The sequence below is a fragment of the Pongo abelii genome, chromosome 1, assembly GCF_028885655.2.
Source record: "Pongo abelii isolate AG06213 chromosome 1, NHGRI_mPonAbe1-v2.0_pri, whole genome shotgun sequence".
Lineage (NCBI taxonomy): Eukaryota > Metazoa > Chordata > Mammalia > Primates > Hominidae > Pongo > Pongo abelii.
In genome coordinates, this window is record NC_071985.2 from 7,176,344 (window position 1) to 7,428,447 (window position 252,104).

A 252,104-nucleotide genomic window follows, 5' to 3' on the forward strand; every position below is an offset into this window, starting at 1 on the left:
CCAATTCAAATTCATAGCCATAGGATTTTTTTTTTTTTTTTCCAAAAAATTACATGTTCTGTATTCTCTATCTCCTTTTTCTCACATTAAAATCCCTGGTTCTAGGCTGGGTGCAGTGGCTTATGCCTGCCATCCCAGCACTCTGGGAGGACGACATGGGTGGATCACCTGAGGTTAAGAGACCAGCCTGGCCAACATGTTGAAACCCCATCTCTGCTAAAAATACAAAAATGAAGCTGGGCATGGTGGCACACACCTGTAATACCAGCTCCTCGGGAGGCTGAGACAGAATTGCTTGAACCTGGGAGGCGGAGGTTGCAGCGAGCTGAGATTGTGACACAGCGAGACTCCATCTTGAAAAAAAAAAAAGGACCCTGATTCTCAAGAAAACAGGATTTCAAATATCCTATAAATAGTAATTATTCTATTCCAGTCTACACACAGTCCCAAAATATCAGACTACCACTAGCTAAACCAAATGTTTTTGCATATGCTTTTACATACTATACTTTAACTCTTAGTTTTAATTATATAAGCAACACACGCTTAATACTCACCACCAGTCTGTCACTATTTCTCTAGTCATTTTGGTTATCTGGAGCTCATTTTCTGATGTTCCTGATAAAGAGCTTAAGGGAACAACATTTCCCATTTCCCACATTTTTCTATGTTGGATAATTTTGTACCAGCCTTTTATACTTATAACTTTATTAGATATGAAAACCTCAGCTCACGTTTTTCTTTGGGTCTCTTGAAAATGGTCACTCCATTTTCTTCAGGCATAAAGTATTAATTGTGAAGAAAGTCTGATCATCATCTTACATTTCACCTGGTTTTGACTGGCCAAAAAGTTTTCTTCCTTTAAAGTATTAGATTATTTTTGTCCTGGTGTTAGCTGCTGCTTAGGTACCAGAGTTCACTTTTAAAATATTGTTTTATATATTTAAATAAAACATTTTCTAAGATTATAGGGTTTTGTTGTTGTTTCAAATTCCTATTATCTGTATGTTGGGCCTTCTTTGTCATTTTCTAATTAAACAAAAATTGGGTTTTTAAAATTCCTTTTTATTTTTACCTCTTTTTAAAGGGATTATCCATAGTGTTTATATTGCATCTCTGGTATGTTTTTATTTCCAATGTTTTCCTGAGTTTATCTTATTTCTGATTCTTGTAATCCTGAATTTGTCATATTTTATATCATTTTTCTAATATCTTTTAGCACATTTTAAATGAACTAGTTTTGCTCTGCTCTGTAGACCTTTCTGATAGATCTTCATTGCCCAGAAATCTTATCTCTGCTCTTTCTTTTCATTAAAATAACTTTGTATGAGATTCATCTAAAAACTTTCCTTAGTTTCTTAAGTAAATTCCATTTCCTAAACTTTGAGAAGGAAGCATGATTCATGGAAACTTCTCTAAGTTTCTTTCTAAGTGTTCAAAACCAGTATTCTGCTGAGAGATTTTGGTTGACTATCTCCTATTCTACTTGTCTTTGGACCTTCTCTTCATCTTCCTCTTCTTCAATTTGGCTTCACCCCAGCAGTTTCTCTTCTGTGGGGAACTCTGTCCTGGAAGAGAACCTTGGTGAACTCAGCGAATCAGTTCTAATACTTTCTAGGGGCTAGCTTGCTTCAGTCCTTCAGACCTTAATACAAGCCTCTTGGACTCACCCATCTTTGAAATGGGCAAAGCCTCTCCCACTTGAGTGCTGTTTTCAACCTGGCCTGCTGTTTCAGTGATGACCCTGAGGTTCTGTTCTCAGGCCATTAGATGCCACTTCCTCACTCTGCTTCACCTGAATTGATGCCAGTGCCAGCTTGTGGTCTTGTGGCTATCTTCAGCCACTTACGTTGCTCATGGATTTTTATTTTGCTATCCAGTTGCTATCATATGGTGATCTGGAGATTGAAAACTATGGCACTGCTGCCATCTGCCCCTTCTCCCACACTATTTTTAAAGATTTCCAAAACCAATCCTATTTCCAGCCTTATTCTGCACCTCTGGCTTTAGAGGAATCTGCATGTCTCCATTTGTCAAGCTTATCAGATTTTTACCTCTTCTAGTCTTCTGCCACTGACAATTATCATTTTTTTGTGAAATCACTTACCACTCATCCATCAGTTTCCTTGCCTGATGTCTCTTCTTCCATTCTGTTAACGCTTGTGAATTTGTCTTATTCCTTTTCTGTCGTTTAAGTAGTATTTTTAGTGAGTGAGGGGATAAATATTTGTAGACAACGTTTGACTCACATTCCTAATTTGTTTTATAACAGGAAACATGCATGGAGAATTCAAATCTGCTTTTGTTCTTTGGATTAGGTCTTTTCCAGATTGGGCCTTTTTGGGTTTTAGTTTTTATTCCATTTTATTCTAACTAGCTTTTATTCCATTCTGATCTCATTTTCCTAGAGTCCTCTACCAAGTCTCACTCAAAAACATAAATACTCTGGCTCTCTTCCCTTTATCCTCTATATCATAAATACTTTTATAATTCCTTTAATTCCTGTCACTTCAGATCCTCACCTGTGCAGCTGGTTCTCTTTCCAGGTATCTGCCCATTTCTTTGCAGAGCGTACGTGTCACAGACCTTGCATCTTTAGTATCTTATGTAGTGTTTAGGGGACTAGTTTTAAATATATGTTAAGGAAGCTTCAGCCCACACTTCAAAAAATACATATTAAAACTGAGGCTATTTTGACGTTTAAAAATATTAATGATATAAGAAGTACTTCCTTTCATATGAGGCTGAACATTTTCCTTCAGTGTCAACCTATAATCCAACAAAACCCTTCAGGGATAAGAGAGCACTGTCTCATTTGTGTAATGATCTTTAACCCTTCCAATTACCCCTCCCATCTCAACAACTTTATTTTCAATTCAACTCTGAAGGACAGACGGGAAAGGCAAGTGGAAAACTTTAAAGCCTGGAGAAACACAGTGATTTCCTCTAGGATTGTAGTTTCTCCATTTACTATCTTTCTACTTGACAACATTACAGAAATATTTACAGTAGACTTTTATAAACTCCAGGGGATTTTCCCAATTAACACTAAAACCTCCAAAAACCTGTCAGAGATACAATTATTCTTCTATTTAGCTTCTTATAAAAATATAAAAAGCTGAGCAAAAAAAACACAACCCAATTATAAAGTTAATATACAAAATGTATTCTATTTTTAAAATGGCACAGAATGAGAAAAAAATTCTTCATGTTGATAAGTGCCTCATTCCCAAACAGGAACTTCAAATTGATCAGATCCTCTTGCAGGCAGAAGCTTCGCAGCAGTCTGCATTTACTGGAATATTGCTCTTTGAACACGGCCACATTCAGGTTTGTTAAATATATCCTCTTCCGCTTCTGGAGTTAGTTGGATGTTATCTCTGACTGGGGACAGGGGTTTCTTACAAGGAGGAAGCTTTTCGGAATCTCTGCAAAATACAATAAAATAAATTTGGTATTTTTAAGGTACTGATTATTAGAGAAGAAATATTCTACCTGGAAAAAATAGAGGGATATGAAGAGGATAAGACCCTTACTGTATGATCTCTTTCAATTCATTATGTAACACAATCAGGTTCTCCTGTGAGCACTCCCAATACATTCTGAGTCTCACTTCTTAGTGCCTCTTCTTGCTTTCAAAATCACCATTCAGTGTAGGTGCTGGGCCACCACTAGATATACTAGCTAAGGCAGAATGATTCCAATACTTTAATTCTTTTCTCCTTAGTGCCCTTCTCAAGTCTGGTTAAGAACTAATATAAGTGAAGCAGGAACAAATGGTTAAGCCCTGGTTAAATCCTATCTTTTTTTTTTTTTCCTTTTTTGAGACAGTCTTGCTCTGTCGCCCAGGCTGGAGTATAGTGGCACGATCTTGGCTCACTGCAACCTCCACCTCCTGGGTTCAAGCGATTATCTTGCCTCAGCCTGAGTAGCTGGAACTACAGGTGTGCACCACCACACCTGGCTAATTTTTGTATTTTTACTACAGATGGGGTTTCACCATGCTGGCCAGGCTGGTCTCAAACTCCTGACCTCAAGTGATCTGCCTGCCTCAGCCTCCCGAAGTGCTGGGATTACAGGCGTGAGCCACTGTGCCCGGCCTAAGCCCTGTCTTTTATTCCCCTCTCAGTTGTTTTTTCTTTTTTCTTTTCTGGAAGGAAGCTATCTATAAAAATTAATCCTGTTATGAAGATATTACAGGTAATTCTATCCCTTGTCAACAAAAATTAAATACCAGTACATCTTTTTTTCTCAAAGGTATTTAAGAATACTGTTGCACCCTTAATTTCTCTCTAGCAACAGTTTTCAAAGCATGTTCCACAACCCCTGGAGAGTCCCAAGATCCTTTCAATGGTTTCCAAGACCAAAACTATTCTTACAATATTCAGACTTTGTTCATCCTTTCCACTGTGCTGACACTTGTATGGATGTTGCTAAAGCAGAACGGAGTGAAACTGCTGACAACTCAGTGTGAATCAAGACAGCGGCATCGCAGCGTACCAGTCATACCAGGACTATTTGTATTCTTCACCTCTGAGCACTTGCAGTTAAAAAAAAGTCTCAAAAATGTTCTTGATGGAAGCAGTACAATTCATCAATTTTATTAAATCTCAACCCTTTGGTATACTTTAAAAATTTTTTTTTAATTTTTTTTGAGACAAGTTCTCGTTCTGTTGCACTCTGGCTGGAGTGCAGTGACGCAATCTCAGTTCACTGCAACCTCCACCTCCTGGGCTCAAGCAATTCTGCCACTTCAGCCTCCTGAGAAGCTGGGACTACAGGCACATGCCACCACGCTCAGCTAATTCTTTGGTATACTTTTTAATATTCTGTGACAAAATGGAAAGCACAAACAAAACACTTCCTTTGTGTATGGAAGTATGATAGTTTATCTCAAGTAAAAGCATGTGTGACACTAAGGTCATTCAGGACTTCTCTAAAATTTGGAACAAAAAGGGGCCAGGCATGGTGGCTCATGTCTGTAATCCCAGCACTTTGGGAGGCTGAAGCAGGTGGATCACTTGAGGTCAGGAGTTCAAAACCAGCTTGGCCAACACAGCAAAACCCGATCTCTACAAAAAATATAAAAATTAGTAGGGCATGGTGGCAGGGGCCTGTAATCCCAGCTACTTAGGAGGCTGAGACAGGCGAATCACTTGAACCCAGGAGGCGGAGGCTGCAGTGAGCTGAGATTGTGCCACTGCACTCCAGCCTGGGTGACAAAGAGAGACTCTGTCTCAAAATAAATAAATAAATAAATAAACAAACAAATAAAATGAACAAAGAGAGCCTGTTACTTTAAAGAAAAACAGCTAAGAGTATTTGTTGCTAATGATAAAATTTAAGCTTTCAAATGAAAATTAAAATTTTGGAAAACGTATCTGCCACACAACAGTTTTCCAATATTAAAGGCTTTGTTGATTGTGACTTTTTTCTCATATTGTATAATAAAATATATCAATATTTGGAAGTACATCTCAATTAACCAATATTTTCCAAAAGACCAACTCATGATGTTACATGTAAAAGATGCATTAAAAGTGCACCAGTGTAGGCCAGGCAAAGTGGCTCACACCTGAAATAAAAAATTAAATAATTAACTGGGGGTGGTGGCACACACCTATAGTCCCAGCTACTCAAGAGGCTGAGGCAGGAGGACTGCTCGAGCTCAGGAGGTCGAGGGTACAGTGAGCCATGACTGTGCCATTCCGGCCTAGGCAACAGAAAAAAGGTACACCAGTGGACTGTAATATAACAGAGTACAAAAAGTCAGTTGATACGGTTTCATATTCTACACTATAACTGACCTAAAGAAACTACAAGTTGTTGGATTTAGACATAACAGCAAAGAAGAAAATTTACCACTATCTAAAAAGGCTATCAAAATATACATTTTCTAACTACAAATATGTCTATTTCCTTCATATACTCAACCAAAACACCAAATCATAACAGATCAAATGTAGAAGCAGATACAAGAATCTGGCTGAGTTCTATTAAGCCAGACAGTGAAGATTTGCAAACTAGATAGTAAAGATTTGCAAAACGAAATGTAAAGCCATGCCACTTTTCTCACCTTTTGGGGGGATTTGGGAAATATAGCTATTTATTTTTTAAATGTACTATCTACATTCATGTAATAGGCTTATCGTTATTTTAAAATAGATATTTTTAAATGTCTATTTCAATTTCTATGATGGTTAAGTGTTGACAAATATAACCTACATAAACCAAAGTGTTTTGGGGCCTTTAATAATTTTTAAGAGTATAAAGCATTCCTGAAAAGAAAAAGTTTGAAAACTGCTGTCATATGGTTTAATCCTAGACTTTACACAATGTAAAATAAGAAACGATTGTCCAGCACTCACTTATTTACAAAGTGTTTCCCACTCTTACCGCCTCATCTATGACAATATTTCTACTAGGTAACGTTTAATCCTATCATTCCATATAATTAAAAAAAACCTTTTATTAAACAGCACATTTCTTTTATTGAGAACGAGAAAATAGCTATAAGGTAATGCTACTCTGTGGCTAATTTTGTGGTCTAACAGAAGGAAGTATTACGGTTAACAAAAATTTAACTATATACAAGATGAATTCTTTTAAAACAGTGCTGGCCACATACACTGCAAATCTGGAAAATTCGTCATATAAACTCAATGAGTCTCCCCATTTTAGATGTGATAAATTAGAGAAGTATGATATTGCATTGTACTTCTACCCCTTCTTTAAAATTTTATTCTTGGCTGGGCATGGTGGCTCACGCCTGTAATCCCAGCACTTTGGGAGGCCGTGGCGGGCGGATCACCTGAGGTTGGGAGTTCGAGACTAGCCTGACCAACATGGAGAAACCTCGTGTCTATTAAAGATACAAAATTAGCCAGGCGTGGTGGCGCATGCCTGTAATCCCAGCTACTAGGGAGGCTGAGGCAGAAGAATTGCTTGAACCCAGGTGGCAGAGGTTGCGGTGAGTGGAGATCGCACCATTGCATTCCAGCCTGGGTAACAAGAGCAAAACTCTCTCGAAAAAAACAAAACAAACAAACAAAAAAAAAACACATAAAATTTTATTCTCTTTACAATCATGAGAGATAAGAAAAGGAGGGCAAGAGACTTAAGGCCTAGGAAAGCAATTTGCTTAACATCAGAGAGACTCCAAAACCAGACTGAAAACTGGTTTTTAGTTTGCCATCTTTTTATGAAAAGAAGGTATAGAAATTGAAATTAAGTATAAAGAGTTAGCTAAAGAGAAGAGAGAAAAATAATTATTTTATAGTGAGAGAAACAAAAACTCATACGAAACTAGGAAGAGTTGGGAGAAAGGGACGGAAATTACACAAAATAACAGTTTATCTTGTTTCAGAATAAGAAACAAGGCAACTCACTTTTTAAATCCAAAGTTTTTCCAGAGCTCATTGAGTTTGATCTGTAACCCCGGCTTGTTCTCGGCATTATGATGCTTTCTCTTCTGGATGCTTGCCGGCTTCTTGCTCAGCCCACTGGCTCTGGCAGGTCCTAGAGATTTGATCTTGGTTGTAGAAAGAGAGTCTGCAGAACTGGACTTATATAGCCCAGGAACCTGAAGATTAAACACCCATTTTAAGACCATTCTGTTAAAGCAACTAACTTTAATTTCAAGCTATTCTTTATTCTTTCTTTCTTTCTTTCTTTCTTTCTTTCTTTCTTTCTTTATTTATTTATTTATTTACTTTTTGAGATGGACTCTCGCTCTGTTGCCTAGTCTGGAGTGCAGTGGTGCGATCTCGGCTCACTGCAACCTCCACCTCCCGGGTTGACGCCATTCTCCTGCCTCAGCCTCCTGAGTAGCTGGGACTACAGGCACCCGCCTCCACGCCTGGCTAATTTTTTATATTTTTAGTAGAGACGGCGTTTCACCGTTTTAGCCAGGATGGTCTCGATCTCCTGACCTCGTGATCCGCTCGCCTCAGCCTCCCAAAGTGCTGGGATTACAGGCATGAGCCACTGTGCACGGCCAAACTATTCTTTATACATAAGAACAAAATAACCCATAAGCAATAGTAAAAATGTGCTATTTTTAAACGTCTATTACAGAAGTCATCATAAATTATTTTAACAGGTAATATGTAAACCTGGCATAAAATTTAAAAGTTCTCTCTTTTGTAAAGGAACAGAGAGCAAAATGAATCTCTCTTACTGCCTCCCTTTCCAGAGGCAATTGCTGCTCCCAGCTTCCTGTGCATCCACTGACTTATGCGCGTGCACACACACACACACACACACACACACACACACACACACAGGCAGCATAGTACACATTGTTGTGCACTTCATTTTTCTCACTTAATGTATCTTGATTCCTCTTAATGATGTAACTTAGAGACTTTTTTCAGTTCACAGGAAATAGAATTTTATTTTGAATAGGTTGCCTGTTCTTGCATTGTATATATATGCCATAACTTACTTAAACAAACCTCTATTGACATTTAGGCTGTTTCTACTAAGGGTTGATTTTTACCCTGTGGACAGAATGGAGACAATGAAGTTTTGTTATTGTTTCTTAGGATAGTAAGAATGAGGTATATTAAAAAAGGTTTACAATATGAATCTGGCAGTGTGTGTAGGAAGAATGAAAAAGTTAAAACAAAATAAAGGTTCACACAGTAAAGATGAAATCCTTAAATATGTGTTGTGATGGGGAAAAAGTGAGGGAGAAAAAAAGAAGACAAAGAAATAAACGTTAGAATCTGGAGAGGTATCGATGTTTGGTTGTTTTTCTCTCACTGCTGTAGAAGGATCAAACTGACAGTTATCAAGAAAAAGGACAACCTTAGGATTTTGAAACTAAGTGGCAGATAATATAATTTTATTTAATAGATAAAACAAAAAACGTTCTAAGAAGAAATAGAGGTAAAAGACAAGAGTTTGATTTTAGGTATTAAAGATGGGTATCAGGGAGAGCTCACTTGGAGGGTCACCAAAACACAAGTGGTAGTTAAATCCCTGACAATGCAAATCTCTGAGAATAATAATAATAATATGATGGTTTACTATCTAGACATAACTCCTTTAGGAAAAATACTTTCTACATCTCCAGTTCTACCCATCAGTGTAAATAATTCTGCATGTATCTTTCCAGACTTCTTAATATGATGCCACAAACATGCAAATGTGTACATGAATATTTTAAAGTATTTAAACAAAAACACCACTATACATATTGTTAATAACATATTTTTCCTTTTCACTAATAATGAATGTCTTTTCAAGTTAGTAGATATGATTGCAAAAGACTTCTTGCTCAAAAATTTAAAAAATAATCTCATATTTACATATTTTATATTTGTATCTTTAATGTATTGGAATTTGCTGTGGACTGAATGTTGTGTCCCCTCCACATTCATGTTGAAGTCCTAACCCCTTAACTCCTAAAGCGATGGTGGGATTTTTGAGAGGTGATTAGATCACGAGAGTGGAGCCCTCGCGAATGAGATTAGTGCCCTTATAAGAAGAGGAACAAAAGAGATATTCTCTCCCTCTACCATGTAAGGACACAGCGAGAAGGCATCTGCCTGCAAACCCGGAAGTGGGCTCTCACTCAGACCTTGGACTTCCCAGCCTCTAGAACTGTGAGAAATAAATATGTATCATTTAAGCAAATCCAGTTTCTGGTATTCTGTTATAGCAACCCATATTGACTACGGTAGGATTTACATTTATATTGTGTGAGACTACATCTTCTTTCAAATGGATAGGCAGGGCCATTTATTAAAAATTTAAAAAGTTTTTATGCTACTAGAAACATAATATATGCTCATGGTAGAAAAACACAAGAAAAAGAACAGAAAAAATTCACCTATATTTCTACCAGTAAGAGCTAAAACCAATGATTATTTAATAACTCACTCCCTTATTGTTATTTAGATTATTTCCAATTTTTCACTATTATAACCAATGCAGTATTAAGTATTCTTGTATTTAAATTCTCAATGTTTCCTTAGGCTAAAGTTCTAGAATGCACTTACTGGTTTAAATTATTTGAACTCTTTCAAATTTTTTTCTAGAAATGGCAGACCAATACTTACTTTTTAAAACATGTGATTATCTCACTATACTCTCATAAAAAATGAGTATAATTAAAAACATTTTTTTGAAATATGAAGAGGCAAGAAACTATTTTATTATTTTAATTTGCACTATTTGATTACTAATGAGGTTAAACATATGGTTAAACAAATGAGGTTAAACATATATTAATCAACCATTGGTACTTTTCCTTTTGTGACCTGTTTATGACCTTTATCCATCTTTTAAGTTAGGAAATAGTGTTTTTATACTGATGAACAAGAACACTTAATACATAAAATATGCTTTAATTTGTGCTTAATATATAAAATATGCTTTACTATATAGTAACACAAATATTTATATATTTTGATTTAACAAACCTGGCTTATCATGGGTACACAGTTTCTAGAAGGCCTTTTGGCAGTATGTATCAATGTAAATCATACATGCCTTGGGACCAGTAATACCACTCCATGCAATTCATCCTTACAAACTAATCAAGAATATGTCCTCAAATATTTATCCACAAGATCTTGGTTGCAGTATTATTTGCTAGAGCAAAAAAATTTAGGGTAAATGACAAAAATAAGGGGATTGGCCAAACCTATACAATTGCATATTATAAAGTCATTACATTAATGACTAAAAGTACATGGAAAATGATCTTTCATATACACTGCAAGAGAAAATAAGTTTCACAACTTAAACACCTATAGTCAAGCACGAAGTTTTAAAGCAGACATTTTTATATAAATGAGACTACAGGTATTTTGATTTTTAATTCTGCTTGTATTTCTCATTTTCTAGTTGTAAGCATACACTGCTTCTGAAATTAAAAAAAAAATCAAATAAATGTTTTACCTTGTTCCTTAGAGGTGTGTCTTTTTTTGAGAAATGAGATAAACGTAGCTTGGAGGTCTGGTCACTTTGACTGTCAAGTAACTTAATATTGCAATCAGATTCCTAGAGTCCCCAGATCAAAAAATAAAATAAAATTAGATTTTTACTGTAGAATTTTTATGACAACAAACCAATATTCAACAAAATGGAAAATAAATAAGAACATGGGATAGAATTAATAAAAGAAAATGAATAATATGGAAAGGATGATGTTTGCCAATTTCATTGAAGAAGCTAACAAGATGTTTCAGCTGGAGAGGTAAATTATATAAAATATCTATTTAAAATTAAAGTCTTTTCTGAACTGTTAGAAGAGGATGTCAAAATGCTGAGTCAGATAAAACAAGAGTCTCCTGTAAAAACGTTGCGTTACACACGTGTGGTTAACAGTTTTCATCTTACTAGCTAAAATAAGTTGAACTGGTGCAGCTCCATCCCTTCTTTTAATCATGTAACATGTTCAACTTTAAAGAGAAAAAAAGGCATCCACTTTCAAGTGGAGTAGTATTGTATCAAATGCACTTCACCTTTAGCAATGACTTTCAGACCTACCCTCTGCCCCCAATTCTATCAGATAAGACTTTTCTATAGATGGAGAGTTCTCTTATAATCTGCATTCCCATGAAAGTCAAATAAAAGAGGACAATGAGACCAGGTGCGGTAGCTCATGCCTGTAATCCCAGCACTTTGGGAGGCCAAAGTGGGTGGGTAGATCACTTGAGGTCAGGAGTTCGAGACCAGTCTGGCCAACATGGTGAAATCCCGTCTCTACTAAAAACACAAAAATTAGCCAGGCATGGTGGCACATGCCTGTTGTCCCAGCTACTTGGGAGGCTGAGGTGGGAGAATCGCTTGAACCTGGGAGGTGGAGGTTGCAGTGAGCCAAGATTGTACCACTGCAATCCAGCCTAGGCAACAGAGCAGACTCAAACAACAAAAAACAAAACAAAAAAAGAGCAATACAAAACCCAATAGTGAAAAGCACTCCATTAACTTGTATTATACCTTACAGAAACTCTAACATTCTTTGCTCATAGCTAACAGTATTGGTGACTCTGGGCTAAATCATTTCCTGAAGATCACAAGGAAGGTCCTAAGAAGACTTCAACCTCAAATATGGTCAATGAACTCAACACAGAATCTATGGTTGCTGCTTTTCACAGTGAACTACCAACAGGAGGCTCGAATATTGAAGCATTTTCTTCTGAACTATAGGATAAAAACTGATATTCAAAATGATGCCCCAATGGCATCACAGCTTTCTGAAACATTTTCTCAATCAAAGAAAGATTATATCATTTTTATGTCAACTGTCAGCATCAAATTCTTTGAGAATTAACTATTCTAGTAGGAGTTTACTACATCTGGCAGCAAGAAAGAGGACTTAATGAATTATTTCTAGTTTTGTTTAGTTTGTTTATTTTCAGGGGAGCGTGGCTAGGGGAGGAGGATTCACATTTCTGTAACCATTAGTATATAAAAAAAGGTTAGCCCAGAAGACAAAATGTGGAGTTCTACCAGCCTACAGTGTGAACTGATAAGGCTTCTCAGGAAAACATGGCTAAACGCTTCCAAACTAAATGAAATAGTAAGATGCATGCTGGAAACATAAAAAAGATAACCCCAAAGGAGCTCAGCAGACTTAATATCCTCACAAGTTGACAGTGATGTTTTTATGAAAGATGTTCAAGATAGCCACTGCCGTAGTACCCAAGTGGCAGTAAGAGAAGATGCAGTATGAAGTAGAAATGAAAAAGACGAGATAAAGATGGAGGTTCATAGTAAGAGAAACAGACAGTCTTCTAGACCAGTATGCACACTTCTATTACTGTTTTGTCTTGTCATAAGGAGAAGTTTAGAAGGAATAAGAAGAGTAAATGAAAATATATTTCTGAAGTACTAAAACTTAAGATGGATACCATTGCATTAACAGGGCTATTTCCTTATAAGGTCTCTTTTTTTTTTTTGAGACAGTCTTGCTCTCTCCCCCAGGCTGGAGTGCATTGGCTCAATCTCGGCTCACTGCAACCTCCGCCTCCCAGGTTCAAACGATTATCCTGCCTCAGCCTCCCGAATAGCTGAGATCACAGGTGCCCACCACCATGCCTGCCTAAGATTTTTGTATTTTTAGGAGAGACAGGGTTTCATCATGCTGGCCAGGCTGGTCTCAAACTCCTGACCTCAAGTGATCCGCTTGCCTCGGCCTCCCAAAGTGCTGGGATTACAGGCATGAGCCATCGCACCTGGCCCCTTACAAGGTCTTAAATGTTATCTGAATTCAAGAGCATATTAAGGACTTAAACAGTCAATTGATGATAATTTTTCATTTCACAGATTATCACTCTGCCTAGGTTTTAACTGTGGCACACCTTGAGATACTCACCAATGGAACATACAGTGATTCAGGAAATATACACAGTTAATTTAAATGTATTGGAGTTTAAAATGTGAAAGATACAGAGAAGTCCTTCAAATGAATAAAATGTGAACTTTCTGCACACTAGAATTTAGAATAAAAAAATTAATAGAGCTCGTCATTTACATGTAGGAAAAATTTCCTCAATTATTTGAGTAACAACCTATTTTTTCTTACATATAAGTTTGAAAACAAAGCCTTCAGGATTTGACTTACCTCTGAATCAGAGTCCTTACTAGAGCACAGAGAAAGCTTTGATGCATTTGAACTCTGCAGTGAGAATTCTCCACTTTCCTGGGACTGTGAAGAACATGCCCCTTCTCGTAAGGAATGAGACTCATCATCACTGGACTCCTCGCTCTTTAACTGCGACACATCAGACATATTATTCTCAGGCAAAGAGGTGGGGGAATCGCTCTTTCTTCGGAATTGCTGCAATGCTGTGCTTGGAGACGGGCTCGGAGTTCTTGAAAAATCTCCAAGACCTCCAGACCAACTAAAACAACTTCTTAGTGTTCCCAAAGTGGGTGGTGAAATGGTCCTTGTAAATTTGCTGCTCTTAAAAGAGTAGGACTCTTCATCTGTAAACACTGTTGCCTTGTCTGGAATATGATCACCTGGAATATGATTATTCGGAATGTCATCACTTGAATTATGTGCTACATCTGTGTCAACCAGCCTCTTGCCTTCTTGGTCTCCATACTCTGATTCATGCAAATTGTTCTCTTTATCTGTGACAGCAGTTTCATCCAGAGGCTGGCTGCTCACTTTGTTTGATACACAGTCAATAGAATCTGAACTGCAAAAAAACCTAACAGAAAAAAAGCAATAGAAACAATAAGTAAGTATAAGCATTTTAGTTTTCTCAAGGGATGTCAAGATTCAAAATGGAATAATCAGTTTCTTTTTGAAAAAAGTCTCATAAATACATAATTTCATAAAGACATAAAAAATCTTAAATTTTAGTCAAAATTCAAATTTTGATTATGCCAACATTCACACATTTAGAATTCTATTTGTACAATGAATTTTTAGACAGGACTTTCTTTCTTTCTTTTTTTTTTTTTTTTTTGAGACGGAGTCTCTCTCTGTCACCAGGCTGGAGTACAGTGGCGGGATCTTGGCTCACTGCAACCTCCGCCTCCCAGGTTCAAGCGATTCTCCTGCCTCAGCCTCCTGAGTAGGTGGGATTACAGGCATGCGCCACCAAGCTGGCTAATTTAGTATTTTTAGCAGAGACGGGGTTTCTCCATGTTGGTCAGGCTGGTCTCAAACTCGTGATCTCAGGTGATCCGCCCGCCTTGGCCTCCCAAAGTGCTGGGATTACAGGCGTGAGCCACAGCACCCGGCCTAGAGAGGACCTTCTAAAAGCAGTCTTCTATATACACATGTATTTGGAACTTCTGTACTTTATTTATACCTAATCATCATATAGGTGTTCTTTCCCTAAACTTTTAAACTCTCAAATAGAAGATAAACTCTTTGAGGGCAGGTACTTCCCATGTCTTTGTATCTTCCACAGCACCTAGGATGGGGCTAAAAGACGGTCAAACATATGAAAAGATATGGAAATATGCAACCAAAAGGACAATTTACTCATATTTTATTTTACTCAATTCTCTCATATTTTGTAGGAAGCAAAATTAAAGAAATTAGCTATTTACCCTTCATCTTAGCTTTGTTCCTAGCATTATACCATCTAGGAACTTGTAGTAGTACACTAATCTACCAGCTTGTTATATACCCTATAAACTTCTATACTCTTTTAAATATACAGGTTAAGACTTTCTTTCAAATCAATCATAAATTCCATATTACTAAAGAGGTATTACTTATTTAGTATAGCAGCTTTTAAAAAAAAATTCCAATAAAAATGAAAGATCAGTATTATTATTGAGGAGGCAAGGAGAGTTTTTAGGTTTAAAAAAAATCCTAGTGTACATGATCAGATAAATATAAAACTTAAACAGAATTTACCTCCTTAATAGGCATTAGTTCAAATCCAAGATAATGAACAGAATATTTACTAAATGCTAGAGAGTAAAAATCCTTTCTATCCTTTCACCAAATCCCTAGATTAGTTGTATGGGGAGGGGGCAGGAAGCAGTACATGGAAGAAAAGCTCTTACTAGGCTTTTCAGTAAGCAGAAAACATGAGCTCCTAGATAGGATGGCAAATTCATTTTTAAATCAACAGCAATTCCTATGATGCCCAACTATTCTCCTACATATCATTTCACAGGTAAGAGAAGAGATAGTGACAATGCCCAGGGTTATAAAATTACTCGGCTAGCAACAAACAGTAAAACTCAGAACCCTTCCCAGTTCATGGCTACTTCCTCCCAACTGGCCCATACTGTTACTTAATTGACTTGTATTTCCAGATCTCGAAAGATAAAACTGGCACGTTTCTGTGATAACTACCTACATAATAAAAATAATTAAGACTTAAAACAGGCTTCCAAAATGCAGGCAAATTGGTGACAACGTTTTACATGTTTAGTATCTCCTTTTAGTTGCATTCTATTAAAAAGAGAGGAGTGGTAATGAATGCTTGCACATATATTAATGACTAGGCATTATGGCAGGTGCTTGATACACAGAGTTTCTATTTACCTTCACAACAGCCTTATGTACATAATCATCCATTTTTTATAAAGAAATAGGCTCAGGGAGGTGAACAGTGTGTGAAAGATGACTCAACTAAAAAGATGACAGAGTGAGAATTCAAATCCAGGCCTATTGGATTGTATGCTGCTTCCAATCCATTATATCAACTGTGACTAGGAATCTTCCTATCACCAGTGCTAACTACAACTCTTGAGAATGCTTAACCTCTCAGAGCCTCAATCTCTTAACCTCAAATAGAGAAGATAGCATCAATCCTATGTATCTCATAATATTGTTGTGAGAAATAGAAAAACATGTAAAATTACCTTGAAAATTAACTTTGAAAACTAATTTAATAATATCCAGTTAATTTAAAAAGAAATTTATTTTGAGATGGAGTCTTGCTCTGTCACCCAGGCTGGAGTGCAGGGGTGCGATCTCAACTCTCTGCAACCTCCTCCTCCTGGGTTCAAGCTATTCTCCTGCCTCAGCCCCCTGAGAAGCTGGGATTACAGGCACCTGCCACTACGCCCAGCTAATTTTTGTATAGTTAGTAGAGATGGGGTTTCACTATGTTGGCCAGGCTTGTCTCAAACTCCTGACCTCAGGTGATCCACCCTCCTAGGCCTCCCAAAGTGCTGAGATTATAGGCGTGAGCCTAACCCTGTCTAGTCATTATCAGATGTTGCTGTATAATGTAAGCCATAAAATGACACATCAAAGACTGACTTACTCCTGATAATTATTTCTCACAGAAAGCTGATAGAGAAAAAAAATTATTTCTCTAGGTATCTCTTAATGCACCCTCTGAACAAGTTACTAGTGAAACATCTAAACTACATAAAGCAGCGATGTACAGTCTCAAACTTGAAGATTTCCTTAAGCTTCTACAATGACTAAATAGGCAAACCCCATAGAGACACACAAACATTCTCATTTGTTGTCTCCAAAGAAGAGCTCAACATGAAGCAGCAGCACAGGGACACTCTACTCTCACCCCAGCAGAAAAACAAAACCAAGCTAGAAAAACTGTTCCAAGTAAGAGAAGTCAATGTTCCAGAATTTTTAATCAGTGTATTTTTTTTTTTTTTTTGAGATGAAGTCTCGCTTTGTCGCCCAGGCTGGAGTGCAGTGGCCTGATCTTGGCTCACTGCAACCTCCGCCTCCCAGGTTCAAGCGATTCTCCTGCCTCAGCCTCCCAAATAGCTGGGACTACTAGTGCCTGCCACCACATCCAGCTAATTTTTTGTACTTTTAGTAGAGACAGGGTTTCACCATGTTAGCCAGGATGGTCTCAATCTCCTGACCTCATGATCCGCCCGCCTCGGCCTCCCAAAGTGCTGGGATTAAAGGCGTGAACCACCGCGGCCGGCCCCATCAGTGTATATTATCTAGAACACGGTGTTCCAGTTTTGTGGCCAATTTTTCATCATTCCACTGTTAACAAGCACCTTTAACAAGGGTGACTAGAAAAAGACGAATCAAAACTATCATTTAATCATATTGTATTGCAACTGTTTCCTTGAGAAGACTCCATGGGAGAAGGGTTTGAAACATCACCTGAGGTGAGACTAAGAAACTACCAGTGATTCATTCCTTCATGCTCATCTCCCATCATCATGGTTAGACAAAGCTGACACTGCCTGATTTATTAAACTTGAAAAACAGGGCCGGGTGTGGTGACTCATGCCTGTAATCCCAGCACTTTGGGAGGCCAAGATGTGTGGACCACTTGAGGTCAGGAGTTCGAGACCAGCCTGGCCAAAATGGTGAAACCCCGTTTCTTCTAAAAACATAAACATTAGCTGGGTGTGGTGGCGGGTACCTGTAGTCCCAGCTACTCGGGAGGCTGAGGCAGGAGAATCAATCGCTTGAACCCAGGAGGCGGAGGTGGCAGTGAGCCAAGATGGCACCACTGTACTCCAGCCTGGGCAACAAGCGTGGAATTCCATCTCAAGTAAAAATAAAAATAAAAAAATTAAAAACTTGAGAAACAAACAAAGACTATTCATTCGAAGTCTTCTAGTGGAACACAGGAGCTGGTAACTTTTCTCTCTTAGTGTTACTCTATCATGCCTAGATCACTTCTGACACTTACATTTCCTTTTTCGTGTTGTGGCACCACCATCTAAAGTCAACATAATAGGAGTTACTTACTGTATGTTTATCATCTATCTATAAGGCACTGCTTTAGGTGCATTACTGATAGTAACTCATTTAATCCTCTCATTGGCCCTAAGGCTGTTATAATTGTTAGCCCCAATTTTTAAAAGGAGAAAACTGAAGTACCCAGAAGTTAACTTGTCAAGTCACACATCTCATAATGAACACAACAGGATTCAAATCCAGGGAGCCTGACTCCAGTTTCTAAATTCCTAATCCACAAATTAAACTGACTCTTCACAATCTCATGATTGCTCCCAGGGACTATGGCAACAGCCCAACTGGTCCTTGTGCCCCATCTGTGGCCCTCTTGAACCCACTCTTCACGGGGCGCTCAGAATGGTTGATCTAAAACAGAGATCAAATCATACACCACCTCCCCTGATTAAAACCCTCTCAAAGTTTCTTTTCTTTTTTTCCTGGAGACGGAGTCTTGCTCTGTCTCACCCTGGCTGGACTGCAGTGGCATGATGGCTCACTGCAACCTCCTCCTGGGTTCAAGCAATTCTCGTGTCTCAGCCTCCCAAGTAGCTGGGACTACAGGTGCATGCCACCACGTCCAGCTAGTTTTTGTACTTTTAGTAAGGACGGGGTTTCCCCATTTCATCCAGGCTAGTCTCAAACTCTTGACCTCAGGTGATCCACCCACTTGGCCTCCCAAAGTGCTGGGATTATAGGCGTGAGCCACCATGCCCGGCGACCCTCTCAATGTTTCTATCGCCTCTAAAGAAGACTAAAAGTTCCCACGTTGGCATACAAGCCTTCAGTGAATGGTCTCCTGCCTATTTCTGCCCCCCTCACCACCCACCCTTCCCCAGCTTGAATTCTGGCAGAGGTCATCACAGCACTGATGGACAGCAAGGAGTTGTCCTGTGCTCCATGCTGCTCCCCATCTTTACACCTTTCCTCAAGCTGTCTGACTCTATTGGGAAGGTACTTGGCACTGGTCTTTGCCTGCTTCACCTGTCATTTAAACCTAGGCAGGGACACCCAACACTCATCCCTTCCCTCTTACCCTTTCCAACCATTGCCCCAGCATTAGATGCCCATTGAACGCCCTCAAAACACCGTATTCATGCCTTTATCTCTGTACTCACCATACTGTATGGAAAGATTTTTGTTTGTGTATTTATTTTGCCAACTGGACTACAAGCTTCTGAAAAACAAAAACTGTCTTTCTCATTTTTGAACTACAGCACTTAGCATGGCATCAGATTCTCAATTAATAATACAGCTCCACAGTCATCTACATTAGAATATATTTCTGAAAATATTTTGCAAAATTGTATGAAGCCCTCAAAGAAAAGAAAAAAGCAGAAAAAAAAAGAGGGGGAAGGGAACTCCCCAAAAAAACAGAATTTCTGTAAAGCAAAATTAATAATAGGGGCTACAATCCTCTTTTATTCTGATTCTGTACGGAGAGATTACAAAAGTACTAGAAGTTTAAAGGGGTTTATGTCAGAACTAAGACAATACATGATAAAACAATAATCAGATTAAGGCAGGTTCTACACCTGTTCCCTCTAGACTCAATGTTTATTCAAGGCTCATCATCACTGGCCATTACAGAAATGCAAATCAAAACCACAACTGGGGGGAGGGAGGAGGGATAGCATTAGGAGATATACCTAAAGTTAAATGATGAGTTAATGGGTGCAGCACACCAACACGGCACATGTATACATACGTAACAAACCTGCACGTTGTACACATGTACCCTAGAACTTAAAGTATAAAAAAAAAAAAAAACCCACAATGAGATACCATCTCACGTCAGTTAGAATGGCAATCATTAAAAAGTCAGGAAACAACAGACACTGGAGAGGATGTGGAGAAATAGGAATGTTTTTACACTGATGGTGGGAGGGTAAATTAATTCAACCATTGTGGAAGACAGTGTGGCGACTCCTCAAGGATCTAGAACCAGAAATACCATTTGACCCAGCAATCCCATTACTGGGTATATACCCAAAGGATTATAAATCATTCTACTATAAAGACACATGCACACGTATGTTTATTGCAGCACTATTCACAATAGCAAAGACTTGGAACCAACCCAAATGCCCATCAATGACAGACTGGATAAAGAAAATGTGGCACATATACACCATGTAATACTATGCAGTCATAAAAAACTATGAGTTCATGTCCTTTGCAGGGACATGGATAAGGCTGGAAACCATCATTCTCAGCAAACTAACACACGAACAGAAAACCAAACACCACATGTTCTCACTCATAAGTGGGAGTTGAACAATGAGAGCATGTGAACACAAGGAGGGGAACATCACACACCCTGGCCTGTGGCAGGGTAGGGGGCTAGGGAAGGGATAACATTAGGAGAAATACCTAATGGAGGTGATGGGTTGATGGGTGCAGCAAACCACCATGGAACATGTATATCTATGTAACAAAACTGCACATTCTGTACATGTACCCCAGAACTTAAAGTATAATAAATAAATTAATTTTTTAAAAAGACAAAATAAATACCAACAGAGTATATAATACAACAGACAATCAACATTCTGGAGACATAAACTATACCTGCTTCTGGTCCCCGGAACCACAACTGCACCACTTTCTTCATTTTTCCTTTGTAAAAGTGTTGCAAATTTATTTCTTGTCTTAGGTGGAGTGCTTACGCTCTTTTTGTTAGTAGGTCCATTTACCAGGTCAGGCACAAACACTTCAGAAGAGCTCAATGATTTATTGCCTTCAGAGCTATTTTTCTTGGTCTTCTTCGTAAATGAAAGAGAATACTGACTCAACAGGTCATCTTCTGACAGCTCTTCTAAATAAAAACAAAATTATCTGTAAATCTTTGTTTCACGTGTACTTGGAGATTTGGCCTTAACTTCAGTCTATATCCCATTGTCCTAAAAATAAGGACTTATTTTTTTAAAAAAAAAACTATGCCTCAGAAAAGAAAACATAAGGATAAGGATGACTCAAAAAAATTCCCTTAGTTGTTTTATAATTTCACACATTAGTTTAAGATTTAATATCAGTTGTTTATACAATTTCATGTTAAAATTACCCAAATCAAAATTTCAGAGCATAATCAATCCTGTGTGGCGATGTATTCATTATACTAAGGGTCTAATTTTGAATATAAAAAAATCTCCAGGAAAATTTATATGTAAATATATGGTTAATGATCAATCGTTAAAATGTTCCAATAAAACCAGCAGCTATTGATACATACAGTTTATGTGTTCTGGGTTTTGATGTGTATTGTGAATGTCATATAGTCATAAGTAGTTTGTGCTGTAGCTCTGATCCTTATTACTTCACTATGAGGCCCAAGAAGATTGCTGTGTGTCAAATGTATTCTGTGGTATTAAAATAAATCATAAGACTAAATAATAACAAAAGTTTAAAGTCTGAGATAGGTAAGTACATAGAGACAGCACTAAGGCTCTTTGAATTACTTTGACTAATTCTGAGTCTGAACAGCTTCTTCTCCACAGAGGTGTAAGTGCACACTACCGTAATCTTTGTGAAGTTGATAAGACAGGTTGGGGCTACCAAAATACCAGAAATGAGATGTCTCAAATTTTTAAAAGGCACAGATTTTTAAAAAGCTGTATCAGCAAATTAGATGTTGATTCCTGGCAAAAGTGAAATCTGTTTATTATGCAGGGAATTGTGAGTCCTTGCAGAAGAAGAAAAACAAGTGTTCCAGGGTCCCCAACAAGGCTTTCAGAAGCCACACCAGATTAACCTCATTTTTTTTTCCTCAATAAGGTTATTAGCATAGCTATTTGGGGACTCCATAAATTAAGCATATCTTGAATTTGGCAAGACACTTGAGTGTCTCTCATATCATCCTAGCAGACAAAGTAAAGCGATATCTACTGTATATTAATTACGAGGATTGCAGCAAGTTGTGCAGGCCTAAAAGACTACTACTGGCAACTGTTAGTCAAAAGGAAGTCTGTCTCATATACTCCAGATTTCTGTACTTGCTCTGATTCAGTTAAACATTATATAAGCAAATATACTGTAACCAAAACTTTAAGACTCATCAATTTCCAGATGACATAGACAATATCCATTTATTAGAAAACACAAAAATTTGAGCAAAAAAAATTAACAGGCAGAACAATGAACTAAAATGAATTAAGATTATTGTAAGAGGAATGAGTTAACCCACATTTAAGTTTAAAATGTAACTATACCTGGCTTAACAGCAACTGGCAAATATCAATTATCAACTCAGCAAATTCCAGCAAAATGCCAGATTGCAAGAATGTGAATGCAATCTTAGTTTGCAATAATAAAAGCACAGGACTGAAATAGTGCCACAATTCTAAATATTTATTCTGTGGTAAGCAGACCACATTTCAATAATCATACTCACTGTAACAACTACACAATTCTTAAAAACCTATATTACACCCAGAGCACAACCTGAATGGCCAAGGAACATAATAGCCTGGAAGAGAAATTTAGGAGTGTCACAATGGCTATCTTTAAATCATCTGAAGGGCTGGTACATGAAATAGGAATTAAACTTACTCTTGTTCTTTTGTTTTGTTTTTGTGTTTGTGTGTGTAGAAAGGGGACAAAACCTATTGATAAGTTGTAGTTATAGAAAAGTAGATTTAGTCTGACATAAAGAACTTGCAAACTTGCTGATAGTGAGCTATCTACATAAAATGGACAGCGTATCTTGATCGTAGCAGAAGAAAATGAAAGAACATGTACAGGTCGGGCGCAGTGGCTCACACCTGTATCCCCAGCACTTTGGGAGGCCGAGGCGGGTGGATCACGAGGTCAGGAGTTCAAGACCAGCCTGGCCAACGTGGTGAAACCCCGTCTCTACTAAAAATACAAAAATTAGCCAGGTGTGGTGGTGGACGCCTGTATCCCAGCTACTCAGGAGGCTGAGGCAGAGAATTCCTCAAACCCAGGAGATGGAGGCTGCAGTGAGCCAAGAACACACCACTGCCCTCCAGCCTGGGCGACACAGTGACACTGCGTCTCAAAAAAGGAAGAAAGGAAGGAGGGAGGGAGGGAGAGAAGGAAGGAGGGAAGGAAGGAAGGAAGGAAGCAAGGAAGATGTATGTACACTGTACTTCTTATATAACAAGTATATATTATTTTACATAACATACACAAAAACCTTTTATTTCATATGAAGAAACAAAGGTTCAGAGATAATTATCATGAAAATCATTTAGGTTCATAAGGAATCAGGATATTTCGGCCGAATATGTATAATCTATACTTAAATTTGAAAAATAAAAGCATGAACTAAAATTTGTAAGTCTTTGTTCTATTTTTATTGTTGCTATTTCATTCACTGATGTAGACGTCTGAGGGAAGGAAGTTAAGAGAGAAGGAAGCAATTATAATCATTCTTTCCATTTTAAACATCCTCTATGGTGAAAAAATTCCCACGTTTCCCCAAAACCTAGTATATTCCTCTCAGCCCTTCTGCTCAATATTGTACTAGAGATTCTAGTTTCCTTTCCCCATTTAATTGTCTTGGCACATCTGTTCAGAGTCAGCTGACCTCATATATGTGGATCTTTTTCTGAACTCTATTATTCTGCACCATTGCTCTCCTTACCTATCTTTACATCAGACACACTGTTACATCACACACTATGGCTCATAGGAAATCTTGAAGTCAGGCAGTATAATCTTGAAATCAGGCAGTTCAAAAGAAAACAAGCTTAGATTCTTATACTAAGAAAAAGAAATAAAAGGTATTTAAACTGGAAAAGGAGAAGGAAGATTGTCTTTATTCACAGGTGACACAGTCATTTATATAGAAAATCCTACATAATCCACAAAAGAGATACTAGAACTAATACGTGATGTGAGCAAGGTTGCAAATATATGATTAATGTACAAAAATCAATGGTATTTCCATATACCATCAATGAACAACTAGAAAACAAAACTGAAAATACTATTTACAGCAGCATCAAAAATCTGAAATATAAAGATAAATTTGACAACAGATACGTTAAGATCTATACAATGAAAACTACAAAGCATTAAAGACTTAAATGAATGAATCAGAAAATTCAGTATTGTTAAAATGTCAACTTCCTCTGAATTGATGTATGGATTTAACTAAATCTCAATAGACTTTTTATTTTTATTTTTTAGTTGAAACAGGGTCTTGTTCTGTCACTCAGGCTGGGGCGCAGTGATGTGACCATGGCTCACTGCAGCCTCCAACTCCGAGGCTCAAGTGATCCTCCCACCTCAGCCTCCTGAATAGATGGGACTACAGACACATGTCACCACATTCAGCAAATTTTTTAAAAATTTCTTTTGTTTTTATTTTTTGTTTTACGACAATGTATTCTGAACTAATAAGAGCCTTTGAGCAGGGAAGCTGCAGCTTTGGAGAATAACCAGCTGACAGCTTGCTTATTTTTTTTTTTTTTTTTTTTTGAGATGGAGTCTTGCTCTGTCACCCAGGCTGGAGCGCACTGTGTGATCTCAGCTCACTGCAACCTCTGCCTTCCAGGTTCAAGTGATTCCCCCGTCTCAGCCTCACAAGTAGCTGGGATTACAAATGTGTGCCACCATGCCCAGCTAATTTTTTGTATTTTTAGTAGAGATGGGGTTTTGCCATGTTGGCCAGGCTGGTCTAGAGCACCTGACCTCAAGTGATCTGCCTGCCTCGGCCTCCCAAAGTGCTGGGATTATAGGTGTGAGCCACCGCACCCGGCCTTAAAAATTTTTTTTGTGGAGACAGGGTCTCAGTATGTTGCCAAGCCTGGTCTTGAACTCTCAGGCTCAAGCAATCCACCTGCCTTGGCCTCCCAAAACGCTGCAGTTATAGGTGCAAACCACCATGCCTGACCTCTTTTTTTTTTAGAAATTAAAAAGCTAAATTCTAAAATGTACATGGAAACGTGAAAAACACAGAATAGCCAAAACAACTTTTCAAAAGAAAACTAACTTGAGACTTACACTGCCCCGCTTCAAGATTTTCTATAAAGCCACAGTAATCAAGAGTGTGTCTGATGTAAAGATAGGTAAGGAGAGCAATGGTATAGAATAACAGAGTTCAGAAAAAGATCCACATATAAGTGGTCAACTGATTTTAAACAGCTGTGCGAAGGCAATTAAATGGGGAAAGGAAAACTTTTTAACAAAGGGTGCTGGAACAATTGGACAGCCATATATACAAGGTTAAAAAAAAGCCATAATCCTTACATCACATCGTATTAAAAAAACTAACTCAAAATGGCTCACAGGCTAAAACTGTAAAATGTAAGAGCTAAAACTAATGATAATGTTTGGCTGTGTCCCCACCCAAATCTCATCTTGAATTGTATCTCCCATAATTCCTATGTGTTGTGGGAGGGACCTGGTGGGAGATAACTGAATCATGGTGGCCGTTTCCCCCATACTGTTCTCGTGGTAGTGAATAAGTGTCATGAGATCTGATGGTTTTATAAGGGGAAAACCCTTTCACTTGGCGCTCACTCTTCTGTTGTCTGCTACCATGTGAGAAGTGCCTTTCACCTTCCACCATAATTATGAGGCCTCCCCAGCCACACAGAACTGTGCGTCCATTAAATCTCTTTCTTTTGTAAATTGCCCAGTCTCGGGTATGTCTTTATCAGCAGGGTGAAAATGGACTAATACAACCATAAAACTTCTAGAAGAAAACAGGAGAAAATCTTCGCGACTTTGCGTTGGGCAATGATTTCTTAAATATGACCAATATTCACCAGCATTTTGCAAAACTGAAATACGTACCACTTCTTGGTCTTTTCGCAATGGATGATTTCCTTGGGAGATTTAACCCTTTAGTACTAATCACTCGTTCCACTCCCACAGTACTTGGATTTTCCTTCAATCGTGGGGCATCAGAAACAATACCCGACTCTGGTCTGGGAGAGTAATTCCTATGCCAAATGCTGCTAACATTAGCTGACTTTTGATATGTTTTGTCATCCCAACTACGACTTCTTGAATGAGCAGGCTAGAAAAGGAAAAGGAAAAAGGTTATTTGCAGAAAGAAAATAATCAATTTATTTCCTTCTGTATCAACATAAATTATAAATAAACATCTTAAGTTACCCTTAAAAACAACAGCTGTTGATGAAACAGCTGTCCTTGAATAACATTTCCTACTTTGCTGGTCCTATACTTTTCCATTAAATGTATCTTATATTCCTAGGCCTGTTTTTCTTCTGATGAGAGTCAAGCAACTTTGTTAGCTCATTTCTAAAAAAAAAAAAAAAAAAAAAAAAAAAAAAAAAATCAAGAGTTGCTAGCAGCTGTAGAAAAAAAGATCAAAAGTAAATAAATAAATAAAAATCTTCCTAATACAAATGGTGCAAGAAATAAGACCACAACTGAAGAAACGTGGTCAGGAAAAAGGTATCTTTAAAATGGAAAGCAGCCAGGCACAGTGGCTCACGCCTATAATCCCAGCATTTTGGGAGGCCGAGGCAGGCAGATCACTTGAGGTCAGGAGCTCGAGACCAGCCTTGCCAACATGGTGAAACCCTGCCACTACTAAAAGTACAAAAATTAGCCAGGTGTAGTGGCACGCGCCTGTAATCCCAGCTACTTGGGAGGTTGAGGAAGGAGAATCACTTGAACCCAGGAGGCAGAGGTTGCAGTGAGCTGAGAGGGAGACTCCATCCCAAAAACAAAAAAAAAAAAAAGGAAAGCAAGCAATCGCTTTTAATGCTAATATAAGTTATTCACAATTACTACATATTTTGGAAGACAATGATCTGCTAAGGGGATGTCAATGATATTCTAATAGAGAAGGACAGCCAAAGGGAAAAAATTAGCAAAGATACAAAAAAAATCATTACAATCCCACCTGACAAAAATCCCACATGAACTCAGAATCTAATCAAAGCCTTTCACTTAAAGAAAGGACAAAAATAAAAATAAATAAAACAGGTGACATTATTCAGAATACCCTTTGAGAATTAATAAGGAAGGTAATTTAATTGAGAGAATGAATATAAAAAAATAGCTTTATCAGTATGGCTCATGGCATTAGATCCCACTGATGGTTTTACTAAATAAAAAAGAGAAATAGACAAGTAAAAAACCAGACTAAATAAATTTTAGATAAATAAAAATAATTCATTTGGTGTACAATTATGGTTCCTACAGAAATTTCTCTACGAGAAGGACAAAATTCTCACAGGGATTTGAGCTGATGAAGGATGGCCATCTTAGCATTCCATAACATTGCAATTGGTAACAGGACATACTCAACACTGTCAACTATTTTTGAGTTTCTGAGACAAAGGAAAAGCTTAAGAATCATTCTTAATGAAATTATAGGCCAGGCGTGGTGGCTCACACCTGTAATCCCAGCACTTTGGGAGGCTGAGGCAGGTGGATCACCTGAGGTCAGGAGTTTGAGACCAGCCTGACCAATATGGTGAAACCCCATCTCTGCTAAAATACAAAAATCAGCCGGGCGTGGTGGCACACGCATTTAATTCCAGCTAGTTGGGAGCCTGAAGCAGGAGAATCACTTGAAACTCGGAGGCGGAGGTTGCAGTGAGGTAAAATCATGCCACTGCATGCCAGCCTGGGCAACAGAGCAAGATTCCAAGTCAAAAAAAAAAAAAAAATTATAATGCTGTGGCCAGGTGTGGGGGCTCCGCGTGTGTAACCTCAGCAGTTTTGGAGGCCAAAGCAGAATGAGTGCTTCAGGCCAGGAGTTCCAGACTAGCCTGGGCAACATAGTGAGACCCCACAGACACACACACAAAATTAGCCAGGCATAGTGGCATGTGCCTGTAGTTCCAGCTCCTCAGGAGGCTTGATGCCAGTTACTGAAGATCGCTTGAGCCCAGGAGCTCTGATGTTGCCACTGCACTCCAGCCTGGAGGACAGAGAAAGAGACCCTGTCTCAAATAAAAAAAAAAAAAAAAGAAAGAAATGATAAATACTATCAATAGTTCAGCTGTGTAAAGATAGCACTTTTTAGTCTCCTTCTTTCCATAATCATTCCTCAAAACAATAAGAAACACAAACTTAACCTGCAAAAAAATTAGGAGATAATCTGTGACTTCTAAACCACGGTGCAGATAGAACATAGATGGAAGAAATTAAAAGACTTTGTCTGCAGAAGAGAATACCAAAGAGAAGCCAATTCCACCTACAGAAGCCTGGAGAAAGGCTCAAGAATTAAAGTCTTGGAATCACAGAAGCCCCTGGTGAGGGGAAGACTAACTAAAGAGAGAATTATTTGACCCTGTGTCCCCATCTCCAACCTGACCATACAGTTAACAAACATCTACCTGCCTTCAGAACCAGAACAATTGAACTTTTGAAATCCACAAAGAGTAACGGACGTAGCAGGCATTTCTGAAGGTAGAGAGATTCATTTGTCTGAAAACAGAGATGAAACAAAAGGCTAAATATTGAATGGCAAGGAACCATGCTATCCTTTCCTGGCCTGCCCCAACTCACTTTCCCTATCCTGCTCTCAAAATTCAGACAGCCAAAGTTTAGATACCCTAAGCAGACATCTCTTTTTGGAAAAATGTAATCATGCAGAGAACATTCCAACATTGGAGAATTCACAAATCAAATCCAATGTGTTACCAACTACATCACCCAAGAATGAAGTCCAACATCATAAGCCCCACTCATTCACACAATGTTCCCCATGAGCTTTTCGGGGCCCCTTCAAATATGACTGGCCAGAAGTTACCACCATGAGGGAGAAAATATCAACACAGGAAAAAAGTACACAGCAGTTACAAAGAGTGGAAGGAAACGTTCAAAAAATTATCATATTCTGAGAAAGATAAGAGATGACATCTAAATCTTCAAAAAAAAAGTACAATTAAAGAGTCCCTAGATATAAAAATATGATAGTAGAAGTAAAAAACTCAACAAAATTTCCTGCACTGATAGAAAAGCTCTGTGCTGTCCAATGTTAGCCACTAACCACTAAGCACTTGAAAGGTGGCTACTATAACTGAGGAAGTAAAATAGCAATTGTATTTAATTTTAACAAATTTAAATAGTCACACATGGCTAGTGGCTACCATATTACATGGGGCAAGGTTAGAAAATAGGGGAATAGCAACCTGAATGTAAGGTTTACATCACCGAAGCTGATAAAGTTCATTTTTAGGGTCGTTATGGATTTGTGCTCTCTTGGTAGGCTTGGCTTATTTCAGCTTACAGTAATGGTTACTTTTCAGTGCTGAATGGATCACCAGTTTGTTAGTGGTCATCTCTTCCAGGCTCACTTCTTTTTTTCTCAAGATCTGGTTCCTTTACATGGTAAACACTAAGACATTCTTAGCCCATCCATAATGAATAATCTAAAAGTTCCCTTAATATATCACTTTTTTCTACCTACGCTACTTTTTTTTTTAGCCTGGAATCACCCATCTTGAAAAACTCTACTAATCCTTGCAAACTGAGGATACACATCAGTTTCTCTTTGAGCAGACAGTAGAGAACTTGGCTTGGAATCACAGCTCCCCTATTTATGAAAATGGTCAGCTGGAAAAGTTACTTAAGTGTCCTCTAATTGTCTCCTCATCTGTAAAAGGAGAATGGTGCTGACTTCAGAGGCTTTCTGAAGAGTAAATGACTTACCATGTCTAAGGGCTGACCTCAGAGGCTTTCTGAAGAGTAAATGACTTACCATGTCTAAGGGCTGACCTCAGAGGCTTTCTGAAGAGTAAATGACTTACCATGTCTAAGGGCTGACCTCAGAGGCTTTCTGAAGAGTAAATGACTTACCATGTCTAAGGGCTGACCTCAGAGGCTTTCTGAAGAGTAAATGACTTACCATGTCTAAGGGCTGACCTCAGAGGCTTTCTGAAGAGTAAATGACTTACCATGTCTAAGGGCTGACCTCAGAGGCTTTCTGAAGAGTAAATGACTTACCATGTCTAAGGGCTGACCTCAGAGGCTTTCTGAAGAGTAAATGACTTACCATGTCTAAGGGCTGACCTCAGAGGCTTTCTGAAGAGTAAATGACTTACCATGTCTAAGGGCTGACCTCAGAGGCTTTCTGAAGAGTAAATGACTTACCATGTCTAAGGGCTGACCTCAGAGGCTTTCTGAAGAGTAAATGACTTACCATGTCTAAGGGCTGACCTCAGAGGCTTTCTGAAGAGTAAATGACTTACCATGTCTAAGGGCTGACCTCAGAGGCTTTCTGAAGAGTAAATGACTTACCATGTCTAAGGGCTGACCTCAGAGGCTTTCTGAAGAGTAAATGACTTACCATGTCTAAGGGCTGACCTCAGAGGCTTTCTGAAGAGTAAATGACTTACCATGTCTAAGGTGCTTAAAAGAGCACCTGGAACATAGCAAATGCTCAGAAAATGTTTGCCATTATTATTACGAAGCATTCTCTTAGGTGGAGTGAGGGACATGCTTTTTATTTCCACAGAGCCTGAAATACCTCTTTAGTGTAGCACTTACCGCATTTCTTTCTATATAATCACATCTCCTTCCTATTTAGGCAATGGGCATTTGACAGGCAAGGATCTTACTTTTCCTGTATTTCTTATTTTTCTTCGTATTCCAGAACCCTAGCTAACCTAATTACATTGTTTCAGTGCTTGATAAATGTTTAGTAAAGGAATAAATTAGTGAGCAAGAATTAAACTGGAAGCCTGGGAAAAGAAGAAAATGTTAACCAGAAGGACACCTCAAAGAGGCAAGAGGATGTAGCAACGAAATGGAAGCCAAAGTTTATTTCCAAGTTTTCCAGTGTGAGAACAGAAGAGACCTGTAGCTAATACTCATTCACTCAACATATAAACATAGTAAATATCATACAGCAGTGAGGATCACCAAGTTCTGCCTTTATGAAGACCACATTCTATTGGAAAGAATCAGAAAAGAATAGAAGCATAATGTTATACAGTAATAAGTGCTAAGTAGGAAATAAAAGAGAAATGTGATTAAAAGTTGATTAAAAACATGAAGAGTTTAGTTTTGCCTATAAATAGACTTGGAGGCTACAGGAAATCAGAGACGCAAGAGACAGTGAGAATTCTGTGGTTGGTGCACAGGCGAGAGACTGGAGTAAAGATGGAGACGTGACTTCTTTGCATAAATGGGATTGAAACCCTAAGGACTTACCTAAGGAAGAAATGTAAACAGAAAAGAGAACAGAGGATAAACAGAAATACAAAGAGAAAGAGAATGATGGGAGACAGTATCTTAAGGAATACATACAATACTGAAGAAGGAGAAGAAAACAGCAAATTGTGGCCAGGAGCGGTGGCTCACGCCTGTAATCCCAGAACTTTGGGAGGCCAAGGTGGGTGGATCACCCGAGGTCGGGAGTTCCAGACCAGCCTGGCCAACATGCAGAAATCCTGTCTCTACTAAAAATACAAAATTAGCCGGGCGTGGTGGTGCATGCCTGTAATCCCAGCTACCTGGGAGGCTGAGGCAGGAAAATCGCTAGAACCTGGGAGGCGGAGGTTGTGGTGAGCTGAGATCACACCATTGCACTCCAGCCTGGGCAACAAGAATGAAACTCTGTCTCAAAAAAGAAAAAAGAAAAGAAAACAGCAAATTGTTTAAAGAAACAGCAGGGGCATGCATTAAATATTTGTTACATCGTGCATGAGTGAAAAAACAGCTTTAACTCCCGTAGCATTCCTAGGCTTGGGTCTTCAATGATGCCAAATGCCACAGAAGCCGAATGGAGTGAGATGAGAAAAAAAGGCATCAAATGCTTGGTATATTCAAATGAAATGCTCAGGGATAAGCGTTTGATAATAAATAACAGTCACTTCTTAATTTTAAAAAATTAACCAATATACCTATGCTCTAATACATGTAATTTCTCTAGGATCAAGTTGTTTTTAATGTACATTCTGTACAGAGCCTGGATATAGAAACGCTTAAAAGAAGCTTAGTGTATGAAGATTTGCCTTTAATCACAGCTCGAGACATAACTAAAATGTGTTTTCATAGAGTGGTCATCAAAACGTTACCATAGCAGTGTCTGGATTGTAGTCATCGATCTGTTCAAAAGTATTTATATCTTTATTTCCAAGTGCTATTTGAAGAGCTATGGAATCATCAACATACCTAAGTTAGTAAGATTAAGGAAAAATGTATTTATTAACAAACAACCAAATGATATTATACTAAGATGGAAAAATGTTTTCTATTGTCACAGAAAATCCATAGGTTTATGACTTAAATGGAGTCTCCTTACTTTACACATCAGCATTACTGAAAGCACAGACACAGTTTGCTAGTCTCTATCTGTCTCTGCAGGAGTTGCTGTCTTCTGACAAGGGCCCAGGCCATCACTGACTCCCTCCCTTTAAGGGAAACAGAGGGGAAAGTCCTAGCCACTACCTAAGTGACTCAAGGCTCTGCATCAGCCTGCATGCACGTGGCCAGTGGCTATGGGAAGGGCATCCTCTCCTGGTGCACTCAGATGCCCAGAATGCTCCTCCTGATAAGTCGAGCTTGCTTGCCACGAGGAGGTCCTCTCAAGAGCCACCTTTGGAATGTGTACCGTAAGTGACGGACCCTGTGCATGCTTCTGTCAATCTAAGTAATCAGGATGCATAGCGGATGAGCCTTGGGTTTATGAACAAAAAGTTGTTCTAAATTTTCACTAGCATGGTAATTTAAATGAACAATATACAGATTTCACTATAAAAAAAGAAAAGCAAAAAATAATGTGCAAGCTTTTTACTAAATGCCTCACAAAAATATTGAAGAAAAATGCACAAATTCTACCATTGTGTTTCAGAAAGGATACTGCCCAGCGTAGCTTAGTGTTTCAGGATCAACATCATCTTCATAGGCGTTCAGAGGAATAAGTTTCCTTTTGATGGGATCAAAAACTAGCTGATAGAGGAAGGTATTGTTGGCCCGAATAAATCCTTTGATGTAATCCTCTGGTACCGTGATATTCATCTTGAGATAATGTCCAATTTTCTTGATAACCTAAGAATGCATGCAAAAATATTTTATCTGCAACTAAAGAACAGGGAACATATCATCCTCAAGGCTGATTGATTTACATTACAGGGTCATGAAGAGGGATTGAAACATTATCTGCTTTCATCTACATTAAAAAATTCTACCAGCTAATACAACCATGTTATATCACTTAAAATTCTAAGTCTCATAACTAGTATTTTCTTTGGTTTTTCTATTACTAATCTGAAGGATAAAAAAACACAGTTATATAATACATCGAGTTTGTGTTTCTAGATGTAACTTTGAGATACATTATTCATTTATCATCAAAACCTTTTTTATCAAGAAAGGAAAAAACAAAGAACATCCAAAATCTGAGAATTAAAAAAAATCCAAATATTTCTAGATCGTATTTTTAAAGCAAGTTGACATTCTGATTATGGTGAGAGTCATGGATGCTTAAAGCTGGAAAGGATCCTAAACATTGCATAGTAAATTCATAGATGAAAAAGGGAAGGCCCAGAAAACCAAAGGGATCCTGGAGTCACAGGCTAGTTAAGGCACGTGGTCCTAGTCCCATCTGGGACACCATCTTCCAACCTAGAGATCTTTCCGTTACATGACATCCCTCTTCGTCCTGAGGACTCAGGCCTTATACTCCTGGAAATAGAAAAATGGAATTTCTGCTCTGCAAACTGTAAGGGTTTAGAGAATATCCAAGGGGGAAAATGAGCTTCTTTGATGTTTATTTTTTACGAGAAACTACAAAGTAGCAATGTCCAGAGTCTCAGAATTTTCCAGATGATATATGACACATGGTATCAAATGAGGCTTAATGAGGCAGCAGATACAGGTTGGGTACACATTATCCAAAATGCTTGGCACCAGAAGTATTTCAGATTTTGAATTTTTCAGATTTTGGAATATTTGCATATACACATTATGAGATAACTTGGGGATGGGGCCCAAGTCTAAACACAAAATCCATTTACGCTTCCACACACTGACAGCAAGAGGGTGAAGAAGAAAAAAAACTCAATTTATGTTTCATATAAGCCTTATACACATAGACTGAAAGTAATTTTATACAGTATTTTTAATTATTTTGTGTACTCTTCACATGAGATCAGGTGTGGAATTTTTCACTTGCCTGCTGGGACTCAAAAAGTTTTGGATTTTTGAACATTTCAGATTTTTGGATTAGGGATGTTCAACTTGTATACAAACACAGCTGTCTTCTATTAGGCCACATTAAAGAGATTTGCATAAATGTATGATTCCTCTCTCTCATAATTTTTGTTTTAAAAAATATGATTATTTTTCATGAAAGCATGCTATTTATGCTAACATGTAATGAGTTTATTATAAAGTTTAAGTGAATTGATAAACATTTAATTTTTGTTTTAATTTTTAATTCAGTAAATATCAATAGCTATCGCCCACATAAACAAAAAATATTACCATAAAGGAGCTTGAGGAGTGTAAAGGGATCCTGAGAACAAAAAGTTTGAGAACCACTACTATAGAGTTATAGCACAGAAGTCAAAAGACTCCGAGTTTAATTTTACCCTAGAATATTTTCTCCTTCAGCCTCTTTATACTAGTCTTTATTTTAAAAATCACTACTTTTTTGCCAATTGCAGAAAACATGATTTTCCCAATATATGTTAGTTGCTAAGGCAAAGTTCTAGTGCCTCAGTCATTTGCTCCTTTTAATAATGTAATATAGGTTATTCACATAACAGAATATTTAAATCCATATTATGATTTATTATTTTATTAAGGAAATGCTTCAGAAATTGAATATGACACTTAGCAAATCACTCTTACCTTTACTATATCTGGATTATTGGCTAGTCTTAGGACTTTGCATGCCTTTGCTAATCCAATCCCACGCAGTGATGACAGGTAGTCACAGCCTGAAAGAATACACATGTAACGAAACTTCTCTTCCGTGAATACATCCCCAAGCTGCCTGCACATTCCTAGCCGAGCCTGATCAATTTCAAGTCCATTTCCAAACTGGTCCATCTTTAAAATCACCTTCAAAAGGAAGGGAAATTGTTAATACCTAGAAAGGTCACTGTTATTTGTCATTATCTAATCCACTGCAATAATTTTAAGAAATCTTTCTTGTTCTTCACCATAACACTGAAAGACAGGAGACATAGATAGACAGGCTGATGATTACTACTAAGTTTACAAATAAAGTATGCTGAAGCATAGGATACGACTAGACAAGGCTATACAGCCAGGACTCAATTGTCACAATTCTGGTATAAAACAAGCTCTTTTTGCATCTCTCTATTTCCTACTTGTGTTACAGGGTTGTCGTGATAATCAAACAGTAATGCATACGAGAAAGATTTTCTCTGTCACTTGTACATTTTAAGTAATCTTTTTCCTTATTATTGAAACAATACATGTTTATTGTAGAAAATTTGGAAAATATAGAAATTCAGGAAGAAAACAAGTCATCCCTATTCCCTCATTTATCACTGTAACCTAGTATTAACCTTTTGATAGAGACCCTTCTAGTCATAAATATAGGCATTAACAAAAATGAGAACTTCCTGTAGTTTTGTATCTTAATTCTCCCCTAAATAAAGTTTTCCATGAAATAGTTTTATATATAATTTTAAATAACTGCATAGCAACCCTTTAGTACATAAGTTAGTATACCTAAACTAATCAAGAAATATAAAGCATATGTTGTCATTATTAAAAAATAAAACTGGTACGCCCACATTCTACTAAAGAATTTGCATAAAACAATAACAAAACCCTCCAACCTTAAGGGCTTACTTTGAAAAAGTACCCAGATTACACAAACATCAAGCAGCAAGCAGCAAAACCCTTCATTTTAAATAATTATTAACATTATAAAAATAGATGTCAGTTGCAAATATCTATTAAATACAATAATTTATTTCATAATATTTTATAACTATTATAAATTTTGTAAATATTATAAATTATCATAATTTCCTGGACAGGAAAAATTCCACCTCCTTGATTTACACTACTCCTATCTACATAGAAGAGTAATATATAGTAGTCAGAGTTGAGTACCTTTTTACAGCCAAAAGCTAGGAGATCCGAGTCCTCTGTAATTATGGCTTGTACAATTCCCGCTTTGTTAAGATAGGCCAACTGCGCATCAGCTTCATAGGGAGCCACGAGGCAATCTACCCCTTGAGACCGGGCAGCCTGGAAGAGAGAATCACAGTGAATCTCTAGCACGGCATCTGGAAAGTACTAAACAACTTCCTGTTTCAAACCCACTTTATTACTAGCCTCAGCAGGCACATGCTAATATTACTTTGAGAAATCATTTCCTTTGAAGTAGAGTTTTTCTACTATAAGTTTCAGTATATGTTGAACTAATTATATAGCCATTAAGACATTTTTGAAAAATCAACTTATAAAATTTGGAGAAAAGAAATACTGCTACACAGCCAGAGGAAAAAAGAATCCTACAAGCTACGAAAGTAATTATTTTATTTTTTGGAGACAGGGTCTGGCTCTGTCACCCAGGCTGGAGTGCAGTGGTGCCAGCTGGCAGGGTGCACTGCAGTTTCGACCTCCTGGGCTCTGGGCTCAGGTGATCTTCCCACCTCAGCCTCCCGAGTAGGTGGGACTACAGGTGCACGCCACCATGCCCAACTAATTTTTTTGTATTTTTTGTAGAGACAAGGTTTTGCCATGTTGTCTAGGCTGGTCTCAAACTCCTGGACTCAAGTGATCCACTCACTTCAGCTTCCCAAAGTGTTGGCATTGTAAGCGTTCAGCGATTGTGCCTGGCCCAATTATTTTAAATTATAGAAAGCTTCCATCTTAAGAAGGGCTATGTTCCGAAAATATACATTTGTTTGGAGTTTTGAATATATGTTCCCCATAAAAATAACAGGTTGTCCTCTCAGGCTACGAAAGTCAGTGTACTGACACGGTATTGATAAAATTATAGACCATATCCAGCAATGTCTTGGGGGGAAAATATATACATATGTATATGTGTGTATACATACACACACACACACGTGTATATATACACACATATATAACTCTCCTCTAATAATATATCTTACATATATATTATAGACTATAGCACTATATTTAAACCAATGCATTATGAGAAAATACTTTTAAAATAAACTTGCCAAGAAAAACAGCCCCTATCATAGCCTCTGTGTCAAAATCTAGGCAGCTGGAACTGGAACTTCCATGTTCTAAACTATGGGAAAATGGTTTCCAAGGTCTGAAAGAGAGCCTTTGGGAAGTGAAAAAAAAAAGAGGAAAGAGGTATCAAGATCCTGCTGCTATCAATTTTGGTGACAATTTGCTATTTTTCTCATTTTTTTTCCTTTTTTTGTCCAGCAATAGTCCTACTCTCATCCTTTTACACCACTATTTGTGTCCAATCAGGGTTTCTCCTCTACTTCTGCATACAATGCCGCCTCTCTTCTCCTGACTACACAGAGCACACATTTCTTTATACTTCACACTCTCCTGCATCCCGTCGTTTCCTTCTAGCTTGACCCATACAGAAAGAGCCAGAGACTCAAATGACAAAGCCAAAATCAGAACTGTAGCGCCTATTTTAGCTCAGGAACTGGATGACAGAACTGTAAGCTAGAAAAAGCTGACTCCACCTTTATCATCATCATATCTTTAACAGGCCAGACATGGTGGCTCACACCTGTAATCCGAGCACTTTGGGAGGCCGAGGCAGGCGGATCACCTGAGGTTGGGAGTTCGAGCCCAGCTTGACCAACATGGAGAAACCCAGTCTCTACTAAAAATACCAAATTAGCTGGACGTGGTGGCGCATGCCTGTAATCCCAGCTACTTAGGAGGCTGAGGCAGGAGAATCGCTTGAACCCGGGAGGCGGAGGTTGCAGTGAGCCAAGATCACCACCACTGTGCTCCAGCCTGGGCAACAAGAGTGAAACTCCGCCTCAGAACAAACAAACGAACAAAAAAGCCACAACACCTTTACCAAGCAGGTTCCAAAAAGGGGAAAGTGAGGGCTGGGACTGTGGGCACCTTGACACTAAGATTTACAGGAATAAGGAAAGAAGCTGCTGCAAGGAGGAGGTGAAAGGGAACAGAAGTCTGTAGGGTGCCTGGGGCAACGAAGCTACATCACAGATCTCCGTCATTCAAGAGTGCCAGTTACAGTAAGTGTTGAAGACTATAGGAGAGTTGGGTGAGACCGATGCCTCCAGGAATTTGTTCCTTCCATCTCTTTATTTTTTTAATTTTTAATAGAGACAGGGTCTCATTATGTTGCCCAGGATGGTCTCAAACTCCTGAGCTCAAATGATCCTCCTGCCTCAGTGTCCCAAAGTGCTGGGATTCCAGGTGTGAGCCACCGTGCCTGGCCCTGTTCCTTCCACTGCTATGGGACAACATGACTAAAGAGAGAGCCTTACTTATGCCTTAGGATTTCTCCTTGGAAATTGTTGAAGTCTTCTCTATCTAGTGATGCTGTTCCCTTCTTCTTCTGACATCTGCCCTTTACTTGAGGTTAGGCCTAGAACAATTTTCCACCCTTGATTTTCTTCCTCTCTCATTAATAAACAAGTTGTAACTAGCTCTGGTGAACTTGCCCATCTGCCCCTTTGTCTTCATTTTCTACTGGCTTACTTTAATTACTCTGTGGGCCATGGCATGTGTGATATTGATAGACCGGGTGAAACACTCTCGGGCTTCTGAGACTTTCCCCTCACGAAGAAGCTGCTTTCCCTTAAGAAGATTGGCTTGTCGTCTTCTGCAACGGAAGAACATTTTTTAAATATAAAACATTTAAGAGGCTGACTCAAGAAACTGTAACAGAACTATAATTCAAGAAGCTTTCCTGGAGTTGAAAAAAGTTTTTGACTCATTAGAAAGTACACACCAGGCCCTTGAGAACATTAACCCAGATGATTTGGGCTTCTAAGGCAAAAAGAACAAGTGATTTAGAATGATTATATGCACACACACACACACAAGATCACCATTAGGCTTTTCCACAGCAATTCTTTATGTCAAAGAAAATGTAGTAACTAAGATACTTTTAAACAAAAGTGATAATGTAGCAGATACATAACATTTAAGGAAATCTGTTCACACACTAGGCTATAAAATAAGCCTCAACAAATTAAAATTTTATTTATTAATTTTTTTTAGGCCAGGCACAGTGGCTCATGCCTGTAATTCCAGCACTTTAGGAGGCTGAGGCGGGCAGATCACTTGAGGCCAGGAGTTTGAGACCAGCCTGGCCAACAGGGCAAAACCCCATCTCTACTAAAAACACAAAAATTAGCCAGGCGTCGTGGCACGCGCCTGTAGTCCCAGCTACTTGGGAGGCTGAGGCACAAGAATTGCTTGAATCTGGGAGGTGGAGGTTCCAGTGAGCCAAGATTATACCACTGCACTCTAGACTGGGCGACAGAGTGAGACTGTCAAAAAATAAAAATAAAATTTTTAGTGACTGGGTCTCACTCTGTTGCCCAGGCTGGAGTACAGTGGCTCTTCACAGAGATATCATAGGGCACTAAAGTGTTGAACTCCTGGGCTCAAGTGATCCTCTTGCCTCAACCTCCCGAGTACCTAGGACAACAGGCGCAAGCCACTGAGCCTGGCTTAAAATTTTTAAAATTGGTACCATATAGACTACAATGTCTGACCTTAGTGCAATGAAGTTAGAGATTAAGTAGATAATTAACTTACTCTCTTCTAGATCTCTCTACTTCCTTTTTAGAAGGTAAAGTACATCCATCAAATACGAGAATAGGCTTGATCCCATGAGATAGTAACATATTTACAAATTTCATACAAAATCCTACATACCTATGGAAAAAAAGAAAAATATTCAGTGCTTCACCTTTCTTAAGGTAATACTTCTGCTCTATTTTAAGCCAGATGAGAAAACTATAAAGAGAGAAGGTTTTTTTATTTTGTTATTTTAAGCAAATGTTTTCATAGGAATTGGAACTCTAACTTACTAGACTCGGATTCAAATCCTGCCTTGGATACTTATGAGCCATGTGATGTCTGGTGAACTACTTGACCCTCCAAGCCTTGGTTTCCTTATCTGTGAATTAAAGAGCTTTGATATCCCTTCTAATTCTGACATCTTTGATTTCAAATCTGGTCTTTTGCCCCCATTTTTTTATGTTAAAAAATTTCAAATCATTGAAAAGTTGAAAGAATAGTACAGTAAACACTAGATTCTTCCAACGACACCATATCACAGCTAAGTAATTTAATAGTGACATAATATTATCTAATACTCAGTTTATATTATAATTGGTACAATTGTCTCAACAATGTTTCTTATATTCAGTGGTGTCCTGGTAAATGTTTAACAACCAGTTCTAGGGGAAGAGGTGCCTGATTTCCCTGAGATAAATATTCCTCAATGGCAGATGAGCTACCTACGTGAACTCAATGAATGCTGAGCTGAGAAGACATGGTGTAGAAAGAGCTCATACGAATTGGCTCCAGGACACCACTGCTACTATTTTTTCCAAATCCAGGATCCAATCAAGGGTCAGGTATTACATTAGGTATTGTAACAAAAACAACTGCATTTACAACTTCTATCATTTTATAAAGAAAAGGATATTTTAGCTCAAAAACAGGAATGGGAAAACAGAATCTTTAAAGACAATCTTTTTGCATAACACAAACTTAGCAGCTAAGACAAAGAAAAAAAGATGACCTTTTAAATCATATCTAGTCATCTTGATGAAAGACTCACTACATTGTTATCCTTATTTTTTCTATTTGTTATAGATCAGTGACAGTGAACTTGCATTGGTATGCAGCAATGATTGGGACCTGCTGATCATAAAGCAAAATTTAGGAGAAGGCAAATAAGAAATTATAATGAATTTTACAACACATTTGTTTTTTTGCTAACCAGGATTATCAGTATATTTTCTGTACCCAAGAACGTGGGAGGCAGAAATCATCACAGATTTTCAAAGCATTTGTTAAAAACTTTATCTTAGGTTAACAATTGGGCCAGGCACAGTGGCTCACACCTGTAATCTCAGCACTTTGGGAGGCCAAGGCAGGCAGATGACTTGAGGTCAGGAGTTCAAGACCCGCCTGGCCAACATGGTGAAACCCTGTCTCTACTAAATATACAAAAATTAGCCGGCGTGGTGGGGCACACCTGTAATCCCAGCTACTTGAGAGGCTGAGACAGGAGAATTACTTGAACCTGGGAGGTGGAGGTTGCAGTGAGCCGAGATCGTGCCACTGCACTCCAGCCTGGGCGACCGAGATTCCGTCTCAAAAAAAAAAAACCAAAAAACAAAAGAATAAAGGACATATTAATAGTCTTAGTCCATCAGTGTCTTGATATTCTGGCTTATTATAAAGAAAGAAAACTAGGCCTATTATCACAGAAGGAAGTCATCCCTGATTTGGGAATATTCTAAAATACACAACTTTCACTTCCTGATAAGTTCTGGCATTGAGTGAAAACAATCCGTTTCTGGGGGGGAAAAAGGCTCTGTAGGTCTCATACTTAATCGTCAAAGAATTAACATAAGGTCCAGACTTACCTATCAGTAGGTTCACCTTTGGCTAGTTTTTCAGCACAAGCAATAGCTCCTTTGTGAAGCCAGCAATATGTATCCACAGCTACTACCTGCCCTTTATACTTCCTCACATGGATGGGTTCTGAAGCTTCTTTGATAAATTGTAGCAATCCCTGTATCCCCATGCTGCCAAATTAACTACCTGATATGAAAAAAGACAGGGAGAACAGAAATACTTAAAGAAAAATACATTTATTAAAACATTTTAGACAAATGAAGAGAAAGCTTGGAGTCCAATGCAGAAATTGGTTTGTTGTTTTTTTTTTTTTTTTTTTTTGAGACGGAGTCTCGGTCTTTCGCCCAGGCGGGACTGCAGTGGCCTATATCGGCTCACTGCAAGCTCCGCCTCCCGGGTTCACACCATTCTCCTGCCTCAGCCTTCCCAGTAGCTGGGACTACAGACGCCCATCACTGAGCCCGGCTAATTTTTTGTATTTTTAGTAGAGACGGGGTTTCACCATGTTAGCCAAGATGGTCTCAATCTCCTGACCTCGTGATCCGCCCGCCTCGGCCTCCCAAAGTGCTGGGATTACAGGCGCGAGCCACCGCGCCCGGGCAGAAATTGTTTAGATATTCAAGAATCACTGCTCTTTAATATTTTAGCTGGGCTCTTCCCTGTCAAACAATTTCCATAGGGTAGAATTTAAATTAATCACTAATACTACCTCTAATGCCACTTGACAGTTGCTTAATGTTTGTTTATTCTTTCCAAAGTGCTTTTGCACTTTCACTCCTAACACACGCTTCAAGGAGCCAGGCACAAACAAAACCATGCACGCGATGGCATCGCATGGCCTCTACAAAGGGCATTAATTATAAGGGTCAACGTGCAAATTCAAATAGGAGTAGAAACTCAAAACAGTTTGTAGGAAGGTAAGTATTTCAATTAAAAAACAAAGGAAAAATTCAAAAAGAATCACAGAAATGATCCTGTACTTTTTTAGGACTGAAATTCACTGCTATTAGAATGCATTATTTTAAGAACGAACATTCTGGTAATAAACAGTGGTGGCGCCTAGGGGCAACTCCATCAGTCTCTCTGAAAGCTACCCCAAAGAACTGTGAAACTGCACCTGCTATGCAAATACAGCTTCAAGACAAATGCTTTAACTTTCCACCCCCTTCCATTCCGGTTGCAGCCCCCTAAGCCCTTTCTATGCAGAGATTCTGGGACTGTCACAACCCTTTCTGATGAAACGACCTCCCCCCACTCTACAATAAAAAGTCAGTAATGGGCACTGAGCAGCTGCTTAGCATTTCATAATACAAATCTCTCCTACCAGACGTTAAGTTTGGAAGGAAGGGAAGAAAGAAAGTACAGAATCAGGAGGCAGCTTTACCCTGTTGACACCTTATCAGAGCTCTAAAGGCTCTAGTCCAGCAGTTCTCAAATTTCAGAGGTTCTTAGCCTCTCAACTCCACTCAGTGACTGGGATTCACTAGTTCTGCTGTGAATGAATTTTAAACAAAGCAGTCAATCTGGATGCAGGTGGTCCTCAAGCCACAGTTTCAGAAAAAGTCTCTTACCTCTCAGATGGTACCTAAAAAGAGTTTTCTCTCACTCCAAGGAAAACGGATATAATAGTTCATGAAATTTACATAAGTTTCTTCTAGGCCAGGCAAATATCCTCGAATAAGTATTTCTTCTTTAGCGTAGTAAGAATGGCTGAGTGCAATAGTAAGAATGACTGTGTACATATCTCAAAGAGATCGCATGTGGCACTCGAGGTAACAATAACAGCACCATCTTCACTTTATCCCTCTGTCTCGCGGAGATGTGCAGGCGTGGCCCCCAAGCCCATTCCAGACGACTCGTTTCCTTAGGTCTGCAAAATATTATGGGAAAATGTACTTGTCAACATTTAAAGGTGGAGAGATTGCATGTAAAACCTGGACTGCCAGCTTCTGCGGAAAAATGACGTAAGTCTGGCAACCCTGGCGCCTGCTCTAGCCCGGAATCGTCTGCTCTCTTATCTCCCTCCGTTCACTGAATTGCAGACCTCTCGTTACCAGACGTCCCCTCGGAACAAAACAGATACTCCACTCAGGCTAAGGGCTCTGCTGTTGGGTTGGGAAAATCACGCCAAACCCTCTCCTCCCCTTCCTGGAAGACCCGAATCCCGAGAGGAGGGTTGGAGGTGGACGCGCAGGTCGACCCCCAGGGAACCCACCATTAGCCTCCGCACAGCCCGCTCCTCTCACCTTCCGAGAAGGGACTCTCCTCCTCCCCTTGAGCGGAGCCGATTGCGGTTGGAGAAACCCGCTCCGACGCCCCTAACTCACTGTGGCCAGAGCACCCACGGCCAGCAACGCAGAACACGGGCAACTTGGCTACACAGCGCGCGAAAGGCAGATCTTTCAATTTGCGCGGGTTCCTTGAGGCCCCGCCCAGAGGATGTGACGTCAACGCGTATCCCGCAACCCGGTTCCGCCTCCTGCGGCTTCCAACTCATAAGGTTGCGTCCTGAGCGCTCCGTCTCGCTGGGTAGACAGCGGCTCACTACCCTACGACTCCAGCCGATGCTGCCGGCCCGAACTCCGTGCGACTTCTTGAGGGCGCGAGTGGCACTGGCGCTGATGGCCGATGGTGAGCAACGCCTCGGAAGTTGGGAATGTTTACACCCGCCGGGGCTGCTGGGCGTTGTAGTTCTCTCCTGGCTGCAGCCCCAGCTCTGGAGGCTGATGTTGAAAGAGCGCCGTCGCGCGTTGATGTTGAGGCTTTTCAAACCTGAAAAAGTTGCTCAGTCCCCCTCGGCGTCATCAGTCCCATCCTAATTCCTTCATTCTCTTTAAAACGCTCGGTTGCCTCTACAAATCGAAATTGAATTCAGTTCACGCTGGGTTCTTTTCCCCATTGCAGTAGTAGTAGTGATTAAAATCTGTCCCTACCATTTTACCTAGAACCCAGCTTCGTTTATTTTTGACGTAAGTCGGGGAAAAATTAGCTATATAACAAGACCTTGAAAATGGGCCTTAGAGACAAAGACTTTAAAGGCATTTTGGACTTTCATGGTCAATTGTGGCTAGGTTTCCAATCCTCATAACACCCCAGACCTCATCGCTGTCCTCTTAGGAATATTGTGATTTAAAAAATTGGAAGAAACCTTAGGCCAGACCACAAAGTAATGTTCTGGGCTCAGAGATCAATAGGAATGATAATTCAGACTCAATTCAAGGAATTGAAGGGGAAGAAGTGAGCACATTGTTAAAAATGCTCCCCATTTGATTACCTTCTTTACATCTTTTTCTCTTTTAAAGTCTTTATGATCACTCTAACATCTATCATGCCAATTTTTAAGGCATCTATTATGCCTTAAATTTGTTTCTAAAATTGTTGAAAAGGTGCCACATTTGGGGAATGTGTTTGGAAAAGCAGTGTTGCTTTCTCCCTGGTTCTGGTCTTTAGAGCTGGGACTAGGAGAGATGAGAGAAGTTATCTTCCCTCCCTCTTCCAAAGGCTATGGTAGACCTCACCCTAAACTAGCTTGGAGTGGACTCTTGGAGAAAGTGGGGGACAATTTCAAACTGCAGTAGATTAAAGAGGAACTTCGATGTGGGCAGCATGTGTTTGTAGAGAAGCCTTCTTATACTCATTGGACTATCCAGCAGTAGTAACTGCTTCAGTACCTTGAATACAACCATGAATATGTCACACATGGGGGTCTTAGGAAGGAACCCCAAAATCAAAAAGGTGTCCATTCCAGTGTCACTGAATCTGTCATAAAACTAACATGAGAGTTTGCTGCACTGTGAATGGCTCATGTATTTACTATGAATTTGACTCCCAAGGTTTCAAACTGGATTCTTGGCTGCAGTGTTCAAAGACTAAAATTGAAAAAGAAAACACTAGTTACAATACATTTCACTAACAGAATATTTTTACTCTTTGGGAGGACAAAACCATTTGCATCAATGTGTGCAGTAATTTACTACTGCCTTAAGTGTGCCTGTCAGTTCCAGGTGGCATGGGGGACATAAAGAGATGACCTGTGTCTTCAAGGAACTTAAGATCTAGTTCTGTAGACAAAACACATGTTTATCAGACAGTTAAGTCACAAATCATGATGGCATGTTATTAAATGCTGAAATAAATGGTATATCCCATATGTTTCCAGCTTAAGACTCAGTTCCAATGTTACCAGTTTCCAAATGTCTTCCCTAAGTTGGATATTTGTTTGATATGCACAAGCATTCTGTGAAGACTCTTTGGCCCTGACACTTCTCATATTCTCACTGTGTTTGAATTGTCTTTGCCCTTCAATAGACTGAAAACCTTTTGAGGTAGGGTTGCCAGATTTAGCGAATAATAACGTAGGACACCCAGAAATTTGAATTTCAGATGAACAACAGATAAATTTTTAATATATCTAATGCAATATTTGAGACATATACTAAAAGAAACCCCTGTTCATCTGAAATTTAAATTTATCTGGGCATTCTGTAATTTTATCTGGCAGCCTTACTTTGAGGGCAGGGATTATGTCTGTGAATTTTCACATCCCAGTAGCACTAGTGTTGATTTTAAACATTTCAAATGTGTGGACTAATACATGAATGTCCTAGGTATGGCACTATTATTATGGGTTTTCTGGGCTGCTCTTATCTTTATTTTTTTATTTTTTATTTTTATTTTTATTTTTTTTTTAAGACAGAGTTTCGCTCCTGTTGCCCAGGCTGGAGTGCAATGGTGCGATCTCGGCTCACTGCAACCTCTGCCTCCCAGGTTCAAGTGATTCTCCTGCCTCAGCCTCCCAAGTAGCTGGGATTACAGGCATGCACCACCACGCCCAGCTAATTTTGTATTTTAAGTAGAGATGGGGTTTCTCCATGTTGGTCAGGGTGGTCTCGAACTCCCGACCTCAGGTGATCGGCCCTCCTTGGCCTCCCAGAGTGCTGGGATTACAGGCGTGAGCCACCGTGCCCGGCCAGCTCTTATCTTTAAATACTGTATCTTGTTGAAATATCAGATTGCCTGATTTTTAATTTGGAAGATATTGTCTCCATTGTTATAGGGCAGTGTTTTCTAAAGTATGGGACTTAGCCAATGACTTGGGGTCTAGTGACAGTTGCGGGTGCCCTCTGGATGGCCTCCTGCCTTTGCCTGGTTTCAGGCAGGAGGAGAACCACAGCTGAGCAGCACCTTCCCCACCACACACACACACACGCACACACACACACACACACAGATGCATACACCAGTAATTTCTAAGAAGAGACGTAGGAGTAGGGATTCTTTTTAGTCAGCAGCATTAGGAGGATTTTTCTAAAGCTCAACTTCCCTCCAAATCAGAGACATGGGAACAGGGGACAACCTCAAGTGCTGGGCAAGTCAGCATCCTCTTGTCACCTCATATGGGACTAGGTTTTTATTTTGCTCCTCTGTTGAAATGAATGTGGATAGGTGTTCAAAACAGTATGTATGCAGTGTAAAGGTGAAGATGAAGGAATTGTGCACAGTGCTGGTGACTATTACATATACACAGAACAGAATATCCTTTTTCTCCTGACTGATCGTCAACGGCTCTGGTTTTCTGTTTAAGTAACTTATTTTTAGGTGCTCATTTTTTTAGCTCAGTTTGATTGATTTTGATTTGCATTCAATTATTTTTACATTTTTAAATTATTTTAATCAAATGACTTTGTGTTCATTGTATTTTTACGGTTATTTCTATTATGGCAAGTGACACAGTGTTAACATGAAACTTGCTTTTTAAGTAAATTTAAGTTGAAAACCGATTAAGTAAACAATAGAACAGGTGTTTTGCAGCAATGGTAAATATAAGTAAGTGAACTTTCCGTAACAGTCATTTCTCCCATCTTTAAAATAACCCTTCAGCATTCCCCTCATTTCTCTGCTCCCGTTATCGTAAAACTTTTTGAAAAAAAAAAAACCTGTACTTCCTATCTCAAATTCCTCCATTTACTATTATAAATAGTAATATTATGTTACTATTACATCATATTATATATGTAAAACATACATACAGAAAGCATAAATCCTAAGCAAATGATCACAAAATGAACATATATTACCTCCACTCGGTCCCTCCCAGAAGACACTTTGTAGCTCGTTTCCAATCAGATATCTCTGTCCTAACTACTAATCTGCCTTTTTACTGCAAGTGTTGCCTCGTTTGTGAAATGTATATAAAAGAAATGATGCATCTTTTATCCTTTCGCATTTGGCCTCTTTTACTCAACATCATGTTTGTGAGATTCATCTGTATTATCGAGAGCACCTATAATTTGTTTTTTTTCATTTCAATGTAGAATTCCATTATGTAAGTACATTATAATTTATTCATTCTACTATTGATAGATATCTGAGTAGTTTCAGGATTCTATTACTACTGCTTCTGTGAACATTCTTGTAACTTCATGTGCATGTGACTTCATCAACTCCCACTCTTCTTGCTCTTGCCCACTCTACTTTAGCCATCTAGCCTCTGTGCCATTCCTTGAATATGCCAGGTACACTCCCACCTCTAGGGCTTTGCATATGCTGTGCCTTCTTCCCAGAATGCTCTTCCAACAGATAGCCCCGTAGCTTGGTCCTTTACTTCGCTCAGTAATACAGATAGGTTTCTTCTCAGTGAGCTATTCTCCAATTATGCTATTTAAAATTGCATTTCCTATCCCTACTTTGGGATACCTAATTTTCCTTTCCCTGATTTATTTTTCTCCATGGTACATACCATGATTGGACAAATTACATATTCTAGTTATCTATTTGTTTATCGAACATCTCTCAACTCACTATAATGAAAGCTCTATAAGAGCAGGGATTTTTGCCTATCTTCTATGACATTGTCTGGCACATAGTAAACTCCAGTAAACTTCTGGTTGAATCAACAAATGAATATTGAAATTAGCTAACAGCCTGGATCTAAAATAGACACTGATGTTTTTAGAACTTAGACGTTTGGGCAATATAGCTGTTCTCAAAGCTGTTTTACAGTGAAATTAAACAACTCCAGAGTTATCAGGATGAGTATTATTTGAATAATCTAGGACAGATAATGCAGAAAGAATAAATGCTGTCCTCATTCCCTACTGCAGAGGCAAAACGATTTTAAATAGCCTCTGTTTTTGTCCTTCACCAAAAAAAAAAAAAACAAAAAACTATGAAATGCATTTATGCAGAATGACACTTCTAAAAAATATTATCTCTGGCTCCAAAATATACATTTTAGGGAAACTGGCATAGGTCTTTGGCAAAGCTCTCTTGGAGGTGATTGATATATTAGCATCGACAGTACCTATCTATCTAAATAATAAGTGTTACTATTAGAGTCTTGATTTATAATACTTAGGGAACTATTAGTATTTTTCAGGTTAGTTGTATATATTTACATCCTTAATTTATTTACCACTCATAACAATGCTATGAGGATGGCACATTTGTTATCCCCATTTTACAAGTGAGACAACTGAAGTACAAAGGGATCTGAACCCTGTGTAGTTTGGCTGTAGAATCTGTACTTTTAACTTACCTTTGGATGGCTAGCATACGTATTTATCTGTGGAGAGATAGATATTATGTTAACATTTTCAAAGTTACCAATTGACTAAATCCTCTTTGGATGATTTGGGAAAAAGAAAGAAAAGGAACAACTTTTTTTATAATCTACTGTGTTTTGCATGTGCTACCTCATGTAATCCTCGTAATAGCTCTGGAAGATAACTATTGCTACCCTCATTTACAGAAGAAAAAAACGGAAGCAGAGAGAAGCAGGTAATAGTGTCATAGACCTAAAGCTGTTATGTGATGTGATTCAAATGTGATTCAAGCCAGTATCTGTCTGACTCCAAATGGCTATATTCTTCACTATGACACATAGTGGGAAGAATGTACCCAGCGAATAGCAAAGATCCAAAGAGGAGGAGAAATACATAGTTCCAGCTGGTAGCAGGCTGTCATGGAGTTGTGGAATCAAAAAGACAATAGGCACAATCCTGAGAATGTTTGGATCCAAAGATACATTTTTCTGACCTTGGCCTTCAAAGCTACTCCCAGGTGAGCTCAAGGTGAATGAGTGGGAGAGGGCCTCTGCAATCACAGCCAGGCTAACTCTTCATTCTTGTATGAGATCTTTAATAAGTCATACATCCTGGGCCCAGTGGTTCAGACTGAGGAAGCTTCTCTTCTTGCCGTTGGAGCATCACTTGCTTCTCTCACGATTTTCAGTGTTACCATGACTTTCTCTTGGCCCAAGTGAATTTGCTTATCTCCATGCTTCAACTTTTTGCTTTTGTTTTTTTTTTTAAAAATTAAAAATACAAAAAGTTCAGAGAATGCTACCCACTTTCTTGGTGAACTTGGGACTTAGTCATAGGCGTGAAATGGATATTGCTCTTTTGACTTTAATGACGAAGTGTGACTTGCAATGGGATATCAGAATAATAGTTCCAAAGTGGTAAGCTGCTGAAGGACACCCACTCACTAGGTAGCAAAAAGGGACATTTCTATTGAAAACTCAGTGAAATATAACCTGGAACAATGAAACAGACATCAATACATCAACACAGTGAGAATTACAGCCAGCAGCAGAATGCTTAGTGAGGAGAAATACAAGATGGAGAGGCTCAGCTAAACAAAGGCGTCACATTGATTATAAAGCTAAGAGTGGTCCTTGGATGGTAAGTGCCAGATTCTGCATGAAGCAGCTGGTCTCAGAATAAGAGAGTAATGAATTTCTGTCCACTTATTGGTCTTTCAGCCTCCAAGGGACTTACTCAGCCAGCAGTTCTATTTTCAGAAGCAGAGGATAAACACATGCTTTAATTCCATCATTTAAAATCTAATAAGTATTTTTAACAAACATCTGTGGCCAGTTTTTCCGTTGTTCTTTTGTATATCTATATATACATCTATCAGTATATCTCCATAGATAGCTTCCATTATCCCTTATATACCAGCTCAGTTAAGAGCTTAATGTCTAGCCTACCTTGCTTGAATTCAAATCTGGGCTGTGTAATGTATTAGCTGTTAATTTACTGACTTTAGAAAAAGTTCCCCATCTCTTTATTTGATTGGGGTGACCTTAGAGCATAATGTAACCTCTGAAACGACTTAAACCAAGACCGCACTAGTCTAAGTGAGCCATTGCACATTGACCCAATAATTTGATCAACAGAATAAAATGAAAATAAATAAATTATTTTCCATTTTCCTTATTTGAAAACTGGGAGGAACAATAGACCTAACTGAACTGCTTCATAAAATCGCAAAGATTACATGAGATAATCTATTTAAATTGTATAGAGTCTAGTGTCTGGGTTGTGACACTCAATAGTGAAGTGAGAAAAAGCCCCCAAAACGTAGTCATGGACAGCGATGTATAGTTTGTCAAGAGCTTTCACATGCATTTCCATTTGGTCTTCAGAGGATGAGGCCTGGATCATTCAGTGGCTCATCTAATATCACAGAACAAGTGGTAGAGTCAGAATCTTTTATCTAAAGGAGATATTTTCATCCTTAGATTAATGTCCTCTTCACAATCTCATGCTACTTTTCTTTAAAATGAAATTGCTGTTCTTTTTTTAATTGATTTGGCCAACTTCATTTCTAATGGAAGAATCAAAATTAGAGCTCGGGTCTCGTCCTACGGTATCTCATCCTGAACCTCTGGTCTTACTCAAGAATGACTCAGAAGGAACGGAACTGATTAAATTAAAATTTTGCTCATGCATGTTATCATTCATTTCTGAAAACTTGCTGGGATTTTAAAGAACTTTTAGTTACCTAAGGGAAGGAAATTAAATTTTACTGAGCAGAAGTCTTGGTGGTAAATGACAGAAACCCACCTTAACTTGGTTTTTGTATAAAGGGAATGCATTCCTTCTGTTATAGGTTGTATAACAACCCCAGTACCTCAGAACGTGACCTTATTTGGAGATAGGGTCTTTGCAGAGGTAATCAAGTTTAAATAAGGTCATTACTGGAGGGTTGGGGGTGGAGAGCTAATCTAATTTGACTGATGTTTTTATGAGAAGGAAAAATTTGGGCAAAGATACACATGGAGGGAAGCTGTGAGATAACGTAGGGAGAAGACAACTATTTACAAGCCAGGGAGAGAAGCGTTGAACAGATCCTTTCCTCACAGCCCTCAGGAGAAACAAACCCTGCACCTTGATCTTGGACTTCTAGCCTCCAGAACTATGAAGCAATACATTCTGATTGTTTAAGCCAATCAGTTTATGGTTGTTACAGCAGCCCTAACAAACAAATACACTCTCTTGTTCCAGAAAAGTACAGGAATAAGTCAAGAATTTAGGCGCAGATGGACTTGAGGGATCAAACGATATCATTAGGACTGGCGTCTCTTCATCTGTTTTTCTTCTGTGCTGGTTTTACCATATCTCGTCAATTTTAAAATGCATGTTTTCCTTTTCTTTTTCACATGTCTGAAATCAAAATGCAATGTACAATTTCTTATTACATTTCTTTATTGTTAGAAGTGTAGAAAATAATGGTATATCTTGTAATTAATGGCATCTTAGGAAACCTTAGAGTGTTCACAGGCAGGCTATTTATGTGGGCAAATTTGCAGCTCAAAGCTTAATATCTAAGTTACCCAATGACTCCAGAGAACCGTTTCCTAATTGTTTCAGCAGAAGGCCCTGAGCAAATGTTCACCGGCTGTAATTGACCTGGCTTTGCACATACTCAACCCTGGAAAACAGGGCTGGGGAAGGGGCAGGTAGACTTCAGCACACTGAAACCACATGGCATAAGAATAGTAAAAAGGGGATTTCCCAAAAGAAAACAAAGTGCTTTTAGCAGGAGAGGAAGGGCTGAATGCCCAGAAGACCTCTGTCGCCACAAGTACCTGTCTGTGCCAAGGGCTGCCACAGGACTCTTGCTTGGTTCTCATTATAACTCTGTGAAGCAGGAGGTATTTTCAGATCCACTTCACTCATCAGGAAAGTGAGGCTCGGAGAGCCACAGGCCTATAGGCAGAGCTGAATATTGCCAAATGGTTACAGAGTGCTTGCAATGTGCAAGACAGCCCCTAAGATCTACAAATACAAGGATGAACGTTGTCCTTGTGCCTGAGGAGCTCAGCTTAGAGGGGAGATAGACCCAAAGCACCAAACAGCTTACTATGAAATAAAAGAGTACCCAACAGAAATGGGAACATAGTACTATGAAAAACAAATCTGCTTCGGCAGGAAGGGAGACCCAGTATGGAAGCAGGCATTGGGAAAGGTTTTTTTCACACCCTAAAGACACCCTTCTTACACTTGTGGCAAATTCCAACATCAGAGCACTGGGAAGCAGTGATCTTGTTAAATCTTGCAAAGGGCCCGGTACATGGAAAGTGTTTATTAGACAGTTATAGAGTGAGTGATTACAAGGATGAAGTAGGTCTTACTCGACGAAGCTAAATGTCACTGGACGTGATCTTGCTTTACAGGTCCTGGGCTTCCAGCTTTGTGGGCAGTCATGACATCCAAGGGTGCCATTTTGCTCCAGAGTTTTTGCTCCACATTTGCAAACAGAGGGACTCATAGCTCTAAAGTTCCCACTGTCTTTTCCTCTGAACTTTGAGCAACATTCCTCTGCTTTTTTGAGCTGTTTCATTATAAATCTTCTCCCTATATTAGTAAAAATTTGTTTTCTAAACATTTGTTTCATTTAGCTTTCAAAAAATCTTACCAGGTTGTAATAGAGCTCACTTTTACTCTGCTTTGTTTTCATAAACTAAAAAATATATAATTTTATAAAATATGTAGGTTTTCATAAATCTTTGTGTCTCAGTCTATAATAAAGTGATATGTATTTTTAATTTGTATTCTATTATTTTTTTTCTTTTTTAAAATGAAACTAGAAGCAAATCTCATTTATTCTACTATTTTTTATGATCAAGTTTTATCACAAGACTAGGACGGGTAGCTGACTTGTCACACTGGTGCCCTCTAGTCTTCCTTGCTGTTCCCTCCCCTACTTTCTGGAATCTCCCTTTTCCATCTAAGAGATGCTCAGTGTTCTTTTATTTTATTTTTTTAAGTCAAAAATTAAAAGAGATGGGGTACTGGCTATGTTGACCAGGCTAGTATCGAACTCCTGGCCTCAAGTGATCCTCCCATCTCAGCCTCCCAAGATGCTGGGATTACAGACCTGAGCCACCACGCCTGGCCTCCACTACTGTTTTATGAGTACCTTTATGATGTGCAGTATCCTTGTTGGTAGGACCTTTGTCCACTACCTCTGCTGATAAACCCAATTACTCTTCCAAAATGAAAATTTGAGCTCATTAACTATCAAGAGTTGTTTAGGAGTTGTATTTCTTTTCTATACACACCACCTACAGCTGGTCTCTCTAGGCTGAGATATTTCTGCTCACTGGAGACCAGATCATCAGCTACAGAGGCTTGGGTCAAGAAATATCTTAGTCACAGTGAACCCACTACATTCCACTGTGTATCTGTCTCCCTTAGGCATAAAGTTAGGTTTTCCACATCAAAATTCCTGTAAGGCAGTGTGAAATTCGGTAAATCCTTTTTGGCAAAAGCATTTCTGGGCTTGCGTAACTCAGATATAAGTCCCTTAATCTCATTGCCATTTTATCTTTATAAGCCAATCTTCAGTAACTCTGCAACTATTATAGTGACTTTTTCAAACCTTCAGGTAACCTTCAGGTATCTGTAACGCATACTGGTGAAATGCTGCTATACAGCTTTCTAGAAATGATCAGAACTACTTTGAAATCTTGTTTTGGGTAGAAATTGTAGTTATATATAAAGCACCTTTATTCTTGAAAAGGGCACTGGCTCTATTCATCAAAAAATCCTCAGTTTAGGTGACCTTTTGAGAGTGAACGTGAGCAGAACGCAGACCATCTATGGCTTAGGTTTTGCTGGCACGTTGCAGCCCCATTGAAAGATCTGGCTGTAGCAGTGGGAGTCCTCATGGACCACGGGTCCTGCCCACCTTTCTTTTCTCTTGTGTATTTTGTAAAGGTCTGGCTCCTACTGATGCTAGGAATTACTTTGTCATCCTTAGATAGTATTTTTGCTTAGACTAAATGTCATGTCCTTCTTTCTTGACTTACCCACTTACTGCAAGTTAAGATGCCTCCATGCCTCCTAAATCAACGTGTATCTTCTAATTATAATAGAAACACATTTTTTTGATAGTGACCACAGGAAAATACAGAAATGTATCGAGAAGAAAACAAAAATCTCCAGTAATCCTACTGTTATATCCAGAAATAACCACTATTAACATCTTCTGTATTTCCTGGCACTGTTTTTAATGCCTGTGTGTGTATGCATATTTAAAAAAACTTGGCTTTATAATAGATATAAATAAAATGTTGCATATTTTCTCATATGTTAGTGTTTCCTGAGTGTTTTCCTGTGCAGTACATGTTCTTTGAACATGTCCTATTATATATTCCTTCATTATGAACGACTCATAATGATTTAACTCTACACCTATTATTGGGTGTTTGGCTTGTATTTATCTTTTATTGTTAATGGTAGGCATACTTATATCTTTATTTTCTTATCCAATAATCTACTTAGGATTAATTCCTTGAAGAGGAATTGCAGAGTTAAAAGCTTTGATTGTTTTTATCTTTAATGTTCTTGATATACACTAACAGATCACCCTCCAGGAAGGTCTTGTCAATTTAAATACCGGCTCTTAGGCCTGCTTCTTTGAAAATTCTCCCAAAAATGAACGATATTTTTACTAATTTTTTTTTTTTTTTTACTATATGATGGGTGAAAATGTTATTCACTCTTCTTTTCCATTTTGTTTCTTTGGATAATAAGAAATTGAACATTGACTTTCATGTGTTTTTTTTCTTATTTATATCAATTTTTTATGTTAATTCTTTATATTCTGTTCTTTTTTTTCTATTAGATTCTTAAGGCTTTTCTTTCTTTTCATTTTTGTTAGACCTCAGCTACAGAGGATTTAGTTGAATAATATCCTCTTTTCATGGAAACTATCAGCATCATTCCCTTTTATCCTGATTCCTGATTCCCATTTTCCTCTCCCGCTGCCCCACAGACACACAAATGCAAGCTTCCAAGCTTCCTAGTGTGTTCAATGAATACTCTTTCAGTTATATGAGTTCTTGTTAAATGTGTATTATTGTAAACATGCATTTTCAATTTATATAAATCAAATGGTACTGTGTATTACATTTAATTCTACTTCTTATTTTCATTTAGTGCCCAATAGCCACATGTGGTTAGTGGCTACCATATTGGACTGTGTAGATTTAGAATATATTCATTATTGCAGAAAGTTCCATTGGAGAAAACTATTCTAGATATTAGATGCAGATCAGTTTTAGACCTTGAGATGTCTTCTCCTATTCTGTCATGTGTCTGCTAAATTTGCTCGTTATTCCTCTATTGTACAGAAATCTCCAAGTTTGATGTAAATACATTTATTGTTTCCCTTATGATTTGTGCTTTGCGAATTTTGTTTAAGAAGTCTTTTCCCACCCTAGATCACCAGTATGTTCTGTTATGTTACCTTCCATTAATTTTTATAGTTTCTTCCCTTTTACATTTAGGTTTTTGGTCTGTTGAAGTTCACCTTTGTTATTTGGTGTTAGGTAGAAATCTAGTTTTATTTTTTTCCATACGTGAATAAGTTTCACTAACATTGTCTGTTTTAAAATCTATGTCTTTTCTTCATTGATTAGTGGTGCTATTTTTATTATATACAAGTTTCTATGAGTGTATGGATCTGTTTCTAAACTCTCTCTTCTGTTTCATTGGTCTAGTTATTTGGTCTTCACAATTCATACTTTTTATTATTGACATTGTTCTATGTCTTAGTATCTGACAGGACACGTCCTGTTTTTATACTTTTCTTTTTAAAGGGTTGACCTATTTATGGACATTTATTCTTCCAGGTAAATTTTAGAATAAATTTATTTAGTTTATCTAAAAGAAAACTGGAAGTTTGAATGAGATTGAATTGGATTTAGGTGAATTAAGTCTAATTCAAAAAACTTTGACATCTTGGAAAATTAAATCAGCCTGTTTTAAACCATATATTTATATAATCATCTGTGTCCTTTACTGGCATTTAGAAGCTTCCCCCACCCCAGAGATATTGTATATTCTGGTTCAGTTAGTCCCCATATATTTTATTGTTTTATTTCTGTAGATTGTATCTCCTTTTAAATTTTTCTAGTTGATTATAGCTGCTACAGAGAAATGCTATGGCTTTTGTAAGTTGATCTTATAAGTGGAAACCGTACGAAAGCTTATCCATTCTTATAGTTTGTTGATTTGTAAAAACTCTTAATTTATTAAAAATGTTTTGCTATCTGTAGGTCATATTTATTAGAAGTGTTTTCCAGTTTGTTATTTGACTTAGAATTTTATTTATGATGTATTTTTACACTTCTAAGTTTTAAATTTATCAGGTCGCAAATTCTGTTAATGCTATTTTGTCATTTTTATCAATTAATTTATGCTGTTTGTCAAAAGGAAGTGTATTTTCCTTTTTTTTCTTCAGTGCTAGCAATCTGTTTTATTGTTTCCCCAAAATATAGAGTTCTTCACGGAATGCCAAAGTAGACAGAAAGTGTGTGGCACTTTTGATCCACTAGAGGCCAACACTTGCTTGAAAGAAACTGGCATGCTTTCCTAAATCTCCTATTTTTTTCCTCTCGGAATGGGAAGAAACTGGCTGAAAAAAAAGCCTTACAGAAAATAACTAATTTCTATTTAAATTAGATGTCTAGAAATGCTATAGAAAGAAGAATCTGGACAAAAAGAAAAGGCTATTTTCAAAGACAATAAGTTATATAAAGAGGATTCAAAGCTGTTTTTAAAAATGAAAGCAGAAAATCCAAATAAAACAGTTTAAAATGTTTTAAAAATTTAACTTAGAAGAAAGAGAAAACCAAAAGAGAAATAAAAAAGGTCCAGCTTCTACTCAAAATACACATTTAGTGTCATTAAATAAGTAGGTGACAAGAGGCCGGGCGCAGTGGCTCACGCCTGTAATCCCAACATTTTGGGAGGCCAAAGCAGATGGATCACGAGGTTAAGAGATCGAGACCATCCTGGCCAACATGGTGAAACCCTGTCTCTACTAAAAATACAAACAATTAGCCGGGCGTGGTGGCAGGTGCCTGTAGTCCCAGCTACTCGGGAGGCTGAGGCAGGAGAATCACTTGAACCTGGGAGGTGGAGGTTGCAGTGAGCCAAGATTGTACCACTGCACTCCAGCCTGGGCAACAGAGCAAGACTCCATAAACAAACAAACAAACAAACAAAAAGTAGGTGACAAGAAACAGCAAACAATAATGGCTTTTTCTCCCTTTTCCTCTTTGCTCTGAAAAACCAGGAGATGGGGCTAACCTGCCTCCCATTCTGTAGGGTTCCTGCACAGATAACTGGGTGAAAAACAATTCCCAAACTGAAAAAAATCCATTGTTTTAATTCCAATGAGGTGATCTGTAGGAAATAACCATGCTGGCTTACAAGCAGACATTGAAAGGTGGTTCTTCTCTGAGGCTTATTCTTAAAATCATGTTTATCACTCAAAAGCAGACATATCTACAGACGGAGGGATGAAGAGAAGGAGGGAAAGAAGGAAGGAGGGAAGGAGGAAGGGTGGGCCAATACCAAGACTGCAATTCTCTTATCTATGAAAACATAAAGAACTGCGAAAAACAGTTCTTTACATATAGACAGAGGTGCTTATAATTTAGACCTGGAAAAAAATTATCAAGATTAAATGATAGCCCACACGCAAAACACTATAAAAAGCAAGGTACTATTATTATTATTACAAAGGTGCATCTGCCAGTGGGGATCTTGGCTTCTGGGTGCCCTTTCATAAGTAGGGCAGCTACGTCATATCAAATATGAAAGCCTATGCTATAAAAAGAAGTTATTTTTACATCAATCGAAATAAATGCATAAAAGATTTACGTTTGCATTGAAGACAAGGTAAAATTTTGAAAAATCAATGGAAACGCATCTTAGACATGCCAAGTTATATTATAAAGAACTTCCAAATGAATATGTTTTCTGCTGGCTTTTGATTTAATACCTATAAAAATTGAGTACATATAGCAGGAAGGGCACATTTACAAGAATGGACTGAAAAATACCATATGTTATTTCACAAAGTTTATTTAACTTTTAATGAATTAAATTTATTTTCATTTATAAGAAGTATGGGCACAAGATAGAAAATGCACACACAACTAAGGAGTTTCATTGGAAAGCACTCTGCTCTCCTAAACCCATTCCCATTCCCTGATCTACCAGTGTCACCATCCATAGTTAATTGTCATTGCCACTTTCTTACCATCGGTATGTCTGATTTTTTTTTTTTTTTTTACAGAAACGCTAGCATGCCATACAAATTGTTCCACATCTTGCCTTAAGATGCCACAACCATCACCAATAACCACTTAACATAATATGGTTTGCTCTTTATCTCAGGTCAGTTAGGTCAGAAGGAGGTATGCTTTATTCTAAGTTACACAGTATTCCACCAGATGAATGTATCATCGTTGATTTGTCTAGTCTCCTACTGAAAGACATTTAGATTATTTTCAGTCCTTGGCTATAAAAAACAATAATCCAGTGATTTTCTGTGTACTTCTATTTTCTTTGTGGAAATATGATTTAGGAATGGAAACCTAGAAGAGAAATTGATGAGTCAAAGGTATGAGTGTTTTTTTGTTTGTTTGCTCGTTTTTGTTTGTTTTTTGTAGTCAGCTATTTAAGTAGTTTCTTAAGGCATTTAGAACGTCAATTTGTGAGGATAAATTCCATTTGTCAGGGCAAACACAGGTCGCAGGTAGCCTGATGCTGAGGAATAGCTTTGATTTTTCGTAAAATGTGTGAGTCCACAGCTTTCTGATCAATCTTGCACTGCTCTGTAAACTTGTATTTCTCTTTTTCTCTGTCGAAGATCTCACCTTCCTGGTCTGGGCTTCCGCAGCTTCTTCTTGAAGTAAGCATCAGTAAGATGTTCTGGGATTTTTACATTGCTGATATCAATTTTGGTTGAAGTGGCAGTGACAAATTTTTGGTGTTTTCTTCATAGACGAACTCGATTGAGGGCCAGAGGTCCAGTCACAAGTAACAAGCCACTAGCCAGCTGCTTCAGGAAAACCACCCTCTTGCCCCTGTGGCCTCCAGTGAGGATGATCAGAATGGTCCCGGGGAGAATGCTGGCTCGCTGTTTTCTCACGTGCTGACTGAAGGGTTTGTTGCCGTGGCTCAACAGCTTTCCAGGCCCATCTTCAGTAGGATAATATCTAGGCATTTTGCGAAGTTTAACCACCCAGGTACCACCGTTCTTGTCACCACCAACTGGTTTTGTAACAGTTGCAAAAACCTTCTCCTTCTTTTTCTTTTCAACCTTGGATTTAGCGGCTGAGTACTTCCTCTTATACACGGCCTTTCCGGAATACACGGCAGGTCGGGAATACCTGCCAATTCCTCTGACAAGGACAGGATTGCGCTGCAATGGGGCTTCCCCTTCTTGGGCTTTTTAGCCTTGAGGTGACCCTTTTTCACCACCAGGATCAGCCTTCTTGGCTTCGGGTTTCTTCTCTTTGGTTTCTGGCTTCTCAGTTGTTTCACCTGCCATCTTGCAAGATGGGAAAGAGAGTTTTTTTTTTTTTTTTTTTTTCTTTTTGTGAGATGGAGTTGTGCTCTTGTTGCCCAGGCTGGAGTGCAATGGCACGATCTCAGCTCACTGCAACCTCTGCCTCCAAGCAATTCTCCTGCCTCAGCCTCCTGAGTAGCTGGGATTACAGGTGCCCGCCACTATACCCAGCTAATTTTTGTATTTTCAGTAGAGACGGGGTTTCACCATCTTCGCCAGGCTGGTCTTGAACTCTTGACCTCAGGTGATCTGCCCGCCTCTGCCTCCCGAAGTGCTGGGATTACAGGCATGAGCCACCGTACACAGCCTGGTATGAGCGTTTTAATGTGTATAGATGCTGCCAAAATGGCCCTTCTCTGGGATAGTACCAGTCTGTATTCCCAAGGGGAATGCCTTTCCCACCACATTCTCCCCAAGATTGCTTTTAATCAAATATTTTATTCTTTTCCAATGTGATAGGAGAAAAAAAAAAAGAATCTTGTGGTTTTAATTTGCATTTCTCCTATTGTGGGTAAAAGTTTGACATCTTTCTATTTTAAAACTATTTGTATTTTCTGTGAATGGATTATCATGCTTTTGCCCATTTTCCTGTTTACCTATTTTGATTGCAAAACTTACAAAAAGTATTTGTAGATCCTTATGTAACATAGAAATTAGCCCATTGTCTGTTTTATGTGGTACAAAAATTATTTTCCTGGGTTTATTAGCAGAAATTTAAAAGTTTTAAGTAGCCATTTTTTATTTTACTTTTAAATCTTTGATGCAGCTAAAATTCATTGTGATGTAAGAAATGATGAATTTCTTGATATCTATGTGGTTGACATCTAGAATTATTTTCTTTCTCCAGATGGTTCCTCAATAATATCCAATTTAGGTCTTGACAGTTCTTCTTTCCCATTGACTTGAAGGGGCCATTTCTCATAATCTGCCTTCCTATATGCATGTACGTCTGTCTAGACTCTTTTGTTAATTAGTATTTTTTTTGTTTTTTTTTGGCGATGGAGTCTCACTCTGTTGCCCAGGCTGGAGTGCAGTTGCACGATCTTGGATCATTGCAACCTCAGCCTGCGGGGCTCAAGTGAGCCTCCTGCCTCAGCACTTCCCACTAGCTGGAGTTACAGACACGCGACACCACACCCAGCTAATTTTTTTTTTGTATTTTTAGTTGGCCAGGCTGGTCTTGAACTCCTGGCCTCAGGTGATCTGCCTGCATAGGCCTCCCAAAATGCTGGGATTACAGGTGTGAGCCACTGTGTCCGGCCTGTTGATTGGTCTTTCTATCTATTGATACACTAGACATTTTGGCTACTATTGCTTTATAATATGTTTAACTTTCTGAGAGGACTAGTATCCTCTTTTTTAGAATATTTTTTTCTGAAAATCATAAATATTATTACTATTCTCCTATGAACTTTAAAACAGCTTACATTTAAAGGTTTGTTGTTATTTTTAGTGATCACTTAAAATGTATATATTAGTTTAGGGAGGATGTTTGTCATTATATAATAATACTAAGACTCCTGCATCAAAACCCCGTTAAGTTCTTTTTAAGTCTTGTTTATCTCTGTTTACATTTTTATTTTATTTTATTTTGAGACGGAGTCTTGCTCTGATGTCTGAAGTGCAGTGACATGATCTCAGCTCACTGTAACCTCTGCCTCCCAGGTTCAAGTGATTCTCTTGCCTTAGCCTCTGAGTAGCTGGGACTACAGTCCTGTGCCACCATGCCCAGCTAATTTTTTTATTTTTAGGAGAGATGGGGTTTCACCATGTTGACCAGGCTGGTCTTGAACACCTGACCTCAGGTGATCCCCTCGACTCAGCCTCCCAAAGTGCTGGGATTATAGCCATGAGCCACCGTACCCAGCCTCTCACTTTACCTTTTTAAATTAAAAAAAAAAGTTATGCAGATTTTAAAATTTTACACAGGATTAACATTATTTAATACAGATCTTACCTGTCTATTGTTAAATATATTCCTAAGAATATTTTAATCACTGTTACATACATCTTTTGTTACATTATATCTATCATTTGATTGTTGTTTGTATATTGGAAAGCTACTACTTTATTTTACACTAACTTTTTACCTAGGCAGTTTACTGATTTTTTTTCTTGTTTATAATGCTTTTGTGTTACTTCTCTTGAGATTTCCAGGTATTACAGTCACATCATGTGATAATAATAGCATTTAAAACTTTTTCTGTCTTCATTTTTAAGAAGTAAGAATATACTAAGAGTAAAGTTGCAAAACTTATCTTTGTTGTACATAGAACCATTATTTACAAAATAAACATTTGGAATACAGAGTAAAGTTTGGGTATATATTAAAATAGTCAGGGTTGGGGGTGAAGAAAAGAGGGGAAAGAGAGAGAGAGAGAGAGGGAGAGAGATTATCAGAAAAAAAGTATAGTGAGCTCTTGGCGGTTATTAAGAAAATTACCTGGGTGATGAAATAATCTGTACAACAAACCTCCATGACACAAGTTTACCTATGTAACAAACTTGCACTTGTACCCCTGAACTTAAAAGTTAAAAAAAAAAAACCCAAGAGATTAATATCTAGAATACATTAAAAAGGAAAATTAGAAAACCTAGTTAAGAGTTAAATACATATAATGAACATGAACATTATGGATATTAACATCTGTTAAATCTTTCATATGATGGCACCTACATTGAACTTCCAGGCTAAAATCTTAAAGTTGTGACTGACATGATCAATCAAGTTATGTGGGCACGTCCTTTAAGCCCACAGCTGCAGCAGCTCAGGAAAACAGAGGACCTCTTCCCCCTCTTGCTGCCAGCAAATGCTGCTGCTAATGGACAGTGATCATGCTTGCCTGCTTCTGATTTCTCCTCGGCCGGAGATGAAGGAACTCTCACTGTCTCTTAATAAAAGGAAGGGGAAAAAAGGTATGAGAGCACCACTGGATTTAATAGAATATGACTCAGTAATGAACTGACTGTCAGCAAAAGATGACAAACCTTTTGCTGTTGTCAAGGTGGAGAACGCTGAGCATGTCATCACTGTTGGGAAGAGTCACCTTCTAATGGGCCAGGCAGTTTGCCTCACTCTGTTGGAGGCCCCTCCTAACTCAGCAAGGCTTGCTTTACACTGGTATTGCATTGGCAGGCTGCCTGCTCCCCCCATCCAAAAGTATTTTACATTCTATTCATGTTTTGCTTCCAAATTTATTTTTACATTTCTAAAAAATTGGATGCTAAATATGTCTATTTATGTGCTAAATTCATTTTATGTGCATTTAAGGTTTTCTGTTAGTCCAATAAATTCTCCAGCCCTATTTTTATTCATTTTCAAGCAGAAATAGAGATAACCAACCAGACAGAAGACAGACAGATACCAGTGATAGAGTTTTAGTTACATAAATTATCCTTGTTTGCAGATGACATGATCTTATATATAGAAAGCTCCAAAGATTCCCCTAAAAAAAATGAGTTAAAACTAATATACAAATTCAACCAAGTTGCAGGATATAAAATCAACATACAAAATCAGTGACATTTCTATACACTAATGTCTAAGAAAGAAATCAAGAAAATTACCCCATTTACAATAGACTTATGCTTTTCACTTTAACAACCCATCTTGACTTTTGATGTCAGTACATGTGAATGGAACTCACTCTTTTTTTTTTTCTTTATTTCTTTTTTATTTCAGGATCAACCAGGTATGGAACTCACTCTTCTAATGACTTACAATTACAATGTCTGCATTATGTACCATAATTTAATTAACCACTCCCTTACTGATGAAAATTAGGGTTGTTCTGGCAAAAATTTATTGCACTATATTTAACTCCCTTTACTTTATTTATTAATTTTTTTTTTTTTTTGAGATGAGTTCTGCTCTTGTCATCCAGGCTGGAGTGCAGGGTGTGGTCTCGGCTCATTGCAACTTCCATCTCCCGGGTTCAAGCGATTCTCCTGCCTCAGCCTCCCGAGTAGCTGGGATTACAGGCACCCACCACCATTCCTGGCTAATTTTGTATTTTTAGTAGAGTTGGGGTTTCATCATGTAGGCCAGGCTGGTCTCGAACTCCTGACCTCAGGGGATCAACCTGCCTCGGCCTCCTGAAGTGCTGGGATTGCAGGTGTGAGCCACCGTGCCCAGCCTTAACTGCCTTTAACTTATGAAAGTATCCAGAATTGAGAATGAGGATAGTAATGCCAGAATTTGAATTTCCCCCAGCCAGAGCAAGAACATGTCACAGTAGAGCAGGATTCACCCTGTGGCAGTTGGATTGGGAGCTCTGGTAAGGGCCATGCATGTTTGGCTTTGACAGCTTTGGTGACTGGTCTGACACAAGAGGCCTGGAGAGAAGCCACGATACTTGGTTTGGAACTTCAGGCTGTCAGGTTTAGTAGCTGCAACATTGGAACAAAATGACAAAACTGGTCATATTTATTTTCATAACCCTGAAATACTGGCACTAATGCTGATATTACTAGCAGTATTTTATGAAAAGATACCATCAGCATGGTGCCATCATTTTCTACACTTTGTTCTGAGAAAATAATGAAACTGAGAGACAGCCAGATCAAGGACTGTTGTTCTTCTGCCCTGCCAGCCTAAATCTCTCTAAAAAGGATAAATTGGTGAATAAGTTAAAATAAATTATCTTAGGAGAGAACAGTCTATTTTTAAGAAAATGAATTTGGTGCTCTCAGGAAATAAGAGAAGAAGAACCAGTGATCTGGAAATTTCTTCGTCTTTTCTTCCCCTCTTCTCCCTAAACTTCTATCCTTCTACTTTTTCCTTAAGGCCCATTCCTCACCCACTACCCCCACAACAGTCAAATTCCATTTGAGATTCCTGGAAATTGATTAGACTAAAACTGACTCTGGGGAAAATAAAAATACTGTAAATAAAAAAAGAGGCCAGGTGCGGTGGCTCACGCTTGTAATCCCAGCACTTTGGGAGGCCAAGATGGGCAGATCACCTGAGGTCAGGAGTTCAAAACCACCCTGGCCACCGTGTTGAAACCCCGTCTCTACTGAATATACTAAAGTTGGCCAGGTGTGGTGGTGGGTGCCTGTAACCCCAGCTACTCAGGAGGCTGAGGCAGGAGAATCACTTGAACCCGGAGGCAGAGTTTGCAGTGAGCCGAGATTGCATCACTGCACTCCAACCTGGGTGACAGAGCAAGACTCCATCTCAAAAAAAAAAGAATGCTCAGTGATAATGGTTTGCCTGTCCCTTCTGAATCTTATGTTGAAATGTGATCCCCAGTGTTGGAGGTGGGACTTAAGTGTTTGGGTCATGGAGACAGATCCTTCATGAGTGGCTTGGTGGCATCCCCATGGTAATAAGTGGGTTCTTGCTGTGGTAGTTCACCTGAGACCTGATTGTTTAAAAGAGCCTGGAACCTCCCTCTCTCTCTTGCTCTCAGCATTTAATATGCCTGCTCTCCCTTCACCTTCCACCATGATTGAAAGCTTCTGGAGGCCCACTAGAAGCAGATGCTGGCACCCTTCTTCCTATATAGTCTACAAAACTGTGAGCCAAAATAAACCTGTCTTCTTTATAAATCACCGAGTCTCAGGTATTCCTTTATAACAAAGAAAATGGACTAACACTCTCAGTCTTACTAGTCATTTAGGAAACTGGCATTAATGCCAGATAACATTTTGAACAAGTTTTAAAAGGGAAGTGGTGTAGTCAGAATGCTTTCTATTTAAAAGCAGCCTAATTTGATATGAAATTTAAATGTGGTATATAACTCTCTGAATATATATCATAATGCACATAATTCAGTTTAGATTTTTAAATACCAAAATAATGGCACTACTTCAAGAAAAATACCAAAAGAATACTTGGTTTTTAAAAATAGCATCATATTCTGGAATACCAGAATACCACAAGACTACATTTCAATCATTTGTTAAGTCAAGGTTGCAAAGACTAACAGGCAGATTACCAGTGTGAAACACCAAGCTGGCAGCTGGAGGGAACCCAGGAGATGGGACTGAGTTGCCCAGGATAGAGAAAAGGGCCTGGGTTTGGAGTCAGAAGACCTGGGTTGAAGTTCTGAGTTTCACTTTCTTTCACTCACTATGGCCATTGGATTTCGGCCAGGTTCTTCCCATCTCATTTGGCCTTATTTTCTTCAATACAATGAGCATAGTAGTATTGCTTTGCTTATCCCCCAAGGCTGTTGTAAGATAATATAAATAAAATATTGATAATAAAAGCTATAAAGAGGAGATCCTAGGGTCTAAGGATAGAATTATCCTTTATTTAAACATGTTAATGTTGGGAAAGAAACATCATTTGATTTTGCTCTCAAACACTGCATAAAGGATGCTCTGCTACCACATCACTCTTTCTTGAATGTTCCCTTACTTCTATTTAGATATAAATTGAGAGAAAATTTTGAGCTACAGAATGAGAAGTGTCCTTCTTCACTAACCATGCTAACTGGTATGTTTCATGAAAATCATTTTCAATTTCTAGCCGTTGTCATCTCCATTTAGAAGGAAGTGTTCTGAATTTTTTTAAAAAATACCTTTTTTTTTTTTTTTTGAGACAGTCTTGCTCTTGTCACCCAGGCTGGAGTGCAATGGCATGATCTTGGCTCACTGCAACCTCCGCCTCCCATGTTCAAGCAATTCTCCTGCCTCAGCCTCCCATGTAGCTGGGATTACAGGCGCCTGCCACCATGCCTGGCTAAAAAATGCTTTTTATGCCAGTGTTTGAAGTTAAAGGTCTAGTTTTGTTTAATATATACACTGTGGGTCCTCCTTCCATTATTTTGAAGCAAACCTCATACATTATCTCAGTGCAACCTTTGATGTGATGTTTGATTTGAATTGTCTTGGATTCCTGGGTATCTGTTGGCTTTATACCCTGTGGCTGATCCTAGGTTCTTACCCCTCTCCCACATCCCCACCTCCTGTCCCTTCCCTTCATCTTGAGGTTTCACTGGGCATAGAAGCCTTGTGTGGTTTGTTTGCTTGGAAAGGGAGGTGGGCTATTTTCTAGCTGTCACCCTGCCTCATTCTTGTTTTGTCCTGCCTTGTTTTGCCCTCTCCCTCCATCTTTGAGCTGTGGCTCCAGGAGTGCCTCTACCCCTTGCTGGTATTTATCTTCCCTGAGCTGGATTCTCACCCTCTCGAAGGGACAGTGGCTTGGACTTGACCTTCTAAGCTTTCCTGACTTTTGCTTCTTCAGGCCGGTCACAACCTAGTTCCAGCCCCTCAAATCCCAGCTCCTGGTGCCACTGGTTTACCGTCACCTCAGTAAAGAGGAGAAAAGGACATGTGAATATGTGATTGCTTTCTCCCGCACTAGGCCATCGCTTCTCTTTCACTGGCTCCTTGATGTGTCCTCTGATGGCGTGCTTCTGGGCAGAATCGCTCAGTCCAAAACTTCATGTCGAAGTCATAGTGTGAGCCAGGAAAAAGGCAGGAAGTATCCTTTTCTATCTGTGTTAAATGCTGCCATCCTTTTCTTTAGCCTTTGCTCTCAGTTTTCTACAGTACTTTTAGGTCAGCAGCTCTTCCTCTTGACTTGCTTTTCAGAATCCATGCAGCCTCCTTTACCCAGCAACTGTAAGGAGTAACTGAGGGAGCACGACTCCTTGGGGCTAGGGTGAGACAATTTGAGTGACACTGGGTGTGCAGCATTAAAAAATGTCTCTCACAGATGCCCTGGCCTCTCCATTCCTGGAATGCCCTAGACCCTCTTTCACCTGGGTGAGTGGCTTCCTGATACACTATACAATGTTGAGGGGAGGAAGGACTGTTATTTCCCAACTGTCCTGGAAGGGCTGTTTTGCCTTTAGAACCAGCCATTAGCCCCAAGACATCCAATCCTTGTCTTGTTTTTGAGGCTAGGCCAATAAGCAAACAAAATGGCCACCAGGCCTATCCCCACTTACCACATCACATTACAGGCCCTGCCTTGCTAAGGGTCTTCAGCCGTACTGTGGACTTTGATGATCCAGAAGTGGCTACAGTGAAGATTGAGTGAACTGAATGCAAATTTAGGGGACCTAAGATGTAGCTCCATTTTTGCCTTTCCCATTCAGCTAATAATGGTTCTTTTCATTTCAACTCTGATAGAGAGGTAGTGATTCTTTCCTAGGAAGATGTCAGTGTACATGTAAGAGTAAACTTTATTTTTATTTTTATTTATTATTTATTTTGAGACAAGGTCTCTGTTACTCAGGTTGGAATGTAGTGGCATGATCGCGGCTCACTGCAGCCTCCGTCTCCCAGGCTCAAGTGATCCTCTCATCTCAGCCTCCCAAGTAGCTGACACTATAGGCACACCACCACGCCTGCCTAATTGATTTATTTTTATTTTTTGTAGAGATAGATTCTCACTTTGTTGCCCAGACTGCTCTTGAACTCCTCAGCTCAAGCGATCCTCTTGCCTTGGCCTCCCAAAGTTCTGGGATTACAGGCATGAACTACCACACCTGGCCCAGAATAAATTTTCTATGTGTGACTATTTTCCTTCCTCCTCTCAATTCCGTGTTTAGATTCTCTTGGAATAAACTTTTCATCTTATTCTATTATGGATTACAGTTAGGTGTGCCTTTGAACTGAATCAGTATTCATGGGAGAAATGGTTTTCTCCCCAGGCAGAGTGCTATGTGGGTTTGTTTCTGTTTTTGAAAACACATCTGAAGCTGTTCCTACCTTATGACCTAGAGTCTGAGAATTCTAATTGGTGATGCAAAAAGAATATTATCAGTTGCCCAACCTGTTTTTAATTTTCTCTTTGCTATTGCAAGAGTGGAAGAAATGTGAGAAGAATGAATATGGGCAAAAAATTGACAGTTGCTGGGATGTGAGGTTTGTTTTTTTCTCTCTTTGTGGTTAGGCTAGTTGTGTTCACTTGGCAAAGGGCAGCATAGAGTGGAGAAGAAGGATGGGGAAAATGTTAGAATATGTTTTGTATATAACATTTGCAAGGTAAGAACAAAGTCGTGTGAATGCCTATGTGCAAAGAAAGTGAAAAATACACATGCAGATATGTATATGTATATTTATATTTATTTAGACACATAAATATACATTAAAAAAATATTTATACATATATTGCTAAGCATTTCTACATGCACTATTTAATTTGATCTTCACTGAAAACCCTAAGATGCAGGTATTAGTATAATTTTCATATTGTAGGTGAGTCAACTTGTGCACAGAGAACTTAAATAACTTTCCAAAAACCAAGTATGGTCAGAGCCAGAATTATTTTTTGGTTTTTTTTTTTTTTGAGACAGAGTCTCAAAAAGGCTGGAGTGCAGTGGCATGATCTTGGCTCACTGCAACCTCTGCCTCCCAGGTTCAAGCAATTCTCCTGCCTCAGCCTCCTGAGTAGTTGGGACTACAGGTGCGCACCATCACACCTGTCTAATTTTTGTATTTTTTAGTAGAGACGGGGTTTCACCATATTGGCCAGGCTGGTCTCAAACTCCTGACCGCGTGACCCGCCTGCCTCAGCCTCCCAAAGTGCTGGGATTACAGGCATGACCCACTGCACCCGGCCCGGAGCCAGAATTTTAATCTGGAGAGGCTAATTCTAGACCTTGTGTTCTTTACCACAAAGATAAGTCTGATTTAGCTCTGTGGATGGTGAGGATTGAGAGGTCAGGGAATTTCCTTGAGGATTTAGCACCACTTGAGGTAAGTGTGGGTGGCTAGTATGATCTTCAGATGAGAGTAGATCCACTTGGTCAGTCCCCTCTAGAAAAACCTATGGAAGAACCAGAGACAGTCCTGGAAACCCAGATCTAAAACAAATTCTGGTTCTGACTTGAATTGGTCTGGCCATTTGAACAGAAGAGAGATCCTATCAATTGGACTGTTTTGTGGACACTGTAAAATTGTCACATGGCACTGGTAAGTATGAAGCATATAATTTTTCTATTGGTCTGATTTCTGATCCAGTTTTACAAATAACCACTGGCAGTATTCTTTACCATTCTGCTCTTGTCTTCACAAGAACATAAAGTAGTAAAATTAATAAACCCCTTTATTTTAACTCTTGCTTCAGCATATAATTTTCCCCATACACGGCCAGCTATCTATAAGATGCGCCTAATATCAAGATCCTTTGTTTCACATTGTAAAAATCTTTCGTTTTTGCCTTCTTCCAAATGTGTATCTCTTTTTATCTTAATTATGTGAATAATTAAGTCAGTATGGCAGAACAATAATATTTCCAGGCAGTGAACAGAAATACGGAAGTGGAATTTACTAGCCAAACACTGCATCTGAGTCATTATGCCACAAATAAATTATGTGCATGCATGAGCAATACATAAACTTATTCGTTCAATTTGTTCTGACATCATAAGACATTTTATGAAATGTTAGAGACTTTTAGCTCATTTCTATTCATTGAAAAATTTTACTTAGCCACCTGTGCCTCTGTGCTTTCTTCCAGTCTATGGCCTTTTTTTGTAGAAAAAAAAAATTCTAAAAGTAGATATGCCATTCCTTTTAAAATCAAATGCCTTCTTCAAAGAAGTTGCCATAATAGAAATAGTAAGTAATACAGATGGTATAGCTGTAAATTAAAGTTTATTCTGACTTAGATACCACATGCAATCATCTATTATTTAATAATAGAAAAATGGGGACTGGGACTGGTTATATAAACATGAATCCTTTTAGTTGATCCCTTTCATCTCTACCTATCTGTATTTCTAAATCTTGCAGACCCTGTATGCATTGTTTTTGTCTTCCTGTTTTTAATGTCATGTGAATTTCCTGTAAAAATTGCAGAATTGTTTTCATTCAGCTTAAGACAAATATTTCTTTCTTTCTGAATCCTATACAGATGATGCCTGTAACTGGCAAGAAGAGCCATATATTTGTTACAGGTGGAACGTTTCCCATGCCCATGTGGTACTTGTACTGACTTCCATCATCACACCTCTAACACGTTGTTGCCCATATCTGATTCTATCTTTGTTTCCTTTCTCACGCAATAAGTACCTGAAGGGCAGAGTTCATCTTTTTTGTTTTTTCCTGTGTATTTCTAGTTTTTCATGTAATATTTCTCAAGGAAATTAATGTCCTATCCCATTCCTTACCTAGTTATTTATACATTGAGAAAAAAACTGATGTCTCTAAGAAAAATATAAATGTAAGCAACTCATAAATAGGTAAGTTAACATTTTGGGTCATCCACAGTATAATACTACTGATAGTTAAAGGAGGTATAAAGAAAACACTAGACATGGTCCCTTTCTTTAAGGTACTTCTAGACTAATGAAAAGAGGGCTCAAAAGCACATGTGTACACAATGTACGAGTATCTGTTTACCAAAATAAGTACAGTCATCCTGTACACAAACACAAGCCATACAAATGCAGTCTATTTCACGATTAAGTAGGCAATATTTGTATCATGTGTTATTCCTGAGATATTTTGAATCCCAGCTAGATTTTCTACTGCTATCTAGCAAACTTCTAGCCATTTTTCCCCAACTATCCAGCAGTTATATGTCTAGTAGATGAAACATATCTTCAATGTTAACCTATAACATAATTCAGAAGGTGTATCCACTATAAAATATAATATATATTTTCAGTGCCAAATAAAAATAATGTATGGGATATCAGATTCTCTCTACCCTACTTACTAAGATAGCTTGGCTAATTGCAATCTGACCTGAATTCAAAGCTTTTCCTTCCTTACCATTGCTCCCGAGAGCTTTTAAATTATTCTGCTCTGTTCTTTCTGTGTTTTCTTTTTCAGCTCTTTCCTCAACACACACACACACACACACACACACACACTTCACTTACTTTCCCACTCCATTCTCTCACCTAACTTTACTGTGCCTTATCCTTTCTTTTCAGCCCTTTGGAGTATCAGATAGTCTGACAAACTAATCCTTCTGTATGTGTTCACAGGACAGGGATGAAGGCTCTATGTAAAGGCATATATCAATTTCAACACTTAGTCATCCAGAAACAACGTTTTCATTGGATGATCCAGGAGGGTGCTATTCAGGGATAATTTTTCAGGTAGCAGTCTGGTGGAGGAACCCCTCAAATGCCACTATGGAAGATTATTTTCTTAACCTATAGGTAGGGTTGAATATCTGGATTCAGGAATGGTGTGATTGATTTGATACTGGAAGACTAACAGGCTGGGATAATACTGAACAGCTTTATAAATAGGAACATCCATTTATTTGATTGATGAGAACTGTGCTCACATGCATTGTGACTGAGGCCCTCTTGTCTTGACTGTATCCTGACAGGGAGTCTGAATAGTCATTTCAACAGGTGATTTTTTTGCTGACAAAGAGCACATTCTCAATTATCCATGAGATATCCATCATCAGCTTTTCTTTTATGGTCAGGGAGGTTGAGTGAGGTCCAAATTCAGACCTCAAGGTCTGCCATGTCATAGAGCCTTAGGCTTGGAACTCACCTTACAGATCGTGCATTAAAACCGTAGTCCACGTGGGACCACCTCTACAACCGTTCTCCTTGAACACTAATAAATCGGCCAACCAGAGACCAGAATATAACAGCAAGGAATATTTCCTCTCAGTTTCAGTAGAGCCTAATATGCTGCTTTGATCAAGATAAGTATTAACACATCATCTTTCACAAGATGATTTGTCTGTGTACTAATATGTCATGGAGAAGTTATGGTTGCATTATTTGTTCATCAAATTTACAGTTACCTATTATATATGTTTCTATTGTTTCATGTAGTTTTCTGAATATAACACTTATGGTTTTCATTATTACATTTCAAATCTAAAATTATTGGTTTAGAATACATTTATTGGTTTGGTACCTATGTAAATTTCAGTCACCATATACGTATTTATTTCAAGGTAAGTAAATACATGCTTCTATTAAATATTTTAAGATTTTCGCTTAGGTTGAAAGAAAAGGGAGAGAAACGTCTCTAACTGGCTGGTACCATAGCAGGCACTGTATGTACCTTAATTTATTTAATCTTCCCATAAACTTGGGAGAAATATTCTGTTCTGAGGATATCCACCAGGAAACTGACTCTTGCAAAGGCTGAGTAATGTGCTCAGTCACACGGCTAGCAAAGGAGCCACTCAGGATTTGAAGCCAGGTTGTTCCAACTTTGTTCTCTCTACTATCTGATGCTTCCTCTTTCAGTACTTTATGGTATTCGGCATCTCCACTGTGCACAGACTTTCTGGGAACCTCTGTTTAACAATTCTTTTGATGAGAAAAAGGAAGGCTGCCACCTCCGCCTCTGTTCCAAAACAAAAGGAAGAAAAAAAGAACCCACTCTCTGCATCTTATCTGCCCATCACTCTTGCATTGCCATGTCTTTCTTTGTGTTTATGGTAGAACAGCTTGGAGGAGTTGATATCTCTGCTTCCTCACCTCCTGTTGCTCCTCCTGGGTCCCTGCAGCTTACTTCTGCTCCCATGACTCGCTTTTTAGGTCACTCCACTCCTCTTAGTTCTCAGAACTTAAAGGACAGCTTTCTGCTCTTACATATTTGACTTTGGAAAATTAACAGTGTTAACCATTCATTCCTTCTTGAACTCCGCTCTTTCCTCACCCCTGTGAGTTATTGTCTCTCCGGTTCTCTTTTTGCCCAACACCTGTCTTACCCACACTCATCCCCAGGCTTTTTCACTACCTCTTTTTGTTTCATCTTTTCCTTGCATGTCAGAAATTTCTTAGAGTTTTCTGCCCTTTCACTTTCCCCGCTTCTCTTTTTCTCATTTTGTTCTATATATTTTCTCTATGAAGTCCTGCCCTCACCACAGTCTCAACTCGCTAAATATATCTGCAGTTCCAGACTTCATTTGAAAGTACATCTCAGTGCATGTCTCAAGACACCACATTCCCAACCCACTAGCCCCCTTCCCATTGCCTTGCTCAGCACCCTCCCCAAGCCCCCAAACAGTTGATTGCTGTGTATGAGGCAATAATATAATACTTTCAGATACCTCTTTTATTACTTCATGTATTATGATGATTTATTTACACATCTTCACCTTCTGTGGTTGATTAGCTACGAAAAAGCTCATGTTCAATGTTTATAATAGTTTCTTCCACTTTAGCATAGTTTCTGGCCTAAAGTAGTTCAGTGAATGTTTATTGAGTACGTGACTAATACTGCAGATAGGTCTTTACAGAATCAGGTGAATCATTGTGGAACAAATCTGGAAGCACAATAATAAAACTCTCCTTTCCAGCTCAGTTTTCTGTGATCCATGAAGATAACCTGAATTTCTGAGATGAAAATATGGGTCACCTTTGTTGAATATTTAAGTATGTCACTGAGGAACATTGCTCAGTTGTTGACAGAAGTTGATCTCAAGATCTCATCCCAATGACAAAAGTTAAATAAACTTAGCTTTGACCACAATGACTCCATACCAAAGCCCACCAGAACACAATAGAACATTCTAACTCAGGTCCATTAGTTCAGTCCCAGTGCTCAAGCATACTGACCATAGAACCGTAAGGTTACGACAAATGTGATTCATTCCCCAAGTTCCCTTGTCGGGTTTTTTATTTTTTATTATTATTTTTTGATTTATCATGATTTTGGTAATATGAAATGGAGTAAAGGCATTGCAGAAGCCGTCATTCCAGCTTTGCCATCCATGACACCTGCCTTTTCTCTTCTCAACCCTGAATTCATGCTTATAATTATCCCCAGTAGATTTGACTCAGTCTATGTGGCATCACTCTGGTAAGTCAGAAAGCTCTTAGGCCTTAGGAGTAGCCTTAAAGATTTATATTTCTTTACAACCCCATTTCTCAAACAAAAGTCTGACTATTATAGAGACGTTTTTCTTAGTCTTTTTTTTTTTTTTTTGAGATGGAGTTTCACTCTTGTTGCCCAGGCTGGAGTACAATGGCATGATCTCGGCTCACTGCAACCTCCTCTTCCTGAGTTCAAGCAATTCTCCTGTCTCAGCCCCTTGAGTAGCTGGGATTATAGGTGCCTGCCATGACGCCCAGCTAATTTTTGTATTTTTGGTAGAGACAGGGTTTCACCATGTTGGTCAAGCTGATCTCAAACTCCTGACCTCAGGTGATCCACCCACCTCAGCCTCCCACAGTGCTGGGATTACAGGCGTGAGCCACAGCGCCCAGCCTTCCTTAGTCTTTTACGGAATACAACTGAATTGGATAAGATATAACTGAGTGGGTATTTCTCGCTATAGTCAATCCGTCAATAAGCACTGATTAAGCTCTTAGAGTGAGCAAGGCATTACATTAACACAGTGGGTAATCAAATGAAGACAAAATGTAGTTGTTGTATTTTAGAACGTCTGCATGTTGACTCATTTAGAATGTGATCACATGTTATGTAATAACCTAAGTTGGTCCTAACCACCTAAAGCTGTCTGCACATCATAATCCCCTTGATATCTTTAAAATAATAAAGATGCATTAGCACCACAGACACAGCTGAATCAGCATTTTTAGAGGATTGGGCCTGAAAATATGTATTGTGTTTTTTAAAAACCCAGTTCTCAGCTGGTTCTAAGGCAGCCAATGGAATCACTGGTTCAGATTTTATCTAGGTAAAATCCTGTTGAGATAGTTGGATATGGCAAAACCAAAACAACCATGTTAATTTATGTCTACATTTTTAGTGACCCAATTTTTAGAAATTTAGGCAAATTTGTAGTTTATAATTTTGGAAAGTAAAACCTCAGAGAAAAGAAAAATGTAAGTGCATTTATTTTATCCTAAATGCAATGTCTGTTTTTTTCTTATGTGATTTATATACAATTTGCTTATTATACTGGAGTCATTCATGATTCAGTTTTGCTAATGAGTGCTAATAGGAAGAGCATCTGGCATATTGGAATAGAATTAGTTATAGCAATCATGAAATTAAAATCAAACAACAAATATTATCAAGTGCCTACAGTGTACCAGGCATAGCGTACAAATCACAAAAAATATTTTTAAGTGGAAATGAGCTATTTAAAAAGTGACACCATGGAAAAGCAATGATTTATAAGTAGTAGCATAATATCGGAGTGATTATCATAATCCCTCTGATTCAATCAAGGGCAAATGGAATTAAGTCTGTAGTATTCAAGCTAATACCATTGATTTTGGTGTTATTAATTTTATTTCTTTACTGTTCATCAAAATGAACTTCAAAGATCTTCTAGAGATGCATACATTTAGCAGGGTGTTCATTAGTTTTCAGTACTCAGTGCGATGGTTAATTTTAATATGTCAACTGGACTGGGCTAAGGGATACCCAGATAACTAGGAAAACATTATTTCCAGGTGTATCTGTGGGGGAGTTTTCTTAAGAAATTAGCATTTGAATCAGTAGACTAAGTAAAGATCACCTACACCAATATGAATTGACATTTTTCAATCCTTTGAGGGCTGATATAGAACAAAAATGCAGAAGAAGGGCAATTCCCTCTCTGCTTGAACTGGTACGTCAGCACTCCTAGCTCATGGACCTTTGGACTCTAATTGGGACTTATACCATTGCTCTTAGTGATCTCAGGCCTTCAAAGCTGGATGGGAACTACACCAGTAACTTTCCTGGGTTTCCAGCTTACAGATGCAGATTCTCAGCTTCCATAATTGCATGAACCAATCTGTTGTAATAAATCTCTTTCTATAGGACCTTTGGGGTTCTGTTTCTCAGGAGAACCCTGGTTAATACACTTAGGAAAGTAAATTTACTGAGTTCCAAGGCAGCTAAGATAATATAGAGGTGGAATAGTAAAGAATTGAGGGTCAGAATGCTGATCCATGGCAATTAACCCAGGAGCAAAATTTAAATTTCTCCTTTGGCCAGAGATGAGGTATGGGGAGGGGTAGAGGAATAAGAGGAATAAATGAGTTGATTTTGGTATAAGTCATGCTGTGTGGGGGAAATAGAGGGAGTGTCTTTAAAGGAGGGTGAAAGAAAATGATATTTGGAATTCATGATGGCATTCTATACTGATGTTCTAGAATCTAGAAAGATATGGTACTCTTTGAAGTAGATGGGGTAGGGGAAGGAATTGGAAAGGGGTGAGACTTTGATATTTTAAGTGTCTGAAAGCAGATTAACTTTCTCCCTCTTCAGTATCAATCAACAGACAATTTTGATATTTTAATTGAGAAAAATTTAGAAGTTTCATAACTCTTCCTATATTTTTAAAGAGTAAATAAATTGCATGGTTAGGTTTTCAACATAGCAGCCCAAACTCCAGAAAATTCTTACATAATAACAAATATATCTAAAGGAAACTTACTCTTATAAACATAATAAAATATTTATTTTGGGGTATTTTCAAATGGTTGCATATTTGTTATAGCCCTCCTAAGTGACTTAGTAATAACACATTCTCCTTTATTGATTATATATCTTTCAAAATAATTCAATGGGATTGTATTAACAAAGAAGAATTCATCATGTTATGACAAATGTTATTCATTCCCCAAGTTCTTTTTTTTTTTTTTGGCTTATCATGATATTCGTAATGAAAAGGTTTTGAAATCTTATCCGTTTACTCTGTGTGTTCATTTATATTGAAAGATTTGAGTTTATTTTTGAAAACTCTTGAGGTTTTGTGAGTCTCATTTTGTAAAGAGACTTCTTATTACTTCTTCAGTGGCAAGTAAACACTTGCCACTGAAATCTGTTTTGTTGTTGTTGTTGTTGTTTGAGACAGAGTTTCACTCTGTCACCCAGGCTGGAGTGCAATGGTGCGATCTCGGCTCGCTGCAACCTCCGCCTCCCGGGTTCAAGCGATTCTTACGTCCCAGCCTCCCAAGTAGCTGAGATTACAGGGTTATGTATGCCATCACACCTGGATATTTTTGTATTTTGAGTAGAGATGGGGTTTCACCATGTTGGTCAGACTGGTCTGGAACCCCTGACCTCAAGTCATCCGCTCGCCTTGGCCTCCCGAAGTGCTAGGATTACAGGCGTGAGCCACTGCACCCAGCCCTGCCACTGAAATTTGGATTTTCAAGTAGACTTTGTTTTATTTTGGTTGTGCTTTATAAAAAATGGGTCAGCTTTGAGAGAAGCTGACGCGATCATTCATGAAAGGAAGCTTATTCAGACACGATCATTCATGAAAAGAAGCTGGAAACTTAGAATAAAATTTGGAAAAAAATTGTGGGTTTTGGTGTAGTGGCTGGCATCTGTAATCCCAGCACTTTTGGATGCAGAGGCAGCAGGATTGCTTGAGGCCAAGAGTTCAAGACCAGACAGGGGGCAACATAGTGAGACCTTGTCTCTATAAAAAAAAGAAGAAATCCAGATAATGTTTAGGGCAGTTAAACTACTCTGTATGATACTATAATGGTGGATACGTGTTCTCATACATTGGTGCAAACCCATAGAATGTACAACACCAAGAGTGAACCCTAATGTATGCTATGGACTCTGGGTGATAATGATGCATCAATATAGGTTCATCAATCATAACAAATGTACACTCTGGTGGGGGATGTTTATGATAATGGGGGTAGGAGTAAATGGAAAAATATCTGTACTTCCTCTGTTCTATTTTGCTGTGAACCTAAAACTGCTCTGAAAAATAAAGCCTATTAAAATGTGTATATATATAAATATATATGTAATCATCCATCCATATAAACCTTATCCCCAAAAAACTATGTTAATTTACAAAAATGCATGTAATACAAAAGAATATAATAAATTACTTGTACAATCTGGGCCAGAGGAATATCTGTGCAAGAATGTAAAACATAATCATGTTCTAAAGGCATTGCTGAGGGGAAGATAAAAATTTGGCTCTGCATTTTCTAAGTTTTCAGAGAAAAGAGGAAACAACATCCAGTTATAATAATTATGGTGTCCACAAGATCAAAACAGATTAGTTCTCTAGACAAAGCACAACATTTCTTAACCCTGAGACCCAAGGGAGGATTCTTGAGTTTTTGTGAAGACTCTGAGTTGGCCAGGTGTGGTGGCTCGTGTCTGTAATCCCAGCACTTTGGGAGGCCGAGGCAGCAGGGTCGCTTGAGGACAGGCATTCGAGACCACCCTCAGCAACAAAGTGAGATCCTACTTCTACAAAATAAAAAAATTACCCAGGAATAGTAGCCTGTCCCCTTAGTCCCAGGCTTGGGAGCAGAGGCAGAAGGATTGTTTGAGCCCAGCAGGCTGCAGTAAGCTATGATGGTGCCACCGCACCCCAAGCTGAGCAACAAAGTGAGACCTTGTTTCAAAAAAATAATAATAATTTTTAAAAAGACTCTGAGTGATCTAGGGATGATGTAATCACCATTGTATCCCTGTATTAAGTACAACAGCAGGTTCTGTTTGGCTGTTTATTACAATGTCCTTCAATTTAGATTCAACAAAGCTGAAGTAAAATTTAGTAAATGTAGTTCAATGAGTTACCAAAATAAGATAATCCGAGTATTCAGCTTTCAAACAGAATAATATGATTCAAGAGACAAACCACACTGAATTGCCTTTCCCATATGTTGAATTGTTCTATTAAGGAATGAAATAAGAAAAATTAAATTATAATAGAAAGCTACATAGAAGAATAACATAAGAAATAGCCTCCTGTATGCTGTACAAAATTATAGCTTTGTTTTCGTCCTTCTGTCACTGTAATAATACCTCCCTGAAAGAAAGCAAAAGCCATTGAGAAGATAATGAATAAGGATGTTCTCCATAATATGGAGCTCACCACAGGCATTGAACTCCAAAGACCCAATATTGTACTTTTTTTCTATGTGTTATTTAACACTTGATAATCAAGTTGGCTGCTGATAACATAGCTTTTGAAGAGGTGACTGGTAGGCATATTCAGTTTCTGGTTAGCCTAGGAAAGAGGGAACAGGCAGGGGAACTGAAGAGGCTGGGAGTTCTATAGCCCTCATTACAGGTGGTGGATGTGTTGCTGAATTAAAAGACTGTCTACCGGGCGTGGTGGCTTATGCCTCTAATCCCAGTGCTTTGGGTGGCTGAGTTGGGTGGATCACCTGAGGTCAGGAGTTCAAGACCAGCCTGGCCAACATGGTGAAACCCGGTCTCCACTAAAAATACAAAAAATTAGCTGAGCATGGTGGTAGGTGCCTGTAATCCCAGCTACTCGGGAGGCTGAGGCAGGAGAATCGCTTGAACCTGGGAGGCGGAGGTTGCAGTGAGCCAAGATCATGCCATTTGCACTCCAGCCTGGGCCAAAAGGGTGAAACTCCGTCTCAAAAACAATGACAACAAAGAAAATATGGTCATTAGTAACTCAGATTGTCTCTCTGTTCATCTCTCTGTTCTTCCCTCTCCACTGCCTTTACTCACCACAAAAATACAGTGTAAATGGCTAACTAGTGACACACAAATAATTTCATTTCCCATTTCTTCAACTGTAATGCAATGGTTATAGGACAAAAGTCATGCAACAGGACAGCTCTAAATGAGCAGCCACACCATGCCACGTACAAGAAAAAAACACATGAGATCAGTACATCACTTTGTGGTTTTTAAGACACTGAGGTAAACAGGGCAGGTGACACTCCTATTTCCAGATAAGAAAACTGAGGATCAGGAAGTTTAAGTAACTTCTTGCCGTCACACAGCTTGTGAGTCAGAACAGGCTGGACAATGAACAGTGATGTCCTAATTCCAGGCCTGGTGATGTTCCCACTACATCACGTATATCAAGCTGCCATTCTGCTGATAATTACAGGTGCCTACTCTATGCAGGCACTGTTCTAGACCTTGGGGACATAGCGCATGATCTAACCAGAGTTCCTACTCTCAGAGAGCTTGTCTTCTAGGAGGAGTAACAGATAAGAAGAAAAATAAGCAAATGATGTTATGGACTGGTGCTAAGTACTATAAAGGACAAGTAAGAAGGACGGAGAGCTTATGGGTGCATGTGAAGAGGCAGGTGTGGAAGGTGCCGTTTCAAATAGAGATGGTCACATAAGGATTCTCTTATAAGGTGACATTTGAACAGAGATCTGAAGGAAGTGGAGAAGTGCCCTGGGGGAAAATGTTCTTGTTTTATACCAGATATGCCAGCCAAATTATATAACTGTCTTTTCTGATACCTGGCTTATATTGAAAGTACATGCTTTGTCCTATATATTTTAGACTTTTTTTTTGTCTGATGTAAAAATTATCATTGGTGATTATTATCACATTGGTAATTATTATGAACTGTTTCCAGCTTGGTGGGAGTAAAATCTGGTAGACTAAATCTAATTATGTCATCCTAAAATATAATAAGATGTGGCAGAAAATATTGAGGCCACACACAGACAGGTGGGTGGGCTTGACCTCAAAATTGGGCTGAATTAAATAGCAGATGGGGTTTCAGGATATTGTAGAATAAAGATAGCCAGGGTTTTATGGCCAATATTGAATCCTCTGCTAGATTTAATTCAGTAACTCAATTTCATCAGATTTCTAAAAGTATATAATTTCCCTGCTTTCAAAAGGTTTATAATGTAGTTTTGCTGAAAACAAACAAAAGAACAAAGCAAAACACTCGAACATATAAATAAATTAAATAACACATGGTGTATAGCCGAGGTTCATTGTCCAGCCTGTTCCAGCTCACAAGCTGTGTGACAGCAGATAAGTTACTTAATCTTCACTGGGAACTAGTAGATTCTTGGCCGCTCTGTTCAAGCACTCAGGGTCTAGTTAATATTTATTCCTTATTTTGCCCCAGTATTAAAAAATAATATCCCTTATTCTGTAATCTTGAACTTCTTTGTTACACAGAGCTACCCAGTGATGACATGCACCTCCTTTGGTCTCAAAACATTTTACCCTCTCCTTCACCCTCCTAGTTCAGTACTTCTTAACCCTGGCAGTAAGTGAGGAGTCCTTACCTGGAGAGATTAAAACAGTAACAACAAAAATGATGCCTATACCTCTTCCCTGAGATTGAAATGTAACTCTAATCACCGGCCCCCATTAGTTTTTTCCTGCTGCTATAAAAAATAACACAATCTTAATGGCTTAATAAAACACGAACTTATTATCCTAGAATTCTCGAGGCCAGAAGTCTGAAATGAGTGTCCCGGGGCTAAACTCAAGGTGTGGGCAGGACCATGTTCCTACTGGAGGCTCCAGGGAGAATCTGTTTTCTTGTTTCTCCAGCTTTAGAGGGAGCCCACATTCCTGTGTGGTTTCTCCTAGCTTCGAAGCACCTCACTCCAACCCTTCCTTCTGTCACCAAATCTCTATTTATTGACTTTAACTCTCTCCTCCTTCTCACACTTTTGGGATTACCTTGGGCTCACCTGACTAATCCAGGATAATCTCCCCACCTCAAAATCCTTAATTTAATCAATCTGCAAAGCCCCCTTTTCCATGTAAGGTAACACATGCACAGATTCTGGGGATTCGATGTGGGCATATTTGGGAGAAATTATTCTGTACATCCCCTCACCCCCCTCCCCCCAACACACAGGAAGTGTGATTTTATGAAATTTTCCCTTGTGATTCCAGTGTTCAGCTCTTTGAGAATCATTGCCTTAGTTGATATGCAGAATCTATGCAATTTTTATGTTTTTCTTATCTGTTGATGCAAGAGGACATAATACAACAACATTAAGAATAATGATAATGGCAAGCACTTGACTACTGCTTCCTGTGGGTAGGACAATGAGCATTTTTAATATATTAACTCATTTAATCTTTACAACAACTCTGTGTATTAAGTACCACTCAAATGCCAGAAGGAATGAAATGTCACATGACATTTTTTGCCTGGCCCCAAACCAGTCCCGTTTAGGACATCACCAAGTAACTCTAGCAGCCTTCATCCTTCTCTCACAGCTCACTATTTAGAAATAAAACACAAAATTAATAAGAGCAACTAATCTATTTTTTTAAAGGTACAACATGCAGTAATTCTAAACATCAGGTCATGAGAACAGTTTTGTTCTGTTTAATGCTGTAACGTCGTTTTGAGGGTTTTTTTAACTTTCATTGGTAAATATAGCACAGCTACAGATAATTGAAGAAAACATAGATGTGAAGCTTAATTTATCGTCACCGAGGGAACACCACTGTAGCCATCAGCAAGTCAAGTAATAGAATGTTCCCAGCGGCCAGGAGGCCTCTTCCATGCCCCTTATTTATCAGTCAGTTTCCATCAGAGGAAACAGTGAGGGCTGCTACAGAATGTGGGATTTCTTATGAGGGTTTCACCTTACACAATCGTCGTGGCTTGGTGAACAGTTTATATATAGCTGTTGCTTCTGGGTCTTATGCTGGCTCTGAAATGAGCAGGGCAGGCAGTCTGGCCCAGGAGTTGGAAAAGCTAAAGAAGGTCTGGGGTAGTTGTAAGAGCAGAGATTGGCTCATTCCCAAGTGATTCAGGAAATCAGGGACAACATCCACTAAATCCAACAGTACTTTGCACCTGCCTTTTGTGCACAAAAACATATGGCTGCTGTTTCACTTCTGCCTTCCGTATTATACCCAGGTTCAGGTAGCCTATGCTAACTTAGAATTGCATGGAAAAAAATTCTGGATAAAGTGGTTACTTACAGCTAAGCTAAGTTGACACAGTACAAATCTACCATACCGTGTCCCAATAACTACACTTTCCTTCTGCTGAAAAGATAACCACTATCCCAATTCTTCTTCTTCTTATTATTTTTTTTGAGACAGAGTTTCACTCTTGTCGCCCAGGCTGGAGTGCAATGGCACAATCTTGGCTCTCTGCAACCTCCGCCTCCCAGGTCCAAGCGATTCTCCTGCCTCAGCCTCCTGAGTAGCTGGGATTACAGGCACCTGACACCACGTCTGGCTAATTTTTGTGTTTTTAGTAGAGATGGGGTTTCACCACATTAGCCAGGCTGGTCTCGAACTCCTGACCTCAGGTGATCCACCCACCTCAGCCTCCCAAAGTGCTGGGATTACAGGCGTGAGCCACCGCTTCCAGCCTTATCCCAATTCTTATGGAAACCACTTCCTTGTGGTTTCTTCCATCTTTTTCTTTCTCTTTCTTTCTTTCTCTTTCTTTCTTTCTTTCTTTCTTTCTTTCTTTCTTTCTTTTCTTTCTTTCTTTCTTTCTTTTTCTTTCTCTTTCTTTCTTTCTTTTTTTCTTTCTTTTCTTTCTTTCTTTCTTATACAATGCATAATTATTTATTCCTAAACACTTTAGTTTAGTTTTCTATTTTTAAAAAAATTTAAGTGGACTCCTTTAGCTTGGGATAATTTGTGTCTGGCTTCTTTTCAACACTGTATTTTTGAGATTCACCCATGTTTTATGCATAATTAATTTATTCATTTTTATTGTATTCTGTTATATGAATATACCAAGAGTTATTTAGCCATTCCATCAGTAGTGGACATTGAGATTGTTTCCAGTTCTGAGCTGTTGTGAATAATGTGGCTAGAAACATTCTCTTACATGTCTCTTGGTATGCATGTGCACATATTTCTGTTAGATATACACCTAGGAGTGGAACTGCTGAGTCGCAGAATGTTTGTTTGTCAATGTTAGTAGATAATATCAAAGTGTTTCCCAAAATGACTCAACCAATTTACATGTCAACCAGAAGTCCACAAGAATTGCTGTTGTTGCACATCCTTGCTGACATTTGGTATTGTTGGTCCTTTTAATTTAAGTAATTCTGAGGGTTTTGTAGTGGTATAGTGTGTGTGTGTGTGTGTGTAGTTATTTTTTTAACAGACTTTATTTTTTAGAACAATTTTAGTGCATAGCCTTTCCCGATATCAGCATCTCCTACCAGAGTGATATATTTGTTACAAGTGATGAACCTACACTGACACGTCTTTATTATCCAAAGTCCATAGTGTCTATGTTTAGGTTCACACTTGGTGTTGTACATTCTGAATTTGGACATGTATGAAACATATGTATTCACCATTGTAGTGTGATGTGGAGTAGTTTCACTGCCCTAAAAATCTGTGCTTCACCTATTCATCACTCCCTCACTCCCTAACTTCTGGCTACCATTGATCTTTTGACTGTTTCCATACTTTTGCCTTTTCCAGAATGTCATATAGTTGGAATCATACAGTATGCAGCCTTTTCAGAGTGGCTTCTTTCACTCACTTACGTGCATTTACATTTCCTCCCCTCTTTTTATGGCGTAATAGTTCATTTCTTTTTAGTGCAGAGTAATATTTCATTGTCTGGTTGTACTGGTTTATCTATTCACCTACTGAAGGACATTTTCATTGCTTCCAAATTATGGCAGTTATGGATAAAGCTGCTATAAACATCAGCATGCAGGTTTTTGTGTGGACATAAGTTTTCAGCTCTTTTGGGTAAATAACAAGAAGTGTAATTGCTGTATCATATGGTAAGAGTATGTTTAGTTTTATTAAAAAAACTCCCAAGCTGTCTTCCAAAGTGCTTGTGCCATTTTGCACTCCCAGCAGCAATGAATGAGAATTCTTGTTGCTTCACATCCCCACCAGCATTGGTGGTATCATCGTTCTGGATTTTCGTTCTTCTAATACCTGTATAGTGGTATCTCATTGTTTGAATTAGTATTTCATTGATGACATATGATGTTGAGCATCTTTTCATATGCTTGTTTGCCAACTGTATATCTTCCTTGATGAGATGTCTGTTAAAGTCTTTGGCTCATTTTAAAATTGAGTTGTTTGTTTTCTTACTGTTGGGTTTTTTGTTTGTTTGTTTGTTTTGAGACGGAGTCTCACTCTGTCATCCAGGCTGGAGTGCAGTGGTGCGATCTCAGCTCACTGCCACTGTAACCTCCACCTCCTAGGTTCAAGCGATTCTCCTGCCTCAGCCTCCCAAGTAGCTGGGACTACAGGGATGCTCCACCATGCCTGGCTAATTTTTGTATTTTTAGTAGAGACGGGGTTTCACCATGTTGGCCATGCTGGATTCGAACGCCTGACCTCAGGTGATCTGCCCAACTTGGCCTCCCAAAGTGCTGAGATTACAGGTGTGAGCCACCACGCCTGGCCTACTGTCGAATTTTATTATTTATATTTGTTTTGAGGCAGAGTCTTGCTCGGTCGCCCAGGCTGGAGTGTAGCGGTGCAATCTTAGCTCACTGTCACTGCAACCTCTGTCTTCCAGGTTCAAGCATTTCTCCTGCCTCAGCCTCCCGAGTAGCTGGGACTACAGGCATGTGTCACCATGACTGGTAATTTTTGCATTTTTAGTAGAGATGGGGTCACCATGTTGGCCAGGCTGGTCTTGAACTTCTGGCCTTAAGTGATCCACCCATCTTGGCCTCCCAAAGTGCTGGGATTACAGGCCTCAGCCACCATGCCTGGCACTGTGGAGTTTTAATAGTTCTTATATATTAGATAACAGTTCTTTATCAGATGTGTCTTTTGCAAATATTTTCTCCCAGTCTTTGTCTTGTTTTTTCATTCTCTTGACAGTGTCTCTTATAGAGCAGATAATTTTAATCTTAATGAAGTGCAGTTTACAAAGCCAGGCATGGTGGCTTATGCCTATAATCCTAGCATTTTGGGAGGCTGAGGTGAACGGATTGCCTGAGCTCAGGAGTTTGAGACCAGCCTGGGCAACATGGCAAAACCCTGTCTCTACTAAAATGCAAACAAGTAGCAGGGTGTGGTGGCATGTGCCTGTAGTCCCAGCTACTTAGGAGGCTGCGGCACGAGAATTGCTTGAACCTAGGAAGTGGTGGTTGCAGTGAGCAGAGATTGTGCAATTGCACTCCAGCCAGGTGACACAGCAAGACTCTGTCTCCAAAAAAAAAAAAAAAAAAAAAAAAGAGAACCTATTTATGAGGTGCAGTTTATCAATTCCTTATTCCATAGATTGTGTCTTTGGTGTTGTATCTAAAACATCATTACCAAATTGAAGGAAATTTAAAATTTCTCCTATGTTACCTTCTAGGAGTTTTACAGTTTTACATCTTACATTTAGGCTTATAATCCATTTTGAGCTAATTTTTGGGAAGGATGTAAGGTTGCATCTGAATTCATTTTTTGCACGTGGATGTCCAGTTGTTCCAGCACCATGTGTGGAAGTGTATCTTTTTCTCCATTGTGTTATCTTTGCTCCTTTGTCAAAGATCAGTTGACTGTATTTATGTGGGTCTGGTGCTGGGCTCTCTATTCTGTCCCATTGATCTGTTTCTTAAATCTGTTGCCAGTACCACACTGTCTTGATCACGATAGCTTTGTACTAAGTCTTGATATCAGTCCCCCAACTTCATTCTTCTTCTTCAACATTGTGTTTGCTATTCTGTGTCTTTTGCTTCTCCATATTAGCTTTGGAATCATTTCCTCAATATCCCCAAAGTAATTTTCTGGGGTTTTGGTTGGGATTGCATTGAATTTTTAGATCAAGTTGGGAAAAACTGACATCTTGATGATATTGAATCTTCTTACCCATTAACATGGAATATTTCTCCTTTATTTAGTTACTTGATTTCTTTCATCAGGGTTTTTGGGGTTTTCCTCATATAGTTCTTCTACATATTTTGTTAGGTTTTTGCCTAAGTATTGTGTTTTTAATTTCAATTCCACGTGTTCATTGCTGGTAAATAGGGAAGCAATTGACTTTTGCGTATTAATCTTATATCCTACAACCTTGGGTATAATTGATTATTAGTCCCAGGAGGTTATTTTTGTTTGTTTTTGGTTGATTCTTTCATCTAATATGGTTCTGATTAGCATTACCTTGATTAGCATTAAGAAAGTTGAGCACTTTTTAATATATGTATTGGCTATTTGCATAACCTCTTCTCGAAAGTGTTAGTTCATGGGTTTTTTTTTGTTTGTTTTTTGCCTATCCTACTGGATTGCCTTGATTTTTCTTATTGATTTGTTGAAGTTCTTTATATATTTTAGATATAAGTCCTTTCTTAATTATATATAATGAAAATCTCTGCCATTCTACAGCTTGTCTTTTTTCTTTCTTAATAGTCTCTCTTTGGTAAACAGGAATTTTAAACTCTAATATAATTCAATTTACCTATCTTTTCTTTTGTACTCAGTGCTTCAAGAGATCTTGTAGCTTCTGTTTTTGCCTTCTTGAAACCATCAGATCATTATGTGAAGAATCGTGGTCTTGCCTCTTTGTGTTTTTGTTTAGTTTTGTTTTGTGTTTGAGACAGGGTTTCACTCCCTCACTCAGGCTGGTGTGCAGTGGTGTGATCTCAGCTCACTGCAGCCTTGACACCCCAGGCCCTAGTGATCCTCCCACCTCAGCATCTCCAGTAGCTGGAACTACAGGCCTGTGCCACCACACCCAGCTAATTTGTGTATTTACTGTAGAGACAGAGTTTTGCTATGTTGCCTAGGCTGGTCTCAAACTTCTGAGCTCAAGCAACCCTTCCACCTCAGCCTCCCCAAGTTCTGGAATTACAGGTGCGAGCACTGTAATCTGACCCCTTGGCTCTTTGGAGATGAGAGATCACACAGAAAGAGAAGTCCAGCCAGTAGTCAGCATCAAACACAAGGAGGCCATCTTAGACCATTTAGACACTCACTGCAGTTGTGTGAGTGGCACCAGGTGAGACCAGAAGAAATGCCCAGGTGGGGCCAGCCCAAATTGCTAACCCACAGAGTTATGAGCAAATAAATGATTGCTGTTTCAAGCCACTCAATTTTTTTTTATTGTTTGTTATGCAGCAATAGATGACTAGTATAGAAAGAACTTACATCTTTACAATATTGAATCCTCAAAGCCATGAACGTAAATATACCTTTGCATTTATATAGAGTTCCTCACAGTTTTCTCTAAAATGTTATATTGATTTCTTCATTAGACTTTTTTCCCTCCTCTCTTTTAATATGGAAAAAAATGAAAACACTCAGAGAATTTGAAAGAATTCTTTAATGAATACCTGTATTCCTACCACCTAGATTCCGTAATTAATGTGGTTTTAGATATGCTCTAACACATACCCATCTATCAGTCCATCCCTCTATCCATTAGTTCATCTTATCTTTTTGATTCATTTCAAAGTAAGTGGAAGACACTAGTAATCCTATTAGCATGCATACCAATGAGAATATTAGTTTACAATTCTTAATTTTTTGAAAAAATTCACATACAATGAAATGCAGAAATATCATCCAGTAAATTTTGAAATGCACACCTAGCTGTATAACACAAACTTTATTAAGATAAAGAACATTACCATTCACCCCAGAAAGTTCTTTCGTACCCCTTCTAAATCTCTAAATCTGTCCGTAACATTTGCCGTCTCTCCCAGAGGCCACCATTGTTTTAATTTTTTGAACTGAATATTAGTCTACCCTGTTGTAGAGTTTTATAAACATGGAATCATACAACATGTATTTTTTCTGTAAAGTTTTTTTGAGTTAATATATTCTTGAGATTGGTCTATGTTAATGCATGCATTAGCATTTTATTCCTTTTAATTGCTGAGGATTCCATTGTCCTACCCTACCATAGTTTGTTTAGTCATTCTTCTGTTGTGGAAACTAGGATTTTTCCAATTTTGAGTTATTATTAATAAAACTTCTATAAAGATTCTTGTTTATTTTCTTAAAGTGTATTTTAATATTAATATGGCTATATTGATTTTCTTTAGGTTAGTTTTTGCATCATACATCTTTTTTCATTCTTTTATCTTTAAGAGTTTGGTGTCCTTGTATGTTAGATGTGTTTCTTGTAAACAACATATAGTTGGATTTTGTTTTTTTAATCCATTCTGACAACCTTTTAAATTTGCATACTTAGCCTATCAAAGGTTTCATAATTATTGATATATTGAAGGTTAAATCTACCATGTTACTATGCTCTTTCTATTTCTATGACCCATTTTTCTTCCTTTCTTTGCCTTCTTTGGTACTTATCTGGAGTCAGGTCTGGACTACATTTAAATAATTTCTGACTTTAAGAAACTTAGGACATTTTCTTCCAGATAATATTTCTCTAAATGAAGAAGACAAACATCTAGAGATCTGACTGGTACATTTTTCTTTTTAATAATAATTCTCTTTGTACAACACATAGCATGACTTGAAAGTGCCTTTTACTGCACATGTTCTGACAATCATTCTGGCTGTGGAGTAAGGTGACCAATGGGAGGAAGTGGAAAGCTAAACATTGATAACCATATTATTTTAGACCTACTAATGCTGTTGATTTCATTTGTTTTCTTATGTGTCAGTTTGCTGATAGTAAATAAGAAACATCGCCTAAACTTCTGGCTGCTTGTTGCTTGCTTGGTATTCAGAGTTGAGGTCACCAGAACTCCCTAAGCAATCTTTCCCATCAATAGGATGGCCTGACACCAGAGATGACTGATAGTGTCTGGTGGTTTCTCCCTCTCATCCTGAAATAAAGAGCAGGTATCATCCAAACGTTGCCATTTTATGTGCAGCAGCCATTTCTGATTTTTTCTCCTTACTTGGGTATAGCTGGGAAGAAGGAAGAAGCCAGATTTATTTGTGGGACTAAATTTTTTTTCAAACTTCTTCGTGGTGCCTGTGAAATAAAGAGCATGTCAGTCAGTAACTGGCATTCTACTGACAAACACAATTTTCCGGAGTCAAGTTGTATTGCTAATTTACATAGAGATTTTAATCCTCCTAGAAAAAAATGAATAGTTATTTACTTAACAATCCTATGTGACTTTCGGATAAAAGTATGTTAAAAGTAGGAGTTGGGGCTCCTGAAGGATGTGGTGGACAAGCAGAAGCTGAAGAGCTACTTAACTGGGCAGTTATCCATTCTGGGACTCAGCTGCACAGTGTGGAAAGGGTTGGGTCAAAACAAAACAAAACAAAACAAAACAAGACTTGGTTAATTAATAATTAATATTGTATATGTGCTGCTGAAATGAGCACGATTAATAATTAATATTGTAGATTAATAACATCAGAGTCCATTGGCTCACAGGAAAATAAAATCAAGTGATTATCAGTCACACAAATGAGGAATAAAAGTTTGGTTTTTGTTGTGTTCTGCTTTGTTTTGAGACAGGGTCTTGCTCTGTCACCCAGGCTGGAGTGCAGTGGCACCATCACAGCCCACTGCAGCCTCAACCTCCTGGGCTCAAGCGATCCTCCAATCTTAGCCTCCCGAGTAACTGGGACCACAGGCGTGTGTCACCACGTCCAGCTAATAAAAGTTTGTTTTGCATTGATCATTTTTGGAAGAAATAGGTATAAAAATTTAAACTAATTTGGTTTAAAAATTCATATCAGTAATGTTCAACCAATATTCACAATACACGTCAATTTGATTTTATGGTCTATTATGGGGAAAAAGAAAGAAAGAAGAAAAAGGGAAGAGGAGATGTAGAGAGTTATAAGGAAAGGGAGAAGACTGAGCTCCTAAGATCAAGATTCAACCACTTATGGATCCTTTAAGCTTGGACATTAACAGGTCACGACTACTCCTCTTTCTCCCACGGACAAGGTAGGAGGCTTAGCTCCCTGGATCAACCTGCTAAACCCCAGCAGAGGGAACTTCCCAAGCTGCACAGATCTTTCTTTTATTTTCTCTTTTTCTTTTTCCACTTGTTTTAAAAGCTAATTCACTATTTCATTCAGCAAATGTTTCTGCAGTGTCTCTTATGTTCTGGATATTGGCACTGCAGCAGAGAGTAAGTTAGGCAAAGTTTCTGCCTTCATGGATCTTACATTCTAGTGGGATAAAGGCAATAAAAATGACTTTTTAGGGGGAAAAATTAAGCTATATGAAAAATACTTTTGGAAAAAATGATTTTTTGTATGATACAATGTCATGTAGTGATCAGAGCTATGAAAAAAATTAAATCAGTGAGGAGACTCAAAAAGATGGGAAGGGTGGGGCTCTCTAGTGTTCATTAATTGTTAATTCTCATAAGGTTATTCTGACCAGGAGAGACCTAGCAGCTCACCCATCTCTGAATTATACTGCATTGCGTTTAAGTGTACAGGCTCTGAAGTTAAGTGACTGGATTTATCCCAGCTCTATGACTTGCTTTTTTTGGAATCTCAGAGGAATTACTTATTCTCTGTGTTTCAGTTTTCTTAATTGTAACAGGAGGATGATCATATGTCCTCCTGAAACATATCTCAAAGTGTTGTTGCAAAGATGAAATGAAAGAGTGCATAGCAAATGTACAGTATCATACCGGGCAACATTGATTTGAAAATAAAGGCTTGCTGTTATCATTAGAAATATTACTGAGTTACAGTTTATATATTCTTTTCACCTAAAATAAAATTGTGAGAATTTTTCTGTCATTAAGTCTTTTTTTTTTTTTTTTTTTTTTTTTGAGACAGAGTTTCATTCTGTCACCCAGGCTGAGATGCTTTGTCATGATCTTGGCTCACTGCAACGTCCACTTTCCAGGCTCAAGAAATCCTCCCACCTCAGCCTCCCAAGTAGCTGGGACTACAGGTGTGCATCACCACACCCGGCTAATTTTTGTATTATTATTATTTTTTTTTTTTGTAGAGACAAGGTCTCACTGTGTTTCCCAGACTGGTTTCCAACTCCTGGGTTCAATCAATCCAACTGCCTCAGCCTCCCAAAGTGCTGGGATTACAGGCATGAGCCACTGTGCCTGGCCTGTCATTAAATACTTCGGAAAAACTATGGAGTATGTTATTACATATACCATCTTTCACTTAGCCATTTTTGCATGATTGGATGTGTTTCCACAATTTTGAAAATGGGTTACACTTTCCAAAGTTCACTTTCTTCCCTTCTCTTCCTACATTTAAACTGAAAAGGAAATATAAACTCATGTTCTGATTTATCTTTTGTAAATCATGGTTAATATTTTATAATGTGTTGTACCATGGTTAATATTTTATAATGTGTTGTTTAATTCTAAAGAGACGTATAAATGATTTAAAGAAGTTCATATTCAGAATTAGCATTTCTATATTTAAAAATAATAAGTCAAAAGAGACTAAGATATCTATTATTGAACCTTTTACTCAAAGGACTTTCTTCCAACTCTACTGTAAGTTCCTTAATCTATAAATGGATTCCTGGTGCCCAGAACAGTGCAGGGGACATGATGAATATTTTAAGGTATTCCATCAATATTTGTTTCATAAAAGTGAAATTTCTCCCCCTAAATTTCTGAGGTCGTTTTATGCCCACCATTTTGGAAGTGTTTTTATGAAACTAGGTATTTGGTGTCTAACTATTGATTTTATTTCATCCACTATTTTTCCATTTAGGATCTTTGGAGTTCTAAAATTGTAGACAGTTAACATAGTGGTGCTTTGATCTATCCCAGTTTCCAGATTTTGTCATCTTACTAAGTGCACAATTTTCTAAAAGGGTCTTAATTGTATATTGGAAACCAATTTTGACCCCTGGTGACACTTAACTATTTCTTTTAGTAAACCAGAAGAGAGTTTTATGTCAGGATTTTTCAATTTAAGCAAATTAAGGCACCTATTTTCTATAAACAAATGAAGACATCTATTCCTTTTGTCTTTCTGGTGTGATCGACGATCTATCAGAGTGATTAAGAGAAAATAAAGGATTTGTCAGAACATCAGGTTATTTAGACATCTTAAAAATGTCTTTGTGTTTGGATAAATAATTTATCATTCTTTATGATCTCTAATAAAATTAATTATAGTAGAGTCAAATTCTGGTTATTGGAGTGTAGATTAGTCTTTATGTAGATTAACTGTGAATAATGTTTCATTCCATATTGTCTTCCCCTGGTACCTAAGACATATTTGGCCATCTTCTTTCTGTCACTTAGTATTTACTTAAAGAATGTAAAGTATATTTAACATCAGATGAGATAAAATTTAAATAAGAGTCCAAATAGACATAAAATACATGAATTATAAAACCTAATGCACAGAGTCGTGCAGAAAAAAATAGAAATACTTTATTACCTTTAGTTTTGGATTTTTTTTTCATTTCCAGGTCTCTAGACAACGTTTTGGATTATTTATACAACTGTGTTTTATCAGTTACATAAAACAATTAAAAGTAAATGATATTTTTAACAGAAAACTCTTCTAATACCAAAAATTCTTATTCAAATAATTGTCAGAGTTGATGATTAACAGAAATTATTCATAGTCTCATTAGTGCACAAGCTAACATTATTATGGCAAAGTTTTCAATATTAATTAAACAAAGCAGCTTTGAATATTGTTGTTGTTGTCAGTATTTGTTATCTATTACTGAGTTAGGCACAATCAATAAACGCCAACTCCTTTTTAATTTTAATCTGACTTCATGGAAAGGAGACTTATAAAAAATTACCATGTGCTATATCTTCCTCCTAAATGTTTGATCTATTAAGTTAGGCCCCTGAAAGCTTCTAGAATTAGTAGGAGAGCGATAGGTTATATAGGGATAGCTGTGTAGGCTATCATGGTTTAATTGAATGAGCATGGAATTTGGAGTCAGAGTAGGCACCAGCTTATCACTTCATTTGTATGTGATCTTTGGTAAGGCACTTGACCTTACTTTAGGCTCCATTTTTTTCCCAGCTCTAAGAGAGTCTAATATTTTCTTTGTTCTTATTGTGAAAATCAAATGAATCATTTATAAAATCATTGCAAACTCTAAAGCATTGCATGTTAGTTATTTTTATTAATACTGTAGAAAAATTCTTGCAGCTAAGACAGAAACTGATTGATGTCATGGCTTTACTCTGTAGGTACAACCAAATTAAGACACAAGGATGGTTATACAGCCCTCCTCTATGTCGTGTCAAATCTCCTAGTTTCTAAAACAGCTCAGTGAATTTCAGTCATAAAACTCTAGATAAGCTTCATTAGCTCGGGCTTATTGATCTTATTTGATTTTTCTCTTTCTCTGTCCAGCAAATTCATGATTTTCATCTCACTGAGCTAAAACACACACATCTGGAATATTCATAAAAAATATGAACTGAGGCCGGGCACAGTGGCTTATGCCTGTAATCCTAACACTTTGGGAGGCCGAGGTGGGTGGATCACCTGAGGTCAGGAGTTCGAGACCAGCCTGACCAACATGGAAAAACCCCGTCTCTACTAAAAAAAATACAAAATTAGCTGGACACAGTGGCGCATGCCCGTAATCCCAGCTACTTAGGAGGCTGAAGCAGAAGAATCGTTTGAACCTGGAAGGCGGAGGTTGCAGTGAGCTGAGATCGTGCCAAGAGGGAAACTCCGCCTCAAGAAAAAAAAAAAAAAGTATGAACTGAAATGATTTTAGGTTCAGAATGTTTCTGAAAGCAGAGACATATTTAAAAAAAAAAACAGAAATAGGATACACTGAAATTGGAGTTAACTGTGGAATTAGTACTAACTTACTTTTTCACGTTGGGCATGACCTCCCTTCTTCTTTCCTGTAATGCCATCTGAAGAGTCCTTTTGGGCTTCTAGGCCAATCAGTGGAAGAAATCTTAGACTAGTGGGGCTTGATATCTGGAAGCCACAAATTAGTCAGTGAGACACGCTCAAAGTGATTACTTCTGTAATATGAATTCAGGAGTTGGGATGAGGAGTGAGAAGGCCCAGCTGCTTCAAAATACACACCCCCCTTCTTCCCAGTTGCTCAGTATTAAATCTTTATTTTACTTTATTTTTTATTTTTAAAATAGAGACAGGGTCCCATTATGTTGCCCAGGCTGGTCTCGAATTTCTGGGCTCAAGCAATCTCCTTGCCTCTGCCTCCCAAAATTCCAAGGTTAGAGATGTGAGACACTGCATTCCGTCTACCTTTTAGAAATTCACTATTAAATCTTGATAGTTCACCCTTTAGCATCATCTGTTAGCTTAAGTATTTGATACCTATTACAACATGTTCTTAGGAAAGATAACATCTAAGATATAAGTTAATTTGAAATATTTGGTCTCTGGCTTATTATTTCTTGGGTTAATTAATTAGTTGTCTAACAAAGGTTACCTGGGGTAGAGACTTGAAGGATGAGTAGGGATTTGGAGGGAAACAAGAAATGAATGAATTCTGGGCAGGGGGGCAGCACGGGCACAGTTTCAGAGGTATTGGAGAGACCAGTGATGCTTAAGGCACGGAAAGTAATTTCATGTGGTTGGAATATAGGCAGAGTATGAGGAGAAGGTGTTGAAAAAAGAGGGTGGATCCTGGAGGTTTTATAAGCCAAGCAAGGGCATTTGGATTTTACCCTGTAGTTGACGAGCCACCAGAGTAATGTTCAAAATAACCACCATGTGGTATGGCAGAGACAAGGGACCCGGTCATTGACACACACAGCCCAAGACTTTTCTGGGACTGCAAATAATACATTTTTGGAAGCAACGGTCCAACTGACTGTATGATTTTTTTCAACCTTGCTTGGTAGCCCAGGGTCAGGAATGAGATGGCAGATTCCCTACTGTTCTGTGACCCTTCTACTCCTAGAAACTCCAACTCACCCTGTATATAGGCAGAGAGCCAAAAACAATCCCTGCCTCTCTGTTTTCAGTCACGAAACCTTCCAAAGGATATCTTCGAATCTGCAAAACAAACGGATGAATGTTTAATGAAAGGGGCACATCCTATCACTGGTAAAATACCTGGGTTCAAATCCTGACTCTGTCACTTATTAGATGTGTAATCTTAGACAAGGGCCTTCCCTGTTACCTAGTTATGAGAGTCAAATGAAATCATGTGTATAGCAAGGTGCTATTCAATTGTAAGATTTAGTACCACTGTGTCATCATTCATGGTCACAATACATCAAAAAAGAAATTAACAGAAGAGGTGAATAGATAAATATCACATAATTGAAAATGAAAAGAATGGGCAAAACAAGACTGCTGGTGAAAATCAGAGTCCTAAGGGAAAGGCATTTTAATTTAACTTTAGCATTCAACTTTTGTTGTTTTACCAACCAACTGAGGTAAAAAGAGAATAAAGCGGCCGGGCACGGTGGCTTATGCCTGTAATCCCAGCACTTTCAGAGGCTGAGGCGGGCAGATCACGAGGCCAAAAGATCGAGACCATCCTGGCCAACATGGTGAAACCCCGTCTCTACTAAAAATACAAAAATTAGCTGGGCGTGGTGGCAGGTGCCTGTAGTCCCAGCTACTTGGGAGGCTGAGGCAGAAGAATCACTTGAACGCAGGAGGCGGAGGTTGCAATGAGCTGAGATCACAGCACTGCACTCCAGCCTGGGTGACAGAGCAAGACTCTGTCTCAAAAAAAATAAATAAATAAATAAAAAATAAAAAAGAGTATAGCTTAAAATATGTGGGGCATTCAATTATTTCATTTCAAGGGCTCTAAAACTCATTCTAAAGATTTCTCCAAATTTACTTAATGTTTCAGTTAAGTTACTTAAAAAATGATTTCTTATCTCTAAATTGAAAGAGAACTTTAAAAGTGAATTCCAATCTTTATTTCTAGGTTGTACTATTTTAGTCCTATTCAACAAAATTGAGTATCTGTTACAGGCTATGCATGTATCTTTGCTCATAAAGAGCTTATGATTTAGTGATAGGGATGGGAAGTAGAGGTAAGTATACAAATAATTCTTTTTTTTTTTTTTTTTTTTTTTTTAAGACAGAGTTTTGCTCTTGTTGCCCAGGCTGGAGTGCAATGGCGTGATCTCAGCTCACTGCAACCTCTGCCTCCTGAGTTCAAGGGATTCTTCTGCCTCAGCCTCCCAAGTAGCTGGGATTTCAGGCGCCTGCCACCATGCCCAGCTAATTTTTGTATTTTTAGTAGAGACAAGTTTCACCATGTTGGCCAGGCTGGTCTCAAACTCCTGACCTCAGGTGATCCACCCACCTCAGCCTCCCAAAGTGTTGAGATTACAGGCGTGAGCCACCACACCCAGCTGAATAATTCTATTTTAATGTAGAACACGATAATAGAACATGTTATGAGACACAAAGCAGGGAGACATGGAGCCTTTGGCGAAAGTGGAACTAATGTTTATTGAGAAACTAAAATGTACCTGGTACGTATTTTCTCTCATTTTGTGAGAAAAAAGGGTTTTCTCACAAAAACCCTTTGAAGGATTTTCAGATGAGGAAAGAAAGAACGAACTTATCTAAAATTAAACCGAAGTCTGTTAGACTCCACGCCCTGTGGCTTCCCTCCTTAGCACCCTGTCTTCAGGGAAAAGAAGGTACCTGAGCTCCATTTGGACAGAAAGGTAAAGTTTTTGAAAATTGTTTCATTTGAAAAGAATTGAAGATTAAATATTTATTAAATATGAGGTAGATACTGTTAAAGAATAATGATATACTGAACATTCAGGACATACTGGACATTTGTGGATCTGCTGTCTGTTTTACAAATTGGAACAACACCCCCAACTTTGAAGGTAGATACTGTTAAAGGATAATGACATACTGAACATTCAGTGAATGCTTGTGGATCTGCTGCCCTGTTTTACAAATTGGAACAACACCCCCAACTTTGAGCTCCGTATGTGAAGCTCTCCTTCACCTCACTCCTGCTCATCTACCCTCAGACATAAATGGCAATCCAGAATTTTGCGTTTTTAATTCTCTTGCTTTTGTTTATATAATTTTACCTTATACATGTGTCCTGCCCAAACAACATTTTGTTTCGTTTTGCCTGTTTTTGACTGTTACATAAATGAAATTGTTATGGATATACTTATGCAAAATTGTTCTCATTCAATAGTTGCTTCAAACCATCATTCCTGTAGATGAGTGTTACTCTCGTTCATTTATTTTCACAGGTCTATAGTATTCCAGTTTGTGAATATGTCATAATTGATTTGCTCATTATCCTGTTGATGAGCACTTAGGCTGCTTTCGGGGATTTGCTATTGCAAACTGCACTTCTCTGAGCATTCTTGTACCTGTCTCCTAAGGAGATGTTCAAGTTTCCCTAAGGTATACATTTAATAGGATAGGCCTATTTTCATCTTTACTAGATAATGCCACATTACTTTCCACAGTGGTTCTACCAATTTACACCACTACCATCAGCAGATTAGTGTTCTGATTGTGCCACAAAACACCAACCCTTGATATTTTCAGACTTTTTGGTATTTGTCAATCTGGCTTCTGTGGAGGAAGGGCTCCTATAGAGTCCTCCTCTGCCATCTTGCTCAGCCACTTTATTTTAAACTATTTTGTGGAATTGTCTCTTTTTTCCTCACTGATTTTAGGAGTTCTTTCCATATCCTGTATACTAACCTTTTTTAAATTTTATTTTATTTTTATTTATTTATTTTTTTTTTGAGACAGAGTCTCACTCTGTCGCCCAGGTTGGAGTGCAGTGGCACGATCTCAGCTCACTGCACTCCTGGGTTCAAGCGATTCTCCTGCCTCAGCCTCCTGAGTAGCTGGGACTACAGGTGCACACCACCACGTCCCACTGATTTTTTGTATTTTTAGTAGAGACGGGGTTTCACCATGTTAGTCAGGATGGTCTCGATCTCCTGACCTCGTGATCCGCCCACCTCGGCCTCCCACAATGCTGGGATTACAGGCGTGAGCCACCGCACCCAGCCCCTGTATACTAACCTTCCTATGTATTACAAAGATAGGGTGGACTTGGACAGATGGAAGAGATTATAGATATGGCAAGGACATCCCAGGGGAACTAAATTGTAGGGCAGAAGACAGAGAGGAATGCTCAGGAAACAGTAATTAGTGTGATTTGTAGAGGGTGGGATAACTGTAGGTTGGTAATGGGAGATACATTTAGAAAGGTTCTTTTGGTTTATTTTGTGGAAAACCTTGAGGAAATCATTTTTATTAATGCTAGACCTTAGCCTAAAGAATCATTTTATATCTGTTCTCTAGAAGTGTTAAAATTAGAAATAGAATGAACAGCAGTACACTTTTCTCTCTTAATTCTGCACTGAGGAAAAACTTGTCTGTCTGTGAAAGGTAGAAGAACGGCTACCAAAGATGTCCACATCCTTTTCTCCTACTTCTTAACTTGTGAATATATTGCTTTACTTGGCAAAAGAGACTTTGCAGATATGATTCATGTTAAGAACCTTGAGACAAGCATATTATGCTGTATTATCTAGATAAGCCAAGTCTAATCACTTTAATCTTTTGTTGTTTTTTCTTTTCCCCCCCCCCCCCCAGACAGGGTCTCACTCTTTCGCCCAAGCTAGAGTGAAGTGGTGGGATCATAGCTCACTGTAACCTCAAATTCCTGGGCTCAAGGGATCCTCCCACCTAACTAGCTAGGACCACAGGTGGACTGTCACCATGCCCAGCTACTTTTAAAACAATTTTTTAATAGAGACATAGTCGCACTATGTTGCCTAAACTGGTCTTGAACTCCTGGACTCTAGGGATCTTTCCACCTTGACCTCCCAACATGATGGGTTTACAGGCCACTGTGCCCGGCCCACATAAATATTGAAAAGCAGATAATTTTTCCTGCTGGGTCAGAGGGCTATGTGACCACATGGTCAGAGAGGGGACACATTTCTGGCTTTTATTTTTTTTTTTTTGAGAGGGAGTCTTGCTATGTTGCCAAGGCTGGAGTGCAGCGGTGCAATCTCAGCTCACTGCAAGATCTTAGCTCACTGCAACCCCTGCCTCTTGGGTTCAAGCGATTCTCATGCCTCAGCCTCCTGAGTAGCTGGGACTACAGGCGCTTGTCACCATGCCTGGCTGATTTTTTTACTTTTAATAGAGATGGAGTTTCGCCATGTTGATCAGGCTGGTCTCAAACTCCTGACTTCAGGTGATCCACACACCTCGGCCTCCCAAAGTTCTGAGATTACAGAGGTGAGCCACCGTATCTGGCCCATTGCTGGCTTTGAAGATGAAGGAAGGGAGCCACAAGCTAAGGAATACGGGCTTCTCTCTTACAGCCTCCAGAAAGAAACTCAGCTCAGGTGACACCTCAGTATAGCCCCCATGTAGAACTTTTGGCCTCCAAAATTGTGAGATAATTAATTTGTATTGTTTAAGCCACCAAGTTTATGGTAATTTGTAATACCATCAATAAAAAATTAATATGTTATATTACTGGACATACTTGAATTCAGAAAAACAAAAGCAAACGTTTTGTTGTTGTTGCCATTTCTTTCTTTCTTTTTTTTTTTTTTTAAGCTACCTTAGGAGAAGAAAGAGACTTGAAAAACTTGAAATCCTGTTCCACTTCAAAGGCCTTGGGAGGTGTGCGTTTGAAAAGTAAAGACATTGAGCTCATTTTTCTCCATCTGCATATAAAGATACAAGAATAAGTACATACCCATACCTTTTATTCTCTGCCAACTAAACAAAGATCCATTATGTCCTTCTCTGGTGCCCACATTTCTTGGTTCCTATGGCATCAGTCCCGATGACAGTATCTCTGCACTCAACTCTTATACCACTTGGTTTCCCAAATATTCCTCTATAGAAACCACAGCAACTCGTACTCAACCAGAACATTCCATTTATTTATTTTTATATTTTTTGAGACAGGGTCTCGCTGCGTCACCCAGTATGGAGTGTAGTAGTGCAATCTCGGCTCACTGCAACCTCCGCCTCCCAGGTTCAAGTGATTCTTGTGCTTCAGCCTCCCAAGTAGCTGGGATTACAGGTGCACGTCACCACGCCCGGCTAATTTTTATATTTTTAGTAAAGATGGGGTTTCACCATGTTGGCCAGGCTGGTCTCGAACTCCTGACCTCAAGTGATCTGCCTGCCTCAGCCTCCTAAAGTGCTGGGATTACAGGCCTGAGCCACCATGACCGGCCATTTCATGTATTTAAATTCACTAATAGCTCTTGGGGAGTGGGAGGGGAAACTCTATATTAGGAACTAGGAAACCTCTTTTACAAGACCAGTGCTTGACTTCTGTATGATTCAAGGAGGCTTCCCCTATAGTCAAAACTTAATTATGTATATATTTAGAAAGTCATAACTATTTTTTTTAACTTTTATTTAAGTTCAGTGGTACATGTGCAGGTTTGTTATTTCGGTAAACTTGTGTCATGGGGGTTTGTTACACAGATATTTCATCACCCAGGTATTAAGTCTAGTACCCATTAGTTATTTTTCCTGATCCTCTCCCTCCTCCCACCCTCCACCCTCAAGTAGGCCCCAGTGTGTGTTGTTCCCCTCTGTGTGTCCACTTGTTCTCATCATTTAGCTCCCACTTATAAGTGAGAACATGCAGTATTAGGTTTTCTGTTCTTGCATTAGTTTGCTAAGGATAATAGCCTCCAGCTCCATTCATGTTCCTGCAAAGGATATGATCTCATTCTTTTTTATGGGTGCATAGTATTTCGTGGTGTATATGTACCACACTTTCTTTATCCAGTCTACCACTGATGCACACCTAGGTTGATTCCATGTCTTTGCTGTTGTGAATAGTGCTGCAATGAACATACACATGCATGTATCTTTATAGTAGAATGATTTATATTCCTTTGGGTACATACCAAGTAATGAGATTGCTGGGTTGAATGATATTTCTGTTTAACGTTTTCAAAAGACAAGAAATACTATGTCCTGAGATGAAGTCATTCTACAGAAGAAGGCCCATTTTGCTACAGATAAGCCATAATTATTGAGCAATAACAACATAACATGAGCACATCTCCTACGCTAAAGCTGTCCTGTATGTACCATGCCCTTTCATGCTTCTGTGTCTACCATTCACATCTGGTCCCTCTGCTTGTGATATTCTCAATTAGTCATTCTTTATTAGTTCCACAAATATCTTTTGAGGGCTTGCTGTGTGGTGAGCACTGAGCTATGAACTGTTTTATACAAAGATGTATAAAACAAGGTCCTAGTCTTCAAGGAACTCACAGTATAGAGAAGAAGACGCATATGGACAAATTAGAATCCTGTCTTAAGTACTAGGATATATGAACATTCAAGGCTAAGCAATTGCCCAAAGTAAAACTGAGCAACTTTGCTTGGTAAACTTTACTGCATCTTGGAGCTTGGCTTACTACACCACCTCTTCCATCTCAGCCAGCCTCTTCTCCAGTGCTCCTTACTGGCCAAAGTAGTCCTTGAACACTCTGATGGGGTCACGTGGAACCCTTCTTGATTGTTTTCAAATTGTTCCTGCTTTGATCCAAATCCTGTGTGGCTTCTGATTTTTAGCTTCAATTCCTATTTAGAACCCTTCTAACATCTTTTGAATTAGGTAATGACATTGGGTCTTTCCAGCCTTGAGTGCACTTGGGATTTCCCTAAAGGACTTTAGCTTTGATATCCCTCTCTGATTCTTTCCATTTGGACTCATCTTCCTTGGCTCCCTTAGTGCTGGTCTGTGAGATGTAACCAGTCCAGGCAGGTCTGGTCCCCTGAAGGCTGGACATTATGACATTCACCATCTAGGGTTGAGCTGCACTAATATTGAAAACTCAGAGTACTGATCTTTTCCATTATAACAAATGACATCTAAATCCAGGATTGAAGATTGTAAAAGTGGAAAATAGCTTCTCTCTCACATTCTGTACTCTATCCTTCCTCCCCTATGCCTTTAAGCATGCTCAAATTTTCCCCACTAACAAGTTATTGCACCTTTGGTCTTCTTTGGTTAAATCCTATTTGCCCTTCTGTTACTGTCTTAAGAATCAGATGTTCCCAGAAGTACTACCAATTATAGCTCTGTTTACATACATCTCCCTTCCACTGGATTACAAAATTATTGAAAAGTTCTGGGCCTCTTGCCTTGAATTCTCCATCTCAAGGACAGTGCCACAGCATCTCAACAGTTTGATTCTTGTATGCTTATCTAAAGAAGAGCTAATGATCTTACTTTTCCCGGTCAAATATCAGAGGATATTCATATTTTTGCTTCTCTGTGAACTTGCTTTCTTCTTTTATTTCTACGGGATATTCAGTAACATCACAAGGCAAAATGAAATCACTTGTCTGTGATAATTCAAAGAGCCTTCGCTGTCCAAAATATCCACAATAATGTCCATTGAGGGCATGCCAGAGCCTGAGGGAAGGAAAAGGAAGGGAGGAAAAAGTAACTGGAAAATTCGGTCAAAGTTATTCTGTTCATTAGATGGTTTATGTAAATTTGCGCTGGTCCATCAAGGATTTTTTTACTTGAGTTCAAGACTCTTTCTATTAAATATTGTGGAGCTAATCATAATGTAAACTTTTTTTTTTTTTTTTTTTTTTTGAGATGGAGTTTTGCTCTTGTCGCCCAGGCTAGAGTGCAATGGCATGATCTCGGCTCACTGCAACCTCTGCCTCCTGGGTTCAAGTGATTCTCCTGCCTCAGCTTCCCGAGTAGCTGAGATTACAGAAGCCCACCACCATACTTGGCTAATTCTTGTATTTTTAGTAGAGATGGGGTTTCACCACTTTGGCCAGGCTGGTCTTGAACTCCTGACCTTATGTGATCTGCCCACTCTGGCCTCCCAAACTGCTAGGATTATAGGCATGAGCCACCATGTCCGGCCAACATTTTTTTTTTTTTTTTTTTTGTATTTTTAGTAGAGATGGGGTTTCACTGTGTTAGCTAGGATGGTCTCGATCTTCTGACCTCGTGATCCACCTGCCTCGGCCTCTCAAAGTGCTGGGATTACAGGTGTGAGCCACTGTGCCCGGCCTCCAGCCAACATTTTTATCAGTTAGACTGTAGTCTGCAAACTTTTTGGGAAATATTAGTTTGAATCTGTACTTACGACACCCGTTTATCGAAGCCAGAAAACAAATGGGCAGGGTTATTTCAGGATAATAAAACCGCATTTGGTTGCTAAGGGTAATGGCCTCTAGCTCCATCCATGTCCCTGCAAGAGACATGATCTCGTTCTTTTTTATGGATGCTTAGTATTCCATGTTGTGTGTATACCACATTTGCTTTCTTTCTATTTTCTTTTGGGAAAATAACACTGCCCGTTCAAGCTAATCAGAACACTTGGTGACTAACAGTGTATTCATTGAATTAGGCCTTAGAATGGGCTGTATCTCAGCTGGCTACTTTTCAAATCAGCATCAACCAAACTTAAGGGAGGAGAGATCTCATGCTGCTTTTACTATTATCAAATTCTCCTCAACCTCCATCCACAGCTGCTACTATTGTGCAAATACCCTGCTAATTTTTACAACTGAGTTCTGAAATAGGATGGCAAGAGATGTGACTCGTTACCCATATGCTTTGTTTCACTATCACTTCACTCCAAGAGGTCCCTCTAAACAGCCCATGTGGTTTAAAGTAATACAGAGTATTATTAGCAGGAGTGTGTGCCCTAGGCCATATGGGAACATAAAATAGTATTTGGAAGATCTTCCTTTTATTTCTTGATTTCAACCTCAGAGTGGCAAACGATGGCAATCATCATCATGAGCCCTGCAGCAATGACCTAAAAGGAGGAGGGCAAGCAAGCTAAAGAAACTAAGAGTAGATTCTGCAGAGTCTGAATAGCCTCCCACCTCAGAGAGGTAGATGTTGAGAAGGAGGCAGAAACAGAGGTATCTATTTGGGACTTCTCCCACTTGACAGTGTCCTGGGGAATTAACATGAGCATCTTCTATCCCTTCCATGTATTAATTCTCCAGCATTATAAAAATGTCGTGGCCTGGCCAGAACCTTTACCAAAGAGAAATAGACCAGCCCTTTAATAGTAAAAGTTAGAAGGGTGAGGGGCTAACTTCGGAACAATTCTAAATTTATTCTGCTTTAGGCAGGACTGAAGAGATTGTAGTCTCCTTGTTTCCTGCTATGTGTGGAGCTCTCCCAAATAACTGATCCTGCTTCCCAGCTTGGTTTCCTGGGCCTCAGATATAGAACCTTAGCTACCTTGAGCCCCACTTTGCCTTCCTGAACTTCTGTCTACAAACTGATCACCCATCCTGTATCCCAGAGTTCAGCCTTAATTATGTTTGTTTCATATTTAAAAATCTCATCTTTTTGACAAACAAGATTTAGAATGTTGAAACTGCCTAACTCTTTAGAGAGTGGCAGTGAGTATTAGCAAAGGGACATGGCTTGGTTATGAAGACAGTTGTGTTCTGAGGTAGCTATTAATAGATCTAGGCACTTTGAACTGAGTATCTAGGGAGAATTTCACTGTAAGAAATCATAAAATTAATTTCTCCATGCCAAGGATAACTGGAGTGAGCAGTGCTATGGCGTGAATGTTTTTGTCCCCCTGCCAAATTCATATGTTGAAACTTAATCCCCAAAGTGGTGATATTGATGTGAAATGGGACATGCTTAGGTCACAAGGGCTCAGCCTTCATAAATGGAATTAGTGTCTTTTAAAAAGAGGCCCGAGGGAGCTTGTTTGCCTCTTTCACCATGTAAGGACACAGCTAGAGGGCATCATTTATGAAGCAGAGAGCAAGACCTCAGTAGACACTGAATCTGCCAGCACCTTGATCTTGCACATCCCAGACTTCAGAACAGTGAGCAATAAATTTCTGTTGTTTATAAATTACCCAGTCTAAGGTATTTTGTTACAGCTGCCTGAACAGACCAAGACAAGCAAGGAATACCTTACAACAACAGTGGCATGTACATATGTGGTTGTGCCATGTGTGTGCATCTGTGTGTGTGTTACAAACTCAAATGAACACTTCTGCTCATAGGTAGCTGAAAATAAGCTGGAGCAGAGACCAAGGGACTGAGTTGTTAAAAACATCTATAATAATGACATTTAATGTTCTTACTCTTTCCTGCAAATAAAACAGCAGATGTCCTTTCTTTTTTTTCTTTTTTTTTTGAGACAGAGTCTCGCTCTGTCACCCAGGCTGGAGTGCAGTGGCGTGATGTTGGCTCACTACAATCTCCGCCTCCCAGGTTCAAGTGATTCTCTTGCCTCAGCTTCCTAAGTAGCTGGGATTACAGGCGCATGCCACCACGCCCGGCTAATTTTCGTATTTTTAGTAGAGACAGGGTTTCGCCAGTTGGTCAGGCTGGTCTCCAACTCCTGACCTCGTGATCCACCCGCCTCGGCCTCCCAAAGTGCTGGGATTACAGGCGTGAGCCACCACGCCCAGCCCAGATGTCCTTTCTTACAGAGGAAGTAACTCTGACCTTTTGCCTCCAAATAGGACCTTACTCCCAAAGATTCATCTTGAATTCAACATTCTAAAGCTCTTTATCCTTCCACATTCTAAACATTTTCCTCTTTTAGAGCCCTGTATCTTAATGAGTGGTTCCAACATTCACCTAGTTGCATAAACCAGGTGTCATTCTTGACATTTATCACTTACCTCCCCTTTGAGTTACAGTTCGTGTCTTCTTGATTTTACCTTCTGGATAGCTATCATCAAATCTAAACCACTTATTTCCAGACTGTTACCACTCCTCTAATCCAAGCCACTACATTCACCCTGGACTTCAAACCGATCTCTTTGCTCCCACTTTTGCTGCCCTGCAATCTATTCCCCACCCATTACCTTCCAAAAATATAAATCAGGTCATATTACTCCCCCACGTAAAATTCTGTGCAGTGGCTATTTCTTTCAGGGGAAAGATCCAAGTTCTTATCAGTGCCTCCTGGACACTCTGTGGCTTTGGTCTTTCTAACTCTCTAGCCTCAAGCCCACACAGTTAGCTAGGCTCTCTTGAATTTCAGTCCAGCAGCTTTTATGCAACACAAAATATTCCTTCCTTTTGGTTTTGATTACACTGAAACTCCCTAATATACTTCAAAGCCTCTCTACCTCTCTTAATCTTACCTAACTTCGTTCTTTTAAGGGGATAATTCATTACCATGATTTTAAGACATTTCAATATGCAGAAATTTGTTTCTAGAAATGCCATGACATTTCCTTTCTTTCTCTTTATATGTGTATGTGTCTTTAGCATTTTGTGTATAGGTACTTAGCATTATCTAGGTCACTGAAAACAATAGGCTTTGCAAAATCCATCGCAGTGTCAATGAAATAATTAGCTTACCCACTTTTCTCAGCATCAGTTGCTCTTTTCTATTACTTTTCTATGACTCCTGATTCTGAGCCCCCCCTCTATGACTTGAGTCTAACTCTCTGACATACCTATCTTGCTTAATTCTTTGAAATAATTCTACAAAAAAAACTTCACTTTTATCAAAAGCATTTGTGATACCTTTTAACATAGATGAACATGACATCTCATTTCCTTGGTCATGAAAGAGAACTCCAAATCAGTGGCCATCTTTTCAAAGTCCTTTTGTGTCATCTATTTACTTATTTATTTAAATCAGTTTACCAAGATTGCATTTGAAGTATATACTTCAACTTTAGCTTAAAATCCTTTACCTCTCATGCTCACAGTACTGAATTCACAGTATGATGCCATCTTGGCCTACCTTACTGAGCCATCGATGGAGGCAGTAAGTACCACTTGTTTTTCTTCTACATAGATTACTTGAATAATTTCCAAAGAATGAGCACGCCAGGAAAGCAGCTGCTTGAATTTCTAGATAGCAAAAACAAGGCATATTCCTTGGAATAAGTATATGCTAGTCAAAATGTAATCTTCAAGAAAATCATTTCTCATTGAGCCAGGCTTATGAGTGGAAGATGTAGACATCTGTGCTAGATGATTAAGTCCTTGCCCCCAATTAGCTCTTCTCTTGCTTATTGGGATACCAGAAGTCCTGTTTTTAAAGACTTATTAATTCATACATCTCCCTGGGAGAGGAAGTATCTTATGTCTCTGACAATTTATCATGTAACTGAGAATTAGCAATTCATTTAATTGATGATTAGCAGATGACTAGGGAAAGAGATGCTTTAGGAGAAGGTTGGAGGGGGACTGAAAGTAAATATAATCAAGAATAGAAGGAAACAGAGCTGGAAGGTAAAAGCTAAAGGGGAGATTGGCAAAAAGACTTTTCCTGTGTTCAGATTTTATCTAGAGATAGAACTGGCTGTTTTGTTCTTTTGGGGGGAGTGTGGGATGGGAGATATATGCTATAAGTAGTTAATGAAAAGAATAAAACTCAGCTCATTCTCTTTCAAAAACATCATGAATCATCTGTCACAGGAGTAGAAAAGAAAAAAATCATGAGGCTTGATTGTTTACGTTTCTTCAGGATGTGGCTAGCCTCAAGTTTAGGACCTCTCATGGGCCTCGGGAGACATTCCTGAATTGTGTGAACTAGAGTTGTTAAGTGGAGAGCTTGCTCTGCAGTCACACCCCCTGTGAGTATATTCCCTCTTTATTATTGATAAACCCGGACTAACACCTTACTTTGTCCTGGGTCATTTACCTAGAAGTGTAATGTGATGACAGTCCTGGCAGCTTAGAGTTCTCCTACGAGTCTTCTATTTATTTAGGCTTTAACAAAGGGTAGGCACAATTCCTCCTAAATTTGTCGGCCTTCTGACTCAATTCCCTCTGGTTGTTTTTAGAGAGCCAAAGTAAAATCTGGACTCCTATTTCTTTTTTTTTCTTTTGAGACGGAGTCTTGCTCTGTTGCCAGGCTGCAGTGCAGTGGCGTGATCTCGGCTCACTGCAACCTCTGCCTCCTGGGTTCAAGTGATTCTCCTGCCTCAGCCTCCTGAGTAGCTGTGACTACCGGCACGTGCCACCACGCCCAGCTAATTTTTTTTGTATTTTTAGTAGAGACGGGGTTTCACCATGTTGGCCAGGATGGTCTTAATTTCTTGACCTCGTGATCTGCCTGCCTCAGCCTCCCAAAGTGCTGGGATTACAGGCGTGAGCCACTGTGTCTGGCCTACTTCTTATTGTCTCAAAGCTATTCAAGAATATCTGGTCATTCAAGGTTTCTTTCTCTGCCCTAGGATGGCATTCTCTAACACTGACTGTATTTATAGTAAGATATACATTTTGCTTCATGACCCAGTGAACATATACATATACTTGCACATATGTCTGAAACAAGTTTCACAAAAGGATACTTCACCTATGTGAAATGTACATCAATATGATCTATTCTGTTCTACTGTATTGTATTCCATTCTCTTCTATTTTTATAAAAATACTGGTTATGACTAATTTAATTGATTTCATGACCCCTTAACGGATTGAAACCTGCAATTAGAAACTAAGATTGTCCTTTATGTATGTGTGTATATGTAGTTGTATGTGTGGTCTCTCTTTCTGTGGAGAGGTTTCGACTTATCTTTCAGAATGTCTGTATACCATGGAACTTCTTTTTTTATCAGTAATATCGGGAGAGAACAAGATTAACCTTTTTTTCTAGACTGACCTATTAGGTATTCATTGCAGTTGTAATCTATAGCCGGACCTGGTTTAAGCATTGGTATATGTTGATATATGTAATAATGAGGCATTTTATAGCCAGGTTCTGTGGTTCTGTTGTATATTTATAAATAGGCAGCCATGTACAAATGGCATGATTCCATTGCCTGAGTACAGAAAAGGTTGAAATGAAGTTGAATATGAAAGAATTTAAAATAAGTTACTAAAGATTCTCTAATTTTAAATTTGTGAAAATGCTTTCAAATTATTTCTACTATTTTTATAACTCAATATTATTCTATAACTTTGTTTTGAAGATTTTCTCTGAAGTTTGAAAGACCTCGGTTGCTGGTTTATAGCAATTCCGTTTGCAAAACTGTAGGCTTTGATGACATTTTATCTGTTAAAATTAATAATACAATATAATAATCATCAGCAGTAGCATAAAACAATTACATAACTTTTCATCTATATATGGTTCAAGCATACGGTTTGTTTTTGTTCAGCTTGCAGTATGTCTTCATTATAAGCAATTTATAGTTACTGGTAAATGAAACTTCGTGTTTCCCAAGTTGTTTGAACCTTATTGTTTTTCGTTCGATAGCATAAATATTATATACGGAAAGAGTATTGGATTAGCAATCAGAACCCTGGCCCTGGCCCTGACTTCATCACTAACTGTCTATGTGCTCCTTGGCAAGCTATTCTCTGATTTACCCTCTGCAGGTGGAGATAGTCAAACTAAAGTTGAATACTGAAACCTTAAAAGAGTTAGAATAGATTCTCTGAAACAAAAAGAAAACTCCATTAATCAAATGAAACAATATTTGAAACAATAATTATTCTGAGACACTTTGCAAGGAATCAAATCCTAATCAACATAAACCCCTTGTTAATACTTGTGATCCAAAAAAAAAGTATTTAAGCTAATATTTAGCTTTTGATTTGATGTGTTAAAGAAAAATAGAGCTATGCTAAAATAGCTGTTCCTTGGTATAATATTTTAAAAAATGGAATAAAATGTGCTTTAATGTTAGGAAGAATTTAGACTAGAAATAAGAAAAAATTTCTTGAATGGTTCTGCACTAGGTTTGCAAGGAAGGTTATGGAATATCTGATAAAGAATAAGATATAGAAACTGACTGTGGAGGACTATATATCTATGAACTTTTTCTAACTCTGGGTTGCTATATGAATTCTCACAAATAAGTCAAAACATGAAGAAGATGCAAAGTGACCAGTGGCTGGCATACTCACTCCCTCTCCCTCACTCACTTCTTCATCCCTTTTCACCAGCAGACCATTCCTATTTGTCATGTAGCTCCAATTTCAATAGTATATGTGCCTTGACAACAGAGAGTCTTGTATTTCTATCCTTTATGGTGTCTAGCACAGAGAAATGCTCAATAAATATGTGCTGACTCATACATTAAAGTGGAAAACTGAAGTTCTTACCTTTTCATCATGAGGTGGATCCAGGAAAGAGCTAATATTGCAAAGGATAACATGTCCTTCTGTATAAAATTTAAACATTGGAATCTTTAATTAGATATCATGTTATCTAAATCAATACTATCCAAAAGTTATTTTGATTTAGGTATTTATAATGCTGAATAAAACAGAACCTGAGAAAACAGAAATGAAAGCAGAAATTTCATATTCATTTTTATTTATTTGAGATGGAGTCTTGCTCTGTAGCCCAGAATGGAGTGCAAAGGCATGATCTTGGCTCACTGCAACCTCTGCCTCCTGGATTCAAGCAATTCTCCTGCCTCAGCCTCCCGAGTAGCTGGGATTACAGGTGCCTGCCACCACGCCTGGCTAATTTTTTTTTTTTTTTTTTTTTGTATTTTTGGTAGAGATGGGGTTTCACCATGTTGGGCAGGCTGGTCTTGAACTCCTGACCTCAGACGATCCACCCACCTTGGCCTCCTAAAGTGCTGGGATTACAGGCGTGGGCCTCCACATCTGGCCTATATTCATTTTTATGTGTAGAAATTATTTTGTTTCTGTCTTCATAAGTCCTGAGATTGCTTCACCCACTTAGAGTTCTTTTAGAGATCAGTGTAATGGAAATGAATATACCACCAAACAGAGTCCAAACTCTTACAGAGATATTCAGTCTACAATTTAAATGATAGTTGCAAAAACTACATATCAAAGAGCAACAATGACTACACCTCAACGTTTAAACTATTTAAACTGCAGGAAAACAAAGATATAAAAAAGAGTCTTGAAAGAAGCCAGATAGAGAAAAAAAAATGAAAACAAACATAAGAATGACATCAAACTTCTTATCAGAAGCAATGCAAGCAAGAAGAGTGGAGTGAAATATTTGACATGTTGAGAGAAAAAAACCGACCAACTTAGAATTCTGTACTTTGCAAAATTAACCTTCAAAAGTAAAAGAGAAAGGAAGACTTTCTCAGACAAACAAAAATTGAGAGAATTTGTCACTAATAGGCCTGCCTTTCAAGAAATGTTAAAAGAAGTTCAGAAAAAATAAAAATGATATAGGTTAAAAAAACTCAGATCTACATAAAGAAAGTAAGAACATAAGACAAGGAATAAGTAAAGATAAAATAAAAACTTTTATTTTTGTTAATTGATCTACCAGATAATGGTTTGTTAAAAATAACGATAGCAACAATATATTTGATCATTATAACTCATAAATACTTGAAATGAATGATAGTAATTATACAGGAGATAAAAGAGAGACATTAGGAATACTTTGGTATTATAAGATACAAAGTGGCATAATATTATTTGAAAATAGGCACAGGCTAATTGTGAATATATATTATAAACTCTAGGGCAACCACTAAAAAACGTTTAAAAGGAAGAATAATAATAAATATGCTAAGAAAGGAGAGAAAATAGAATCACACAAAATGCTCAATTAAAACCACAAAAGGCAGAAAAAGACTGGAAGACAAAAACAGGAACAAAGAGCCAGGGCAACAAATTAAGAATAGTAACAAATATGGTAGATACTAACTCAACTATGTCAATAATCAATTACTTTAGATGCCAACAATCTAAATACACCAATTAGAGCAAAGAGAGTGTCAGAGTGAATTTAAAAACATGACCCAACTGTATGTTGTGTATAAAAAACCTACTTTAAATATAGATACATACAGATTAAAAGCGAAGGAATAGAAAAAGGTATACCATGCTAGCACTAATCAAAAGAAAGCAAGTGTAGCTGCATTAATTTCAGACAGAGCAGACTTCAGAGTGATAAAACTTATCAGGGATAAACAGAGGGCATTACCTAATGATAAAAGGGTCAGTTCTCCAAGAAGATTTGACCATCCTTAATGTGTATGTCCCTAATAACAGATATCAAAATACTTATAGGACAGCAAGTTGAAATAGATGAATCCATTATTATAGTTGGAGACTTCAACACCCCTCTATCAAAAATGGGCAGACTAAGCAGGCAGGAAATCATTAAGGATATAGTTAAAATCAACAGCACCATCAATAAACTGAATATAATTGACATCTATAGATTACTTCATACACACTCATTCATAACACGCATTCTTCTGAAGATCACGTAGACATTCCCCAAGATAGACCATGTTCTGGACCACAGAACACACCTGAACAACTTTAAGAGACATCATACAATGTATGTTTTCAGACCACAATGGAATTAAAGTAGAAACCAGTAACAGAAAGACAACTGGAAAATCCCAAAGTACTTGGAGATTAGGTAGAATATTTCTGACTTTGGGTCAAAGAATAAATCTCAAGGGACATTTAAAAGTATTTTGTATTAAATAAAGGTGAGGCCAGGCATGGTGGCTCATTCCTGTAATCCCAGCACATTGGGAGGCTGAGGTGGGTGGATCACCTGAGGTCAGGAGTTCGAAACCAGCCTGGCCAACATGGTGAAACCCCGTCTCTACTAAAAATACAAAAATTAGCCGGCCGTGGTGTCAGGTGCCTGTAATCCCAGCTACTTGGAAGGCTGAGGTGGGAAAATTGCTTGAACTTGGGAGGTGAAGATTGCGGTGAGCCGAGATTGTGCCACTGCACTCCAACCTGGGCAATAGAGCGAGACTCTGTCTTAATTAAAAAAAAAAAAAAAGTGAAATTACAACTTATCAAAATTTGTGGTATGCAGTGAGAGCATTTCTCACATGGAAACTTAGAGCATTCAATGCATATATTAGAAAGGAAGAAAGATCTAAAATCAACAATCTATGCTTCTACTTTAGGAAAATAGAAAAAGAAGTAAGACCTGTCTCTACAGGAAAAAAAAAGCATACACCTGTAGTCTCAGCTACTCAGGAGGCTGAGGTGGAAGGATCACTTGCACCCAGGCGTTGGAGATGACAGTGAGCTATGAGCACACCACTGCACTCCAGCCTGGGCCACAGAGTCAGACCTTGTCTCTCTCTTTTTTTTTTTTTTTTTTTTTTTAAAGGCAACAACTAATGATGTAATGATGCCTGAGGGTGTCTGATTTAATCTAATGAATAGATAGCAGCCCTCAAAGAAGTTCTTTTAACATCTACTGAGGCAGAGAAAAAGGAAGCCTAATAGAATCTAGAAGCAGTCCACTTTAGTTATAATGTAGATGAGGATAGATTGGATCCCAAACCCACTCTATTTTCTGGATCACAAACAGAAACCACAAATTTCAGGATGAGAATGGGCTATATGATAGTAAAGTATTCTAGGCATAGGCAAAGAGAGGACTAACCCTAATAGAGGTCCGTGCTGGGAATTCTATAGTTTCAAATTTTAGTTCTCTGTATTTGTCAGAAAAGACTTGCCACATACTAGGCAAAGTTAATGCAAGAATAAGCAGGCTATTTTTAGAAACAACAAAATTTGACCGATCTTAGCTTTCTCTACAAGTTTTCTGTAAAAAGAATTAGTGTCTTTATAAATTATACAGATTGATAGATAAGCGAAAATCAGAAGTATAAGAATATCCGAATGTAAAAGGATTGGTGGTAAGCAAAAAAAAAACAAAAACCAAAAAACTCCAGGAAAAACAGGGATAACCTTAAATAAATGTAAATTTATTTATAATGCTATATACAAATATAGACAATTATTATCAATAAGGTCCAGACGACTCAATTGACAATACGAAATGGTTTGTTGTAACTTTTTAATAAAATAAATTTTGAGGCTGGGCATGGTGGCTCACGCCTGTAATCCCAGCACTTTGGGAAGCCGAGGGGGGCAGATCAGTTGAGGTCAGGAGTTCAAGACCAGCCTGGCCAACATGGCATGTACTAAAAATACAAAAATTAGCTGGGCGTGGTGGTGCATGCCTGTAGTCCCAGCTACTCAGGAGGCTGAGGCAGGAGAATTGCTTGAACCTAGGAGGCGGAGGTTGCAGTGAGCCAGGATTGCACTACTGCACTCCAGCCTGGGCAACAGGGATAGACTCTGTCTCAAATTAAAAAAGAAAAAAAATTAAAACAAATTTTGAAATGAGAAAAATGTTTATAAAAGAGAATACGAAAACTTCAGTATGAAAATTAAGTAAATTTGAAATGTAAGCATTTAAGCAGATTTAATCTAGATGCAAATCTTACAGTTGCATTAGCAAAACAACAATAAGCAAAGGGTAGATATGGAGAAAAGAGAAAGTGAAAGGGGGCTAAGCTTTTTGTTTTAACTGAAAATATGCTGTTTTATTCTAATTCTAACTAATTAATTGTTTTGAAAAACTTGAAGATAAACACGAGTAAAATAAAAAACCTGTTTTTACACATGCATGTGCATACACATACACGCATAATCTTTCAAAGTGTAGGAGAGAGGAAAGCAAAGACAATGTAGGATTCATTCAGACGACAGAAGAGAAGCATAAAGGAAGAACGTAAGAAAATTTTGTTAGAAAGACTGACCATATTAATTATAATAAATATAAAAAATAAAGTCCCCTACTGAGAAAAATATCATTCATTTTTTCTCTAATTTATGGCATGACTTCCTTTAATAATTAAGATTAATGCAACATACACTTTCAATGTGAAAAATTAAAACTTTATATTTTTTCCAAAAAAGTAAGATACACAGATGGATAGACACATACGCATTTTAAAGACAGAAGAAGGGCAATGCTTTGCTCTAAGTGAAGAGCTAGGAATGAAACAGGTTCTCCTGACACTCATTTATTCTATTTATTCAGCAGGCTATTTATAACACTTTCTCAGGCTTGAGCATACCTCTTAGTCTCTCTTTTGTCTCACCATATACCATGTGTTTTTCCTAAAGCCATTTTTATACGAGGTAAGTTATTAAGACACCTGTGACTGAATATCTAAGAGTAATGACTCACCCACATTTCCAGCCAGTAGTATCCTCGTACATGAATCAGTATACAGCGATGTCAGAGAAATGGCAGAATGTTTTGTGAAAGGTAGCATATCTTTCAGTAGTCTTCCCTAAATAAAGTATAATGCAAATAAAACTTTTTCTATGCTAGTAAATCTTATAAAATCTTAATATTGAAATTGATTTTTCTATGTAAATAACACATCTCAAGAATTATCTCTACTACTGAACCACGATTCCCCTGTTTGTAATGAAAATAATTTTAAACTATCCATAGGGACTTATTTCCTTGAAATTAAATATACTAAAGGTATGGACAACTGTTAATTAGAAGCATCTAGACTCTGAGTGTTATATACTGTTCTACACCTGGGATTGTTTTTGCATATCCCATGACCCTTTTCATGCAATTCCTCAGACTTTCTTTCCAATTACATATTTTCTTTTTATTTCTTTTTTTTTTTATTTAACTCAAACAGGCATTGACATATTTTCTTTTTAAACAAACATTTTTTTCAGAAGGGAGACACACTTTTAAGTGTATGTCAGTTGTTTTAAACAGAAAGATTTGCCTTTTCGGAAATATTTATTTTTTAATATTGGTGCAAGACAAAGAATTGTTAAGAGATTTAAATTCAAACGGGTTGTTTCTCAGCGCTCAGTATAAGCCAGCACTGGGAAAGACTTTTACACGTATTGTCTTGCTTAGAGAATAAACGTCATCAACATCAAAGCTTGTGAAGAGTTTGAATCTGCTACTCCTTTCCTTAGACTGCTTGGACATAATCTCTTCTCCTCCTATTTCTTTTACTCTTTCATTTCTGTATTAGAAAAAAAAAGGGCATTGTTCTAATACCAAGATTATCTCAAGGAAAGTTATTATTAGAATACTTTGTATTTTCAAACCAGGGTTGTTTTCACGAATAAGCTAGGATCTACTGGTACACTTAGAGTTTTATCTGGCGGAAAGCCATGTGGTTCTGTGTTGTTGGATCCCATTATCTGCCACACAAAACTGTTGTGTGTTCTGAGTTTCTCTGTAGGAAGGAGCCTTATCACAAGCGAGGTCACCTCCTCTGCTTTTCTAAGGATTTCATTGTCTTCACCCTCAGGCTACTCAAGATCCTTCCTTTCATCATCTTCTGTCCTCTTAATTCCACCCGAAATCATTTTAAATCTTCTGGTAAATGAAGATTGTGTTTTTCTTTGTGAAATGTTGAAGAACACTCAATACGATGCAATACCTTCTTTCAACTGTTTGGTAAACTAACAATTTATTGTATACTCAACATTTCAGTGTTCTTACATTCTTTTACTTTAATACACCATTAATATCTTTTAATATTATTTAAATATCCAATAAGATATTTAGTGGCGTGTATTTGTAGCTCAATTTAAAAGAAAGATTTGAATATTTTGAATGTATGAACCCATCAAAACTAATGCCCTCGGCTGGGCACAGTGGCTCACGCCTGTAATCCCAGCACTTTGGGAGGTCGAGGCTGGCGGATCACGAGGTCAGGAGTTTGAGACCAGCCTGGCCAACATGGTGAAACCCTGTCTCTACTAAAAATACAAAAATTAGCTGGGTGTGCTGGCACACGCCTATAGCCCCAGCTACTCAGGAGGCTGAGACAGAAGAATCGCTTGAACCCAGGGGGTGGAGGTTGCGGTGAGCTGAGATCACGCCACTGCACTCCAGCCTGGGTGACAGAGAGAGACTCCATCTTAAAAAAACAAACAAATAAACAACTAATGCCCTCCTCTCCCCAAATAAAAGAATTATAAGCAGGCTCAATAGATTTTTCTAGTAAATCTTCATGCCGGATTCACCTTTCTTGCTTCTATTAGGGACATAAGGGATGAGACTGAAGCAGTGTGCCAAAGGTGAAGACCTTCCCAGAAATTCCAGCTGTGAGGCTTGCATGACCGGTTGAATATTCTTCTCTCAATATGGGTATCTATCTGTATGCAGGTATCTATCCCGGTATGGGTATCTGTCTGTCATGTGTTTGATAGAAAAGTAGAAGAGCTTCCAAAAAGAGAGACAGATTTGAAATAGCTAAGTTAGCAGTTTTGATGATTTGATCTTCTGAGTTACAAAACCCTTCTCTCATAAAGTTTGGATAGCATTATCAATAAACAGGCTGCAAGATCAGCAATTTGGCTAGAAAGTTGAAAAAATATTATAATTGGATGCCATATGGAAGAACAGTAAGATTCATTTAATGATTTTTTTTATCTTTCCCATTCTTTCCTATTCCCAGACTTGCTGGGTTCCATTACCTCCAGAGTCCACAAGCGGAGGTGTCCGTCCTCATGAGCAGTGACAAGGATAGGTGGCTGGGCTTCTGGTAAATTGGCAATTCCAGGGTGTTTTTTGTCCATTGGCTGTTGCTGTCCCACCGTGACATCTGTTTGTTCACCTATTTGAGAAATTAATGAACTATCATGAGGCCAGGCGCGGTGGCTCACACCTCTAATCCCAGCACTTTGGGAGGCCAAGGCAGGTGGATCACTTGAGGTCAGGAGTTCCAGATCAGCCTGGCCAACATGGTGAAACCCCATCTCTACTAAAAATACAAAAATTAGCCGGCTGTGGTGGTGGGCACCTGTAATCCCAGCTACTTGGGAGGCTGAGGCAGGAGAATTGTTTGGACCCAGGAAGCAGAGGTTGCAGTGAGCTGAGATGGCACTACTGCACTCCAGCCTGGGGGATAGAGTGAAACTGTCTCAAAAAAAAAAAAAAAAAAAAAAAAAGGAGATATCATGGAATTTGCAATACTTGGAATTCCAAATTTTTATGGAATGTAAAACACAAGGCAGACAATAGCAAAAGCAGCACATTATTTTTTCCTTTTCTTTTTTTTTTTTTTTTTTAACCCAGAGAACTTCAGTCAGGGCAAAGTACAAAAAAAGCATTAAAAAATTGAATCCTGGATCACTGAAAAAATATAAAACGTTTATTTTCATCATATTGCAAAAGCTTCTATACTATACATAACAGCTCACACAAGGTATTTATTCATAAATCTTACACATACAGAATGGTGTATAAATGCAGTATAAGTGTTAGAAAAATGGCTAGAGACTAAGAAGTTCAGTAATATTCTGGATTCTTAAAACCTAGAATTAGTATTTAAGAAGGCATCATCATAATGAAAATTCTGCCATTTAGACTACTGAATCCTATAGCACCTCAACGTTTGGTTCCAAAAAGAATATATATATATATATATGTATGTATATATGTATATATGTGTGGGTATGTGTGTGTATATTATATATACATATATAATGAATATATATGAATGTATATGAATATATATATAATGAATTTATATATTAAGGAATATATATATTCATTAAGAATACTCTGTCACCTAAATGCCCTGTTGCAAAGGAGTTGCTTTATTATAAAGAAGAGAGGTGATTTCATACTGACCTTTAACCTCACTGTCATGTATGCTTTGCTTGCTTCCCTGAATTATGGGAGGAAAAGAGAAAATATTTCTATGACATTGTAAGAAAATGAGATATACTGGGTGAATAAATTCTCCAGATAGTTGAATTTTCATTTCTAAGCATTACTTTTAAAATTATACTTTAATTTTTTTTTGAAAAAAATGTATTGCAGAGATTTTCATGTCCAGAAATAGAGAATTTATAACACAACATTCTTCTAGTGATTGAGGTACCAGCATAATAACGAGAGTAATTAAAAATGCCTAATGCATGCTCGGTTCTTGGTTGACATGATCTCTAATTGTATTCACAACCATGCAACTTCATCTTTATTGTTCCCTTTTACTGAAACAGAAACAGAAACTCAGATTAAGTGACAGCTCTAAAGCTAATCAGATAATAAAAGAAGGACTTGGGTTCAAGTACAATCTGTCTGGCTTTTGCTTCCATGTAAGTTTATTCTTTCCAGTATGCTGGTGATTTAAAACCAATTTTTGCAGTGACAACTTTCCTTCAAACACAGTTCTAACTAGAAATGTAAAGCATAAAAATATATAAAATTGGAACTGAGAACACAGTTTGAAAACCACTGCATTACAGTACATATTGTAATTATATTACCTGCTGTCTCTTCTCCCTGTGACATATGTACTTTTTAGCAAAAGAGTACTTACATTTTAGCAAAAGAGATAGTCTAAAATTACTTAATTACTTTTTAAGTATCAAAATAACATGCATAATTTATTTTATTTGTGATTGTATATTGATTATTCACAAATGTAAAAACTTTGAAAAAATATATAAAAATTGAAAAATATATAAAATTGAAAAAACAATTTAGACATTGCATTTTTTGCAAAACAATGCGTTTTTACATATAAGCATGCACACACAGAATTCTTCCACTGTTACCTTCTATCAAAGGAGGGGCTCAAATATGCTCAATAGCACTATTTTTGAACCAACATTGAGTATGACAGGAAGACAGACTCTCTCTGTGTCTTGCTTACCTTACTGCTCTGTGGACCTTTGCTGGATTCACACTGGGATGAAGAACATATGGAATCCTGACTTGATCTCCTATAAGGGGAGTGGGGAAGCCCACGGATAAAACTTTAAGATATGCTACCATACTCAAAGGGTGTGCTTCTCTGCTTTAATTTCAGCTGATTGCGTCTTTCATCATCTGTGGATACTGAGGCCACTCAGGAAACAAATCATGCCTTATATTTTTTGTAATAAATGTTGACCAGTATGATATTGGTGGAGACCACTGGGGAGCCTCAGCAAATAAGGTTTGTTGCTTCCTTTGTCAGAAAATAAAAGTCTTGCCTATCCCACTGCAAAGGCTAGATTTAGTCCCAGAGGCTCTTACACTGAAATGGCAGGGGATGGGGTGGTGGTGGGGGGACCTTACAAGCCTGTCTAACTTCCTGCTTGACAATGTCTAGTTCTAACCAGATCCTAGTCTGTGGCACTCCACTGAAACCTGCTGAAAAGTGGCTTAAGGTCTGGTGCAGATGTCTACAGAATAAGTCCTCAAAATATTCTCAGAACAGTTTTGATGAAATTTCATGCCAAGGGGTAGGGAAGGGGTTACATTCTGGCTCACCTCTGGGTGACCCCAAACCAGCACAGAAGCTTCTGATTTCTCTCCAAAGCTATGTGTAGCATTATCTATTGCCTGCAAACCAGAGCTCTTATGCAAATATAAATAGGAAAAACACTTTTTCTTAAATCCCTTGCTCTCTCAGAAATGGATGACAATTGCTCAGTTATAGTGGATGGTGGATGACCTCCTGCCATATGACCTTCCATACTTGCCTTGCAAGTCCTTCCTTCTGCTTCACACCTGTGTTAGATTTTGGCGAAAAGTAAAGCCAAGTGAGCATTTTTCATCTCTGCTATGTGATAAAGGGTGCTGTGAGGCTGACATGGTGAGGGGACCACACAGCACTTTAAATCCCTGAGGAGAGCCTCACCTCCAAAATGACAGTTATGGGAAGAAAGCTGAAGCCACGTGTCAACCCAACTGATGTCTTTTTTCAGATGTCCCTTCTTTAATGCTGGCATGAAGTAAACTCTTTCTATTACTTTCAATGGCAAAAACCACAATTAATTTTGCATCAACCTAATGTATCAGCCACCTAAGTCCCAGACAGTATTACTGGTTCAGTAAGTAACGAGTTACCTTGCACATTCAGGGGTACGAAAGAGGAACAGTATGTCATTAATTTTAAAGTGCTTGGGATGCAAGTCAGGGTTTACAGTGAAGCAATCTTCAGGTCGGTACCTAGAAGTAAGTATGCATTTATATGAGAAAAATTCACAAATTATGGAGCTTACAGTACTAAGATTGTATATCCCCTGCAGAGCTAAGCAGTTCCTCAAATGCTAATATTATTGAACATGAAAAGAAAATGCAAGGAAGTAGAGTTTGAACATACCTTTTTTAACAAGGTTCTGTTAAATCATGATCCTCAGCGGGTTAAAAGTCTTTTAATTCAACTAACCGGTCTAATCTTCCTACCTTTAGATCAGAGAATGGACTTCTATAAAATCCTGTGGATAAAACTCTATTTTATTTTACTTTTAGAGATGGGGGCCAACTATGTTGCCCAGACTGGTCTTGAACTCCTGGGCTCAAGCGATCCTCCTGCCTCGGCCTCCCAAAGTGCTGGGATTACCGATGGGAGCCACCACGCCGGGCTGGTTTCATACAGTTTAAATAATAGAGTTCTAATATTTTTTAAATAAGTGGAGTAATAAATTTGAATAAAATATTATTACCCTTAAAGAGCTTATAATGGAGTGGAGAAGAACAGGTAGTCCAGTGAGGACACTGCTCTTGCTGCTTCAGTCTCCTGTTGACCCAGATTCCAAGGTCAACATTGAACTTTGTAGGCATCATCCTAGGAACAGGGGAATAGTCCCTAAATGCCTGCACTGAAACATCATGCTTGGCTCTTAAAGCTGCATTCAACATTCATTATAGCAAATAGACCTTACAGCAAAATTTCCTCTTTTTCTTCAGTGGAAATTACTTCTGCAAGAGATAAAGGGGCCTCCTGGAAAGTGAACCCAAGCTCAAAAGAGAAGTCTACGAGCTTGATGACTTGTTGAACTCAAATTTTTTTAGAGATTTCTGTTGTGCAGTGAGCTGAATCATGAAGTGGATTATTAATTAGCAAGAATAATATTAAGTCTGGACTCAAAAAGCCTGAGGCTTAGAGCAGGAAGAGAAGAGTTATTTCCTCTGACTGGTGAAGGGGTCTTAGGTGATGTTTGAGGTAGACAAAGAGATAGACTCTACTGCAAATGTGGAAACCATTTTCAGTTTCAGAACTTTTAAACCTGGGCCTAAATGACCTTCCACAGACCTGTACTAAATCATATGTTTTGCAAAATGCTGCACTGATTATAAATCAATTGTCTTATATAATCATCTGCCCATAGGAAAGGGACACTGTGTATGAACCACACTATACGTGGTTGTTTTCCTCTGATTGGATGTTGGATATGCATGCATCCCTTGGCAAAATAACAAGGCACTTTAACAAGGAGGATCTTCACCTTTAAAGTGGGATTATTATCACAAGTGTTGCCCCCCTCTTTAGGCTGTGGCATCAAGATAATGGTCTTCTTAGTCTATCTGCTTTCCCTTCTTAGGAAAGAGTCATACACAAGCTGACACAGCGTGAAAGCATTAGCAAGAAGGAGAGGAAGTTTGCAGTGCAGACAGGTGTGGGTATCAAGTGGCAGGTAGACAGTGTATGAGAAAAGGCTGGGGGCATGGGCTGAAGTGAAGGAACGGAAAGATGACAGGAATTCCAGGGGCAGGATCCAGGAGTATGTGGACTGAGGTGCAGAAAGGGGGGTCTGCAGAAACAGCTATTTCAATTAAAGGTTCAAAGAGAAGAAATCCATAGTCCAAACAATAAATGATTATTTCCTCTCAAAAACTGGCTAAAAGGAATGACTCAGACTTGGACGGGAAGGAGCAGGCAGACCAGCAGTATGTTAAGTACTGTAAAGAGAGAGGCAGACATTTCTTTTGTATTTTCCTCTTCTTTTCTCTTGTCCTTTCCAATTCTCCCTTCTCTCCTCTTTTATATCTCTTCCCGTCCCCCAAATGCTTAGATAAACTTTATTTTATTTTCATTCATTATTAAGGTTCTTGGCCATCTTGTATCTGTAAGTAAAATTTTCCAAACCCCCTTGCCATAGGGTGGCCACACATGGCCCTTGCACACGTTCCAGTTACACAGCTGGGGACAACTTATTATTTACAATCCATCCAAACAAATCATTCAGTGTTACTTTAGTTCCTTCTCAACAAATGGGAAAAAAAAAAAAAAAAACATTGAGAAGTGGATGGTATGGGGAGGGTAAGATCTTGGCCATAGTCCAGAATAAATCTAATTGGTTGAGAGGAATAATTGCATCTACCACATTGGCCCTTGTTAGCCCCAATCTGTAATAAATCAGACATGTTGAGGTGGTGAATGAGAAGGACATGCTACCCAGGAGTCTTCTCACCATGTGACTTTGGTGGCTGAGTAGATAGATGGTGGTGGCACTGGGGATACAGGAAGGGGAGAAGTTTGGGAGCGGGGAGTAGGTTGGGAAGATGTTTCAGGCATGTAGGGCTTTGAGGGTCTTGGTAACAATCAGATGAAAATTGCCAGTAGGCAATTGGTTATGTGTGTTTGAAGCTCTAGAGAGATTAGTTTGAAGTTGTTATGTATTTTAATTATTTGTTGAGGTCATAAATTTGGGCAAGATCACACATGAAAAGCATATACTAGGTGAGAATAGTAAAGATCAAAGCTCTTGGGAATATAGATGCTTACAGTTCACCTTACTTACATCATCCTGGGATTTAGACACTTAGAACACAGTCCGTTCATGAATATAACTTCCAGGAAGGCCTGCCTTGGAAGTTATCACCATTTTTATGTATTGCTTTTTTGTCCCCTGAGGTTTTTTTTGTTTTTTTGTTTTTTGTTTTTTTATACTGAGTTTCACTCACTCTGTCGTCCAGGCTGTAGTGCAGTGGTGTGATCTCAGCTCACTGCTACCTCCACCTCCCAGGTTCAAGCAATTCTCATGCCTCACCCTCTCCATTAGCTAGGATTACAGGCAGGCGCCACTGCGCCCTGCTAATTTTTGTATTTTTAGTAGAGACAGGGTTTCACCATGTTGGTAAGGCTGATCTCGAACTCCTGGCCTTAAGTGATCCTCCTCCCAAAGTTCTGGGTTTACAGACCTGAGCCACCGCGCCCAGCCCTTCCCTGAGTGTTGCATGCTACTGAGCCCTTCTGCAGTAAAGCTTTTACATTGTTTAAGGATAATACACAACTTACACTTTTTTGACAGTAGACGTCACAAAATTCCATAAGATGATCACGCCATTTAAGGTTCCAGCTGCTATCAAATTATATCCTTCTACTTGTAGTAAATCAATGCAGTTCACTCGTAATAAATCCATGGCGGGATTCTGAAGAACGAAGGAAACAGAACACCATAAATATAGTATTCATGATTCACGGTACAAACGCCATGTGTACACTTTGTAATTGTCATCAACTTAAAACAAAATGCCTTATTATATATATTTTTAATATCAGAGCATGAAATTTAGTAAAATCTTATTTTTCTTGTACTAAAATTTTTAACTGGCAGAATTCATTAAAGCAACAAATATATACTCTTCCTCTTTACTGGCTGCTTTTTCTCAGCCTTATTTATTCTTTCTTCCCAACTATTAGATTAACTTCCCGTCTTCCTCTTCCCTTCAAACTTTTTGAAAGGATATTCTACGTTCGTTGTTTCCACTTACTGACTTTTCTTTCACTCAGCAAATTTCATTGGCTTCTGCTTCATAACACCCTGTGATAGCTTTTCCTATTTATCACTAAGATATTTTTCAATTGTCTTGCCTCAAATATTTGTTAGATATCTACTATGTTAGATATTTGGAATACAAAGTCAAGTAGGACATCTGTGATCTGGAGAAACATAATACTTTAAAGTACTCAGATAAAGTGTTGATTACGGTGCAATGTGAAAGTGCTGTATCGGAGGGAGGCATGCATAAAACTTGACAGGATCATAGAAGAGTGACATTTAAATAAGAGGAGAGGTCTATTACCACTGTCAATTACCACTCTCAGTTGCTCTCCCCTTCCTGAAACTCCTTACTCTCCTGACGTCCTTGACTCCAGGCTTTGCTGGTTTTGCTGTGTCTCTACGACTTTTCTTTTTCTGTTTCCTACTTGGTACCCTCTTGCTCTGCCAGCCTTTTAAATATTAATATTTTTGGGGTTTATCTCAAATTCATTTTCTTTTTTTTTTTTCAACTCTTTCTGAGGAATCACAGATTATGTTTCAAATATCTCAATGCTAATGACCTAATTATCTAGTCCAGTCCTCTCCTACAAGCTTCAGGCTTATATGTTTAATTACTTAGACATTTTACAGGTATCTCAATGTTAATATATGTAACTTATCACCTCCTTTAAGCATGTTTCTTTGCTCTATTCTTTTTTTTTTTTTTTTCAGAGACAGATCTCCCTCTGTTGCCCAGACTGGAGTACAGTGGAATGATCATAGCTTACTGCAGCCTCGACTTCCTGGGCTCAAGCGACCCTCCCACCTTGGGCTCTGGAGTAGCTGGAACTACAGGTGGGTGCCACCATGCCTGGCTAATGTTTTGATTTTTTTTGTAGAGACAAGGTCTCACTATGTTGCTAGGCTGGTGTCAAATTCCTGAGCTCAAGTAATCCACCTGCCTCACCCACCCAAAGTGCTGGGATTATAGGCATGAGCCATAGTGCCCAGTCTTCTATTCTTTATTTCATTGGTTAGCACTATTTTTCAGTTCATCATTCAAGTTAGAAATCCTGGAATAGTCCTTCTTTCCTTCCTTTCTCTCAGTGCCCTCCTCTCCCAACTGCATGGTGTCTATTGCAAGTTATGCTACTTTTACTGCCTAGATATTTCTGAGACCAAAACATTTTCTTCTGCAGCACCTCCTTATATCTTTTATTATCATGACCTTATATCTTTTATTATCATGACCTTATATCTTTTATTATTTTTTCATTGTAAATTTCTTTAGAGACAGAGTCTTGATCTGTCACTCAAGCTGGTCTGCAGTGGTGCAATCATAGCTCACTACAACCTCGAACTCCTGGGCTCAAGCATTCCTCCCACCACAGCCTCCCAAATAGCTTGACTAAAGGTACACACCACTGCACCCAACTAATTTTTTTAAATTTTTTAAAATTTTTTTGTAGAGATGGGGCCTATGTTGCCCAGGCTGGTCTCAAACTCCTGGCCTCAAGTGATCCTCCCACCTTGGCCTCCCAAATTGCTGAGATTACAGGTGTGAGCCACTGAGCCTGGTCATCCTTATATCTTTTAACTAAAACAAGAAGTAGCCTGTTGCCTGAATCTTCTGCCTTTAGTCCTGTCCCTGTCAAATCTGTCATCCAGGCAGCATCAAAGATGAGCTGCCCACAACACAAACCTGATCGTGTCATTTCTCATTTAAAGCCCTTCGATGGCCTTCCATTTGTTATAGGATACTGTAGCTCCTTATTCTTGTAAGCATGGACTGGTCCCTACCTATTTGTTTGTCTTCATTTTTAACTACTCCCAGTATTACTCCAGCCACACTGAGATACTTGTAGTTATCCTTCACAAACCATGCAATATTTTACCTCCATTATTTCGTTCACATTACCTTCTTCCACTTGAGATTCACTGTCTTTTCACTACCCTCTAGAAACTGCCTATCTGAGCCAAGCTAACTCCTGATAGTTCTTTAGCTATAATTCAGCAATTATCCTCTTCAAAAACCTCCCCCTCTCCCCAGCCCTCCGGGATCTCTGCTGTACTTCTACAGCGCAGGTACTATACCTCATTAATCTTGACATTCCCAGTGCTAAGAACAACGCATGATACGTGGCAGGTATTCAATAAAAAGTGCTTCCTAAATAAAACAGTTTTAGGGAGAGGAATTCCATGCACAATCAAATTTTTTTCCTAATTGACTTTTGCAAACTTTTCTTTGAGACTGAGTCTCGCTCTGTTGCCCAGGCTGGAGTGCAATGGCATGATCTCAGCTCACTGCATCCTCCGCCTTCCAGGTTCAAGTGATTCTCATGCCTCAGCCTCCCCAGTAGCTAGGATTACAGGCGTACGCCACCATACCTGGCTAACTTTTGTATTTTTATTAAGGATGGGGTTTCACCATGCTGGCCAGGCTGGTCTGGAACTTCTGACCTCAAGTTATCTGCCCGCCTTGGCCTCCCAAAGTGCCAGGATTACAGGTGTGAGCCACTGTGCCTGGCCGACTTTTGCAAACTTTCAATCTATAATTTTAAAGTCTGTTGCAAAAAGGAAGTGCTATAATGATAATTATGATAACTACAAAAAATAAAGATTCAAAATTGGAGATAATTTACTTTACATTAAAAGCCTAAAAGGCACTTTATTGTGCTTCAATAGTTTATAATTTATCACAATAGTTTTTCTTTTTTTTTTAAGCAATCATTTTTTGGTACCTACGCAATTATTTGCTAACTGCCTGGTTCTGACTCACTATGCAGTCATCTTCTTTCTGTTTTTATTAGCGATAAATAAGATTTCATATATCAAATACATGTAATTGAACCTAGTGTTTCCAATGATATGTAGAGTTGAAAAGGGAAGTAGGCTAGAATTACTCTATGAGGACATGCATTTTGTTCTGTCTTTTGTGCACATTACATGATAACGTTATTATGACATAGTCACTGTGTATATTGATTTCAAAGGGCTTTTAGCTAAGAATAAAACCTACTTATCATTTACACTAGCAATTAATGACATTCAAATTGCAGTTCCAAACTGACATTTGTTTCAATATGAGGAAAACTAATACAGTATCTCTCCATTCTATGACAGAATAATTCTTTCCAAATTCCATAAACCAGCTATATTATTCTTCTATATTTTTTTTTTTGCAAGGAAGCTTTATGATTAATAATAATAAAAAAGGAAATAAATTATATTATGGTTGTTTTGCTAATGTCAGGGAGAAAAAAAACTGAAGACTTTTCTCAATTGATCCTGCTGTAACTTGCAGTTTTCTTCCATTCTTTAGTGTCTGACCACTTATCTCTCTAAAAGCTGAAAAGTGCAAATGGTTTGATTAGAGTACTCTAATATTAGAGTAAATCAAAAAAGTTAATGAAGATCCTCATTAAAAAAACAATTGGTTTGAATTTTTTTAGGAACAAAAGGTACAGTTTTCTTATTCTCTATTCTTCAGCCTCAAACATATGCCCCAAACACTTCATCCCTCAGACATGCACACATGCGCCTGCCTTGTTGAGGAGGTGTAAGCATATCACAAAAATAGCTTTCTGAAGAGATGTTAAATTAAGTTGTTGAATTCAACATATACAGCTACTTTACTCAGAAAAAAAAAGATTCCTTTCAAAATATTACTGCTCATTGAAAATGCACCCAGGAGCTCTGATGGAGATGTACAACGTGAATGTTGTTTTCATGCCGGTGAATACAGTATTCCTTCTGTGGCCCATGGATCAAGGGGAAATTTTGACTTTCAAGACTTATTATTTAAGAAATACATTTTGTAAGGCTATAGCTGCCATAGATAGTGATTCCTATGATAAATCTGGTTGCTCAAAGTAAATTGAAAACTTTCCAGAAAGAATTCACCATTCTAGTTTTCATTAAGACATTTGTGATTCATGGGAGGAGGTCAAAATAGCAACATGAACAGGAATTTGGAAGAAGAGGATTCTAACCCTCAAAGATATTTGGAAGGGTTCAAGACTTCAGTGGAGGAAGTAACTGAAGATGTAGAAATAGCAAGAGAACTAGAATTAGAAGCGAAGCCTAACTTGCTGCAATCTCACGATAAAACTTGAATGGATGAGTTGCTTCTCATGGATGAGCAAAGAAAGTTGTCTCTTAAGATGGAATCTGCTGTGAATATTGCTGAAATGACAACAAAGGACTTAGGATATTACCTAAACTTAGATGACTGGGCAGAGGCACGGTTTAAGAGAATTAACACCAATTTTTGAAAGAAATTTTAGTGTGGGTAAAATGCTATATCAAACAGCATCACATGCTACCGAGAAATCTTTCAGAAAGGACTAATATCCATAATATATCTTCCTAATTATCTATATATACATATATATATATATCTAATGTATCTAATATACAACAAACTTTCAAAACATTAGAAGGAAAAGAACAACAACCTAGATAGAAAAATTGACAAAAGATATGAACAAATAGTCCATATGTGTATTAAAAAGATGCTGCACTCACTCATTATAAGATAAATGCAAATTAAAGTATACCAAATTATATTTTAACAAGAAGGGTAAGTTTGGGGCTATATTAAAGGTCATAGAATGGTTGTTCATTTTTTTCTGGCCAATTATTATTTCACTATTTTTACATCATGTAATTTTAACTAGATTTTTCAATGTCAGTTAATAAAATTCCAGCTTTCTCTTTTCATAGGTTTTTATCTTTTTAAAAGTCTTCTCATTTTGCTCTCACTTGTTCAAGTATAAAGGCACTTGTTTTGATTTCTCATCTACATTTGAAAAAGTTCAAAAGTTTGACTATAATATACACTGTTGGCAAGGCTGTGGGGAAACAGGCAGTCTCACATATTAGTGGCAGTGCAGAGCTGTGTAACTTCTGTGAAGGGGAGTTTGGTAATGTCTAGGATGATTATATTAGCATTTACTTTTTGACACAGCAACCAGTCCCTCTTCTTGGAATCTATCCCAAAGACACACTGTCAAAAATGGAAACCAACTCTCTCTCTATATATATATATGTATATATGTATATCATAAAGTATATATATATTTCATAACATATGTATATACTTTAATTTGCATTTATCTTATAATGAGTGAGTGGAGCATCTTGCTAATACACGCTTGGACTATTTCTTCATATCTTTTGTCAATTTTCTATCTAAGTTGTTCTTTTCCTTCTAATGTTTTAAAAGTTTGCTGTATATTAGATATTAGGAAGATATATTATGGATATTAGTCCTTTTGTGATATAAGTTCCACATATTTTTTCCAGCTTCTTATTAGTGTTTTCATTTTGTGTATGGCCTTCTTTGCCATGACAATGCTAAGTTCTGGGAAGCTGGGTGTAGATGAGGCTTCTGGTTTATCAGGAACTACTTCTTGGAAATAATCATAAGTCTTTTTCATATAAATATATATATATATATATATATATATATATATATATATGGCTATTTGTTGCAGCACGACTTTTAATTGGAAAAGATTAAAAGCAACCCAAATGGCCACCTACAGGGGACTAGTTGAATAGACAGTGGTACATCTATTCACATGAAATACTATAGCATTTTCAAAAAGACAAATGAAATACATCTACACCTATGTTCATGGCAGCATTCTATTAATAGCAAAAAAGTGAAAGCAACCCAAGTATCCATTGATGGATGAATGGGTAAACAACATGTGTTCTATGCATACAACGGAATAATGTTCAGCCTTTAAAAGGAAGGACGCTGTGACATACGCTACACATAGAGGAACCTTCAGGACATCATGCTGAGTGAAACGAACCAGTCACAAAAGAGAAATACCATATGTTTCTGCTTATATGAGATCCTCAGTGTAAGTTCATAGAGATGGAAATTGGAATGCTGGTTATCAGGAGCTGGAGGGAAGGGGAAATAGGGATATATTGTTTAATAAACAGAGTTTCAGTTTTGCAAGATGAAAGTGTCTGGAGATGCATGGTGATGAAGGTTGCACAACAATGTGAATATACTTAATGTCGTTAACTGTACACCTAAAAATAGTCTAAATGGTAAATATTACTTTATGTGTATTTTACCACAATTAAAAAAAAAAGAAAGATGAAGATCTCTATATACTGCTTATAATGGTCTCCAGAATAGATTATTAAATAAAGCAAGGAATACAAAGATGTAAATAGTATTCTATCATTTGCTTAAGAAGGTGGAGAGGGAACCAAGTATTTGATTATATTTTTTAAAAACAGCATGGAAGCATAAGCCAAAAACTTAAAAACAAAAAATTAACTATAGGTTAAGGAGAGAACAAGGTGGAAAGAACAGGAATACAATAGACCTTGTTTTGTAGCTCAGAATAGAACTTGTTTTGTAATTTGATCTTAGAAATATATAAATGTTTTACATAACAATAAAAACTGAATTTTTAAAACACAATACATTTTAAAAAGGAAGCAAAATTAACTGTGTATAGAGTTGGTGGTACAAGGAATTATTTTAAGCAATTTTAAAGCACAGTAATTTGACAGTACATTCCACATGCTATACACCCTAAGGACAAAAAGAACTGCAAAAAAAGCAAGATTTTGAGCTGTGTTAGGTATCATGTTGCTAGTAATTTTATTGTTTTCTGAAACTAGAATATAATGTAATGTACAATGATAGCATATAAAATGACATAAAGAACCTGTATATTATGTAGAAGAATACATTATATAAATAATAGCATAAAGCAAAAAAGTAATGATGCTTCTATCATTAGAAATCAAAATTTTCTGACAGAAAGAGATAAAATAAAATAAAATTAGTAAAAGCCATATAACCTTACATTTGAATTGGGAATATCAGTGCAAAATAGTAGTGTTTTTTTCTCTTAATGTTTTTTCCTAGCTGTCTATTGAAAAAGTCTAAAAATAAGAACCAACCTAGTGGTAATGGGCATCTCTAGAACCCAGGTTGTGGTTTTTTAAAATACAATTTCCCACTAAAAAGAAGTAGAATACATTGGAGAAATAGTGGATTTTAGATCTGGAAAGAAATGTACAAGATGAGCCTGGATCATCTTGTCATACCTGGAAGCTATCCAGAACGTCTGAGGTCACATCAGAGGAGCTCAGGAGCCTGAAGAGGCTCCAGCCAGTTTCAGATGGGACAGTTTGGGCATCAATAATAATAACAAATTAAATTGACTGAAACACATCAAGAGCATTTAAATTTGTGAGTCAATAATGATATTAAGTAAACAAAATTCATGGACCACATTTGGAAGATGCTGGGAAACCTATTCTTCACTTTAAAACTGATAAATATAAGGAGCAAATCATCAATTAGTTTGCTTTTCTATATAAACTGTACCTCAGTGTAACCAAATATTTGATAAATGAGAGGTTTTCTTTAAACACTTTCCAGTAATAAATGAAGCAGAAAGGCAGCATGGCGACTTCAAATGAAAATAATAGACCTAGGTAGTGATCATCAATGGCTGCTGAGATACAAAAAAAAAAGACAACCGGTCATTATGAGAATCTTGATGGAATACAGGACAGCACCTATAAAGGAGTCTTGCTAAAGAAAAAAAAAATCAATGTTGTAGTCAATTAAGCCAGCAGATTTAACTACCAGATTGCAGGAAGTACAGCAGAACTTCTTAAATAACACCATGAGGGTGCAATCAGCAAAATCCAGAAAGTGGAAAACTATGGCGTCAACTGTCCAGTTTCTTCAGGACATAAATTGCAAGGAGAGAAAAAAAAGATATTTAACAGATTTTTCCAACCAAATGCAACAAATAAACCTTGTTTGGATCTTGGTTGTTGAAACCAACCATAGGAAAGAAATTATAAGGATATCTGGAAAATTTGAACACTGAATGAATATGTGATGAGGTTAACAACTTCTTACAAATTATTTTTAATATATTTTAGAAAATAATGGTATTATTTTTGAAATAGTCATTATTGTTTAGAGATATATACTGAAATATAAAGGGAAGAAATGACACAATGTTTGACATTTGCTTCAAAATCCATTGGTGGGCCAGGCACGGTGTCTTATGCCTGTAATTCCAGTGTTTTGGGGGGCTGAGGCAGGAGGGTCACTTGAGCCCAGGTGTTGGGGTCTGCAGTGAACTATGATCACACCACTGCACTTTAGCATGGGCAACAGAGCAGGACCCTGTCTCAAAAAAAAAAAAAAAAAACAAATCCATTGGTGGTGGTCATGGTGAAGAGGTGGAAATAAAGAGTAAGTTTGGCCATATACAGAAAGTTCTCAAAGCTGAGTGATAACACATAGAAGCTCTTTGTATTATTTTCTGTACTTTTATATATGTTTGTAAATTTCCATAACAAAAAGCAAAAGTTAAAAAGAAACCAAGAGAGGAAACTTACATCAGTAGGTTGAGAAAAGTTCCTCTCAACTATCAACTCGACATCTGGGAAAGGAATAGCCATGTTCCTATCTCTAGTAGACATTCTCAGATGCACAGCATGTTTCCCATCTTGTAGGAAAGGCACAACATCAGGCAGCTCCCAGATCACCATGAGGTAAACATCATCTTCCTTACCCTTTAATAGAAATCCAGTGAGTACATGAAAAGTTCAATTATTTTATTTTGAACTGTTTTAAAGAGATAGAGAAAATAGAACCTACACTGATGTATCCACCATCTAGCTTTACCAAATCTTCAGCCCCATCTATTCCTTGCTTATTAATATAATTCCTCTTTCTTCCCTCCCTAGAGTAACCAGTAATGTGAATATGATGTTAGTCATGAAAGTTCTAATATTTCTACATATACATACATATACGTTCTACATATACATGATAGTGCTTTCAGACTTTAAGCCATTTTATGAATGCTGTCCAACTGTATGGATTCTTCTTCAACTTTCTAATTTCACTCAATAGGATATTTTTGAGATTTATACAAGTTATTTCATGGAACTCCAGTTCATTTATTTTTAACTGCTTTATCGTATAATATAAACATACTACAATTTATTTATCCATTCCCCTACTGACGGATGTTCAGGATGCCAATTTGGTACTGCTTTCCTTTACAGACAGGTGGCACAGTTTCTAGAGCATATATCTGGGGTAAAATGACCTAACTGTAAGATATGCACATCTTCAACTTTACTAGCTATCACCAAACCACTTCTCTAGGTAGTGTTTAGCTATGTTCATTCTCACCAGGAGTAGATGAGAGTTCCCCTTTCTTCATATTCTTGCTAACACTTGGTATTATTTGATTTTCTTAGTTGTTTTGCCTGATGAATATGAAATGGGACCCTTTAAAACTAATTTTTAATACCCTTTCAAATAGGAAGACAGGAAGTCAAATTGTCTCTGTTTGCAGATGACACAGTCGTACATTTAGAAAACCCCATCATTTCAGCCCAAAATCTCCTTAAGCAACTTCAGCAAAGTCTCAGGATACAAAATAAATGTGCGAAAATCACAAGCATTCCTATACACCAACAATAGACAAACAGAGAACCAAATCATGAGGGAAGTCACATTCACAATTACTACGAAGAGAATAAAATACATAGGAATACATCTTACAAGGGATGTGAAGGACCTCTTCAAGGAGAACTATAAACCACTGCTCAGGAAATAAGAGAGGACACAAACAAATGGAAAAACATCCCATGCTCATGGATAGGAAGATCAATATCGTGAAAATGGCCATACTACCCAAAGTAATTTATAGATTCAATGCTATCCCCATCAAACTACCATTGACTTTCTTCACAGAATTAGAAACAACTACTTTAAATTTCATATGGAACCAAACAAGAGCCCCTATAGCCATGAAAATCCTAAGCAAAAAGAACAAAGCTGGAGGCATCACACTCCCTGACTTTGAACTATACTACATGGCTACAGTAACTAAAACAGCATGGTACTGGTACTAAAACAGAAATATAGACCAATGGATCAGAACAGAGGCCTCAGAAATAATGCCACACATCTACAACCATCTGATCTTTGACAAACCTGACAAAAACAAGCAATGGGGAAAGGATTCCCTATTTAATAAATGGCATTGGGAAAACTGGCTAGCCATATATGCAGAAAACTGAAACTGGACCCCTTCCTTAACCTTATACAAAAATTAATTCAAGATGGATTAAAGACTTAAATGTAAGACCTAAAACCGTAAAAACCCTAGAAGAAAACCTAGGCAATACCATTCAGGACATAGGCATGGGCAAAGACTTCATGACTAAAACACCAAAAGCAATGGCAACAAAAGCCAAAATTGACAAGTAAGATCTAATTAAACTAAAGAGCTTCTGCACAGCAAAAGAAACTATCATCAGAGTGAACAGGCAACCTACAGAATGGGAGAAAATTTTTGCAATCTATCTATCTGACAAAGGGGTAATATGCAGAATCTACAAGGAACTTAAACAAATTTATAAGAAAACAACAAACAACCCCATTAAAAAGTGGGTGAAGAATATGAACAGACACTTCTCAAAAGAAGACATTTATGTGGCCAACAAAGATATGAAAAAAAAGCTCATCATCACTGGTCATTAGAGAAATGCAAATCAAAACCACGATGAGACACCATCTCATGCCAGTTAGATGGCAATCATTAAAAAGTCAGGAAACAACAGATGCTGGAGAGGATATGGAGAAATAGGAATGCTTTTACACTGTTGGTGGGAGTGTAAACTAGTTCAACCATTGTGGAAGACAGTGTGCAATTCCTCAAGGATCTAGAACCAGAAATATCATTAGACCCAGCAATCCTATTACTGGGTATATACCCAAAGGATTATAAATCATTCTACCATAAAGACACATGCACACACATGTTTATTGCAGCCCTGTTCACCATAGCAAAGACCTGGAACCAACCCACATGCCCATCAATGATAGACTGCATAAAGAAAATGTAGCACATATACACCATGGAATACTATGCAGCCATAAAAAGGGAAGAGTTCGTGTCCTTTGCAGGGACATGGATGAAGCTGGAAACTATCATTTTCAGCAGACTAACACAGGAACAGATAAGCAAACACCACATGTTCTCACTCATAAGTGGGAGTTGAACAATGAGAACACATGGACACAGGGAGGGGAACATCACACACTGGGGCCTGTCAGGGGGTCGGGGGCTAGGGGAGGGATGGTGTTAGGAGAAATACGTAATGTAGATGACGGGTTGATGGGGGCAGCAAACCACCATGGCACATGTATACCTGCGTAACCTGCACGGGCCAGGCGCGGTGGCTCCCGCCTGTAATCCCAGCACTTTGGGAGGCTGAGGCCAGCGGATCACGAGGTCAAGAGATCGAGACTATCCTGGCCAACATGGTGAAACCCTGTCTCTACTGAAAATACAAAAATTAGCTGGGCGTGGTAGCATGTGCTTGTAGTCCCAGCTACTCGGGAGGCTGAGGCAGGAGAATCACTTGAACTCAAGGCAGAGGTTGCAATGAGCCATGATCATGCCACTGCACTCCAGCCTGGTGACAGAGTGAAACTCCATCTCAAAAGAAAGAAAAAAAGGAAAAAAAAACCCTGCACATGTATCCCAAACCTCAGAGTATATAAAAAAAGATACTAAAAATGAAAACTATTTACCACTATTAAAAAAATTAAAAAAACAATAAAACTAATTTTTAAACATATTAGTTACATTAATAATATTTCCCTGATTGTTGTGAGTTGAACATTTTTTCATGTGTCTGCGAGCCATCTGGATTTCCTTACCTGTCCTTTGTTTTTTTTTTTTGTTTTTTTTTTTGTTTTTTTTTTTGTTTTTTTAATTTATGAAGTATTTATTGATCATTCTTGGGTGTTTCTCGGAGAGGGGGATATGGGAGGGTCATAGGATAATAGTGGAGAGAAGGTCAGGAGATTACCTGTCCTTTGTTCATTTTTCTAATTTGTGGGGTTTTTTTTCCTGCATTTTGGGAGGTTCTTTATATATCCTGGTTCCTAACCCTTCTTCATTTAGCTGGGGTGCAATGGTCTTTTTACGGTCTGTGACTTGTCTTTTCACTTTGTTTTTTTAGACAAGCTTTTATTTTTAATTTGAATGTAATAATGATACCTTTGCCATATCCCATCTGTGGATGTGGTATATCTGTCCATTTATTCAGATTCTTTTCACATCCTTTAAGATGTATTTCCACAAAACTTTTGCATGGTTCTTGCTATGTTTATTTTAGGTAACTTATATTTTTGTTTGCTATTGTGATGTGATCATTTATTCCACCTGTACTATCTTAATGTTTTCTTTCGTGAGTGTGTGTGACAGTGCCTTGCTCTGTTGCCCAGTCTGGAGTGTAGTGGTGCTATTTTGGCTCACTGCAATCTCTGCCTCCCAGGCTCAGGTGATCCTCCCACCTCAGTCTCCGAAGTAGGTGGGACTACAGGCACGCACCACTATACCTGGCTAATTTTTGTATTTTTTGTAGAGATGCAGTTTTGCCATATTGGCCAGGATGGTCTTGAAGTCCTGGCCTCAGGCAATCTGCCTGCCTTGGCCTTCCAAACTGCTAAGATAACAGGCGTGAGCCACCGTGCTGGGCCATGTTTATATTTTCTAACTGGTTATTATTTATGAGAGGCCATTAATTTTTAATTCTTGAATTGTTATATGGGAATAAAAGTCAAAATTTTAAGGTCAATTATTTTGCTTGCAGAACAGGACTCTTTCTATGTTGAAAAGCAGCTATGGAAAAGTGGAGAGAATATTGGTCTAGGAGTGAAGACAGCCGGTTTCTAGTCTTAGTTCTTGTGGGACCTCGGGCAAGGTACATACCTTCTTTGGCCCTATTTTTCTTATTTGCAAAATGAAGGCTTTAGCTAGTTGATGGATAAAAGTCCTTCCATTTTTTAAAGCTTTGATTTTACATGTTGCCCTAAGGCCTCTGTTATTTCATATCCATGTTAATTTAAAAGTATGGGCCAATAGTACTCCTACGTACTGGTGGATTCTTTGTTTAGAGTTTGTGCCATTGTGGGACAGAAGGAATGAATCTCAGCAATATCTCAAGAGTGACCAGATATTGACACTGAGTAATAGCTTAGTTAGATTTATGTGCCCATCTGGTGGTATGAGTTATTGACAGTGGTTTGGTTTTTTTGTGTCTTTTTGAGACAGAGTCTTGCTCTGTCGCCCAGGCTGGAGTGCAGTGGTGCAATCATGGCTCATTGCAGCCTTGACTTCCCAGGATCAAGCAATCCTCCCACCTCAGCTCCCCAAGTAGCTGAGACTACAGGTGTGTGACACCATGCCAGGCTAATTTTTATATTTTTTGGTAGAGATGGTGTCTCACTATGTTGCCCAGACTTGTCTCAAACTCCTAGCCTCAAGCTATCCTCCTGCCTTGGCCTCCCAAAGTGCTGAGATCACAGGTATGAGCCACTACACCCAGCCCGACAGTGGTTTTTAATAAGCTTAACCAGTTTCAATGGAACCTACTATGACAGTGGCTCTCAGACTTTCTGAATTCACAGAGCAGCAGAATTTACAAAACATCTTTTGAAGATTGACCTAGAGTTACTAACATTCAATTTTACCAAGTGAGGACATGAGGGAGAAGGAGATGGGAAACTCTACTGCCATTATTTTATGAAAAGAAAGGCTATAGTAATATAAAACAGTAGGAAAGATATAATCTTAAAATTTAAATGAAGTAAGAGTAGCTTTGTGAAAAGTTACCCTTGTTTTCTACATTTCATCTCTAATTGGTGAAATCTTTTATGTTATATTGGAATTGGCTGGTAGGTCTTTAGGAATTGATTATCTAGGAAAACAGCAGTTCATATAATGCTAAGAACATTATTATGTTAATTGCTTCATAAAGAAAGATCATTTACTTTAAAGGACACACAAATACAGCCATATGAGTAGATCCATAAAGCACTGTGGTTAAAAGGAAGGGAAGTAAGTGGGTCTTTAGAATTTGAATGATTTTGGGGTCAATTAATCATCTTCCTGGAACCCCCGTAGTGCTTTGTTTATTATGTTAGAACAGTAATCTCTCACCAACCTATGGTTTTGTCAACAATGGCTTGGGGGCAAATTTATCTCAAATTTGCCAAAGGTTTCATATAGGCAGAATGCAATTCTATCCCCTTAAAACTGAGATTATGAGAAGAATTGTTGTTTTCTTCTCTTGTTGTCTATGAAGTTGTATTAATAGACCAGTCAATTTACAGTCTGCCCTCTTGTTACATGGCTAGGAAATCATGCCCAGAATATTCAGCACAGTGATGATTTGTGCCCAGAGCGGGCAGTTGCACAAGCATTTTTCTGAGACTTGAGGAAATAAAACCAAGAACAGAAGTGTAAGAGAGAGATTATATTTAAGCCGTTAAGGACTGTCTGAACACATTTAAAAGTACATGATACTTTGGAGACCCTTCTCAGCTCATAATGCATCAGCGATGTTTCCTGAATAACCGAATGTGATCACTGAAGCAGGTTTTGGCTTTTTGGTTTTGTGGGGGAGGGGGTGGGGGTGTTTTTTTGTTTTTAAGGCAGCTGGGAATCTAGGAAGATAGAGAGATAGAGGTTTGGTTTATCTTTCCTCCGTTCCACTCTCAGCTCCAACTTCCACCTGCTCACCTTCCAGTTTCTGGGCAAACAGAGAAATGGGGTTTGGAGTTTAGGGAAATAAATTTATTATAAAGCTTGTTCCCTTTTTAGTTGAAAAAAAAAAAAAAGGCCTGGCTACCAGATTAGTCTGACAACCATCCCACCTTACAAGCTTCTGAGACACTTTGTGAAAGCATTCACAACACTTGCAGTAGGTGGATCACTGCCCCCTTATTAAATTATGCATTTCATGGTGAAAGGGAATATCCTTCTGGAACATGGCAAATATTTGGTAACTGGTCACTGAAAAAAATGAATGAATGAAAGTATTCTAGAAAATAAGTATGTAAATCAAATTATTTTATTTCAAATAGGCAGATATAATAATAAAGTAAATAATAGTAATACACTAATAATAATAAGTAAATAAGTATACTTTCAACATTATATTATAAAGCTGCCCGCTCCAACATTAATAAAAGTTCTCCAAATACCCCTCATAAATGTACTATTGTCTACTTTAGAAGAGGTTCTTTCTTTATTTTTTTTTTTAATTATTTCAATCCTTAATGAGCACCTACTCTGGGCATGGCCAAGAATACAAATATAAATAAGAGAGGTTTTCAGTTCCTACCAAGATCAATCTGCAGGTTCTAAATGCAGAACCAGAATAATCAAAGTGAAAAATGCTACAGTAGAACTAAAAACAATTTTGGAGAGTGAATAGTTCCATGCTACTTTTTGCAGCCCTTAAAAAAGGAGCATTTGTGACAACAGACATTGCCTGGTAGGAAGGGCATCCTGATGAACAATGGCACTTTGTAAAGCAAAAATCAACATTTCATTTCATTTTAGAGTGTATACTAAGAAATTCCTTTCTACAGTGCCGTTTTGGATTGCTCAGACAAGAGAAGAGTATATTACATCAGGGAAGTTTTTCCACTCCTTTTTCCCCATTCTTAGGTCATCAGTTATCTTAAGCTGGTGCTTCATGATTGCTGTGCTATACAAGAGTTTTCTTTTCTGATCTTAGCTTTCAAAAGGGGAATAATAAAGGCAATGAGTCCTTGAGTTCAAGGTGATGGGGTGAGATCCGCTCAGTAGCCAGGATAAATGATCTAGTCTTCATCATAAATCTGAAGAGGGCATTAGCATTCCGAGGTGGTAACAGAGTCATAGGAAAAATAAATTAGCCTACCTCAATCCTCCCCAAACAGCCCTGAGCAGATTGCATCATTGACCTTAAAATAAACAAAGCGATTTTGGTGACAAACTGGAAAAGTGACTTGCGCATCTCTGAATGCATTATGGGTTATAAGGGACAGAGCCTGCTGGAAAGCAGTTCTGCCAGTGAATTATTCCCATATGAGCATATAAAGCATGTCAGAGGTGGCAGCTGAGTATAAATTTAACCTTCTTGACACCTGCCTTAGGAGACCCTGACTAACCCTTCAGCGGAAGCTTGACGGGCAGCATGCGGTGGCCGGGCAGCGATTGTTTTTTGCCCTTTGCTTGAACCTGGGCAAAGTTAATGAGGGGCATCACAGGAAGGCTGAGGATAAATACTATCTTCAGCTGGCTACCAAGAGCGGAGTTACATGGTGGGGATTATCTACTGACTCATTGGATTTTCTCAAAAAGGGCACCTGCAGTACGAATATGAAATGGGATTGTAAACCTGGATCATTTTGACAGTCCCGTTGCACTCCAAGGCCAGGACCAGGTGCTGGTGTTTTTCTTGGGCCTTGAGGAAAATGAGGCGTCGTAGGCAGTGCTCATCCTCCTTCCAGTCTTTCCCCTCCGGCAACACTTTCATCTCCTGCCCACTGCCAAAGTCCCAGATTCTGACTGTTCCTGAGCATACAGAGAAAAAGACTACATGGGTAAAAATGACTTAGAGAAAGCTTGGCTTTTCGCTCAGAGAAAATTCATCTGATCAAAAGCTTTCTGCCAACAATTTATCCTGTATTTCTTCCCTACTCAGATGGGTGAGTCTTCCCAGGCTTGCTGTGCATGAAATTTATTCCTGTATGCCTTGATTTGTCACAGGCTGAAAAAAAAAAATAAACAGGACCAGGCAACGCCTTGAAATCTATCCTCAGGCTTTCCTACTAAGCTTTTGCTCTAAAGTGAGTCTCTTCTGTTTTTATTCTCCCAACGCTTCTCAGTGTGCTAAACACCCCGTCCCGAACATGGGAATATTCGCTACCATGCCACGACTATTATTCACAGTGAAAGATCATTCCAGTAATCTGTCACAATTCCTAATGTGCTGACATGTTTTAGGACTTTAGCTCTTATTAGATAATAAAAAGTTGGAGGGAATCCCAGCCGGTAAGAAACTGCCAAGCTTGGAGTGGTTTTGTTGGTTACATGGGAGGAAAGTGAAAGAAAAGTGTCGAGTGTTTTTCTTTTCTTTCTTTCTTTCTTTCTTTTTTCTTTTTTTGAAACAGAGTCTTGCTCTGTTGCCCAGGCTGGAGTGCAGTGGCGATCTCGGCTCACTGCAAGCTCTGCCTCCTGGGTTCACACCATTCTCCTGCCTCAGCCTCCCGAGTAGCTGGGACTGCAGGCGCCCACCACCACACCCTGCTAATTTTTCTGTATTTTTAGTAGAGACGAGGTTTCACCATGTTAGCCAGGATGGTCTCGATCTCCTGACCTCGTGATCTGCCCTCCTCGGCCTCCCAAAGTTCTGGGATTACAGGCAGGAGCCACCCTGCTTGGCCGGGTGTTTTTCTTACACTTAAAATTATACTTTCTGTTTGAAACCTAATCCTCAACGTGATGGTATTTGGAGATCATTAGGTCATGGGGGTAGAACCCTCATGAATGGGATTAGTGCCTTTATAAAAAAGGCCTCAAATTCAGATCTGCTGTGGCTCAGACGAAAAAAGAAAAGTAAGTAACAAAATGGGCCCCAAGGATCTGCCTTGCCCCTTTGTCATGTGAGAACACAGTGAGAAGGCACCATCTATAAACCAGGAGGCGGGCCCTTGCCAGACACCAGATCTGCCAGCGCCTTGATCTCGAACTTCCCAGCCTCCAGAACTGAGAGAAATCAATTTCTGTTGTTGAAAAACCCCCAGTCCTCCTGCCCTGAGTGGTAAGGCATGTCAAATGGTCTGAGCCCAGGAGGTTTTCCTACCTCCCCTCAAGAGGTAGAGAAGAATTTGCTCAGCTTTTTCTCCCTTACAATAGGTGTTCATCTACAATATCAGCAGGAGGGTTTGCTGCCCTTCCCTCAGTGGCTTAGGCTTTTGCTTTGTCGGTAAGACGGATGCTGGTGGGACTTTCTGTGGCTCCACAGTGTTGGCTGTTCCTCTCCCCAACATCTGCACCATGAGGGAGGCCAGCACTATGTGACATGTGACGAGCTCTGTGAGGAGCATGGGAATGGACGCACACTCCCTTTGTGTTTCTGGCTTTTAGAAGCGCTGTACTCTCATGCTATCCTACACTCAGATCTCAGCAATTCTTACAAATTTGACTACATTCTCACCCACCTGAATGCCAGCCCAATTTCCTTCTTATCACTGCCCTAGGTAAGCCAGTAATTGTGTCCTGCCTTCCCCGGAAGTGCCTGTCTTTCCCAGGAAGTGCCTGTGTCTTTCCTTCTATTTCAGGCTATTTGCCTGCAGCATCGATTCTCGCATAGGTTCAAGAAAAAGTTCTGATTTCGTAGATCAGCTTGCTTTTTTTCTAGATGTCAGTATGGGCCCAACACTCTTTCCATCTTATTACTTACCAAGGAGACACTGTCTGCTCCAATTCTGATAGTGCTTAAAGCATTTTAATTAATCTGATATATGACATTTGAGACCTCAACTAATGTACAAATTTAAAGATTTGTATCAGTGTTTCAGTGTTTGGCAAAATTTGTTGACTTTCTACATTGTTTTGAACTTTGAAAAATAAAAAGAAACAGAAAGTTGCAAAAATAATAGAGTCCTGTGTACCTTTTCCCAACTTCCCCCATTGCTTACAGCCCATGTGACTACAGTATAATCCTAAAACAAGCAAATTGACATTAGAAAATCCCATTAACTAGACTACAGACCTTGTCCAGATTTTACCAGTTTTTTATGTGCACTCGTGTGTGTGTATGCGTCTAGTTCTTCACAATTTTACTGTGTGTATAAATTTGCACAACCAATATACAGAAATGTTCCATCAATCCACAGGAACTTCCTTGTGCTAACCTTCATAGTCACCACCACCCCCACCATCACTGTTTGGTGATCACTAAGCTGTTTTACTTATCTAAAAGTTTGTCATTTTGAGGACATCTTACTTTGTTATTTTAAGAATGTTATTGGCTGGGTGCGGTGGCTCATGCCTGTAATCCCAGCACTTTGGGAGGCCAAAGCGGGCAGATAATTTGAGGTCAGGAGTTCCAAGACCAGCCTGGGTGACACAGCAAAACCCTGTCTCTACTAAAAATACAAAAATTAGCTGGGCATGATGGCAGGCACCTGTAGTCCCAGCTACTCAGAAGGCTGAGGCAGGAGAATCACTTGAACCCAGGAGGCGGAGGTTGCAGTGAGCCGAGACCCTGCGCCCCTGCACTCCAGCCTGGGTAACAAAGCAAGACTCCATCTCAAAAAAAAAAAAAAAGAACTGAAATGGAATATGTAACCTTTTAAGATTGGCTTTTGTCTTTTGTTAGTGCCTTTCAGATTCATTCAAACTGATGCAAATATAACTAGTTTGTTTCTTTGTATTACTTGTAATAACTACAGTATTCCACTGTATTGTTCTACTGCAGTTTGTCTAACCAGTCATCTGTTGAAAAAAAATTTTTTTTCAGTTTTTGGTTATTATAAATAAATCTGCTATAAACTTTTTTTTTTTAAACACCACCCACTCTATGGTATTCCGTTGTAGCAGCTTAGATGGATGGAGACACTTTCTTTATTGTTAACTTCATTCATTTGCTTTGGGGGACCTGGAAGAAGGGGCCAGAGGGATGATAAACAGTATAGTTGTGGAATGCCTATTTCTAGGTCATTGCTCAGAGTAGAGAATTCTCTTCTCACATGGGCTTTTATAGTGGTCACCTCAGGTTCAGACTCCAGTGAACCACAGGTCTTTTCCTCTCCTCCTTTAACCCTACCCCATTTCTTATCCCTCAGCTCAAATCCTGCTCGACACCCAGAGTGTTTTCACTGCACTGTTTTCCTTCCCCTACACCAGGTTCTCCCCATCAGCAACACTCACACCCCCAGTATGTGTTGGAACATCATTAAACATTGATTAAATACTCCCTATATACCCAGCACTGTGGTAGGAGCTGGGGATATTTAATGAATAATCATAGTGCCTACCCTCAAGGACTCTGTGGCATTATAGGAAAACAGTCACACAAACAATTAAAAGACATTATTGTGTTCTCATACATTCCTGGGTTATGCAGAGGACAATCTCCTTGTCCAGATTTCCTGCCACCTTGGGACTTGGGCAGTCAGATTTAGTGGAGCAGAGAGCAGGGAGACGTACTCCTCAGCTTTTCCCAGGTGATGGGTGGGTGATAATGAGAGGAGACCAGTGGCTTGTGGTTTGAACTTCTCTGGGAGTCAGAATCTCACTTCCCAGGGTGTCCTGGATCTCTGTCAATTTAACAGAGAGGGCCCGGCACAGTGGCTCACTCCTGTAATCCCAGCAACTCGGGAGGCCAAGGAGGCAGGATCACTTGAAGCCAGGAGTTTAAGACCAGCCTGGGCAACACAGTGAGACTCTCACTCCAAATGAATATACACAATAAAATAAATTTAACTTATGTACCTTTGAGGAGGACAAACTCAATATCTGAAAGAATTCTAGGTTCTAGAACTAACAATGTAAAATATGGCTTGCTTGCATATAAACAATACTATTGTCAGTCATATATTGAATTGCTTAATGCTTCTGCGTGATAATAATTGTGTACATTGCTCAGAATTTCAGCAACCACATTTCATGTCTATGGAGGGTGTGCTTATGGAACAGTTAAGACTGCTTTCTCAAGAACCGATCCATGTGAAGGGCAGTTGCATTTATTCATACCCCATCACCTCAGCATTCATGATTTTATTTCACGTGCTGTTGTCATCTGCTCACACTTAAAAAAGTCAGACTTTCACACATCAGGATGCTCACTCGAGTCATCAATTGGCTTATGCCTATAGGCCTAGGATAAATATGTTCAGAGTAGCTCATGCAATCGGTCATATGGTCTAGATAAAGCAGTTCTTTCATTTAGTATGTCGTGAGTGGGGTGAAAGGCAGGGCAGTCTGTAGCTCTTCAGTTCCTGGAAGTCCTACCAGTGCTCCATAGCGTAAGGCACATCAAACGTCCTAGCCCAAATTGGGCCTGGCATCCTCTCAAGTTTGGCATGGCACATGCCCTCACGAAGGCTGGACATATGAACAACGCCAATATAGAATTCCAATATAGGAGTAATGTGACAAAGTTGGCTGGATGTTTTGTCTGGTCCAGAAATCTACTGTCGGTAAAACTATTGTTAGCAAGCACTGAATCCGATGTCTGTCTCTTGGCTGATGGTACCAAAAGTGGAACGATAGGATGAGTCAGTGCAACACAGATTAGATGAGATGTCATATGCAAAAGACTTCTGCAAACTGTTAAAGCAACTATGTAAATGCAATGTGAGGAATTATTTTTAACATCATATCAAGACATTGATGCCTGTTAGATAAGGGACTCTACCACTGTTTACCCAGGCACAGGAATTTCACTGGCAGCCAGACATATTCCAGCCTGCTTCATGCTCTCCTTCTACCCTAAAGAACGAAAGAGTTTTTGGCAGAAATTCTCAGGACACTAAAGCAGGGACGCCACATTCTGGATGTTAGTCTGACCATTATATGCTCCTGTGGCAAAAAGAAATCCACTTTCATCGACAGCTGCAGAAGTCACTTCAGTATTGAAACCATGAGGTTCTAAAATCTGGTATACTTGGAGCCCAGTCTCGAGTTCCCATACCTATGGGAAAGAACAAAAATATCAAGTAATCCCTTTGAAGAAGCCTTTCAATTCTCATCAGAATTATATCATATTCAAAACAGCCTCAAAAATGGAACTGTGTACATCTAACACATTTCCTAGCACTCTGCCCTGAATGTTGGTTTGATCAAAGAAAGTTCTAAAAGATAAAGTGTGTTTAATAGTTACTGTGCTCTCCCGGACTGTGTCTGCTGCAAATGTAGGGGCTGAGACAAGCAGGGACTCTATTCCAGGCAGCCCCTGGCCGTGGAAGAAGTGGTCAGTTGGTACTGTAAGCTTGAAGCGAGGTTAGCAATGGAACAATTGCAAGCTCAGCAGACAAAAGAAATATGAACTGGATTTATTCCCTGGTGACACTCATCCTAGTTATCCAGGGATCATGGGACAGGATCTGTGGTTAATAGCATGAGACCTGAGAGAAGAACCCTGAGGAAAGAGCTCACTGACCTTTCCTAGGAATGTTCTGACTAGAGACGTGGGCCCAGCGAGAGAGAGCATGGGAGAGAGACACACATACGTAGAGAGAAAGAGAGAGACAGAAAGAGACTGACCTCAGAGGAGGCCATCTGTGTAATTAGGATGGGTGTAATCAGAAATTCTAGAGACATGTCAAGACTCAAGAGTCATCATTATCTCTCTCTGGAAACACAGTAGAGGCTTTAGACCTGCAGATTTTCTGTCTGAGTCTCTCCTTCTTCATGGAGTTGCCATGTTCAGATGTAAATTGCACTGCCAGTTAGTGACAGCACGGAACTGGCAACACAGAATGATTGCACTCTAGGTATTGTGGCGGAGAGGACAGCATATACAAAGTGCCAGGGGTGAGAAAGTTCATCTTTCCTCCAGGGAATGGAAAGCAAGCCACTGCAGCTGGGTAAGAGGGGGAGTGTGGAGGGGATGGAGCTGATGAGATAGTCTGGGGGCCAGATAATGAAGGGCCACTTGCCAGGAAGTGGTAGAGCTGGGATTAGAGTGAAGTCAGTCTGGCCCTAGAGTCCATACTTTTAACCTCTGCGTGTCCCTGCTTATAGACGGGGTTCTTAAGGGAGAAAGAAATGTGGGTCATTGCATGAATGGGTCTCAGGGGTCACCCATCTCCCGGCCTGCAGTGTGATCCCTCTCCAGCCAACCCGGCGTGAAAATTCACCTTCATGTAGTCCTTCCACTCTTTCGTCCCACACAGGGATGACATTTTCCCCATAAGAGGTGACTGCATGAAATACTGATTGCACAAAAGCAGGACAGGTTTCAGTTTTCGTTTTCCTCTACCTCTCTCTTTAGGCATTACCAGAAATACACTAATACAATGAACTCAGGAGATTCTCACTTGAGAAAATCTCTAGCAAACAATCACAGAAGTCAGAGACTGAGAGGTAATTTGAAGGGTCCCCAGAGGAATGCTGTCTGCTAGTCCACACGTCTCCTTTTGGAGAGCATGCATGAAATGAAAGGACCAACACCTGAAGCAAACACCTCCAGCCATCACTGCCGGATGACTTCAGTGGTTGTAATGATAGACACGGTTAGCATGGCCAGGAGCCCTGGCCTCTAGGAAATGCTGTGATGGCCGTGTTACAGGAAAGGGGTCCTGATCCAGACTCCCAAGAGAGGGTTCTTGGATCTCACACAAGTAAGAATTCAAGGCAATTCTTTCACAGAGTAAAGCGAAAGCAAGTTTACGAGGAAAGGAAAGGAACAAAGAATGGCTACTTCATAAACAACCCCTTAGGGCTGCCTATTTTTACGGTTACTTCTTGATGACATGCTAAACAAGGGGTGAATTATTCATACCTCCCCTATTTAGACCATGTAGGGTAACTTCCCGACATTGCCATGGCATTTGTAAACTGTCATGGTGCTGGTGGGAGTGTAGCAGTGAGGATGACCAGAGGTCACTCTCGTCGCCATCTTGGTTTTGGTGGGTTTTGGCCGGCTTCTTTACTGCAACTTGTTTTTATCAGCAAGGTCTTTATGACCTGTATCTTGTGTCAACCTCCTATCTCACCCTGTGACTTAGAATGCCTTAACCGTCTGGGAATGCAGCCCAGTAGGTCTCAGCCTCATTTTACCCAGCCTCATTCAAGATGGAGTTGCTGTGGTTCAAATGCCTCTGGCAGCTGGGCTGGAGGAATGCAGCAGAAAGGGCATGGGTGCTTACATCAGAAAAACTTGGGTTCATATTCCAGCCCTCATGCTTATCCCAGCTATGTTGCTTGATCTCTCTAAGCCCTAGTTTCCTCATCTTTAAAATAAAAACTCTTTATCTGTCCACAGAGAACTGTTGTGAAGATTAAAGCAGATCACAGAGACTTAAGGCTCTTGGCACGTATTCTGAATCTACAGGGGTTACAGTAAACACCTATAAATTTGTTCCCCTTCCTTCTTAACATAAATCCTCTTCCCGTACTCCTTTAAAAAAATCAAAATGCAGACTAGTTCTGTCTCCTTGATATATTTCCTTTAAAATTCCTATTTTGATTGTGAAAACTAGTCGCGTTTATTCAATTGAGCATGTGGGTTGATGGCAAGCAGTCTGAACTGGCTTAATTAAAATGCTGGTTTTTCACGTACTCATGAAAGCTTAAAAATCATTCTAATGTATGGTCTCATCATATGTGCCGCTACATTTGCTTAATCACTCAATGATTTATTTTAAGAAGAGAAAATTATATCTGCATTGCCTTTTTTCTGTTTGAAAAGCCAATAGGTACTTACTCTAATTATGGATTCAGAGCAGATAGTGAGTACTTGGTGAAAATATTTGTTGTAAAGCATGACATTGATTTCTCGTTCATGAGTGTGAGGAACCTGTTTTGTATCTTGTATCATCCTAGTCAAAGGATACATGTCCATAACACTAGATCCTGGAACAGAAGTAAGAATCTCATAAATACATAATATTAGAAGTTTCTAATCACAAAGGGTTTCAGCCAAGCAGTTGGGTTTGGAAACAGCCAAACAGTGAGATTAGCAATATTAATCAATGCCTAGGAAATGTAATGAGGTGAGAATATTTTCATTTATTCTAGAACATTTTTGACAGATAAAGCACATACAATTCAGCCACAGAAAAGCATTCATTTTGGACTGGATTATTTTTCAATTGCAGGCCATTTGGACTTCATTGATATCCTTTTTAGTGAACCTCATTTTCCTATATTTCATAGTCCACTTCTCTCCTTCTTTATTGTGCCTGCAGCATGCCTCTCCATCTGTTGCACAGCAATAATGGTGATGACTAGCTTTCTGCTGAAGGTTGGCCTCCACTTAGTGGTGGAAATTTATTGTTAGAGAGCCCCTTTCAACCAATAAATTGATAAAGCACTCTGTAAACATGGTCTTATTAAATATAACGAATGAGAATGATCACAAGCCAGTGCTTACAACATCAATATAAAATAAGATTAATTTCTAAATCACCACTGTAAAGTAGAAGTAGATGAGGAGCAGGTATGCTTTACTTGCATTTTTCTAAGTATGATTTAAGTATCAAAATTAACTGTGGCTCTGTTTTAGTGTGATGTCTAGAAATATTAATAAGAATCTCAATTAGCCGGACATGGTGGTGGGTGCCTGTAATCCCAGCTACTTGAGAGGCTGAGGCAGGAGAATCACTTGAACCTGGGAGGGAGGTCGCAGTGAGCCGAGGTCACGCCATTGCACTCCAGCCTGGGCGACAGAGCGAGACTCCTTCTCAAAAAAATAAAAATTAAGATTAAAAAAAAAGAATCTCACAGCATTCTTGTGGCTCAAGCAAAACTGAAATTTCTTCCTGATTTTATCGATGTAAAGATGAAGTTAATAAGGCAGATTTTGCATTGAGTTTCTCAAGTTTCTCCAAAGAATTCTCAACTTTAGGAGAAGTTTCAACAGGAGTTACTAAACACTCTCTGAAGTGTTTAAATTTTAAGATAAAACCTGTTCATGTGTAAATACGGACTGAGATGGCTCATCTGGTTGTATTTCTCAGTTCAGATACCTTAATATGGAAATGTGAGCAGAATATGGTAACCAGATAGTCAAATCATACTTGGACCTTTTGGTAGATCCTTTTCATTACAGTGACAGTAACTGACTTCATTCAGAGTGGATGTCAACAAATCTTGATATGCTTATGGAAAACTGGCAATCTCTACTTTTCGGCTAGTTACACTACTGCTATAGAAATGATGCAGTGCCAAGAAAGAATGTGGAGTCCAGAGTTAGAAGCTCTGATATTGAATCTCAGTTCTATGTTTTAACCTTGTGTCCTGCCACTAGTCAGTTGGGCTGTTTGAGATTCAGTTTCTCCATTTATAAAATAGAAAAAATAATTACTACCTCATATGGTGGCTGTGCAGATCAAATGAAAAAATAGGTGATTGTAATGGTAGTTGTCTTAATAAAAGTAATAATGATAACAACAGTGACAGTGGCAACAACATATTCTACAAAGCATTTCTAGAACGTGGTGCTACTGTCATTGGGATTCAGAGGACTGATGGCTGCTTCATTTGAATCAAAGGATGAATTAAAATCCTAGACATAAGCTTCGTGTAATTCTGATGTCAAGTTCATGGTTGCAGTAAGTGTCTGCAATTTTGGTGATTAAACAATACACAGAGCTTTATATTTTTGCAAACAGAGGTGCTATCAGAATGATATAAAATTGGGAAGAAATCTTGATTTTTATGTCTTCTTTTCTTTTTCTTCTTTGCCTTACTATTTGAGTCCTTAGTGACTATGATGATAAATGGGATGGAAATGCTAAGCCTAGTAATCAAACATGCAAATTGGGGTACTAAGAGAGAAAATTTGCTTATAGTCATTAGTATGTTCCTTTTAGAGGAGGTAAAACAGAGAATAGGTGTTTACAACTAAAACTAAGTCGTGTTTTATAATGTGGAAAGTTCTTTATCAAGTATGAAGTGCTAGTTCACTCCTAATCCAGGAAATAAAAACACTGAATGTCAAAAATAATTACATTCTCCACCAGCAGAGATAGCACCAACCTCTTCCCTGCCTTAATTAATCCCACAGGAACTCAGAGCAGCTGGCCAGTGGGAAAATGCTTAGGAAATTCACTCATTTTGTCTTCTAGAAGGAGGACCTACTATTAATATAATGCATTTTTATCCTGAAGCCTAAAGGTATGCGTATAAAAAGTGCTCAACCTAGATGTCTAGCAGGGCCCCTTGTTTCTTTAGTAGGCATGTCTTTTTAAGAGGCCACAAGAAAAATCAGCAACAAATCTGTTGGCATCAGCACTAGGACTCTATCCTCACTCTCCATTGGTCTTCGTCGAGAGGCAAAGGCTGGTGAAGGTGTCAGCACTTTTCCTACTGAGTAATGACTCGTTATCAGAATGGCATGGGCCCAAATTTCCTCACTGCAGAAAAGGGGCATTGACTCGGTACGCTGGTGCAGCCACTGTAAGATAGGATCATATTCCTGCTCCAGAGTCAAAACAGAGCTGTGTGTGGGAGCTGGATTTGCCCTATACATAGCAACAAGTTACATACATCCCACTTCTTTGCTTAGTGTAGGCATTTCTTCCTAGGTCCAAGAACTTAAAGCAATAACCTGGTGGTTTCAGATTATTAAAACTATCCTTTCAGGGAGGAACGGTAACTATAGAATTACTCAAATAGAACTTTCTTCCTAGGTTCCAGAACTTAAAGCAATAACCAATCTGGTATTTTCAGAAAAGTGCAGTTACACATTTCATTCACCCAGCCACAGAAATATATAGGAAAGAGCAGAATTGAATTAAATATCTACTGTCATGAATCATGGTTTGATAAATTACCCTTCTAGTTTTGTTTTTCTTGTAGTTAGTGCTCAAGTGCTAGTTTAAAAAAAAGGTTAAAAATCAAGACATGAGTTTAATTTGACATTAATTGGGTACACTTACCCGTAATAAGCATGCCGTGATTGGCATCATATATCATAGAGTAAATCTGCATGTCTCCTGGTCCTCCCTGGCTGTCATGGAAGACTTGTAATAGTGAAAGAGTTTGTATATCCCACACCCTGAAAACCTGGAAGAATAACAAACACAGTTCACCACTACTCATACTCACCTTTCCCACCCAAGATATTTAGGTGAAGCATTTTCAGTTTGAAATACGCTCTTATAAACTTATACCAAAGTCTTATTTATATGATAAGGATACATTTGCTAAGCTCCAATTTAGTTCTGGGTTGGATTATTGTTCATTAATATCAGAGGAAAATAGCAGCAGTGATTACTTTGCTTAAAGGTATACCTTTAGGAATTCGATTTTTTCTATCATTATAGGGGAGGAACATAGTATTTATTAATCTTTAAAAATGTGGAGGAATAATAAAAGATCATGACTTACAGTTGAATTAAAGTCACATTTCTCTTTGTATTATGGATGAGAAAATAGGGAGAAGACACATTTTACGTGGAAGCTTTCAAATTGCTCTCTTATGATGATGGGAACATCTTACTAAGTGAAGTTACTAAAAACCTCCCTCTCCATTTGCCCAGAGATGTAAGAATTATAAAAGCAGTTTTTAGGGATGGTATAGACACACTAGGAGTATGAGAATATAGGTTTTTAAAACTATCCTTTGAGGGAGGAGAGGTAACTATATAATTACTCAAATAGAACTTGAGTTGATATCAGAGAACAGAAAGAACCGTGAAGTACAAATTCAGCAAAACTAGGTTAAGTCTGTGATCTGAAAGAACTGGTCTTAGCCTCTTCACTATTCTGCTTTTTTAGTAGGTTAGTGTTATTGAATTCCAGAAATAAGTGTTGATTGATCAATAATTACATTTCTTCAGTTGTAGAAGCTGGGGGGAAATTACATTTTCTAGCTATACATCAGCTCTTAAATAATATTTTCATGTTATAGTACATTTATTAACCTATTAATTTGGAGTATTTGTTGAGTAAATGGGTGACCATTAACAGAACTACATATAAAACTTTAGTAAGTAGTTTAGTTAAGAGAGCTACTAACTTCTAATTTGCGGCACTTATAATTGAGTTCATTATAAGTTAATTAGGTTCAAATCTTCACTATTGCTAAGGCAGGTTAGTCCTCATATGTAAGAACACAAAGTTGTCTGGGTCCCGTGACTTGGAGAACATTGGTGAGGAGCTTTTGCTCAAATGTAAACCCTCTGTAGGCTAGTATTACTCAGAACTTGCACCACTGAAATTTATTTTCTTTGTTCTAGTGAAAATGCCAATTTTGGAAGAGTAGATAGAACATTGAGCCTTTTCAGCCTTTTGTATCATAAAGTAAACAAGTATAATGGATTATATGAATTTCAATCCGGAGCATAGAATGAGAGACAAGTAGAGGAAGAGACACAAAAGTGGATTCAAGGAATTCACCAAAAAATGTGTTTCTATGCAAACTGTTTTTTATTTTATTGCCTTGGCTAAGGTATGTTCATGGTGGGCAGTCTTTCTGCTGTATGTATATACACTCTGAATTGTAACTAACAAAAAGAACAAGAGACTAGGCAAAGGAGGATTAGGGTTTCAATTCTAGTTCATCACTTAAACTCCTTGAGTCTCAGTTTTCTTGTTTCTTGAATGGCCATGATGACATCAGCACCATTCACCTTATTTAATTGATGTGATTATGTTTTGAAATCTGTGATGTTCTCTATAGAGTTATTATGTTTGCTTTTGTCTTCTTTCTCTTCTTCAGTGTGCAGTTCTTCGGGTCTTTCCTGTGTGTTTTAGAGAAGTGGCAGTTGCTGGGCTGTAGGAGGCACAAAAACCTTCTGCGTCATACTGCTCCTACCCTCTAGGTTTTTTTGCTGCCCCTCTCCCTGTATGCCTTCTTTGCTACTGTCATACCGAAGTGTTTTGCATTTCCAAAAAGCTTCTTATTCTGGTCTCTGTGCATTCACACAAACTCTTCCTTTCATCTGCAATTTCCTCTCAAAGGCCTTCTCTATCTAGCTAACTCCTACTCTTTTTTTTTTTTTTTTTTTTTTTTTTTTTTTTTTAACTCTTCCATAAAGAGAACTGAAGAGTTCAGGTCAGAATAGTGCTAAAAGTTTTTGCTTTGATGAACTATTTCTTCTCCAAACACACAGAAAATATATCTTCAAAAAAGCAAAAAGAAACAGCAGGGCTCCAAAGCAAGATATATATCTCTCTAGATCCAAACAAGAGAGAAGCATAAAGCAATGAATGGGCTGAAGCCTGAGACCTGGGTGCTTGGTCTGGAGCAGGCAGTGGCAGCAGAGCAGCTTCTGCAGACAGGCAGGACCAGAAGACCTCCATGCCTGGGCTCCACAGCAGAGGTAGCAGCATGTCTTCCAATTCAGAAAAGCAACAGGCTGTGCTCTGTCCTTGTCTGGATGTGTAGCTTTTTCAAAGATATGAGACCAGTGAGGGCAGGGCACATCACTTTTTGACCAGGAACTAGAGCAAGGCAACCTCTGTCTCAGGGACAAGAACTATTTCTGAACTGGGACCTGAAGGACCAGGTAGAGGAAAGTGTAGATTGGAAGGAGTGAGCATATAGACACACACACACACACACACACACATATACACAGAGAGAGAGAGAGAAAGAGAAAGACAGGCTGGGAGCAGTGGCTCACATCTGTAATCCCAGTCCTTTGGTAGGCCGAGGTGGGTGGATCACTTGAGGTCAGGAGTTCAAGATCAGCCTGGCCAACATGGTAAAACTCTGTTTCTACTAAAAATATAAAAATTAGTCAAGCATGGTGATGCACGCCTGTAATCCCAGCTACTCAGGAGGCTGAGACAGGAGAATCGCTTGAACCCAGGAGGTGGAAGTTGCAGTGAGCCAAGATCATGCTACAGCACTCTAGCCTGGATGACAGAGCGAGATTCCACATCAAAAAAAAGAAAAAAAAAAAAAAGAAAAAGAGAGAGAGAGGGAGACAGAGAACTAAATATTAAAAGGAGACTATACTTTTTAGAAAAATATAGGAGAGGAGGGTATCTTCAAGAACTTAAGAGTTGGAAGAGATTTCTTAAATAAGCACAAAAAGCATAAGCCATAAAAACTTTAAAAATTAAAATTAAAAACTTCCGTTCAACCAAAGCAACAAGCACAAAGACACAAAGTGTAGAAACTACTCAAATGTTCATTGGCCAAGTTAGACAAATAATATGTGCTGCGTTCATACAACAGGATTCCATCAGCATTTAAAACAAATGAACTAGAGCTATATGTAACAACATAAATAAATATCAAAACAGAGTGTTGAGGGAAAAACTGCAATGGGGTATATTCATTATAATATTTATATTATAAATATTATATAAAACATGCAAAATAAAACTATATCAGGGACACTTGCACTAATGCTGTAAAAACATGGTGCTGGTTAAAAATTAACAAAAACTCAAAAAAATTAATCTTTAAACAACTTTTGTTGCACACCCTTCCAATTAGATGTTCTTTCTCTAGATGCCCATAATATAGCCATGTGCTGCTTAAGGACAGGGGTATGTTCTGAGAAATGTGTCCTTAGGCGATTTTGTCATTGTGTGAACATCATAGAGTATACTTACACAAACCTAGCTGGTATAGCTTACCATACACCTAGGTTATATGGTATAGTTATATGATCACCATATATGCGGTCCATCGTTGACAGAAACATGGTTATGCAGCATATGACAGTATCTGTCTATATTAATAGCAATTAGCAATTATAATATGATGACTCATTCGGTGGCCTTCTCTACTAGACTATAACTCTCGAGGGAAGAACCACAGCCTATTTGACTCTTTTTTTTTTTCCCAATGTCTTGTGTATTCTGTTTAGCTTGATTGGTTAGTCAGTTTTTGGTCTTATTCTCTGTCTTGGTCAAATAGGAATTTACATGGCTTCGCATTGTACAGACAATACATTTTAAATTTAATAAATCAATTAATAAATAGGACAGCCTCAGAAAACATAATCTATTTACTTTATTCTTAGGTGTTCACAATATATTGGTTGCTTTGGGGAAAGACAGTGGTGATATTTGTGAAGTCCAAATATCTGAGAGAGGTTAATTCAGAAAGTTTATTTTGCCAAGGTTGAGGACACACGCCCGTGACTTAGCCTTACTCAGGAGGTCCTCACGATATGTACCCAAGGTGGTCGGGGCACAGCTTGGTTTTATACATTTTAGGGGGACATGAGATATCAATTAATATATGTAAGATGTACATTGGTTAAGTCCGGAAAGGCAGGACAGCTCAAGTAGGGAGGGGGCTTCCAGGATACAGGTAGGTAAGAGACACAGGTTGCATTCTTTTAAGTTTCTGATGAGCCTTTCCCAGGAGGGCAATCAGATATGCATTTATCTCAGTGAGCAGAGGGATGACTTTGCATAGAATGGGAGGCAGGTTTGCCCTAAGCAGTTCCCAGATTGACTTTTCCCTTTAGCTTAGTGATTTTCGGCGCCTCAAGGCTTACTTTCCTTTTACGCGTTAATTAGGCTCTAGTCTTCTTTCACTTATTCTCCTAGAGGTTGTCAGTGTTCTTATGACAGGTATTAGTGATGCAAAGCTTGGGAGGACAGAAGTGGAGCCAGGTCAGCACTGAGGGGGTTTAGGAAGAAAACAAAGGGCAAAACATGGCAGAAGCAGACTAAGTTGGTATAAAAGGAGACTAAGTTGGTATAAAAGGAGACTAAGTGGCTTTACGACAGAGAGATATGTTGTTAAGACTTGTAGAGAAAATCAAGGAGGACAGGTGGCTTCTACTAAAGAGGCCAGGACAGAATGGAACATTTATAAGTTACAAATTAAATATTATATACATATAATATATGTATATAAGTAATAAATGTTATATTCATATAATATGTGCATATAATATATGTATATATGCATTATGTATAATATATTAATTATATGCATATAAACTGAAATTATTTTAAAAATTTATCTTCTAGTAGCAGTAAAAATAATAATGATTATTCTCTTCTCTTCTCTTTTCTTCTCTTTTCTTTTCTTTTTTTTGAGACAGAGTTTTGCTCTTGTTGCCCAGGCTGGAGTGCAATGGCATGACCTTGGCTCACTGCAACCTCCGCCTCCCGGGTTCAAGCAATTCTCCAGCCTGAGCTTTCCGAGTAGCTGGGATTACAGGCATGTGCCACCACACCCAGCTAATTTTTGTAGTTTTAGTAGAGACGAGGTTTCACCACGTTGGCCAGGCTGGTCTTAAACTCCTGACCTCAGGTGATCCATCCATCTTGGCCTCCCAAAGTGCTGGGATTACAGGTGTGAGCCATCATGCCCGGCCAATAATGATTTTCAGATAAATTGGGAATGGAGTGAGATGGAGGGATTTTTTTAACAATGGGAAAAACATTCAACTATAAGGTTGATTAAGTGTTTTGAGGGTAATTTGTAATTGAAGTCATGTATCACAAAATATCAAAGAAAAGGACAAGAGAAAGACTTCTGGAGTCTTTTGTAAGAATTAAGAAATAATGATGAAGTAGAAGTTTAAAAATATATACATGTGTGTACCTGAAGTGAGGGTTGTTTCGATTCAACTGTATTTCCCGACATTTCTTCCTGCAAACTTTATGCCAATTATTATTGTCCAAATTATTATAAAGTGTCTGGGTTTTGTTTTGTTTTTTGTTTTTGTTTTTGTTTTTGACAGAGTTTCACTCTTGTTGCCCAGGCTGGAGTGCAATGGCACCATCTCAGCTCACTGCAACCTCTGCCTCTCAGGTTCAAGTGATTCTCCTGCCTCAGCCTCCCAAGTAGCTGGGATTACAGGAGCCCGTCACCATGCTCAGCTAATTTTTGTATTTTTAGTAGAGACGGGGTTTCACCATGTTGGCCAGGCTGGTCTCAAACTCCTGACTTCAAGTTATCCACCCGCCTCAGCCTCCCAAAGTGTTGGGATTACAGGTGTGAGCCACCGCGCCCAGCCAGGTATCTGTTTTTTGATGGGTGTTTATTATAGAGTGACTAGAGCAGAATGTCTGATTTATAAGAAGATACAACACTAACAAGCCATACAGAATTCATTATATATCAAATAATTATGAAATTCTAGCCTAGGTGTTACAGATACAAAGATTAATAGAAGCCCTATTGTTCTTGAGTATATCTAAGTCTTGCCAGGAGAGTAGATAGATGACAAATGGTGATACTGCATTGTAAGAAACACTTGAATAGAAGTTTGAACATTATTCCATAATGAAAATTGTACCAGTAGAAATCTTTAGAATTAGAATCACAGTATCATTTAGATAGAGCAAGGGGTCTGGGGAATTCGCCATTTTCTGATTGTAAAGGAAAGTCAGAATTTGGCCTGCCTTTCTAATTTTACCCGATGGCTATAAGAGGCTAATGAGATTTTTAGTCCCCATATAAATCAAATCAGGGTCACTCAATTGATTACATGATTTTACATTAAGGAGCCTGAAGATATATGAGATTATGAAAGTCTTTTGAGAGTTAACATAGTACTACATACAAATGGTACATTTGAAAATCAGGGTATGTATGACAGTACAGTATAAATGGCAGGCACTCAACACTGTTTAGGAAATTCAATGCTAAATGTATTTATTAAGTTCTTACAGATTACTTAATAAGAAAAAATATTTTTAGCACTGTATGTAGAACTAAACCTGTTAATTTTATTATCTTGTTTTCACATTTTTCCTGTGTGATAACTGGCAAATAGAAAATGAAGACATCCAGCATGTCTTTAAAAATTAACTTTTTAATTACCAAACTAATGTACCTAGTACACAGATTCAAACAGTACAAAAACCAAAGTCCTCCTCCCCACCTACCACTTAACTCTAGACTCCTCAGTCCCACTCCTTAGGTAATAATTGTTGGAAGATACCACCTCAGTAGGCAGACTATCTCAGTTGAATCCTGATTCACCTCCAATAACTGTGTGCACTTGGGCAAATCTCTTGACTTCTCTGAGCCTTAGTTATCATACTTGTAGGGAGAATACTGCTAGTAGCTATCTCAACCTATCTCATAGGGTTGTTATGAACATTAAATGAGTTCATACATATAAAGAGCTTACATCTATGTTAGGACATATTTATGTACTTAGATTTATCTCATTCTTTTTTTTTTTTTTTTTTTTTTTTAAGAGACGAGGTCTCTCTATGTTGCCCAGGTTGGTCTTGAACTCCTGAGCTCAAGTGATCCTCCCGCTTCAGCCTCCTGCATAGCTGGGACTGCAGGCATGCACCACTGTACCTGGCTTTGTCTCATTTTTTAATGGCTGAATAGTATTCTGTTTGTGAATGCTCTGTAATTTATTGTAATTAGTTCCCTGTTCATATGTATTATATTTCTTTATTTTCTTTTATTAAAGCAGTAGTGAACCTCTTTGCACATATATTTTTGTAAAGTACACTGGCTTTATTAAGCAATATAGATATAACTGAATGATAAATTCCTACAAATAGAATGTTTGTGTCAAAGGGTGTGATTATTTTGAGTTTTGAGAGATATACCAGATCAACCTTGCCTTTTGAGAAGATTACAGGCAGTTTGATAACTTCCTGATTTCAAGTTGCACAATCAAGTTCAATTTTCCCAGTCCAATTTACCAGGAAAATAGAACTTGATGTCTGTGTCCTTCCTAGGTTTGGTCATCCTAGGTTTGGTCATCAAAGATTTGGGGCAGCTATGCTTTATTTACTCAACTAGATTTTTAGCTTCTTTTTGACAAAGATTACATCAAAATATAAATAGGCACAGAGCCTAATGCACTCTCAGGCATTTAGCAGGGGGTCATATATTGGTTGACATATTAATGCAGTAGAAAGTTGGGATTCCTAGTTATACAGCCCTGAGACACAGTTTACCAGCCAAGAAACAATGCAAGGGAACCACATTTTGTGAGAGATAAAAGGTTAATGTCAATAGAATACCCAGATAGTTACCTTAGGGAGGCTGTAGTGAATATGTGTATGTGTGTGTGCAAGGGTTCTGAAAGCTGGTAGAGGTGTCTAGAGAAAGTCTAGAGGATAAAATAAAGACACTCAGAAACACAATAAAAATTACAAAGGAAAGAGTCCCAAAGGGCAACAATCACAAACAGCCTGCCTCATCTTAAGCAAATGTGCAATCATAGCTAAGAGCTCCTGGTTAGAGAAGTGTGATAGCCACACTCAGAAGGAAGCCTCATGTAGGGACTGCTTCCTGGTCTTGGTAGGCATGTTTGCTCCCAGGACTCAGAGCCATCCACAGGGTCTTCCTTTGAAGGTTGTCAAGGAGCTGTCCTGGGTGATGAACTAAAGAAAAAGCAACAAGACCTGCACATAAGCAAAAAGTATTGCAAGTTGAGAACTGAATTCCAAAGCATGTGCCCTCACCCCTTTTTCTTAGTTTTTATTTTTTCTTCCTAGATGGCCACTCACATTTTATGTTTTCTAATACACTGTATATTTGTCTTCCCCAGAAAATTTTCCTACAGTCACTCAGGAAAGTTTTGAAACAAGTCTTACTCTTAAGAACGTTGCAAACAGTTTACTCAAAAGGAAATGTCTCAAGCCGCAGAACAAGGACAGAAGGTAGTAAAATATGAAGGCAGTGAAACCAGGTTCTCAATCATGGATGTTTCCAATTATCAAAGAAACAAGTAAAATAAATCTTTGAACTTAAGTCATTTACGATAATCCCATACAAACAAAGCACAAGGAACTAAAGCAAGGAAAGATTTCAAATATTTAAAACTTGAAGGTAACATTTTAAAAGGTTAGTTTTTCTATCTCCAGGTTTATTTCAAATTGACACATTTCTCACTCACCAAAAGGAAAAAAACTCAATTTTTATCTTACTGAAGGCTTTGTGCATGACATGATATTTCACTGAGATGTAAAGGATACATACGATGGCTGGGAACGGGAGGAGAATTGTTTCAGACAAAGATGGGAATGCGCAAAGCCTTTGGAGAAGAATTTGGTAAGGCTTGGAATTTCTGAAGCCAAACAAAGCTGAAAAGATATTCTTGTTCCAGACCCTAGAGAACCTTAAGAACTAGAAAAAATAATTTGAACTTTATTTGTAAGGCATGAGGGGCCTTTGAATATATGTGAGAAGGCAATGACAAGGTTATAAATGGGTTGGAGGAGGATCAACGTGGCAGTACAATATCTGGATGGTTTAGGGAGAGAAGAAACTGAAGATAAGAGGTCTACAAGTGCTTTCTAATGGGCCACCTGCAACTGGGAGCCCCTTGGTGGATGGATCTGAACTAAGGCCATGACTCTGGGGAGAAGAATGAGGTAATTTATAGGAGACACATTTCAGAGACTTCAAACTGACCAGTGGCAAGGCTTACAGAGATAGAAGGATCAAAGGTGACTTTGAAGTTGGATCACGGCTCACTGGGAAACAAATGATACCATTAACAGTTAGAGGAAAATCAGAAGTAAGGAAGAGAAGACTTGAAGTAGAAAATAAATTCAGTTTTAGGTATGCAGAATTTTTTTTTAAAGATAACTGCCTTTGAAGATATGCACACTCACAATCTAGTCAAACTGCCTTTTCTCAGGTTTCTACATACCACTTCCAAAGTGAAAATGTACAAAAAATAGCAACTTTTACATACATTTGTAATCTGTTATAAATCATCAAAGTATGTAAATTTCTCCCCTTCATAGAAAAAAAAAAAAAAAAGAAGAGAATCAGCCCTTTGGTCAATAGAACTGTGCTTGAGAAGGTTTCCAACCATTGCTCCCATTGGTGCTGATGAAATGAAAGTAAGTGAAGATTATATTTGTCTCTGCATTTTTCAACATTCGTCAATTCTTCTTCAGGTGTAATAGATGTGGCACATCTGTTCAATACTTGGGCTCTGTGACTAGACATACAATTTTAGCAGTTGGGGAAGAAAGTAATATCCTGGTGGAAAGACTGCAAAATTAGGAGAAAGAGTAAAAATCTTGCTATTTTAAGAGCTTATGAAAAGGCATGTAGTGGGCACACAACTACGCATGGTGATTTATGTGCTTTCTGCTTAATGTGATGAAAGCTAATTTATATGAAAGAGTTTGAAGGGATGTTGTCTGTTCCTTTTTCTGTAAATAATAATAATATAGCTTCAATAAGAAAACCAAAAACATGTATGTGCCTAGTTTGCTTTTTTTTTCTTCTTCTTCTTTTTTGAGACTGAGTCTCGCTCTATTGCCCAGGCTAGAGTGCAGTGGTGCAATCTCGGCTCTCTGCAACCTCCACCTCCCAGGTTCAAGCGATTCTCCTGCCTCATCCTTCCAAGTAGCTGGGGTTACAGGTGCCTGCCACCATGCCAGGCTAATTTTTGTAGTTTTAGTAGCAATGGGGTTCCACCATGTTGGCCAGGCTGATCTCGAACTCCTAACCTCAAATAATCCACCCACCTCAGCCTCCCAAAGTGCTGGGATTACAGGCATGAACTACGGCACCCAGCCTAGTTTGCTCTTCTTTCTGCCTAAATTGCCCTTTTCCTTTTCCTAGATCTTCACAGGGCTGGTTCCCCTGATCATTCAGGCTTCAGCTTTTATGTCACCTCCTCAGAGGTGAGATTCAATCACACTGCACCACTATGTTTTCTATTTCTTTTCTTCTTCTTTTTCTTTGTTTTTGTAGAGATGGGGTCTTGCTATTTTGCCTAGGCTGGTTTTGAACTCCTGGCCTCAAGCAATCCTCCGTCTCAGCCTCCCAAAGTGCTGGGATTACAGGCTTGAGCCATTACACCCAGCCCTGTGTTTCCTATTTCTTACCATACTTATCATACTGTTTTCTTATGTACTTGTTACTTTGCTTGTTTGTCTGTCTCTTCCCCTAGCATGTCAACTTTCTCATTGCAGGGCCCTGGTCCTCCTTGTTCAATGCTTTGTCCCTAGAACTCAGAACTCAGAACTCAGAACAGTATCTAACATAATAGACACTCAAGAAATAAATAAATATTTGTTAAATAACCAAATGAATGACCTCCTTTCATCTTTATAATGGCCCTCTGGGCTAAACATTCCTACATTTACAGATGAGGAAACCAAGTGGAAAGATATTAAGTAATTTTCCCAAGTGGTGCTACTGAGATGTATGAATGAGTATCATCTTAATATACTCATTACATTTAAAAGAAACAGGAAAGATTCTCTCTTCTGTCTCTTCATCTGTGAGCATGAGTGATCTCAACTTTTGCTAGAAAGATATCTTATTTCTCTTTAAATTATCTGTAGGAGACTCCAGGTCTCAATCATAACATGTTTTTAGTTTTAGTGTCTCAAAACCTTCACTGTCTTTCCTATACTACTTAAAAAAATTAAAGTTTCCTAAGCCAGGCATGGTGGCTCACACCTGTAATCCCAGCACTTTGGGAGGCTGAGGCAGGTGGATAACCTGAGGTCAGGAGTTCGAGACCAGCCTGGCCAACATGACGAAACCCCATCTCTACTAAAAATACAAAAATCAGCTGGGCATGGTGGCAGGAGCCTGTAATCCCAGCTACTTGGGAAGCTGAGGCAGGAGAATAGCTTGAACCTGGGAGGCAGAGGTTGCAGTGAGCTGAGATGGTGCCATTGCACTCCAGCCTGGGCAACAAGAATGAAACTTCGTCTCAAAAAAAAAAAAAAAAAATGTTTCCTCATTACAAAGTAATGTGTATTTACTATTTAAAAAAAAAAAAAAAGAGAAAACAAAAGAAAAAAAATCCATCCATGTATATCCACACTCTTGTTAGCCTCACTAAAACATCTTGCTATTAATCATTTCCAATACCATATGATAGACACGTTATGTTTTAAAATTGATTTAAAATTGATTGCTTACATATTGTTGTATTTTATATATTATTTAGATATTTTCATATGACTATTCATTTACATAATGTTGAATGTCTGTGATATTTCTGTTGTATATGAGGATACAGCATAATTTACTGAATCAAAGCCTCTTTTTCCTCTTGAATTTTACTTTATTGGTACATCACCCTAATTATCTCTTTTCTTCAACTGCAATATTGAGGTGTAATCTACTTACCTTAAAACTCACCCGTTTTTAGTGTAAGGTTCTGTGAGTTTTAGTCTATTTAAATAGTTGTGCAACCATTATCATAATCTCTTTTTAAAGATGGTGTCTCCCTGTGTTGCCCAGGCTGGTCTTGAACTCCTGGGCTCAAGCGGTCCGCCCACCTCGACCTCCCAAAGTGCCAGGATTACAAGCATGAGCCACTGCATGCGGTCCCTTGCTCTTTTTGTAAAACTAATTTTATTAATGTATTTTTTAACCCTATATAGCCAAATTATTATCACCTCAATATATAATCAATATAAAAATGATTGGCCCAGTGCCATGGCTCAGGCCTATACTAGTGCTTTGAGGCAGGAGGCTCACTTGAGCCCAGAAGTTCGGGCAACATAGCAAGACCCCATCTCTACCAAAAATTGAAAAATTAGCAAATTAGACAGACCTACAAAAAAATAAAAGAGAGCTCTCTACAAAAAATAAAAATAATTAGCTTTGTATGGTGGCCCCCACCTGTAGTCCCAGCTACTGGGGAGGCTGAGGTGGGAGGATCCCTGGAGCCCAGTAGGTCAAGACAGCAGAGAGCCCCGAGACTGCAATGAGCCCCATTGCACCATGCCACTGTACTGTAGCCTGGACGACAGAGCAAGATCCTGTCTCAAAAAATTGAGAGTTTTTTTTTTTGGATTGGGGGGATACTGAATCTTTGGAGTCTTGTGTATTTTACACTCACAGCGGACCTCAATTTGGACTAGCCATGTTTTAAAAATTTGTGGCTACCATATTGGCAGGTGAGGGCTGCTGGCCTGCTGGGGAATCCTGCAGGTCAGGTCACGTCCTCAGCTATGAGCTGGAGGAGGCAGGTGCTGGGTGCATTTTCCTCTCTAACCTGGGAGGAACCCCTCAAAGGTCCTTAGAGTCTTTCCCTTGTGGTTGCACATGGCAAGCATGGGGTCCAGGGAGATTCGCATAGTTCCGTGAGCATGGAGGGAACGACTGGGCCTTGGAGATCCTGATTGCTTCCATCGAAGGGTTTTGCATCGAGTAGAGGGTGTATGAGGGGTAGGGGGTATATGAGGAGGGAGGTGGGGGACGCGGGGCAAAGAGGGAAAGCATCCGGGGTTTTTTCTTTCCCTTCCCTTCCCTCTTTCATTTCCTTTCTGTATTTCCTGTTTCCTCCCTATTTTCTTGTTTTTCTTTTTTCCTTCTTAAATCAGTATAAGCAATAGTGCAATGAGCATCCTTTTATACAGATCTTTGCGCACTCATCTAAGTATTTTATTAGAACAAATATGCAGGAAGTTTTTGCCAGTTTTATTTCCACCCAGCAGTATGGAAACCTGTCTGTGTTCTTAAACTTTTGCCCTTCACTCCTCTTTCTTTCCCCTACTGATTTGCTAAAGATTTTTGGTATTTGTTCAAGGATATTATTCCAGTTTCTCTGCTTTTTATTGCATTTTTGCCCCCCTGCCCCCGCTGTCTGCCTTTAACTTTGTTTATGAGTATAGGAAGGCAGGCTGAGGAAGGGCAAATATGAGATTGACCACACTTCGGCACTAGATAGCTCTGTGACCTTGTGTAAGTGATTTAGATGTCATTTTCCCTGACGTGTGTAAAATGGGGAGAATTACTTTATAGGGTTGTTATTAGCATCAATGAGTTGCATATGTAAAATACTTAGCACAGCGCCTGGCACTTAAGCACTCAATAAATGATAGTTATTATAATTTACAGAAAGTTTGAATGTTTATTTAGTCATATTTATTTTCTCCTTAGTCATAGGTGCTATGCTTAGGAATTACCCAAAAGTTATAAGACTATTCACCTATATTTTCTTCTGGAAATTTGGAATTTCTATGGTTTTGTATTTTAAATTTAAAATCTTTAATTCATATGTAATGTATTGTGCTATATATTATGAAATCATGATCTGATCACATCTTTCTTTCTTTATGGCTAATCAGTTTTCCCAACACTTATTGAACAAACCATCCTTTGCTCACATATTTGAAACATTATTTCTGTCCTATACAAAATTCCCACATAGACATAAACTAATTCCTGCATTTTCTCCTTTGCTTCATAGATGTGATTATTTCTGCATTGACTATTGCTCTGTTTTATTTATTTTGGCTTTATGATATGCTTTAATATTGGACAGGGAAAGTGCCATCTCATAATTATATCTTCCGAAGTTTCTAGGATATTCCTATATACCAGTATTTTTACATTAACTTTAAACTTGGCAAGCTGATGCTTAAGTAATTCTGACTAGCAATAAATAAATATATTAATCTGATGGAGAATATCTTACAGCACAATATTTCCATGTAGGAACATAGTATGTCCCTTAATTTGTGTTCTTAAACACAGTAAAACTTCATAGTTATCTTAATGTTAGTAGTGAATGTTGCTTATTAAGTTTATTCCTAGGTATTTCATATTTTTTACTCTGGTAAATGCTATCTCTTTGACCTTTTTTCCTCACTAATTATTGTTCTTATATAGAAATTTATTTATTTATTTCCTTTTTTATATTTAGAAATTTTATTTTATTTTATTTTTAAGTTGCTATTGCAACTAGCCACCTTATGGAATTTATCTATTCCTACACTGAAAGTTGATTTTATTGATTTTTTTTCAAGCAGACAATCCCATTATTTGCAAATATAATTCAATCTCCTAATTCTAATATTTATAACTTTTTTTTGTTTTGTTACGTTGGTTAGAATGTTTCAAACACTGTTTAATAACAGCAACAATAACAGAAATCCTCATTTTTTTCCTAATGTTCCTATCTATTGAAAGGCCTCTTATGTTTTACTTTTGAGGGTAATATTTGCTATCTTTTCAATATTGTTTTTCTTTTACACTTGTTTTAAACATGTTCTTTCTTATGCTATAATCAATAGAAACAGAGAACATTGGCTTATCATTTCCTTTTCCATACTGACAATATTTTTCTCAATGATTCAATGACTATCATTTATTTCAGTCAAAAATTGTATAATCCCTATGCCTTCCAACAGATAATTTTACGGAAAAAAACTAGTTTTGTTTTGTTATTTTCTTTCTGTTACCTTTGCAGAGGAAAGGCTGACGACATGTTGATCTTTTTCGTTGGTTACGATCTCGGTGATACTGAACATGTGTCCCACAAGTTTCCCCACTGGCTTGGTGCTGATATTGGGGTGCCACAACCGGATGATTTTATCATCTCCTGAAAAGGAGGACAGGGAAAGATTGTTTGTTTTCTGAGGTGGTCAGAGTTTCAAATGTATCTCTCACTGTATCATACCCATATCTTTCTTCTAACAGCAAATCACAGTCTGTTTCTGGCAGGATGCATTATTCTGTGATTGATGTGCTAAGGGGCTGGCCTTGGTTTGGATCTGCTGCTTCTTGTGAAGGCTGTTTTGTAAAGACTGTATTTACATACACAAATGTGAATTATCATAAATATTTTATGAGTTCTTTTCTTGACTCAATCCTTTCCTATACTTTCATGCATTAATGTATTATTTATACTTTATTTACTTCCAAAAATATTTAAGGTAGCTGTTCTTTTGTTTTCATTCTTAAATTATGCAAACATTATAATAATGAAAGAAATCAAGGAAAGAGGAAACTGCACTTAATCTTCACCATTATAACAAATCAACTGTTGTCATTTTTCCGTCTTCCCTTCTAGCATGTATTCATAGGCATATATAATTTATGTGTAGTTACTACCATAGAATAAATATGGTTTTTTAATTGCTAAAAATCATAGAAGGGTATAATTTTTATAAAAATGTCTTTTCCTCCATAATCTCTAACTCCCTGTAGGAAATCACTGTTAACTTTTTAAAAATACAAATTAGATATATTTCTAGATACATATTTATACCCACGACTTTTTTTTTATTTATGAAAGGCCATGAGCTCATGCCCGCATAATTATCCTTTTAGTTACTATTTCAGAATTTCTTAACCCCTTGTCCATTGATTAGTCCGCTAATTCTAGTTTTTTACTTTATTCAACAATACTGCAACGAATGGTTATTGTACTTCTGTGGCCTTTTTTTCCTTTTGGATTATTTACTGTGGATAAAGTCCCAAGTGTGGCATCATTATGTTACAGGCTGTATACATTTTTATCACTTTTAAACATTTTGCTAGCTTACTTTCCAAAATGGCTGTAGTAAATCCCAAAGCCATCAATGATATATTCTGTCAGTTTCATTAAATTCTGGCCAGCACATGAATATTGTCATGATTTAAAATGTTTGCTATGTTTATAGGTCTAAATGATACCTTATTTTTAACTACATTTTATGATAGCTAATGCTGTTGGGTATTTTTTCCCAAATATATCTGCTAATTGTATCTTATTCTCCTGTAAATTTTTTGACTATATCCTTTAGCCATGATCTGTTGGAACTTTGATAGCACTGAAAATAAAATTTGAACCAGGAATGTATTATCATATGTACACACACACACACACACACACACACAGTTTTCTGAAAAAGCTGGCTACATGTTCACCAAAACCATATCCTCTCTTCCTGGGTACACATTTCCAGGCTCCTTTGCAATTAGGCGTGGTCAGATTACTGAGTTTTAGCCAGTGAATTCTGAGAGCTGATTTTAAACTTTACATTTTCATTGTGTCTGACCCATTCACATTTTGGGAGTTATTTTTTACAGTAGCCAGCATTACTTAAACAAATGTGCAGCTGTAATCTAATTATGTTTCCAAAAAGAATAAAAACTGTAATCATTTACAAAACATAGAATATTTTTAAGATATTAAATTTTATATTTCATAAATAATTCTTTAAATGTCATCCTGGAAACTGAGTCATAAAAGCATCAAAGAACTTCAAACTGGGATCCTAGAAGTTGCATAATCCAACTTTCTTATCTCACAAAAGAAAGAAACTAACTCCCAAAGATTAAGTAATTTTAATTGAATGATTTAATTTAATTATTTAAATGTGATTTGTACATCTGAGAAAATGGAGTTGAGTTAGTAATACAACAAAGCATGCCTAAGCACCTTACATATTACCAAGGACCTTTAGGCTACTAGACAAAAAGGCTGTATAAAGGCATTATAACCTAAGTTATGATTTATATATAACCTAAATTATTAACAGTCATAATTTACATATAAAAAGCCTAAAATTCAAAATAGTCATTTTACATTCTTCACAGAATTAGAAGAAACTATTTTAAAATTCAAGTGGAACCAAAAAAGAGCCTGAATAGCAAAGACAGTCCTAAGCAAAAAGAACAAAGCTGACGGCATCACACTACCCCACTTCAAACTATACTACAAAGCTCCCGTAATCAAAACAGCGTGGTACTGGTACGAAAAGAGACACATAGACCAATGGAACAGAATAGAGTTCTCAGAAATAAAACCACACATCTACAACCAGCTGTCAACAAACCTGACCAAAACAAGCAATGGGGAAAGGATTCCCTATTTAATAAATGGTGCTGGGAGAACTGGCTAGCCACATGCAGAAAACTGAAATTGGACTCTTTTCTTACACCTTATACAAAAATTAACTCAAGATGGTTTAAAGACTTGAATATAAACCCCAAAACCATAAAAGCCCTAGAAGAAAATCTAGGCAATACCATTCAGGATATAGGCACGGGCAAGGACTTCATGACAAAAACACCAAAGGCAATAGCAACAAAAGCAAAAATTGACAAATGGGATCTAATTAAACTAAGGAGCTTCCGCACAGCAAAAGAAACTATCATCAGAGTGAACAGACAACCTACAGAATGGGAGAAAATTTTTGCAATCTATCCATCTGACAAAGATCTAATATCCAGAGTCTAAAAGCAACTTAAACAAATTTACTAGAACAAAAACTACCCCATTAAAAAGTGAACAAAAGACATGAACAGATACTCCTGAAAAGAAGACATTTATGCGGTCAAAAAACATATAAAAAAAGCTCAACATCGTTGGTCATTGGAGAAATGCAAATCAAAACCACAATGAGATACCATCTCATGCCAGTGAGAATGGTGATTATTAAAAAGTCCGGAAACAACAGATGCTGGCAAAGTTGCGGAGAAAAAGAAATGCTTTTACAGTGTTGGTGGGAGCGTAAATTAGTTCAACCACTGTGGAAGGCAGTGTAGCAATTCCTCAAATATTTAGGGACAGAAATACCATTTGACCCAGCAATCCCATTACTGGGTATATACCCAAAGGAATACAAATCATTCTATTATAAAGATACATGGCTGCGGATCTTAATTGCAACACTGTTCACAATAGCAAAGACATGGAATCAACCCAAATGCCCATCGATGATATATTGGATAAAGAAAATGTGGTACATATACACCATGAAATACTGTGCAGCCATAAAAAGGAACAAGATCATGTCCTTTGCAAGGATGTGGATGGAGCTGGAAGCCGTTATCCTCAGCAGACTAACACAGAAACAGAAAACCAAACACTGTATGTTCTCATTTATAAGTGGGAGCTGAACCTTGAGAATGGACACATGGACTCACGGTGGGGAAAAACTCACATTCACTGGGTGGTGAGGAAGAGAGAGGATCAGGAAGAATAGCTAATGGATGCTGGACTTAATATCCAGGTGATAGGTTGATCTGTGCAGCAAACCACCATGGCACATGTTTACCTATGTAACAAACCTGCACATCCTTCACATGTACCCTGGAACTTAAAATAAATTTGAAGAAAAGAAAGACAATAAATAAATTTTTAAAACCCAAAATAGTAATTCTAGTTAATCTGGTATTATATATTGGGCCACCCATTAGGATGTATTTCCTGATGTATATTGGATTTTTATTTTGATAGATTATCCACACTGAAAGAGCATCTCAGGTATGGAGGGATAATTAGGTGACTTGTTAGTTGGGTATTTATAAACCAGGCAAATTTGATAGATGCTTCCATAATTCTATGATTATTTTATTGGGCCTCATGAAAAAGCATAGTATTTTTCTCTACCTTTTTTCTCTTCTTTGAGTATCCCAATCCATCCATCAAGTCTCAGCATAGCTTTTCCTCCAATAACATTCCAGAATACTTCCATATTCTTCAAACCTGGGTGCCCTACCTATGTGCCTCTTTCATCCCCATCATCCTTCGTAGTTAATTATTTGTCTGGACCATTATTAGACTCCAGGTGCCTTGAGGACAGGACTTGTTGTTGTTTACTGTCACATATAATCTATAGTAAGAATTCAAAAGATATTTTTTGAACCACTTCAATAACTTCATTGTTGGAATGATGAATCACAGCTCAGAGGTTTAACTATCAAGTGCCCAAAGAGGGGAAAAACATGTATTCAAACAAAAAAAATGGATCTTCATTGAATGTTCATCTAATTTTTTTGGAAGGTCATTTGTTCATTTCAAAGGCTCTCACTTCTTGGAGTGTTATTAAAGGCAGGCTGAAAAAAACTCATTGCATAGCTGATTCTTGGTTTCCATTTCTTAAGAATTGCAATGGAGTGAATTCATTCCCTCCCAAATTTATATATTGAAGCCCTAGCCCCAACACGATGGTGTTTGGAAATGGGGGGCCTTTGGGAGATAATTAGGTTCTGATGAGGTAATGAAAGTGGGCCCTCATGATGGGATTAATGTCCTTATTAGAAGAGACACCAGCTCCTGCTGCCCCAACCCACCCTCTCTCCCCTCTCTCTCCCTGCCATTTGAGATCCTGCACTTCTAGCCTCCAGAAAATTTCTGTTGCTTAAACCTTTCTGTTTACAGTATTTTGTTAAGGCAGCTCAAGTTGGCTAAAACATCAAACAAGATATTTTAGGGGTTGTGGTTGATGAGGAAGTGGAATATTTTCTTAAATTTCAAACTTCCATGCTGCCCTTATTAACAACAAGAGAGAAAATCTCTTGAGAAGTTAACTGTGCACTTAGAAATTTTTTTAAATCTATGCTCCCCCTTCTCTTCTGATACCTTTGTGTTCTTAGTATTTTGCAAGATGTGAAGGATACAAAGAAATTCTAGATATTGTTCCTGCCCAAGGTCTACTTTTTCAGAAGACCCAAGTTTACACCCTTTTAGACTTAGTTTGGTTATTACTCTCCGCAGTGCCTTCCCTAATCACCTTCCTCTGCCCTAAACGGAGTTCAGACTCCTTCTTCTGTGTTTTTACTGTGCTTTCTTCAGCTTTCTTTTACAGCACTAATAATTGTCTGTTTACCTATCTGTTTACCCATTATCTGGTGAGCCTAGTAGTTCTCATTGATAGCAGTGTTTGGCAAGTAGTAAGCGCTTGATACATGTTTGCTAAGTAAATGGGTTGGCTTGTAGAGTCACTCGTGAAGTGGTTAAGGACAAATATTTTGAGCGAATCATATTTGATTTGAAACCTGGCTCTATCACTTAACTAGCTTTATGACTTCGAGTAAGTTGCTTTGCCTCTCTGCATCTGAGTTTTCTTATCTATAAAATGGGGATAAATGGAACTTACATCATAGTTTTATTGTGAAGATTGAGTGGAGTTGTAAATGTGTAACTGAACAGTTTCTGGACCATAAACTAACAATTACTATTACTATTATTCTAAGTTCCTACAATGCATTTAGATTATATTTAGGGGAGAGGAACTGATACACAGATATATGAAATATGATCCCTGCTCTTAAGAGTTTACAATCTAGTAGTAGCAATAAGGTAAGGAGATATAGAGGGTAAACAACTATTTGTAAAGAGTACGTTAAATCTGAAGATAGGTCTTTATACTATAAATATTATGGTTCATAAAGAGTTAATTTCCTGTTTTTTTGTTGCTTTCTATTTTTTCTTTCTTTTTTTTCTTTTCTGTGTGTGTGAAGCCAGAATTTAGATAAAGTCACATATCAAAGAGAGGGTTTTCTTTCCTTTAGCAGATTCTTCTCTCAGTTGGGTGAGTCACTTCATCTAAGTGCATCACTTTTGATGAGATGAGCGGGCTCAGTTCACACAAAAAAGCAGGAGAGAGAGAGTATCTAGTAAACCAGATTTCTGTGGTCCAGGAAGAACACGGGGCTGAGTGGGTGCAAAAAGAACTGATTCAGTCTTAGCTCTGCCAGCTAACTAGTTGTGTGACTTGTCTGGGGCCTCGATTTCCTCATGTAAAATTATAATCTTCAAGGCTCCATCCAGCTCTAAAATTTCATGATTATGTGCTCCAGAGGGAGACATCACTACAGTGAAAGCAGAGGGCAATCTGGAATTTTTATAGGTAGTAAGAAACTCACCAGATATTCAGTTACATGACTCAAACTGACTAATTCCAATAATGCAGTATCTTGCCTGCATTTGCTTTTCATTGGGAATTGCCAAGATGTATCATGCTATTCAGACATGTTCAGAACCTAAGCTTTGCACCCACAGGTGATCTTACATCATGTTGGTGGGACATCCCCTGAAATGGGCATTATCATTCCTGGATGATGAGGCTAGGCAATAGGCTATATCCCCAGAAGAAAATCTATGACTTGTATATCACACGAAGAAGAATGCAATAGAGATCTGCCACCTGAGAAATATCTAGGCCTCTTAAACTAATGGCTTTGTCCATTATTCGTTGTGAAGAAAATCCAATCTTCTGGAGGTTCCCTATTGCCTACTCCACAGATGTCCTCCAGCTCTGCTTGCTTTCGTTGCTTGGAATGGAATCATATGTGGTGGCTTTGTGGAGGCAGAATTAGCAGAAAGGGACAGATGCTAAGCTCTCAAAGCCTATATTATTTCACCTGTATTATTATCACCATCACCATCATCATCATCATCATCATATGTTGATTCATGCTATACTTTGTAGTTATCTATAAACTTGTCTTATACTATTAGGCTTTAAATGTTCGCAGGTTAGGAATACAACCTGACCTTTATAAGGTTAATAGCTTAATCTATAGCAATTGTGCAGAAAATATTTGTTGAACAAAACATGAAAAAAATGCATGCAGAGCCCCCAAAATATCTTTTTGGGAGGTAATTGTGTTTCTACTCTGAACCTTCCATACTAAGAACTTAATTCCTAAAAAGGCTAGTGCAAACACTGTTCATCAAAAATATTCTTGATGGTCACCAAAATAATGCTCAGGAAATTTTTAGGTTTTCTTGGTAAACACTCTGTCCTGGTTTGGCTTTTTTTTTTTTTTTTCCCCTGCAAAACTTGTGCTTTTTTGAAGCTCATCAAATGTCCCTGCACATTTAACACATTCAACTATGCCTAGCAAAGCTGCTTTTATTGTATATTTTGAGTCATCAGCGGGTACATACCGTACATTTAGCAATGGTGCTTGGCTGAGTCACTAATCAACAAGAGTACTCTCCTGAGGAAAATGTGTTTTCAGTTACTGGGAATTGCATTTTCTACTAATAGAGGCTCCATAACTGTGACAATTCAATAAATTATGCATGATGAAAAGTATTAGTTGCTTGTCGGTCATACTACTAAGTGTTTTCTTCCCTCTGTGAGAGAGCTAGAAAACCTATAATTAATACGTTTTCAAGCTGTAGATGAGGGTCTTATAATATAATGAACACTGAGGTTAATGAGAGTCAAATGACTTAATCCAAAAACACTGAAGTGGTTTAAGTCCTAAAACTTTACCAAACACATTTTTCCCCCAGAAATGATTAAAATACTAAGATTACAAAGCCTATAAAAACTGGTAAGTTCTTAACATTTTGTATTCTTTTGTGTGTGAGGGCAAAGGGCTGTGAAGAGAAGTTGGTTAAGATTGATGTGACAGCATAATGTGACAATCAGATTTTGGAGTCAAATTTCACATTAGCCATATATTTAAGTACTGCTTTTTCAAAGGGTTTCATGTGCAGGGTTTGCATTGAAAGAGGAAGAGGGCTAATATTTTTGCCTAACTAAAGACATGCAACGGAGAGAGGAGGATTCATTGCAGTTTGATTCTCAAACGTGTTTGCTGCTTTATCTCTCACACCAAGGGGCTCTCCCTCCCTCATCTCTTGCGTCTTCCTTCTGATGTGTGGTCCAGACCAAAAACTGTGCCCATTTCCGTTGGAAGTAATAAGCCAAGACAGTCATTAACTCAGGAAGGAGCAATGGGGATCAAGCAATTGGGATATAAGTAACCCACGTCTTTTTCTGAAAGTATCCCACTTCTTTTTCTGATTCTAGCATTTGTTTCTTGATGTGTTCTAGACCTCAGTATGGAGATCTTTAAATAACTGTAATTAGTTTGGTTGAGAGACTTGGATTCCTGTTTTTCTTAGAATCATCACTACCAAGTATCAAGAAACTTGCTCCCTACCCAATCCATGACTCCCACACACTTCTTTACAGACTTCTTATCCATATGCCTTCCTTTCTTTTCTTCATGTCCTCACTTGAGTCTTAGAGGTTTGTGGACAATTAATGCTTTGGTTTTTCTGAGTGCACAAAGCTGTAATTATATATTGAGTAGCATCTAATTGGCAAACTGGGTTCCAAATTTTCCAAAGGACATTTTTAGTTTATCTCCCTGTGAACAGGCAGTTATTTAAAAAATAGAATCACAGTATTTTAGGCTCAGAGGGATCTTGAAATGTATTTAGTCCCACTTCCTCATTTTCACCAGATAAGGAAAATGAGCAAAAGGGAGCGATTAAGTGATTGCTGAAAAATCAGAGTTGGTGATTGGCCAGGCAATGGCTAAACCCAGCTGTTCTAACTTCTAGTGCATTGTTTTTATTTGTTGTGCTTGCCAATAGACTACTATATTATCTTTGTAATACTGTTGGAACCATAAGCTAATTTCAGTTTAGTGTTGTAGAAGGCCCAAAGCTGAGCATAGATTTAAATATACATTTTGAATGCACATGTAGTTGAAAAAAAGAATTAACTTTATGGCCTTAGGGGAGATTCCCCAGCCATGAAATAGGAGCTCAGCTCTCTTTATATTTAGCAATATAGGCACTTCAGGGGTGAGGCAGGACACTTTAGATAGGAAACCAAACCGCCCGCTGTGTATGTTTGAGAGTGAGAAATTTGAAGAAATCTTACTATAGACAGAGCCAGTAGCACTTACTCACTAAACATCATGGCTCCTTTAATAGATATTTTTGCTGTAAACTCTTTTGCCAATGAAATATTTATTGATATTTTTATTGATGACGCAGTTTTCTTCTTTTTTAAAAAAATATTTATTGTTTCTTCCCTTTTTAAAGTTTGGGTTTGCAATATAGGCCGCTTTCTTGATGTTTGTTTGTGTTTCTGTTTTGCTCATTTAGGTCTTGCAAGCCTACATGCCTCCTGTCTCTTACAAGGCCACCCTGGCCTCCTTGAGGAACCTCTGGGAGCTCATCTTCTCCCAGATCCAGGTAGCCTAGGGAGCTCTGACATCATTCATCTCCAACCAGATCTTCTCCTGTCACCAAAAGGAATCTTCTCTTGGATGTCTAATCAACACTTGACATTTAAGTTCACAATTGAGCTTTCTTTTGTTCTCCTTCCCCAGGTAAGCACCCACTTCCTAATTTCTTTGTAACTATCAACACAATTGCTACTCTTTCATTTCTCCCACTGTGCAAACGTGGAGCTGGTTGATTTCTCTTACTAATCCCCAAAAGCATTGCATCTTCAAGTCTTATGAATAATTAATTTCCCATGTCTTTGAGGTCGAGTCTTTCTTTTTTTAAATAATAGCACCTACAGTAATTCAGACCCTCTCCATCTGACTCATGTCTTTTCTAACAGTCTCCTAACTGGAATTGCAAATTTCATTTTATCCCAACAAAACCTCCACATTTGCCAAAGTGATTTTGCCAATGTGTTTAAACAGAGAGGATTAATATTTATTGAGAACCTATTATACACCAAGCATAAATTATCTCAATTAATCTTAAACACCATCCTATGAAGTAGGCATCCTTCCTTCCTCCCTCCCTCCCTCCCTTCCTTCCTTCCTCCCTTGCTTTTTCTCTTTCTTTATTTCTTTTCTTTTTTCTTTCCCTTCCTTCCTTCTTTCTTTCCCTTCCTTTCTTTCCTTCCTTTCCTTCCTTCCCTTCCTTCCCTTCTTCCCTCCCTTCCTTCCTTCCTTCCTTCATTCCTTCTTTCCTTCCTTCTTTCGTCCTTTCTTTTTGAGACAGGGTCTTGCTCTGTCACCCAGGATGGAGTGCAGTGGCACAGTCACGGCTCACTGCAGCCTCAACATCCTGGGTTCCAGCAATCCTCACACCTTAGCCTCCCTAGTAGCTGGGGCTACAGGTACACACCAAATGCTCAGCTAATTTTTAATTTTTTTTTTTTTAGAGACAAGGTCTCACTGTATTGCCCAGGCTAGTCTTGAGCTCCTGGGCTCAAGAGATCCTCCTGTCTCAGCCTCCAAAATTGCTGGGATTACTGCTGTGAGCCACTGCGCCTGGCCAGGTATTATTTTCTTATTGTTTGTATTATTAGTAACAAATTTGTATTGAGGACTTTGAATTAGTTTAGTTTTGTTGTTGTTGTTGTTGTTGTTTCGAGACAGGCTCTTGCTGTTGCCTAGGCTGGAGTGCAGTAGTGCAAACATGGCTCACTGCAGCCTCAACCTCCTGGGCTCAAGTGATCCTCTGCCTCAGCCTCTTGAGTAGCGGGGACTAGCAGTCTTTTCATGTTGCCTAGGGCAGTCTTGAACTCCTAGGCTCAAGCAATCCTCCTGCCTCAGCCTCCCAAAGTGCTGAGATTACAGGTGTAAACCATGGAGCCCAGTCAGTTTAATTCCTATAACAACGTTATGGGTAGGTACTATGATCAATTCCACTTACAAATGAGATTGGAGCTTAAAGGAATGAATAGCCTGCCCACCACACAGCTCGCAAGTGAGAGAGCCAGGAGTTGTACCCCCATAGTCTGACTCCAGGGCCCAGGCTCAAGGCCATCCTATGGATATTAAAACCCCAGTATTATAAATAAGGAGTCTGAGTCTCAAAGATCATTTCAGTCCCCTACCTTCCCCCCGAAACTTATTGTGTTACCTTTTTCCTTCCTCTTAGCAGATAACCTTTTTTCTTATTTTCTACCTAACCTATCCCTTAAATGTTGGTATTCTTCATGATTCTCTTCTTGGTCTTCTCGTCTGTTAACTCTAAACCATTGGCTCTTGACCTTTTTTGGTCATGATCTCCTTTGGAGGATTTGATGAAATTTTGAAATTTTTCTCCAGAAGAAGGCACACACACACACATAAGTGCCGAGGGCTCCAGGTCTCCTGGGAGACCCAGGAACTCATGCTCTCACATATAAAAATAAGCTCTAGAGGGATTAAAGCTCTAAAGGTAAAACAAAACAAAACAATAAGAACAAATTCTAGTAAAATACAGGAAAATTTGTCTCACACACTCTTGGGCTGAAGAAGGCTTTTCTAAGTATGTTATCAAATCCGGATGCCAGAAAGAAAAAGACAAACAGATTTGACTTGATACAAATTTGTAAATTCCCTAATGCGTTTTTCCCAGCACCAAAACTCAAAGAGAACAATGTTTGCCAAGTAGAAAACCTGTATGTAATGTGAACCATCCTCTTACCTCCAGTGACAATCACATTTGCTTTAACACAGTAGCAAAAAGTGTTTGCTCCTCTTGGCATGGAAAACTCTCTGACAGGCCTGGAAAACACAAATTAGATGTAAAACGTATATATTTTTCTTTATCAAGTTAATTCTGACTTATAAATAGATTATGTTTGATAGGCTCATTTCTAAGTTGGTTATAAATCCATTTGCCCACAGGCCATATTATAAGTAATGATTAAGTCGTAATTAACAGTAAGAATCTACTTACTCCATTATGTGGTGATATTCACATAGTACTTTGTATTGTTCCTGTTTAAAAGAAAATCCAGCCCTCCATGCTGGGTTTGTGGTTTTGCTTGTGGTGAGGATGGGCCGACCTGTATAAGGTCTTAATCAGGAAAGGATATTGGGTGGTTAAGTGAGTCTGTTGGGTAGCACATAATGCCAGGAACCCTTTTGGACACTTCTCCCTTGCTCACCAGCCACATCCAATCTGCTGTCAAGTCCTGTTAATTTTTCCTCTGAAATATACCTGAAATCTGACCACTTCTTCCCAGTCCCACTGCAGTATGTTGGTTCAACTCTCCATCCTCTCTCCCCAGAACTACTGCAATAAACTGGTAATTTTTCTGCTTCTACTATTTTTTTTTTTGAGACAGGGTCTCGTTTTGTCACCCAGGCTGGAGTGCAGTGGCACAATCTTGGCTCACTGTAACCTCTGTCTCCCAGGTTCAAGCAATTTTCCTGCCTCAGCCTCCTGAGTAGCTGGGATCACAGGCGTGTGCCACCACACCCGGGTAATTTTTGTATTTTTAGTAGAGATAGTGTTTAACCATATTGGACAGGCTGGTCTCGAACTCCCGACCTCACGTGATCCACCTGCTTCAGCCTCCCAAAGTGCTGGGACTACAGGCGTGAGCCACGCGCCTGGCCTGCTTCCACTATTGCCCGTTCTTCTTTCCTCATTCCCAACCCAAATCCCATTGTCATGCTGCAGACAGAGTGACCCTTGTAAAATATGAATTAGATCACATCACTTCTCTCCAGTGGCTCCCTGGTGCTCTAAGAAGACTTCATTTCTTTTACTTGGCTGGCCTGGCCCTGAGTGATCCCTATCACCCTTCCAGGCTCACCCCATGCCCTCCTCTTGCCCCTGTGCTGGATTCTAATCCAGCTATACTAGTCTCTCTCATCAGCCTCCCTTCTGGACATACTGAGCTCTTTCTGTCCTCAAGAGCTTTTGCACAGGCCAGAGATGTTCATCTCCCAGGCCCCAGCCCCACTAACAACCATCCTCCTTTGGGTGTCAGCTTAAATGTAACTTTCTTAGGCCTTTCCTGGACATCACCCTCCCACCTTCCCACCCATCTCCACCAGTGAAACTCTGCCTTTTGTCTTATTCTCCCTTAAAGCATGTAGCATCTACTATATAATATTCATATGTATGTTTTGGGTGTTAGTATCTGTGAATAGTATTGTGCCATGGTTAAAAAAGCTCAAGCTTGAGTGACAATGTGTGGGCTTCCATCCTGGCTCCATCACCATGCTTCAGTTGCCTCACTTAGTAGATGAGACAATGGACAATAATAATACCGACCTCAGAGACTAGCAACAGCTGAAAGCTGTTACTTCCATTGATCAGATGGGGTAACAGGAGGAAACAGGGTTATTGGAAAACAGGGGCCACCCAGAAGGAGCCTAGACAAGATGCCCAGACAAGGAAGTCTGGGAGGAGGCACTTGCAGATCTGAGACACACAAGCAGGGAAGGGGCAGGGAAGAAGAAACCTGGCCTTGTTGCTGTGTATGTACATGTTTTTCTTTTTTTTTCCTTTTCTTTTTTAAAAATACAGAGGGTAGCATATACCATTCTGCTCATTGCTTTTTCACTTAATAATGTATTTTGAAAAGCTGTCTAAATCATATTTTAAAACTGTTCTTTTTTGTATTGCCACCAAATACTCCTTTGTATTACTAAATTAGCACTTATTTAATGTCTGAGGAGAACCCACCTGTCTCAAATTTCCTGTGATTACAAATAATATTGTAATAAACAGTCTCTTGTGAAAGGGCCATTTTTGTATATATAAGTATTTCTATTTTTGTATATATATGAATTTCTAGAAATAGTATTGCAAGTTAAAAGGTATATGTATTTATAATTTTGAAAGATACTGCAGTTCCTTTTTAATTCCCTTTACCCACTGGACTATACTTTTTAAAATGTATCTCTTTACAGAAACTGGGGCTCACAAAGCCTTTCTTTCTTTAGCAGAGACAGAGTCTCACTCTGTTGCCCTGGCTGGAATGCAATGGCATGATCATAGCTCACTGCAGCCTCAGACTCTTGGGCTCAAGCGATCCTCCTGCCTCAGCCTCCCAAGTAGCTGGAACCACAGTATGAGCCACTGCACCTGGCCAAAGCCTAACTTTAATGTAGTTTATATTTTGGAGTTGTGTCTGAGATATTGAACCTAAGGGGTAATAACCAGAAATATCTTGCATTGCAATTATCACCCTAGACCTCGGGCAAGAATGAATTCTTGCCATAGCTGCCTAACTATTGAACTTTCATATTTCTCAATATGAAAGAAATGGATGCAAAATAAACAAAAGTCCATAGAGTCCTCAGAGCACAGTCACAAAATCAGTGAGACAGCATGGAAATAAAGTCTGAACTGAAAACTTTAGGCGGATGCAGATTTATGATTCAGCTGAAACATATCTTATTAGTTTAATGTCAGAAAAAGATGTGAAAAAAAGTTTGCTCAACTAAATTTGAGCATCACAAAGGAGAGATCCATACTCAGCAGTTCAGGCATTCATCTGAGTCTATACTGGATACCATGGGTCATACGTAGCTTTTCCAATTAAATTACTTTATTCTTCCTTAAGCCTAAAGTAAATAGTTATCCTTAGACCTGTATATACAACTTTATCAACATCTTAACTTTACCTAGGTCAGAATGCTCAAGACCTTAGCGTAGTCGTTCCAAAATCTGGTTGTGCATCAGAATCACTTTGGATATTAAAAAAGAAATTCCTAGGCTGGGTGCAGTGGCTCACGCTTGTCATCAAATACTTTGAGAGGCCGAGGTAGGAGGATTGCTTGAGCCCAGGAATTCCAGACCAGCCTGGGCAAATGGTGAAACCCCATCCTTACAAAAACAAAAAACATGGACCTCAGCCCTAACTTGATAAATCAGACTCTCCAAGGGTGGAGTCATAAATGTCTATTAAAATTTTTCTTAAAGACTGGGTGCAGTGGCTCATGCCTGTAATCCCAGCACTTTGGGAGGCCGAGGCGGGCGGATCATGTGAGGTCAGGAGTTCGAGACCAGCCTGGCCAACATGCTGAAACCCTGTCTCTAGTAAAAATACAAAAATTAGCCAGGCGTGGTGGTGCACGCCTGTCATCCTAGCTACTCAGAAGGCTGAGACAGGAGCCACTGGACCCTTGAAGGGGAATTTCCAGTGAGCCGAAATTGTGCCACTGCACTCTGGCCTGGGGAAGTCTGTCTCAAAACATAAAAAATTCTTACAATTATTTTTCATGCACACCACTGACATTTATTTGTAAATTATGTTCATATATTACTGAATTAAAATTATATAAACATAAAACAGACAACAATAAAATAATGAGATAATAATTTAAAGGAAAGAAAACTTCTAGAGTTTTCTGCCCCCATTTGATGGATCATCTTGCATACCCCCTGGAGTATATTCGTCCTGCTTTGCAGACCTCACAGGACATGGGCTGGCTCCTGATAGTTTCAAGAAAGAATGAGCACTCTTTGGCTCTTCTTATGAGAGCCCCAGTAAAAAGAAGAGGTGGGATGGGCAGACTTCTATAGGGCCCTACCATAGAGTGGGTGGAGCAGGACAGGGCCAACTGGTAAAGTGGACTTAGAATGTACTGTGGACGTGAGGTCAGGAGACCTAGATTCTGGCTGTGTTCTGTTGCTAAATATATGACTTTAGAAAAGTCACTTAATCTTGCTGAGCTACAGTGTCCCCACTTATGAAATCAAGGGTTGACTATGACCTAAATAGTTTCTTCCATTCGTAAAATCTTAGATACTGTCCTTCCCCTATAGCTGCAGCTGGGGCGGGGTCAAGCAGGGCAACTGCGCAGCCTTTGTGGATGGCATCCCAGAGCTGTGTGGGGCACAGCCTGCACAGCCTATCACAGTGGTCCCTGGTTGGGGTACACATACATGAATAAGGACTCTCATAATTCATCATACTTTCTGAGCAGCAATGCACCTAGATGTGGAGGAAGAAGCAAAATCAGAACAGGCTGGTGGGTGGTGAGAGATCTTGATTTCTGGATTCTTTGAAGGTTGCTGGCTATAAAATTTTATATTGGAAAGGCTTAGGCTTGTAATATGTTTGAAAAGTTCTGCTGTGTCTAAGATTGCTAAAAAATTAGTTTTTCATGTCAAAAAATGTCTAGGGCTCGTAAGAGAGTTAAGGAGAGAGGACAGTTGACTCTAAGTGTACTCCAAAAGGGAAATACGCAAGGTAGGAAAGTTGCCAGGGGCAGCAAAACCTATGAAGGAAGTAGAGTTTTTAGGGCTTACTCAGTGGGTCCTCAGTCAGTGAGTCAACAACATTTATGAGTGCCATCTCTACGCCCAACACTGCCCTAGGGGATAGATACATCAGTGAACTTCAAGAAGAGAGGTGAGAGTGTCCATCAGTTGAGGGTCACAAACTCAAAGTCTGCAGCAGCCAGGCAGGTAAACTAGCTGGGAGAAGGGGTTGGGTGTGACACCACAGGGAGAAGGGGGGCTGTGGTGAACTGAGAGTGCATGCCCATGAAAAGGGGGAGCCCGGGCCCAGAGCCAGCCAACGTGCACAACAGGAAAGGCAGGTTCACCGCAACAAGCAGAGATCAAAAAAATAAGTGATCCCCCAAACACATTTTATAGCTGCATTTAGCTAACAGGCTACCAGTTTGCAGGAATAGCTCTCATATTTTTTGAAATAGACACTACAATTACAAATCAATTATTTAAATAAAATTTGTTAAAATGTCTTAATGGGTGAAAATAATCACCTGAAAAAAATTGATTTTTAAAAATTGAATAAAAAATAATGCAAAATAACCAAACACTGCTAGATAGAAAGCTTTACTAAATGGAAGAACAGATAGTAATATCTCTATGTGAAAGAATACTTCTAAAATATTTAAAACAGTTTTTTGAACTAATTTAAATCTACTTTGTAAGTAGTTATCCTTCTATCAAATGCAAAGTTCATAAAAGGAGTCTCAATTTAGTAACACAAATCAAAAGTCAGTATTTAGACTTTTGAAAATGCTTAAATGTTCCAGATGAGAAGTGGTTAAGTTCTAACTGATGACTCATTTACAGGTTTGCCAGTGACATACTTTGTCACCATAGCTGCTTGGCTGAATGAACTGAACTGGATGTAGTACAAACCAGGAAGGGCATTATTTTCTTTTACCCTGTCTTATCTTGTCACCTCGCCCCAACAGCAAATCTTCTTGGGCCAATTCCCATTAGGATGGCTCCAGCGAAGCTACCTTCTGTGGCCCAAAGGGAATTCACAGGATGCTGGACAGTATCAGTGTGAATGCAGCCTTGCCACTCTGTGGCAGGTTCCTCCAGCCAGGGTCGACCTGATCCTTAGGCACAGCTGGCACAAGGCCTGGAGCCCAAAGTACTTTTAGGGGCCCGTGGAAATATTCTAATTGCACTTAAAATCAGAAGGCAAAAATAAAAGCTTAGGGTCATAGGACATTAGAATTTTTAGGGCCCATGAAAACATACTGAATTTTTCCTAAGACAGAAGAAAAATGTTGAAGACATAAAAGTATATGAAAAATAATGTGTAAGATTGATAGTATTATGGTGGGAGGGACCTATAAAGGCAAAAATACCCAGGGCCAGGAAAGTCAGAATGTGGCCCAGCCTGCAGCCTTCAGAATTCTCCATGAGGGCCAGGCATGGCGGCTCACACCTGTAATCTCAGCACTTTGGGAGGCCAAGGTGGGAGGATCATTTGAAGCCAAGAGTCTGAGACCAGTCTGGGCAACATAACAAGACTCCATCTCTACCAAAATTAAGAAAAATTAGCCAGGCGTGGTGGCACACGTCTGTATCCGCAGCCACTCAGGAGGTTGAGGCAGGAAGATTGCTTGATCCCAGGAACTCGAAGGTGCAATGAGCTATAATCATGCCCCTGCCTTCCAGTCCAGGTGACGGGGTAACATTAAGACCTTGTATCTTTTATTATTATTTATTTATTTATTTTTTTTTTTAGAGACGGAGTCTCGCTCTATCGCCCAGGCTGGACTGCAGTGGTGTGATCTCGGCTCATTGCAAGCTCTGCCTCCCGGGTTCACACCATTCTCCTGCCTCAGCCTCCTGAGTAGCTGGGACTACAGGTGCCCACCACCATGCCCTGCTATTTTTTTTTTTTTTTGTATTTTTAGTAGAGATGGGGTTTCACCGTGTTAGCCAGGATGGTCTCGATCTCCCGACCTCGTGATCCACCCGCCTTGGCCTCCCAAAGTGCTGGGATTATAGGCTTGAGCCACTGTGCCAGGCCAAGACATTGTCTCTAAAAAGAAAAAAAATAAATTCTCCATGAGGAAGCGAGTAGTGGTCATTGCGTACATGTGTCACATGTCAAGCTTGCCCAAGGTAAGCCTGTGAGTTCTGAGCCTCAGCAACTAGCTACTGGGGAGCTAAATGCGTTTCCCCACTTTAGGCTCTTCTGGAGTAGATCTTCCTGGACCTACCAGCACTTGCTTTGTAGCACCAGAAGCTCTCGCCCCAACCTTCACTCCCATTTTGGGGAAGGCAGACAAAATGCCCTGCATTCCCCCATTGGCCCACAACTAGGTACCTTAATCCCTCTTTTCAATTATTTTAGAATTGCTGGTTGTATCATATTCACATTTGCTGGCAAGGGATGATGGTGTAAAGGTCATGGGTCTAGAACGATCCTCTCCAGTAATTCTTGAGGATGGTCTACTATACCTCTCTTTAGAATGGCATTAGCTGAAATTCTAAGACAGCAGGAAAAGAGCCATTTGATACCCTATTAACCAATTATGAACAAATCTAACAACTTTTTACTTAAATTTCTCAGCATGTGGAATTGTGTTCATACTTCCCATTTTAAAAATTTCAGTTTCTTAAGGATATTTGCCCTTTAGATGTAATTACTCTATTTTCCTATAAAAAATAATGATAGGAGCCCACATAATTAAATGAATTACAAATGAGTGAACTGTGCCTTTAAATAAAACTTGTTTCAAGTAGAAAGGCTCATATAATTGATGTCAATTTGGAAAATGAAAGATGGCCTGCTTTCCAGTATTTCATGTTCATATTCAGCTGCATATTCTTTGAAAGATTGCTTTTTCATTCTGTTACTAGAAGTATCTTACTCTAACCAGCATGCATAAAAAATCAAACATTTTGTGAGAAATCTATCATGATAATATTAACCAGCATTTCGATAGCACTTTAAGAGTGAAGAGTGTTTTCTCATATACTTTCCAGTGCATTGAGATATCAGTTTGGTGTTTGCACTTGAGCCCAGGTCCACCACATCATGCTCCCTTCTCAGGATGGCAGGGGTGGGGTTGGGAAGGAAAGAGACTGTCCTCTTGGCCAGGACACCTTAGTGAGCCCCACCTGTAAACACCACCCATAACAGAGTGGCACCAGACTCACAGTTTCATGTACAACGTGGGCCCATGATGTTCATTCATAACAAGATAAAATGTAGATACCATGTGATATGGTTAGGCTTTGTGTCCTCACCCAGATCTCATCTTGAATTGTAATCCCCAAGTATTGAGGAAGGAACCTAGTGGGAGGTGATTGGATCATGGTGGGGGCTTCTCCCAACGTGTTGTTCTTGTGTTAGTGAGTGAGTTCTCATGAGATCTGATGATTTTATAAGTGTTTGGCAAGTTCCTCTTTTGCTCACTTTTCTCTCTCCTGCCATCATGTGAAGAAGGTCCTTGCTTCCCTTTCACCTTCCACCATGATTGTAAGTTTCCTGAAGCCTCCCCAGCCATGTGGAACTGTGAGTCAATTAACCTCTTTCCTTTATAAATTACCCAGTCTCAGATAGTATCTTTATAGCAGTGTGAAAATGGATTAATACACACGGTTCTTTGAATAAGAAGGCTCCCAATAAATATTTGTTTGAATATCCTTAAGGGACAAATACCTGATTGACAATAACCACTTCCCGGAGTCACACAGAATAGAAATGTATTGATTCTGGGAAGTTCATTGTGACTTTTTCCCTGATCCCCCTGAAATGATAGCAATTTTAAAGAGAAACATTTTCTGACAGTTTCTTCAAAACAGAAAAAAAAAAAACAACAACTTTTGATAGAGTCCCCTATCAAAAGTCCCTGGCTGAATTACCACATGCTTCGTCTCAGACTTTTCTCCTGTTGTTCCATGAATTAATGAGCGTGATGCTGGGAGAGAAGCAGAGTCATCAGGTAGAAGGTAAAGGGGTGACTCTTTTCAGGGGGCATGCGTTACACGATTCGGGTTGTTCACTGAATGGAAGGCAATGCTGCAGATGGGAAGCATCCCAAGGGAACTGTGTGATTGCTGAAGAAGCAGCGCTATTGAGTCAGCAGAGTCCCTCAATATTTTCTCCCGGTGACGGTGAGGTAGTTGGTGGGGAATGAGGGCAGGAAACAAGGAATAAGGCGTTTCCGTTTTCTCCTTTATGATATAAGAGGAAAGAAATTTCAGAATGCCTCAGGTAAGGCATTTTTTAAAAGTGGCCCTAACTCTGTATTACTGCCTCTTATTGATCCATATTGTGCCCATTCCCAAGGGGCAAGGGAGGGTGCAATAGAAAATTCTACATCAGTCATTGGCAAACTTTTTCCATAAAGAATAAGATAACAAATATTGTAGATTTTGCCATAAAGTCTCTGTTGTCACAACTACTCAACTCTGCCACTGTAGCATGAAAACAATCATAGATAACACAAATAAGTATGGCTATGATTCCCTTACAACTCTATTCATGAGCAGTGAAATTTAAATTTCATATCAATTTTATGGGTCATAAGATATTATTCTTTTTTAAAACTTTTGTTTCAGTCATTGAAAAATGTAAAAACCATTCTTAGTTTGCGGATGTTATAAAAACAGGTGACTCATTGGATCTGGCCTTGGGCTACAGTTTGCTAATCCCTGCTCTAGATGTAGGAACAGGAAGCTTAAACCAGTGCACAGACTAATCTATGATAGCTTCATCTCTTCTCCTTTGTATTCAAGTTCTTTTTTTTTTCCTTTAAATCTTTTCAGTATCTTTCTTAGGGGAACAAGAAAAGGAGCCAACATTTATTGAGTACTTTGTGTCAGGCATTAAACAAGGCACTTTACATGATTTAACAAGTAATTTTTATAAGACTATCATGTAGGTATATTCATTACCATTTAAAGATGGGGAAACTGAGGTAAGAAGAACTAATGGTAAAGTGTTCAATGGTCACAGGGTTAGTGAGTGCTAGGACAGAAACCAGTTCTGTCTCCGCAGCAACCTTACCAAGGGGCACTATACCCTTTCTAATATTATAATCTGCCTCTGAGTTGGGTAACTAATGAAAAGTAATGCTGAGTAGTTAGTTGCATATCTCTTGGAAACTGTCGAGCTATCAAAGGGTTTGAAGGTTCAGCTTATGTCTTGCAACAGGCAACATGTTTGCATGGCATAATTAATTGCAGATGTTTATTTTCTTGCTAGTACAGAACTCCATTTGTGAAATTACCATACAAAATTACAAACAGAATGGTAATCACTTCTGAAATGGAAATTTTTTTGAGAGGATTTTTTTCCTGTCTTCTTGGGAGCTATTGGCTCCCATTTTAACAGCTGGCCAATTATGTATTGTATAAATGCAGCTTTATCTGGCTCAACTTAAGATTCATTATAGGAAATTACAAAAATAGGAATATGTTGAGTCCAGGGATGGAGTGGACCCAATTCTCAGTCTATTGAGATGACTTTACAATGGCAGTAGCTGCTCAGGAAAATATGATTACACTACCTCACTTGAGAAGGCTCTTCAGCTTCTAGATTTAGGAGCGTGGCCCAAGTGAGGAAGTAGTTGAAAAGCTCATCTAGAGTTTGACTCAACAGATCAATGACCACTGTTTGCTGAGGTTGTCATTACTACTCAACTGACTTCCTGAGTTCTTCTCAGACGAATACATTACCAACCAAATTCCAGGAAGCCCAGAACCGGGCTCAAAGACAAACTCCTGACTATTGCAAAGTAGATATTGTTCAGAGCAAAGATCAGATTGCACTGGTTAATCAGAAAAGTAAAACCTTCTAGATAATCTAAGTGTTCACAATTACTGAGTACCAAACCTGTGGAACACGATGGAGAGTAGGAATTTAATGCCCCTACAATACCATTACGTAACTTACAAATATTTACAAATATACATTTTGAAAAAAACATATAAACAACAAAAAATTGCTTTAAACCCAAAGAATGGCTGTGTGTGTGTGTGTGTGTGTGTGCACGTGCACACGCGTGTGTGTGTGTAAATGGAATGGAGTGAATTAAGAGAAGGAGATTGTGAAAATGTGCGTAACTCAACTTTGCTTTTGAGGTTACTCCCCGCAAAAGGTATTATATTTGATTAAACCATGCTAGTTGAAGGGCATATTTTTGTTGTCAAAAAGAAGACGATGTCCAGTCTTTAGATAGAAAAAGATTACTACCTCATTTAAAGCCTAACACAAACTTCACAACCTGATTGACAGATCCTAATGCTTGAACAAAGGGAATGTTGGCATCATCATAATTGGTTCCCAGAGGAAAATATGAGTGCCTTTCCTTTTCTCTGGTGTTGGGGTATTTATTATTTTCATGGATTTTGACAGCACACGGAAATCAAAGTCTTCTTTAAAAGTCCATTCTTCAGGAAAGCTTAAAGGACTGTAAGCAAATAATAATACTTTCCATTCGTATAGCATTTTACAATTTCCAGAGCACCTTCACCCATCTCAGCTTATTTGACCATCACAAAAATCCTGAGATAAGAAAGTTAGTGCTATTTCCATTCATAAAGGAGGTTATTGAGGTTCAAATAACATCAGTAACATGCCCAAGACCACATGGCCAACAAATAAGTTGGCAAAGGTTACATTAGAATTCTTTTGCTCCCTTGAAGCAAGTGAGCAAAGTGCTCCCTTGCTCACTTATATTCTATTATAGTAAATAGTGCCATGTAAACAGTCCTTCCAGCCAGAAGCCTGACAGTCACCTGTTCTCAAACATTCTTCCTCTAGATATTTGTATGATTTGATATTCACCACATTCAGATCTCTGCTCAAATGTTGTCTCTTCAGAGCAGTCTCTCCTGACCATCCTATCAAATATACTGCCTCCCCTCACTATCTATCCTCTCCCTTCAATTTGTACTACTTATTTAATTGTTTATTATCTGTCTCTCCCACTAGAAGAGGAGCCCCATGAGAGCTGTTAGTCTCTTTTGCATGCCATTATATTATATCACTACCTGGAACAGTTAGTTTTTGGTCTAAAATAGGTATGCAATAAATATGCTAATAATAAAAAAGGAAACAGATTCCTCCCTCTCCTTTATTCTTCTCATCCAGTAGGCCACCAATTCTTGTAAGTTATGCAAGAATATCTGTTCTCTCTCTGTCCCTACTTCCACTGGTGAAGCCCAAATGCTCATCATTTCTCTTCTAAAGTAGTATTGTCATATCTTCATCAATTGGTCTGCCTCCTTTGAGCTTGCCCTTCCCCAGTCCATTCTCCACTCTGCTGTTAGGGTGATCTGCTGTCAAAAACATTTTTTTACTCTCTTGTTGAAAGCATTCAATGGCTTCCGATAGCTTTCAGGTTAAAATCCCAACTCTTTAGCATGGTATGCAGGTCGTTTCATGTTTGGATTGTCTAGCCTTATCTTTCCCAACTCTTCTCTCACTCAGTTCTCCAATTATATTGAACCATTTGCAATTTTGAGAACTCACCATCTTCTCTTTCTCTTCCATATCTTTGTGAACACCACTTCTGTATTGTGTCTATTTATCCACTCTGCTACCTCTCAATTGTTTTGCCTAATTTTTACCAATTCTTCAAAATTCGGCATTTGTGACATCTTCAGGAAGCCTTCCTCAATTCCCCGCCACCCCTACAATCCTAACCTAAGATGTTCTAAGCACTCCCATCATACCCCTCTCTTACATCTGTATCATGGCACTTATCACCCTCTGTGGGAATTCATTCATTTGTTTTCTCCTTCATTACACATGAGGTCAACAACCTAGTCTTATTCATCTTTAAATTCCTAGCACCTACTACAGTGTCTTAAACATAGTAATTCATCAATAAGTATTTGCTAAGTAAATACATATTCAGATGGCTGCTGTAGAGTTTCTTCTGGAATTATTTTTGTAGTTTTGCCTAAATAATGGAGTAATCAGAAAGTGAATGTTGCATGTATTGGTAACCCTCACCAATCTTAGTGTCTTATAAAGACACATCTTTCAACATAATTAAGATGCAATAAATAAAAATTGAGGCATGTGATATGGTTTGGCTGTGTCCCCACCCAAATCTCATCTTGAATTGTAGCTCCCATAATCCTCACATGTCATGGGAGAGACTCTGTGGGAGATAATTGAATCATGGGGGCAGTTACCCTCATGCTGTTCTTGGGATAGTGCATGAGTTCTCATGAGATTTGATGGTTTTATAAAGGCCTTTTCTCTCAGTTTGCTCATTCTTCTCTTTCCTGCCACCATGTGAAGAAGGATGTGTTTGCTTCCCCTTCCACCATGATTGTATGTTTCCTGAACCCTTTGCAGCCCTGCGGAACTGTGAGTCAATTAAACCTCTTTCCTTTATAAATTACCCAGTCTTGGGTGTGTCCTTATAGCAGCGGAAGAATGGACTAATACAGCATGAAAAGGGTATCTAACCTATCTTGGAAGAAAGGTGCTGGGGAGCAGTCAGGAAAATTCCTTGGAGTAGGTACCATCTGATCCTTAAAGATCTCTGGAGGATGGGGGACAGAAAGAAGAGGAAGAATGGGGAGGGTATTTCAGGCTCAAAATATGTCCAAAGTTCCAGTATGGGGGTTTCAAGGGAGCAGCAAGCAGTTCAGATTTACAGGAAGCTAAGTACAAGGCAGTGAAGGGCACTGAAGGGGATGAAGTGAGGGGTATCCGGGGGGCTAGATCATGAAAGTGCTGTGGGGAGGGGACAGAGAACTGTGAAAAGTATTGAGATGTTTGGATGACATCTTCAGGAGAATACCCTGGAAGATTAATGAACAATAGTTTTGACAGGGATAATATTGAGGCAAGAGGGCAGTTGGAGATAAGGGCCAGGAGAGTGAAAGGAATAGAGATAAAGAAGATAGGACAGATTCCATGAGTGGTTATGAGGCAATATGGACAAATTTGGTGATTACTGGTTTGTGGGGATCAAGGAAGAGAAGAAAATCATGTGAGGTGACAGGTTTCCAGCTAGAGTGATGGATGGAGCATAGTGCCATCAAGCAAAATACAAAATGCTATAGAAGGTATATATTTTAGAGTGGGGGAAGTTAAGCTCAGATATGATCATATGAGTCTGAGGGACTATGAGATATCCAAGTGCAGATGTTGAGCAAGAATAAGTCCCAAATTCAAGATAGCTTGGGTTTCATCAGTACATAGTTAGCAGTGTATTGAAGAATACAACTATCACCCAAGAAGAGGATAGAATGTAAGAAGAAAAGTTGGCTAAGGACCAGATGCTAGAGAATGCCACCATTAAGAGAAGGCATGAAAAGAAGAATCACAAGAAAAAAGAACCAACAGTAAGATACTGGGAGAGAACTCTGGCTTCCCAGAAACCAGGAGAATAGTTTCAGGGTAGGTGAGATCAGTAATGCTGAGTGTCCTGAGGCTTTCTGATTCCACAGAGTAGATAGGGAAGAAACTACATTAGAGAGGGTTATGGAGGGAATGAATAACATCAAGGAACTGGAGGCAGTGAATGCAGAGTACTCTTCTGGGAAGTTAAAATAAGAAGGAAAGAAAAGGTGTAGTGTGATTGTTAGAAGGAAAATGTAGGTCAAAGGAAGGGTTACTCATATCAACAGAGACTTGAGCATTATAGTTGGAAAATAAGAGTTTTAACCTGGCCATGGTGGCTCCTGCCTGTAGTTCCAGCTAGCCTGTTCAACCCTGCACCGCTCACTCCAGTCAGGGTGACACAGTGAGACCCTGTCTCTAAAAATAGAGAAAGAAAATAAGGAGACAGTGGAAGAGCTGAGACAGCAAGATCCTGGAGAAGATGGAAGGAGTTGAGCATAAGGTCACCAATGGAAGGTTTGATACTTTAACCTCTGAAACAAAAAGAAAAGAAGAATAGGTACGGCCAGAGATAATTTTGAAAGGTATGATGTGTTGAAGAATTCCCCTTGAGGCTCCAGGTTTTGTCATCATATAGGAGGACAGGATATCAGTGAAGAGTGAAAGGGGCAGAAGTCTGGAATAGTCGCTGGAGAAAATGAGACAGGAAGTAGAGCAAAGTCATGTAAAGGGATTAGGAGTCTAGGCTAAGGGCTCTGCTAACAGAAGGGTTGGGGTTCTGCAATCAGATGCAGTGAGCAGATAGGGATGTAAGGCCAAGAAAATGCTGGTGAGATATTATCAAAGATGATTAACCTGGGGTCCAGGTCAATAGGAAGGGAAAAAAGTAGAGGAGAGGGCTGACAAAATTTGAGATAATGAAGAGATCAAGGTGTCAGAGGCATTTGAACCAGAGCAACTCCATCTGGAATAGGGGCTGGGTAAAATAAGGCTGAGACCTGCTGGGCTACATTTACAGAAGTTAGGCATTCTTAGTCACAGGATGAAATAGGAGGTCAGCACAAGATACAGGTCCCAAAGACCTTGCTCATAAAACAGGTTGCAGTAAAGAAGCCAGCCAAATCCCACCAAACCCAAGATGGCCATGAGAGTGACCTCTGGTCATCCTCACTGCTCATTATATGCAAATTATAATGCAGTAGCAGGCTAAGAGACACTCCCACCAGTGCCATGACGGTTTACAAACACAAGGACAATGTCAGGAAGTTACCCTATATGGTCTAAAAAAGGGAGAAACCCTCAGTTCCAGGAATTGCTCACCCCTCTCCCAGAAAACTCAGAAATAATCCATTCTTTGTTTACCATATAATTAAGGAGTAACTATACATGTATTCGGTCAAGCAGCCCATGTCGCTGCCTGGCCTATGGAGTAGCCTTTCTTTTATTCCTTTACTTTCTTAATAAACTTGCTTTCACTTTACTCTATGGACTCGCCCCAAATTCTTTCTTGTGTGAGGTCCAAGAACCTTTTCTTGGGGTCAGGATCAGGATCCCTCCCCAATAACAAAGATATCTGAGACTTCAGTGAGGTCATTGAGTAGCTGTAGTGGGAGTTAGAGTGTTCAAGAGCTGATAAGATAAAAGAGGAGGTCAGAGAAAGGAACTTTCTCTGAAGATAACTTTTTCTGAAAGAAAAAATTCCAGGTGCTGTAAGTTGTTAGGGTCTTATCAGTGTTATTCAGACTAATGCTTTTTTCTTTTTTTTTTTTTTTTTTTTTTTTTGATACAGGGTCTCATTCCATCCCGCAGGCTGGAGTACAGTGGTGTCATCACTCACTGCAGCCTCTACCTTCCAGGCTAAAGTGATCCTCCCATCTCAGCCTCCCGAGTAGCTGGGACCACAGGCGCATGCCACCATATCTGGCTAATTTTAAAATTATTTGTAGCAACAGGATCTCCCTATGTTGCCCAGGCTGGTCTTGAACTCCTGGGCTCGAGTGATTCTCCCACTTTGGCCTCCCGAAGTGCTGGGATTACAGGCTGAGCCACTATGTCTGGTCTCAGAATAATGCCTTGATTTCTATTTTATAATCTCAGCATCGGCAGTAGGCAATTAAATGCACCAGTATAAAGATACTCTTTAAGAAAGTAGAAATAAGCCACTTCATCCCCCCAAATGCAGACTTGGTATGTTTATTGTGGCTGCTATAACATTTCTTGTTAATGAAATCACTGCCAAGTTTATTTTTATAGTCCTCTAAATAAGATTTCTTGTTCTTATCTTTTTAGGCTTGCTGAGAACTATTGTTTATTACTCCCTTTTCTTCTACTGTGCCTATAATTCTAAACCATTCAACTGATCTTTGATATATCATGCTTTGCACTGATAATTATCATCCTATGCAATGGTGTGCTGGTAAATGTGTAATATTCAGCTGCAGCCAGGGAAAGCAGGGTGGGTCGACTGATTTTTAGAGTTTGCTGTTTTCCATGCTATAAATATGGTAGCATGGCTGCTTCCAAATTACCAGTGTGACAGCTCTAAACACGGAGTTAGGAAAAAAACATATAGTTGTGCACCATTGTACTGTGTAGTATTTTCTGAGGATATTTAAAAAAAAACCCTCAAGAACATAGACAATGGTAAATTGTAATAAATAAAAAAGAAGTGACGTATTTTGAGTATTTACTGCCTTTGTTCTTTATATAATTGAATTACTAGCTTATATAATTCAATTTTGAATGATGACAGTGATTGTTTGTTTGATTGTTTTTGGCTTAGGTTTGACATCCCAAGATGACAATGTTTAACAACAGGCTTGCCTAATTCCTGAAATTTTAACAATCAACTCTCATAAGCTAATATGAGCTGGCTTCAACATACCACTGACTTTATGTCTGTATTTTTTATCTTACCACTTAAATTTTAAGCATGTAGAGGCAGGGGTCATGGCTTAGATATATTTGTATTGTCCATAGTGCTTATCCCATAGCGACTTACTAAATATTTGTTGGATAACAGATATATTTCTGGACTAAAAGCTATATATGACCTGTATAAGTTTCTGGTTGCTACATTAGTTGTTATAATCACCCTGGTAGATGTGCTGGAAATGTTTGCCCTGGTAAAATCGAGGCTATAGATCTGTGTATCTTGGAAATGAACATGTTTTCTCTGGATGTTGAAGTAGAATATGTCTTCTGTAGGACTACAAGGGCATATCAATCTGCATATGTTTTCACAGTGTTCCTTTATGGTTATCAATGTATCATGAATTGCCAGCATAGGATACAATCACATTGGATATAAACTTGCATCTATTTCTTAATTAAATGTTTCAGAAATGCACTCCTTTAAAATGCAAGAGTATAATCACTAGCAGTTAATTATATTACAGAAACTAAATGAAACTATGCAATTAATTATGCCATATAAATGATATTTGTGGAATCCAATCTGGTGTCAAGAAATGAAATTGTTTTTAATGTGCTGTGAAGGGTTTCTAATTTGTCTCTCAGTGCAATATGTTATACACCAAAATAAACATTTCATCCTTTCTAGAGGAGTGAAAAAAAAAGTATCTTTCATGAAGTCTACAATTTTCAAGAAAATCACATTTTAGAAAAAATCACATCTTAGAGATGTGATACGCTGTTCTTCCATTAAATTTCTAATTCTGTTATTTCATTGCTTAAATTAAAAACCTCAGAATTTAAATGAATTCTAACTCTGTATATGCAGAGGCTATTTTTTGTGACTCTTTTTTTGTGTGAATTTCATTTAAACAGCTCAAGAGCACCTAAAGGACATCATGCATTTTGTTAGGGGGACAGGCTACTCACCATTTTTCCTAGTACTACTTTTAGTTGTTCTCTAAATGTAAAGGTGGGGAAGGAGACCAAGTTCTGTAGCTAACAATCAATCTCATTTCGACTCACCCATTTTTTAGATTAAAAAGCTGAAATTCAGAAAAATTTATTAGGGTTTTGAAAATAAATTTTTAAGAATGGAATTAAATCACCAGAGAAGGGTTGTAGGTTTTAACCAATTGTGTTTTAGATAGGTTTATGCTCTTCCTTAAAGCTAAATCTGAATAATATGACTGTTGTTGTTGCAACAAGTCAGATTCTTGTTTGTAGCTCAGCACATTTTTAAAATAGATTTTATTTTTCAGAACAGTTTTAGATTCACAGCAGAACTGAGGGGAAGGCACAGAGATTTCCCATATACTCCCTGTCCCCACACATGCACAGTCTTTCCCGAAATCAAAATCCCACACGACAGTGGTATATTGGTTATAATAATGGACACATTATTATAAACCAAAGTCCATAGTTTACATTAGGGTTCACAATTGGTGTTGTACACTCCATAGGTTTTGATACATGTGTAATGACATTATCCCCCATTACAGTATCATACAAAGTAGTTTCAGTGCCATAAAATTCTCTATGCGCCCTCCCTCCCCTCAAAGCCCTGGAAACCACTGATCTTTTTACTGTCTCCACAGTTTTACATTTTCCAGAATGTCATATAATCGGAATCATACAGTACGTAGCCTTTTCAGTTTGGCTTCTTTAACTTAGTAATATGCATTTAAGGGTCCTCCATGTCTTTTTATGTCTTGATAACTCATTTCCTTTTAGCACTGACTAATATTCCATCATCTGGATTACCAGAGTCTGTGTATCCATTCAGCTACTGAAGATTTCTTTGTTGCCTCCAAGTTTTGGCAATAATGAATAAAGCTGCTATGAACATCCATGTACAGATTTTTGTGTGAATATAAGTTTTCAACTTCTTTGGGTAAATACCACGTAGTATGACTGCTGGATCATGTAGTAAGGGTATGTTTCATTTTCTTAAGAAAGTGTCGAGCGGAATTCTAAAGTCGCTGCACCATTTTGCATTCCCATCAGCAATGAATGAGAGTCCCTTTTGCTCCACACCCCACCAGCATTCGGTGGTGTTAGTGTTCTGCATTTTGACAACTCTAATATGTATGTACTGGTATCTTATTTTAATTTACATTTCCTTCATGACTTAAAGTGTTTAGCATCCTTCCTTATGCTTCTTTCCCATCTGTATATCTTAGTATTTATTCAGATCTTTTGTCCATTTTTCAATTGGGTTGTTTGTTTACTTATTATAAAGTTGAAATAATTTTTTATATATTTTGGATAACATTCCTTTATCAGATATGTCTTTTGCAAATACTTTCTTCCAGTCTGTATCTTGTCTTCTCATTCTCTTGGCAGTGTCTTTTGCAGAACAGAAGGTTTCAATTTTAATGAAGTACAGCTTATCAATTATTTCTTTGTTCCAGAACTATTTGTTAAAAAGAATATCTTGCTCCATTGTATTCCCTTTGCTCCTTTGTCAAAAATGTGTTGACTATATTTATGTGGGTCTATTTCTGCTTTGTTGATCTATTTTTTCCACTGTTTTACAATACTGCACTGTCTTTATTACTATAGCTTTATGTCTTGACTTGTCAGTCCTATGATATTTTTCTTCCTCTTCATTATTGTGTTGAATACTCAAGACCTTTTGCTTTTCCATATAAATGTTAAAATGAACTTGTCAAGATTCACAAAATAACTTGCTGAATTTTGGATGAGATAGCATTGACTCTACATATCAAGTTGGGAAAAACTGGTATCTTGGCAATATTGAGTCTTCCTATTCATGAACATGGAATATCTCTTCATTTAATTCCTTGATTTCTTTAATTGGAGTTTTGTGGTTGTCCTCATTTGGATCTTGCATATTTTGTTAGACTTATACCTAAGTATTTCATTTCCAAATGCTAATGTAGATGGCATTGTGATTCTGTTTTGTTTTGTTCTTTTTTTTTTTTTTTTTTTTTTGAGAAGGAGTCTTGCTCTGTTGCCCAGGCTGGAATGCAATGGTGCGATCTCAGCCCACGGCAACCTCCGCCTCCTGGGTTCAAGCAATTCTCCTGCCTCAGCCTCCCAAGTAGCTGGGATTACAGGCACCTGCCATCATGCCTGGCTAATTTCTGTATTTTTGTAGAGACGGGGTTTCACCATGTTGGCCAGGCTGGTCTTGAACTCCTGTCCACAGGTGATCTGCCCGCCTTGGCCCCCCCAAAGTGCTGGGATTACAAGCATGAGCCACTGTGCCCAGCCTATGTTTTTAATTTAAAATGCCACTTGTTAATTGTTAGGATATAGGAAAGTTATTGACTTGTATACAATAACCTTGTATTGCACAAACATGCTATACCTGATCTTAGTGGGAAAACTGTTTGTCCAGTTCTATAGATGATGTTAATTGGAGGTTTTTTGTAGATGTTTTTTACAAGTTTATGATGTTCCCTCTATTCCTACTTTGCTAAGTGTTTTTATAGTAACTCCTGTTTTCTTTTGATAAGTGTTAGCATGGTATATCTTACCCTATCCCTATACTTTTAATCTATATGTGCCATTATATTTAAAGTGAGTTTCTTATAGACAACATAGAGTTAGGTCTTGTTTTGTGATCACTCTGACAATCTCTGTCTCTTAACTAGTGTATTTAGACCATTGACTTTTAAAGTAATTATTGACATAGTTGGATTAATATCTACTATATTTGTTACTGTTTTCTATTAATTGCTCCTTTTCTTTGTTTCTGTTTTTGTCTTTTACTCTTTTTCTGCCTTTTGTGTTTTAAAGTAAACACTTTACATGATTTCTTCTTCTCTATTTTCTTAGAATAAAAGTTACACATTTTTTAAAAAACAATTTTTTGTGGTTGACCTATCATTTGCAATATACATTTACAACTAATCCACGTCCACTTTCAAGCAACACTGTGCTACACAGGCAGTACAAGTATATTAAAATAAACAAAAATCCTAATTCCTTCCATTATTTGTATTATTGCTGTTATTTATTTTGCTTACACATAGCAAATATACCATATATACATGTATATATGTTTATATGTGTGTATATTGTGTATATAATTGAATACATTGCTGTCATTATTATTTGAACAAATTATCTGTTAGAAAAGTTAAGAATAACAAAAATAACAATTTTTATTTTACCTTTACTTTTTCTTCCTCTGATGCTGTTCTTTTCTTTATATAGATGCAAGTTTCTGACTTACGGCTTTTCTTTCTCTCTGAAGAACTTCTTTTACCCTTTCTTGAAAGGCAGGTCTACTGATAGCATATTTCCTCAATTTCTGTTTGTCTGAGAAAGTTTTATTTCTCCTTCACTTTTAAAGGGTAATTTCACAGTGTACAGGATTCTAGGCTGGTAGGTCTTCTAACACTTTAAATATTTCACTCAACTGTTCTTACTTATGATTTCTGAGGAAAAATCACAAGTAATTCTTGTCTTTGCTTTTCTACAGATAAGTTGTTTTTTTCCCCTGTGGCTCATTTCAAGTTTTTTTTTTTTTTTTTTTTTTTTTTTTTTTTTTTAGACAGAGTCTCCCTCTGTCGCCCAGGCTGGAGTGCAGTGGTGCGATCTCCACTCACTACAACCTCCGCCTCCCAGGTTTAAGCGATTCTCCTGCCTCAGCCTCCTGAGTAGCTGGGATTACAGGCGTGCGCCATCATGCCTGGCTAATTTTTGTTATTTTTAGTAGAGACGGGGTTTTACCATGTTGGTCAGGCTGATCTCTAACTCCTGACCTTGTGATGCACCCGCCTTGGCCTCCCAAAGTCCTGGGATTACAGGTGTGAGCCACTGCACCCAGCCAGTTTTTTTCTTTATGTTTACTTTTCTGCTGTTTGAACATGATATGACTAGTTATAGTTATTTTTTGGCATTTATCCTTCTTGGTGTTTTCTGATATTACTGGATCTGGGATTTGGTGTCTCATTTTAATTTGTGGACATTCTTAGTCATTACTTCAAATATTCCTTTTCTTCCTTTCTCTCTTTCTTCTTCTGGTGTTCTCATCACACATATGTTACACCTTTCACAGTTGCCCACAGTTTTTGGATATCCTATTTTTTTTTTCAGTTTTTTTCCTCTTTGCTTTCTGTTTTTGAATCTTCTATAAATTCTTTTCTCAGCTATGTCCAGTATACTAATGAGCCCATCAAAGGCATTACTCATTTCTGTCAGTGTTTTCGATCTTTAGAATTTTTTATTCTTAGAATTTTCATCTCTCTGTTTACAATGCCCGTCTGTTCTTGTCTGCTGCCTGCTTTATACGAGCCCTTAGCCTGTTAATTATAATTGTTTTATATTCCCATTCTGATAATTCCAACCTCCTTGCCATGTCTGAATCTGATTCTGATGCTTGCTCTATCTCTTGCAGTTTTAGTTTTTGCCTCATTAATTTTGATGCTCTGTTGTTAGGTGCATACGCATTAAGGATTGTCAGGGCGTCTTTAAGAATTGACCCCTTTATCATTGTGTAATGCCCTTCTTTATCCCTGATAATTTTCCTTGCACTGATATCTGTTCTATATAAAACTAGCATAGCTTCTTCTGCTTTCTTTTGATAAGTTTTAGCATAGTATATCTTTCTGCATCATTTTATTTTTAGCCTATATGTGTCTTTATATTTAAAGTGTGTTTCTCATAGACAACATATAGTTGGGTCTTGTTTTTTGATCACTCTGACAATCTGTTTTCTGCCTTTTAGTATGCCTTGTAATTTTTTTCTTGATAGCTGGACATGATTTACTGGGTAAAGGGAACTGCTATAAATAGGCCATTAGTAACATGTTAGTAAGCTGTGGGGGAAGGTGAATCCTGCGAGTAAGTCTCGTTCTTTTGATGAGCCTGTGTGTCTGGATTGCGAATTTCACAAGTGCTTCTCAGTCTTCCTCACCCTCCCTCTTAGGTGCGACCAGAGGTTAGAGTGGATATTTTCCTTCCCTCTGTGAGTTATTCCCTGACAAAGTTCCAATAGCTTAGACTCTGATAACATAGTTTCTCTTGAGGGCAGGCCTTGGAAAGAACAACGTGTTCTGGCACATTTCAAAATGGTGCCTTTTCCTTCCCCTCCGCCAGAAGCAAGAGAGAATTTTTCACTGATACTCACTTTAAGAATCTGTTGAACTCCTGGAAGTAAAACTCACAAAAGCATAGGGGCCCCTATGACTGGGCACCCCTGGAATTTTTAACTCTAAAATTGTCCATGCTGAGCACTTGTCCATTACAATGTAGGTTTTTCTGCCCTATACTGGTTATTCAGGGGGTTCCTGCCTGTGAATTTCTGCTCCAGTAAGTTGTGATTCTCAGTGTTTGCCTCTCTATCTCTCCAATGTGGGGGCAACAAAACTGCCTTGTGACCTTACTTCTCTGATGGATCTAAGAAAAATTATTTATTTTTTAGTTTGTTACATTTTTACTTGTTAGGATGGAATGGCAACTTCCAAGCTCTTTACATGCCAGACTGGAAGGCAGCCAGGAGTCTCAATGAGCTTTTCTGAGACATCTTTATTAGGGTATGTAATACCCCAATAGGTACCATAACATTTTCCTGTCATAAAATTCACTCACTGTAGGGGTACAACTCAATAATTTTTAGTAAATTTAGAGAATTGTGTAACAATCAACAGTCGCCACAATAAGTTTAGAACATTTTCATCACCCCAGAAAGTCCCCTTGTGCCCATTTGGGATCCCTGCTTCTACCACCAGTCCTAGGCAACCACTGATGTACTTTCTGTCTCTATAAATGTGCCCTTTTTTTGATATTATGTATAAATGGAATCATACAATATGCAGTCTTTTTGTCTGGCGTCTGTTATTCAGCTTAATGTTTTTGATATTCATCCATGTTGTAGCATACATCTCAATGCAATTTTAAAACCCCAAATTAAGATACAGTAACGGTTTTCTAGTTATTAATACATATTTAACCAGATTGAAAATAAGACAATATTCAAATGAACCTTTCTATGAGGATGCCAACTTGTATATTACACATGAAACATGATGACTGGTCTACAGATCATACTCACAAGCTCTTGGTTAGCCAACTGACCTGTAAGAATGATTTTAAAATTATAAAGTTTTACCAACAGAACTATATTTTGAAATATGTTATAGATGCACTCATATTGATTAATTTCAGTAGATGATAGAAATAAACAACAAATGAGCACAGTTGATGTTAGGACACATCGTGTTCAAATTTGCATAAGTGGCTTCAATTTCTTCCTAAGAAATCTAATTAACCTTCCCAAACAAATGGAATAGTTAACGTCTGATTTTTCTGAAAGCCAGTTTGAAAGTTTCAAAGCTGTCATGGTTTTATCATTGTAAAAAGTTTGAAATTCACAGACTGTTCATGTATATAAATTACTGTACTTACAAATTATCCTCGAGTCTTTTCAAGGATTCCAAAACTAATGAGTGATTACTGTCTAAGGAGCAGGATCCAAAACAATTTAGGGCTGAAATATATCTAATTTTCATAACCCAGTCATTATGTAGCTTCCTTTTAACACTGGGGATTAAGAAAAGGCAGGGGAGATTTATGTTAGACACACAAATGTATAATGTAAGTTTCTATTCAGCAATTTATTTTGACTGTAACTAAATTGTGCTAAACCCAAATGTAGAATACAGCCCAATGCATTATAACACCTTTTTTTTTTTTTAGATGGAGTCTTGCTCTCTTGCCTAGGCTGGAGTGTGCAGTGGTGCAATCTCGGCTCACTGCAACCTCTGCCTCCTGGGTTCAAGCAATTCTCTTGCCTCAGCCTCCCAAGTAACTGGAATTACAGGTGTGCACCTCCATGCCCGGCTAATTTTGTATTTTTAGTAGAGACGGGTTTCATAATGTTGGCTAGGCTGGTCTCGAACTCCTGACCTCAGGTGATCTGCCTGCCTCAGCCTCCCAAAGTACTGGGATTACAGGCATGAGCCATTGCACCTGGCCCACTTTTAACTGTTTATTTATAATCAAGCATACTTAAAATGGAAAAGTAACTTTAAAAGACCCACAAAAATTTGAGCTGTGAATTCAGAATTAAAAGAATAATCTAGAAGAATCCCAATTCAATAATGGCACTATTAATTTTATTTTACTAGAAAATTTCTAATGATCCCAATGGAGCAGTATGCTTCATATTCTTTTATATCTTATTTGAATCAATTCATTTGAAAATATATTTATATTTTCCATTAATACTTTTCAAACTGAAGTACTGGGTAATGTAAAATCTCAGATCACTGGTGAAGCTGAGTGGGGGATAGTGATAACATTCCTTGTCAGAGTGTTGGCCATCAGTTCACAAAACATTTGAATGTGGGGCTTAAGGTTACAGACAAAACCTCTGCCTCAAAAGTCTTGTCTTCGTGGTGTTATATTTACCAGTATTTAATGGCTTCTTTGTCTCCTCATTCACATCTATTGAACACCTACTGCATCCCAGGTACTAAGGACACAAGGATGATTAAGGTAAAAATTCTTGTCACCAAGTTGCTTAAATTCTAGTTGAGGAATAGAAATGCTTACAGCTCAAGGCGTGAAAGTTCTACAATATGACATTAAACAGAGTGGAGAGGAAGCTTTCTATTCTCATGCCAGATATGTGTGAACTCTGGATGCTGGCTACTTCTTTCTTTAATTTGTATAATGGTTTGCATATCAGTGTTTACTACCCCCATATCCACCCATTCAACAAGAATGAATTCTATGGATGTCAGCTTCAGGAAAACTCGTATGATAGCTCCAGAATTTAATTATCTCTTTGGCCTTAATACTTTTCATTCTGGTGAGGTTTGAAGATCTCTTGGTGTAAGAAAATGCCGCAACACTCAGCTTATATATACACCGCAGTCTTGAATGATTTAAATCATCTGCATGATTAAATCATCTACATGAATATAATAACCACAAGAACTAATGTGAATTAGCATTCATTTAACTGTACCCAGATTCCTTAACTTCCTCAGATTTCTAAATCTCATTTTTAACATATCTATCTGATGAAAACAGGGATTGGGATTGAAAAATGAGCCATGGAATTTTCTGACAGGTGGCACACACATTAATAAAAAGCAGATTCATGTCTCAGCATCTATTCTAAGAGCCTAGCATAACTAGAATGAAATGCTTAATAGTATATAGAGCAGCACATCACAGATTGGGGAAGTCCTCCATCAGGTCTAATTCTTTGTTGGGACTAAGTAATACTGCTTATATGTGAAGGATTGAAAATGAAGCCAGTTAATTTTATTTTATCATTCTTAGGGTTCCAGCAATGGGACTAGTCTTAATTCCATGTAGTATCAGTTGTAATGAGCTTTTAATTGCATATTCTAACTCTGGGATAAAGTATTTGTTACATAATAACAAAGTATAATCCATTTTTTAATGTCTTTATAAGGAAAAAATGTTCACTGTACAAAATTTAGAAAGCAAATAAAATTTTAAAAATCACCTCTTTGAAGTCCTATAGAAATCATTTATTAAAGTTTTGGATACTTATACTCAATATTTTTCTAAGTAGAAATACACACACATATATACATTTATAAGACTGGATTCATATATACATAAAAAATTAATTAAATTAAAATTTTTTATCCCCCAAATTCATATGTTGAAAGATAAATAATTTTTACTTGACATTATGTCATAAACACTTTTCATGCTATTAAACATTTTTCAAAACAATTAAATGGGTGCATGACATATGGTTATACTATGATTTACTGAACATCCTTGAAATCTGAATGTATTTTAGGTGTTGGACAAAAAATGTATTTTATATATAAATATATTATATATAATTTAAGTTTATATTATATATTTATATATCTGATTTATGTAAATGATTAATATCTAAATTAATCATTCCCCTTTTGTTGGACACTAGATAATTTACCATCAGAAATAATGCTGTGGGCTGGGCGTGGTGGCTCAAGCCTGTAATCCCAGCACTTTGGGAGGCTGAGGCGGGCGGATCACGAAGTCAGGAGTTTGAGACCAGCCTGACCAACATGGTGAAACCCCGTTGCTACTAAAAATACAAAAATTAGCCTGGCATAGTGGCACGTGCCTGTAATCTCAGCTACTCAGGAGGCTGAGGCAGGAGAATCGCTTGAACCCGGGAGGCGGAGGTTGCAGTGAGCTGAGACTGTGCCACTGCACTCCAGCCTGGGCGACAGAGTGAGACTCCGTCAAAAAAGGAAAGAAAGGCAAGGCAAGGCGAAGCTGTGATAACCATACTTATATTTTTGAAGACAGGGATACCAAGTCCCAATGTATTAATGGTTATGAAGGCACTTGACGCAGCTTCCGAAATTCTTTCCAGAAAGGTGGGTCCAACTCATACTTTTGCCACCAACTAGTGTGAGAATTCCCAGCTCACAGCGTCTTCCCCATTTTTAATCATTTCTGATTTTATAAGTGAAAAATTGTATCTGATTTTAACTTGTACTTCTTTGATAAATAAGGAAGACCATTTAATATAAAATTTAGGTTTTTCAGCTAATAAAAGTAATACATACCTTTCTCAAAAACTTTAAAGACATTGCAATTATAAGGAAGACAATAATTATCAGTTGGGGGTAACTATTGTTAGCATTTTTTTCTGATGATCACCTTGAAATGTTTATTGACCCTTTGTACTGTGTGCACATGTTTGTGAATCACATGTCCATGACCTTTGCTTATTTTCCTCTTGGAGGATTATATCTTTTAATTGAACTCTAAGATCTTTTAAAAATATCAACCCATTGTCTGTCATATTTGTCACAAATATTAATTCCAGTTTGCTTTTAAAATACTATCTTTGTAACTTACCTGCACGTTGCGCACATGTACCATAGAGCCTAAAGTATAATAATAATAATAATAATAATAATAATACTATCTTTTGATGTCCAGAGGTTTTATTTTGTATATAGTCAAATCTATCAAACTTTTTCTTTGAATTCTATATCCATTGCTTTTATATTTAGAATTTTTCCTATGTTCAAGTGTTAGTAACTAGTCACATGTATCTTTTATAGTTTTTTTCACGATTTAATTTTTTCATTTAACTTTTCAATCTACTCAACTACCTGTAAGTTTTAGTTGTCAATAGCACTTAAATTAGGAGCTATTATACTGACAGTTTCTTGAGGCCAGAAGCATTTCACTGTGTGTGTGTGTGTGTGTGTGTGTATACATGAACAATGACTATAATTGTTTATATTACTTTAATTTTGCCTTAATTTCTTATTTTCTATAATTTAAATCTCATTTTTCACTTTGTACCATAAAGCTTACTTGCAAAAGACTATAATTATTAAAAGAATTAAATTAACCATATGATACTCTTACCTTTTAAAGTTCTTTGAGTCTAAGACCTGATTTTGTAATTTTCTTTTGGATTTTGCCTGCTTTATTCCAAAGTCATCACTGTTGACTGTGAATCTGTTCACAAAACCCCCATCATCCCCCAAGAGGATGTCATCTCGGCAGAGATGGTCAGGCAAAGGCACCACACACACACACAGGACGCAATGATCCATTGGCTTTATGACAAAATAATTTTCCTAGAAACAGAAAAATGACTTTAATGAATTGTCACTTTGCTCTATTCAATAAATATTTCCCTTATTATTTGACAAAAATTTCACTTTCCGCTGTTTCTTATTGTAGATACACCTATCATATAAGATAATTTGAGAAAAAAACCAGTTAACCAAATAAAAGTTATAGAACACTCGCTGTGAGCCCAACATTGTTATTTTGGGTGTTTGGTGGAGAAAGGAGTAGAGTGCCTACCCTGGGCCAATAAGTAATGAGATTTTTCTGATGTGTGACTATAAATGGCCCTTTTTTGGATTTATAAGAAAATATTAAAGTAAACATAACAAGGTTCAGGTGTTACCAGACTATTGACATAAAACTGGGTGGCAAACAGGAAAATCAAATATCAAAGTCCCAAGGAGTCACCAGAAGAAAAATTATCCTACCATCCAAGTTTATTCAGAAATATTTAGCATTTGTCAAGCTTATTTTGTACTATTGAATGGGGCCACTAAGCTATACAGCTATTGCTCTTACAGGATTCAGTCTCTATAAATTTGGTCAGTCAACAAACATTTATCTACATATTTCCTTCCATGTGCCAAGAACGATTGCAGCACGACTGTGCAATGATGAACAAGACAGTTTCTGACTTTGTAGAGCTACCATTCTGGTAGAAGTGCATTTAAGGAAATAAATTATAGTGCTCTGATACACAGTAACTGAAAAGGCCACATCAGGTCCCGTAGCCAGAGAAAGTGACATTTGATCTGGGACCTGAATTGATTGAGAGGAAGATTAAGAGGAGGTTGAGAGGAAGGAGTCTAGCAGGAGAGTGAAATCATTCTTCACTGAACTAGAAAAAAAAATCCTAAAATTCTTATGGAGCCAAAAAAGAGACTGCATAGCCAAAGCAAGACTAAGCAAAAAGAACAAATCTGGAGGCATCATACTGTCTGATTTCAAACTATACTATAAGGCCATAGTCACCAAAATAGCATGGTACTGATATAAAAATAGGCACATAGACCAATGGAACAGAATAGAGAACAAATCCAAATACTTACAGCCAACTTATCTTCAACAATGCAAACAAAAACATTAAGTGGGAAAAGGACACCCTATTCAACAAATGGTGCTGGGATCATTGGCTAGCCACATGTAGGAGAATGAAACTGGATCCTCATCCCTCACCTTATACAAAAATCAACTCAAGATGGATCAAAGACTTAAATCTAAGACCTGAAACTACAAAAATTCTAGAAGATAACATTGGAAAAACCTTTCTAGACATTGGCTTAGGCAAGGATTTCATGACCAAGAATCCAAGAGCAAATGCAATAAAAAGAAAGATAAATAGCTGGGACTTAATTAAGCTAAAGAGCTTTTGCATGGCAAAAAGAAGCCAGCAGAGTAGACAGACAACCCACAGAGTGGGAGAAAATCTTCACAATCTACATCTGACAAAGGACTAATATCCAGAATCTACAAGAAACTCAAACAAATTAGCAAGAAAAAAAACAAACAATCTCATCAAAAAGTGGGCTAAGGACATGAATAGACAGTTCTCAAAAGAAGATATACAAATGGCCAACAAAAATATGGAAAAAAATGCTCAGCATCATTAATGATCAGGAAAATGCAAATCAAAACCACAATATGATACCATCTTACTCCTGAAAGAATGGCCATAATCAAAAACTCAAAAAATAATAGACGTTGGTGTGGATGCAGCGAAAAGGGAACACTTCTACACTGCTGGTGGGAATGTAAACTAGTACAACCACTGTGGAAAACAGTATGGAGATTCCTTAAAGAACTAAAAGTAGAACTACCATTTGATCCAGCAATCCCACTACTGGATATCTACCCAGAGGAAAAGAAGTCCTTATATGTAAAAGCTACTTGCTCACTCATGTTTATAGCAGCACAATTTGCAATTGCAAAAATGTGAAACCAACCCAAATGCCCATCAATCAACAAGTGGATAAAGAAACTGTGGTATATATATACAATGGAATACTACTTAGCCATAAAAAGGGATGAATTAATGGCATTCACAGCAACCTGGATGGGATTGGAGACTATTATTGTAAATGAAGTAACTCAGGAATGGAAAACCAAACATCACATATTCTCACTCATAAGAGGGAGATAAGCTTTGAGGATGCAAAGGCATAAAAATGACACAATGGACTTTGGGGACTCTGGGGAAAAGGGTGGGAAGGGGGTAAGGGATAAATGGCTACAAATTGGGTTCAGTACATACTGCTTGGGAGATGGGTGCACCAAAATCTCACAAATCGCCACTAAAGAGCTTACTCATGTAACCAAATACCATCTTTTCCCCCCAAACCTATGGAAATAAAAAAATTTAAACAATTTTTAAAGAGAGAGAGAGAGAGAGAAGAGGCTGTAGAGCCTTGTCCTGACCAAGACAGGAGGGGAGGGGGTGTCAAATGCAAGGATATTTTGCCTTCAGAGAGAGGACGAAAGTAAGGATGTGGTTGCCAGTTAAATCTGTAGGTGACAGCACTGGAATTTGAAAGAGGACAAGTCTGATAGTAGACTCAGTTTTTGCAGGAAAATAGAGTGCAAGTCCATCTACTAGAGGGAGAAGCCTGAGAAGAATACTGAAATTGTGGATTACTTACAAGAAATGGGCCAGAGAGCTGGTTAGGGCCAGAAAGAGATTGATGGAAGCCACTGAGAGCCCAGCTGAGTCTGCAGACCCCAAGTTCGTAATTGTGCCATATAGCATTGTTTGTTTTTTTTCAGCAGTGCTTAGCCTCTGTGAAGGAGCAGAGAAGGGCTAGGACATCTCTCCAGGTTGAAGGACAAAGATTGAAGAGAATGAAGGGTGAGGCTGACCAGCTCAGATGATACCCCCAGAGGGTGTAGGCAAGAAGGGAAGAAGAGAAGAGTTGAGGGGGAGTGAAGACTGGAACATGATGTTTTCAAGGAACTAAAGGCTTCTATGGGATTGAAAAGCAAGAGTGAAAACAGAACAGTGTTAGGAGAAGAGGTTATGATCAAAGTTCAGGATCTTGGAGTTTAGGGGTTTGGAAATTAATAAACCTGGTCTATAACACAGCACATAATAAAGTACGTTGACCAACAAGCTGCTGTCTTTAAAATTATTCTGGCATCACTAGTTGGTTACAACATTATGAACAAACAGCAAAGGAAGGTTAGTTTTTTACCAAGGCTAGGAACAAGCAAGGCATGAAGGAAGGTTAATTTATTTCTTAATCCTCCATGTCCTTAGAAGTCAGTCTGCTTCCTGAAGACATTTTTAAATAACCTCGGTGCTCAGTGATCTCACCCTCCCTGAGTCCCCGTTGCACCATATAATTTGCTGTATCATCGTATTATATATTATATTTATTCATGAGGAACTTCAAGACTGAGTTTTGTTTGAGTGCCGAGAACATAATCCTTACTTCTAAATGTCTGCAAATGCTCAATAAATACTATAGATTGGTTAAGCGGTAACATCTCAGCCACTGAAGGGCTGCCTCATTAGATGTTTTTGCCAGACTTAGACATTTGATTTTAGTAATTTTCTTACCTAATGAAGCTGGACTCGGGAGAAAAGATTTCAACTTGATAACTTGAGTATACCCAAAGAAAGATAATACTTGGATTCAGAGAAGGGCATAAAAGAAGAAAGGAATTACCCCCTCTCTCAAAAACAACCCAACCCCCACTGAACAAAATATACACTAAATGAAAAGAATGGTCCCTTTTAATTAGAGAGTATACATGCTGAACTTGATCTAAGAGATTACTTACTTAAATCCTCTCATTTTATAGATGAAGAAACTGATGTTCAATAGAGAAAGTGGATTGCTCATATCGTACCACTACTGAAAAGACAATCTCATTTCTTTGAGTATTTCTCTTGGCACAATACCTGGCTGCTCCCTTGAGCTTTATAATCCCAGACAATAATGGTCCTTTCGGTTGTGGCTACGATTCGTTTCAGCTGCAAGAGGTAATCACACCCTGTAATCCAGGAGGTGTCCTGATAGAAAAGCAGAGAATTGGGGAATATAATGCATTTCCTTCTATGACCTGGTGATGGTCACCAAAGAGCAGGTTAGTCACACTAAAAGCCCCATTTTGCTGCCTTATTACAGAGAAGCCTTGCAGTACATCCTGTCTGAGTGTCTGGGATACAGGCTCCCATCTTTTCCCCTTTCACCCTTACCCTGAGTTTCTCAGTACTAGCAGCTGGAGAACGATTGTTAGTGATAGGATTGCTCCCTGGAAGCACACAGCAGTTTTGGAGCATCTTTGTGCACTATTCACTGCTGTGAGACTGCTTCTTCACATGGGCAGTAGGAGACTAGATTTAGGGCACTGATTAAGCGAGCTCTCGAGCCCTGTCCCCATGATAGAAAACAAAGACCTTAGTAATTACCTGGTCCATGATAAGTGGAGCCCAAGGAGAATTTCTTGTGTCCTACCTAAAGACACCATGCTGGCATGGCTAGGATGTGTAATATCAACAACACACTCCTGAACAGAAACAGAAGCTTCCATTTATGACTGCTGCATGCATTTCAGGCATGGCCTCTAACTTTCTGTAAAACCTGTTAGAAATTCCAGTGTTGGCTTTTTTTTTTTTTTTTTTTTCAGTTTAAGAAATGGAGGTTCAGAAGTTTACAGAGAATCCAGACTCTTTTGCCAGGCAGCATGGCACCCTCCTTTGTAGTTCAGAGTATTCAGTGCATGCAAGCAATGAAAAAGTCCAGCATTCTCCCAGCTCTCATAAATCCGTAATGAGATTCTGCAAGCCAGTCACTGTAGCTTTACAACATCTGCTGCAATTACTATTCCGATTAATGATGAGGATTAAATAAATCACAAAATTGTACTCAAACTTTTAATGTTATTTTCAACTTTAAAATAAAAATATTTTCTAATTATTTCCATGGGCTAGTCCCTTGTTCTTGCAACTTGGGTTGTGTCCATTCTTTGCATTCTCCAATAGCAGATGCTCAGAAAAACTCAGAAGCTTTTAAATTGACGCTTCCAAGGAGTAACCAGTTTCCAAGACATTCTCTGCAGTCAGTTTAGCTCCAGAAAGCAAGACCTGGGTCCTCTTTGCTGTTGCTCAAGGCTTAGTTTTGATCCTAGTCAGTAAACATAAATTTATAATATATGAAACATATACCCAGAGCCTATTCAGTACTTCATTGAGATTTTAATGAATTGTGAAGGAGCCATCATCATAGCCCTAACTTTGACTTAATTAGAAATTTTTAAAGTGTACTTACTGTAACATTGGTGCTGGTCTGAACTCTCATCTATGAACAAAGGAAAAGAATAATGAAACCTAGTTGGCACTACCATTAAAGATGAGAATGCTGACTCTAAAACAACACAGTATCTTCTTGGTTTAATCTCAGTTGTCATTCTACCTTCTGTAAGTCTCCTCCCTGTTTCTCCTTCTGAAACATCTAGCTCTGGAATAATGCACACTGTTTGCTGTGAGCAAGGCTTATACCTCTGTAGCTCATTGTTAAACCTGGTGACTGTGCTGTTAACACTTCACTAATCATTGTCTTCCTTCTTTATGCAAACTACATCACATTTTTTTTAGTTGTTTGGAGCAACATTTGATGCCCAAAAAATAGGAATGCAAAATAATCTAACAGCAATGGCAAGAGTAGTTACATGAATGCTAAATAGATCAATATTTAATAGAGTGATGGAGAAAAACTACCATTGTTTCGTTTAAAGTTATCTCTCCAAGTTGAGACTTCAAAGAACATTTTATCCAGTGGGCCTCCTCTTTTATTCAGTAAGCACCTATTGAGTGAATATCATGCATTGGGTACTATACCAGTTAAGAACCACAGATTTATCCCATGCAGAGAGCTAGTGTATATATGAGCAGCCTTTCATACTCTTGTGGCATGGAAATTGCTCCCAAGATGAAGGCAAGTAGTTGAAGTATTTCAATGACCTTGTTTCTTTTACATACTCAGATGGCCTTGAGAAGTATCTAGGAAACAGCGGCCCAGAAGAAACGGATTATGTGAAACAGAGAAAGCAGATCAGAGAGATCACTAAAGCTGTTAGTCATGGCTACCCACAGACTGTCTTTCATCTGAAGAGTTCAAAAAGGCTTTTCTAACCCGGGACTGACTTCTAGATGGAAAAAATACATCACTGTAGGAAAACCGGTGAGTAGCCGAACAGACCACCTGTGGTTTCTGCTTCTTTTTCTCTCTATATATCTTTAGTGGAAGTCACCTGTTTAAAGTCCTCTCAGCTTCTTTAAAAGTTTCATAATCCCTATAGATATATTTTGAATTTTTAATTTCTTACTTTGGTAAGATACTAAAAATATACTTTTATTAATAACATTTAATGTTTATCTCACCAAGAAAATCCTGAACTATATTTATTGTATTTCAGATAGAGCCTAAATTATGAATTAATCCAAGATATTTTGAGTTGTTAATGGCTACCTTTTAATAAATTACTCCTGTGAGCTACACTTCCAGCTTAACTTTTTTCACATGATGTGTCATATTTGTAAGGCTGCAACAATCAAAACAATATTTATTCCTGCTGTGTCAAATCTTAAAATAATTAATTTTGGGCCGGGCATGGCTCACTCCCGTAATCCCCGCAATTTGGGAGGCCGTGAGGTGGGAGGTTGGCTTGAGACCACGAGTTCGAGACTAGCCTGGACAACACAGCGAGACCCTGTTTCTACAAAAAAACAAAACCAAAACAAAACCATTAATTTTTTAGCCATTTTTTCTCCAGTTACATTATCTTATAAAAAACATATGTGTTTGCACGTTTGTGAGTATACACGTGCCCATCTGTAAGCTTTTGTGTGTATGTGCGTGTTTGTAAAGCATCTCTGGAAATGTGATAATGCCACCTGACTTATTTCACATCATTCTGAATATTTTAATATGCACACAATTATTTTCCTTCTCCTGTTATTTTCTAGATACCATCTTAGTTCTGTTTTTGAGGTAATAAAGGTAACAACAGAGAAGGGAAATAATGCACCAAGAGAAAAAGATTGAGAAGGTTTTAATATTTAAATGAGGCAAATTCATTTTTGTTTTCACATTATTTGTTTATTATAGCAATTGCCAACATTTACTGAGGAACTCTAATGATGCTAAGCACTTCATGGGTATTAACTCACTTAAACAGCAAGAAAGAAAGTCTATGATTCGGGATGAGGAACCAGGGCATGCAGATATTAAATAACACGCACAGCTGTAAGTGTTAGTGCGAGGCTGGAGCCCAGACTCCATGCCCACACTCTGCATCCCTCACTGCACCACCTCCAGGGCCCACACAGCCCCCTCCTCTGACAGAATCTGGCTGTCTGTGACGTCAACTTCTGAAAGATTTCCTGAGCTGGAGATTACTGAAGAACTGAAAATTATGATAAAATTTTAATCACATAATGATTATTTCAAAGGTATTTTACTTGCATAAAGCTTGTTTCTAGTTGGAAATGAACTAATCATTAGGATTTTTAAAATAATTAACACCAAAGATTCATCTTTTATCTTCATAGCAAAATATTATGTAGGGTATATTGTAACATATTCCATTAAAGTGAAAGTCCAAAACTTACAAATTTAGAAATGACATTGATAATAGCAAAGCCTTACATTCATGTAGGAATTTATTGCTCGTAAAGTGTTTCTACACTCATTCTCTCATTTGACCCTCACTACAATCCTTTCAGGGAGGACAGGTTTTATTGTCCTCATTCCACAGATGTAGAAAAAGAGATGTGAAAGATGTAAGTGGCTCACTAAGCTCCCTACTTAATGACATAATTAGTAAAACAGTAGGGCTAGAATTTGAGCAATTCATTTTTATTTCAAGTCCAAAGTTCCTGATGGGACCTTTTATTAATCACTTGCTTGTCAGTGTTTCTGATTTTAACTGAGATATTGTCCAGGATCATGTTTTAATTGTGTTGATGCCACATGGTTCCATATGACACCCTGAGGAACAATGCCAAATGCAGTCACCAGTTTCAAAGAATTGCCACAGGGCACAGCCATCTCCTCATTACTAAATATTTGGGTTTGTTTTTTGGAATAACTCTAAAATATAATTTATGGTTTCCACTGTACCTGATACATATGCATAATGCAGAGACAAACCAAAAGAGAGAAAAGGAAGGGAGGAGAGAGGAGGGAAGAAGAGAGGAGGGGAGGAGAAGAGAGAGGAAGGGAGGAAGGGAGGGAGGAAGGAAGGAAAGGAGGAAGGAAGGAAGAAGGGAGGGAAGGAGGGAAGAAGGGAGGGAGGGAGGAAGGAAGGAAAGGAGGAAGGAAGGGAGGGAGGAACGGAGGGAGGGAGAAAGGAAGAAGGGAGGGAGGAAGGAAGGAAGGGAGGGAGGGAGGAGGACAGGGAGGGAGGAAGGAAGGATGAAGGGAGGGAGGAAGGGAGGGAGGAAGGGAGGGAGGAAGGAAGGAAGAAGGGAGAAAGGAAGGAAGGCAGGAAGGAAGGGAGGGAGGAAGGAAGGAAGAAGGGAGGGAGGAAGGAAGGAGGAAGGGAGAAAAGGAAGGAGGGAGGGAGGGAAGGAAGGAAGAAAGGAAAGAAAGAAGGGAGGAGAGAGGAAGGAAGGAGGGAGGGAGGGAGGAAGGAAAGAGAAGGAAGGAAGGAATAAAAGGAAGGAAATGAAAGAAGGAAAGAAAGAAAGGAGGAGGGAGGGAGGAAGGAAGGAAAGAAGGAAGGAAGGAAAGAAGGGAGGAAAGAAGGAAGGAGGGAAGGAAGGAAGGAAGGGAGGGAGGGGTGAGAAATCCAAGCTTTTAAATTACCTGGTTATTGTAAAATGAGTCACTCAGTTAAAAAAAGAAAAAGAAAAAGAAATTACCTGGTTATTAAAAACTGTTATTAATCCTTTCTGAGTAGCTGTTATTAGTAAATCCAGGTGAGGTATCTTGACAATGCTCTTAATCACATCTCGTCTTCTACTACCTGTCAACAGCATAATATTCATTTCAACTTTCAGCAGTAAAGGTGCTGAAACTCATTTGTTAGATTCGTTTTTTAAAAAGATGATATGGCCAGGGCACAAGTGGCTCACTCCTGTAATCCCAGAATTTTGAGAGGCTGAGGAAGGTGGATTGCTCAAGTCCAGGAGTTCAAGACCAGCCTGGGCAGCATGACAAAATCCATCTCTACCAAAAATACAAAATTAGCTGAGTGTGATGGGTCATGCCTATAGTCCCAGTTCCTCGGGAGGCTGAGGTGGGAGGATCTCTGGAGCCCAGGAGGTTGAGGTGCAGTGAGTTGTGATTGCACCACTGCACTCCAGCCTGGGTGACAGAGCGAGACCCTGTCTCAAAAAAAAAAAAAAAAAAAAAAAAAGATAAACTGCCAGCTTTTTTGCTAGAAAGCCCCAAGTTACTTAAAAATTAAAGTAGAATAAAACCTAAAACCCAGCAACCATTGTGTTTTAATGATCCTCAGAGATACTAATTTGCATATACAGAGCTTTCTAACTAAATGTGGTACATTAATTCCCAGAGAAAAGGCAAGACACACACCCACCCACCCCCTACACATACACGTGCATGTGCATATTTCACAGAGAACACGTTTTCTAAACATCGTTTGGAATCATTTCTTTTTTGAGATATTTCACATCTTTTAGGACTCCTTTCTTTGAATTCTCACCATTGTGGTTTACGCATGATAAAAGCTTAGTACCATCTCAGGCTTTTCAATATAAAAGAATGAAACTAGGGCTGTCATTAAGACTTAAAAAAAAAGTGCATTTTGAAATAAAAAAAAAGACTAGCTAGACACTTTTATGTTTCTATGGCCATGTACTGAATGATAAAGCCATATATATATAGAATTTCTTCCAGGGCACTTAATTTTTATAATTGCAAACTCTTAGGAAAGAAAGGCAGGTGAACAGGTGTCATACCCTAGTATTACCACCCTCATCCATGTATCTCAACAGAGAAGATATTGCCCCCAAAGGGGTACAAATTAGTTCTTGGAGAGAACACGAATCCATTTTACGCTTTTTGTGCAGAAAGCACAGATATGCATGTAGTATATAATTGGATATACTTAATAATTAATACCTGAGGCATTAAAATGGCATGGAGCGGGATAAGGCAGAGGGGAAGGCAATTAGGAACAAAAAATCTAAAAAGGCTCCTTAGGGGTTAGTAATTTAAAAAAAAAGATGGAGAAACACTGCCCTATTGCAAGTCGCCATCATTCTCTCTGCTTCCACCCCTTCCACACTGCACACTATTTTTTTTAAATTTTATTATTATTATACTTTAAGTTTTAGGGTACATGTGCACAATGTGCAGGTTTGTTACATATGTATACATGTGCCATGTTGGTGTGCTGCACCCATTAACTCGTCATTTAGCATTAGGTTTATCTCCTAATGCTATCCCTCCACCCACCCCACAACAGTCCCCAGTGTGTAATGTTCCCCTTCTTGTGTCCATGTGTTCTCATTGTTCAATTCCCATCTATGAGTGAGAACATTCGGTGTTTGGTTTTTTGTCCTTGCGATAGTTTGCTGAGAATGATGGTTTCCAGCTTCATCCACGTCCCTACAAAGGACATGAACGAGTACAGACTATTTTAAATGCAGAAGCTGGAAAAGAATATAAAGGATAACTCAGGTTACTCCTCTCCTCTATCCACAGCCCCCTTGTAGCTTTCTGCCTCATTCAGAAGTCTTCAGCATGTCATGCAAGTCCCAATACATCTGTCCCCACTCCCACTGTTGCCTCTCCAACCTTACCTTCCACCACTCTCCCCACTATCTGAAATGCATGGTTTGCTCTCTCACTTTCTACAGATCTTTTTCACCTTCTCAGTGGGGACTTCCCTGACCACCCTATCAAACACCATGCTCCCATCCTCAAACCACCTTCTCCTTCCCACATTCCTGCTTTATTTTCCCCACAACCTGCTTACATTTTGTCCTATAGTATGTATTACTATCTGACATACTGTATATTTTACTTGTTTAATTTTTGCTATTGTCTGCCTCTCCCTATTGGAATGTAAACTCCATGAGGTCAGGGATTTGTGTCTGTTTGTTCACCACTCTGTCTCTAGCATTTAGAAAGGCATCTGGCCTACATAGTAGACTTTAACAAATATTTGTTGAATGATAAATGAATTGTAGAATATGGCTGCCATCTAGAAAAATACTTGTAAAGCTCTAACATAGACTGCCAGCAACACTTCTCCCCTGCTCTGGGGCCCCTCCTTAGCTCAGTGTGGTGGCAGCAGGGACAGCCCTTTTGTGTCTCTGTGTGTGTGTGTGTGTGTGTGTGTGTGTGTGTGTGTGTGTTTATAGTTCCCATGGCCAGAGGCCAGGCTCTGTTGAGGTCAGTGGTTGGACTAAGGAAGAGTCAAGGATGAAGGTGGGTTTGGCTCACAAAGCATTCCAGGTGCTTTGTTTGTTTGTTTGTTTGTTTGAGACAGAGTCTCACTCTGTCACCCAGGCTGGAGTGCAGTGGTACCATCTCAGCTCACTGCAACCTCCACCTCTGAAGTTCAAGCGATTCTCCTGCCTCAGCCTCCCGAGTAGCTGGGACTACAGGTGTGCACCACCATGGCTGGCTAATTTTTGTATTTTTAGTAGAGACAGGGTTTCATCATGTTGGCCAGGCTGGTCTCGAACTCCTGACCTCAGGTGATCCACCCACCTTGACCTCCTCAAAGTGCCAGGATTACAGGCATGACCCACTGTGCCCAGCCTCCTGGTACTTTTTTAAGAGACATCACATTTGACCTTCATCTCAGAATATGGGAGGAAATGCTGGAAGACAGGAGTAGGTTTGAAGGTTTGTCTTCCCTCTTCCTGACCTCCTCCCACCATGGAGGGAAGAAGGAGAAGAAACCCCAAGGTGTTAAGAGTGGAGAGGGATGGGAGGTCCTGGGTCCCAGGCTCAAAGTTGAAAATGAAGAACACATACATTGGGGACTTCCCAGACTGGGACAGTGCCCCCCCATGACTGGCCCAAGCTCTCAATAGATGTCAGGTTAAACTTCTTATTTTATTTTATTTTATTATTATTACACTTTAAGTTTTAGGGTACATGTGCACAATGTGCAGGTTAGTTACATATGTATACATGTGCCATGCTGGTGTGCTGCACCCATTAACTCGTCATTTAGCATTAGGTATATCTCCTAATGCTATCCCTCCCCCCTCCCCCCACCCCACCACAGTCCCCAGAGTGTGATGTTCCCCTTCCTGTGTCCATGTGTTCTCCTTGTTCAATTCCCACCTATGAGTGAGAACATGAGGTGTTTGGTTTTTTGTCCTTGCGATAGATTACTGAGAATGATGATTTCCAGTTTCATCCATGTCCCTATAAAGGACATGAACTCATCAGTTTTTATGGCTGCATAGTATTCCGTGGTGTACATGTGCCACATTTTCTTAATCCAGTCTATCATTGTTGGACATTTGGGTTGGTTTCAAGTCTTTGCTATTGTGAATAGTGCCGCAATCCCGAGTAGATGAGAGTGAATGGAAGAGTCACGTTTAGTGAAAACTCAAAAACTTAATTTTAAGAATATTTTAAAAGAAACATGACTTCTTTTACTGGAGCATGCATTATTGTGACATCATTGCAGAGAGGTTTGACTGGAAGTCTGAGCCTTTTCAGGAAAATGTGAATTTTCTCCCATCACATTCTCTATTTAGTGTCCTTCAAAGCAATTATAATATTTCTATTTCAACAGTAGTAGAGTTTCTTCTGATACTGCATATGAAACTCTCACCACCTCCGACACCCAGTGATAAAGTATTGAACAAATACATAAAATTAAAAGTGATTCTATGGAAACATATAGTTCCAATATTCTTGAGGAAAATATTAAAACTCATACTAATTTGGAAGAGAAAATTAAAATGTCACCTGAAATTAAAATTCGCCGTTTTCTAGACACAAAGAAAACCAAATTTTCTTCATCCAACTGGGAAGCAATAGGATCTTCTTCAGAGGAGAAGTATCCAAAGATCTGAAATCCCAAACAGCACATATAAATATGCACCATGTCTCAGAATTAGCTATAAAGTAGCAGATTCCATGTCGGCTGAATTTAAAGCTAATTAGGATTAACAGCCAGCACCTTGCTTTGTGAATGTCAGGGGGTTCCCTATACCAGGAGACAGTTTAATACAGCGGTCCCCAACCTTCTTGACACCAGGCACCAGTTTCATGGAAGACACTTTTTCCACGGACCAGGGCAGGGGATGGTTTCGGGATGAAACTCTTCCACCTCAGATCATCAGGCAGTAGATTCTCATAAGGAGCACACAGTCTAGATCCCTTGCATGCACAGTTCACAACAGGGTTGACGCTCCTATGAGAATCTAGTGCCACTGCTGATCTGAGAGGAGGCGGCGCTCAGGCAGTGATGCTGTCTCCCCCACTGATCACCTCCTGCTGTGCGGCCCAATTCCTAACAGTCCATGGACTGGTGGGGTTGAGAACCCCTGGTTTAATATATTCAACAAACTGTATACTGATAATGCATGATTTTTGAGCAGTTACTGATTTTTCTTTTCAATAGAACTGACGCTCAGACTCATAGGTCTATTCGGAGCTGGCACTTGTTTGGAAATCAAATCAGTCTTCATCACGCAGGGCCCCAGCTAAGAACTTTGACACTGAGTTTGGCCACTCTCAAATGACTATCTTACCCATTTTCCATGAATTTTTCAGGGCTAGATTTTTTTTTTCTTTATCCCTGTTGGGGGAGTTTTTATGGCTGTTGGTGGGAATTTAAGAGTTTCCTTAAGTGTTCCAAATCCTACTCTCTAGGCATTGCATGAGAATAAATTACCATGAAAAAAAAATTGTGAGGAAGAAAAGAGTTCTTATCTGTGAATAAACTGTCAAATTATATAACTCTGAAAAATGAAGAAAATAAGATAGCTGTTCTTTAATTGTCTTATTAACCAACAGAAATAAAATTCTTATAAATTAATGAGCGAACTTAAAAATAATTATGTACTTAAATTTTTAAATTAATAAAATGCTTATAAAAGTCATATAATTAGTATATCAATATTTCTCATAAAGTTGAATGCACGAAATGAACTGAGGAGTCCTTTTGAAATTTCAGTGTGCATACTAGCCACCCGGGTATCTTGTTAAAATGCAGATTTGGCTTCAGTAGGTCTGGAGTGGGTCTGAGAATCTGCATTTCTAACAAGCTTTTCATGAGAGACTACTTTGAGTTTAAAGGAACTAGTGACTAAATGACTGAATTGAAATAAATCAAAACCAGCAATATGCCAGTTTGTTTTAATAATATTGATTTAGATGCTAGATGATGGCTTAACATTATATTAATATTTTAATATATATCCTGTCAGCAGTTGCTTCACAAATGTTACCACTTCTTCATGTACATTCCCCCACATTCAAACCTCCCAACATACAATTGCCCTAATTATTCCCCACAGTTAGATTCCCTTCTGTGGGAAAATCAGGCTCACCGAGACTTGCTTGTATTTTCCCTTTTTCCCACCAGCAAAATTAGCACTCAATAAAAGCTTAACTTATTATCTTCTCAGAAATCATTGCTCATTTTTTATGGGTACAAAACCCTCTAGGTTTAATATCTAATTCCCTCTGAAGGACAGAGAAAAGAAAAGGAAAATTAATAGACCTATGTTGGAGTGGACAGGAAGGTTTTGTTACTGCAATCTTTGTCATCATTCACAGATGCACTATTCAGTTAACAATTATGTATCAATCTGTACCTCAGCCCTGTATCATTGGAACCCACAATACCACTTTATGGCAAAGAGCATGTGCTGTGGAGTCAGGCGGTCCAGGGTCAGGGTTCAGACTGTACAATGAATTGATAGTCATTACTTGGAAAAATACCTTCACCTTCTGAAGTCTTAACTTCCTCATCAGTAGAATAAAAGAACAAACTTCTGAATTTTGTTTTTGTTTTTGTTTTTGTTTTATTGAGGTTTAAATGACATAATGGATGGCATCATGTCATGTCAAAATGAGCATTTTGCAGCATGCCCAAAATATAGTAATCGTTTTAAAACATTAGCTATTGTTATCATCGGAAAGCCTACATTGATCATTTTAAAACATTAGCTATTGTTATCATTGGAAAGCCTACATTGAGAAGGCCTCTTGGAAGAGAGAAAAATAAATGATATGTTATATCCACACCACAGCCTCTAATGAGAACAGTAGGCTGTCTTTAAGGGTAGTAGTTTTTTTGTTTGTTTGTTTGTTTTCTCTTTTGACAGAGTCCTGCCCTGTCACCCAGGCTGGAGTGCAGTGGTGTAATCTCGACTCACTGCAGCCTCCACCTCCTGGGTTCAAGCAATTCTCCTGCCCAAGTAGCTGGGACTATAGGCCTGTGCCATCACACCTGACTAATTTTTGTATTTTTAGTAGAGATGGAGTTTCACTATATTGGCCATGCTGGTCTTGACCTCCTGACCCTGTGATCCACCCACCTCAGCCTCCCAAAGTGCTGGGATTACAGGTGTGAGCCACCGCACCCGGCCAAGGGTAGTATTTTAAAACCATCAGTCCATGAAGGATGAGACTGTTTTTTTCTGATAAGATTAGTCAGGTGGGCACGTCAATAAATTGATAGTGCATGAAACTTTGCTGAGAAAGTTATATGACTCCTACAGACAATCAGACCCTGAGAGGGAAATTCCTTCCTAACCTGTCATTTCCCTGTGGTTACTGCTTCCTTTCTTACCCAGTTTAGAACTGGTGGTCTGTCACCTCAATCATATATTTCCACAATCCTGCCACCACGCCCAGCTAGTTTTTGTATTTTTAATAGAGATGTGGTTTCACCATATTGGCCAGGCTGGTCTCGAACTCCTGACCTCGTGATCCACCCCCCTCGGCCTCCCAAAGTGCTGGGATTACAGCGTAAGCCACCACGCCCAGCCCAGAGGCTGTCTTCTTTTACTTTCCCCAGAATCTTCAACATATTTCTGTCTACTGACTTTTCCTTTCAGCATTCAGACAAGTGCAGATCTCTCCCATCTTAAAAACAAAAATACAAAAACACCTTCCAAAGTCAATTACAGATAATACAGTAAACCTGCATCCTATTTTTGCTTTTGTCTTCTCTAGCTTCCTTCTCCAAGTGCTGCACCTCCTTAGTTTGAATTCCTCTTTTAGCTACATTTTGTTTTCTGTTGGTTGTAACAGCAGACATACGTTTATTGAACTTTGACACTTTTCCTCTATGAATTAGTTTTCTATTGCTGCTGAAACAAATTACCACAACAGTAGCAATTTAAAACAACAATGGTTTCAACTTATTGGCTCTCAGTTCAGTAGGTTAGAAGTCCAGTATGGTTCTCATTTTCCTAATATGAAGGTGTCAGTAGAGATGTATTCTTTGCTGGAGACTTTCAGGAAAGAATCTACTTCCAAGCTCATTGGGATTGTTGGTCTGAAGGCCTGTTCCGGGCTGGCTGTCAGCTTGTACTGCCCTTAGCTCCTAGAGGTCTCTATCTAGTCCTAGTACATGGGCCCTCCTATGTCTCAGCAGCAGCAATGGAGCTTCAAGTCCCCCATCATGCTTGGAATCTCTTTTCTTTCTTCCTCTTCTGTTTCTAAGGACTCATATGATGAGTTTGGGCCCACCTAGATAATCCAGGATAATTTTCTTATATTAAGGTTAACTGATTAGTACCTTAATTCCATCTGCAAAGCTCCTTCCCAGCAGTGTCTATGTTCATGTTTGATGGAATAACCAGGGGACAGGAATCTTGGGGAAGACGGGCACCTTCAGAATTCTGCCAGTCACACCCTCATTTTATAAACACAACTTGGTACAATTTAAAGGACTTATGCAAAATAGACAATTGATAAATGTTGGCAGCAAATTTAACCTCAGAGAATAGTGTGAAATAATAATTTTCAGAGAATGTGTAATGATAATGGTGATGATGATTCTTTGTTTCTACGTTAATGAATTCCAGTGTTTATCAGAGATGGGAGAACTCCACACCATACATGCTATCATCTACTTTGAAATTATGTCTCCTACGTCAATGATACCCATACTCAAAGAGCAGTTTACAGACAGCCATTTAACTTTATTTTAATTTTGTGGGGATAGTGCCAAGGCATCAAGTGTCTAAGAAGAGATGTGAAGAAATTCAGGAGCAATATCCTATGCGAGGAAGTATTCAGTGCTTTAGGAATTGGACATGGGTCCAAATCTTGGTTCTACTGCCTGCTAGTCACATGACCTCAAGCAAGATCCTTAATTTCTCTGTACTTGAGTCTTTCCCGTGTGTAAAATAAGGATAATCAGTAATAATCCCCATGTTATGCTCTGTTGTAAGGATTAACTGAGGAAGTGCATGATTAGATTACTTAGTAATGAGAAAGATTAGCACATACTTAGATTGCACCAAGTGCCAGGTAGGAGCTCAATCAATGTCAACATTTGAGTAACTATAATTCCTAACTTTTCCAGAGACAGTACAGGAAACAGAATTCAAGTATCTTCCTTGCTAATTTAAAACTGCGCATTAAGCATTTTTGTTATTTACCCAAACAACACATCAGCTATGCATTTTATCATGCATATATTTTATAATCACATCTACATGTAGGTAGATGGCAGATTGTGGACATATGCTCGTATGACAATAATAAATTTTGTTACTTTCACTTGTAAATAACAAACTATTACAATGCTTACTAAATGATAACTTCCAAAGGATATGACAAATATCAAATTACTTGAATTTATTGAGAAAAATTTAGGTATTATACCAGATAAACTCCTTCAGAAGCAACAGTGAAAGTTTTACATTTTGAAAGGGAATGTTTCAAGCAAATAATGTTGTTAAAGAGCAGCAAATACCCGTTTCTCCTATGATGAGCCATAGCCTCTAGGATCTCAAATTTCTCTTTCGACCTTTTCAGTTTCAGTGTAGTAATTTTGTCTGTGACAAGATTTGAGTATTTTATCACTTATATATATATTATGACTATTAGAGTGTTAATTTTATTTTAACTATGCTATTTAAAAGTCTTGCTCCATGCTTTAAGTGATTCATTTTTTAACTTCATTTTTATCTGATTATATAAGGAACATATGTTCATTGTAGAACATATGGAGAAAATAAAAAAGCCAATAGAAGAAAATAAAAACCTGCATGCAGCTTATTTTTTAACCTATCCTGGAACATTCTTTTAACATTTTTGAAGTTAGCAAATATAATTTTAGATTTATAATAATTCACTTTAAATTCACTTTTGGGAGGGAACATAATTATAGGCATTCCATATGGTGTGGTATGCCTCTTCTTTGGATTAATTTGTAGTGTGCTCCTAAAAAAATGTGTTTATAAGTTGCCCACTGGAAACCTAGACTAACATGACATTGTAAGAAAAGTAGACTGTGTCTGCACCAGACTCTTCCATTAACTAGCTTTATAAACTTAAGGCAGTCATATTTCTTTTGATCTCTTTACATTAAGTTTTTTTCATTATAAATTGAAGGAGTAGGTCTAGATAATGTTTAGGTGAGTTATAAGATTTCATTATTCTATGAATTTCAAATTCTCCAAGCGTCTTTGCATCGAAAAATCTTGAAAAAGAAGGTGAAACTTTTGTGGCATTGCTACCACAAAGAGATTTGTACTTGGAACAAGATTGGTATGTCTGTGCCTGAATTTAAAAGAATAAATCGTGTTTTTATTACCTGATAAGATTAATATTAACTCATTAAGAGAACACTAGGTAATCCATACTGAAATGAAGTTAGTCTCCTCGAATTGAATTTCCATTTTACAGATGATGGATCTGAAGCCCAGAAAGTTTAGGTCACATGGCTTGAAATAGAAATGCCCCTTAGGAGCATTGACACAAATAGTTTTTGAGAAAAATGACAGGAAAATAAAAGAAGAACCTTCCTGCCCCATTTTTTTAAAACCTCAAGTGATTCTTTATATACATACAGTGTGCCAGAAGCTGGCCATGAGTTTTTCTATTAAACTTGCATACAATTTATAGAAACCCAAGTGATGTAACAGAATAATGTCATATGTTTTGTTTTTTTAAAGTCTTCTTCTTCTCTCTCCTTCTCCTTCTCCTTCTTCTTCTTCATAGAGACAGGGTCTTACCATGTTGCCCAGCCTGATCTCAAACTCCTGGGCTCAAGCAATCCTCCTGCCTTGGCCTCTCAAAGTGCTGGGATTATAGGCATTAGACACCGCAACTGGCCCCAGGATAATGTCACATGAACTTACTACATAAAGAAGGAGAAAAATCTCAGCCCCAAGACCAAAACAGACTTTCTGTCCAGCTTTAGATAAGTCAATTAACCTTTTTGTGATTTTTCTCATCTTTATCATTTCAATAACATATCTTCCATAATCTACATTGCATGGCTATTGTGAAGATTAAATGAGAACCTGAAAAGAAGGTGCTTGAAAAAAAGAAGACATTTTACAGAGGAAGGAAGATTATGATGTTCTAACTAGAAAGAGAAACAGGAGCAGATGTCAGAGACAATGAGGCTTGATTTCCTCATCTGTAAGACAAACAAACAAAATCTGATTTACTGTAGTATTTCATTCAGAGACCAAATTCTCAGTTACTATAGAATTCCATGTAAATGGATTTATCACAGAGTGCTTTGTCTCATTTGTTGGCATTTATGGGCTATCTTCAGAGCGTTGCTTTTCTGAATCTAAGTGTGTAATAAAATATGAACAGACTTTTCTAATTTCTAAATGTTCATAATTTTTTATATTGACATGAAACATTGGTTAGACACACATTTTCATATTTTAAGTGGCCCAAAGTGATTACATTAGAAATTCATGCACATAAACCACTGAGTGTGTGAGAAATATTCATAAGAAAATAGAGAACAGTGAGAAAATGTGATTCTCAAAATCACATCTATCCCAAGTTTAATGACATTGCATTCAAGTTACCGATCTATGGGGGAATATCCACAGGGTTTACAAAGTGTGATAGAGATTAGATCCTGGAATAAAAAACAAAACAATGCATTCATGTTGTACACTTACACAATTTAGGAAAAAAACAGTCATTTCTGTGTGGCTGCAAAGTAGCTGACTGTTTCACCCTTCATTTGATTTCTCAAAATCTTTGGGTGGCTAAGAGCTCTTGTTAAATACATTTATGTCTTCTACTTTATTGAATCAGTATATCTAGAAAAAAAAAACAAAAAACAAAAAGCAACAAAAAAAATAGCTATGATTCCACTTGCAGTGTTGCTTTTAGGCCCAGGCCAAGGGGCTTATGCCTTTAGAGTGATGCTGTCCAATTGAACTTTCTGCAATGATGGACATATTCTGTAATCTGTCCTGTATAATACAATAGCCACTAGCCACATGTGAATATCGAGCACTTGAAATGTAACTAGTGCAGCTGTGGAGCTGAATGTCTAACTTAATTTAAATGTAAGTAGCACATGTGGCTAGCGGCCACTTTGTTGGACAGCACAGCTTTAGAAGGCCCCACATCTAGCTTCTGTGGAAGCTAATGGGCCATTGTCTACCAGGGGTCCATAACAATGCTTTTAAACCATGCCCTAGATTCCTCGAACCCCAGAATTCTCTCCCCAAAGGGGCCAAGTCTACTTTCCGGCCTGTGAATCCTCTTATCCACCATATGAGGGTGGGTTGCACACCATTGGTGTGTACACCTCTAGCTCTGAGGGGGTGGCCAAGGGATAGTGTTTGTGGAGGTGAAGGTATGGAAGAGCTTAGACATGTGGGCTGGGGTGCCCATATGTGAGCATATGGCCCCTCATGATGTAAGATGGAGCCAGTAATGGCAAAAGAAGGGACGGGGGTCAGGGCCAGCTCTCCCCTTGTCTTCATGTTTCAGTGTGAAACAGCAAGGAGTATGAGATTAAACTTTTAAGTCAATTCGGGAACAGTTGGTATCTTTACAAACTGAGCCTCTCAATTATTATTCTGCTGTCTTTTTTCAATAGAGTTATCCCATGATACTTTCTCCTATTTGTTGCTTTTGTGAGTGGAATCTTTTTATTTTCTAGTTAGTTTTGGTGAGAGAGAGGGGTGTTTATTGCTGGTGTTCGTGGAAATTACTGATTCTTCCATGTATCTTTTTCGAACTCTTTTGAACCCTCTCGGTTCTAATAGTTTGCCATATAATTCTATTGGATATTCTTGGTAGAATATCCACAAATAATGAGAATTTTGTATTTTTAAATAATTGATTACATACCAATTCCATTTCTTGCCCTTTTCCCCTCTCTTTGCATTGCTTACAACCTCCAATAAAGTGTCGACGATGAGTGGTGAATAGGCATCCTTTTCTCGTTCTTGATTTTAATGGGGTTGTGTCTAGTATTTCAGCAATAAATATGATCCTTGCTTAAATATGTTTCTGGTCAGTCTCTATGTTGGACCTGTTCTAAAATGTCCTCCTCTTCCCTCCCACACACACAAGTCACACTTTTGTGTAATCTCTATCCCTTAAATATGGTGGAAACTGTGACTTACTTCTAATTAAGAGAATATGACAAATATGATGAGCTGTTTCTCCCATGATTATGTTACATTATATAAAATTTCCTCTTATCAGACTATGGAGGGAAAAATTCTCCTGCTGGCCTTGAAGATGCAAAGTTGTGAACTGCCAGTATAGAGGGCCACATAGTGGGGGCTGCAGGCAGCTTCTAGGACAAGAAGGATGCCTGCAGCCTCCAGTCAATAAGAAGCTGAGGCCCTGAGACTTACAACAGCAAGGCATTGAATTCTGCCAACAACCTGAATGAGCTTGGGAGCAGATTCTTCCCTAGCAGAGCTTCCAAATGAGAACCCAGCTTTGCCAACGCCTTGATTGCAGCTTTATGATACCCCGAGCAGAGGACCCAGTGAAACTGTCCCAGACTCCTGATCCATGCAAACTATGATATGTATTTCTTCTCATTGCTAAATTTATGATAATTTAGTGCAGTAGCAATAGAATCCTAATACAGTCAGTTTCCTTTCTCAAATTAATGGAATTTTCTATTATTTCTATCCCGCTAAGATTATTTTTCTTTTTAAAGCAAGGATGGCTATTGAATTCTTATTAGACATCTTTTTTACTTTTAATTTTGCTTTAAGGTTGGAAGTCTGCAAACATTTTTCGGAAAGGGCTAGGTAGTAAATATTTTAGGCCTGCAGGCCATTCAGCCTCTATCAAAACTATGTAATTCTTCTATTGTAGCACAGAAGCAACAATGGCCAATTTGTAAATGAGTGAGCATTGCTGTGTTCCAGTAAACTTTATTCACAACAAAGGTGGCTGTCTATCCAGATTTGGCCCATAGGCCTTAGTTTGCTGACCTTGGATTGACATTAGCATATTATTTTTTCTCCCCTGACTTGTTAAATGAAGTATGTTTCTGGCTTTTCTAATATTGAACCACCCTTACTTTGCTGGGGTAAATGGTACTTGGAAATAATTTTTAATGCACTGCAGGATTCAACTTGTTAACATTTTATTTAGGAGTTTAGAATTTATATTTATAAGTAAAATTAGCTTATAGTTCTCTGACATTTTGTCTATGTTCAATTCAGTGTTATTTTAGCTTCATAAAGTGAGCTGGATAGCTTTTCAGCTTTTCCTACATCATAGAAACATGCATACAACATGAGAATTATATATTCCTCAAGGGCTTTGTAGAAACTTTTTTTGTTTGCAATTTTTTCCTAAAATTAATTAATTTGTTTTTTATTTGGGTGATGTGGGGGATTTGGCTATCTTTTATGTTAGGCTTCTAATTTATTATATCAGAATTTATTAATATTTTCTTTTTAGCCTAATGTGGTCGATTTTGAGATGGCTCCGTATATATTTGACAGAGATGTATTTTTCCTGTGTCTTGGGTTTAAATTCTCCTTATACATATCCATTGGCTTATAAAATGTGGTATTCAAATCCCTTAGACTCTTACTTTTTCTTTTGTCTACTATTTCTATTTATTTTTTTAAAGAACCAGGTAATTTATAAAAATTATTTAATTTCTCTGTATGGATATGTGTAATTTTTTTAAGAATAAATACCATGGTGATCAGAAAACAACTCAGGGAATATAACAGGTAGTCAATTGTAGCCTCTTCTCTTATATTAATAATTTGGATGCACTGAAAATTTGTGTACATTGAACCCATTGAAAAGAAATATCTCATGTAAAGTGAAATGAAGACCATTAAAATCTTCGTTGTTGTTAGAGGCATTTATAGCTCTTCCAACTGGTGGCTTGGTCTGAAAGGATTTAAGAGTTGTTTATTAATAATACAGCTAAATAGTTACCTACTTTACCCACTTTTCATTTGTGGGCAGTGGCCATGTCTTAATGGGTGTAGGTATTGAAACTGACACATGCACGTTGTGGTTCAACCCCTGTGGGAGTAACACTTTGTTTTCCTTATTTATTCCAAACTTAGAAAAATAATACCTGGATTTCATATTATGAACATGAAATGAGTCTACCTCACACCAGTCTGCAGATGCATCCGTGTTGTTGCACAGTTTCCTGTAAAAGCGTTTCACATCTTGATTCTTCACATCTGGACCAAAGAGCTTCTGTACTGATGCATAAAACTTGTCATAACCAATTGCATCTGCATTGAAAAAAGTTCAGTCCATTTTCATCAAATTCCAAGGACTACCTTTTGTATTTCAGCTACATTTTTTATTTCCTAACCTCCTATTTTCTTATCTCAATCTATAAAAGCCAGATATATTTGCATTTTAAAGACCTCATCTTTGCACAATCCTAAGCAAAAAGAACAAAGCTGGAGGCATCACACTACCTGACTTCAAACTATACTATAAGGCTGGAGTAACCCAAAGCATGGTACTGGTAGAAGAACACGCACTCAGACCAATGGAACAGAATAGAGAACCCAAAAATAAGACTGCACACCTACAACGATCTGATTTTCTACAAACCTGACAAAAACAAGCAATGGGGAAAGGGTTCCCTATTTAACAAATGGTGCTGGGAGGACTGGATAGCCACATGTAGAAAATTGAAACTGGACCCCTTCCTTATACCATTTACAAAAATCAGCTCAGGATGGATTAAAGACTTAAATGTAAAACCCAAAACTATAAAAACTCTAGAAGAAAATCTAGGCAATTCCATTCAGGACAGAGGCACAGGCAAAGATTTCATGATGAAGATACCAAAAGCAATTGCAACAAAAGCAAAAATTGACAAATGGGATCTAATTAAACTTAAGAGCTTCTGCACAGCAAAAGAAACTATCATCGGAGTGAAGAGAAAACCTACAGAAGGGAGAAAGTTTTTGCAATCTATCCATCTGACAAAGGTGTAATATCCAGCATCCACAAGGAACTTAAGCAAATTTACAAGAAAAAAACGAACAACCTCATTAAAAGTGGGCAAAGGACATGAACGAACACTTCTCAGAGAAGACATTCATGTGGCCAACAAATATATGAAAAAAAGCTCATCATCACTGGTCATTACACAAGTGCAAATCAAAATCACAATGAGATAATATCTTATACCAGTCAGAATGGCTACTATTGAAAAGTCAAAATACAACAGATGCTGGCGAGGTTGGGGAGAAAGAGGAAGGCTTTTACACTGTTGATGGGAGTGTAAATTAGTTCAACGATTCTGGAAGACAGTGTGGTGATTCCTCAAAGACCTAGAGGCAGAAATACCATTTGACCCAGCAATCCCATTACTGAGTATATGCCCAAAGGAATAGAAATCATTCTATTATAAAGATGCATGCATGCATATGCTCATTGCAGCACTGTTCCCAATAGCAAAGACATGGAATCAATACAAATGCCCATCAATGATAGACTGGATAAAGAAAATGTGGTATATATACACCATGGAATACTATGCAGCCATAAAAAGGAATGAGATCATGTCCTTTGCAGGGACATGGATGGACCTGGAGGCCATTATCTTTAGCAAACTAACGCAGGAACAGAAAACCAAATACCACATGTTCTCACTTATATGTAGGAGCTGAATGATGAGAACACAAGGACACATGGTGGCTAAAAACACCCAGTAGGGCCTGTCATAGGGTTGTGGGGGTGTGGAGGGAGAGCATGAGGAAGAATAGCTAATGGATGTTGGGCTTGATACCTGGTAATGGGATGATCTGTGCAGTAAACCACCATGGCACACGTTTACCTATGTAACAAACCTGCACATCCTGCACAAGTACCCCTGAACTTAAAAAAAAAAAAAAAAGATCTTGTGTTTGCAAACATAATCAGGCCTTTGGCTAAAATATTACTAAATAAGAAGAAACTATTTTACTATGATGTTTGATACATTCTCCATGGTTTCTGTTTAACATATTTTAGGAGTTTTGCTCAGGAATGCAAAAATTCAAGAATGAATTGCCTTTTTCCTGTTGTAAAAATTTTCACCATTGGAGTCTTTGGTAGAATTCATCTTGAGTGGAAGATGGAAGTGAGCAAAGAGCAATTCTTTTTTTTTTTTTTTTTTGAGACAGGATCTTGCTCTGTCACTCAGGCTGGAGTGCAGTGGCACAATCATGACTCACTGCAGCTTTTACCTCCCAGGATCAAGTGATCCTCCCAGCTCAACCCCCCAAGTAGCTGGGACTACAGGCACCCACCACCACGCCCAGGTAATATTTTATTTTTTGTAGAGACGGGGTCTCACTATGTTGCCCAGGCTGGTCTCAGACTCCTAGCTTCAAGCAATCCTCCCACTTCAGCCTCGCAAAGTGCTGGGATTACAGATGTGAGCCATTGTGCCTGGCGAGCAATTCTTAACTGGTTCTTGAACTGTATGTAAACACACACACACACACACACACACACACACACACACCATTGCTTGAATCTTGATTTTGTCAAATTTGGTGATTCCCTGGGGTAAGACTATTGAATCTAAGGACAAGAAGGAATTAGATGTGAGGCTTTCTCAAACTGTATAGAGAAGATCAGATGGTTTTATTTAGTTAAAAATATAATGAGTATCTCTTATGTGTAAGAACTGAGCCAGCATTGGGTTTAGAATAGAAAATTAGATAAGCAAGATCCCTGCCCTCAGGGAGCTTATATTGTAGCGGGAAATCAGAAAAGTAACAAATGAACAAACTATTTACAGATTGTGACAGGCAAGGCTAATTAATAAAGATAGACGTTACGTGACTGGTTACCTGTGTATAAGGTGAAAAGCAGTATTGCTGCAAAAGGGCATGAGGGAACTTTCTGGGACGCTAGAAATGTTCCCTGTCTTAATCTGGATGGTGGCTAAAGGTGTGTTTACCAAGGTTCAAATTTACAGAGCTACCTCCTTAAGAAGAGTACATTTTATGGGCTTTATTATATGTATGTCAAGCTCAGTAACAAAGTTAAAATAAACAAGTTGTTGTAGAATAAGCACAAAAAAGGAAAGCAGTAGGGAGCTGTGATAGAATTGTATGGTAGTGGCCGGTAGGGGTAGACCTCAGGGAAGGCCTCTTTAAGGAGGTGGGTAAAAGAGTTAAGCTGAGACCTGATGAGCAAAAAAAGAGTCAGCCACATAGAAAGCTAGACAAGAGCCTTTTAGGCAGAGGCTGATCAACATGAAGGCCTGTTGCTGCACAGGCTTGGCATGTTCCAAGAAGGTCAGTAGGTATGAAGTACCTACAGTGAGGACTGCGGAAAGTGCTGTGAGGTGAGACCAGGGGTGAAGGAGGGCAGAGCTAGAGTCAGAAGCGGGTATTTTCTTTTAAGCATGATGGTAAGATGTCGTTGGGGTGTTTTATGGGGTGAAATGATATAATATGCCTTGAAAAAATTTTAAAGCACACTTGCTGCTGCTACGAGGCCAGATGGAAAGACGTAAAACTAGAGGAGGGCAACTGCATTAGTGTAGGCTTCAGAAAATGGAGGTTTGGGCCAGGGTAACACTGAGGGTGATTGCACATCCTGGGCTGCCATAGGAAGTCTCGTTTATGCCTCTTTTTAAAATTATTAATAACATTCTCTTTCAGTCTTGAAAGTGTCCCCAGTTGGATGGTAAGTGGCACCCTAGAGATAGTAGTGGAGATGGTAAGATATGGTCAGAAGTAGTAGAAATGTAAAGATATGCTAGTGGGTTGGAAGTTTTGGGGGCAGAAGTAGTAAGCGAAGGAAAGGCAGGAATCTAGAGCAGTGATTCTTATCCAGGGGAGATTTGCACCTCACCTCCATCCCCCCACCCCCACACAAACATTTGGCAAAGACTGGAGACATTTTTGACTGTCACAACTAGGAGTAGGTGTGCTACTAGCATCTAGTGAGTAGAGGCCAACGATGCTGCTTAATATCCTACAATGCATAAGACAGCCCCCACCCTAGCCCCCCAACTCCACACACGCACATATATACAAATAATTATTTAGCAAAACATCAATAGTGCCAAGGTTAAGATACCTGGTTCTAGAATGACACTCAGGTTTCCAGTTTCAAAACTCAGCAAATGTTGATCTATTACCAAAAGCAAGGCAATGGGAAGAAGATTGTTGGGGAAAATAAAGCACTCTATTTTGGTAATATTGAGTCAGAAAATCTCATGAGGCATCTAAACAGTTACTTAGCTGTTTTATATTTATTTACACCAACTGGTACAAGATATGAGTTTCATTGTAAATATCACTGGATGAGGATAATGAGACTTTTTTTGTCCTGGGATAAAATTAATTCCACCAGGTCATTCACAAGATCTAAGAGCATTACTTTTGAACAAATTCCTTCAATCTACTTGATATCATTTTTGAGGTAGACCCTGTTCCATTAAAAACATTCTCTCTAGTTCTTAGTTCCTTCCCTGTAATAGTGAGAGGTAGACCTTATTTTCTGATATTTGTTAATAAATATGAATTTTTGCCAGACAGTATTAACAGCCTGACAAAAGTTAAGATTACATTTCTGCCTTCTCCTCACTCTTTCTTAGGCCACTCTGTGATAGAAGGTAACTTGTCTAGCAGTATGTAGTTTTCATCAAATCTTAAAAACTATAGAGAAAGGAAATTTTCAATGTGGCTTTGTGATTGCAAGTTTCTTAATGAGAGCAAGGTCAACTTGTGCATTTAGAGCACATTGAAGGAGTACCTTCTGGACACCAGACCCTGTGCCAGCCTGAGGTTCACAAAGACTTCAAAACAACCACAGGCCAATGGTGGAGGAAAAGGGGCAGGAACGAACGAACACATTAATATCAATTTCAGCAGGTTAAATGCAGCAGGTAAATTCCCCGAGATGGCAATAAAGTGCATTAACAGTGCTGAGGATGGCTTTGCTTAGGGAAAGTTCAGAAGTTTTTACAAAGAGGTGACATTTGATTTGGGTCTTGAAAGATGAGCAAGAGTTTACAGGCACCAAAAAAAGAAAGAAAAAAAGGCACTTCATATTGGGGAATGACATGCGCAAAATCAGAGTCATTAAGAGCATGTTTGGAAATGCCAAAAAGTTTGTTTTAGGGCAGAAGGTGCATGAAGGGAAATGCCAGGAGTTGAGACTAAAAAGCTGGGCTGAGGCAAGCTGTGAATGGCCTTGCATGCTTTGTTAGTATATATGGATTTTAGAGGTGAGCTAATAAACCAGGAATATGGCAGATCAATAATTTTTAAAATGAAAAACTCTTGGCAGAAGTATAAAGAAATGATTAACTTGGCAAAAAGACTATTTTTTGGGGGGTGAGGAGGGACAGAGTCTCACTCTGTAGCCCAGGCTGGAGTTCAGTAGTACGATCTTGGCTCACTGCAACCTCTGCCTCCCGGGTCCTGGTTCAAGCAATTCTCCTGGCTCAGCCTCCCGAGTAGCTGGGATTACAGGCACATGTCACCATGCCCAGCTAATTTCTGTATTTTTAGTAGGGAGGGTTTAATCATGTTGGCAAGGCTGGTCTTGAACTCCTGACTTCGTGATCCGCCCACCTCGGCCTCCCAAAGTGCTGAGATTACAGGCGTGAGCCACCGCGCCTGGCCAAGAAGACTATTACAGTAATAGGCTGTTGTAATAAGCCAAGAGATAGATACCATGACATAGTGAAAGGTTACAGAGGTTGAGTATCCATTATCCAAAATACTTGGAACTAGAAGTGTTTCAGATTATGGATTTTTTTTCAGATTTTGGGATATTTACATATACTGTACATAGTGAGATGTCTTGGGAATAGGACACAAGTTTAAACACAAAATTTATTTACACTTAATATACACCTTATACATATAGCCTGGAGGTAAATTTATATAATAGTTTTAATAATTCTGTGCATGAAACAAAGTTTGTGTGCATTGAATCATCAGAAAGCAAATATTAATATGCCCCTATCTCATGTCAGCTCTCAAAAAGTTTTGAATTTTGGAGCATTTCAGATTTTGGATTTTTGGATTAGGGATGCTCAGCCTATACCAAGATATCTGGCTTAGGAAACTAGTTAGATGGTAGCTGTGCTCTAAGACTGAGAGAGAACACAGTAGGCAAAGCTCAAGGAGAAAAAGAAGCAAAGAAAGAATTGAGACGGGGAAAAATAAGAATGATATGATGAAAGACGCAGGACAAGGAAGTTTCTTGAAGGAGAGGCAGCTAACTGTTAATCTAGCGCAATGGCCAAGTAGGCTGGAAAATGAAAACAATTTATTGAATTTGGCAACTATATTAGGTTATCAGATAGCTTGGTTAGAGCATTTTCAGCAAAATGATCAGAGAAGCCAGACCTGAAAGTTAAGTGGTGATATTGTCGGGAAATTCAGTGGAGAAGGAAAGGAGAGGCATACAGTGGTAGCTTAAAGAAAAGAGAAAGTCAAGGTCATGGTGCTTGAGTATATTTTTAGACTGAGAGGACAAATCCGGTAGAAAAGGAGATTTTGAAGCTGCTGCAGCAAACTGATAGCCTTGAAGGGGAGGAGAAATAGAAAGGACGGCTGCTGCTTTCAGTGATTCAGAAGTGGAAAAAGGGGGTTTGAGAAAATTCTTGTCTTTTGACCTTGCTTTCTTTTATGACATAGAAAACTTGGCTGAGAGAAGCAGACATCCCACAGAGAATTCAGAGAAAGTGTCAAGGGTTTGAAAAACCAATTAGAGAGAGGTAAAACAAACTGACTAGGAAAAAAATGCAAGTTTTGTTGAGTAGTTTAGAAAGCCCAGTCAAGTTCCCAATCACCGAAAAAGCATATCCAAAAGGTCCAAGTCTTAGCTTTAACACTTAGAAGTTGGGTGACTTTGGCTGGGTGCAGTGGCTCACACCTGTAATCCCAGCACTTTGGGAGGCCATGGAAGGTGGATCACCTGAGGTCGAGAATTCAAGACCAGCCTGGCCAACATGGTGAAACCGCGTCTCTACTAAAAATACAAAAAATTAGCCGGGCGTGGTGGTGGGCGCCTGTAATCCCAGCTACTTGGGAGGCTGAGGCAGGAGAATCGCTTGAACCTGGGGGGCAGAGGTTGCAGAGAGCCAAGATCGCACCATCTCACTCCAGCCTGGGCAACAAGAATGAAACTCCGTCTCAAAAAAAAAAAAAAAGAAGAGAAAAAAAGAAAAGAAAAGAAGTCGGGTAACTTGGGCAAATGATTTATCTTCAGCTCCCATTTTTTCCACAAATTAAATGAACATAATGACATTGATTAACATGACTATAAATTATTAAATACTATTCAATTAATACTAGTTTGGGTTTGAACACCCAAAGTCAAGATTTTCACTTACAAATTACTATACAGCCTGGCGCACTCAGAGGCTGGCTATACTATGCCTTTAGCAATTATATGGGCTCTGCTCCTTTCATTGCAACAGCAGGGTTTGTTCTGTTAGTCTTTCACTCTGCCATGTAGCTTTATTTTTCACAGCTGTCCTCAATATGCCAAAGCTGTGCACTACACCACTCCCCTTGAATCTTGTCTATGCACTGGCATCTCTGCTGCAAGTCCTCCTGTAAGACCACTGTCCACCATATTCTCTTTAGCTTGCATCCTCAAGATCATTCCTGCCTAGAGATATGGAGAGTGGCCAAGACAATGGAATCATGGTGAGGCAGGAAGCTGCACTTCTTATGAAAGTCTTTATGGTCTCATGATATCTTTAGGCTAAGAAAGAGCAGTGCTGTACATTACTGAGCATCCCAGGTCAACCAGTGAGCCATCAAATGGCAGCGTCTACAGAAGAACACTGGACATCATTTAATCCAATCCCATAGTTTTACAATCGAAGCAACTTAGGTTCAGAGAAGTAAAAACAAAACAAAACAAAACAAAAACAAAACAAAACAAAAGCTTCCTCATGTCCGCTTTGTTATTTAGGGACACAGAAAGAACAAGAACTCAGGTCTTCATCCCCTTTCAGCACCCATTCTTTCACATTAAGCTCTGAGGCTTCTCTCCGATGGCTTAAAACATTTTCCAGTTCTAACCAACAGACCCAATTGGACTATTGTGTAATCAGTGATCTTACCTTCTTTATGGATAAATAAGCCTGCTCTTTCATCTCTTTTCTGGGCTGCTGTTTGTTCAACCAGTTTTTCAAACCTGTTCAAAGCCTTTTTGAAATTGCTAATCTGAAGTGCCATGTTGAGACGCTTTTCCTTCCTGATATCCATAGGGGCATAGGGGATCTTTTACTTCTGTACAGAAAAAATACTGCAAGTTTACCAATTTGGAAAACTTTCTAGTTGTTACAATGCCTCCCTGCTGTCTCAGTTTTTGCCCTAGGTCTAATTCCTTTGATCTTTAAATCCCATACTGCGGTTAGGAGTAAGAGTTGCCACTAGGATGTTAGCAGGGAGGAAAGCTGATTTAGGTCTGATGCATTTCATACAGACAAACATTTCAGTAAAAATCCTGACCTCACAATGTTATCAGTGTCCTTCATAGGGTCCTCATTGCATCATAATATCTCTGTAACATCCTACTTCCTTCATAAGGAGGAGATTGAGATTTTTTTCCCCACAGACTGTGTGTGTGTGTGTGTGTGTGTGTGTGTGTGCGCGTGCACGTGTGTGTTGTGTATACTGCTTGAGAGGGAAAAGGAATGAGTAAATGCCAAGTAAGAAAACTGGGTAATATTTTCTCCCTCTTGTATCTCTTCTCACCTCAAACTTTTGCCTTCCTCACAATACCACGGAAAGTAAAGTTTGGCCGGGCATGGTGGCTCACGCTTGTAATCCCAGCACTTTGGGAGGCCGAGGTGGGTGGACCACCTGAGGTCAGGAGTTCAAGACCAGCCTGGCCAACATGGTGAAACCCTGTCTCTACTAAAAATACAAAAATTAGCTGGATGTGGTGGCGGGCACCTGTGATCTCAGCTACTCAGGAGGCTGAGGCAGGAGAATCACTTGAACCTGGGAGTCGGCGGTTACAGTGAGCTGAGATCATACCACCGTACTCCAGCCTGGGTGACAGAGTGAGACTCCTTCTCAAAAAAAAGTAATATTCACACTTATTCTTGCCACTATACTGGATATGGAAATTCGAACTTCTAAAGATGAAATGTATTTCAGCACCTGTCATTTCTACCACAAACATTTTTAGAGGTCATAGGGAATACAAATGCCCTTCTTCCTTTGTGCATTGCCCTTCGATTGAAATAATAAAGTGAGCCAAGGATGAGGAAGGAGTGGCTTCTGATTATGAGGACAGCTTTTCAAGGTAAGGGGTCAGTTGAATTAGAAGAGGCCTTTCTGCATATCTCCTTCCCAGTCATTGCAACCTCCAATCCGATTTAGTCCAATTGCTATTGACTCTGGTTTTCCAATTTTCAACTTTTTATGGAAAGGAGAAGTTGTTTAATGTTTCTCAACAATTAGTTAACTTCCTATGGCTTAGGTGAGTTAGATAAATTTCCTACCCCTTGGTAGTCCATCTTTTGAAACATTCTTCAAGAACTTGCATTCAGAGATGAAGCAGATGGCGTTTCAGAGCACCTCCAATTCCAGTACTGTCTTCTTGGTGTCCACCTCTAACTATCTGTTAGGAGAGCGCAGTAAGATTTTATTTAAAGAAAAATCCCCCAACCCCATTTGTTTCTCCTCCTTTTTCCTTTAAAGCTTTCAAACCACTGTACAGTGACGTCTGGAGAACCACTCTTCCTACAATTCTAACGCATTCACCATTAATTCATCTAGGAAATATTTACTGAATACACACTTCATGCTAGAAGCTATTTTAGACACTAAGGATACAGCAGTGAATAAAATAGCTTCTCAAGTTTATAGACTAATGCAGAAGACAAACAAATAAATAATGTATCAGTGGGCAATTGTGCTACAAAGAGAGAGGAATTTTGTGTGTATTAGGGTGGGCGGTAAAAATCAAAGTAAAAGAGGTAGGGAGTTCAGGGAATTCCCCATTAATAGAAAGATTTCTGGGCAGAAACCTGAAAGAAGTGAGGTAGCAAGTCATGTAGATAAATGGCAGAAGGATGTTCTAGGGACAGCAGGTGTAAAGTCCTGAGATCGGTGTGTGCTTCACATATCTGAGAAACAACAGAGGCCAGTGTGACTGAGGTGGTGTGGGATGTGAGAGAGAGGTAGAGAGAGAAGGCAAGAGAGTCAGGGGGTGGCGTCCAGATCACGTAGGATCTTATAGGCTGTTTTAGGACTTCGGCTTTTACTCTGAGATGGGAAGTTTTTGAGCAGAACGGTGACATGATCTGACGTGCATTTGAAAAGAATCATTCCAGCTGCTTTGAGGAGAATAAACTGAAAGGGAGAGAGGGCAGAATCCAGGAAGGCAGTTAAGTGGAAATTTCAGTAAAATGCAAGTAAGAGGTGACAGTGGTTTAGATTAGGGCGCTAGTGACGGAGGTTGTGCGAAGTGGTCAGATTGTGTGAAGGTAGATGTGACAGATGTGCTAATAGATCAGATGGGGGTATGAGAGCAAGAGAAGGATCAAGGATAACTCCAGGGATTCTGGCCCTAAGAAATCAAAAAGATGCAATTATCATTTACTGTTTGGGAGGAAGCCAATAGAAGGAGCAGATTGTGGGGAGCAGGGGAAATTAGGAGTCAGTTCAGGATATGTTAAGTTTGAGAATTCTATTAGATAAACAATTGTGGATGTTGAATAACCAGAAGTAAGAGTCCAGGGTTCAGGGGAGAGCTTGGGAGTCATCAGCATTCAGACGGTATTGTATTTAAAGCCATTAGGCTGGATGAATCAATGCAGAAAAAGAAGAAGGCAAGGTGAGGATCAAACCCTGAGCATGCCAGTGTTGGGAGGGCAGAGTGATCAAGAAGAACCACTGAGTAAATATGAGTGGCTAGTGAGGTACGAGGAGACCCAAGAGAAAGGATCATCCTAGAAGCCAAGAAAAAAAGCTGTTTGGAAAAGGAAAGAGCCATTGGATGGACAATCCAGTTTATTCAATAAAGAAATTGCATAGGAAGATAAAAGGAAGGAGCAGGGGGGCTATAGATTAAAAAGGACTTTAAAGAAACACCATCCAACCACAGTGTGTGGACTGTATTTAGATCTTGACTCAACAACCAAACTTAAAAATAGTTTAAACTACGTGAGACAATTGGAAATTGGAATGCCAAGTAGATATTTGATGATACTAAGAAATAATTGTTCATTGTTTAGATTTAATAATTATATTTTATGTTACATTGTTTGTCTTACTCCATGCCTGCTGCTATAACAAAATGCCTTGGACTGGGTAATTTATCAACAACAGAAATTTCTCCCAGTTCTGAAGGCTGGGAAGTCCAAAATCAAGGCTCCAGCAGATTCAGTATCTAGTGAGGGCCTGTTCCTCTTAGATGGTGCCTTTTAGGTGTCCTCATATGGTGGAAGGGACAAACAGGTCCCCTCAAACCCTGTCATGAAGGCACTAATCCCATTTATGGGGGTGAAACCCTCATGACCTAATGACCTCAGAAAGGTTCCAACTATTAGTACCATCACCTTGGAGTTAGGTTTCAACATATGAATTTCGGGGGGACATAAACATTTGGACCATAGCACTATTATTTATGTGATGTTGTATTTTAGAACCAGATACTGAAATATCTATGGATAAGCATTAAAGTATGAAGGAGCAGTCAACCTTGCCAAGTACTGCTGAGGGCCTACATAAGATGACTGAAAATTAACCATTGGAACGTGGATGCTAGTGACCTTGAGAAAGGCTACCTCAGTGGAATGGTGGGCTAAGCAGAGAGTAGGAGGAGGAGACGTGTTGATAGTAGGTATAAATGCACATTATGGCAGAAGCTTTTGGGAACATCTTAGCTGTTATATGCAGGAGCAAGTCACAGCTATTATGGTCATTTATAGAGCTACCGGATGCATTTGTACTTATATTTTCTCGGTTGCGGAAATGATGTGGCCACAGATTTAAAGAACATTGAAAATCACTCATGTTCCTACACTCTTACAAAACTATTAATTTTAGAAAATTGCCTTCTAAGCCCAGACCACATACTTTGATAATTTTAGTTTCAACAGAACTATGCACATTATTTAAATTTTAATGTACAACTTCATAAACTTGTCCCCATGTTTCTAATGTCCTTCATAAGTGTATATTTTTTTCTTTTCTACCTATTTTTCTCAATGAAGTATTTTGCTATTTTATTACTTTGTACATATAAATGACCATGAAAGGCAATCATTTTAAAGAGTCAGAGGCAAACACACACCTAGCTGTGTAAACAAAGAAATGATATTGGCACTGTCAGAAAAAGACTCTTTTTTTTTTATTATTATACTTTAAGTTTTAGGGTACATGTGCACAATGTGCAGGTTAGTTACATATGTATACATGTGCCATGCTGGTGTGCTGCACCCATTAACTCGTCATTTAGCATTAGGTATATCTCCTAATGCTATCCCTCCCCCCTCCCCCCACCCCACAATCATCCCCAGAGTGTGATGTTCCCCTTCCCATGTCCATGTGTTCTCATTGTTCAATTCCCACCTATCAGTGAGAACATGCGGTGTTTGGTTTTTTGTCCTTGCGATAGTTTACTGAGAATGATGATTTCCAATTTCATCCATGTCCCTACAAAGGACATGAACTCATCATTTTTTATGGCTGCATAGTATTCCATGGTGTATATGTGCCACATTTTCTTAATCCAGTCTATCATTGTTGGACATCTGGGTTGGTTCCAAGTCTTTGCTATTGTGAATAGTGCTGCAATAAACATACGTGTGCATGTGTCTTTATAGCAGCATGATTTGTAGTCCTTTGGGTATATACCCAGTAATGGGATTGCTGGGTCAAATGGTATTTCTAGTTCTAGATCCCTGAGGAATCGCCACACTGACTTCCACAATGGTTGAACTAGTTTACAGTCCCACCAACAGTGTAAAAGTGTTCCTATTTCTCCACATCCTCTCCAGCACCTGTTGTTTCCCGACTTTTTAATGATTGCCATTCTAACTGGTGTGAGATGGTATCTCATTGTGGTTTTGATTTGCATTTCTCTGATGGCCAGTGATGGTGAGCATTTTTTCAAAAAAAAAAAAAAGAAAAAAAGAAAAAGACTCTAGAAAAAAGCAGGTGGAGTAATTGCTGTGAGTTAGTTTGGCTTCAGCTTCCATGAATGTTATAAGGGCCCATATGAGGAAGGAGTGCTGCCATGACACAAGGCCCATGGCTGGGCCCTCAGCTGGTCTGTCGTGTAGGCCTGGTACCAGTCATCTGGCAGAAATGCTGTTGGAGCAGTAGGTTGCTCTGGATTTTCTGCTTCTGGGTTCATGACGGCCAACTCCAGTTTCCAGGATATATCAATGAAGAACTCCTTTGCAGTGAAATGAGTACACTGAGCTAATGCCTATGGCAGCAGACAAAGAGGTAGGCAGGAGCTTCAACAGTACATGGCCCTTGGTGACCAGGAACTGTTAAGAATCTGGGCCAGGCTCACCCTTACATTTTCAGAATAAAAAGATGACACAAGAGCAGAAGCCATCTTGGTGACCACACTCCTCAACACAGCTGTCTCTTGAGTCATACTCCTGCAGTCTGGACTGATGCCTTATATACATAGGGGCATGGCTGTCCTGCTACCATCCCCCTTCATCATCATTTTGAGAATTCCCTCATCCTCAAGCTTATATACTATGTCTTTCTTCACCATCATTTATTCCCTCATTTTGGTGACTCATATTCAGAAATTGGGCCTGGAAGATAGATATGTTTTTGATAGTTGCATATCTGAAAATATCCTGATCTTTCCTTGCACTTTGTTGATATTTGGTTGGGTACAGAATTTTAGGTTGGAAATTATTATCTTTAAATATTTTGAAGATATTACTCCATTGTCTTTTTGCTTCTAGTGTTACTGTTAGAAGGACTGTATTCTGATCAGCTTCTGTTGCTGATTATAAGCTATTCTGATCCCTGATGCTTTGTCCATAGCTTGTTTTAATTTTCCTCCCTCAGGAAACTTATAAGTGTTCTCTTTGACCCCAGTGTATCAAACTTTCACTATAATGGGTGTTGGTGTGGAGATATATATATATATTTAAATTAATCATAACTTCACTAACCAGTTTCTTCTGGAAATTAAATGTTTACTCTTCCCTACCTCTTCTGGAAATTAAATGTTTACTCTTCCCTACCTCCTCTGTCATGTAAACTGCATTTTTTTTTTTTTTTTTTTTTTTTTAGATGGAGTCCTGCTCTGTCACCCAGGCTGGAGTGCAGTGGCGCGATCTCGGCTCACTGCAAGCTCCACCTCCCGGGTTCACGCCATTCTCCTGCCTCAGCCTCCTGAGTAGCTGGGACTACAGGTGCCCGCCACCACGCCTGGCTAATTTTTTGCATTTTTTTAGTAGAGACAGGGTTTCACCATGTTAACCAGGATGGTCTCGATCTCCTGCCCCCGTGATCCGCCTGCCTCGGCCTCCCAAAGTGCTGGGATTACAGGCATGAGCCACTGTGCCCGGCCATAAACTCCATTTTTTAACAGCAATGTAACAAGTGAGATTTTATTTTAAAAACATATGTATGTATTTGGGGGTTGAGGGGATGTGGACAGATACACAGTTTATGTATTAAGCTGATCCCTACATCTCACCCATCTGAGGAGCTGTATGCACCAGGGGCATGGACATTCGGAACCTTAAGGCAAGCTAGATTCTCCTTTTTTTAAAAAAAGTTCAATCACATCCACTAAATTGCATTTCCTAAGGTGGGAAAGGTGCATACATGTTTTGCAAGATTTTCAGTAAGGGCTCTCCTGCTGCTCACCAGAGACCAAGATTAGAGGGGCCCGGGAAGAATGTGTCTCAACCCTGGGAAAAGGAATGCTTGATTGAAGTTCCCTCTCTGCTGTCACGTTATGATGCAGAAGGCTAGGGGTTATCAGTTTCCAAACAAGAATGTCAAATGAAACGTGTCTCCATTCCTCGCTCCCCTATACTTTGCAAAGGACTTCCTTGGAGTATAGGTATTGTGATAATTTAATGTTCCAATGTAAGAGGGTGTTTAGAGGGTTTTAAATGAACCCCTTTCTGTCTAAAGGACAGGGCTAGACGGCCCATGCAAGAGGATGTGTGCAGTCACTGGGAACCAGTTCCGCAAGCATTAGCTCCTGCTCACCTTCAAACTATTTAAGAGAAGGCAACGAGTTCATTAGGAGCTCAAGGATATCCTTAATGAGCACTTCTACAGAGAGAGTGTTCAGCATGGAGGAGCCGTGACATCTCCCCATTTCTTTCCATCCTAGGGGCACTGACAGAGAGAGTCTGGGGCTGGCCAGCTCTCTGCAGCAGATCACTTCCAGAATTTGGTGGGGCAAAAGATGCATACATATGTACAGAGGAACGGGTGCTAGACTCTCAGTAGAGGGGCCAGACTGGGTCAGCTTGGGAGGGTCCCCAAGCAGTGGCAGAGAGCGAGATCCCAGCAGCCAGCTACTAAAGGCATTGCCTCTGTCGAGAGAGTTGTGTGAGAAAGATGCCAGAGATCTCAATTTCTCTAGAGAACCTGAAAATCACCCTAGAAGAGAAAAACCCAACGTTTAAAATTTGCTACAACCAGAGAGCACCAATATCAATTTTTTTTTAAAAGACAAAGTCGCAATCTGTTGCCCAGGCTGGATTGCTGTCTCCTGGGTTCAAGTGAGTCTCCTGCCTCAGCCTCCCGAGTAGCTGGGATTACAGGTGCATGCCACCTCACCTGGCTAATTTTCGTATTTTTAGTAGAGATAGGATTTCACCATGTTGGCCAGGCTGGTCTCGAACTCCTGACCTCAAGTGATCTGCCCATCTCGGCCTCCCAAAATGCTGGGATTACAGGCGTGAGCCACCGTGCCTGGCAGAGAACACCAATATCAGACTACAACTTTACCAATCAAGGAAGATTTTTTTTCCCTCACAATCTCAAAGGAGCCCAGAGCAGCATCTACAGGTAGCGGATCAAGAAAATGGGGGAAGCTAAACTTGTTTTCCTTCCCATCTTCACCCTCACAGAAATTCTCCAGGCCTGAGGCTGGCTCTATCTTGGAGGGTGTGGACAAGCGAGTTTTACGTGAGTTTTAGCTTTTCAGCATTACAATGTTCTGGCCTTGATGTCAACTGCAAGGGAACAGAAAAGCTTTGGAAGCTACCAAAATTCCATCTGAGGGCAGGAAGGAGCAGGTGGTCAGAAAACATTTGAAATGAGTAGGGAGAACAAGTTGCTTTTTGGTTGCAGCATACTGAGTTCAGCTTGCTTCATCAACTGGTTATAGTAGTTTACTTCTCCCACTCTGAGAGAGTGAGATGCAGGCACAATTTACACATGCTTTTTTCTTTTTTTAAAAAAAAAATGTAAAATATACATAACATAAAATTTTCCTTTCTAACCATTTTTAAGTATACCATTCAGTGGCATTGCGTACATTTACAATCTTGTGCAACCATTACTACTATTCATCTCCAGAATTTTTTCATCGTCTTAAACAGAAACTCTGTACCCATTAAACACTAACTTCTTGTTCTTCCCTCTTCTCAGCTTCTGGTAACCACCATTCTACTTTCTGTCTCTATGAATTTGCCTGTTATAGGTACCTCATATCATTGGGATCATATAATATTTGTCCTTTTGTGTTTGGCTTATTTCCTTTATCGTAATGTTTTCAAGGTTCATCCATGTTGTAGCATGTACTAGAATTTCATTTCTTTTAAAATATGCCTGTATAATATTCCATTGTATGTATATACTACATTCCATGTATCATTCATCTGTTGATGGGCATTTGAGTTGTTTCTATTTTTTGGCTATTTTGAATAATCCTATTATGAACGTTAGTATACAAATATCTGTTTGAGTCCCTGCTTTCAATTCTTCTGTGTATATACCTAGGAATAGGATTGCTAGATCATATGGCAATTTTTTTTGTTTTGAGACAGGGTCTCACTCTGTTGCCCAGGGTGGAGCGCATTGACACGATCACAGCCCACTGCAACCTCAAACTCCTGGGCTCAAGGGATCCTTCTGCCTCCGCCTCCTGAATAGTTGAGTGAGACTACAGGTATGTGCCACCACACCCAGCTAATTTTTTATTTTTTTCTGAAGAGATGGGGTCTTACTATGTTGCCCAGGCTGGTCATTGTACTCTTGGCCTCAAGCGATCATCCTGCTTAAGCTTCCCAAAGCACTGGGATTACAGGAATAAGCTCACAATAATTCTATGTTTAACTTTTTGTGGAACTACCAAATTGTCTTCCACAGGAGCCACACCATTTCACATTCCCATCAGCAGTACGACAGGGTTCTAATTTCTACACATCTCCACACAAAAACCAACACTTGTTTTTGTGTTTTGTTTTGTTTTTTGATGATAGCCCTTCTAGTAGGTGTGAAGTGGTATGTCATTGTGGCTTTGATTTGCATTTCCCTAATGACTAATCACGGTGAGTTTCTTTCCATGTGCTTTTAGGCCATTAGTATATTTTTGGAGTAATGTCTACTCAGATCCTTTGCCTATTTCTGAATTGGGTTGTGTGGAGTTTTTTGTTGTTGAGTTGTAGGGGTTCTTTATATAGCCTAGATATTAATGCCTTATCAGATATATGATTTGCAAGTATTTCTACCATTTAGTGTGCTGTCTTTTCACTCTTTTGATAGTGCCCTTTGATGCATAACAGTTTTTAATTTTGATAAAGTCCAATTTATCTATTTTTCTCCTGTTACCTGTGCTTTTGGTGTCATACCCAAGAAGTTTTCTTCTAAGAGTTTTATAGTTTTAGCTTTTACATGTAGGTCTCCAATCAATTTTGAGTTAATTTTTATATATGATATAATGTAAGGCTCCAACTTCATTCATTTGCACATGGATGTGCAGTTTTCCCAGCATCATTTGTTGAAAAGACTGTCCTTTCCTCCTTTCCCCATTGAATGGCCTTGGCGTCCTTGTCAAAAATCAACTGACCATATATGTAAGAGTTTATATCTTGGCTCTCTATTCTATTCCATTGGTCTACATGTTTGTCCTTATGCTATGTATTAGGCTGTTCTTGCACTGCTATAAATACCTGAGACTGGGTAATTTATAAAGAAAAGGGGTTTAATTGGCTCACAGTTCTGCAGGCTGTACAGGAAGCATGGTGTTGGCATCTACTCAGCTTCTGGGGAGGCCTCAGGGAGCTTTTACTCATGGTGGAAGGCAAAGTGAGAGCAGGCATCTCACATGGCGACAACCAAATAGGGAGAGAGAGAGAGAGAGTGGGATGGGGGAGTTGCCACACACTTTTAGATGACCAGAGCTCACTTATCACAAAGGGGATGGCCCAGGCCATTCATGAGGGATCCGCCCCCTATGACCCAAACACCTCCCACTAGGACCCACCTCTAATATTGGGGATTATATTTCAACATGAGATTTGGGTGGGGACAAACATCCAAACTATATCATGCTGGTATTTTTCATTTGTTTGTTTTTTGTTTTTTTTAATAAAATATTGTAATGTTCTGCCATTATCCTATCATTACATAATTCTGAAATTAAAAAAGAAACATATATTCTTATCATTGCCTGTTTCTGTCAAGCTCAATAAATGTCCTTAACAGTTCATAGCATTGTAAAATTACTGTGTCTAAAATTCTTAAACATTTGTCAAAGGCCTCTTATTCCTCCTTTGCATCCACTGCTAGTAGGCATTGTCCTGGACTTTACTCTGATTGAGTAAAAGCCAAAGTCCTTTTATTGAAATGGCCAAGGTCCTGCATATTCTGGCCATTCACTGCCCACCCACCTGACTGGCTGCATTTCCTGATTCTTATTCTTGCTTCCTTATTGTTCCTCCAACATACCAACTACAGTCCTCCTGCCCATAACCACCCTGTCTAAATAACAACCTTGACAGAGCAGGGGTATCACCATCATGGACAAGCACCACCATTTTAAAGTTCCCCTTGATCAAAAACCACCTAAATCCAAACAGCATCAGCCTAATGGCTAAGGTCAGCATGACCATACACCACAAATGACATCTCTGACCAGAAACATTCCAACCCTAAGATAAACCCCTCCCTGACCAGAGACATGCCAGCCCCGAGATAACCTCCCCTCCAACAGAGACATTCCAACTCGGCAATAAACTTCTCCTCCAAACAGAAACATTCTACACCTGTGATAAGCTCTCTCACTCTAAAATCCTTAAATACTCTTAGTCTGTAAGAGAGTGCTCCTGACCAAAATCAGCCAGAAGCCCCTCTTAGGTTTATTCTTCCAAGTAACACTGTCTGACTGTTGAGCTGCTATTCATGTTTCTTTCCTCTTTCTTTAACTCTTACAAACTCTTTGCCCCATCTCCCATAGCTCCTGGCTCAACCTCCTGAGTAGCTGGTACTACAGACATGTACCATCTTGCCTGGCTAATTTTCTATTTTTTGAAGAGTTGGGGGGCAGTTCTCACTTTGTTGCCCAGGCTGGTCTTGAGCTCCTGGGCTTAAGCAATCCTACTGCCTCGGCCTCCCAAAGTGCTGGGGTTACAGGAATGAGCCACCACGCCTAACCCCTATTTCTTCATGGCATTTGTCAGTTGCTGACACCCTACGTATTTATCTAATTTTTGTTTGTTCTCCCAACACTACTGGAATGTAAGCTTTATAAGGGCAATGACTTAGCAATGAAGAATGAATAGGAAAAAATATAGCGAGTTCTTTATTCATTCATTCAAATTACTATTTATTGAGAACTTACTGTAGACGACACAGAAAACACATTCAACATTAAACATATAGAACTTGTTAAATAGTTATGTTTTGTTCAATGGTTGTACAAATCTAAAATTAACAATTAAATGCGTGTGTGTTTTTTTAAGGGGTGGGTGGGTAGGAAGTCTCACAGATGGCGAGTCCAGAGCAGAAGCCTTGAAGGAAAATCAAGGTGTCAAAGGCAGAGCACACTGCCCCTTAGCTATTGCTCAGTGCACCAGGGTGGAGAGCTGTTGCCAGCCTATTAGATCCTCTCTCCAGGGAATTCGGAATGTGAATTGATCCAAGCTAGTCATTCCCTACTGATCTTTCAAACAGAGGTGAGGGGGGTAAATGCCCGCATGGAGAGCAGTTTCTTTAGCTTGCACAAACCCTGTGTTTGTCACCAGTGTCCAGGACAGTCTGCAGATGTGGCTCGGGACTGTGATCTTCTTGTAGAGCGTCCTTAGGGATTGTGCAACCACAAAGGCAGAAGCAGCTCTTGCAGAGTGTGATGACGTTCACAACCTATATTTGACTTGTACTATATTCTCATCACTACAGGGGAAGAGGCCCAGTGGGAAATGTGTGCTGTTCTAAATATAGCACCTGCCTCCTATACCTGCTAGATTTAGGTTGAATCTTTCACTGCCTGTGAAGGACTTTAGCAGGCCTCAGTGACCGGAAAGATCTACCCACACTTTCAAGCACAGGAAGGACGGTATTGGAAGGCCTTGGGGTCCAGCCCAGGGCTTCAAGTCAGTT

At 38.6% G+C, this 252,104-nt stretch overlaps 2 protein-coding genes and 1 pseudogene across 7 annotated transcripts; all 3 read right to left on the reverse strand.

The window, feature by feature from the left end:
- Positions 1–3,145: 3,145 nt before the first annotated feature.
- On the reverse strand, positions 3,146–45,457 carry EXO1 (exonuclease 1). 4 transcript variants are annotated; one of them, XM_024235788.3, is made up of 16 exons: positions 43,846–44,045; positions 43,171–43,469; positions 42,984–43,091; positions 41,608–41,785; positions 39,761–39,880; positions 38,693–38,816; positions 36,116–36,253; positions 34,874–35,086; positions 32,880–33,067; positions 32,095–32,191; positions 25,883–26,108; positions 20,690–20,936; positions 13,583–14,177; positions 10,912–11,013; positions 7,389–7,582; positions 3,146–3,428 (listed from the first exon to the last, which is right to left on the reverse strand). In XM_024235788.3, exons 4-16 carry the CDS (start codon positions 41,766–41,768, stop codon positions 3,293–3,295), a joined length of 2,541 nt encoding a protein of 846 aa, XP_024091556.2. In that variant the 5' UTR covers positions 41,769–41,785; positions 42,984–43,091; positions 43,171–43,469; positions 43,846–44,045; the 3' UTR covers positions 3,146–3,292. The 4 variants fall into 4 exon arrangements, with proteins under 4 accessions (XP_024091556.2, XP_024091568.2, XP_024091551.2 ...); XM_024235800.3 differs by lacking the exon at positions 42,984–43,091 and having other exon boundaries at positions 20,690–20,933; positions 43,846–45,457; XM_024235783.3 differs by lacking the exon at positions 42,984–43,091 and having other exon boundaries at positions 43,846–45,457.
- A 13,932-nt stretch (positions 45,458–59,389) lies between these two features.
- Positions 59,390–60,259, reverse strand: LOC100453989 (large ribosomal subunit protein eL6-like; annotated as a pseudogene).
- Positions 60,260–88,745: 28,486 nt separating this feature from the next.
- Positions 88,746–240,038, reverse strand: WDR64 (WD repeat domain 64). Of its 3 annotated transcripts, XM_054560845.1 has the most exons (28): positions 239,660–240,038; positions 231,706–231,836; positions 221,104–221,206; positions 217,059–217,162; positions 213,463–213,492; positions 212,094–212,204; positions 207,986–208,200; positions 204,020–204,154; positions 179,863–179,942; positions 168,416–168,555; positions 153,271–153,397; positions 150,093–150,241; positions 147,233–147,356; positions 142,053–142,228; positions 134,187–134,363; positions 125,315–125,448; positions 122,140–122,241; positions 120,959–121,028; positions 119,929–119,965; positions 118,770–118,909; positions 116,488–116,593; positions 111,621–111,679; positions 108,304–108,413; positions 103,809–103,994; positions 101,157–101,262; positions 96,521–96,601; positions 95,438–95,551; positions 88,746–90,647 (listed from the first exon to the last, which is right to left on the reverse strand). In XM_054560845.1, exons 1-28 carry the CDS (start codon positions 239,802–239,804, stop codon positions 90,567–90,569), a joined length of 3,273 nt encoding a protein of 1,090 aa, XP_054416820.1. In that variant the 5' UTR covers positions 239,805–240,038; the 3' UTR covers positions 88,746–90,566. The 3 variants fall into 3 exon arrangements, with proteins under 3 accessions (XP_054416820.1, XP_054416825.1, XP_054416831.1); XM_054560850.1 differs by lacking the exon at positions 204,020–204,154 and having other exon boundaries at positions 239,660–240,012; XM_054560856.1 differs by lacking the exon at positions 239,660–240,038 and having other exon boundaries at positions 231,671–231,796.
- Between the last annotated feature and the right edge of the window lie 12,066 nt (positions 240,039–252,104).

Bases quoted from the DNA above. Each gene is read 5' to 3' on its own strand.
- EXO1 (XM_024235783.3), bottom strand. From the start codon at position 41,768: ATGGGGATACAGGGATTGCTACAATTTATCAAAGAAGCTTCAGAACCC. The intron at 26,109-32,094 runs GTAACGTTTTGA...TTCCTTTTCTAG, and splicing joins ACAATCCAGACACTGCTATG to CCTGCTCATTCAAGAAGTCG. The intron at 3,429-7,388 runs GTGAGTTGCCTT...TGTATTTTGCAG, and splicing joins AAAAACTTTGGATTTAAAAA to AGATTCCGAAAAGCTTCCTC.
- WDR64 (XM_054560845.1), bottom strand. From the start codon at position 239,804: ATGGATATCAGGAAGGAAAAGCGTCTCAACATGGCACTTCAGATTAGC. The intron at 142,229-147,232 runs GTCAGACTAACA...CTGTATGCTCAG, and splicing joins TGCCACAGGAGCATATAATG to GAACAGTCAGAATCTGGGAC. The intron at 111,680-116,487 runs GTGAGTCATTAC...AATTTTATACAG, and splicing joins ACTACTGGCTGGAAATGTGG to AAGGACATGTTATCCTTTGC.